General features: G+C 45.8%; 2 protein-coding genes and 1 long non-coding RNA gene across 4 annotated transcripts; 2 read left to right on the forward strand and 1 right to left on the reverse strand.

The window, feature by feature from the left end:
• Nucleotides 1-83,956: 83,956 nt before the first annotated feature.
• On the reverse strand, nt 83,957-93,798 carry LOC149998697 (uncharacterized). Its single transcript, XR_016514131.1, has 3 exons — nt 93,709-93,798; nt 86,274-86,348; nt 83,957-85,287 (listed from the first exon to the last, which is right to left on the reverse strand). It is a non-coding gene; the product is annotated as an uncharacterized LOC149998697 (long non-coding RNA).
• A 1,370-nt stretch (nt 93,799-95,168) lies between these two features.
• LHX1 (LIM homeobox 1) lies at nt 95,169-101,265 on the forward strand. Its single transcript, XM_090291240.1, has 5 exons — nt 95,169-95,493; nt 97,268-97,494; nt 97,574-97,851; nt 99,212-99,377; nt 99,715-101,265. Exons 1-5 carry the CDS (start codon nt 95,324-95,326, stop codon nt 100,092-100,094), a joined length of 1,221 nt encoding a protein of 406 aa, XP_090147366.1. The 5' UTR covers nt 95,169-95,323; the 3' UTR covers nt 100,095-101,265.
• A 4,551-nt stretch (nt 101,266-105,816) lies between these two features.
• Nucleotides 105,817-201,085, forward strand: AATF (apoptosis antagonizing transcription factor). Of its 2 annotated transcripts, XM_090292270.1 has the most exons (12): nt 105,818-106,100; nt 107,067-107,258; nt 109,725-110,150; nt 110,615-110,752; nt 139,435-139,549; nt 140,829-141,030; nt 141,538-141,702; nt 143,094-143,177; nt 168,119-168,186; nt 170,091-170,171; nt 179,603-179,674; nt 200,738-201,085. In XM_090292270.1, exons 1-12 carry the CDS (start codon nt 106,010-106,012, stop codon nt 200,799-200,801), a joined length of 1,698 nt encoding a protein of 565 aa, XP_090148396.1. In that variant the 5' UTR covers nt 105,818-106,009; the 3' UTR covers nt 200,802-201,085. The 2 variants fall into 2 exon arrangements, with proteins under 2 accessions (XP_090148397.1, XP_090148396.1); XM_090292271.1 differs by lacking the exon at nt 110,615-110,752 and having other exon boundaries at nt 105,817-106,100.
• Nucleotides 201,086-202,914: the final 1,829 nt, after the last annotated feature.

Here is a 202,914-nt window from a genome sequence, read left to right on the forward strand (position 1 = left end):
CCAAGTGCACGTGCCACCAGCACCACCACCCCAGCCACCCAGCCGCCCCAGCCCACACCTGGCGCTCTGCGGCCCTGAGCCCTGCCTGCTGCCACTTACACTGCTGTGATCACTGGATCATTTTCCTTTGTCTCTAGAACCCCAAGATCCTTTCCTTTCTCCCCATGGCTCTCTCAGCAAGGGAGCCCAGGAGCAGTAAATAATTGTCGCCCACCCCCCTGCCCCCCGCCCAGCCCTGACCAGCCTGGCGGAACAAGGAGGTGTCATCAAGCTGTGGATGCCAATCACTTAATCCACCCTCTCCAAACCATAACCACCACTGACCCCCCTCCCCTCGCAGCTGGAGCCCCCCACCCCCTAGTAGGGGAGTAAACAAGCCCAGGAAAGGTGTTGGCTGGTGTCTGGGTTTTAGAAACAGCTTGTCAGGACTTGCCTGGGTGTGGGGACAACCCGCCCCCTGCCACCATCTCTCCAGAGACAGTAATGCAGCTCTATGTTGAGGCTTTAGCTCTGTGTGTGTGTGTGTGTGTGTGTGTGTGTGCGTGTGCGCGGGCGCACAGCCAAGACTCCAAGGAGGTTGGGCCTCTTCCCCAGTGAGCAGTGGCCGAGCCAGAAGGGAGCAGAGAAGTCCTCTCCTTGGAAGCCTCAACTTGGGACCCAAAGATGTGAGGTGACCCGCCCAGGTGACAAAGCCAGCAGGACAGAGTCCCAGGTCTGGGTAAAGTACAGTTTCCACAAGTGACCCCTGTTGCTAGAGTTCTGTCCAGGGCTGCACTAAACATCAGACCCCAAACTCATGCTTGGTGCATGGTCTTGTCCCACTGGCCCTGTGCCGAGGGTGAGAACAGGACCACTACATCATCTGGGGTGCCCAGTGCAAAAAGAAAATGCAGGGCCCTTTGTTCAATGCGATCGAGGCTTCCCCGCCAGGGGCAGGAGAGCACTACATCATTACGGCGTCTGAGCGCGGGGTCCTGTGTACGCGTCACCAGCCCTTAAACCTGGCCCTGGACTAAGACCGTGGCAATCTACTCTCCTGGCAACAGTGAGGGCCTTGGGTAGAATTGCCGCACACTTTCTAGAAGCCTCCCTGCCTGGACTTAGGGTTCTACAGCCACAGTGGCCCCGCCACAGCCCCTGCCAGGTGCAGTCCTCCCCGCTGACTCCCAGAATCAGGGAGCCGGCCTGAGGACTAGACTGGCTCTGGCAGGGGAGCGGCGCTGGCTGAGGCCTTGTGGGTTTCAGAAGTGTACAGGGGCCAGGGTTTGCGGGGGGGTCGTGCTTCTTCAGCGTGGCTGTGTGTCTTATAGAGGTCACAGGCCACACAGGTGTCATCCGCTCTCATGGGTACAGCACGTGTATACAGGGCACAGGCTGCACATATACCGGTGTGTGCACGCAGAGTCGGGCACTGGGTGGGCAGGCTTCCCCCTCCCCGTCTGTGCTGCCCCCACAGGTGCCCTGGCCTCGGTGACGGAGGGCACGTTCCTGTCCTTGGGCATTCTGCATTGGAATTCAGGCCCTTGCCAGCCTGTTCCCTGCTTGCTAACTATAAACTATCTGATTTATATTCATTAACCAGTACTAGACAGCGGCGGGCGCAGCAAACTTCAGTGGGGGACATGCCTCCATCGACAGGCTACTGCATTTCAGTTAATTAAGGGGCTGTAATTGTTGTCCAGGACAAGGGTCCCCAGGGCACAGGCTTTGTAAATAACTCCCCTCCGCTGCCCCCTCCGCTCACCCCACTCCTCCCTCCCTCCCACCCTCCCTCCTTCCCAGGCCTCGGAAGCCAGGTAAAGGGAGCTGGGGCAAGAAAGAAGAGGTTGGGGAGTGGCTGAGGACCTGGGCATGGGGGATGCCTCTGCTACATCCCTGGCCCAGAAAGGCCTCATTCTAGGGCCTGTGCGTGGCTGGGGGTAGTCCTGGGCAGAGCACGGTGGGGCTGGGTCACAGAAAACTGGATTTTACTGCTCACACTGGCTCAGTCCAAGAAGGCAAGACCCGCCTGCACACGTCCACTGGCATGCGGACACACACATGTACCCCCCTCCAGGCCCAGTTGTTTATGCTGTTTCCCCGTCATCCGCTATGTGCCCACCCTGTGAGCTCAGCCATGGCACCTAGGCACTGGGCAGGCTTTCTGACATCTGTTGGGCATTGGGGGACTTGAGCGAGTCTGGCAGAAAGCCCATCAAAAAGGAGGTGTCATCTCACCAGCTCAGACAAGTAGAGGAGGGAACTCTTGTACGGATCTAGTGGGGAAGGCTTGGCCCTTTGGAGCCCTCAGACTAACGGGAGCACCTCCACTCTGATGCGGGAGTGGGAGCTCCTGCTTGGACAGGAGGAAGGCTTCTCCTCTCAAGAAATTCTTGCTCTGACGCAGAGCCAGGTGTAGCGGGTGGTCTGGGAGGACAAAAGTCTGACGACGGAGGTACCTGCTAAAGACAACCAGAGCAACCAGGGTATACAGAGGTCATGCAGGTGAGCGGGCAGTCCCTGAGAATGTGACAGAGCAGGAGAGGCCTCCTGGGAGAGGGGAGCCTTGAGCCAATGTCAGAATGAAAGGATGGCCCAACCGGGTGAGCAGATGAGCTTTGCTGGAGGCGTGTCTCGTCCAGCCCTTCTTTGCACAGGTGTCTCCAAGTGCCCACTCTGTGCCAGGGACAGAATGCCAAATAAGGCCTCCAGGTTCCCTTCCCTCCCAGAGAACCAAGGGCGGGAGACGGTGTGCACTCATGTGTACCCATGCCTGTGTGTGCAGCTCACGTGCGTGCATATGCATGTGCTATTTGTACATAGTTTCTGAATCTCTCGTGTGCCTGCTACACTTCAAACGCCCTGTGGGGTGCAGGAGAAAGCAGCAAGCTAGACACACAGTGTTTCTGTCCCCACAGAGCTTAGGTTGGCCCATGTACGCGTGTGCACGTGGGCCCGAAGTACCTGGGCCAGCTCGGTGTGTACAGACCCCTAAACCGGAGCTCCCTTCTGTGACTGGCCATCCCGTGGAATTATTCTCTGTGGACGTTTGAACCTGTGACCACTTCTGCTCCCATCTCAGCCCCTACCCCTTGCGGTGGGCCCTGGGGAGCCACACAAGTTCTCTTTTCAGCTGCCCTTGAATCACTGAATAATCACCACGAGCCAAATCAGACTTGAGTTTTGTGACCCTCACTTGCAGTTCAGGACTACCCTTGCCCATCCTCCACCCCCACCCCCCACCGCCCCACCACAGCCTTTAAAGTGACTTGGGGTAAGATACTCCTGAGAGTTGCTATTTAACTTGAATCTAGATAGAGTCCAGCAAAGAAAATAAGTTTCCGTGTCCCTTCCCCCAGCTACGCTCTCCCCATTTCCACCTATCAGCCCTTATCTGAAAGAAAAATTAGAGAGTTATTAGGAGTTTTATTAGGGGTGAGTAGGTTGGTAATGAAATTACATTTCAGCTCCTTCTCAGCCCCTGTCAGTATTAAGTGTTTGATCAATGGTGTTCACACAATTAATTCTGCCTGATTGCGGAGAGTGACTGTATCGACAGCCGAGTTTCACACCTCGAACTTTGTCTCTTAGCCAAAACGTGCCTTCAGGAAGCCGGGAGGGTGAGGGCGGGCGTTCCTGGCGCCTTTGCTGAATGCTGCACTCAGCTCATGTGGTTATTATTATTTTTTTCTTTAAGCTTAAAAGAAATATAGGTGTCACACCCAAATTAAGTTATTAAACTTTAGTCCAGAAGAGACGAGATAACCCACCATCCTGCCTCCAGTTTATTCACTGGACCAGTGTTCCTTGAGCACTCAGGCCAGGTCTCAGACCTAATCCGCAGCAGGCCTCCCTTCCCGGGACAGGACGGCCTTCCTCCCTCAGCCTCTCCTGCGTGTTATCCCAGGCTATCCTGAGAGCCTGCCTTGTATCCCACTCAAATCTCTGCCGCTTTAATTTCATCCGCCGGCTCTTGTTGGGTCTCCTGGGGACGCGCAAGGCTGCCTGCTCCGGCCCTTTGTGGAACAACACTACTCAAGGCGAAGGTGGTGTTCTTGAAGCTGGGAACCCAGTTGTGGGGACCCTGCCCTCCAGGGTAAACGTCCTTACTAGCACTCCCACCCCACTTCCCCATGGCCTCTGCACACACTGCCCTAGCAGAACCAGGTGGGTTCTAACACCAGCCCTTTGGTAATGCCTCCCACGGGAGAGGCCAAGTTTACTGGAGAGAAAGGCCAGGAAAGTGTTGATGAGAACGAGTTGCTGGGGAAGGGGTGGAGGGGCAGAGGGAGGGGATGGATGAACTAAAACTGAGAGACTGAGGTGACAATAGAGGCAGATACGTTCTTCGGACCCTCCCCGAGGGGCGTGTGCTGTTTTACAGGCACATGCTTTCATGGAATCCTCCCAACTGCCCCAGGAGATAGATGTCCCTTTCTCCCCATTTAGTAGATGAGAGAACTGAGGCTCAGGGGAGTCAAGGTCTTTCCCAAGTTCTACCCTCTAATGATTCCATATTGTTGGCCAATCTTTTTCACCTTACAAAGTGCTTTAATGTTTACAATCTTATATAAAAATGGTCACTGGCGAGCACACAATCAAATATACAGATATCGATACCTGAAATGTACATAATGTTATTAACCAGTGTTACCTCAATAAATTTAACCCCCCCCAAAAAATACAACCACTCTATGAAGCATGTATTAATGAGCCCACTTTATAGATGAAATGGAAGCTCAGAGACGTTAAGAGACTTGTCTAAAGTCATAGCGCTCATCCACTGTGGCAAAGGAAGGACTCAAACTGAGGTCTGCCCCGGTGAAAGTCCAGCACTATTTCAAGGAAAGAACAGGAACAACAGGAAAAGCCAACACAGACAGACATCAAAACAGACACAGCAGAGAAAGGGCAAAGCAGAGATCTGAGAAAGGGGAAGAAAGGCATTCACCTCCCTTTGCCTGGCTCTACCCAAATGTAGAGCGGAAAAATCATTTTAAGCAGGTGCCTTGCAGCCTTGCATTTAAGAAAAATGCATGGAATTAGGTTCCTAAAAAGCTAGGAAAGCTGAACCAACCATCATTGGGGCTTGAAATGAGATTTTATGTTTTCCCTGTTCTGGGCACTGAGCCATCAATGGTGCCACGTGCCAGGCTGGTGAGCACCACTTGTTCCTTAGGGACACCAGGGCTGGTGGCCGTCCGCCCAGCCTGGACCGGCCTGGCTCTACCCTGGTGAGTGCCAGCTGCTTGCGGGCCCCTCAGAGGTCTGGGCTCATAGAACAGCCACGGGGGAAGTTCTAGCTCCTTGGCACTCGGCGTGGCCCACAGACCACCAGCATCACCTGAGGGTTGTCAGCAAGGCGGGGTGTCGGGCCCTACCTACCAAGTCAGAATGTATATTTTACCAAAATCTGAGGGTGATGTGTCTGCCCATCCTGGCTTGAGAAGCCCTGCTCTAGCTGAGATATGAATAGATAAAGCATAAGCCCAGGTCTCAAAGGCCCCTCTTCCCCCTATCCTGGGCCCCTGGGTTCTGAGCAGCGCACATGCACACACACACACACACACACACACACACACACACACACACACTCTCTGTCTCTCTCTGTCTCTCTCTGTCTCTCTGTCTCTCTCTCTCTCAGGATTGCTGAGGCCTGACAATGTGTGGCTGGGCACAGGGGAAGGAGGGAGGGAGGGGCCCCCCCTGCCCTGCCCCCCGCCAGACCTGAACAACTTGAGGTACCTGCCAGCCCCAGCCAGAGAGGGTGGGGGTGGGTGAGTTTGTCTCTGTCAGCAGATCTTCCTGGAAAGAGAGTCAAGGTGCCCCTCGTTCCCTCCCCTCTCACATGGGGACTGAGTGTAAGAACGCCGTGTGCAGGGATGGCAGGGCAGGTGGCCAAGGCCACTGGGTTCACCTTCCCCAAAGGCATCACGGTGGTTGTGGCCTGTCCCTGCGTGCCGCCCCTCACCCCAGGCCGTGCACTCCCCAAGCTGGCCCCAGAGTACTGAAAACGGGGGTGTTCACGCCTCTGCCCCCGCCCCAGGCCTGAAGGAGTTTGCCGTCCTCCCTGTCCCCTTTGGAAGTTTGCCTCCCCAGCTCCTGCTGAGGCACCTGCTCCTCCCCAGCCTTCTCCAGCCACCTGGCCCACAAGGCTGGTCCTCTGCTAGCTCCCAGCGTGCCATCTCCTTAAAGAGACAGCTGCTCCATGTTTCTGCCAGGATAACTACCCTGAGGATAGGCTGAGAGGCCACTGTCTCCAAACCTGGGGAAAGGGCTGGGCTCCACCCTTCACCCCGAGAACTAGCCATCACCCAGTCCAGGGGGTTCTCAGCCCAAACCACACACTTAAAGCACCTAAGGAGCTTTCAGAGATGCTGATACCTGCAGCTCAGCCCAGGCGAATGAAATCAGAATTTCTTGGCCTAGGTGGGAGGTGGGGGAGGAGGCATCAATACCTCACTTAACATGGATAGGTTCTTGGAATTGTGGCAAAACAGTGGATAACAAAACCAATGTCGCCACAGGTTAATTGATATAAACAAGAGGTACGTTCCTAGGCATCTCATCAAAATTATGACAAAATGGTGTTAGTCCAGGACCTGATGTATTTTTAAAATGTGCAGCCAGGGTCAAAAGAACCACTTTGCCAGTCCATCACCCTCACTTTACTGATGAGGAAGTGTGGCCCAGGTAATAACAACAGTAGTGTAGCTGAGTCCCAAGAAAAGGGCTTGCTCAGGGTCCCACAGCAGAGCCAAGCCTAAAACATACCAGGCAACGCAGGGGCTCTGAGCACCAACGGGTCTACCAGCCTTGCATCCCTGTGATCTTGGGCAAGTTTCCTCATCCCCGACTCTCAATCTCCTCTCTTATAAAATGGGGATAATCATGTGTCAACTATAGACTTGTGGTGAGAATGCCCGACACATGTAGAGGTTCACTGAAAAGTTGCTGAATGAATGAATGAATGAGTAAGTGAATGAATTTACACTTGGACCATTTTGTGGGAGAGGCACAGAGTTACTTAGAAACCTAAGATCTGCAAACCAATCCCAAGAGAATCCTGGTTGTCCAAGGCTTCAGACTTTTGAAGCTTCTACGGAGGGGTGAGGGCAGGGGACCAGGCAGTGGGAGGCTTTTCTTGAAGGCGCAGAGTTTACCCACATGGGTGAGGCCCTGGAACTTCAGGCCAAGGTGTGGGTAACTTGACAGAAGAATGAGCACTTCATTCATCTTGCAACCACCTCCTGCCCCAGCCCTGTTCCACTGGAGTGGCTCTGGCCGCACTGCTGCAGGGGGAGTAAGATGCTCACCTTCCCTTCACCCCTCTCCCCTGCTGGCACCCAGCCAGGGCACCTGTGGGGTCACCAAGATGCTGGCACAGCCAGCCCCAGGGGCGGGGGAGCAAGACAAGCTGCCCCCCCCACCCCCGCTGGTCAAGGGGAGGTCTAGTCAGCCAGGGAAGAGGAGGGGAGGGACATCTCAGGTCTGGTGACAGGTGAGCAGCCTCCTCTGAGAGCTGGAGGAGGGCAGCGAGTGAAGGGAAGTCCCTCTCAACCTCCCCCCACCCGCAGGTCCCAGCAGCCACCACTCCCAGACAGTTTCCTGGTTCTCAAACCTCTCTGCTTCACTGCCTGTGCTCCCGCACCCATTAAACTGCAGTTCCTGTCTTCCTTCCCTCTCATTCCCCCTGCCCCCCACCATGTCACCATAACCGCCAGGGAGGCTGGAGTTGAGCAGGGCCCACCCTAATCAGCTCCTCCATCGCGGCTTTGATGAGAGGAAAATCCTGCAGCTGGGGAGACCATAGTAGTTGTGTTGGGGGATGAAGGGGGCAGGGAGTATCTCCTGGGATCTGAGTTGCCATCCTGGGGCAGGAGGGGCCACACGCTCGTTTTCCTTCCTTGAGCAGGTACAAAGGAAGCCACATGAACATAGCCCTGCCTTTGAAGCTCACCTTTGAAACCTGGACTCCTGGGTCTGAGCCAAGGGGACCCAGACGCCAGCGCCTTCTCTCCAAACAGCTGCCCAGCCCTCCAGACATGCTGTTGTGGTTTCGGGTCTGTGAGATCAAAGGGTCCTGGCCCTCTCCCCACCAAGCAGTTAGAGGGTGACTGTCAGGGCAAGGTACACAGGGTCCCCTGCAGGGGCACAAGCTCAGATTTCAGAGGACTCCAAAACGCATGCACCCCCATGTGTGTTTGGGGCATCTCAACACAGAGTTGACCTCATTTCTTCCTCACCTCTTGCTGTGTCCCAGGTTCCATTTTGCAGATGAGGAAGCTGAGGCTTTGAGAGGCTAAATAATGTATCTAAGGAATTAGGACCAGAAACCTGATCCTAACTCCAGGCCTGTCTTCCCACTGGATACTCCTCTCATCAGTCCAAAGATAGAAGATGATTTCCTGTTCCTGGTCACCAACCCAGTTATATGCTTCAGTCCCCAAAGCCACAGCTCAGAAAGGGCTGCCCCTTTCTTACTTCAAAGTGCACTCATTTTAGGAGGCCCCTCCCACACAGGCAGGATGGGGGGCACCCAGGCCTCCACCTCGAAGCCCAGTTTTTCCTGCCCCTCCAGGCACATCAGTCCTCACTTCCCCTTTGTATGTGTTGTCTAGCAGCCCGGACCAGAGAGCTGGGTGGGGCGTGGTGAGTGGGGATATCCAGTCTGTCTCCTGAGCTCCCCCTTGGAATACAGGAGAGGTGGGAGGGGAGGGCCCCTGCACAGGGGCTCAGCTCTTTCCCAGGTGAAAAGAAGCAGGGTGGAAGACACCCCCCCATTCCAGCTCAGACAACTGCCTCTCACCTGACCCCTCACCTGGCCCTCTGCTTCCTCTCTTCCTCCTCCCACCCCACCTCCTGGTCCCTCACCTCACTCCAGACTACCTGATCAAAGGCAAGAATCTAGGAGCCATTAATGATCTCCTCCTCCTCCTCTCTCCTTCTTCCCCCTCCCCAACCCTCCCTGTGCTCTTCCTGCCAGGATGCAAATAACTGTTTCCCCAGGTGGAACCTGACTGGGTCAGAGATGGAAGGGCCAGCTATATCAGCTCCCTCATTTTACAGATGAGCAAGCTAAGGTCCAGAGAGGGTGACCTTTCTCAAGGCCACACAGCAAATTAGTGGCTGACCTTTGGAAGCCTAAATAATGAATAGATTTTGTTTCTCCTCTGGCACAGGTGTTTTAAAATAGAAACAACATTAATCTATAAAACATGGAACTAATACAAATCAGCACTGTCCTGTATGGTAGCCAGTGGCCACATGTCAGTATTAAGCACTTGAACATTGGCTAGTGTGACTAAGAGATGAACTTTTAATTTAATTTAATCTAAATCTACATTGAAATATCTCAGCGCTGTATGCTAACTTAGCATCGCTTCTTTCTAGATTTTCTATTTGCAAAATCCTGGTTGCAGTCATCAAAGCTGACTTTGGGGTTTGGGTTTTGTTTTAGGGGCACCCTAAACCACTGAGTCTGTCTGTTGAGTAATCTTGTCTGGTCTGGAACTCAAATTTGGGTCTGTAAAAGGTGACAAAATGTACAAAGAAAATGCTATGCAGTCAGAAGAGGAATAGAGTGTGTCCAGCATGGGGTAGGGGAACCTCCTATGGGACAGTTTCACGGAGGGGGCATTGAGACAGAGGGTGGAGGCAGTGGGAACAGCAGAAGCAAAGGCCCAGAGGCAGGCGATGCAGGGTATACTCCAGATCAATGTCCAGGGCAGAGGATGTATACAGGCTCAGCAGTGCACAAAGATTTCCCAGTCCTCTGAGCAACAGTCCCTCTCACCTGGCCATGCTCTGACCGTTGTCAAGTTTTCCCATGGGGGCTGTGCTGTGGTGGCCCTGTGTGCTGGACATGGAGGGTGCCTTCTGAAGTGATGGAAGGGAAGGGAGAAGCAAGGAGGGAAGGCCGTCGGCTATGGGCCATGTGAGAAGTGAATGGTGACGGGGAGCCCCAGGTCCCCCCCATCAGCACTCTAACTCTGGCAGAGACACCTGGAGGGCAGGACAGCTCTGAAGCCATTTAGAGTCACAGCCCAAGGAATCTTAGTGTCCCAAATGCCTCACCTAAGTTTCTGCCCCAGCGTCCCTAGTAACAGCCTTCTTTTGATAATGAGAAGACATTCCCTCCACGGTCAGGTTAAACATTTAGGAATTGGGAATCCAGAAGATACAAACCTCTACAAAATAATATGACAAAAAGAAAAAAGAGAACTTGGCAGGTGAGTGGGCAAAGGGTAGGAGCCAGGAAAAACAGGAAAGAATAATCAACCCTCAACACATTGTATACCTTTATCTTATACAATGTTATATGCCAATTATATCTCAGTGAAGCTGGGGGCATAGAATCAACCCCACAAGTAATCGGGACAATGTACCCAAGGAGTCTGTCACTGTTTCATTTTAGTTAGACTGGCAACAATGAAAAGTTTGGCAACACCCACGTGTTGGTGTGTATGTAGAACAACCCAGACACCTTTGGGAGGGGAGGGACTGAACCAGGGCTGAGAGATTATAACTTGATACTGTCCTTGGAGAGCCATGTGACAATACCTCATGAAATGAATGGTGCCGTACCCTGTTGTGGTAGACTGCTATGTCAGCTTTCCCTGGTGAACCATGCCTCCCAGTATCCACAGGTTCCCGCACTGAATGCTAGGCTTGGCCATGTGACTTGTTTTAGCCAATGGGTTATCAGCATGAGTGAGGCAAACAGAGACTTCCTTGGCACTGGGTGGTTTGTCATTTGGAATCCTGAGACCACCATGTTGTGCAGAAGCCGCAGGCAGCCACAGGGAAGAGCCACCGAGAGGAAATTGAGGAACATGTCTGACGGCTAGAACCAAGGCTCCACACATATGGGGCCCAGTTGAACCATCCCAGAGTTCAAGCTGTCCAAGCTGAGACCCCAGACATTGTGGAAAACAAACTAGCAGTAGCCACTGTACCTGGCTTAAATTCCTAATCCACAGAATTGTGAGCAAAAAAAACAGGTCTTTTTTTAAGCCACTAAATCTTGGGGTGATTTATAATGCAGCAACAGGGAAGTGAGAGACCTGTCATCCAGCAATTCCATTCCTAGCTCTATGTCCCAGAGAAACCCTTGCACATGTGCACAAGGAGATAAGTGTAGGCTGCTTATCACAGCCTATCAATAAATGAGGGATAAGTTGAGGTACATATGACACAGAGCTACATGTAACAGTGAGGCTAGCACCCACACCATGCTGAACAAAACACTCAAGGTGCTGAAGCTTACATACAGGATACCATTTATACAGTGTTAGAAGCGTGCACATCCATGACTAAAGTACTCCTGTGTGTATCATCTATAGTGAAAACTTGCATGGGAAGAGTAGACTCTAAGTTCAGGAAGGTGGTTACCCCATGTGGAGGGAGGAGAATGAGACTTGGGAGGAACAGATGGGGAGTTTCCATTGCATCTAGAATGTTCTGTTCTTTTAAAAATATATAAGTCTGAAGCAAATATGGCAAAACATTAGGATTTAACAAAGCTGGGTGGAAGACACATGGCTGTTCATTATATTATTGTTTATAGTTTTCTCTGCATGAGAAATATTTTATAATAAGAAAGGATAATTAAAGAAATAGGAATGGAGGTGGGAGGTTCTGAATGGTGAAGGACAATTTAAGAGGACATAGAAATGAAGAGAAGGTTCTGATACCTCCTGGGCCTGGTCCCAGCCTCCCCTCCTCTGCATTTCTGCCCATGGGTTCTTCAAGTCTTCCGTATATCCTTATCATAGGGGGCAACCTTTTGATTAAATGAAAAAAAGAAGGCTCCAAATAGTTGAGTTGTTTCAGCCAGCAGTGAGGAGGGTGCAGGGAAGCAGACTGTCTAGATGGCCCTGACCAGTACTTAGGAGACCTGAGCTTGGGTCTCGACTCTTTCACTACTCCTGTGTGACCTTGCACAAGTGCTGTCTCTCTCTGAGACTCAGTTTCCTTATCTGCAGTGTGGGATTAGTGGATTAGATCAGAGACACTCGCCCCTTCCACACCCAGCCAAGGTGATCAGAGTCTGTCTCCATAAGGGAAGGAAGACTAGGCATTTGAAAAATCCCTGGGGTTGCAGTACCCACTCCTGGCTGAGATGACCTCTCAGAACCCTCTGTCCCACGTGGTAGGATTCTATGATGTGTCAGGCTCTGTCTAAATTCTGTTAGGATTGTCAAGAAAATTTATAGGGCACGTCTGAGTTGTCTACTGTACATAGTTTCCCTCTGGCTAATCTATCCATCCATCCATCCATCCATCTATGTATCCATCCATCTATCCATCCGTCCATCCATCCATCCGTGTATCCATCCAACCATCTATCCGTCCATCCATCCATCCGTGTATCCATCCATCCATGCATCCATCCATCCATCCATCCATTTCTTGAGTACTTACTATGTGCCAGGCACCACGCAAGGTGCTGGAAACTCAACAATGAATAAAATAAGACACAAAAAAATCAACACATAAATCTTGGACCCACTTCTAAGCACTTTACATTCATTAACTTATCCTCACAACAGCTCTATGAAGTAGCCACTCTTATTATCCCATATTGCAACTGGGGAAACTGAGCAGTTAAACATCTTGCCCAAGATGGTTAGGGTAAGTGGCGGAGTCAGGATGAAGTGACGCACTTGGCATTACCACCCTCTGCAGCCTCCCCAACCTCCCAGTCAGCTCCCTCTTCCCAGGCTTTCTTCCCACACCTCTCTGCACAGAGGAGCACATTCCTCCCACCTCCCACCTCCCACTAGGCCTAAGGCCTTTCCTTGAGGCAGAGAGGAGGGACTGTGAGTGACACAGGGGCCCAGTGGGCCTGCCATGTGTTGGAGGCCAGGGGCTTCACCCTTCATGTTTGTGAGTTCAGGGAGGGCCACTCAGCTCTTGGACAGAGATGGGAAGGACAGAGCCCTGATTTCCAGTTGGCAGAGCCCAGGGGGATGGCGGGAACAGCTGGGGCTTCACAGGAGATTCTGGGACAGGGCAAGATTGGATGGGCCCAGAGGGTCATCAGTCCTCGTAACTACCATCTACTGAGTGTCCAACGGTGATTCAAGTGAGTCCTTAACAAATTCTCTGATTTCATCTTTACAAACTCCTCTAAGGTAGAAGTTACTACTACTCCCACTGTATAAACAAGGAAACTGAGTCCACAGGGGCTGGTTAACTCTTCCGGGTTGCCAAGCAGGGATCTGAACCCAGGCTCTCTAACAGCAAATACTTCTTATGGGAGCCAGGAACTGTTCCAGGTGCTGAGGGCAGCCGTGAGCAGGGCAGGCAAGTTCCTGCCCCAGTGGAGCTTATATGCCCGTGGGAGCAGGAAGACAGGAAACCAGGGGACAAGTGATTCTTGTCATTTATGACTGAGAGTGCCTGAGAGACTTCCATTTCTTACAATAGGATGAACTGGGCACCTGCAACCTTCCAATACAAACCACCTACAAATGCTGGGTAGAATATAGCAGACACCCCATAATAGACAGGTACAGCGGCAGTGGTAAAAAATGGAGGGACATCATCAGGCATGAGGCGGGGCTTGGCTCCGCACCGTGGGGAGCAGGAAAACCCAAGGCAAAGAGTGAACTACAATGAACCTAAGTTCCTGTCAGCCTGAGGGTTGAGGCGAAGACACCTCCTCTCAGGAGGAACCGACCTCCAACCCAGACATCTCAGCAATCCCATAAATAAAGCTGTTCAGACAGGAGCCCACACTCCAAGCTATACACCGAGCAAGGAAATAAGCAACTGTGAGTGAGAGTCTGCCAAAACATGAGCAGCAGATTTTGGTCCCTGTGAATTTCATCTCATGGAGTTACCAGAGAACCAAAAAGTGTGTATACTTAACATGTTTAAAGTGATATAAGAGGGAGTTAAATATGTCTAAAGAAGTAGATATTGGATTGGTGGTCAAGGAACATCCTATGAGGAAAAGACTTTTTTTTTTTTAAGTATATTTTATTGATTATGTTGTTACTGTAGTTTCAATTTTTCCCCCTTTGTTTCCCTCTGCCCAGTACCCCCCTTTCCCTCCAGCAATCCCACCCCCCTTAGTGCATGTCCATGGGTTAGTGCATGTCCATGGGTCATGCATATAAGTTCTTTGGCTTCACTCTTTCCTATATTATTCTTAACATCCCCCTGTCTATTTTGTACCAACTGATTATGCTTCTTAATCCCTGCACCATTTCCCCATTTCTCCCCCTCCCCACTCCCAGCTGATAACCCTCCAAATGATCCCCGTACCTATGATTCTGTTCCTATTCTGATTTGCTTAGTTGGATTTTGTGTTTATTTTTTAGATTCAGTTGTTGATAGTTGTGAGTTTGTTGTCATTTTAGTGTTCATAGTTTTGATCTTCTTTTTCTTAAGTAAGTCCCTTTGACATTTCATATAATAATGGCTTGATGATGATGAACTCCTTTAGCTTCACCTTGTCTGGGAAGCACTTCATCTGCCCTTCCATCCCAAATGATAGCCTTGCTGGATAGAGTAATCCTGGTTGCAGGTTGCCCTTCATCACATTGAATACTGCTTGCCAGTCCCTTCCTGCCTGCAAAGTGTCCTCTGAGAAATCAGCTGATAGTCCTACAGGCACCCCCCTGTAGGCAACTCTCCACCTGTCTCTTGCTGCCCCAGGACTCTGTCTTTATCTTTCACCTTTGGCATCTCAATCATGATGCATCCTGGTGTGGTCCCCTATGGGTCCAGCTCACCCGGGACCCTCTGTGCTTCCCGGACCTGTATGTCCATCACCTTTGCAAAATTTGGGAAGTTTTCCTCATATTTTTCAATTCTTGCTTCCTCTTTCTGCACTAGTTGACTGTTTTTTTCTTCCTTATGTTCCAAATCATTGATTTAAACCCCAGTTTCCTTCCCTTCACCATTGGTTTTGTGTGGATTTTCCTTTGTTTCACTTAGCATAGCCTTCGCTTCTTCTCTTATGTGTTTGCCATACTCAAGCATATCTGTCAAGCCTGTGAGCATCTTTATCACCAGTGTTTTGAATTCTACATCTGTTAGGTTGGCTATCTCCTCATCTGTTAGGTTGGCTATCTCCTCGTCGCTTAGTTATCCCACTGGAACCTTGATCCGTTCCCCCTTTTGGGCCATACTTCTCTGTCTCCTCATTCTGATAGGCTCCTGTGTTTGTTTGCCTCCACGTCCCAGGTAGAGCTGTCGCTCCTGTTATGTTGTAAGGGCTGGAGCCTTAGGGATTCATCAGTACAGGGCAATCAGTTTCACCACTTGTGGCGCTGTATGTGGGGGAGGGGTCTGAGAGGGAACAATGCCACCCGCCCAGCACTTGCCTCTTTTCCAGGCACCTCTCCCACTTCCGCCCTGGACTGATGCCCCTCTAGCTGCTGCCCTGGCTGTCATTCCCAGAGTGGGTGGGCCTGCGGACATTCTAGGACTATGGGGGCCCTTTAAACAAGAGAACTCTGCTGAGAGACCGGCAGTTTCTGCCTCCACCCCAACCCCCACTGGTCTGCACAGTCAGAAGCAATGAGGCTTTATTTTCTCCGGTGCTGGGACCATGAGCTGCGAAGTCTGGTGAGGAGCTGGGAACACATGCCAGGTGTTCCTCCTGACTTTTTAAAATGTGTGACTGTGCTTTCCGCCAGCCCGCTGCTGCCACCGCTGCTGCCACCAACACACCGCATCCTCTCTGCCCCGGCTCCGTCCCTCCTACCTGTCTGGATGAGTATTTCTTCTTTATCTTTGTTTGCTGGACTTCCATGCAGTTTGATTTTCTGGACCTTCTGGCTGTTTCTAGTTTTGAGTTAGTTGTACTCCTTAGTTGTGGAGGGAGACGCAGTGTGTCTGTCTACACCTCCATCTTGGCCAGAAGTTCAAGGAAAAGACTTTTGAGATAAGACTTGAGTGAGGAGGAGGAGCCGGCCATGCAGATGGCAGAGAAGAGCATCCCAGGCAGAGGAAACAGCAAGTGCAAAGGCCCTGAGGCAGGACTAAACTTGGCCCACTGAGGAGTGGAAACAGGCCAGTATGTTGGCTGGGATGACCTTGAAGGAGTGTGGTGAGGGAGAGAGAGGAAGGGGCCCAGGATCTTGGTGATGGGCCCTGTAGGCCCTGGGGAGAAGTCTGACTTGTATTTTAAATGTAATGCAAAGTCCTCGGGGCTTAAACAGGAGCTTGACATGGTCTAATCTGCATTTTTAGAAGATCACTTTGGTCACCTTGTGGAGAAAGAATGGTGACAGGTCCCTGTTAGGACCCAAGATTTCTACTCTAATCATCTCTAGAAGAAGCTCCTCACCCAGCATGGGGCCCCAGGGGAGTAAATGAGGCAGTTAGTGTGTGAGATGGCTATGGGGGTGGAAGCTGGTTGGGGAGGTGATATTGATCAGTGAACTCAGCCAGAGAGGCAGAAATAAGGAGCTAAGCCTGAATAGCCCACTCTGACCAAGCCCCATTGCCCAAATTAGTGACTTAATTTATTGATTCACTTATTCAGTAAGATAGCAATCCTACCTAACCACTGGGGACAAAGAGGTGAGAGGCCCAGTCTCTGCCCCCAAAGAGTTTGCAATAAACAAACAATGACAACTCCTGGGAAAGGTTCTGAGCCTGGGAAAGCCCTGAGAGTATAGAGGAAGGGTGAGTGCCTATTTGCAGGGAGGGAAGTGTCAGGAATAATTAATTTCTTAGAGAAGGGGACATGAACTGCTCCTCCCCTCTACCTCCCAGGACCCGACACATCTCCCAGTGAACCTTTTTGTTCCCCTTCCTATAAAAGGCAGAATGTGAGGTGGTTGTACCTCTCCCAGAGAGAGCGCCCCCCCCCCCACTTCCCTGCAGTCCCCTAAGGTAAATGACAATAACCACAAGCCTTGGATCTGGGTCTCTTTCACTTCCACTCCGTTGTTTAATGATGTCAGTGGGGCAGGAATCATTACCCCATTTCACAGGTGAAGAAATTGAGGCTCACAAAGGGGCTGAATAGACACTTCTCCAAAGAGGACATACAGATGGCCAATAGACATATGAAAAGATGCTCAACATCACTAGCCATCAGAGAGATGCAAATTATAATCACAATGAGATACCATCTCACACCTGTCAAAAGGGTTATCATCAATAAATCAACAAACAACAAGTGCTGGTGAGGATGTGGAGAAAAGGGGACCCTCATGCATTGTTGGTGGGAATGCAGACTGGTGCAGCCACTGTGGAAAGCAGTGTGGAGATACCTCAAAAAATTTGAAATGGAACTGCCTATGATCCAATGATTCCACTTCTGGGAATTTATCCAAAGAAACCCGAAACACTAATTCAAAAGAACATAAGCACCCCTATGTTCATTGCAGTGTTATTTACAATTGGCAAGATTTGGGAGCTGCCCAAGTGTCCATCAGTGAATGAGCAGATAAAAAAGCTGTCGTGCATTTACACAATGGAATACTACTCGGCTGGGAAAACCAAGGAAATCTTACCCTTTGCGACAGCATGGATGGACCTGGAAAACATTATGCTAAGTGAAATAAGCCCATCAGAGACAGACAATACCATGCGATTTCACTCATATGTGGAATCTAATAAACAAACTTAACAAGCGAAATAGTGACAGACTCATAGAAAGCAAGCAGGCTGACAGCCGTGGGGTGCAGGGGGGCTGGATGTTGGGGGTGGTGGAGGGATTGAACAAAAGAGAAAAACAGAAAAAACTCATGGACATGAACAGCAATGTGGTGACGGCCAGGGAGAGGGTGGCTGGAGGGAGGTGGAGGAGAGCAAGGGAGGAATAAATGGCGGCAGACGGAGATGTGACCTGGGGCTGTGCACACACAATGCAGTGTACAGTGATGTGTTGTGGAGTTGTGCACCTGAACCCTATATAATTTGTTAACCAGTGTCACCCCAATCAATTCAATAAAAAAAGAAGAAGAAAAAAGAAACTGAGGCCTAGAGAAGTTAAGTGCCTGATCCCAGGCCTCCCAGGGAAGAGAAGGCTGGGCCCATGGAACTGAGTCTTCTGTTTCAGTGCTCTTGAGAGGATGGGCTGCGTGTGGCCTTCCTCTGTGCCTGCTGCCCACACTCCCAGCCCCACTCGGACCCAACTGCCCTCTGCTCGCCACCAGAGCCCCCAAGTGCAAGAGGCAGTGACAGCGGAGCCTTGGCCAGGAGCAGGGAAACTCGGGGCCAGCACACCAACTTCCCTGGCCTGTTGGGCAACCCAACTTCTTCTCCACCAGTTCCCAGGGAAGAGTCCCCTGGAATGGGGTGCACGAAGCCAACTTTATAAAATTCTCCACAACCAGCCAAGTGGAACCTATTTTCCCTCACAATGCAATTAACGGCACCAACATTTACAAAATATGATTACAAGCGCTTTGGTTAAGTAGAGGAAAGTATATTAGATAGCAGCGAGGGGTTGATCTTAATGTGCATTTTTTCGAGAGACTTGCATTTTCTTTGTGCAAATAAAGAGGCCCTAAATTCTCCATAGGCACTAAAATCAATGCAGTGGAACCATGATAACAAACACAGGCTCCACTTTTTGCTACATCCCCCAATTAATTAAGCCTTTCACGGGCATGTAATTAGGAACATTAGCAAGTCATAAAATTGCCCTGAGTCTTTAAATTATGTGCTGGCCCTCAGCAATTTGTTTTTAATTCCTTCTGAAGACAATGGCACTGTGGGGCCCAATAGATCTTCATAGTGGCCCACTGTGCTCTCCTTTATTGCGGCAGGGCCAGCCTGCTGGGGCTCCCCTCCAGACACCTGGGGTGCCCCACTTGGGCTCCCGGGGCTCAGGACTGCGGTGGGACTCCAGCTCGCTCTTTCTTCCTCTTTCTTCCCACTTCCCTTTCTTTCTTCTTTGTTTCTACTTCTGCTTTATTTCTCCTTCCTTCCTCCCTCCTCTCTCTTCCTTCTCTGTTTCCTTCTTTTTTCTCTTCTCCTTTTGATTTCTTTAAGCTTCTCCTGTCTTTCTTTCTCTCCTTCCTTCTCCTTCACTGCTTTCCTCTCTCTCTCCCTCCCCTCCCTCCTCTTTCCTTGCTCCTCCACACACACCCCCCTTCCTGGGCCACAGCACCAGGCCGCTCCTTCCCCTTCCCATGATCCCTTGGGGACAGGCTGGGCGCACAGGGCTGCTTCCCTTCCCCCACCCTCTTGCAGGACCCAGCTCCTGGCGCCTCTATTTCCAACCATGTTGTAAAGGACCTCGGAGGCCATCTAGCCTGACCTGCCACTTCTATGATTTGTGGCATCAGTTGTCCTCCTTGGGAGCCAAACCCTGAAGCAATCTGGAGGTGTTGGAGGGAGTGCGGGGCCGGGGTTATGACCCCACTCCCACCCTCCTTCCTCCTCTGAGGGAAGGGGAAGTGGGAGGCAGTGCAAAGGGCTGTGGTGTTTGCCTGGCGGGCATAATGCCCCCTGAAAGGCACTGGCCTTCCACTCATCTGCCAGGGCTCCCTGGGACCTAAGGGAGTGGTGAACCCTGCTCCTCATTCATGCACCACCCAGACTCCCCTCTCCCTGCAAAACTGTTGCTCTTCCAAGCCTGCGGTCACCAGCTTCAGGACTTAGGGCAATTAGGTCTTTGAGTTTAGGTGTTCTAGAACCTGTCCTGCCCTTATATCTTCCACCCAGGCCTGCCTTTTCTGCCAGTCGGCGGTTTCTAACTTATGAATCGAGATCAACTAGATCTTGATGTGGTGCCAGGAGTGGCAGGCCCATTGGCACAATCCATCCCTTCTCTAGGGTTTGCTGAGATTCTGGATCTAGTACAAGTGGGGCCCCCTTCCCCTTCCCCTTCCTCTGTGTGCCAGCATCCCCTCCTCACTCCTGGAGATCACAAGGCTTCTGGGAAATCTTGGAATCCCCAAGGTTTTGAACTGGGAAGAGCGTTACAAAAGAACAAACTAAGGCCCCTACCAAGCCAAAATCCAGGACGAAAAGACCTGCTTGCTCAGCAGCCAACCACTGTAACCATCTCTTGTTCACTGCCACTGTGGGGTCTGGGGCTCTGCTCTGTTTCCGTCTTTTCTGAGCTCCTTCTCTCTCACCGAGAACTCAATCTTTCTCTCTGTTTTTCTCCAGTGCAATAGACATCACTAGTGCTCAGTGGCATTTGGGGTTCTACTTGCCTTCTGAGCACATGGCAAGATTGCACTTGCTGTTCCACCGAGATTAGGCATAGCAGTGTGACTTGGTTGGGCCCATGAAGTGTGAGCAGAAGTGGCATTTGTCACTTCCAGGTACAAATATTTAAGAGCGTTCTTCCCCTGACCTAAGCACTTGTTGGTAGGGAGGTGCCGTGAAGGAACAGGCCTGGAATACTCAGTCCCCATGTGGTGCCAGCTGCTCTGAAGAATTGCCCAGACCCAACTAAAAATTTGCATGAGCAAAAAGTAGATGTTTGTTGTATTGAAATGTGGTGATGTTTGTTACCACAGTGTAACCTAGCCTGTCCTGACTAATGCACCAAGAAAGAGCCTCTGACTGGTCCAGCTAATATTTCTGCCCAGGCCAGGCTATTCATTGCACCAGTGCGGGGATCAGTTGCCTTTGGGTCAAATACACAGCCTGCCTGCCCCAATTAGGGAAGACAGTTTTGCAATTTTTAAGTTTCCCATACTCAACAGACTAAATGCTTAACTTCTTTTGGCCAACAAGGCCCTCAATGAGTGAACCCCTGCCTGCACCTCCAACCCCATTTCCTGCTACTCCTAATCCTATTTCACCTCTCAGGCCCAGAGACACTGAACTTCTTCTTATTCCCTCATCATAGCAAGCTCTATCACAGCTATCTTTTTTTTCTTAATTTTATTTATTAATTTTTAGAGAGAGGGGAAGGGCAGGAAAAAGAGAAGGAGGGAAACATTAATGTGTGGTTGCTTCTCACACGCCCCCAATTGGGGACCTGGCCCGCAACCCAGGCCTGTGCCCTGACCGGGAATCGAACCAGCGACCCTTTGGTTCACAAGCTGGTGCTCAGTCCACTGAGCCACACCAGCCAGGGCACAGCTATCTTTTTATACATGCTATTCCCTTTGCCTAAAATACTTTTCCACTCACCATCTCCTGAGGAGAGTCCACTGATTTTTAAAGTCCTAGGTCAAGTATTTTCTGTTCTTGTAGGCCTTCCCTGGTCCATCCTTCCTGATATGTACCCCTCACAGAGGCAGATTTAACAGTGGGCGCACCAACTTCTGAAGGACCTTGCAAAACCATGTATTTTTATTTTCCCCGTCTCTCTTTTTTTAAGGGGCCCAATATTTTTTTCTGCGCCCGGGGCCTCAACCGACCTTAATCCGCCTGACCCCTCGTAGCCCTGTGCACATACAGCAGGTCCTTGAATGACATCTTTTTAGTTAATGTTGTTTCATGATAACGATGAGATGCCTTAGGAACTTGCTGTTGTTTATATCAATGAGCCTGTGGTAACATTGGTTTTATCATATGTTGTTTTGCTTGAAGTCGCAGCACCTAACGACAACATTGAAGACTAACTGTACTTTTACCGCAGACTTATCCTGTGAACTTGTTCTTATCTGCGTATCTGTCTGTATGCTCACTGCCCCCTAGACTGTAAGGTTCTCATGACATGACCAGCCCCTCAGTCATCATTTGGTCTCCCCTCTCTCTCCAACTCATTGTCAACAACACATTGCTGACGACAAGCACAGTGAGGCCAACGTTTATTGATTGCTCACCACTTCCCTGCACTGGGCTACGCACCCTACCTAGCTGATCTCTTTGAGCACGTACTGTTATTACCTTCATGTTATACCTCCTGGGGCCTCTGCATTGTACTGCCTCTCCTTATGGTCCTGCAGTTGCTCAGGAATACTCTGTTGAATGAATGAATGCTGTCTACATGAAACAAATGGATGAACAGGTGAATACTGACTTCCACACAAAGGAGAGGCTGGGACTTCATGTAACACACGTGGGAAAGCACAACTCCTGCCCCTGTCATATATGCCTGCTTTATCAACTGCCCAGGCAGCTGTGAGTTTGTCTATAGGGAGTCTATGAATATTCAGGGGTGTCCCCAGTGGGAAGGACACACATCCCCCTCAATCTCCCCTTCACCCCCAGGCTGGCACATGCAGGCATCCCCTGACCAGAGCCAGCAGCCCCCTTGGACGGTTCCAGACGCAAGCAGGGCCCGCCTGCAGACTCAGCACCCAGGCAGGCAGGGTGCCCCAGGAGCCCACCTGGGGCTCTGCCAGGCCCATTTGGAGGCAGCCACATGCCCTTAGGGACGGGATGCTGTGATTGGGAGCCTGGCGAGCAGAGGCTAAACTTGAGTAAGTGTTTGTTGTTGTCATCCGCAGATCTAACGCAGAGCCTGCTGAGAATACGCAGTGGGGACGTATATCACACCCAGAGCTTTTTATCTCGCACATGTGACCCTGCCCATCACGAGCTGTGCGTTTTATTCTCGCTGGTGGGACAAAAACCACCTCCCACTGCAGCATATATCAAGGGGAAGAATGTTGAACTTTCTTTGCATTAATATAAATAGCTGTTTAGGCCTCATTCCCCAGCCTGGGACCCTGTGTGCACCTGTCCTTCATCTACTCTATTTGGCATCTGGTTCAAGTTTGGTTTATTTAGAGCCCAGGTAGGCAGGCTTTTACATATTAAAGGTGCATTTTAAAAGAGCATTTTCTATTCTAATTTGAGGGAGCCAAGCTCTTTAGGGCTTTCGGGAGCGGTGTCCACCTGATTTACATTTCCCCCACTGGAGCTGAGCCACAGAAGCACATTAGGATGTAAATAATGGTGATGGATACCTGTATCTTCAAAGATCCATTTTCTCTCCATTTTTTCTCTCTTTTGGGGGAGGAGGCCAGCCAGGGAGGCGTAGAAGTACCTGGGCTGTGGGGGCAGAGGAAAGGAAGAGGAGGCTGAGAGATGATGCAATGAGTTTCTCAGAAAGGCTGGCTCTGAGGGAGGAAAGGTGTGCATGCCGTTCAGAGGGGTGGGATGCCAGACTTTCTGCAAGATGGCAGTCAGAAGGCTTGGCAAAGCCAATGCCTTCTTTCTCTGGGGAGAGGGTATTGTGTTGTAATTAAGCTAGTGTTTAAATATGGGCTCCAGGGTGACTTTGGAAAATTCACTTTACCTCTCTGAGCTCAGTACACTAATTGGGCTATGGAGCTCATCATAATGATCCCATACAGGGCTAGCATGAGGAAAAGGTGAGATGACACCTGTAAAACACATGGCACAGTACCTGGCACACAGTAGGTGAGCATCTGAACACATGTTGGCTGTTGTTTGTTATTATTATCCTTGTAAATCTTGTCTTTTATTCACAAGCCCCAGTGCCCTGCACACGGTAGACATTTGATTCATGTACATTAGCTGGCCTCCATTTGTTCGACGTCAGGAAATGTACCTGGTTCCTACTCTGGGCTATGGACACAGCACAAGGCCCTGGAGAAAGATGGTGTTTGGGGCATGGTTCCTGACCTCTACCCACCCGCCACTCCCACCAAAGGCTTCTGGTTTACCTACCTCTTTGGGTCCCCAACTGAGCCATGCTCTCTCAAGTTTTCAATGCCCTTGGTCCAGGACCTTCTCTCTCCTCTTCTTCAGCTCAGGAAATTTCACTCACCCTCTTCCAGGAAGCCTTCCCAACTCTCCCAGCTGGGTTGGCGCCCTCCTTGGGGTCCAGAGTGCCCGTCAGTTCCCTTCACCACACTGCTTACTGTCCTCTGTGATAACTCTTTTGTGGGTTCATGTTTCCTACTAGAGTGTAGGCCCCGGGGGGGGGGGTGCGGAATAGGGTCTGTTTTGGTGACCATTATGTTCCCAGTTTGGCATACAGTATGTGTTCAACAAATGTTTGCTCTAGAGTGATGAAGCTGATGTTTTCAAGATGTTCACAGTCTCAGCAGGGATGATGGACCCACATACAAGTTGTGACGGTGCAAAATGAGCTTAGAAGGGGATGCTGGGCATGTCAGGAGGGCTTCCCAGAGGAGATGGCAGTCAAGTAGGGCCTTGAAGAATAAGTAAGGGCTGTTCTAGAGGAATAGAGAGAGAATTCTGAGGAAGTGGAGAGTTTGACAAAAGAAAGACGCTGAATGGGAACAAAAAGAAATAGAATTCTTTTTTGAATCTTGGACCAAGGTGCTCTTAGAGGTTGGATGGGAACTAGGAAGATCTCATTACGGAGGGCAAGGGGAGGTTGAAGGCAGTGGGGAGGGGCAACACCTGGACTCGGCCATAGCTGGGAAGTGGGAGGCAGAGTTGGAGAGAATGGCCACCCCTAACCTTGAAAGGCACCCTGGCTTGGGTGCCCAGGACCAGGGACCACACCTGGTTCCCAGGCCCTCTTAGAGCCCGGAACAGCAAGGATTGAGGAGATGAAAAGAGGGGGCCCTTCTGGTTCCAATTTCCCCAGCCAAGATTGCTTCCAAAATCCAGGGGAGAAAGCCTGGAGCCCTTGCTGATGAGCCATCACGGTGGGGAGCACAGGGCAGGGGTGCTGTCAGAAGTGATGACAGTGAAGAGAGGGAGAAAATAGGAGAGGGGAACAGTAGAAAAGAGAATGGGGTACGGGATATGCTCTTGATCCAGAGAGACAGGAAAGGAGGGGGACAGTGTGGGAAATGTGGAGGTGGGACACCAAGGGAGAGGGGGTGTCAGGGAGCGCCTCCCAGCGGGGCTAGAAGGAGGTTTGATTGTGGCAGGTGCTGGGAGAGGAGAAAGAGCAGGGAGGGAGGACAGGAGGTGGAGAAGGAGATGAAGATGTTCTTTCATCTTCTTCCTGGAGAGAGGGGCCAGGCAGAGATAGGGAGAATGACGGAAGGTCTCATTGGAGCTGTTGCTATGAAAGAATTTGTCTTTGGAACGAGCTTTTTATCAGTCATCATAAAGATCAGGATTCCTCAGAGGCCGCTCCATCTTCCTCTCTCTCCATTTCTCTCCGTCTTGCCCTCCTTTCCCTGTTCCCTCTGTCTCCTTTCACAGCTCACGGACCCATTCTTGGCCCCATGTCTGCCTCTGTCTGTTTTTTCAGTTTCAGGGACTCCCCCGCCATCTTTCTCCACTGCCTCACTGCGCGCCAGCCACAGGCCAGGCCCTCCTCTGAATCTCAAGGGGGCCAGGGCAAAGCCACGTGTCCAGGCTATGTGTCTTCTTTGGCCCAGTCGGGGACCTCTCTGAACCTGTTTCCTCCTCCATAAATTTATGGGGTTGGATGCCATAACCCTTAAGACGGAGGTTGTAGGCAGGTGTGACAATCCTCAAGGTAGGGAGAGCCTTGAGGATGTCCTGGAGAGGAGGTACCTTAGAGCCGGTGGGCCTTTACCCTCCTTTATCAAATGAGGGCCCAGGAAGAGGGGTGGCCTTCCCCAAGTCCTGTAATCCTGTGCTGGCTGGCATCCAAACCTTGCCCATGGAGAGGGCATGGGAAAGGTCTGTGCCTCAACACCATCTGCAATGGGCATCAGGGCCACATAAAGACTATTAAATGGCACTCTGAAAGTGTAATTTAAAACCCCAACAACTCAGTGATAAATCAGTGTAAGGAAATTTCTGATCCTCCCATTTTACTTATATGCTTTTGTTGGAATATTACATTCATTCTAAAGCTGTAGTTAAGTGGCCCTGCTTTGCTGGTGCTCTTGGCATATGCTTGCTGCCCAGTGCATAGTATAATCCACTAGGACGTATCAAACCTAGACATCATCAGTTAGCCGGGGGACAGCCAGAAACCCCTTCCAAGCTGTACATGAGGCAGGGAGGTTGGGCCTGACAGGGGGAGACAGGCCCCTTTTGAGGAAGATACACTCTGGGCTAGGCTGAAAGGCCCTGAGTCCCAGGGAGGAAAAGGGGTGGGGACAGCTTGTGGGCCACAGGAGCCCTTGCTTCTGACACAGCCCTTGCCCCAAGCCAGCTACCTTTTGCACCATGGCCAGCTGTCCAGGTGTGGCTCTCACCTGTCCTGTGTACATAGCAAAGGCAGGTCCAAAGAGCAAAAGGAGAAGGGACCTGGTCCTGATACCCCACAACCCCCAGTGCCACCAGCAGGCCCTGGAGAGGGTAGAATGCAGGAAGGAGTTAAAGAAAAAATATTTGTGACACTTGGCAAAGATGGTAAGGCAGACCTGATTCAGGACTGCCTCAATGAGTACAGGGGCAGCTGCAATGGGACGTTGCAGGGGTTTGGGACCCAGCTCCAAAGGCCCCATGGGCAGGTGGGACTTGATAGCCAAGGAGAAGGATGGTGTGGGTGGGTGGAAAATTACTAGGAGGAGACACCAGGGCTAAACCAACCTAACAGGATTCTTAGTGAAGACAGATCGGCGGCATCAGATAACACTGGGGGTGGTGGAGGCTAAGGAATCAAGGATGGGGGACTCTTGCCACTGGCTAAACCGGGTTCTTTCTAAAACTGGATCTTAAAAGGATGCACACGGATGGGCCTAGGAGAAGGTTCAGGAGCCTGGCTGAATCTTGGCCAAGCAAAGGATCTTTGTCACCGAGAGGGGAGGAGTGGGCAAACAGCCGGGAGCACCAGCATGAATGGCATGTTTATAGTAGGCAGGGGCTTTCCCCAGATTAGTGAAGGAGTCTGGTCCCCATCTTCCCCAGGAGGAACTGCGGGGGCTGCCCAGGGTCATGGGCAGGAGAGTGGGCGCTGGCAGAATCCACGGCAGGAAGAGCTGCTGGCTGGGAGACCAGGAGGGAGCCGAGCCAGACAAGGTGGAGGAGCAGGCTGCCTGCCCTTCTCCACCCACCTCTCCTTGAGTGTGAACATTTCATATTCCCAGATAACCTAGCTCTTATCTGTACCCAGCTGGCCTGGAGAACTCTCACTTCCGGCCCCTGGATATTTATGTTAAAATATTAATGATTAGTTTTTCTTGGAAGGGATGGGGCAGGGGGTCAGAGGGTTTCTTGGAACCCTCAGGGGCTTCTTTCTTCCTTCTTCCAGTTCTGACTCCAGGCCTGGAGGTCCCCAACCCAGGAAAGGCTGTGACCTGGGGACAAGGTACAAGGAAGAAGGCGAGGGAGGGGGTGGTGAGCCAATGGTGGCCTGGCTGTCAGGCCGGAGCTGCAGCTCTAGAAGCCCCACTTCAGGCCAGTGACTCTAAAACATCTGGGGTGCCTGATGTGCACCCCACCCTCCAAGGTTTAGGGGTGACCCTCTGGGCATGCAGGTCTCCCCTCCTGGCCCAGCCCTGCTGTTCCCAGGCTCCTGGGCTGGGAGGGGCTGTGCTCGGGGAGGGGCAGGAGCAGGCCAGGCCCTGTGCTGGGAGGCCTCAATTTCACAGGGCTTGCTCCTGAGTGAGTTTCGCATAAAAGGATTAAGGCGAGAGGAAGTGCAGAGGAAATGGGATGTTGGACACCTTGTTAAACGGGCTGTCAGGGCTCCCAGAGCGTGGGTGCTAACTCTATTCCCTGCCTCCGCTGAGAGCTGGCCAGGCCATTACCTGAGTGATCAAAGATAGGGTCTGTGAGTCAGTGCCTGGACGACCTGGGGGCTGGGCGAGCCAGAAGAGGGAGCGCTGCACCGGTATCCGCCCCCCACCCCCACCCCGGAAACACACACACTCCCTCTTCTTCAGGCCCCATTCCCAGGGAATTCCAAGGGGTCAGGGAGGAGGGTAAATGGAGGCTGAAATTGTCTTCCCACCTGGGCCTGGAGAGCTCTCCACCCTGGGATTAAAAACAGCACGTTTTGGGTGTGAAAATGGGGGAGGGGGGGCATTTGACCTAATGATGTGTAGATGATCATTTCCTCCCTTATCTTCACACCCGGAACATTCTTTTTCCTGAGCCAGGGAATTGGCTCAGTTTGTGAATGAATCTGATCGGATCAGCTCTTTTTCTAAAGAGATAAGGGAGTTGTCAGGACGGAGGGCGGACTTCCTCCGGGGACAAGGGCTCCTGAGGACCTGAGGTAGGTGGGAGACTGTTGTGGGGGGTGGGGGTGGGGGTCCCAGTGGCCCGCAGTCTGGGGCAGCTCACACATCCATGCAGGGAATCTGTCCCTGTCTGTCCTCTGCCCTGCCTGGACCACTTTTGCTCATGTCACCCAGCCAGTTCCTACTCATCCTTTAGAGGGGCGACAGTCCTGGCTGAACATTCCAATCACCTGGGAGACCTGGGTAACTTACCCTTGTCCAAGGCCCACTTGAGACAGATGGAACCAGAATATCTGGGGGTGCAGGTACTGCATGGGGGCCGAGGCCCTCTTCCTGGTGATTCTCAAGTGCAGCCGGGGTTCAGCTCTATTGTCCAGGAAGCCTTCCCCCAGGCTCCCTGGGGCCTATCTCCAGGAGTCACACCTACCACTTGGTAGTTGTTTACCTGTCTGTCTAGACCTGCCACCCCAGACTGTGAACACCTGGGAGTGGGGGCAAGGGGCACTCACCATTGTCCCCTGGACCTTAATCCTTCCCGAGGTGGGCCACCAATACACAGCACTGAAGGAGGGAATGCTGGGAACAGGCCTTAGTCACATTCTTATCCCCACTCCCCATCCAGTTAGGGCTTCCAAAGTGGGATAGTGCACACTGAGTGCCTGATGATCACATGGCCCCTCCGAGATGCGGGGATATGGGAAGTTAGCCGAAGTCCCCCCTACTTTGCCTGTTGGGGGGTGGGGGGCTTCAGGACACCTCCTCCTCCTCTGTTCCCCACCATCACCACCACCCACTTTTACATCCTTTCAACTGCAGGAAATGAGAGTTTAGATTAGAAGTTAGCAACCTTTTTCTGTAAAGGGCCAGATAGTAAATATTTAAAGCTATGGGGGCCCTACTGTCTGTCTCATCATCTCTGCTGCGACAGCTCACACGCAGCCATGGACAATACATAAATGAGCCGGCGTGGCCGTGTTCCAGTAGCACTTTATTTATGGACACTGAGATTTGAATTTTATATAATTTTCACATGTCACAAAATTCCTTCCAGTTTTTCCTAAAGTAATTCCTAGCTTGTGGACATATGAAAACAGGGGTGTTGTAGCTGTCATTTGCAGATTCCTGATTTCAGTGAGATTGGGGGGGGGGGGGCGCGTTTCCTGATTCTGAGCTTAGAGCTGAACACAGATCTCCACCCACACACCCCCAAGTCTCTGGGCACCTGGGCCGCCCCTCCATGAGGCAGAGGCTGTGTGAAGGGACATCGGTAGAAACCTTGATCCCTTCAGGGACGGGGGCTGGGAGTGTGAATCCTGAGACACCGCTGATAAGTAATGTGGCTTCACTTCAGGTCATTTCCTGAAAGTCAGATCCACTTTGCACGTGCAGACGAGAGTGGGAGCTTCAGAATTCACTCTCGGGGCCTCCAAATTAAAAGCCAAATAGGATGTAGCTTTTTCCGGTGCTGCGTCTTCATCTGCCAAGAGCAGTTATCTTCCATGTCCGTGGCTGGGGCCCGCTACTGTCAGTCACCCCACCCAGCGCCCGCCTTGATACCTCCTCAGTATGGCACAGGGAATGTGTCCACTAATGGGCCTGAAATCCCCCTGATTATTCAAACAGGGAGGGAGGTTTGACTGGGGGTCCCAGTGGCACGGCTCACCCAGCTGGGTCTTTAGGGTAACCTGCCCCTTCTGGCCCACATTCCTACCCAGAGCCTTGCCACTCAGGGCCTGAGCCAGACTTTTAGAGGTTCTCTCTGGGTAGGACTGGGAATTCTCTGTAGAGGCCCAGCTGCCCTGGGAGCAGAGTGAGAGTCCGGTGCATAGAGATGGCCAGCTCCAGCCCCTGGAGGGGAGGCGGGAAGGGAGGCCGGAGATGGTTTTGACACAAAGGACCCAGGATAGCGAGGGCTTCGGAATTACACACTTAGTTCTGGTCCCGGCTGAGACATTTACTTGCTGTGTGGCCTTGGGCCAATGACTTCATCTCTCTGAGTTTCAGTTTCTTTAACTTCAACAGTCTTACCAGCATATGCCCCTCCCAGGACTATATATTTTAAGGCTCACAAGAAGCCCAGAAGAGCATCATGTAAGATCCAAAGTGCCATTCCGTTCAGGGCTGGGAGTCAGTGTGTCCTGGAAGCTGTCTTGGGATGTTTTTTTGTTTGTTGGTTTGTTTGTTTGTTCCCCACATGACCCAGAACTCTCAGGCCAACTGGCATCAGAAGAATTGGGTTAAAATTCATCCCATCACTAGTGTGACCTCTGGTAAATTAGTTTGCCTCTCTGAGCCGCAGGGTCCTCACCTGTAATATGGGGATAATGTCTCACGGGGCCGGCATGTCCAGAGGGATGTGAAAGTGCTTTGTAAACATATGGGCCACACACATAATCTTATAGATTTACATGTCCCTGCCTCCCTCTAGCCAGTCCTCCTGCTGTCCCCCAGTCTTGCTCCACAGACACCTCCACCCCGCCCCGCCCCCAGACCATTTGTCAATGCTGAGACCTGCTAGACTTGATTCACTGGGAAAGGGGCTCTTTTCCCACTGGGGTCCCCTCACCCCCTGTGGCTGAGCCTCTCTGTGCCTCTACATCCTAGCTGTGGTGCAGTAGTCATGAACGCTATTTGCCAAACACTTTAACTGTCTCCCCTTCCAGGCTCAGGTAGGAGTGCATTTTCTGGCCCCCTGTGGTAGGTGGGATCATGTGACTAGTCCAGACCAATGATATTTGAGCAGAAGTGTCATTTCCAGGCCTTCCAGTAGAAGGGCCTCCAGGGCTCTTTTTTTTTCTTTCTGGCACAGTGCAGAGTCTAACACCATTTGAACATTTGAGATTTGACTGTGTGATCAGTCCACATCCCTAAGCCTCTCTGATGAGCAGTGTCCCTGACAATGCACAAGGGACACATACTTGAGCAAGATGTAAAGCTGGCTTAATTCACTGAGACTCAGGAGCTGCTTGTTAGGGCAGCATAACTTAGCCCATGCTGACTGAGGGCTGTGATGGGGACGCCATGAGTTAACACAGGTAAAGCACCTTCCACGTGGCCCTGGCACTTTACATTCAGTAAGTGTGAGCTGCTATTATTAATAGCATTGTTAGAGGTGGAGAGGAGTGGCTGCAGAAGAGGCTGCAAAGGAGGTTGGAATTGATCCTGAAAGCACCAGGGAAGCAAGAAAGATTTTTAGACAGTTTACTCCAGAGCCCAGCAAATAGCAGGCATTTGATAAATACTTCTTGGATGGATGGATGGATCGATGGAATTTGCAGGAAGAGGGACCAATAAGGAGACCATTTCAGCAACCCAGGTATCCCATGGTGAGGGCTGGACCCAGGCAGGGCAGGTGCCATGCAGTTGGGTGCAACCCACAGCCCGGCACGCGGCTTCCATGCCCACCTCTACCCCAGCTGGGGCAGGCAGATCCTTTGGCACTGCTGCTGATGCACACGGCCACAACGCCACCTCGTAACTCACTGTGTTTGTGATGAAGCAGAGCGGTTGTTTGGAAGAGAGCCACTCTGATACCTCACAGCCCCCGGGCCATTCCTGGTAGTTCTCCTCCACCATCCCCTGCTTAACATGCCGGCTCTTTCTCCCACAGCCTGCTCCCTGCTCTCTCCCTCCATCAATGGCACCGATCTCTACCCTCCTATACTCACACCCTCCGCCTGTCTCTCCAGTGCTGCAGCCAGGAGGAAATTTATTACAGCCACAGACCGCGGTGGGCAAATACTAATAAAATGCTGTTTTGCTGCAATTTGTTTAATTGGCCACAGAAGAGACGTCATGAGCATGTGCAGCCTCTGCTTACGCCTGCCTGCCTGCCTGCCTGCCTGCCCACCTGCCCGCCTCACAGAAGCTCTCTCCTCCCTGCACCTTGCTTCCCTGGCTGTGACCGCTGAGAATGGTACAGTGGGAGGAAGGGGAGAGGGGGCTGCTGGAGTGGAGAGGGCAGGAATAAGCCCACCTCCATTTATTTTTGCAGCACTTTACTGAGCCCTTTCACCCACGAACCTCAAGGTCCTCGTGGTTAGCCAGAATGCCTGAGTTCAAATCTTACCAGTTAGCTGTGTGACCTTACGCAAGCTACAGAATCTCTCTGTGCCCCAGTTTTCTCATGTGTAAAATAAGAAAGCTAACAGCATTGTGAGGGTTAAATAAACTAATCGGTATTAACTCAGAGCAATGCCTGATGAGTAGGAAGCACAAGATCTATGTTAAAAATTCATCTTGCTTGGGTTATAATCCCAACTCTGCCATCTACCAGCAGAGTGACCTTGGGCAAGTTACTGAGCCACTTTTAACTTGGTTTCCCCACCTGTGAAATTGGGATAGTAACTGCAGCTGCCTTCTAGGGTTGTATAAAGATTAAATGAGTTACCTGGTGCAGAGGGATCAGGACAGAGCCTGGCACGTGGTAGGAGTGGCAGCAGTGTGAGCTCGGCAGACCATAGCAGGACGGTGCTCTGAGTCAGGGTGTTGGGGAAGCCTTTATACCCTGTGCTCCTTCACTGGACTGAATTGTGGGGTAGGGGTGAGTCCTTAAGGATGGGAGTTCCCCAGGGTAAAAAGTTCTAGCTGATTGGTTCCTAGTGTTTTGGAGGCAGCTGGTGTTGCTGGCAAGGCAGTGGAAGACCCTACTGTCTCTCAGGGGTTGGGAGGTGCAGCTCCTCAGACAGAGCCCTGGGGCTGGCCTGCTCCTGGGGTCAGCCCAGCCTCCCAGCTGCTCCCCTCTTGGCCCCTGGCACCCACACCCTGGGGGTGGGCACCTTGCCACCTGCCAGATGGCATCAGCAGAGGCTGGAGCATGGCGGTGGGTGGACAGGGTTAGGCCAGGCTACAGGAGCTGGGCACCTGCGTTTTGGGACAGATGGGCTTGCATCTATGCCCAGCACAGGATGCCTGGGGGCAGGGTGGGGACAGCCCCCTCCTGATGACAAAGCTGGGCTTCAAGACTTCCCTGTGGTGGCAGAAGAGTATGGGATGGGAGTTGGGAGTCTCCAAGCCAGTCCCTTCCCATCTCTGAGTGTGTTCATCATCTAGAAGAGAAGAGGTTGTGTTTATGCGAGAATCCAGGTGAAGTTGCTAGTCTGGTGCTGGAGCCCAGTAAGTCCTCAATGCCTGTGCCATTGTTATTTCACAACAGGGCAGAAGTTGAGACTGTGGACTCGGGTCAGGCAGCCTGGGTCCAAATTCTGACTCCACCACTTCTCAGCTGTGTGACCTTGAGCAAGTGACAACCTCTCAGTGCCTTGTTTCCCATCTGAAAATGGGCTAGTGATGGAAGGTATCTCAGAGGATTGTTGTGAGGATGAAATAAAATAATATCTGACCCTTATTTTGTGCCTTGTCAGGAAGATGCTATTTTCTTCATGTTTCAGATGACAAAACTGAGGGTCAGAGAGGTCAAGCCGCTTGGCCAACCTCTCGCAACCATGTCTGTGGCCGGCAGTCTGGGGTGTTTTCAGCCACTGTGGCCTGAGGCTCTATGTTGAATCTTCTTTCCCCCTTAAACAAGGGTCCTGATGTCTGGCTGTCTTGAGAGACAGTGCACATGCATGTCCATATATGTGTATACACCCACACACATGAATTTCTATGTATTTCTGGTAACCTTGACCCAACTGACTCAGGAACCTTTGTGTAAAGAAAACTCGCCCCTCCTGAAGACACTTTTCGCCCTGACCTCTAGGTCCTGAGTGCTAGCGTGTGCCCCGAGTTGCAGGAGACAGTACAGCGTTCTCATACGGCCTCAAGTCTGAGGTCAAATTGAACTCTGGTGGGCAACTTGCCCTGTAGGATGTAAAGAAGGTGTCTCAGGAGACGGCTGCCCCGAGGTGCCGTTTGCCAGACAGACTCCTGGCGAAGAGGCAGGATGGCACGGGGGAGGGAGAGTTCTCCAGAGCCACACGGCCAAGCCTGAAGGCAGGCCCTTCCCCTGGGAATTCAGCTGCGTGCTCGTGAGCAAGTAATGTGACTCTGTGCCTCCCTGTCCTCTCCTGTACAACGGGGATGATGGCAGTAGTGCCTGTCTCAGAGGGCTGTTGTGAGAATGAAGTAAGTCACTAGCTGCCAAGTGCAGGAAAGGACGTGGAGTATGAGCATTCCCTGTATCCGAGCCCCTCCGTTGGTCCTTCCCAGGGGCAGTTTCCGTTGTTATGATGCTGGACCCTGAAGGTCAAGGGCAAGGCATGCCTCTTCCCTGGCACAGGGCAGGCATGCAGTAAATGCTCATTGGCTTGAGGACCAGGAGGGTGGCCTGTGTAAGGGCCCAGGTACCAGTGTGGATGGGGTGCTGGACGGCAGCCCCAGCCCCCCCTCTGAGGCCCTCGGCCCTACCGGTTCATTGAGGATGGTTACATTTTCAGTGCCATAGGTGGCCCCATCCTAGTCCTGCCCTAGGCCAGCTGCTCAGTGCTTCTGTCCCCTCTAGTCCCGTCCTATAACCTCCTCCCGGCAGCCTCCCTGGCTGTGACCGCACCCGCAGGCGTAATCTCCTCCAACACCAGCTCCAGTCCTGCCCCCCACCAGGAGCCTTTCCCACGACTCCCTGGGGCTGCTCAGTGGAGTGCAGGCCCCCTCCCTGGCTCGTCCAGGCCCTTGCCCATGAGACGAGGGCCTTTCTGAAGCAGCCTATATCCCGTCGTACAGAAGAGAACACAGAGACCCTGGAAGGGGGACTGGTACCACCTCTCACAGTCCTGAGTGAAGGCAGCCAGGACAGCCAGGACTCGGGAATTCAGGAAGGAAGTGGGAAGGGGACACTATCTCTCTAGGCCTAGGACTGAACAAATGTGTCCTGTGCCCAGCCAGGAATATCCCCAGGTTCCACTCATCCTCATCCAATCTCAGACATTAGATGGAGTGGGAGGAGGTGAGGGAGGGCGGAGCCCACCCTCCCTGGCTCCACAGAGCCTGATGCAGCCAGCTGTGGCAAGCAACAGCTGGATACACATGCCGGGATGCACAGTCCCACGCCCTCTGCCAGGGTCGGACAGCTGGGGAGGGGAGGGAGGGTCTAGGCCCAGGCAAGTGCCAGGGAAGGCAGTGGGGCAGCTCCGGAGGCTGTGGGCACAGGCGGGGGCGGGGTGGGGGCGAAGGGAGGTCTGGTGAGCACTCAGCCAGCTCCAGAGCCCAGGGTCTTCTCCGGGAGGCCAGTGAGGCTCTCAGGCAATCACCCTGGTCATGAGTGACTTTAGGGGCCCTGTAGAGGCAGCCCCTATCCGGAGCCTCGTCCCTCCCTCCCTGTCCCTGGGGAGTGGGCTGCAAGGTGGCAGCAGGTGGGTGCACAGGAAAGGGCAGGTCCCAGGAATGGGTGGGGAGGATGATATTAAGAATAACTAGGTTATAATGCAAAAAAGCTGGAAATAACACAAGAACAAATTCATCAGTTGTGATGACGTGGCCACAGAGTAGAATACCAGACATACATTAAAAAGGACACGTGGACTAGATAATGTTTAGTTTTTTTTAAAAAAGGAAGTCACAGAATACGTCATAAGGTATAATTCGAGTTATATATACTTTTTAAATGTACAAAATTAAATAATATATTGTTGTAAGAATTGTTTATATGTGATGAAATTATAAATAAGAACAACATTAAGGAAATTGGTTATTTCTGGAGAAAAGGGGAAATGTATATGATAGGAGCTCAAACAAGGTTTACATTTTTTGGAAATAAACTATTCTCAAACTGGGATGAAAGTACAGGGTTTCTTTCTTATTATTACTAGTAGTCAAACAGTATATGTATATTTACACATTCCATTGTACAAATGATATATTTCATTTTTAAAATAAAAGTTAAAGGTTTAAACTCTGTATCAAAAAAATCACAAACATCAAAAGGCAAATAACAAAGTAAAAAAAAAAAAAAAAAAAGAACCACCTGGGTGGGCTGCATGACCTCTTGCCTATCCACTAGAGCTCTCTACCCCAAATCCACTTTTTAAAAAGACCCTCACCTCAGGATATATTTTTTGATCCCAGAGAGAGAAGAAGGAAGACAGAAACGTCAATGGGTTGCCTTCCATATGTGCCCCAAGCAGGGCCCAAAGCTATAATCCTTGCCCTGACCAGCAATTGAACCTGCAGCCTTTCAGTTTATAGGACTATGCTCCAACCAACTGAGCCAAACTGGCCGGGGCTCTGGCCAAGTCCGTTTGAGGAGTTAAAAGAATCCAGGAAGAGAAGGGGTGTCATCAAGTACTTGCTCCTTCGCAAGTATTCACTGAGAAATGGCCTCAGTAAACAGGAACACAGGCCTTGCCTTCATAGAGCTTAGAATCTAAAGGAAGAGACAGACAAAAGGCAAGTTCACAGGCAATCCCCAGTCCATGTTTTAAGGGCTATAATAGGTATGTGCAAAAGCATACATGGGCAAGTGGGCGCCTAACTTGGTAAGGGCCAGGGGAGGCTTCCTGGAGAAAGCAACACCAAACTGAGACCTGGAGAGTGAGGAGGAGCTCCCCATGAAAGAAACAGGGCAGGGAGGAGTGTTTCTAACAGAGACAGATGTGTGCAAAGGCCAAGGGCAGGGTGAGGGGCGCATCCTGAGGAACCCAGAGTTCAGTGTGGCCAGAAATGGCAGAAGGTAAGGCTGGAGTGGTGGGCCAGAGACAGAGCATAGTGGAGTTAAGATGTTTGAACTTCATCTTGAAGGTCTTGGAGGCAGAGACTCTGGAGGGTTTAAGCAGAGGAGGGACAAGTTCAAGTTCACGTTTGAGGAGTACTCTGATGGCAACTGGAAAGCACACTGGGGGCAGGGAGGACTTTAGGAGGCTGCTTCAGTAGTCCAGGATGGCAGCCCCAGGGGGCCGACATAAAAGAAATGTGTAAGATGCAGAACTGACAGGACGTGGCAATGACTGGCTGGGGGCGAGGGGGGGAGGGTAGGAGGTGCCAGGAGTGAGAGTCACGCGTCCGCTTAGTCGAGTCATGGCTATGGTGCCAGTCACCAAACATGGGACACCAGGGCAGGAGCAGGGTCACTGATGGGGATGTAGCAGACCCTGGGTTCACCGTTGGTCCTAGAGGTGTAAGGTGCCAACTCCTGCTGTCTCTGTCCCCTGTAGTTCCTCCCTGCCCAGTGTTCCAAGCATCCGGTCCAAGTTCGAGTGTTCACTCACCAAACATCCTCAGTGTGTCAGCAACGTAGGCAAGAAAGAAATATACAGCCACCTGGTTTTTGCCCTCCAGGCCCTTCCAGTCAGCAGGGGAGGTGGGCCACGTGCACAAATGGTAGGAACACAAGGTCTGATCTGTCCAAGTCAGAACTTTACTGCTTCTGACCAAGGCTGTTTGCAAAGGCAGTAAATGATTAAGGGCCACAGGAGTGGTACAGATGGTAATTGCCTCAGCGGGTCAGAGGAGAGGTCCTTGGGGACAGGAGGTGCAAGGCTGCTGGCAGACTCAGAGCCAGGGGACTGGGGTCAACGTCCCAACTATGCCCTAACATGAGTGACCTTGGCCCAAGGGCTGTATCTCTCTGAGCCTCTGTTTCCTCGCCTGTAAAATGGGAACCAGGATAAAGCTCAAGCTCTCTAACCCGCAGGCTGGTGTGGGCTCAACATAGCAAATGCATCATACCATCTCTGAAAATGTTGTCACTTATTTACAAAGTGTTAAATTAGTCCACTCTGCCCAGGTTATAGGGTTTATCTGGGCCGGTGTTATGGGACCAGAGTTCAGATGTTAAGTGTCACTCACTTGCAAGGTATTAAAGTCCACTCTGTCCCTGTTATAGGATTTGCCTGGAGGCCAGTAATTTTGGACCAGAATTCAAATCCTGGTTCCGCTATTTTCTGGACACCTTTAGGCAAGTGACATAACCTATCCAGGCCTCAGTGTCTGTAAAATGGGACAAATACTCCTGGCCATGGGGTGAATAAGAACATTGTCTGCCTGGCAAGGGCTCCAGCAGTGACACCCATTATGGGGGTCTGGGGGAGATGGCACCAAATCACTAGGACAAGTTCACTCCAATCTCAGGTACCCCAGGGCCCTGGGCATTCTTAACCCCAGACCTTCCCAGCCACACAAGAGACCCTCCATGCCCCCCTCCCTTGCCATCCTAAAGCTGCCCAGGGGGTGGGGGCCCCAGGTCCTCAGCTGCTCGGGCTCAGATAACACACATACCACTGGGGACCCTGCCCTGCAGAAACTTCCCAGATAAGCGCTGCCTGCCCCAGATAGCCCTGGCCTATCAGCCTGTCATCTTGTTCTCCAAACCACATTGCTGGTGATAAAGGGATTGTGCAGGGCTGCATCTGCCTGGACCCAGGTGGGAGCTTTTGCAGCCCCCTCCCCCCACCCCTACTCTTATTGACAACAAATGTTTGGCTCCTTCTGGGACCAGCCAGTCCTTTGGCAGCCAGACTCTCCCAGCTCGGCTTCCCCTCCCTCTCTTGCAGCTCCGTAAGCCGGCCATTTGTCCCCTCTGCTGGACTTCCACAGGAGGCGAGGAAGGTGGGGGAAGATGCGATTAGGCCGTGGCAGACGGGAAAGTTGTGTTAGGGTCTGTGTGCTTATAGAGGCTTGGGGCGGGGTGACCTTGCTAAAGGGACAATATTGAGTGCTGATTGTTTATTAGGTAGAGCTTATTGGACCCCGTGGGAGAGGCCTATTGTCTCCTTTGATTCCATTTCACGGGTAAGGCGACTGAGGCGCAGACGGTCACAGACAACAACTGGTACGTAAAGCTGGAGTTGAAGGCCAGGTCTAGAGGCTCCAAGCCCTGTGCCCTTGCCCTCTGTACCTCGTTCCCAAAGCCCACCTCTGCAGCTGGCCGTCTCTGGGGCATGGAGAGGACACCAGCGGCTGCTCCCCTAGGCATGACCGGAACAGTCCGAGCCACGACTGGAAGTGGGCATTGGGCCAAGGCCGGGGAACCTGGTCCAGAGGAGCACTGCCAGCCCCCAAATGTGGGTCTTCACATCCCAGGGCTGACACAGCCTTCAAGGTCCTCTAGAGCCAGGTCTCGCGGGGCAAATGGGAAAACAGAGGCACAGATCAGCACCGCTATGTGTGTGCGGGATCACCCAGCCAGTGAGGTCACCAATTTTACACATGAGGAAACTGAGGCCCAGAGAGGAGGAATGACTTACAAAAGCCTCCATAGCAGAGCTGGGAATCAAATTGATCTGTAGTGCAGGGCTGTATCCACTGTCCCATGTTAGACACACACCGCCAGGTGCAGACACTCACACAGAACCATACACACACCCTCATGGATGGAGACCCAGAGCCAAGTAAGAGGCCACTCAGATGGGCAAAAGGCCGGTGCACACTTCCAAGTATACGTTCTCACATGCCATGACCCTGAGTGGGACCCTCTATCTACCTCTTCTACCCCAGCACCTAGAGGTGACACTGCTTAACCTGTTATCTTTCCCTCCTCTGCTCCTCACCCTCCCAGCCCCCAACTCCAGAAGAGCACTAAGCCAGGGAGCTTCACGCTGTGCTTAAAAAGGGCACTTAATTTTTCATTCTTAAATGCTGGGATGCTCTTGTCTTCCAGCTTCGCCCAAACCCCTTGGTGGAGATGGATGGGGGCGCGGAACACAGTTATCAGAAAGATTAAGCTGGGACTTGTCATTTTTTTATATCACGAGCAGTCAGCCCTACGAATGATGTCCTCCACTCCGCCAGGATGAGTCCAGAACCTTTAGTGCCAGTAGTAAAAAAGACTATAAAAAACACCATCGGAGAAAGGGTAATGATGAAATTTAACTGCTCCCGATCACACACCTGGGGTCTGCTCACCGCGGAACCAGGGGGTTCGGCCACACCATCCTTTACTGCTGTGTCCTTGTCTTGGAGTTTAAGGTCCTTCCACTGAACCAGAACATTGTGTCCACTGCTGGGGCCCTGGGGCCCATCTTCCCTACCCCACCCTGCCTGGCCAGGATCTCAGAGAGAGGGAGGACGCAGGACAGACTTGGTCCTAGGAGGCCTTGGGGTCCTAGCAGAGGGGTCACAGGGCTGGACATCCTAGGAGTCCTGCTAAGCTTCAGGGTTATGGAGGAGCCAGCGTGGGGCTAGATGTGGTTGCCTCAAATTTTATTTCCTTCCTTTCCTCTCTCTCTCCCCCTCCATCTCACTTTTATGTGCCAGGTACTGTGTTACATACCTAATGGCTGCCAAGGGCCTTCTATTGCTCTTAGGACACAGTACTCCGCCGACCTGATTTCTAGCCACCCCACCCCCCACCCAGTCCGTCTTGGCCCACACTCTCATACCTCCCTGACCCTTCATCCCTCCTAATGCTCTGTTCTAGCCGTATTGAAATCCTTCAAAACAATTTGCTGTCTCCAGCCTCTGGGCTTTTGCACATGCTGTTCCCTCTGCCTGGAACACTCCTTGGCTCTCTCCTACTCATCAGCAGGTCTTAGACATAACCTCCTCCAGGAAGCCCTCCTTGCCATTCTCCTGGTCCATGTTAGGCTTCCTCACCAAGAGCTCCCTCGGCTCATGATATGTGTCATCACGTGTGTTGTCATTGTTTAATTGTATGGTCTATGACAGCCTTGTGAACCAAACAGAAAAGTCCCTGGCCTTCCTGACGCTTATATTCCAATGGAGATGGATAGAACAGGACTGTCTTTTTGTGGACATGTCTCTGGAAGCATAGTTGAGTCAAAGGCCCTGGGAAGTGGGTGGTATTATCCTGACTGTATATTATCCTCGAGTCACCCAGATAGGGAGCAGCAGGACTGAGGTTCAAACCGAGGTCTGTCAGGTGCCAGGCTGCAGAATCTGCCCTGCATGATACTGGTCCTCCTGGTTCACCCTGCTCCGGCCTCACTCTCTTCCTTGCTAGTCCTTAGCATCCCAGCCATGCCCTTACCTCAGAGCCTTTGCACATACGGTTTCTTCTGCCTGGAACGCTTTTCCTGCTGATGGCCTTAGGCTCACCCCCTCTCCTTCAAGTTTTTGTTTAAATGTCATTTTCTCAGTAAAGTCTTCCCCAACACGCAACTGTACACACACACTCCTGTGTTCCCTATATTCTATGTATCACCTACCGTGCCTACCTGACTAGAATGTGAGTTCCCCAAGGCAGGAACTTTTGCCTATTCTGTTTGTTGTCATGTCTCTAGTGCTTATGAAAGGTGCTCAGTAATGTTTCCTAGATGGATGGATGGATGGGTGGATAAATACCTGGATACCAGAGACACAGAGCTGAATAAGGCTGGGTCCCTGCCCTGAAAGCTCTCGAGGTCCAGCCAGGGAAGAGGGACTTTGTCATCTGAGAGGCATATTCTAACAGAGGTATGTACAGAGAAAGAGCAGCAACCCCAACACCTGTCCTCTCCCCGCCTCAGGACATGGCCCTGTCGGTCTGTGGGCAGGGGTGCTGCAGTTGGTCCAAGGGGTCCCCTCCCCGCCTCAGTACGTGGCCCTGTCAGTCTGTGGGCAAGGGTGCTGCAGTTGGTCCACGGCAGGGCAAGCTGGGAGGGGGTGTGTGAACCGATGCACATGGCTCACCCAGCCCAGACAGCAGTTTCTGACCCTGGCACATCTTCTCACCAGTTCTGGAGCGTCGCTGGGGGAGCTGGGGAGAGAAAGGGCCGCAAAAGTATAAGCTGTGGAGCCCCCAGGTCCTGGCCTCTGACGGCAACCCCTCCTGCACTGGCAGCGCCTGCAAGGGGCCATTCCCCAGGACCCAGGAGGCTCGAATGCCAGTCCAAGACCCCAACTCTGACCCACCAAAGGGCCCTCTAGCAAGTCACCTTTCCTCTATGAGTCCCAGTGTTTTCTCTCCTATAAAATGAAAAGATATGAACACATAAATTAATTCAAACTTTTTCAAATATGAGAATTCCTTTCAAACTTTTAAATTGAAGCACTACATACATACAGAAAAGTACACACATGATATTTAGTGATTTTTCACTAAGTAAATATATTCATATGACCAGCACCCTGATCGAGAAATAAAACACTACCAGTTCCCTCAGAAACCCCCTTTGGGCCCCTCCCAGTTCCTCTCTCCCCCAAAGGTAAAGATCCTTCTGAATTTTAACACTATAGGTTCAGTTTTGCCTGTTTTTAAAGCTCGGGGATCCCTTTCTAACCCCAGCATCTGTGGTAGCCAGCTTGCAAGATGACCCCCAGTGATGCTGGCCTGCTGGTACTCACACTCCGTGGAGTCCCCTCCAACGCTGAATCAGGGTGGTCTTTGGGCCCAGTGGAGTATGGCGCAGGAGGTGGTGTATCATGAAGGGCATCGCGGCTTGTGCCTTGCTCTGTTGGGTCACTAGCTCTGAGGAAGCCAGCTGCCGTGCTGTGGAGTCCTCCACAGGAACAGGGCGGAGGCCTCCCCGCAGCTGCCAGCGCCAACATGGCAGTCCCGTGAGCACGCCATCTTGGAAGCAGACCTTGCAGCCCCAGGTAAGCCGTCCGAAGGTGACAGCCTGGGCCAACGTACTGCTATCACTTTATGAGAGCCCAAGCCAGAACTGCTAGCCAAGCCTCTCCTGAAATCCTGACCCATGGAGACTGTGAAAGATAATAAATGTTTGTTATAATTTTAAGCCACTTACTTAGGAGGGTGGATATTTGCCCACAGCAATAGATAAGTAATACAGGATTCATTGATTGAGCAAATATCCAATGAGCCAAATCTCCTAGGCTTTCAGGAACCCTTTAAAGGAATTCCTTTTTTAAATTATCTTATTAGTATCCGCTCACACTTGGAAAAAAAGAAAAAAGGCCTTCCTTTTGGTGCAGGACAAAGACTTGGTTCAGGTTAAAGACTGCAATTGATTTTAAAGTCCCTCCAGGGCCTGAGGCCCCCAGGCCTGGGTCAGGGTGAGGAGCTGTTGATCTCCACAGCTCCCTTCCTACTAAAACTCGGGGATCAGAGATTTTCAGGAACCTACCTCCCAGCCCTTGCTCCCTCCAGATTATTGAGCAGTAGAACGTGATAGTGAGGGCCCCAAGCTTTGAGGTCAAGCAGGTCTGTGTTCAAGTCCTGGCTGCTCCTTTTCCACATCCGTGTGACCCGGAACGAGTAGCTGCACTTCTCTGAATCCGTTCTGTCATCAGAAAAATTGAAGAGCAGATGCTGCGCTCACACTCTGTTGCATAAGGCGGAGATGACACGTGCCTTGTCATTGTAACACTTTGGAAACATTCAAGGGTCTCGGCAGATGCAGCGATCATCAGGCCACAGACTGGCGGGTGCTCCCGGGGGTGTCAGAGACCTCTGCTCCCCTGTCACTGAGGCTGAGTTTGGTCCAATCTGGCTGCCCCGGGTGCTGCTGCCGCACACCTCCCGGCTCCTCTGTGCCCAGCAGTGAGTTTGAAGGGTCAGGTGACTATATGGCCTCATGCAGAACTTGGTCAGAGAAGGGTCGGCTTCCTCTCCCTCGTTAGAGTCGCCCGAGGGCCTGCGCCCTCCTTAGCAGAGGCCTGGGTAACGAAGGCCACAGCCTATTAATTGCGGTGACAGTGATAAAGCAAGGGGGGAGGCTGCTATTTGTCTTGCCCGTAACCTCTCGCATCATTCCAAGATGAATGAAAACTCATTTTCTGCTTTGATTCAGTCTAATTTCTCTGGGCCCCCTGGGCCTTGTGGGGGGGAGGGGGATAGAACTCATGGCCCCTGCTGAGAAGGAGTTGAGAGGAGGAGGGGTCAGAGGTCACAGAGGGAGGAGGACAGGCTCCATCAGGGAACCAGGAACTTGTGGGGGGCAGTGACTAGAGCATTCATTCATTAAGCGTGGGGCTTACACAGGTGCTAGCTGATTAGATTTCAAACTAATCCTGTGAGGGAGAGAATCTGCTACCCACTGACGGGTGGAGCGGTGGCAGTGGCGGAGAGAATGTCACACAGTTAGTGAGGGCCAAAGTCCAGCTTCGGCATGGAGGGCCTGTCCAGCATGCCACCGGCCCTTTCCTGTGACTTCCCAGATTGCCTCCCACGTGGATGAATGACTTCATCAGCATGGAGACCCCTTGGAGGGGAAATGACTGTCCAGATGGGGGAGCTGCCACCCCACCTGTCCCTTCCCCCGCCCCAGGGCTGAGTCAAGGGAAGGGAGAGAATGAGATGGAGGGTGGGCCTTGTTCCCCATCAAGGAGCAAAGACTGACTGAGGCCCTTGATGGAACTGCCATTTTCTCTTTTGTCCAATGGAGCCAGCAGTGCCTGCTCCCTGGGACCACAGGATGGCTGGAGAGGGGGTGATGAGAGTGTGGGAAGGTGCTGCCTCTCTGTGCAAGGGAGAGGGAGCCCTAGCCTCCAGTGATTTCAGCCGCACTATCCATATGTGCAGGGGTCTCCTGCCTGTGAATCCCTGTGACCACCCTGCCTGGTCATTTGTGGTATCAAGTCCCTGCTGAGGATCCAGAGGTCCAGTGAGGCCCAGAGAGTAGGAGGGGCCGGGGCCACATGACCTGTCTGCTCAAGTGGCCTGGCAGCCCCAGGGAGCTGCATGGGCTGTGAGGAGGCTGGGAGATGCCCCCAAGTCTGGTTCACAGTAGAAACTCAGTAAAGCGTGCTGAACGTGGTGCATACAACAGCCTCCCAGGTGGAGGGGTTGCTGTTGGGGTCGGCTTAGGTGGAGTGGTGCAGGAGGAAGGGTGTGGGCTCTGCAGTCAGGCAACCGAGTATGAATGACAGCTCTGTCACTACTGTTGGGTGACCTTGGGCTACTTGCTTTGCCTCTCTGGACCTCACTTCTCTTATCTGTGAGATGGGGTAGTAATAGTATCTCCTTCGTGTGACTGTCAGTTAACTTACAGGAAGCACTTAGAGCAGTGTTGGGTGCAGCTCAGAGTCGGGGTGGCACTGTGAGGGGCGGTGGCCAGAAAGCACTGGTCCGATGCCAGGACACCAGGACGTCTGTGAGAAGTGAGGCAGCTGACTGCACCCTGTCCCACCCCTCCGCCTCCCAGGAAGTCCTCCCATCTGCCCCAGATCTGAATTGCAAATAGCCTTCCCTTCCCCGCCACTCCAGCTCCAGCTGGAGCTGAGGACCAGGAGTCCAGAGAAGATGCGCTCCTGTCCCTGCAGGATGTCTGTAGCCTGGCTTTGTCTCAAAGGGTCTGCAGGCAGAGCCCTCAGACCAGGACCCCTTTCCAGCAGTCTAGGGAAGAGGACGCAGGGCCTGGTTAGAACCACCTAGCCTGGCGTTCAAGGCCCTCACAGTCTGACCCCACATTCTCTGCCCTGTAAGAAACATCTGCTTTCATCTCCCCCACCATCCCCCACTGCCCCCTCTACCACTGCGCCAGCCTCAGCTACATCTCCCACTACTGTGTACTGTTGACAGTCCCATTCCACAGATGGAGGGACTGAGACCCAGAGAGGGCCATAGCTAGCAGGTCGGGGAGCTGGGATGCACAACCATATTTTGCTCACTCCAGGGCCCGGCTTTCAACCATTATCCTGGCCTGCCACAAAGCAGACTCTGCCAAAATACATAGGGGAAATTAAGTCAGGGAGTCAGGAACTGTAGTGAAGGTATAAAAGGAGCTTCTACAAGAGGTCACTCATTCACTGATTTGATATTTTCCAAGGACCTACTAGGTGCTAGGCATTCAGATATAACAATAACGATGATGAAAATAGCAAGCACCAATAATAATAATGACATTGATAATAGCAGCATGACAGTGATAATGCGAAAGCCACTGCTAACATTTCCTGAGCTCCTACTATGGGCTTAGCACTGAGCTAGGTTTTTTGTATGCAGAGCTCTAGCCCTTACGGTAGCCCTGCCTGGCAGCTACTGTTATTATTCCCAAACTGTAAATGAGGTGAGACAACTGGAGCTCAAAGAGGCTAAGTGTCTAGGCCGCACAGGTTTTATGCACCTGAGCAAGAATTTGAACCCTGGCCCGTCTTTGAATATCAACAACAATGATGATGATAACCATCTAGCATGTAGCTGACTCATTCACCTGCTCGTGGGCTTCCTGGAAGCAGAAGGCCTGGCCTCAGCCTCTTCTTGGATGATCCTGGGCTGCCCGCAGGTTAGGCTGGCCTGGGTTCGAATTCTGATCCCACCACTCCCTGTGGGACTTTGACATGTTGCTCATGTTCTCATCTGTAAAATGAGAAAAATACTCCCCGACTCCCAGGATTGTAGTGAACACCCGGAACCTCCCTGATTGGGCAGGATTGACATTTTCTAACCTGAGAACAGACCTCCCAGCCAGGGCCTGGGAACCAGGGCAGCACAGGTCCGGGGCATCCTGTCCTCTCTCCTCATTCCTCACCTCCGCCCTCTGTCTCCCTGAGAATCTGCCATAGGTTCATGCTGGATGATTCTTTTTTTCTTCCATCATGTTGTAGTGGGGACACAGCAGAGATAAAGGGAGAACCTCAGGTTTAGAGAGAGAAGCAGGGAAGAGGAGAAGAGGAGAGGGGAGGGAAGGGAGGGAACGAAAGAAACCAAGAAGGAAATTGAGGTAAAATAGAAAAAAAAAAAACCACAACCCACAGAACCAAAAGACAAAGACACGAAGAAACAGCAGAGTTGGAAAGATAGAGAAAAAACAGAGGAAGAGCAAGAAAGAGAGAAGTATTTAAAGCTGGAGAGATGCCGCCACAGAGAAAGCGGGCCAAAGGGAAGGGTCCTTCAGCAGCTGGCAAGGACAGAGACAAAGCTGACCCCGCGGGCCCCCAGCTGAGCCAGGCTTTCAGACAGCGGGGCGCTGCAGAGAAAGAAAAGCCTCTTCTCCCACATTCAAATGAATTTGATATTCAATCAATGAAGATTAACTCGCCCAAGGTAAGGGGGTTTTTACATCCATAAGGAAGTCAAATACGATTATGCAGATGAGAAAATTATCCTGAGATGAAGAGCAGCTCACAGATGATAATTCTACGGAAGGGTGGACTCCCACACTGATTAGCATATCTTCAAGACCAGACTGGGTGGAGGAGGAGAGGACCCAGAGGTGGGCATGCGGGGATGCGCCCACCAGGGATCCCACTCGGAGAGGATGGTCAGTGATGTCTGCTCCCTGATGGCCTTTTCTGGAAAAGAGGTTTGCTCAGTGAAGACCTTAATCAGAGGTTGATCCTGCCATGTCCAGTGAAAGTCCCCGGCCCTCACCCTGCTCTTCTCTCAAAGGAAGGGGTGCTCCAGAGCAGGGCTTCTCAAAGTGTAAAATGAGGAGGAATCCCCTGGAGATCCTCCTAGGTGAAGGCTCTGATCCAGGGGGCCTGGAGGGGGGGGATCTGCCTCTCTAACCCGCTTGCAGGCGATGCTGAAGCCGCTGGGCCCCAGGCCACACTTTCAAGGGCCAGCTCAGTGATCCTAATGATGGTTCTCACGTGTCATTGAGAACCTCTGGCCTGCACAATGCCTGGGATCTTGAGAAGTCCATGGATCTATTTCAAGCCCCCAGGGACCTTCATGCCCCAAGGTCTTCTGAGGCTACAGGCCTGGGCAGGAGAGATAGAACATGGGGTGAGTAACCCAAAGTGGGAATGGGTCAAGGACACTTAGTGCCCTGGGCCTTCAGGGAGCCTTGCTGGCAACTGCTATAAACATCTCTTGTGTATTAAATACCTACTGTATATAAGTTCGACATATATTCTCTCCAGCCCTCAAGTGGAGATATTATCATTTCCATTTGGCAGATAGGAAATTAGGCTAAGAGAGGCAAAGTGGTTTCCTTGAGGTTGTAGAGTCAGGATTCAGGATTCAGACATAGCTCGGTCTGACCCCCAAAACCCAAGGCCTTTCCACTCCAGCCATTGCCTTCCACCACTGAATAACCTTACCCCAGGGAGTTAGTGGATGGGCTCTGGGCCCAAAGGCCTGATGGAGCCGGGGAGTCCCAACCTCACGTAGTAGAGGGGAGTGAGCAGGGGGATTGGAAGTCAAGAAACCTTGGGTTCAAATTCTGTCTCTTGTTAGCTCTGTGCCCTTGGGCAAGTCATTTACGTTTTAAGTGTCATGCTCCTCCTTGACCAAAGGGGGAGATAAGACCAACTTCTAGGGCTGCTGAGAGAAGGAGATGAGCTCAGGTATCCTGAGTTCACACAGGATAGATTTTCCCCTTGAGAGGGGATGGAGGCTGGCTAAGCCAAGGCTCAAGGATTCTAGAACTTGTGAGTCTTCACTCCCCTTCTCAGGGGCCCAGAGCCTTGGCCAAGTGATCACAGGCTCCTCCTCCAGCACCAACACTGTACCCAGTGCTTCCCCCGTGACTTGTCAGCATCAACCCAGGGCCGTCTGAACCGAGTATGGGCTTGTAACCAATGTTCCCACAATCTGGGTGGCTGGGACTGGACCCTGTGCCCCAGGAGCTCACCAGGGCCAGTCTCCTTTGCTCTTCCCAAGAAGATTTGGGGTGCAGCCTCCAGCACCTCTACCATAGCCAGCTCCCCACTACCTGTTGGGGGGAGCTCTGTCCCTTGAGTTGCCCTCTATAAAGAGAAACAGTGGACTTGGGCCATCTCCAAGGAACTTTCCAGCATCAGGCATCCAACCTTTCTTCTCCTAGGAATTTGCTTCAGAAAATTGTCCTGTGCTCACGGCTGTGATTAAGGTTGCACCCCACATGAGGGGCTGAGTGGGGCTGAAATCAGCCTCTGATCCACTCACCAACCTGTGCTTCTTTTGCTAATTGTCACGAAAGCTCCCTCTGTGTCATCGGGGAAGAACTTACCTTCTGCGGGCCTCAGTCTCCTCTGTGAAATGGAACAGTAACGGTGCTCAGTGAAGGTTAAATCCCTTCCCACCTCCCTCCCCCCTTGTGTCTGTACAACCTGTCCTCTCTGCCACACCCTCGCCCCCTGCAGCAGCCCCTTGGCCGGCAGTCACTCTTAACAAACAGAAACGCGGAGCTGGGACAGACTAGGCACCCGGAAGTCGGGGGCTGCCCCAGTCTTCACCCTGTCTAGCTCCATATCACTCCCCAAGATCCTTGTGCCCAGCCAGGGCAAGCAAGGAGGAGTGTGAGGGGAGAAAGGGAAAGAAAGGAAAGGAAAGGGGTCTGCTGCGAGGTGGGGTGGGGGTTGGGGGCTGCCTGCTGCGTTCAGGCTCAAGTGACACTGTGAATGTGTTTCTCTGTTTCATGTGTCTGTGACTCTGTATGGTCTCTCTGTCCATGTGGGGGTCAGGTCCTCGTCTGTGCACCTGTGCATATGTGTAAGTGTATCACTGTGACTTCATGCGTGTGCCTGTTTTCCCTGTGTCTCTTGCTCTGTGTGTGCCCACCCATCTCTATGCCTGATGTGTGTACAGGCCTGGGTAAGTGGGGGTGAATCATGTGTGTCTGAATGGAAGTGTACAGTGTGTGGAGTGTGTGTATAAATGGGTATGTGTCAACGTGGGTACATATCAATGTGGATGTGAAGATCTGAGTGTGTGTCCAGGTGAGTGTGTGTTAGTGTGGAAGCTATATCTGACTAAGGATGAATCAGCATGTGTGTATGTGTATCAGTGTGCATGGGCGTAAGTGTTGTGTTTAGGAAGCCATGTATCAGTGTGTGTGAATATCTGGGTGCGTGTCTGGGCAGGGTGTATCAGTGTGTGGGGGATGTATATTGTACATGAGACAGTGAGTATATAGCAGTATGTGGGGTATGTTTATTTGTGTGGGAGAGGGGTGTCAGTGTGTGGAGTGTGTGTGTACCCTTGAGTGTGTATGTATCTCTGTGCAGGTCTGAGTGGGTATGTTTCAGTGTGTGGGGACTGTGTATATCTGTGCACAAATCACTGCAAGGGTGTCTATCACTGTCTGGCATGTAAGTGGGGGGTGTATCTTTGTGTCTGAGGGGCGTGTGCCAGTGTGTGAGTATCTGTGCGTGTCTGTGAGTGTCTGTGCGCGCGTCTGTGTATCTGTGTATCTGTGTGGTTCTGCGCCTCTCCAGCTTGGCTGAGCCCAGGCACTGTAAATCCATCAACTCCACATGATTTTGTCAATTCTGACAGCTAACTTCAACATGACGACAAATCTGGCCCCAGAGGATATTAAGCAAAGACACATGAGCCTATAATTTTCTGCTTCCACGTGTGAGATGCTATAATAATCAAAAGAAAATGAGTTTCTAACTACCCCAGCTCTTTGTGCTGTTGCCTTCATGCCGGCTGCACTAATTGAATCACCCGGCACCACTGTATCAATGGTAACTTGGGTATTGGGGGGTAATCAGGCGTGTGGGGGGGACCAGCTTGGAGAGGTGCAGGGGCTTTTGTGATGGTCCCATCTGCCTCATGCACCAAAGCCGCCCGCCGCCCGCCTGCATTTGGCTGGACAAGCAAGTGACTGAAGGGCAGCCCCTCACCCAGGGGAGGGTCTGGGGGAGGCTGCCTGGGGTAGGGGGTACCTGTACCCAGATGCTGTGGCTCGGGCCCCTGGATCCCAGAAGGACAACCATGCAACATAATCAAGATCCAGACTTTGAAGACAGGCCTACCTGGGTTCAGTCCTGGCTGAAGGCCCTTATGTCACTGGACCTCTGGGGCTTGGTTTCCTTGTGTGGATCCTCGTCTGCCTCACTGGGGTGTTTCAGGATGAGTGAGCACACACCAATTGAGCTCTCCCAGTTGCCTCGCAGAGAGGAGGCACTTTGAAGTTGGCGTTAGTTTTATCATTACCAGAGGTTTACAGTGCTTTACCATGCCTGAGCTGCTTGTCTCTTCACAGCGCCAGGTAGGGCTCCTTTCCCATTATAGCTGAAGAAACTGAGACTCGGAGAGGTTAGGGTACTTGGCCCCCTAAGACAATCTCTCTATATATACAATTGTGGGAGTTTGAAGCAGGATGTGTGTGTGTGTGTGTGTGTTTTCCCAACAATAAAAATAATAGTTGCTCGCCCTTGTATAGCACTTAGCATGGGGCATTTACTGTGTATTAACTCGCGTAACCCTCGCAGAGTTTATAAGGTAGAAACGCAATTATCCCTGTTTTACAGATGAGAAGACTGCAGCCCAGGGAGGCTAAGCAACTTGCCCAAGGTCACAGGGCTGGTAGGTGGTGGAACTGGGCTGCAGGCTTAGGAAGTCTGTCTCCACAGTCTTCATTTTTACTTACCACCTGTTCTTCTACTTAAAAATCCAGCCGTACCCCCACACCTTCTTTTAGACTGAATCCCTCATTTGTCTATGGGAAACATCCTCTCTGCCCACCCCAAAGGACCATTCCTCCTAAAGTGAGCCTCCGGAGTGGAATAGAAATCCTGCCACTCCCAGACGCATTGTTCACCCCCACATCAAGGTGGGAGACTACCCCACGTTGCTCTTTGGCTTTTGCTTCACCACGTCCCATCAAACAAGTTTTCCACAAGCAGCTGCTATGGATCTGGGACTGAGCAGGGAAGTCGGGGCTGGGGGATGAGAGACAGAGAGGGAGGTATTGTAACTCCACATTTTTGTACAGCAAGTGACTGTTTGCAAAGCTTGAAGCAGTAGAAAGGGCACAGGCTTTGGAGACAGGGGGATCTGGGTTCTGATTTTGGCACTGTTACTGAGTAGCTAGGGGCCCTTGGGCTTGTTACGGAATATCTGTGACTCGGTTTTCTTAACTATAAGATGGGGACAATTTTGCCCCTAAAATCAGGAACAAGGCAAAGATGTCTGCTCTTACTACTCCTATTCTGCACTATACTGGAGATCCTGGCTGGTGCAACAAGACAAGAAACAATAAAAGAAGAAGAAAAACCATTTTTATTCACAGAGATAATCATCTTTACAGAAAATCATAAGGAAGCAAATCACCCCCCCCAAAACAGAAGAAAAGCTATTATAACTAGTAAGTTTAGTAAAGTTGAAGGATACAAAGTCAATGTGCAAAAACCAATTGTATTTTGACATACTAATAATAAACAATTGGAAATTGGCATTAAAATAGGGCAGTTAATCCCACTTCACAAGATGGCTGGAGGGAATAAAATGAGGTAATATTTATATAGAATTATCAAGCTCACCTACTCCGTGATAGCTTTCCTGAGAAGGGGAGAAAGAAAGAGGCTGGTAGGTCATCACACCCGTACACATCCCCTCCTGTCTGCACCACAACCACTGGGAGGAAGTGTACCTGACATGGCCTTAGTAGTCGTGCCAATTACAAATCTTAGGGCAAATTGGGGGGAGCAGGGGATGGGATGGTTGTTCTTCAGGCTCCCTGGGAAATATATTGTCCATGAATTTGTGACCACTGTCCATCATGGGGCTTCCCAGAGACGGAACTGAGAACCCCTCCTCTTCTGCCACCGGCCCGTCTCATCTTTCTATCATTTTGCCCTTCCGTTAGCCAGGTCCAGCGTGTACGGTGTAACCTGAATAAATCTTATGGCAGTTTTACCCTAGATCACATCCAAAAGAAAACTTAAGAGCCTCCAAAAGCACTGATTTGCAACAAAGCCTTTACCAAACTTCTTGAGCAGGTGGCGCAGGGGGGAAGGAAATGACATCATAGACCAGATAGCAGAATCCTCTTCAGTCCCGTCTTTCCCCACAGTCTCATAGGTCACCAGGCTCTCATCCCTCTTTCCCTTTGTCTCTCCTGAAACTCCAGCTCTACTCTCTCTTGCCTCCACCCCTCGCCAACTGGAGCGATTCTATTCTGATCCAATCTCTGCCATTGATAACTTCACGATCTTTCTTGGGTGGGAAGCTTCTTCAGCTCTACATCTATCCCTATCCCCTTGATCAGCTCAGGTGAGGGAAACAAAAAGCCTGTAAATATTTACACCTTAGTAATTGGTCCCTACTCATCAGAAGCCCTCCAGTCATAGCCTTGAGGGGGGACGATGAGTATAGAAGACTACCCCGTGCCACAGCGATAAACACTCTCCTTGAAGTAGGTCCAAAGCACCAAAGATGCAAAGAGCAGGCCTGATTCCTCAGAGGGGCTCACGAGGGGGTGGCATTTACCCAGGGCTTGAAGGACGAGCTGGCATTCATCTGATGGGGGGATGGAGAGAAAGGGAAAAGAAACGGGCAGTTATGCTTCACCTCCTGGCACTTGGCAGCCATTATCTCCTTTATTGCCCACCCACCCCTGATAGTCTTGTGAGGTGGGTATACGTTATTATTTCCATTTTACTGGTTCGGAGATTGAGGTCCAAGAAAAAAGTGAACTTGTCAAGGTCAGGCACAGGTGGGATTGAATACCCATCTGTATGGCTTCAAAACCTTTCTGGTGGGCCGAGGGAGGGAGAGGAGAGCTTCAAAGTGCCCCTGTGTGGAGGGGTAAGGGTGGAAAAGGAGACTGGTCATCGAGACATAGTACATGGGAACAGTGAGGTGCAGACTGGCATGAGCAGTGCAACACCGTTTGTGGAAAAGGCAGAAAGACGATATGTATTTTCTTATTTTTTGTGTAACAGATCTCTGGAAGGGTGCCCAAGAATCTGGGGGTGCTAGTTTTCTTGGGATGGGAACGGAAGGGCTGGGGAGACCTGAAAGACTGGTACAGGGAGGGGAGGGAACTATTCCACCCTCCCTTTTATATTTTTTGAAATTTGAATCATGTGAACGTGTCACCTACTCAGAAAATAAACTCCTGGCCGGTGTGGCTCAGTTGGTTAGAGCGTCGTCCCAATACACCAAGGTTGCAGGTTTGCTCTCCCCAGTCAGGGCACATACAAGAAGCAACCAATGAATACATACATAAGTGAAACAACAAATCAATGTTTCTCTCTCTGTCTCCCTTTCTCTCTCTAAAATCAATAAATAAAATTTAAGAAAATATACGAAATTATTTTTAGAAAATAAACAAGTAAAATGATAATTGTGCAGTAACCTTAAAATTCAAAGTAAAACAGTGCCCAGGCATTGACCATGCACTTGAGGGAACATGTGGTGGGTCACCTCTGGGTCCAGGCTGTGGCCCACACTGGGGGCTTGGCCCTGGTAGAGAAAGGATTGGTGGGGGGCGGGGCGGGGGAGCCTCACTGAGTGTGAGTCAGCTGTAAGGCCCTCTCAGCTCACTGGCCCCATGGACGCTCCCTCTCATCTGATGGGTGAGGGGCAGTCAGACAGAGGAGGGGGCTGCGGGAGAGAAATCCAAGAGATGGGACGGGACATTTGGGCAGTTGGGGCCGATTTGTTGCCATTTTCACGGGCAGACTTGGGAATTAAGTGGCATGAAATTGAGCACAGACCAGGTTCCCCCCAGAGACAGGGCAGCCCCCGCCCAGGAGGAGAGAGGCAGAGCGGATGGGAGTGGGAGGGGTAGCCCAGTGCCACGCTTGGCTGCTTCTGGGTGCAGATGGAGGGAGAATGGAAGGGGGCTGGGCCAGCTCCTCCTCCCCAGCCCCTCTCCAGCCCATCCCTGCCCTCCTCACTCCACATACAAGCAGAGGGTCTGCCAGACCCCAGTGTTGTCAGGCTGAGCCTGGGCTGTCTCCCTTGTACCCAAGACCCCTGGGAGTCAAGGTTGGGGGTGGTGGTCAGGCTGGAACCCCATTCAGGAGCCCTCCTGCTGATCTCAGCATCTCTCTGCTGCCATTTTGCCCGGTGCCCAGGAATGGGGACGAACGGGAGGCAGAGATCTGCCCCAGCCTCTGGGTGGGGAAGAGGAGATAAGACAAAGCGTCTATTGGGGAGCTAGCAGGGACCTGGGTTCCAGTGTGGGTTCCAACAGTGTGGCCTTGAGTGAGTTACTTATCCTCCTCTGAGCCTCCATCTCCTTATCTGTAAAAATAATAATAGCACCCAGCATATATATGACACTGACCAGGTGCCCAGCACTGTTCTAAGTGTCTTGTATACTTTGTGGCAATTCATTTGATCTCAAAAATACCTTATCAGGAGTCGTGTTATCAGGTCCACCCCCATCATACAGATGATAAAACACCATCCATCCAGTGACTGATGAAAATAGGACTTGCTGTTCAACATTCTGGTACCTCAGGGAGTCAAGGGGAAGATTAAGTGAGATAGTGAAAAAGTTTGTAGTGTGCTGCGTGGTCCTAGGTGACCCATGTTAGCTGCCGTCCCCCCTGCTCTGTGTGCCCTTCAGTGGGAACAGGAAGCTCCAATGCAGAACGTCAGACTGGAAGGAAGAGTCTGGATCACCTCATTTGCACCCTCATGGGCTTGACAGATGCCCAGGGAAGGGAAGTGACTTCCGCAAGGTCACACACCAAGATGGGGCTGGGCTAGGATTCAAGGGTCAGTGACCTGAGCCTTTGCTCTTCAGGGTCCTGAAGATAGCCCTGGGGCTTTGGGGAGAGCACCCAACTTTTCTTTCCCGTGAGGAAAGACCTCAACTTGGGAGCGAGGGGAGTAGACAGCCTCTGTCTGCCAACCTGGGTACCCCCTCCCAGGCAGAGCTTTGCCCTGTGATTAGGAAGGCTGCCTCCGCCTCAGAGTCAGGCCCGACACACCCATGAAAGCCCTCCCGCAGAGCCCCGCAGGGGGCCAGAGGGAGGACAGGCCCCATGGTGCTTAATAGGGCCTAATCTCTGCCAGTGTTGTTGGAAATGAAAATGAAAAACAGCTGCGATTTTGTGGTTTAAAATTAGCTTGGGTGCCTACATCCTAAGCCCCTGGTCTGCATTACCATACAGATTTATCCCAGGCCCAGCATGCGGCCAAAATATGTAATTACACACAGGTTTGAGGTGGGAAAGTTGCTTTCCTCTTTGCTATCTATACTGTATAATAAGGATTTTTAAAAAAATGCAAGCTAGATCTGGAATTTTGTGAGGGACCTGCTCCAGGAAGGACTCTGCTTGTGGTGGATTTGGGGAAAGGAAGGATCTCAGCCCCATCAGCAGTGTGTGAGGGGGGCACAGGGATGTGTCAGTTTCAGAGCCATCTTTCTGGGCTGGGAGCAGGTGGCAGGGGAGCGGGCGAAGAGAACATGGGAGAGAAAGCCTTGCTTTAAGTACTGTGGTCTCTATGCTGCGTGTCCCATTCATATACATTCTTCCCATTCATCTGCAGAGAAAGCCTAAAAAGTAGGTATCCTTGTCCCCACATGAAAGATGAGGAAACTGAGGCTGGGAATTGGTGAAGTCCAGGGTTTAAACTCATGACTTCAGAGTCATGCTCCATGTGGCCCCCCAACTTCATTAGGCTCTCTTCATCTGACTGATGACTGTGGCGCTTAGTTAAAGTCATTGGAGGGGGAAGAATGGGGTGGTGGGTGTAGAACGATGGGTCAGTGTGCAACTAGGAAGACTGAAGAGGAATCGGGGGTCTTCACATGGGGGCCAATGGTAGGAGGAGAAAGAAAAGCAGAGATCCCAACCATCAGCACAAAAAGTGACACACAGTAGATGTGACAAATAAGTGATGGATGGAATAAATGGACCAAAGCCCTAAAATAAAAATCAGTGTCTTTATACAGGCTGGGTGGTGGATAATGTCCGGATCCTGAGAGGAAAGAATAAATCAACTTCCCAATGTTGGATCAGTGTCTCAATCCAGAGTTGGATGGGAAAGGGAGACAACATTCCAATGTAGGGATCAATACCCCAGTGGAGATTGGTTGAGGTAATTAGTGTCCTGTGTGGAGATCAATGTCCCAGTACAGAGTTGGTTGAGAGGAGTCAATGTCCCACCATAGGAATGGGACCAGGAATCACCATCCCAATGCTGAGATCAATGCGCCAATTCAGAGCTGGTTAAAGGGAGTCAGTGCCCCAATATCAGAATCAATTGTCAGTTAATAATATACAATGACGGGTGTGACAGTCAGTGTCCCAATGTGAGATCAATGTTGGCCAAAGTCCCACTGTAGGAACGAATGGGGGCTCATGTCCCAACGTAGACCTCCTCTTGCCAACATGGAGAACAATAGGGTACATATCGATACCCTGCAGGCTTCCCTATGTGGCTTTTCATTGTCACATTTGCTCTAACAAGACCGTTCCCAGGCTCTCTGGCCCTTTTGACCCCCTGGCTAAGTCCTCCACTGCAGAAAAATTGAGGGTGGGGATCAGCGTTCTGCCTGCAGCATGGCCCAGCCTGGCTCATTTGGAGGACTCCCATTCCCCAGCCTGTCTCCAGAGCCAACTTTGCAAGTGCAGTCAGAGAATTCCACCAGCTGGGAAGAGGCCAATTACTTTCCAGGGATTATTTCCTGCAGGGAGACCAGGCCTGGGACTCCCCCAGGCTCAACCTAAACTATTAGCAGGTGGGATAGTCACAACCAGTTATTAGTTCTTGCCTCACCAGCCCGATACATGTCTAAAAAGCGGCTATCTGTGTTATTTAACATTATGTCTATCATTTGACTGATTGCGTCCCCCTGTTTTACAGATGAGAAGAGCGAGGCCAAAGAGTGAGCTAATTGGCCGCAGACATGTGGCCGAGATCGAACTAGAAGCCTCATTTCCTGCCTGCCAGCTTAGGCCTTTTTCAGCTGCATTAGGTTGACGTGACACAGTCCCCTCACCCCTGATCTAAGGGCTTCTAGGAGTTTATCATACAGCTTGGGCAAAGGGGGTGACGGATCTCTCTCCCAAACCTTCACTTTCCTGCCTCTTCCCCATCACCGCTCCAACTCCCAGACACAGGGCGGCAGGGTGCAGGCTTCTGTTGCTTCCCAGGGTCAGAGATGGAGCTGGAGGATGAGGCGGGTACAGCTCCCAGCCTTTGCCGCCACGGGGGCTTAAGAGGGGAGTGTGATTTTCCTCTCTCTCTCAGACAAAGGCTGGGCCGTCGCATCTGTCGGTTGACTCTTGTGTCTTGCAGCTGCTCAAGAGTCAGACCCAAGGCAGGTGCCAGTTTGGGGAGGGAGGGGACATCGGCACAGGCGCTCACCCTTCACTTCCTCCTCTCCCATACCGCCTGCACATGCAATGCCTCCTGTGACCCGTCCCACCCCAATAAACCCACCCTGTACCCCTAAGACCCAATGCTTTGGGAACAAGAGCCCCATCCCACGTGGCCCCATGGACATTCCCCTGTACTTGTCCTGCCCAGGCTGCTCCCAGTGCCTAGCCAAAGAGGATCCCGGAGGAGGGGGTGTCTGGTATGAGACGGGGACCCTTGTGTCTGATGGGATGTCTCTCACTGGGGACCTCCGAAGAGGCTGGAGGCTCCAGGTGTTCAGACTGGGGAGGAGGAGGTGAGATGCTCAAGCTCACAGGAATGAGCAGACACTGATGGCCAGGGACAGACGGACAGGGCAGTGTACCATCAGACTAAGTGAAAAGAGCAGAGTGTGTATGTGTCTGTGTGTATAAGAGGGACACATAGGAGAGCACACTCAGACATACACACGGGCATATCCATGCACATCGTTGCACATGTACAAGCATGCATGTGCATACACACGCGGAGCCATGTGACAAGTTGGAAAAGTGTTTCAGATGCCCACACAGTCAGGACTCTGTGCTCTCCATCTTTTCAGACAAATTTATTTATATATTTATTTATTGAAATCACATTACCCCCTCCCTCCCCCTCTGAAAAGGAAAATTTTAAGTCAGCCGAGATTCCTCTGTTGAGGCGACTAATTGTAAAGCCTATTTTATTGCCCACATATTTTATTTTTAATTCCATGGGCAGAAAAGAATATGGTAAGGTGACAGGAATGGAGGGGTGACAGTTGCCCTATTAAGATGATGCGGGAGGAAAATAGTATTTCTGTTAAAGCCACTTGGAAGGGGGGAAATGTACAAATTTCATACGGAGATGCTTGTGGGCCCCTCCCTGCACAGTCCTCTTGACCTCCTCCTCCCCACGCCCGGTCTCCCAGCCACCTCCCTCCTCTCCTCCCTGCCTGCCCAGGCCTCTCCCTCTCCTGTCCCTCCCCCACACCTCCCTCACAGCCCCCACGCCTCCCCAGGGCCCCCTCCTCAGATGCAATCCCCCTGCTGTAATTTCTGGGGGAATTGCTTCATCTCGGGTGCAGATATATTTGTGTCAAGGTGCAGCTGCACAGATAGCCTTCCTCTATGCATAGTAAGAGGGTTTCAGAGAGAGAGGTTGTGCCCAGAGCAAGGCCTTATCAGAGCAAGCTGCCTGCCATTTATCTGATTCCCCATCAAATAGGAAAACGGGCCTCAGGCTGCTGCTTCCACTTTCCTTGGGAAAGCCATGGGGGGAATAATAATTTACTCCAATCTTTTTGTCTCCAGCTCTCACCTTCAGCCTGACACAGCCCAGGGTCTCTTACCACCCCCTGCACCCGGCAACATCATCCCAGGAGTAGAAAGTAGGGCCCCAGCCCCCAGAGGGCCCACCCCAGGACACCCCCTGAGTGGACCTTCATAATGGATTGGCACGAGCTGGAGAAGATACCCTTTGGCATCAGGGAGTGTAGACGCGGGGGAAGGGAGGCAGGGACGCAGCAGGGACAGGGCCTGGCTGCAGGGGGCCTGGCTCCCTTCCCAGCCCCCACACATATGCAGATCCCCCACGAACACTGTATGTGCGCACATGCACATGCATTTGCCAGGCGTGACCCTATAAACATCCTTATATAAGGACCTACCGGCACCTTTATCTGCGTGTATCTGTCCATCTGTCTGTCTATCTGTGTCCAGGTGGAGATGAATGGAGGATTAGGGGCAGTTTCTGTTCTGTGTCACCAACTCTGACCTCTCATCTCAGTTCAGAATCCCAACAGCCAAGAACAAGCCCAAGACAGGATGACAGGGACTGTCTGGAAGGGAGAGAGTGGTGGGTGAGGGCGGAGCCCGCGCCGAGCCTGGAGGCGGTCATCTTGCCTGGCCCTCCCTGGAGGAGCTGCTCCCGGGAGCAGCAGGCAGCCCATCTGGTGTGGGAGCTGCGGAGAGTGGGCGGCAGGGAGGGGCCTGCTCCCCACAGGCCAGCCATAAATCACAGTTATGTGGCCAGGGGGCAGGGGGTGGGCAGGGGCCAGGGGGCAGCCACAGCAGCACACACGGGACAGGGCAGAGAGGCCAGGGTCAGGTGCGGCTGTAAATTGTCACCTAAATGCTTCCAAGTGAAAGCTAATCAGGGCGCAGTGACAGAACACACCCGACCCCACCTGGCCCCAGCGGGCACACTCATGTCTGTGCAAGCACATATACACTCACAGAGACAAAAACACGCCTGGACATGTTCTACATACAGAGCTGTGCATGCTAAGGTGTCACACTCATACCTGGATATACAAAGACACATGAGCACACCAAACTTACTACTGCCGTGTGCGGATCTGTTCACACACACCCACTCGGGTTCATTCAGACCCAGGGACACGGAGATCTATCTAATATACATCAGCATCTGAAAACACACACACACAGACACACACACATACACACAAAGTGGGCGTGTGAAGTGGCGGGCAGACCGTACAGTGCCCAGAGCAAGGGCAGCTTGGAGAGCAAACCCCCTTCAGGAAGGACATGGCAGTGAAAAGAGGTAAATGGGCTTAGGGGGACTGTGCCACCCCAGCCTGGAACTGCAGTCCCTGGGTTCTGCTCCCAAACTCTCTCCATCTGGACCTCTGTCCCATTCAGCAGCCCTTTTTCAGAAGTTCACCTCTCATCTGTCCAGAGCGCACACTGTTGTTTGATCTCTCCCTGTACCCACGCTGGAGTAAGACTCATTCATTCATTCGTTCATTCATTCACTCACCAGCATTTATTGAGCACCTACTTTGCATCAGGCAGAGCCTACTGTGCAAGGCTCTGGCAATAGGATCCCTGGCCTCAAACTTAAAACCTAGCAGAGGAGAGAGAGAAATGAGCAGACCACGACAGTCCTCAGGGATTCTTGCTACAAGACTGGCCATCCCAGGGCAGTGGTGGCAGAAAGGAGGAGCAGCCAATCCAGTGCACAGAGGAGAACAGGAAGGCTTTCCGGGGAAAGCTATGTCCCAGCTGATGACACGCAGGAGCCGGCCAGGTGGAGAAGTGGAGCAGAAGAGAGGACGTGCCCATCCTGGCCTGACAATGCGAGTGACAGCGGGTAAACGCTACAGGGGACCCATTGGGGCCTTGATGATGTGGTGGTGCATCCCAGGAGGCAGCCACCTTGGAGCCTTGATGCTGCAGGGAGACATACTGCACTTCCTCACCTGGGCCCCAGTGGGAACACCAGCTTCATTTCCCAGGGTTTCCCTGGTTACCCTCACATCAGTCCAGGGATGGACCTGAGAGCTGGGCCAGGCCTTGCCAGCATGTGCCACAATCAACATGTATGTGGGGTGAGGACAGGGTCTCACGAGGGATCTGAGAGCAGTGCCTCCTGACTCAACGTGCAAGAGCACGGAGCCCTCCCTCAGACCTCTGGGTCCTCCTCTGACTCATTCTTCTACTCAGAGGGACTCTGCCAGTTCCATAGAGTGGGGTGCATGGGGGCTGAAAAGCAGGACTCTGGAACCCCCAGCTGCAATCCAGCTGTTTATGTGCTTACCCTATTAGATTTCCAAACAGGACCTCATGTAAACAAAGGACTTCATGTGAGAAAACCATTAATCCACAGGATAGAGTCCAAAGTCAGCTTGGCACTCAGAACCCTCCCAGCCTCTCCCTCCCCAGCCTTACTTCTATGATGCAGCCTCGTGGCCTCTCCAAAGCCCCCAATGCCACTCCGCTCCTCTCATCCCCACCACCCCTTCAACGTGCACCAGCTCCGTTCTCTCTCCTGCCCTACCCCACCAGGGCCCTCCTGTCAAGCGAACTCTAACTCATCATTTTTATTTTTAAACATTCCTTGAGTGTCTGCAACATAGCAATAGACACCTTATCTTGTTTAATCTCCTTTCTAAAACTCTGGGAGATGTAGCCTCATTTTACAAAGTAAGGAAACTGAGGCTCAGAGAGCTTAAATGATCTGCTCAAGGTCACTGCCACCTTGGGGAAGCTGACGGAAAGGTCATTCTAGGTCCAACCCGAGCCTCTCGGCACAGGATCCATCCCCCCGCTTCCCTCCTACCCCAGAAAGACAGTGGAGCAGGGGCCTTCCTCCCCCATTCTTGCGCCAAGGCCAGAGCAGAAGGAGTGGGTTTTTGGTGGTCAGTGGCCAGAGAAGAGGAAGAGGAAGAAGCAGAAAGTAGGGGCAGGGAGTTCTGGCTAAAGACTGGAAAGCCCCAGGGCAGTTATCGTTCATAAATGGAGGCGGTGCCTGGCCACCGAGGCCATTTCCCTCTTCAGGTGTGTCTTGCCTCCCACCTTGATGGGGCAGCTCCCTGAGGTCAGGCATTGGGGCCTTAGGAAGGCAGGACAGGGGAAAAGAGAGCAGACATTCTGGGCTCTCGGTCATGCTTCTGAACTTCTTGGAGCCGCAGTTTTTCCATCTCTTAAATGGGGTTAATAGTAGTATCATCCCAGGATTGTTGAGAGAATTAAATGTGACTGAATTGGGAACCTGCACATAGCAGACCCTCCTCAAACCCAGCAGCTTCCTGCTGCCCTGAAAGCGTGGGGTTGGGCCACATGTTTCTCAATGGATGGAAATGGCTGGAGTGGGACTATCACATCTTGGGGTTGCTTGGACTGCACAGGGCCTCTGCCCTGAGCCTGGCTTGCTGGTAACATGGGGTGATGCACTGTGTGGAATATCCGCTCATCTTTCCTCTTCTCTTCCCCACTGGCTGTCCTATCTTGCTCCGAGAAAGGACCAGCCCCCTCAGAGTTTAAGTAGATAACGAAGATGAAGAACATCGAGGCAGCCTTTTCTAGCAACGCTCGGCTGGTTAAATGTTTGTCTCCCTACGTTGGGCTGTTCCTCTCCCCACCCCACCCCCCAGCCATACGAAGGGTTCTGATCCTCTTCACCGATCACCAGGAGTAGAATCGATTCAGACAATGGCAGGCAAAGGAGGGAGCAGTTGATAGGGTTAGAAGGAAGGGCCTCCCTGGCCTCGTGCTTGAGGCCCCCATTGATCAGTTTCTTCACCAAGGAAGCCAGCTTGGCCAGAGGCCAGTGGGCACCCAGGTGGGGGTCACAGCCTCAGTCCACCTCCTAACCCCACCACAGAGCCCTGAAGAGCTGAGGGCCGCCACATAGGCCATGTAGAGAAGAGCAAGAAAGCAAAGATGGGGAGAGAGCGGGGAGGCAGCAGCTCAGCCTCAGGCCCAGCTAGCTTCACACCCCCCAACTGAGCGAGTTTTCTTGGTGTTGAGAAAATGGTCAGCAGCTTGTCACAGTCCACTGACTCAGAACAGCCCTCTGGAAATGTTGAATTTAAACCCAAACACAGAGATACCCATATACATGCCTATCGCTCCTCCCGCCCCTTCCTTAAACACTAACATAGTTATCTCATGGTTACATACACACTTCGTGATCCAATTCAGATCAAAAGCATTTATAGAATACCTACATGTGCCAGGCGCTGCAACTATAAACAGCTTCATGCCCTAAAGGAACATACATTCTAAGAGGAGCGACAAATGTGGAAAGAGGTCATTATAGGGCAGGGGAACAAGGGCAATTACAGGAGCATAAGCCATGTACAGGAGAAAGAGAAATTAACGCTAGGATCACGGAGGGCACTTCCCAGAGGAGGTGATACCTCTGCAGGGTTTTTAAGGATGAATAGGAGTTTTCCAAGTGGACCTAGTAGCAAAAGCATCGTTATCATTGTCTGCTTCCTGCCAACACCTCTGGCCACACATTGCATACCTTCCGCTCTTTTTTGCTGACTTTTCATTGTGAATTCCTTTCATCCCTAACATTGCCTGAGATGTTCTTCCCTTCCTTTCCTTGACTGTTCCCTTCAACCTTCAAGGCTTGCCGTAAAGAACTATCCCTTCCTTGCAGAGAGCTACAGCCCCTTTTAGATGCTGCCATAGCATCCTGTGTCTCCCTGGAGAGAGAAGATCCAGGACTGAGTCCCGGCTCTGCCAGTCACCAGGCCCAGGGCCTGTCACTGAATCCTTCCCAGCCTGTTTCCCCGTCTCTAAAATGGGAAGAATGTAGCCCATCTTCCAGGAGCTGTTGGGTTCTCTGTAAACTGTGAACAATGTGTACGACATTAGGGGTAGGAGAGGTTCGCGGGAATGCTTGGGCACTGATTCCAGGTGGAGACAAGGAATAAGAAGATGCTTTTAGCGAATCAGAATGCGTTCAGGCCAAAGTCGCAGCAGGCTGGCTTCCGGTCTGACTCAGCAGGAGGCATAGGCTCGTCTGGGGCACAGGAAGCCCTGCCCTGGGACCCCGTGGGCCTGGCCGCTCTCTACCCGGGTGATGGGGGTATACAGAGGAGTTAATGCATTACAGGACCGGGCAGGAAGAAGAGAGGATTTTTCATTCTAAAATGTTCTGAAATAATTCATATTTGCTTTGCAGGGCAGCGTTGTGCGCTGTCAGCTCTGTAATAACTTCTAGGCCTTTATTTATTGTTTTGCCTTAATGATTTCATGTTGCTCTGGTGTGGAGAATTCACAGTGTCTTGTAACACATAATGGTGGAGAGGGCCCAGGCCACAGCAGTCCCCAGCAGGGAGAGGGTCATGCTCCCTTACTGACCCTGCCTGGACCCCTGGAGATGGCGCAGCCTAGAGCAGGAGGCAGCAGCAGGCAAGCTCTGTGTGAGGGGCTTTATCCATGAAGGCCAGTTCTCACGACACCCTACGAAGCTGGTACTAGTGTCCCATTCTACAGAAGCGAAAACTGATCCTTGGAGAGATTACAGGATTTGCCACCTGACTTTAGGTGACCAAGCTAGGATTTGAACACAGGTGCGCTGTACTCCAGCCTTCTGCATACTGGTGGGCCTTCAACTTTGGTATGTGTTGGAATCACTTAGGGGAGAGTCTTTAAAATATGAGTTCCTCGGGCGCACCCCTGCAGATTGGGCTTTAGTAGGTCTAGGATGGTGCCTGATGCTCTTGGTGTTCAACAAGCTGCCCCGATGAATCACAGCCACATCTGGGGACTCAACTGGTGTCTGAGATCATACTAGTCACACACTCGGATCCTTTTCTTCAAGTCGTGCTCCCATATTGACCATCTCCCCACAGCCCATCTCTCTCACAAATGTCCCATCAGCTACTCCTGTCCCCTTGTCATTCTCCATCCTGTATCCCTGAGAGCTTGGACTCCCCACCAGACCTCTAGCCCCTTCAGTGAAGCCAGGAGAGGAAGGGGAGGAGAGGCTTTCTTGGTTGCCATGGTGATTCTCTACCTCCCAGTCTGTGGGGGGAGGCAGTTTCATTGTGAGCTTCCAGCCAAGGCCTGGAGGGAAGCAAGCTGTCCTGAGCAGGGAGGAGGCAGGAGTGGGAAGAGGATTCTAGTCACTGGGGAGAGGGGAGGAGGTGAAGGAGGGGTAGGGGACAGGGTGGGAGACCATGTGCCCAGGGCAGCCAGAGCAGAGAGCCAGCCCCTCCAGATGCTGGGGCTGCCAGCCTTCAGCCAAAGGGTGGGGAGGAAGCGTGCGGGAGCTGAGGCTGACAGGGTCTGACGCTCCCTGAGCCCAGAGCTGGCAGGAGACCCCGGGCAGGTGGTGGCAGAGATGCAGGGATGGACGAGACAGCTAGAGGCTGGCACAGGATGGCGTCAGAGCCTCAGGGCTGGGAAAGACCAGGGCCCTGAAAGCAAAAAGGAGAGAAGGAAAAGTCAAACAAAGCAGCAGAACCCCAGACTGCAGCCCACTCCCACCCCTAGCCTGGCCGGGGCTGGCACGGCCTGGGATCCCAGCCTGCTGGGCTGGGCTGGGCTGGGCTGGCAAGCCGGATGGCACAGGCTGTGGCAAAGGCAGATGGAGCGAGGAGGGGGCCTGACCCCCGGCCCACCAGGGAATGATGGGGATTGTCTGTTCGTTGGAGCCTCCCACTGCTCCCACCCCCAACCTCCCGCCTCTGGGAGCATGGCTAGGGGAAAGGAGGGGGGTGGGGAAGAAGCAAGATTTCAGAGCCAGTGTCTCCACCTCCTCCTGCTTCCTTTGGCTTTCTTTCCCTGCCAATAGCACGCACGGCCTGATCCCAGCCTGGCTCTGGCAAAGGCCAAGATGCTGGGGCGGGGCGGAGGGAGCATGATGGGGGGGGTGGGGAGGACGAAGCTTGGGGGGTGACATCCCAGAGAGGAGTAAAGGAAGATGAGACAAGAGGCCTGATGAGAGCTACTCCCCCACCACCATTTTTAAGCAAGCACTTCCTTTGGACCAGGCCCCATTAAACAATTTACAGGGACTAATTCACGGAGTTCTCACAACCATCCTACTCATAAGTGCTGTTATTCTGATACCCACTTTACAGATGAGAAAGCTGAGGCAGAACGAGGTTGAGCGAACCCTAAGAATTGACAGAAGAAGGGTTCAGACCCAGGACAGGTTCCAAGTTCATGCTCTTAGCCCTCACCCTCTACTGCCTTTCACTTCCCCGCCCCCATGTGTTTAGTCTATAAATTTCTTCTTCCTTTTTTACCCCATCTCTTTTCAGCATTTCTCTAACCAGGTTTTATTCCTTCAGGTAACATGTTCCAGTCTACCCAGGTCACCGTGCCAGCACTATTGTCTGAATGACCAAAACCACACATGTGGATACACGAACACTGACATGCACGACCGTTGGGGAGCCCACATGGATGTGAATGTGTGTGCACACACCTACACAATAAGCACACACATCCACATGTCTATGTATACGTACATAGGTCCATTCACACATGTATCCACCATACATACCACACCCTGAGTAGATCTTGAGTATTCTCACCAATAGAGCGTTAACTGTGGCAAGATAATCCCAAACAATGGTGAAGCCAAAAATATCTGTTTGGCTTTGCAATAAAGTACTGCTTGGCATATGGGGGTTTTGGCAATATATTTACCTTTCTAGGTTTAGTGGGGCTGATGTCGTTTTCTGCATGTCTGCAGCTTGGCAGCCCCGGATTCCAGGGTAATCAGCCCCTGAGAACCTGCCAGATGCCAGCCCTTGGCAAGGCCCCTACCCAGCACTTGCTCCAGTCCTCACAGCCGCACAGGAGGCAGGCCTTGCTGGATCTATTTTATCGGTGAGGACCCTGCAACTTGGCAAGTTGTGCAGTTACACAGGGAGAGCGAGGATTCGAACCCCAGGTCAGCCTGAGGGTCTGTAAAGCTTGAGCGCCTGCAGGTGGGTCGGTGAGCCAGACATGTGACTTCCCAGGCGTGCCTCATCCGTCTGGAATGTGGCTGCCTCACCGTCTGGTCTCGTCTGGGCCCCTCTTCGGCAGCCAGGCTGGTGGGCGTGGATGGGCTGCGGCGGGCCATGCTGAGCCACTCTACAGAAGGCCCCACACAGGCCCTGTGTAAGTAGGTATGCAAAAGCCTTTTCCGCAATGACCATGAAGACGATAATGATGGCCCAGACGATACAAGGGCCAGACAGACTTATCACCCACCACTGAGACTTAGGCATATCCATTCCTTCGGCATTTCTGGAATACCTGCTGCGTACCTGGCATTTTATTGGACTCTGAGGACAATACAAACAGGAATCAAAGTTGAACTCTGCCTTCCTTCAGCTAGCTTATGAGAACAGTTTTAAGTGACAGAAAAAGCTTTGATATAAGGTTAAAAGAAATATAAGGTTAAAAGAAACCCAAATGCTGTGAGAGAGATGCAGATAAAAAGTGAGAGGTCACTCCCAGCTTGAGACATGAAAGAAACCTTCCTGGGAAAGAGGCGTGTCATGGGCTTTGAAGAGCGGGGATGACTTAATGTGGCCGTGGAGAAGGGATACTGGCGGGTGGGCACAGAGAGAGCAAGCGGCTCCATTTCTCTGTGGCAAAGGCTGTGTGAGGGGAATGGAGGGAGCTGGGTTGAGGTCAGATGACAGAAGATCCCGAGACCCAGGGCGGGGAATCTGGACCTGATAGACAATAGGGAGCTGCCAAAGTTTGCTGAGCAGGGGAAGGCCTCAGGGACTGTGTTTCATTCAGGAAGACTAATCCACAGTTGTGAGCGAAGTCCATTGGAAATGTACCTGCATGCACACATACATGCATGTACCTTCTCAGGAAGGTGTAATACATGTGTGCACAAATGCACAGACCCAAAACCATAAGGTTAAGTCCTGAGCCCAGCTCTTGTTAAATTTTGAAATGTATTTCTTTGTTGAAATAGGTCATACATTCACATGACCTAAAACTCAAGAGGAATCTAAGAGAATACACTGAAAAGTAAATCCACCCCAACCTCCACTCCTTCTTCCAGGCGCCCAGTTTCTCTACCTAGAGGTAAGCACAGTGGTCTTGTTGGGAGCTTCCTTCCAGAGATGTTCTATGCACAGACAAGCAAATATCCATCTGCATTTTTATTACACACATTTTGCTACACCTTGCTTTTCTCATTTAATAGTAACTCTCAGAGATCCTTACATATATGTGTTAATACATAGAGAGCTGCCTTGATTTTTTCTTATAGCAGTACACTATTTCATTATAGTTGGACACATGTTATTTTTGGTCTTCGGCTCTTACCAAAAATTTTGTAGAGAATGACCTTGAAGAGGTGTCATTTTACATTTTCATCCATCTACTCATTCAGTCATTCACTCAACAGACATTTATTGAGCACCTATTATGTGCTGGACAGCAATCCAGGTGCCAAGCTAGAGCAGTGAACTACCGGGCAAATGTCCTTGCCGTCATTGAGGGTAGCTTCTGTTGTGTCTGAGTAGATCTGGAGGATACATTGCTAGAGGTAGAATCATTGAATTAGAGTGTCAGTGCCTTTAAAAATTTTAGTGCATAAAGACATATTTCCCCCCATAGAGGTTGTACCTATTTACCCTTGCAATGTAGGAGAGTGTCTGTTTCCTTACCCTTTACCCACAAAACATTATCAAAGTTTTTGATCTTTGCCAATGTGACAAATGGAAAAAACTGTAGTTTTAATTTGCATTTCTCTTAAGATGAATGGGGTTAGACATGTTTTCATATATTTAAGAACAGTATTTGGGTCCTTTTCTGACAACTATCTGCTATCCTTTGCTCTTATTTCTAGTAAATTGTAGAGCTCTTTCATGTTGATTTGTGGATTCTCTTTATCTATTAAGGAAATTAGCCCTTTGCCCGTGATATAAGTTAACGAATAAGTTTTCCCTAGCTTGTCATTTGTATTTGCACTTTGTTTACGGCTTTGTAATACAGACTTTTAAAAATATAAAATAAAACTTAAAAAGGATTCTGCTCAGGCCCTGGCTGGGTAGTTCAGTTGGTTAAAGTGTCATCCCTACACGTCAAGGTTGCAGGTTCGATCTCCAGTCAGGGCACATACAAGAAACAACCAATGAATGCATCAATAAGTAGAACAACAAATCAATGTTTCTCCCCACCTACCACCACCACCTCTGCTTCCTCTCTCTCTTTAAAAATCAATAAATTAAAAAACCTTTAAAAAAAAAATCTGCTCGTTCCCAGCTTTGCTTCCCATAGTTAAATGCTTGTTGATGTAAGCCACAAGAACACAGTCTTGGGTTCCAAACTGGGTTCTTAATAGAAGCACATGTTCAAGGCAGAGGAAGGTAATATAATAGCCTTACCCTGTTCTGATGACTAATCTCAAGAGGTCTTTGGACAAAGGAGAACAAGCTCAAAGGAGGGTAACCAGGAAGGTGAACAGACTTGAAATCAAGTCATGTAAGGGATAGTGATGAAACTGTGTCTTTGAGCCTGGAGCAGATAGTTTCTGTGAATATCAGCTTGGGCAATAGGACTGGCCATGTGAGGCAGAGCCAGGGCCTGTGGGGGAAGCTCTGGGAAGCTGTCAGTCAACTGGGCTCTTTTTAAGGCAGAGCTGTCTGAAAATAGAATGGCCTACTTTGCGAAGAAGTGAGCTTATTGTCATTAGAGATGTACAAACCAGAACTGCATGACCACTTACTGGAGAAGCCAGGGGTTAAACCAGAAGCCTTTCAAGACGCCTTCGAATCCTGAGAGCCCATAATTCTAGAAGACCACAAAGAATCTTAAAATTCCTCATTTTGCAGATGAAGAAAGGGAGATGGAAAACTAACATGCATTTGAGCACCTATTTTGTCCCAGACTCTTTGACGCATGAAACTGGATTTAAAAGGATGGGACCAGAGAGGGTGAGTGATTAACTTAAAGGCTGCACAACAATCCAGTGGTAGAGCCAGAACTGGAACCCAGGTCTCCAGAATCCAAATCTAGATCTTGCTCCACTGAACCATCTGTTCCTGTTCAATAATTAAACCCATGTTTATTGCATGTCTGTTGCCTGCCTACTCTGAATGAACACTTATGTGGCCAACGAGAGCATATAATATGCAGGCTATTTGCAAAATCTCAGGGTCTTTGCTCTACAGAAGGCCACTGTCTAGGGGGCAAGTACAGGCACCATCTCTGCATTGCCTGGTTCAGTGTGAATGTTGCCCTCCGGAGTTCTGGTAGCCCTGGGTAGACCTATAATGAAATATGAGGCAATTTGGTAAGTGCTGTAATAAAAATGTGTACCAAGTGCTGCAGGAACCCAGAAGGCATGATTAATTCTACCAGAGAAGGGAATCCGGAAAAGCAGAGGTGACATCCGAGCAGGGCCTTGAAGGATACGTAAAAGAACAAAGAGCAGAAGAGAATAATTTCTGTATTCATTCCATATACATTTATTGAGCAGCTCCATGTTGCCAGGAAGAGATGAATAATTCACAGTCCAGCAGTGGGGGCAGGCGAGTCACCAATAAATTGCCATGGAGTGTAAGTGTAACAGTGGAAACCTGCTCATGGTGCAAAAGTGAAGCAGCCCCTGAAATAAAATCATGGGGGGATGCCTCTTGGAGAAGTGAAGACTGAGGTTTTGAGAAGGGAAATAAAACATTTCCAGGCTGATCGTAAGAGAGGTGGGAGAGAGGGAAAGGTAATCCAAGCAAAGGGAATGGCATGTGCAAAGTTTCTGAGTCTTGAAAGCTCATCCTTTCTTCAGATACCGCCCAGCAGATCTGAAAGGCTCTGGTGTAAAATGATGGGATGGTGGGCAGCCAGGCGGGAGGTGGAGTTGATGTGCAGGCTTTTAGGCAGGACCTCCCAGGCTTTCGGGTGGATGGGGAAAGAGCGTGGGTGAGCGCTGCACTAGGACGTAGCAGACTTAGCAAACTTCCTTCAAAGCTGTGCCCCAGATTGAGAGCTGGAAGGGAAAGGTGTGAGCCCTAAATCCACGGCTCCTCCTGCTGTGCCCAGCGCTGCAGAGCTGGGGAGTCTCCATGGCTCTCCTGTCCCGATGCTGTGACCCCGGCTAATCCAGCCTCCTGGCCCATCTGACACACACTTCCACTTAACATTTTGTTAGCGACTCTATAAACGAGCTCTTCCTGACCTTCAGTCCCTGGCTAATTGCTGGTTTCATGTTCAAGACTAGCTTAATTTTACGTGATAATTACCTGAGAGTAGCAATACATATGGCATCGCATGTTTGAAATGTCAGGCCTGGAAAACGACCAAGTGGCCGTAGTCGGGGGGCAAAAGGAGGAGGCAGCTGAGTGGCGGGGGCCGAGAGAGGCAGCCAGGGGACAAGGCCACGAGGGAGGAGAGAAAATGCCGTGTGCAGACAGAGGCCTGAGGACGGACACCCCGCCTGTGGGAGGGCCCCAAACCCTCCCCTGGGCCCAGACCACCCAGCAGCACACAGGCCAGAGGAGCAGCCCACCCATTTCACAGTCACACATGCACACGCATTGCGGAGAAACACAGACCAGGCAGAGGCACAGCTCATACACTCAGTCACTCCACAGATGCTCACGGAGCTCCTGCTACATACCAGGCAGTGTGTGGGCACTTCCACTGGTTTCAAATACCCACCCCACACAGGGAGGTTGGGAACCCGAGGAGCGCATGTGTGGGCTGGCACAATTATTGGGGGCGATACTGCTGGTACTGAATAAGCAAGGTCTCTGGGAATGCTAAAAGGCTTGCGATTCCAGCACAGTCCCATTCCATAAAGAATGCCCCACGCCCAGTTGAAAACCCTCAGAGCTAAGCCAGGGCCACACCATGAAGAAACCAAGTGGCCCCTGCCCCCTTGGAGTTGACAGGAAGGACGATAATGGCAAGCGGCGGTTTACAATGCGTGAGATGTCAGTAATGAGAGAGGACCCAGGACATGTAGCAGGTGAGCTAACAACGTCCATTTGTTCCCCCAGCATCTCCAGTGTGTGCCTAGAACAGTGCTTGGCACCAAGATGGACACATAGCAAATGGTGTCTCTGTCTACACCATGTGCTGCACACCTGCGTACGTACCTGCTCTATAGAGGGATGGCTTGGGTTCCCTTTTTCCTTAGCATTCCAGGGTACAGGGCGAGGCAGGTGGGGCCCTGGGGTGGCGAGGCAGGGAAGTATAGACCAGGAAGAAGAAAGGGCGCTCCTGGCCAAGGGTGAGAGTCCTTCCACAGAAGCACGTGTGTGCACCCACCACACAGGCCACAGCACAAAGGAGCACAATCCCCAGATTAAGGCGAGTCCCCTTTAGCCTCCTCACCCGTAGAATTATGGACTCCTGTGCTATGTTGGAGTAAATTACTTGCTTAACGAGATTTCAATTAACAAAAACAAATTAAAATCACTTTGGTAATTAAGCTGCTGTGAACCTCACCAGCAGCTCTCTCTCAGACCTCAGATTTCCTTGGGGAGGGAGCTGGGAATCGGGGTCCATTCAGCCATGCTGTTGAGGCCTGGGCAGTGCCAGGAGCTCCCTGCCTTGGGGATTTCATCCCAAGAGGCACAGCTTCCTGGAGCCATTCTATAGGCACCAAAAGTGTGGGTGGGAGGGTGGGGACAGCACATACCAGCTAGCCCTGCCACTGGCTGTGTGAGCTAGGGCACATTAATTGACCTCTCTGAGCCTCAGTTTTCTTATCTGTGTAATGGGGATAAAAACAGTGCCTATATCATTGGGTTATGGGAGGATTAAGTGAATGACCACGGGTAAAACATTTAGAAGAGGGTTGGCCCCACAGCAAGGGTTTTTCATGTACTTTCCCGCGTGGGGTCAAGCCCCTCTCAGGGTGGTCCTTCCAACCTTGCAGTGCATTAACCTCATCCCCAGTCCGCTCCAGTGCAGCCCTGTTGCTCCAAGTTGAGTAAGTAGGAATCTACCACAGAGGCCCCCTTGGAGGTGAGGTTTCTGCCAGGTTCTGTCCCACCCAGGCCCCCACCTCTTTCTATCAGAGCCAGTAGTTCAGCTCTGGGAATGAGAAAGCTTTTCCTTCTCAGGTGACCAGGAAAATACTCCTCTCTTTGGGTTAGAGGCTCACCCACATCCTCCCACCTGAGAAGCCTGAAGAGAAGTCATGCAGGTACACCTGGCCCAGTGGTTGAAAAAGAACAGTTGTCAGTGCTGGCAGACATATACGCTTGGTCTTGTGAATTTGTAATAATAAAATTTTAGTTTTAGTTTTTGAGTCACTGTTTGCTACCTTCATTCAGAGGGACTGAAACAGAAACTTAAAATGAAAATGTACTGCCCTGGCTGGTAGCTCCGTTGCTTAGAGCATCATCTGGATATGCCAAGGTTGTGGGTTCAGTCCCCAGTCAGGGCACATACAAGAGCCAACCAACGAATGCATAAATGAGTGGAACAAACCAATGTCTCTCTCTCTCTCTCTTTCTCGCTCTGTCTGTCTGTCTCTCTCATAAATAAGTAAAAAAAATTTTTAATAAAATTTATTATTCAAAATTCACAAAACTAAACAAGTGGATAATAAATCTAAATAAAGTTTTACATAATTTATTTGGTTTTTAAGTTTGTAGCATTTACATGTTTGAAGTTATTGAAAGCAAAAACTACACTAAGCCTTTTGGGATATTTATGTTATATGTAACATATATTTTATTCATATATAAATATAAATACATACACAAACCAAGGGCTGTTTTTTTCTGTCATAGTTAAAATTACAGATGGTTTTGTCTTGTGGGTTCACTCATTTATTCAACAATTTTCTTTCGCCCTACATACTATTTAACTCAGTGGCAGCTTTCTCGGTGCCCATAAAGTGCAACGATGAGCAAGCCAGACTTGAACTCTACTTTGAAGGAACTTAGAGCTTGTTGAAGATGGACACTGGACGATGAAGCCACTATTGCAGAAAAGGGAAGGCAGCGTCTCAGAAGCCTGTTACAGGAAGGGCAATCCTGGGGGTGGGGGGTGGCATCTGTAATAAATATTTCTTTCTTTCATAAAAGTACTAAAATAAAACAATTTATATATTTTTAAATGAATCCCAAGAGCCCTATAGCTAGTTAGTGACAGAACAGAATGTAGACCTAAAAGCCTTCTGGCTCTCCGGCAAATGATTTTTTAAAAAAATCTGACACCGATACCCTGGGGAGTGTGAACAACATCCCAATTTGGAGTAAAAGAACATCCTGAGATGGGCAACAGAGATGCCTGACAGAGTTGGTCCTGCCATCTCTGCCCCTGTCAGACGCAGGAGCTATCCCCATTCACACCTCCAGGTAGATGGAGGAGGTGGGCACCCACACACTTCTGTCAGATGGAAAAGGAGTGTGTGTGCGCATGTGTGCATGTGTGCGTGTGCATGTGCTAATCAGGTCTCCAGTGGATCAGTGTCGTACCCTGCGTGGTCTGCAGAGGTGGAGCTCAAACATCGCTTGAAGGTCCAGCAGCCACACCCTCCCTGCCAAGCTGATTTCTAGTGCTCTTTCAACCCAACCTGGGAGCCAGGCCAAGGGGAGCACACCCTGACATCCAGAACCTCACACTGTTCCCTCCCATTCCCTGACAGGTACTAACCTCACAGTCCCTCCCCTGCAGACCTCTCTGTCCTGGGGAGGGAGACGCAGGGTGCCATCCTCCAAGCACCCAGCTCAGTGAGGGCTGCCAGCAGTGATGCCCCCTCATCAGGAGATGTAGCCAGAAGGGTGGTCCTCTCCCTGCCCAGACTTCTAATATCGTATTTTGTGCTGACTTCAGGCAACCAAGGGAGGACGACACAGTTGTACTTCCCAAGTAGCTGGAACCCCTTAATCAATGTTAATTGGCTCTAATTAGCATATGTTAATTAATGATATTTACTACAAATTAAAGGTATGAGTGCTCCCAGAGGGTTTCCTGTTCATCCAATTAGTGCCAATTAGTTGCAATTAACACGTGTAAATGAGATTCCATTGAACCCAAAACAAACAGCACAAAATCTCTCATATTCCCTCTTGCACCTTTTCAGACAGCCAGGGGGAGGGAGGGTGGGACCTGAAAGTGGGAGGGGGAGAGAGGGACCCTTGGGCTGACCTCCTGGAGCAAGAGACTAACTCCTCATGCGCCAGGGAGAAGAAAAGGAAGTGCCAAGGTGGGCCAAGCGAGCTGCTGGAGAGGTCTGGCCTCAGGAGGCCTTGACCAGGTTCCTGAGGGCCAAGGGCTAGCCCTTGGGCATCTCCGTACTTGCCAGGGCCTAATGCAGGCCATGGCAGAGAGCAGGTGCTCAGTACTAACCGGCTGAGTGAAAAGTTGGTTCCTTTACATCAAGGATCAATATTTTTAGATGTAAAATTACAGAATGCATTGATTAGGAAAACATGCAGCACTCTCCTCTCCACAGCTCTTCCCAAGGCCTCTCTACCAAGGAGCAAGATAGCATTTGCCTCTATGACATCGTTTTAATATAATCTTCATATGTCTGTGGAGATTTTACTTTACTACCAAGGTTGCCGTTTCTTAATTTTATTTCCTTTTCACTTAACTACTACCTGAGGCCCAAACTTCTGTCATGGTGGCAACTGGGTAAAAAAACAGCCAGAAGGGGTTACCATAAACAATGAGATGCTACCCTAAATTCTCCACCCACGCAGAACCTTCTGTGAAACTGTGATGTAAGATATAGCTCCCCGTAAGTTGTTTATTCCTAACTCACTTTTGCTGCACTAACCCTTCCATTAAAGTTGCTATTGATTATTTTTAAAATACTGGTTGGTCACTGCGTGCCAGGCTGGGGATACAGCCGCAAACAAATCCTCTGCAAACCCCTGCGCCACGGAGCTCACATTCCACTGTCGTCTCGCCTCCCAGGTGAGATTGTGATGTATCTAGAGCAGCGGTTCTCAACCTGTGGGTCGTGACCCCTTTGGGGGTCAAACGACCTTTTCACAGGAGTCACCTAAGACCACTGGAAAACACATATATAATTACATATTGTTTTTGTGATTAATCACTATGCTTTAGTTATGGTTGTGGGTCACCACAATATGAGGAACTGTATTAAAGGGTCGCGGCATTAGGAAGGTTGAGAACCACTGATCTAGATTAGAATCAGACTTGGGTTCATATCCCAGTTCTGCCTCTCAGCAGCTTGCACGGGTATTTTATCTACCTGGGCCTCAGTTTGTTTATCTGTAACACGAATGTAGTAATACCTGTCTGCCTATCCTATAGTCATGTTATTGGGAGGATTAAGCTTCCTTCCTTGTCCCATTTCTTGGCAGGGCAGAATTTAGAATTAATCCACAGGAAAGGTAGGAGAGAAGGAGACAACACTCAATGTGAGCCCACAAGTGAAAGGCTGCTGAAGTCATCCCTACATCTGGATCTCTACACCCCAGCTGGCCATAGCAGCCGCCCCCCCCCCGCCCCCCCCGCAATGCACTTCACAGTTTACAAAGCTAGTGCATGATCAGCTTCCCACAAGCCAAGAACCCCCACGCTGTGTTAAGTGAAGCAGGTAGAGAAGATTCAGAAATGGAAAGTGTTTTCTGGGTCATGTTGCTAAGATTGGAGCCCAGAACTCCGGCTCCTCTGGGCTCATCCTCCTTCATCCATGGCCTTTCTGAGAGATGGGAGACATGAGTGGGATCCAGAAAGGTCACTCCTGCTGGCCAGGGGCAGGGGGTGGCCCACCAGTGATGGGATGAGCCTGGCCTGAGGTGCCCCTTTGTACATCCGGGTGCCAGGACTCTTTCAGCTGGGCCAGGCCTCACCCAGGCCAGGGACCCTAACACCTGCAGCTTTTGTATCCCCTCCCTTACCCTCTCAACTCTGTCCCCATGGGTCCTCAGGCAGAGTGTCTGATCATTTCTAATTGCCTGAGTGGCCCCTTTATAAAGCAAAGAACCTGTCTAGGTGGTCTCTAAAGCCTTTTCAAACCTGGTGTTCTAGGATTTTGGATATCCTTTGCAGAATATAGGTACCCCCTCTACAGTATATGCACCAACATCCAGGGCAACTACATGATTGATGGGCAATCAAAAATTGCCTTGATTTCCCCTTTCTTTGGGGATCCCTGCCACCTGCGATGGCCACCCCTCCCCACTTGTTTCCCATGGCTCCTGCATCATCCTCCACTCTCATCGTGACCTTCTCCAGGATAGTGGTGAACCACCAGTCCTGGTCTCCAAGACAGCAGGCCTCAGAAAAACCTCTCCCTTGCTCTGATCAAATTCAAAGTCGACTTGGAAGACCAGTGGGAGAAATGGAGCTGGTCATGTTGAATAAAAATTGCTCAGCTGGGTTACCTTCCTGGAGGGCTTCTGCACTGGGCCTTCTTGCACACACACACAAGCACACTCCCCCTCCTCTCCCTTGGCCAGGTGGATGCTGGGTCCTCCAGGCCACAAAGGATAGATCCAGAGAGAGGAGGCTGCCGCTTGGAAGGCTGAGAATAAGAAGCCAGGGACACAGTGGGGTGAATTCTCGGCTTTCAAGGACAAGAATGTTCCCTCCAAACCAGAAGTTTTGGGAGCTCCAGAAACTCTGGGATGGAGAAAAAGAACTCAGGCGAAATGTCAGCTTTCTATCCCACTAATGCCTCTTGAGAAGTGCTATCTCTCTAGAGCCAAAGTTCCTGCGATGAGGTTTAACATGGCCACTTTGGGGGGGGAAAAAAACCCCTCAGCTCCAGGAATGTAACAACAGAAAATAATTAAGGTCTAATAAGGTCAGTGTTCCACCTTAACACCTTTTCAGTTCCAGTTAAAACCTCTACTAATTTGCCAAGAAAAACCAGCCTCACTTGGGTCTTATTATTTGAATCACGTCCTGTCTCTTAATTTAAATGAGAGACTCACATAAGGATTTTTTTTATTTTAAATTACAATGCCGACTTTCTTCCAGTTGATTACGGTATATGACTCTCTGTTGGAAGGCCATTATTTTTTGCTATGATTTACAAAGCATTTAAAGTGAAATCAATGTAATAAATATTGAAGTATTGTAATAGATAATTCCATATATTTAACCAGAGACACAGTGCAGACCTGGTTTGGGCAGCCAGGGGAGGAGCAGGGAGAAGATGGGGTGGGAGACCGACCGGCCTGATATTCGCTCAAAGGGGGACGGCTCCTCTTTTCTCCTGGATTCATTCAGCCAGGAGTCACTGAGTTCCCCCCCAGGTCCTGCACACTGGATTTGGGGCTGAAGGGAGTGCAGTGTGCCCAAGATATGTCCTCCAGGTGCCAGAGACTCTGGAGAAATTCCCCTGCAATGGAGGAACCAGTCATGGAGGCCTCCAGAACCCACCTAAGGGACCCTGTGATGGGGAATGGGTTCAGCAGAGGGAAAGGCCCACCAGTAAGGGAGGTACACGTGGGGTACCAGCCTATGGGTTGGCCCCCATAACACACCTCTAGGACAGGTCATGTGCTTTGTCTGCAGAGCCATTTGAGTGCTGCGGAGATCGCCATAATGATTTTGTCCACTATACACTCCTGGCTTGTGATGGAGCCTGGAGAGTGCATGAACACACACACACACACACACACACACACACACACACACATTTAGCAGCTCTCAGAGGAGGAAGATATATCATCCCTTGCCTTCCCACCTCAAGCCTGAACCCAAGCCCCAAGTCCCTAGCTCTGAACATCTTCCACCATAAATCCCAGGAGGGGACACAGAGAGGGAAAGGGAGCAGAGAGAGGAGATTTACTGCAAACTTGCTTCCTGAAACCTCTTGGGCCCATCCCATAAAATAACAATATCACCAGATAAATCACACAGTTACTCAGGGGACCTTACCCTTGTCCTTGTGGGGTGTTTGGTGGAAGTCAGTAGGACATGGTCAGAGGATTCCACCTAGCTAGATTCTCCATGATAACATCAGTCTCATACAGCATGGGGCAGGTAGATGTCTCAGATCTAAATCCTGGCATACGGGGTAGGGGGGTAGAGAGTAGGGTGATGGTAAAGAGCATTAAGCTATCATTACCCAAGAGAGAACATGACATAAGGAATTCAGCGTGGGTTTTGAGCAAATCCCAGCTCAAATTCCTAGCTGTGTGTCTTTGGGCAAGTTACTTAACCTCTCTGGGCCTTGGTTTACGTTTGTAAATGCAGGACGTAGAATATCCACCAAACAGGGTATGTATGAAGATATATTGAGAATAATGTATTCCAAAGTGCCTAGCATATAGTAGGTACTCAGAAATTGGTCTAAGTCAGGAGAACCAAGGTGGCACAACCTTGAGGGAGTGAGTACGTGTGTGGGACTGGGGCCTGGAAGGGAGCATGCTGTGGCCTGAGCACCCCCAGCATCTCCAGCCACTGGAGGATCAGGAGTTCACCTGCAGGGCAGCTGTCAGCAGCTCAGTGGATGGATGAGTGAAAGTGTAAGAGGTGGGAGGCAAAGGTGCTAGGGAGGGAGCCATCTTCAAATAAAAACGAGAGGAGCATGGCAGATAAAATAACGGAGCTATTTCATATAAGCCCTGCCCAAGGCATCTCTGCCCCGGGACCCAGCCTTCCTGCCCACCTCCCTCCAGTCCTATGCCCCTGTCCCTTTTCCTGAAGTTTCCCTCAGCACAGAGGCCCATTAGTGTGCCTGATCCTTTGGGAAGGCCTGAGAGCAGGAGGCTCCCTCCACCTCAACAAGTCCCTGGACCCCTGCCCCCTCCCAGCCTTCCCCATCTCCCACTGAAGACCGGGATCCCAGGCAACCTGCTCCCAATGTGCTGTCTGGGCAGATTAGTGTCCCAAAGCTGGCAGGCCTCTTAGGAGGCCTTTGTGAGGGAGGGGGCTGGGGAGGAGAAGGGGATTTTCCATTCTCTGAGCAACTGGATTACCCAGTCAGGGGAGCAGGGAAGAACTTGCGGCTTAAACTGCCTCTTCACGGCCCAGCCTGTGCCCTGGCTCTCAGCCTCCCATGTTCTCAGCAGGGATCTTTGGGATCTTTGTGAGCCTTGTCTTGCCTGCTTCTGAGGTGTTTTTATTTTGTGTGTGTGTGTGTGGGTTTGGAGTCAGCCTTGAGGGCAAAACTAAGTTTCCTTTCCCCCACCCTCAAAGCTATGACACCAAAGAGGGACCCAAAAGGGATCAACTTGCCACCACTTCCACTAATCCTCGCCTCTGCAAAGACCTCAGGTCTGAAGTTGGATCCAGAAGGTGGAGTTCAGAGAGGTGAAGTGACTTACTCTGAGTCACACAGCAAGTAATGGGCAACCATGTTGTTTTCCTGACTGTGGCTGGAAGTACAGGAGCATGTTATCTGCAGAGTGAGCCAGGTCTATGCCAGGGACTGGGAGGAGCCCAAGATTCTACTTACAATTCTCCCTCAGTAGAAGGGGACTTGCTGTTTAGCTTTCCTCGGCCCCACTATGAGCTGTAGAGGGAAGGAAGCCCTTTCCCATCCAGTCTCTCAGGCTGCAGGGGACCAGACAACAGCAGATGGGGAGGTGGGAAGGAGATTAGGTTTAGAGACTTTAAAGTCTTAATGTCTGGTCCCAGCCTTACCACTTCACTTGCTGGGTGACCTTGGGCAAACCACCTCCCTTCTCTGAGCTCAATTTGTCTTATCAGCAAAATGAAGATAACATCTCTTTCAGAATTGTTTTGAAAATACTGGAAGAGCATCAAGCAGAGCACCTTATATACTAGCTGCTCAAAATGTCATGGTGGAGGCAGAACTGGAGGGATATTATTTCCTTTACCCAGAGCTGTGCCCATTCCCCAGAACAAGAGCCTCCACTGCACATTCAAACAACTGGCTTTTCCCACCGGGAGGGCAAATCCATCATGTTCAGAGACTGTTGGCCTCCCCCACCTGGTGTAAGGTTATTGGGGGGTCATGCCCCCACACCTTGTGTCCACTTTCTAGAAAGAGGCCCAAAGTCCCCCACCCTGGCCCTGTGTGGCCCCTAGAAGCCTTTAGCTGACAAAGTGGTCATCTGTGACCTTCCTAATGGCCTGTGTTCCTTTCAGCCAGAAAATTCTATGATCCTGTGACCCCTTAAAGCCCTGGCCTGCTAATGGTTTTATGATCTTCCAGAGGAATCCTCTCTTTGCCCTTCTTAACCCCCAGTCCCCTTTCAGTAGGTCCTAGTCAAAATAAACAACGTTTATGACCAGAGAAGGATTCAAGGTCCACATTGCAAACAAATGCAGAGCCCTTTGAAGGTGCCTGGGGAATCCATCACATCCTGGGGTGTGATGCTCCCCAGGCCCAAGGGGAGGTGGGCCCTGGGAAGGGGTGCAGGCCTGGGAAGCTGGGCTCTGGATCAAGATTTAGAATCTGAGGATCCTGTGCTGTGCCTGGGGCTCCCTCCCCAGCACTGAGCCTGCCCTCCCTGCAAGGCAAGTGAAGGGAGAGAAGGGAAGGGACTGGGCACAGCCCAGTGATCAGCAAACTTTTGTCATGCGTGCAGACTGCCTTGGGGCCAGGACCTGACCTGGCATGTCATCAGGGGAGAAAGGGACAAAATAAAAGAGTGGGGAAAAAAATAAAGGGGCAGTTCTGGCTGGTGTGGCTCAGTGGCTTGAGCGCCGGCCTGTGAACTGAAAGGTTGCTGGTTCGATTCCCAGTCAAGGCACATGCCTGGGTTGTGCGCCAGATCCCCAGTTAGGGGTGTGCAAGAGGTAACCGATTGTACATCATTGTTTCTCTTTCTCTCCTTCTCCCTCCCTTCCCCTCTCTCTAAGAGTAAATAAATAAAGTCTTTTAAAAAAAGAAGAGGCAAGTGGAGAAATAGTAAGCCTGAGTGGGTGAAAGGACTAGAGCTGAAAACCACAGAGGTCTCAGGCCTCATCACTACCTCCAGTGCCCACCTGGATGGGGAGTATGGGTAGCCACCTTGGGACAGCTTTCCTAAAGAAAACTAGTCCAGCCCAACCGAGATGAAAGGCAGAACCCCTCCCCCACACTCTCTTCAGCATCCTCCATGGGAGAAAGGGGCCCACGGGCAGCAGCCCACATTGTCTCAGCTGTGCCTTCCACGTGCCAAGTGGATGAGATGCTCACCTGGGCTCAGCCTCCTCTCGCAGGTGCAGCTACGAGGTTTGTTTTCAAGGACTGGCTCTGCCTAGGGAACGGTTGTTGGAGACTATTAAGACAGAATTCCCAGAGGCCCAAGTCTGAGAGTGGCTTTCTAGGACATGCAGCACAAGGCTTTTGTCAACCATGGGACCAGCCTCCAGAACTGGGGCACTGGCTTAGGGGCTGGTGTTCTCTGACTCAGGGCTGGGGGAGAAAGGAAACTCCCCGCCAACCCCCCACCCCCACCCTGGGGCCTGTGCCTCATCACTTACCCTACTAAAAATACTGTGCTATCCAGCAGGTTGGGTGAGGACCTAGACAGGAGATATGTGCAGGTAGCAAGGTATCTATTACATCAATCAGGTACCAGCTATCGTATTTGCGTATATGGCATTATAATTAATGTTCGATGAGTGAGAGTCAGGGAGCTGGAAGGTTAGAACAAAGATGGAAGGGAATAGAGATAGCTGGAAATGCAGGCCTGAGTTTTTCCAGCATGACTTGTTCAAAAATTATCCTTTTCCTAAACCAAAAGAATAATGATAATGACTTTTTATGATCTTTTTGAGTGAATTTAGAACTTTCAGCAGAGGGCTCTGGTGCCCAGCACAGTGCTTTATATACAAAAGGTCTTCCATGACAGAGTTTTAAGGCTAGAAGGGCCTTGGAGAGCATCTAGGCCAGTAGGTCTCAATGTTGGTTGAACAGGTATAGAATTACCTGGGGTGCTTTTAAAAAAATAATAAAATTTTGAGCACCCACTTCCAGAGATTCTGATCTAATCAGACTGGGGTAGAGCTCAAGTATCTGTGTTTTTTTTAAAAACTCCCCCACCCCCCAGCTGGTGTGGCTCAGTGGATAGAGTGCCAGCTTGTGAACCACAGGGTCGCCAGTTGATTCCTGGTGCACATTCCTGGGTTATGGGCCAGGTCCCCCGCTGGGGGTGCGCAAGAGACAACCATACGTTGATATTTCTCTACCTCTCTTTCTCCCTCCCTTCCACTCTCTCTAAAAATAAATGAATTAAAATATTTAAAAACAAAAACTCCTCCAATGATTCTACTATGCAGCCAGGTTGAGCACTAGTCTGGGCCAGTACTTCACTTTCCAGAGACAGAAACTGAAGGCGACAGAGTAGCTTACTTACATGGCAGAGTGAGGGCCAGAGAAGGTAACCTGACGCGTTTGTTAAATGAAGAAATAAAAGATTGATCCTCTTTGGAGGTATCTTTATCTCCAGAGACCCAACTCCCTCCTCCCACCCCCACATTTTCATATTATTTTCATCAGAGGCCTGGCAGGCTGGTGTCTTGACCCTGCTCCTCCTGGCCTCCTGTGCTAAATGCCTCAGGGCACATAGAGGGCAGGCACCCAATTCAGATATGGTTCACCAGGTCTGGATCCTCCAAGAGTAACAGGGCAGCTGTTGCAACTTGGCCTATGGGTGTCCAGTGTACGCCCCAGAGCAGGGGTGCAGTTGTGTGTGCAAATGTGCACATAAATGTACATTTATATAGGAGCCTGTGCAGAGAGTCCTCCTGCATATGAGCACTTGTCCTTTCAGGCATGTCTGCACTTGCAGTGAGAATACTTACATGTGTACATATAAAGAGCCACATGTGGGATGGTATGCATGTTCATGTCAGTATTGACTATGAGGCAGTGTGCGTGTGAGAAAACATGTACAAATGTCCCAAAGATTCTAAAATGCTGATCTGTGTGTCTTAATTATGTACAGAGGCGTAACGCAGGATCTCTCTTTACAGAATCCACACTTACATTTACCAGTGGAGACATATGTGTAACAATACATACAGGGCTGGCTGGCCATGTGAATGTGTGTGACTGCCAGTCTGTGTGTGCAGGGTGCAGGTTTATGTAGAGAGAGAAAAAGGTTTCTGTTCTTTCCATCACATTTCTCCTAAGTAATCATTGGGAAATACACGTGTTGGAAAACTGGATCATTCCCGGTTAAATATATCTCAGCATAAACAAATGACACATGATTATGGTGCCAACTGAGATGCTACACATTAACATTGTTTATCATTGATAGAATTAAATAACCCATGCAAGGCCCTGGTAGCATTTTTTACAATTTTATTTAACACTGTTTTGGCCAAGCAGCATTTGGCAAAGGCCACATACACACTGTAGATTACTGTGACAAATGCCTACTTTGTAAGATGTGATATACAACACATGAGAAGTATTAACAGAGGGGTGTTAAAAATTCCAACTGTCCCCATCTTTCTTTAGGCTCAACTCATTCTCCTTCCTTCTCCAAATCTGATTAAAACCTGTCCCTTCACACTTCCCTAGGAGGTCTTTGCATTTGTATTTGAGAGATAAAATGGAGGGTGAGGATTTGGGGTGGGGAAGAGATAACACTCTCAGACCCGGTCTCTGGAATGTTTTACTCCTCCCCAGTCTGTCAGAGGCAGGCCTGAGACCCAGCATGTGTTAAAGCGAGAAGACGAGAGGAAGCATTTTTATAGATTCTGCAGGTCCTCGGGTTAACTGGTGAAGTTATTCATTCAGAATGAGTAAAAAGAGCAATGAACTTATCAAATTAGTAGTAAATCCTTCATTAAAAGATTCATAGAAGTGGTTCTCTGCTTCTCTTTTTTAAGGGGAAACTCTATTCTTCTCTTGAGCCCAAATGAGAAATAACCTCGTATGTAGGTACAGATTTGCCAGCTCCCCTTTTAAAATGTGTGCTGGCCAGTGCCTAGAATGTGGGCTAAGTTATGAGTGGCCTGAGAGACACAAGAATCTCAGAAGCTGGGCAGGCGGGATCTTCATCTCTAGAAGTCCAGACTGGAACCTGAATGAGAAAATGGTAGAACCACAACTGAGGGCCAGGCAAGCTCAAAATGCTCTCTAACCAGCCACCAGACAGAGGCTGCATTTACTTCCCAAAGGTTATGAATGAATGGCACTCATAGGTCTTTTCAAAACTTGGAAGAGCCTTCTTAATCTCCTGGGAATGAGGGCCAAAACCCCACACGGAACCTCAGAGCCCTGCTCTCCAGGATCTGTTTTTACCCCCACTGGGCTTCATTTGGGCATGGAAGTACTATGATTGAGACAAGGAACTCCCTACACCCGCCTTCCTACATTCTAAGTTTCAGCAACTTCTCTCCTACTGAGATGCAAAGACTAAAGATGGCCAAGTACAATTTGAACATTGACTGGATCCACCCCCACTCCCCAAATCCTCTGCCACCGGCAATGAAGCAGTCATCAGAACTATCTTCCCAGACAGCCCCAGGCCCCTTTCCGCCAGCAGGGATATCAGCCAACCCGCTTGGGGGATGGCTGAATGCCAGCACTAGAAATTGTATCGTATCATCTTCACACAGCTCAAGTCAGGAAGTTGGCTCTCCAGAGCATGGTGCCATGCGCTGTCTCCTGAGTGAATACAGAAAAAACAATGTCCCGATGTTTGGATTAGAAGTAAGAATGGTGACAAGCACCCATCAACGTGTGTGCCTGCCTCCAACATACACACACACACACACACACACACACACTCCCACACACCCTGTCCTTGCAGACAAATCATGAATCATCTCCGTGGCTGAACGTGTTAGCGTTCATAATATTCTCAGAGGCCCAAGGTTTTCAGGCAAATCCCAGGTCTGTGCACAAGGACACCACATAAATCCCTACTCTTATGAAAGGCCAGTCTGAGCAGATGGGACCACTCTTAAGTAAACTGCTGAGCCCTCCCTTGTCCATCTCAGGGGGGCAGCAGGGGGTCAGTCCTAGCAGCCAGGAAAGCAGAGAGCAGCAAAAGCTGCTAATTCTGAGCCTATGTTCACATCCCCAACTTATCTCTGAGGGAGGTGGTGGTTTGACCACACAATCCTCCCTCCCCTCCCCCAAGGGGAAATCAGATCTTGAAGTTAGATTGGAGGAGGCCACAGCAGACCAAGTGGTGGCCAGAGTTGGGAAAGCAAATATGAGCACTGGAGAGCTGGCCGGTGCTGGGAGGAGGTTAGGGGGCAGAGGGCCCCTCAAACCCAGTTTCTGTCCGTGCTAAGTCTGGGGAAATAATGTCCCAACAGCTCCACTTTCTGAACACCTGCCTCATTAATATGGATTTTAAAACATTGTATTTTAAAATATTTTTTAAACAGACAGAGGAAGGGCCAGATAATTAAACACTTGGTGGAGGCAGAGGTTTCCTCTGTTCTCTTCCGTGTCTGGCCCCCCGCCTGCAGCCCAGGCCAAGTGTATACACTGCACTATCTGCCACCCCAGCCCCTAGTCATCTCCCCGGGTGTGTCAGGAAGACATAAGGCAAGTAGGTGGAGAGAGACAGACCCAGGCACCCCAGGTGCTCACAAGGAAATGCAGAGACTGTGAAATTACACCAGGGCTGGACAACTTACCACCACACTGGAACCCTTGGGGTACTGAAATAATTAACTTGCTAATCAGCTACACCTTGCTTTTTTCCTTTCTTTCTGGAAAAAGAAAAAAAAAGAAACAAATTGCCTTTACATCAGGTTCCTATGTCAGTCACTTGGAGACAAGTGATGCTTCGGAAGAAATACACTTTGTGCCTCCATGCAGACGGAGATGGATCAGACCAAGTTAGGCCTCCTCCTCTTCCCCACCCCTTCCCACCAGGCCTGTGGGCCACACAGAGACAAAATGTTTCTGGAGATGAAGGGTTTTTTTATGTCCACGCCACAGAGCTTTTCCATCTCCACTAAGCCTTCCCGCTTTTGGTCCTCTTTAGCCTCCTTGCTGGCGCTAAACAGCCAAGATCCATGTGGAGAAAAGAGGATTGATTAGAATCGTAATAATAATCCCCCTAGCATTCGTCCGGCTTTTAACGGTCCCAAAGTGTTTTCACACATTATCTCATTCGGTCAGAGGAGGATGGAGCTGAAAGTGATGTTAGCAACCATGTAGCCCCATCGCCCTGTGTTACAGATGGGGAAACTGAGGCCCAGAAAGGTTAAATGTCTTTTCGAAAGGCCAGGTCCCAACATTCATTGTCTAGAGATCTTGTGTCACCTCTGATCCTCTGAAAAAAGGGAAAGAGCGTGGTCAGCTTTTTGCTCCACAGTGGATATATAAACCAAGAAATCAAACAAATTAAAAATAGGACATTAGAGCGCATAAAGGCAAGTCTCATAAAGCATGATTTGAGGGGGTGGTTGGGAGTAGGGGAGACTAGTCTAAGTCCTGAACGGAACATATTAATGAGCACACTTCCCTCTCTGTCTCTTTGTCCCGTCATCTCCCTCTTCTCTCCAAGTTTAAAAATATGACCATTATGCAGTTTGATCTAAGGCTTAATTCGGCCACAGGCCCTGGAGGAGAGGGTACACTTTTCCTGGATTCGAACCTGGCACCTACCTCCGCCCCCAGGATTCACGGCCTGATGGGCTTGTGTGTCCATGTGTGTGTCTACTTGAGACATTGCTCTTAACGGTGAAAAGCAGGCATCTGATCCGTTCACAGATCAGATCATTTGCAAATTAATAGCTCTCCCCACAACACACAAGGCTCTGAGGAGGTATTAAAAAAAAAAAAAGATTTCTGATGGAGATGGGGAAGGTGGAAAAATATAAAATGGGGAAAGGAAGTGAAATGACATTGTATCCTGCAGAAAAGTACTTCCCTGTGAATGGTGCCCGCGCGTTCGGTCAGGAGTCTGCATTTCCACAGGGCCCCGTTGCCCTGGTTGCCCGAGCCTGTTGGAAGGTAAGCGGTTCCTTTGTGTGTTTGTTCATTGCTAAGCTCAACTCTTTTCCCTCTAAAACTCCTTCTTCTCCCTGTTGAGCTGACCATGCTTCTGGATTTATGAAGAGAGATGTTTTAGCAGAAATCCCCCAGAGTGTCCCATCAGCTCTAAATCCCAGGCCCACTCACCCCCCCCAAGACCCCATGACACACAGCATGCCAACACGGCTTCCTCTTGCCTATGCATTAGCCATCCATTGTGGCAACCTGACATCTCTCACACATAAAACCGTAAGAGAGAAATAAAATATCTGTCTCTTGGCGAAAATAAAGCTTTGCCTCCCTCCTGATGTATAGGATATAAAATAAAGCCGTGGCTCCAATAGTGGCTTTTCCTTATGCCGGAGTTGCCTTTGCACACACAGAGACAATGAAGACGGATGGATTGGGACGAGGCCTAGCCTCCTGGGGCCGCCTTCACCCTTTTTTATTATCGTCTCTCCCACCCTCCTGGCCCTTTTCTTTCTTCTTCACTTTCTTTCCTTTCTGGTTTGGATTTGCCTTTTATATGCCCTTCTCTTTCTTTCCTCTGGAACTTGATTTCTCTTGCTCACTTTCCTTCTAAAGCATGACAGAGACAAGGAGAGAAGAGCCAAGTTTCGCACCTTATCCAAGACACCTGCCATCTCTCCCTGCCTCTCCCTTCTCTACACCCCCAAGTCTCTCTGGACTGCCAGCCCTTATGACGAATTTTGCTGTTACTGCTTGAGGGTTTGCTTTGGTCAAATGTACAAATGTTCCCAAGGGACAATTAAGAATGTATTTCGTGGGGTGGGGGTGGATGTGTTTTTTCTGGAGAGCTGCCTTTTCTCCTTCCTTCCTCTCTCTAGACTGGGTGGTTTGTGGATCTCAACAATTATTTATTTAGCCTCTGGGGAGGCAAACAGAGCCAACCTGCCACCACGGAGGGGTAAAAGTTAACATTTGCCTCCCAAAGCCAAGCCTCAAAGCTGCCTCACAGACAAGCCTGTGGCCTTGGGCCCCTTCCAGCCAACTCCAACAGTCTCCTGCCTCTTTCCCCAGTCCTGGAAACTGAGGGTGCTGTGACAGAGAGAACTGTCTCCCTGAGTTACACAGTCACAGAAACATGGTCATTCTGCTGTCCTCCCCGGCAGTGCATGTGCCTGCCTTCTTCCTTCTCTGTCCCCAAAGGCCTCAGTTTCCAGGTGTACATTGCTCTCCACCATGCTTCTGTGTCTCCCGGTTCCTGTCTGGGGGTGGAGGGTTGTCCCTAGAAGCCTCTCCCCATCCTTGCCCTGACCTTATCCCTCGCGCTGCTCTCTCTCCACCTACCCAAGGCTGCTTCCCAACCCATTCAAAACCTCACCTGCTCTGCTCAGGGCTGCAGGACACACACCAGGTCCTGGAAAAACTTAAGTAGTGACCTAAAGAAGGGGGGCAGGGTCTGGGCTCTTGGGGGAACAAGAGTGGAGGGGGAGATTTCGTCTTGCCTAGAGGTAGGAAATGTCCAGCAGAGGGGCAATGGGAAGCTTTCAGCCACTGAGATTGATGAAGGGCCTGTGTGTGTGTGTGGAGAGCTCCCTAGCACCCCTAATCTGAGATCTTTATTAATGCAAACGTGGAGGGGCTGGTGAGGCAGCAAAATCTATTGAACTCCGTCCCCCAAAAGAAGGGAGGGAGGCTCAAAGTGGCCAAGTCCAGAAAGAACTCAATCCCAGTCCCAAAGGTAGTTAGCTTTGGGGGTCTCTTCCCCTCTTTCTTTCCCCGTGATAGCTCTCAAGATATCGGCAATGACCACCGCCATTAGGTAAGGGGAGAGAGTCAATTAGTGGGAGGATTAATTACTCGGAGGCACGAGACCCGTTTGTCTTCCTTACCGGGTGTGAGTGTGTGTTCATACGGAGGAACACGGGCACGCACCCAAATACACATTGTTGTCACGCCGTCTTAGACGTTTTATTTATTTGTTGGATTCCTGCCCAGAGCCGCTCACACGCTTTTCCACGGGTGCTGAGTCTCCCACCAAACACGCCGCCTCCTTTTCCCCCCCGCCTAAGAACGCGCCTGTCACACACCTGCTTGCAGGGTCCTCGGCTCCCCCCAGTACGTCTTTGCTCCTTTTATGGCGGCTTACTTTTCCACATTCCTCTCTTATCTCCCGTTTTCTGTCTTTATTCTTTTCCCCTGGTCCCTCTCCCCTCACTTCTCTCTCTCCCGTCTTCTCCAGCTCCTCCTCGCCCTTCCCCTTCCCAGTCTGCGTCCTGTCTTTGCTCCGCAGCACTAACTTGCATCTGAGATCACCACGCTCGACCTCGCTCCCCTCTCCACGCCCAGGATCCCTCCAGCCCTCGTGGGAAGCCAGGGTTGTTTATCCAGCCAGAGTGCACACCGTGAAGCCCTGGCGGGTCGGATACTGCCCTTTCCCGGCCTCCGGGTACCCCCTCCCAACCCCCAGCCATCGCCTCGGAAAACGTAGCTGAAGCCAAGTCCGAGGTGGGGCAAGGTGATAAGCCCCCAAACTTCTGTCCTTCAATGATGTCCTGACCAACAGATCTCGAGAAAACCCTCTAAACTGGGTTTCTTTCCCAAGGAAAAAAGATAATACCGATCTCTTACTATGTGGTCCAGGGGACATGGTGCTATAAACTGTAAAGTGCTACACACAAGTAGGTCATTTTCAAGAGAGTGATGGAATGCGATTAAGGCAACCTGACGCAGGAGAGAATGAGCGAAGGGAAGGAGAGAGCAGGGGAGGTCGGATCAGATCCGAGGGACTCTGGCCAGTTGCCTGCGTCGCATCTTCAGCGGACTTTGCGTGGCCTCTGGGACCCGCAGGGTCCAGGGCTCCTTCGGCTTTCTTCCTTCTCCTTCTTCCTGACCGCGAGTGGCCAACTGCGCCCCATTCCCGCGGCTAGAGTGCACTCCACCCCAGGCGCCTCCCTTCTCGGACTCACCGCCTGCTTCTGGGGCTCATAGGCTGAATAGGAGTGCAGGGAGCGAGGTGGGCGATGAGGCCAAGGGCCGTCGCCGCTCCTGGGAGATTAACAGCATTAACTGCCGGGCGGGCCCAGGAGCCACTGGGAACGTGGGAGAGGGAAGCGAAGTGGAGCTCGGAACCAAGGAGGCAGAGATAAGAAAGGGGGTGCTGGAGAGGGCTCCTTCAGCCCCTCAAGCTGCAGGGTGGCTGGGGAGGGCTGGCAGAGCCCCCTCCATCCCCAGTTCCCCAGCAAGTTTCTTCCTCTGGGGCTGATCCTTCAGGTGCTCCTCAGAACAGAAACCTATAATGTGAAAGCCGTTTTCTAGGCCTTCTGGGGCCTTCTCCAAGTGTCTAGAGGTGAGTGAGTCGGGGAGCATTCCGCAGTTACCAAGGTCGCTTACGGGAGCCCCTCCAGAATTTACAGGACCGGGGGCGGCACGCCTAGAGGACATTGGGTAGGAAAGCGCTATGCGCTTCAGTCAGTAGGCAGTAGTTGGCCGTGAGCGTGAGGGAAGGTGGGCGCTCTTCGCCCAGCAGACACATTCTCTTAAATGCAGAGCTGAGCAGTCAGGCTCTGAGACGGCAAACTTGTAAAGCTCGGTCTAGTATTCTCCTGTGATCAATCACATTGTAAGATAAAAACTCAGTGGAAACGAAGAAAACATTAATCTAGGGTGCTGTCCCCATGGAGGCGTTAAATCTGGACTTTAAACCTAGAATCGGGAGCCAGGAGGTGCGCCTGGAGTTAAGCTCACTGACGCCCTGGTAGGCACTGGGGTTGGTTCCCGCGGACCTGTTTACTGAGTCATCTGGACACCGTGACAAGCAGAGCCCGATGTCCTAGAGCCCGAATCCTGCCCTCGCCCTCAATTCCTCTATCGCGGTTGGGTCCCCCGCAGGGAGGGAGGGGTTCTGTTTCCCCCACGTCAAGGTCCCAAGATCTCTGCACCCCTAAACGGATGCAACAACGTCCTGCCCACTCGAAAGGAGGCGGTAAGCCTTGGGTTCAGTAGGGACTGGCAGCCGAGTCCAGCTGTCACCCCTTGGGTTTCCCCGCCTACGACCCTCCACCCCCTTTGGTCCCTCTGCTTTGCATATGAAGAAGCCCAGCCGGAGCGGGGGCGGGGGGAATCCGCTCGGGACCGGGTCGGCTATAGATGCCAGAAAAGGGCGGTTGGGTCAAGGGCGCTGGCGGCAAGAACCGAGACAGCTGCGGGAGGGAGGAGCGTGGGGACCACTGGACCAGCCCCTCCTCGAGACATAACCCAGCACAGCGGGATGAGGAGGCGCCTCGAGTTCCCCTGGAGGAGGCGAGGACCCCGCGCCGCGCAGCTCTAGTGTCTCCCCGAGTCCTGGGTACGGGTCGGCTTGTTGCTGCAAGTGTCAGGTCCGAAAAAGGAGCACAAAGCCAAGTTTAAGCTTGCGAGCTGGCTTGCTGAGTTGGAGAGCGGCCGCCCCCCCCCCCCCCCACCGCCCTGCCCTGCCCTGAGCCCTAGACTGGGAGAGACGCCGGAGGGGGTGATGGGAGAGATTACCAGCACCAACACCGCCCTCCCCGCAGCGGGGAACCCGAGCCCAGGTAGGGGTGTGTGTGTGGGGGGGGTGATTCAACGAAGGCTTTAGGGTCTCAGCACCCCGACGTCAAGATGGGCGGAGCACCAAAGAAGCGCGCGGCGGAACTGGACTTCGACTTTAAATGAAAAGGCGAGGACCGCAGGGCAGGGGCTGTCGGCAGACCCTAGGGCTGCAGGGCTGTGCGAGCGTAGACTGGGAGACAGAAAAGGGGCGTTGGCAGAACCCTAAAACCCCACTCCTACTGAGGCTCAAACCAAATTCGGTAACAGTTTGCCGGTTCGCCCGAAGAGGGTATTTCATTTGCAGAGGGCTGGATTCCCTGCCCAACCAGGCTCAGTGCTGTTCGGTTCCAGCGCGCATTTTCTCCAAGTTAGCCCGGGACCCTGTGTGGCATGTCGCAGCCTTGCACCGCGAGTGAGGTCAAAAGGCCAATTCCAAAATACGGGTTAGACCTGGCTAGCTGCCTATCCTTATTTCTTGCCTCGCTAGGGCTAAATGCTCTTTCCTAGTACCCTCCCTCCAAAAAAACAAAAACAAAAAACAAAAAATAGGGAGCAAAATAGCAGTTCTCCCTACCTGCTGCCTTCAAACTTTACTTCGAGGAAAAATCCCAGTGAAGCATAGAAATGTTGCTGTCGAAACGGAATTTGGTATTGACTGTCCTAGGCCAGGGAACGAGACTGACTCTTCGAAGCTAAGCCTTCCAGTACTCCGAAGCGACCCCCACGTCCGCGACAATCCGCCCCTGTGGGCAGTGTTCTCAAGTTTATAGTCTGAGCGCAACTAGGGAGGTATGAGCGTGAACTACGGAGGGTGTGCGCTGTCGGCGGTTGTGTGGGGAAGTTGGTGCCAGCCCGAAGCCTGGAAAAGCTAGGTTCGCTCTGCCGGTGCGCTCACATCCCAATTATTGAAGCTCTATGTGGTGCCCCAAGGGCGTCCCCCTTCCAACCTACACCTCCCCCCGACCGCCACTACACCGCTGTAGCCCCGCTGCTTCTCTCACAGTCGGTTGTTTTTGAATGTAAAAGGTTTCTTCGGATCAGTTTTCTCACTTCCAGCTCGGGTTATTGTAACTCCTCACCGGAGGTGTTTCCCCACCTACGCCTTTCCCCTCCCCGGCGCGGAGCCTCCGGTCTTCCCCGCCCCCACCAGGAAAACGCCGGAATCAACTTTACAAGACTGCGCGGCGGGAAACAGACAACCAGATCCCAGGGACCAGGACCCTGTGGACTTTGGATGGATTGGGGGAGGGGGAACAGAAGGGAGGACCTGCGGAGGGAGATTCTGTTGCCAAGGGCCCTCCTTCCACCACTCCCCCAAAGACGCGAGATGTGCCCGGGCCAAACTTCCAGGCCAAGGTGAAAGAAGGGGTGGGGTGGGGAGCCAACACCCAATGAGTTGCAAAGCCAAACAGTGCACTAGGGCCGCTGGGGCTCTCTGACCCCCCTGCACCCCAACCTTCAACAAGGTTTTGCCTTGGATTACTCCCACCCTCCAGCAGAACTCTGCCCTCCATTTGGCCTACTCCCGCGTTCCCATCGAAACCGAGACCTTACCGGAGCAGGAGGGGCCCTGGGTTCCTCGCAGCCCACCGTCCGCACCGCGCAGAGCCGGGAGGCAGCCGCCACTGATCTTCTAAACGCGGTCTCCCCGCACTCTCCTCGGCCTGGGGATGCAGAATGGTTTACAGAGGGACCGCCGGCCGCTGATTGGTCGCAGGCCGCCGTGACGTCGGCGGGCGCTGCATTAAGGCGAGGGGGCTTCTTGAGCTCAGCCAACAGCCAGAAGCAGTGACCGAGCCGCCGGAGCTGGGGAGAGACGCGCGGAGGCGGCGGACTGGGCCAGAAAACCAGGGATAGAGGGACGCTTGTCCAGGGAGAGCCAGCAACAAACCGCGGTCCGGGCGGCGACAGCGGCCGCCGGTGCCGATCTGTTCCCGTCGCGCAGAACTGTAGCTGCTGCACCAGGATGTTTTAAAAAGCTCTCCAAAGCGACGCCCCCCCCCCTCGACTCTTCCCGCTGCAAAAGGAAAAAAAAAAAGGAAGGAAGGAAAGAGGCTAGAAAGGAAACCCAGATTTGCCACCACAACGAAAAAAGGGGAAAGAAAAAGAAAAAAAAAAAGTCGAACGACTGTGGGGTTGGACAGAGGCAGCCGGAGCGTGGGCCAGCGATGCGGGGCTGCGCGCCCAGGCGGCCGCGAAGTATGACTGGAGCCACGATGCACGGCCAGGCGCGGTGAGGAGCCAGCCCGTATCGCCTCCCCGAAGGAGTCCAGGCTCAGGGAGGGCGGTTCCGAGAACACGGAGGCCGCCGGGCAGGCCCGGGCCGAGGTGACGGGGCTGGGGCGGTGGGAAGCGATTGAGCGCGCCTGGCTGCGTCCTCCCGGAGTTGTCCCTTTCCGTCTCGATTGACACAAACACTTCTCCAAAAGGGGAGAAACTTAAGCAACAACAAGAGTCAACAACGAGATCTTCCTCCTGCCCTCCCCTCCCTTCCTCCCCCCCTCGGTCAGCCCCCGCCCCCTCTCCCGGCCCACCTAGGGCGCCCAGCGCGTCGAGACCCGCTGTGCGATGCCGGCAGTTTAGGATCCAAAGCTTCTCTACTCATTTTGTTCTTTTCTTTTATAAAAAGAGGAGAGGAAACCCGGGTGGCAGGCAGCCGGGCACACATACATCCACCCTCATATCCCGACAAAAACAGATGCACTTTGACTTCTGACAGCTCTACCTCAAGCCCAAGAGAACTCAGCGGCGCTTTCCCTGCAAACAGAGCTCGCCGCGTCGTCCTCTTCGTTCACCGCTTCCGTTTTATTTATTTATTTCCGTTACCGTCACCGTTCTCGGTGACCTTCACTCCTCCGCGGGTTCTGGGCAGAAGAGTCGCTTTCGCGTCCTCCTGAGACTCTTTCCCTCGCCCCAGGAGCTGCGGCGGCGCTGCTGTGCCCCGGGACCTTGGGACTCCCGGGCTGCACACCACCGAGGCGCCCCCCACCCCCATTTGCCTCGCGTTTCCGCCTGTTTTGATTTTCTGGTGCGGGTTTTGGCTTGCACCGCTGAGTGTGTATTCTCTTTTTGGAGGGGCTGGGAGCTTGTTTCGGTCGTCTTCGGGAGCCATCCCCTCGGCTCTACCTGCTATTCTCTCTCCGGGCCTCACCCGACCAAACCAAAGACCATGGTGCACTGTGCCGGCTGCAAAAGGCCCATCCTGGACCGCTTCCTCTTAAACGTGCTGGACAGGGCCTGGCACGTCAAGTGCGTCCAGTGCTGTGAATGTAAATGCAACCTGACCGAGAAGTGCTTCTCCCGGGAAGGCAAGCTCTACTGCAAGAACGACTTCTTCCGGTGAGTACGTCCCTTGTGAGCCTCTGCTGCTCCCTCCCCGCGGGCCTGTCCCTGGCCAGCCGCAGATCAGAGGTCAGCGTGGCCGCGTTAGGAGCTGCCTTGGAGAGAGCAGCTAAGTCCCGCAGGCGCCCGCCTCTTCGTCAGCTGGCCGCCCGGGACGCGGCCCTGCTTGCGTCCTAGAAATTATGGGTCGTGGCTTAGCTGCACGTGCCTGGGAAGAAAGGGTCTGAGCCCGCCTCGGCCCAGAAGCCCCTCCATGCTTGGAGGAAAGCAGCAAGACCTCGAGCTTTGGAGCCTGGCTCTTCTTTCCCAGTGCGCGGAGCTCTCCAGCAACCGCATTCTCCCTGCCTCCTGGAGCCCAGTCTAGCTCCATGCCACTGATTTTTGCGTTTCCGAGAGGTCTTGGCGGAAACCGCGAAGTTTTTGCATGGGGTGTCTGAGTCGCTTGCCTTGGCAGCGACAGGCAAGAGCCCCTACCCTGCACGTCCCGAAACCCCAAGCGCCGGCCTAGGCAAACTGCCTCACCGTGACTGTGCAGTGCCCCGAGGCTGCAGCCTCCATGAAGATCTTTTCTTCCCCGGGCTGGGGGTTGGCGGGAGGTTTGGTCCCTACCGTAGGCGAACTTAGGCTCTGAGGCGCCAGCTCCACTCGGAGCTCTCCCAGGCACTGCTGGCCACCCTCAGCTACCTCCTTCCAGAAACCCCGGAGAAAAGCCGAAATTTCCCCCAACGTCCCTCCTTGATTTAGCATTTTAATTGTATTCTCTTAAACTCACTGTTTTGTCACCAAATCTACAGAAACACACAAGTCAACAGAGAACCGGAGCAAATGCGAATTGTAATTCCCTGCGGTGCTTGAAATCTCCCAGTTTACTCGGTTGACTTGGTTTCTCTTTTTTTCGGAGTCTGTAGTGACAGATCAAACTGGGAGAGGGGGTGGGAGTTCAAAGCCACCTGTCCCTAATGCCGTCCCAGAACGCATGGCTCAGGTAGAGGCAGACCTGGAGAAAAGTGCTCTGCAAACTGGTGTCGCCAGGAGGAAGCGCAGGCTGAGCCGCTGAGCTTGTGAGCCTCGGCTGGCCGTGCCCAGTTTCCTTGGTACTGGCTGGAACCCAGCCGGGAAGCTGCGAACCGTGCCGGTTGCCAGTGGGCCCCTGAGGCCTGGCCCCGCAAAGCGCCTCCCAGCACCTAAAGCCAAGCCATGGCTCTAGCTTGAGCCAACCGGCCCACTTTTTGGGCTTGAACGTGGCGGCGATCCAGCTGTGGCCGTCTGGGCTCTCCGCTGCTGTTTGTTCACCCACCGCGGGACTGGATCTTGCCAATCCCCCGCCTGTGCGCGGGTCCTTTGACGGTAAAAGAGAAACAACTCTAAGAGAGAAAAGCGGCGCTCGGGAGGCGTTTATCTGGAGCTCTGATTAGAGTTCGGCTGTGTTCTGCATCTAATCGGAAAATACGTGTCTCCTTTCCTCTTCCCTTCGCCACCTTGCCGCCTTCTTCGGCAGCGCTTTTTTCCTCTGGGGCAACACTGGGCTCGAGGCTAGGGGTGGGAGCAGTTTGGGCCCCTCTCACGCTATAACCGTGTGTACCTGCTCCCCGAGTTTTCACGGTGCCCCGAGCTCACTCTTTCTGTCTTCTTGTCTGCTTAATCGGCATTCTGCCATTCTTACTTTTTAGCTCTCTCTCTTCTTTTCCCCCTTCCTCTTCACCTTCTTCCACGCCTTTCTCTCTGCCTCTGGGCCCCCTGCCCCTAACCAACCTTCCCCAACACCCCCCAGGTGTTTCGGTACCAAATGCGCAGGCTGCGCTCAGGGCATCTCCCCTAGCGACCTGGTGCGGAGAGCGCGGAGCAAAGTGTTTCACCTGAACTGCTTCACCTGCATGATGTGTAACAAGCAGCTCTCCACCGGCGAGGAGCTGTACATCATCGACGAGAACAAGTTCGTCTGCAAAGAGGATTACCTAAGTAACAGCAGTGTCGCCAAAGAGAACAGCCTCCACTCGGGTGAGGCCCCAGTTGGGCAGGTCCTGGGGGAGGAAGGCCCACCGAGGCCGCTGCTCACTTGTCCCTTTCTTCTCCCCAGCCACCACGGGCAGTGACCCCAGTTTGTCTCCGGACTCTCAAGATCCGTCGCAGGACGACGCCAAGGACTCGGAGAGCGCCAACGTATCGGATAAGGAAGGGGGCAGCAACGAGAATGACGACCAGAACCTGGGCGCCAAGCGGCGGGGACCACGCACCACCATTAAAGCCAAGCAGCTGGAGACGCTGAAGGCTGCCTTCGCCGCGACGCCCAAGCCCACACGCCACATCCGCGAGCAGCTGGCTCAGGAGACTGGCCTCAACATGCGCGTCATTCAGGTCAGGGCCCCAGCGTGCCACTCAGTTCCCCGGAAAACCACGTGGCTCCACCAGGCCACCTCCCAGGAGCTGAACAAGTTCTTGGAGGCTGGCTGAGGGTCAGAGAAGCAGCCCAGACACACCCTTACCCCCTGCGACTTTTGAAGCGCCGCCTGATACTTTAGAACCACTGGCAACCCCTAGGTCTCCTCCTGTTCCTGGTCCAACTCCGGTGATAGTGGTGGTGGAGGGGGAGGGAAGGGAGCTCAGCAGGAGGCTGGAGGAAGGGACATTGTTGGCACCACGGTGAGATTTGAGACCCTTTTCTCTGTACCACGTACCGGTGTTCCAAAGGAGCCCAGAGGCCGCTGTGCATGTCGGACTTAATAGGTTCCTCTGGCTTCTGCACAACAAGATCTTTCTCTTCGTCTCCAAACCCAATTTTGTGGGTCTCTTGCCCCAGTTAGAGAAGTCCCAAAGAAGAGACTTGCCCTCCAAAGAGAGGTGGGGCTCCTGGTTTGAAGGTGAGGTGGTCAGACCTGCGGGAGTCAGCCCTACCTCAGGCGGTCCCAAGGGGGATGGGGATGGGGAGGGGAGGTGGCCATCTAGGCAAATGGGCCAGTGTTGCAAGGATCTGAGACTGGGTGTGATTCTGGTGATTCTTGGGCCCAAGTTTAGGTGTCCAGTTCACTGTGCCTGGATGCTCTGCGAAGGTGTGGTGGTTGTGCCCGGGGAGCTGAGTGTGCATGGGCACACGTGTGCAAGCTGTCCTCTGAGGGAGGCCCTGCGGCCTCTGGGAGATTGTGCCGGCGTGTGCGCACGTGAATTGGAGGCTGCATGTCTGTGTCACTATGAGTGAGAGGCTGCGGATAAGTATCTTTGGCACTGGGAGATGGTGTGTGGGTGTGAAAAGGAGATTGTGCGTTTTGGTGTCGCTATCGCTGGGAGACTGAGTGTCAACGGGAAGCTGTTTAGTTCTCTGTCACTATCGTGTTGGAAAGGGAGCTGCCAGGGACCGTGAAAGAAAAACTGTGTGTCAGACACTATTGGGGTGGTTGAGTGTCTGTGTGTGCACAGCCCCTGAGAAGCTGTAACTGTGACAGTATGACTGTTAGAAACAACTCCAACTGCCTCACGTTGGGCAGGGCGGCTTGCCCAGTTCCTCCAGGCAGGAATCAGATTCACCGTTGGCTCAGAGGCTGCCTTTGCGGTCCTACTCAGAGGACCCCCCCCCCCCACCATCATACACAACACACACGCACTCCCGCACACACGGAGCCCTGAGAGCTAGGCGGTGGACGGGTGAGGGATCGGCCGGGCGGAGCACCCGAAGTGGGGAGTGAGGTCTTCGTGGCTTCACCCCGAGGCGTGTGTGCTTCAGGTCTGGTTCCAGAACCGACGCTCCAAGGAACGGAGGATGAAGCAGCTGAGCGCGCTGGGCGCCCGGCGCCACGCCTTCTTCCGCAGTCCGCGCCGAATGCGGCCGCTCGTGGACCGCCTGGAGCCGGGCGAGCTCATTCCTAACGGGCCCTTCTCCTTCTACGGAGGTGGGTGCGCTGCCCCGGGCAGGACTCGGCCAAGCCTGGGTTGGCTTCGTTGGAAGCGGGTGGCAGCGTAGAGAGGGGCGGAGGCTGGGAAGTAAATTAAGGGAGAGGTATTGAGACCGAGGGCCGAATTCCAGATCCTGAACGAGGCGGGTGGGCTGGTAGGGAGCAGCTCCTGTGTGTGCACCCAGCCTCCCTGCCCCCTCCCGGCGGAGAGCCCAGGAACCGCGAGTGGTCCGCGGTGCCCTCCCCAGCCGGCTGGCCAGCCCGCCTCCCCTCCGTTTCTAACCCACCCTACCCGGGTCTTGCCTTGACATCCTCCTCCCCCGCCGCTCCGCAGATTACCAGAGCGAGTACTACGGGCCCGGGGGCAACTACGACTTCTTCCCGCAAGGCCCCCCGTCCTCGCAGGCTCAGACGCCAGTGGACCTCCCCTTCGTGTCGTCGTCCGGGCCCTCTGGGACACCCCTGGGCGGCCTGGAGCACCCTCTGCCTGGCCACCACCCGTCCAGCGAGGCGCAGCGGTTCACCGACATCCTGGCGCATCCCCCTGGGGACTCGCCCAGCCCCGAGCCCAGCCTGCCCGGGCCTCTACACTCTATGTCCGCTGAGGTCTTCGGGCCCAGCCCGCCCTTCTCGACGCTGTCGGTCAACGGCGGGGCGAGCTATGGGAACCACCTGTCCCACCCTCCTGAAATGAATGAGGCGGCCGTGTGGTAGCGGGGCCTCGCACGGTCCGCGGAGTTCGTGGTTGTACAGAAACGAACTTTTATTTAAGAAAAATAGAAAAAAGGAGAAAAAAAAAACCATAAAAAGCAAGTTACAACCCCCACCTTCCTCCAGCCTCGGGGACCATTTTCCATCTGGGGAGACCGGATGGTAAAGGGGGACACGAAATAGGATCCAAATCTGCCTGGAGGTAGGACTGGGATACGACAGTTGGCTGGCAAGGTGCAGGACTGGGGCGCCCGAAGGGAAATGCAGACCTCTTCCCACCTCCCACCTGGACCCGGCTCCGTGGACAGACAACGCGGGCGCGGGCGTCTAACTTGGGGACGGCACAGAAACAACCATGACGGCTGCCGGGGCAGACAGCACAGTGGCTATGTCAGGAGCCGCGGGGGAGGGAGGCTGTGCCTGCAGCAGGTTTGGGAGGTGAAGTCCCTGGGCGCTCCCAGTCCAGCCAGGAGGGTTCTGGCTCTGGGAAATATAGTGTTGGTCTCAGAGTTCAGCAACAGCAACAACAAAACTCTATAGCTTCAGAAACACCGACCTGCTGTGTATCAGGTGGGACTATATATATATTTTTTGTCTCTCTGGGTTTTTTGTTTCTTTTTGTTTTGCCAAAATTGCAAAATTCTAAATGTAAAGCCCTCAGTATCAACTCTTCTACCTTCACAAAGCTCTACACACAGAGATACACACAGACACACTGAATAGGATGGTCTCCAGCCAGACCTCTCAGTAAAATAACTTGAACATCAGCTGTACTAAGAAAAGTATTCTACTTTCACACACACACAAAGTTAAAAAAAAAAAAAGACTATTGAACTAAAAACAGTCAACTGTTTACGTATAATGTTAAATTCAGGAGTTCAGTGTTTTACTAATATATCCTGTTTTGAAACCTCTTGTTCAAAAACAAAATGTTTTGAGCAATCAACCAAAATTGTTCATTTACTTTTCCTGTAGATGTTCTGACAGATTTGCAGGGCTCACAGCTCACTGTGCTAGTATGTAAAAAGGTGTTGTTTACACAAGGCAAAGAGAAAACAAGATATTGGGACACTTGCCAAATAGAATAATTATAGCACAAATACTGTAAAGGTGCCTGGCACCACAACCTGAGAAAGTGTTAAAAAAAAAGTGTTAACAAGGTTTAAGAAAAAAACATCTTTGCTAATTTTTAGTCCTGTTGAACATTCATGGGATTGTTAATATGACTTATATAGACCCACACAGGTTTTATTTTTTTGTCTTTAAAATAAAAGTCCAAAATATTTAAATTTTATGGTCAAATATGCAGTCAATAGCTGCTACTTTTTTCTTTATATATTAAATTTCTCATATGTCTTTTATTGTTCTGATAAACCTAAGCTTGTGTGACCTCCAGTGCATATTAGACCATTCACTGTATGAAAGAAAACATGTTGAATAAATTTGTGAGTTTTTAATAAAAATAGAAAATCTGATGTTTAGATAATTGGTGTGTTATTTGATGTTTTAAGAACCAGAAGGGAGACAGGATGGAGAGTTGAAATACCCCTCAGGAGCGAGGCAGCACTGAGAAATCTGTGGTTAAACCCCCATTGCTAATGCCCGCCAATCTTTTCTCCATGGCTTCCTGCTGTTATTAACTACAGATTTGCATTCTGTGGATTTAACTGATACAGTATAAGAGATGTTTGCAGGTAAGTTAATATAGAATTTGAAATAGAAATCAAATCCATGGCTCAAAACAAGTGAGTCTAGTCTGTGATTAGGCATGAGGTCCCATGCACTCCCTCCCCCTCTCTGCACACACAAAACTGGACTTGTGAATGTCAGTTACCTGCAAATATGTAGTTAGAGGTGGTCTTTTTCAGTTTCAATTCATTTCCCATAGATAATCCTGCTTTCTAATTTGGTGGTTTGAAAGATAATGTAAAATGAATGTACAGTACAGCTAGAAATGAAATACTTTAATCCCTTTCACAGAAATCAAATCAAATAGTTGTTTTATGGTATTTGTTACATTTGGAGTTCCCCAAAAGGAAATCTATTTTGCCTGGCACAGATACATAGTACATTCCTCTGAGAGAGGACTAAAAATAACCAATATAGAAATCAAATGTCAACTGGCAGTTGCCAATCGGTTCTGCAAAGTAGTTCCTTCCAAGCCTTCATTAAATGTGGAAGTTTAAATACTTTATCTACTACAAAATGTGTTTTAATATCAGATGATATTAGAGTTTCAGAATTTCTTTTTAATATCACCTAGATTTCAGTCTGGATTATTTACTTCCTTATTTAAAAAAAAAAGGTTTTACATTAAATGGTATGTAATTTCCAGTGTTGTTTTTTATTTTTGTTAAGACACAACTAAGTATCTTTTCTGACAAGAAGGCTTTAAAATAGGCAATATTTCACAGCACCCAAATGACAGCTTATCCAATGGGGAGGACTATCAGGAAGGAATTTGACAGTGTTCTTACAGAAATCCGAATTTATGAAATACAGGGAAGACTTTTGAAACACCTAGTTTCTGCACACAGTTGTTCTGGAACACCTAGTTTCTTTATCTGCTTTGTAGGCAATCACTGGATTGGCTTGTTTTTGCCCTTTTAGCGTTTGTGTTAAGTCATAGCCAACTTATTTAATATAGCCACCCCCTTAAAGACATTCATTTAACTGAACCTGTGCTCATTGGGAAGCTACATTTTCCTATCAAGCCTGCTGAATTATTTAGCAGCTTTATTGTGGAATCGCGTTGATAAGAACCGTTTTAGAGTTGCGCGCTCAGCGTGGACTCCGCTTTTCTCTCTGACTCCGTAGTAGCAGCTCAGCCTTTCCCCGTAGGGCTGTATCTTGAATGCTAACGAATACCTGGACAGGTGGCAATGCTTAGCAGTCAATTTTGGAACTGTCCGAGAGGAAGAGATCTCGAAATGTCAGGGGCTGTTCTCGATCCCACCTGAGCCGCGCTGCCCGCCTCTGGCCCGAGGTGTAGAAAAGCACCACACCATCTCCATCAGATGGGGCTGGGAGCTCCTGGGAAAGACGCAGGGTCAGGCAGTCCCCTCTAGCCCAAGAGGGCAGCCTCCTCTCTGGCTGGGGTTGGCAGCCTGGTTTCTTCCCTGCAGCCATCTTAAAGCGGCCACCTCTCGTGGTGCCTATCGCCACCTGCCCTCAGGATGCCAGCAGCAGGAGCTCCCATCTGCCCTAGGCGAGGGAGGCAAAACTCACCCACTCGACTTCTCCACACTGGGGGAAGCTGTGGCAGTCTGCGGGGCTACTTTAGGATGAGACAAGGTTGGGGACAACTATGCATGGAGAGCCAGGACAGGCATTGACAGGGGCTTGGGACCTGGAGTGTGACAGTATATGAGAAAAGAGAAAGGAGGCAGGTAAGAACCTGGTTTCCCTAAACTCTTGAAACTCCTGGTTATATGACAGGCAGTTGATTGGGACAAGGGAGGTATCTAATGTCACCCCTACCCATCCCCTGCTAGTCCTACATCTGCCTGCCACTTTGCAGCTCTTAAGCAGCAGGCAGAGGGACTGTGAACGGGGAGACTTTCTGACCTTCCCTGGAAAGGACCGTTCTTTTGGGAGTGTGCTCTTGTTTATGACCATCCCCTTGCTTATCTCGTCTGCTCTCATCTCTAGAGCAGTCAGAGGTTTATATTCTTCTAAGAAATGAAGTATTTAAAATATGCCCTCCCATAGTCCTCCCTCTGTCTCCACCCTATCCCTATTAGAAACCCCTTTCCTTCTCAAGAAACTAGTGGGGGAGGGCAGGGAGAAATTTAGGAGGTCGCTCTCCTGCCCTATGCCTCAATTTCTTTCACATACATCTTAAAATTAAGTTTTAGAATTCTTCCCTCCATTCCTGGAGTCCCCTCCCTACCCTCAGTATGAGGCAAGAAAGCAGGGGAAGCATTTTTGGGGTCATGGGGTGTGTGCAACAGTAGAGTGGTCTTGACTTCCTCCTCAGAAGGCTTCCCAAGTCAGTGGGGACCAGGACAGAGAAGGGAGAGGAGGTAAGCAGGTCTACAGCACTTTCTGCCCAGAATCATCCAGCAGTATCCAGCTTAGAGGCGGTCTCTGACCTGCTTTGCCTTCCTCCCCCCTTCTCCCTTTTCTTTACCCCTAGGCCAGGTTTCTAAGCATTACTAGTGTCCAAAATAGGAAGAGAAGAGGATTGTGGGAGGTCATTACCTAAATGTGGGCTGAGAGAAACATTTTTGTCCTTTGAAGCCCGGGGCAACGGCCCCTTGTCACAGCTTGAGGAGCGGAGTGTGCTTCTGCTCTGAGAGGCCCCAGACACAAGCAACAGACTGCAATTACAGGCTGTTTCCTAGTCTGAATTTTCTTGCAGATAGTTAGAAGCAGTTTTCTTTGCCTGAGTCTTGCCTAAGGTGCTCCCTCCTAGCCTGGCATTCTTTCCCTTCCATGTTTGGGGGTGGGGAGGTGGGGGGCTATCCTAAGACAGGTTCTCCTTATCCTGTGCAACCACCTAGAAAAGGGACCTGGGACAAGGAACACTCAAGTGGTAGTCCCTTATTTCTCCATGAAGGCTGTGAAAGTCAGGGACTCTCACTTTCCTTGGGTTCCACAGTAAACACTGGGAGCTGAGGGTTCCCTGGGCAGTTCAGCTGTGGGACCCAATTATCCTGGGCTGTACCCAAAAAAGGCACAGGACACCCCCAACATCTTGTTTTCTGCATCCTTTTAAGTTGGTTTCTGTTTAGTTCTCTACAGGTAACCTCAGACACTGGAAGGATAGACTACTTTGTAAGCACACTTACCATACCTTATTGCTGTTTCTATTTACATGTTCGTCTGCCCCTCTAGGCTGATCACCATCAGGAGAGAATTGAACTTAGTCATCTTTGCATCTCTTCTAGCAGTGCCTGCCACATAGCGGGCAGACAGGGAATGCTTGATGAAGGAAAGAGAATATAAAAGGATTGTATCTTTCCATGTGCCTAAGTGTAATTAAATTGATTCTATTAAGTCTTTATATTTTGAGTCTGCCTGTGCCCCTTTAATGTCAGACCTGAGTTTTTTTTGTATTTGTGTATCGGTTCCAAGTGTCTGAGCATGCCCTGCATCTTTGAACAGCAAAGGTATCACCACTGATGGGTGTGCAGTAGAGTAGTAATCCCCTCCCCACCCCCTTTTCCCTGCTCAGACAAGACTACTTGGAGAAACTACATAATCGATCTTTATTTATGCACAGCCATAGGGATTTCTAATGATTTCTATTAATAAAGACGCCAGCATTCCCCCGCACACTCACGCCTACACATCTCTGACGTAGAACTCACAAATCCTGGCTGCTGCGGGGCCAGAGGCTTAAGCTCTGCCCCAGACCCCTCCAAATAGTGAAATGCCAGACCTGCTTTTGGTCCCGAAAGCGCACCTGAGGCTCGAGAGGCTTACGCTTTACGCCCTCCTCCTTCCCAAATCAGCCACCATGGGTCACAGCTACTCTGCACTTTATTTGTAAGCATATGTTGGACAAATCTTGACGTATATTGCTGGTAAAGGGACTACGGCTACTTTCCTCGCAATTTCTGCTCGGCGCGGGCGTCAGGCACGTATCCTTGCGCGTTCCCGCACCGCCCAACACGGCCCCTAGACGCACGCGCACGCGCACGCGCACGCGCACACGGGGCCGTCCGCGACAGTCCTTTCAGCTTCCAGGGCTCTTCCGCCTTCATTCTAGCTGTGATGGGAAGGCCCCGCCCCATGCCGAGCGCCTCCCGGAAGTTGCCTGCCTGGAGCTGGGCGCACAGTAGCTCCGCGAGGCTCCTGGCTGTGCTGAAGTGTAATCTCCGGGTGAGAGGCGCTGGCGGGGAGAGAGAGCGTCCGGGACTGGGCCCGCGCATTCACGTTCCCGGCGCGGAGGGGAGTGAGACCTGGTGACGATGGCTGGGCCGCAGCCCCTAGCGTGGCAGCTGGAACAGCTGCTGAACCCGCGACCACGCGAGGCGGATCCAGAGGCTGACCCGGAGGAGGGTGAGGCTGGCTGGGGCAGCAAGGCCACGTGCAGAGCGGTGGGTCCGACCATGTGCGGACCCGGGCCGCGTGTGAGGGCCGGCATCCTTACTCTCGGGTGGAGGAAAACTGACTCCTGGAGGGTTGCCCCGGGCTCCGGAGGAGGGCTTCGGCTCCTGAGACGCTGTCTAGACCTGGCGCTCGGGTGGGCGGAGCATCCCTCGGACTGTTGGCCGAGGGCTGTTGCAGGGAGCCGGCCTTAGTAGCAGATTGGAAGTTACCTTTCAGGATGCTTTTACAGGAATTGTATTAGAAATGAGAAGAAGAAAGGTTCATCCGTTTTTCAAAACAATACCCGTCCCTAAGAACTTACTTGGAGAGTGAAGTAAGTTGTGGATTTCCATGGTGCTGTTTAAAGCCTCTTTAGGCCTCAGGACACTTGCCCAGGGGCTGATGAATGAGACTGGGTTTTGTAAGCTCAGGTTCAAGGTCTAGCTGGGAGTAATCCTGCTTTAGACTTGAATCAGAGAAGTGTGAGGAAGGGAGAATAATGAAGGATGAAGGGAGGTTAATGAAGGATAAATGGGAGAATAATGAAGGATAAATGTCAGTTCTAGACTGTCGTAGGAACCGGGGCTGTTTAGCCAGGATCAGCCAGCAAAACTCCTTAAGGGATAGGATCGAGTGAGGATGGAACATGGTGATGGCTGACTTACAACAGTTGAGTGACTGTTGTAAATGGAAGAGAAATTACACTAGTTTTATGTGATCCAAGGTGTTGAACACTATCCTACTAGTAGAGACAGAGTCAGCTTTCTGTTCAGAAACTGCAATAAGATAGAGGCCTGTCTACCTTGGGAGCCACTGAGTTCCCTCTTCCTGGAAGTTGGTGGGGATTTTGTAGAGGGCATTCAAGTAGAAGTTGAGAGTGTGGGACCGGGTTACCACTGACAGGCAGATTCTGATTACTTTCCCCCTCCCCCACAGCCACTGCTGCCAGAGTGATTGACAGGTTTGATGAAGGGCAAGATGGGGAAGGTGGCTTCCTGGCTGTGGGTAGCATTAGAAAGCTGGCATCAGCCTCCCTCTTGGAAACAGACAAGAGGTATTCTGGCAAGACCACCTCTAGAAAAGCTTGGAACGAAGACCATTGGGAGCATCCTCTGTCAGGTTCATCTGGTGAGTAGATACTTGTGCATGGTTTATTCATTTACTTATTTGTTTTTGCATGGTACTCTTTCTTTCCTCATTTTTTCAGGGTTAAAGACCACCCCTCCTTCCATGACCTTTGCAAGACTAGGCTATGTACCCCCACCTATTATGTTAAGAGAGGCCATCAATTTGACATTAGATATGGCCTTAGAGGTACTTAATTTCATTTTTAGTAAGGAATCTAAAGCCTGGAGCTATTAAGTTGCTACACTCCTTATATTTAGCCTAATAGTTCACCCTAAAATGCAGTGAGAGAAAAGGCAGTATTAGGTACTGCAGAGGACTGTGTTGAAAAAGCATGCTGATCCTTTTCCTTAAGGTTTTCAGTCTGGCATTGGGTCACTGTATGATATTAATTTGTGAAACTGGTTTTTTGCCATTGTAAAAAAATAATAATCCTTCCCTATTCCCTGCAAGAGTGTTAGAAGATGTGAGCTTATAGTTTTAAGCAGAGTGGAAGAAGGGGCTGGGTATGGTAATTATTGAGTGGATGTCATTTATTTTTCTTCAGAGAGGTAGAGATGCTATGTTGAGAATCCACAGATGATATGAAGTAAACTTCCATTTAGGTTATGATATATATGATTTAGTCCTTGATATAGTTCTGAGGATTCCTGATAAGCACATTCCACATTCTTTGCCTAGTGACTGATAAAGAGACTAACTAGTATGAGATAAATATTATAATATTTATTGAACTCTCACCATGTGTCAGGTCCCGTGGTGAGCCCTTTAAATTAAGTTCTAAGAGCCTGGGACACAATAAGTCCTCATCACATATCTCATTTAATCCTTCCAATAGCCTTGTGAGGTGGATATTATTAATTTCTATTTTATCCATAAAGAAATTGAGGGACAGATTAGTTAACTTGCTCAAAGTCGTGCAGGTAGTAAGTGGGAGATCCTAGACTCAAATGAGGCCGTCTGACTCCAAGATTTGTGTTCTTAATTAGTACTCTGTAGGAATGTTTCCTGATCTGAGAAATGGCATACCTTTAAATAACTTAGCATTTAGTTTTTGTATTTTTATTTTTGACAGCCTTCCCTGTGTCTTGAGTTTATTTATATATAGTTTTTAAAGAAGTACTAAAGGCCTCTCAAAATCTTTATTTTTTGGAGGAAGTTGTTGGTAACTGGTAACTGGTCCCTGTGTCTAATAATTATGTTTGCTGTACACGGGACCTTTATGTTCTCCCATGGAGGAGAGAGAAAAATCAGTAAAAACCTTAATCAGGTGATACCCTAAGGAAAAGTAAAACCAGGATCCTTAACTAACATTCCATTTACTGTAGGATCAAGTTCAAATTCCTTCCCATTAAAGGTAAGACCTTCCTGATTTGGTCACTGGGCAACTGTAGGCTTATCTCCTGTTTTTTCTTTTCTTTCCCCTTTCTCTGTCTGATGAGCTGTTCCTTATGCTTAATAAGTAAAATGATAATATCTCCTACACAGGAAGCCATCTCTCACCTTTCCAAGAGAGTTAGGTGGTTCCTTCTCTATATGCTATACTAATAACATTGTAACATAATTATTGGTATACATATCTACCCCTCCCAGCAGACCATGAGCCCCTCCTCATAGGTATCACATTCTATTTGTCATTCCTCTGTATTTTTCTATGCCTGGCTCATAAGAGGTGCTTAATAAGTATATAATAAGTAGTGTACACTTGTGTGATAGAGATTGTGCATTTGGGATAGTTAATGATAACCTATACATTTAAAAAATATTTTTATTTTTATTTATTCTTTTAATCCTTACCTGAGGACATTTTTTTCATTGCTTTTGAGAGAGAGAGGAAAGGAGTGAGAAAGAGAGGGTGAGAAACATCGATGTGAGAGTGGAACATCAATCAGTTGCCTCTTGTACACTCCCCGAGTGGGGACTGAACCCACAACCCAGGCATGTGCTCTGACCGGGAATTGAACTAGCGACCTTTTGCCTTGTGGAATGATGCCCAACCGACTGAGCCCCACCAGTCAGGCATGATCAATTTTTTTAGATGCAGATTTGTGAAAACTGGTGTTTCTCTCATACCTGTTGAAATCTGCTCATTCTTTAAGGTCTAGAACAAAAGCTATCTCTTCCTTAATGCTTTGCTTAAATTCACTTGTCCCCACAGTTAACATTTCTCCTTTCTCTGGGTTATGAAAACTTTGTCAAAGCACTTTCAAGTCTTTTCTATATTATAGCTTTATGGGTCTTTCTCACGAGAACGTTTCATTAGGATAGGATTAATGTTTTATTCATCTTTGCTTTTCTCTTAGCATTTTAGAGATGGAAGATGTGTAATAAATATTTATAGAGTACAATGTACACTATATATATATTTTTTATTGATAACTGCCATTGTCCTTTAGGTGAAATGAAAAACAAGGCCTGGTATTTGCCTCAAGGTGACATTCATTTCTCCTTCTTCTCTCCCTTGTTTAGACAAGGAAGTATCTGAGGAGGAAGAGTCTGGAGAGGGTGATTCAGAGGGGCTGGATCTGGAGGAATCTGATGAGGATGCCATGAGTGCTGCTGAGGACCAGGAGTGTGGTGATGATGGGGACAAGAGTCAGGCCTGGAGGAAGGGGAACAGAAGCTGCTCCAGGAAAGCGCCAGGCTTCAGTATCCAGAACATCAGTGACTTTGAAAAATTTACCGAGGGAATGGATGACCTTGGTAGCAGTGAGGAGGAGGAAGATGAAGAGGAGAGTGGCGTGGAAGAAGGAGACGGAGAAGACTTGGAGGGTGCCAGCGAGGAAGACAGGGCTGAGGACAAGAACAGTGAGGATGATGGCGTGGTGATGACCTTCTCCAGTGTCAAAGTTTCCGAGGAAGTGGAGAAAGGCAGAGCTGTGAAGAACCAGATAGGTTTGTACATGGTTTGCTGTTTACTTACTTTCCGAAGTGTCTACAGTTGATGTCCTTTTTATTTGTTTGTTTGTTTTCGGCTGTTTGCTCTCTCCTGCGTCCTCCCAATTAGTTTGTGACATGCCCCACTTCCCCAGAAGCCTGCAGCCCGTTCCTCTATGCTTAGCCAGCCATTTCTACGCTGAGCCGCTTAGCTGGTTCTGCTCTACTACTTCTGGCAGCGGTGGAAGATTGAAGAGAAGAGTGTTTCCTCTTTTCTTTGGGCTTTAGCATTCTCTCTCATACAGCAAATACTTGCTTCCAAGATACTGAATTTATTTCCTGTGATAGAGAGTGTTCCCATGGCATGAAACCGTGGTAAAGCTGTGCTGCTTAGAGACTGGTGCGATTTCATGTCCCTCCCACCCCTCCCCTGCCCAGAAAGATTGTATCATTGAGGAATGGAATTCTTTTCTCTTTCTCAGCACTGTGGGACCGGCTCTTGGAAGGAAGGATCAAACTACAGAAAGCTCTGTTGACTACCAATCAGCTTCCTCAACCAGATGTTTTCCCTGTTTTCAAGGACAAAGGTGGCCCAGAATTTGCCAGCGCCCTAAAAAATAGTAAGAATACTTATGCTGTATTGGGATACTTTGCAGCACCACAGAGCTGAAAAAGAGAAGATGTGGTTTTAGTGATAATATGGTATAAAATAGTAGTTTTAACTTTAAAAATAGAAATTAATAGAAATATAACTTTTTTAATCGAATGAAGACAGCTGATTGAAATAGATTGGGGGCTTGAGTCATGTCTATTTGGCTTTTTTCTTACCTGTCTCCTCCCCCTCTCCTTGGCTTTCTGAGTTACCTTTTTAATGCTCAGAGAGCTCTTTTTGAAAATCAGCTGTTATAGAAAGGGAGAGAAGGAATGACTAAACTCAGTTCATTTAAGTTGGTTGCATCACATATTTAGAAGGTGCATTTTTGTTGTTGGGAGGTTCTAGAACATGCTAAGATGATCTTATTCATATCTTTGGGTTGTGTGGAGTGAGGAAAGATGATGACTATAGGAGAAAAGGTTTTAGGAGACAGTTGCTGTGCTGTGAAGACCAGAAATTTGAGAAGAGAAAAGACTTTAGAAATTTTTTGGTTCCCAGTCCCCTCATTTTATAGGTGAGAGAGCTGTGGTCCAGAGAGAATGAATTGCCCAAAGTTAAAGAGCTTGTTCATGCACAGCAGAGAGAAAACTCCAGCATTTATGCTTTTCTGTTTTTAATTTGAAAAAAATTTATTCATTGATTTTAGAAAGAGAGAAAAAACAACCTTGGTGTGTGGGGACGACACTAACCAACGGAGCTCTCTAGCCAGGGCCAGTTTTTCTACCTTTTGATCTCTGAGTCTTCCTTTCGCACCACTCTGCCTCCTCTGTGCTATGCGCCAGTGTGCCCAATGGCACCAAAGGACTGGGGTAGAGGGAGATTTGGGGCTAGTGTGATCGGAATTGCTGTTCCTCATTTACATGCGGAGACATAGTGTTTACATTGGCTCTTTAAAATTTATTTTGATCTTATCATGGAGTTAGAGTTGGAAGGGACCCGAGGAGGATGTCTGATTTGGTATTAAGGGAAAATCACCTTGAACCATTCAAAATAAATACAAATGTAGGATTTCTAGGGAAGGGGATTCTGTGAACCTTTCACGGAGAATACCTGGTTTAATTAGGAATTACAGTACTTCCTAGAGTCTAGTCTTTAGACAGTATCCTGCCATACCTGAAGTCTGTTTCCAATGTGAAAGGCCTGGTTAATCCTTCAGGAGCCCTGCAGATACTGTGAGGGTGGGTCTTTTATATCTTCTCCCTCAGTTTTCCCCCTCTTTCTTTTTATTCATTTTAAATAAGTAGATAAGCAGTTTTCAAAATTTTTGAGATTTTTGAAGCACTTTTCTGCTTTTTGATGCCCTATTACCCTAATTCCTGGTTTGCTTTGGAATGACACTCAGACTGCTCGAGGTTAAATGCCCGAAAGGTTTTGTTAATCGCCTTTTCATTTTGTTACTTATTACTCTTCTTGCATGAGGCTTTCCTTTTTTTTTGAGTCATCTTAAAATATTGATATTTTAAGGGTTAGTCAGTGTCAGGTATAAGGACACATTTTTATTTTTGGATACAATTTAGTGTTTTTCTTTTTAATTTTATTTTTAAAAAATATTTTATTTATTTACTTTTAGAGAGAGAGGAATGGAGGGATAAAGAGAGGGAGAGAAACATCGATGTGAGATGTGTGAGACAAACATCAACCGGTTGCCTCTCTCACGCCCCCAGCCGGGGACCTGGCGTGCAACCCAGGCATGTGCCCTGACTGGGAATTGAACCAGTGACCCTTTGGTTCGCAGGCTGGTGCTCAATCCACTGAGGCCAATTTCTTTAGCTATTTCAGTGTCATTTAACTTTTATAACAGTTCTGATCTTTTTAATCTGTCTTTTTGTTTTTGTTTTTTGCAGCTAACCAGTTGCCACTTTGCCTCATTGGTGACAGATGATGTCACCTGACATGGTGGGTTATGGTGGAAATGGGAGAAGAAAGGAATGTTTGTTCAGTGTCACATATTCTAAGATGGGAGAGTGGGGGGTTTCTTAATAACCAGAATTTCTACACAGTTGACAGGTAGTTAATTTTTGTTTGTTTCCAGCCTTCTTATGACAGTATGACATCATATGTTATATACCTCCCTGTCTTGGTAAACAGAGCTTAAGAAAAGCTTCTTGACTACATTACTCTGGGTGAAGGATTTATACTGTGTGATATAACTGGTGCGGAACATAAGCCGAATCTGTACTGACCTCAGAATAAACACTGAACTTACCCTCCTTAACTAAATCTCTTTTCAGTTTGCTTGGTCTTACAGTAATTCAAGTCAGACTGCCTGGGTTTAGATTTCATTGCTGTGACTGTGGGCAAGTTACTTAACATCACACTGAAAGGGTGATAATAAGGTTGTGAGGATCAGAGGACATGACATAAGGCATTAGCACAGTGTCTGGCACACAGCACCCCATAAATGTTAGGTATGGGGATTACCTTTTTCTGCGGAGAGGAGCATTTGGCAGTGTTCAGCTTTGCACATGATGGTCATCGTTGAACTGTCATCCACACTTTCTTCAGAGTTTTTTTGATGTTTTATTAGTATTCATATTTCTTATATAATTTAAATCAACCATTTATTCTGGAAAGTGGCTAGTGTTACCTTCTACTATAATACTTATAATCCAGCTTCTGCCTCTTAGGCCTCTGAAAAGGTGAGCAGAGATTTCCTTATTGCTAAACCCAGCCTATTGCCTTCCTGAAACAGTCAGCCTTTCCTTGAAATATTTCCCTTTGGCTTTGGTGACAAACGCGGTTTGGGTTCTCCTGCTTTTCTGATTTCTTCTTGTCTCATACTCTGCTTTTTACTTCTCAATGTGAGTTTCTTTACATTTAGGATCCTGTTCTCAGGTAGTGTTTTCTTGACATATTTTCTCCTGGGCACTGTCCTAACAATAGCCCCCAAAACAGCAGACTTCCCGCTATATTTTAGCCACAGTAAACTTCTGAGCATGTCTTTGTATGTTGAGTACCCTGAACTCTACTTTCCAGAAACTAAACAAATATCTCCTTCCTTCTGCAACACACACATGCACTTAGTTCCCAGTCACCCTGATGTTACATGTTGGTAATTAACTCTTGAACTGTGGAGTAATTTCAAAGACACATTTTGATATTTTAGTAGCTGCCTAAGTGGTAAGTCATGAAGTAACCTTAGCAAAATTAAGGGATTTTTAATGCACAAAACCATTTCTCTAATTAGCTTTTTCTGTGATTTAATTTAATTTATTTATTTATCTATTTATTTTTAGAGAGATGGAAAGGCAGGGAGAAAGGGAGAGAAACCGAGTGAATTGTACAATGAACATATATATGTTAACAGCTAAGTAATCATCAACTCACAGCCAATGTTCCATCTACACCTATATTAACTCTCCCTTTACTCTGGATTATTTTGAAGCAAATACCAGGCATCCTATCATTTTATCTATAAATCAACATGTATCTCTAAAAGAGAATGATTTAAAAAAATAATTGCAATACCATTATTTCACATTAAAACATTAATAGTGATTTTTTAAAAAGATTTTATTTATTTTTAGAGAGAGGAGAAGGGAGGGAGAAAGAGAGGGAGAGTAACATCCATGTGTGAGAGAGAGACATAGATTGGCAGCCTCTTGCACGCCCCCAACAGGGACCTGGCCTACAACCCAGGCTTGTGTCCTGATGGGGAATCTTAACTAGAGACCTTTTGGTCTGCAGGCTGGCGCTCTGTCCGCTGAGCCACACCAGTCAGGGCAGTGATGATTTCTTAACAAGCATGACTGATTTGAATGGATGGGGCAGTTGAGAGAGCATTTCTGTAACAGGCAGTCTCTACTGTCTTTTTTAGAGTTTGCTCTGTAGCTTTAAATGAAGTGATTAAAGGAAAGCCAACTTCAGCCATAATAAGTTGACCTTTTAGTGAAATGCATGTTATTAATGTACTTAATGAGATGCATTACAAACTGCAGTGAGCACCATGTTTCATTACAGGTCCAAAATGCAATATTATTAAAGACCTTTAATAGAACAGTGGTTGACATTTTGATATTTCCCATAAGCAAAAAAAAAAATCCAAGAACACAATATAATGTAATATAAATATAGGGGCAATGTTGGAATTTTTTACTTGCCTAAGAGTGTAAAAACAAATTCCATTATTAATAAGTAACATTTTGTTTGCTCCCCATTGTCTTTCCAGGTATAGTTCATAGTCATCCTCTCATCCCTCGGTGACCCTTCCCCTAGTCCTTCAACTCTTTTGACTTGAATAGCCTAAAAAATTTAATGTTTATTTGACTCCAGCACTAATAGGTACCTTAAAGAACAACTTTTAAAATTTTGAGTAAATCATGGGCAACTATAGAACATTGGTAATGTTTCTGTTTTGTTTTTTAATTTTATTTATTTTTAAGTAGGCAGTACATTCACATGGCTCAAAATTCCAAAGAGGCTAACAACTGTATAGAATTCTCTTTCCTACTCTTTTACCCCCACCACTCAGTTCTGTATCCCATAGGCAACCAATATTATCAGCGAACTCCTCCCCTTTTTAATTACTGAGTTGCCTTAGGTGACAAATTCATGAACATCTATTTTAGTGTTCTGTCAATTAACACTTTATGGGTTCACGGCAGAGTTCTCACAAATGATCTGTAGAACCCTGAAATATCCTTAATTACTTGGAACAGGTTTAAGAATTACTTGGGATGAAGGTACTTACAAGCTTCTCCAAGAGTAGCATTGTGTAGGATTAAGGACCTTTATTACTGTGGACTTCATCTAGCCAAGATAATGTGAGATTGATCTTTTTGTTTCAGCCTGTGGCTATCATTTTTTAAAAGAGCTTTACTGTTCTAATTATAAAATTATGTCATGCTTACTTCAGAGATTCAGGAAATATATAAAAGCATAAAGAAGAAAATCAGGATTACCTGTAATCCTACAGCCCAGAGGTAACCACAGTTGTCATTTTGATGAATATCCTTTCAGACCTTTTCTGTGCTTACATACACACACCCCCTTTTTTTAATCAAATATGGAATCTTATAAGTATGTACTATTTTGTAAGTTTATTTTTTCTACTTAATATATCATTTCATGTCAGTATATTTAGATGTACATCAGCATTTTCAGTGGCTACAGAATACTCCATTCTATAGATTTACTGTAATTTGTTTAACCAGTCTGTATTGATGGATGCTTAGGTTTATTCTAGTTTTTTTCTTTTTTTCTTTTTTTAACTATACTTTATTGATTATGCTATTACAGTTGCCCTGATTTTCCCCCCTTTGTCTCCATCCACCTGGTACCCTCATTCCCTCAGGCAGTTTCCCCCCTTAGTTCATGTCCATGGGTTTTGCATATAAGTTCTTTGGCTTCTCCATTTTCTCATCCCCCTGTCTGTTCTGTACCTACCGATTTGTACTTCTTAATCCCTGCACCTTTTCCCCCGTTCTCTCCTTTCCCCCTCCCAACTGATAACCCACCAAATGATCTCCATACCTATGATTCTTCTTGTTCTGCTTGTTTACTTAGTTTGTTTTTTAGATTTAGTTGTTGATAGTGGTGAATTTGTTCCTGAATACCTCTCATCAGACAGACCATGAACCTAATGTTTAGAGTTACAGCATGCAGTCTTTGTGCAGCATGGTCCCTAAAGACACTCATCTGCTTAATCCATGAAGTAACTGCATGCTCTAGTGTTTGAGGGGAGAAACTATGTTGAACATGTGGAGAGACAGCAAGTTGCTGAACTTCATGACCATTTTTAGGGATTTTTAAAGTAGTTTTGTCAGAACTTGATTTTTGTTTTATGCTCAGACTTTAGACCCTAACCACTGTGTACAATACTACTCTATTATTATTTATTCTTAAATCATTTCATTAAAATTATATATGAATATGATAAATAGTATGGAAGCATTCAGGAAGACAAGAGTCCTTTGCCTTATATTCAGTCTCTTTCTATTTCTGCATTACTTCTGTAATTTTAGATACTGTGTTTATATCGCTATTTATTTATTCTCTAGTATGAAAGATGAAATGTGCCTGACAGGTTAGGTGAACGAGGATTGAGAACTGAACATTTAATTTTGCAACATGGTGGGAAAAGGGATTTGAGACAATTGTTCCAGGGATGTTGCTTCGAAGGGGAGCAGAGAAATGGGACACTAGATGGAGAAGGATGTAGGGTCAAGAGAGAAGTGCTGTGCTTGTTTTTGAGGTGAGATAAATAACAGCATGATAGAAAGGGTCCACGGAGGGGAGGATGGAGGATGCTGGAGAGGAGGGATATCTCTGTAGCACCGTCCAAGTGTGGGTAAGTGGAGATGGACTAGTGCACAAGCCGGGTGGCTTTTGATAGCAGCGTGGACTGTTCAGCTGTAGTGACAGGTGAGAACGTGGTATAGAAATAGACACAGATGGGTGGGAGTCTGAAAATTTCTTTTGATCATTCTGTCTTCTTTGAAACAGAAATCAAGTTTGTAAAGTGCTAATGAGGAACAGGGAAGGAGGTAGTAGAAATTTTGAGGATAAGATAGGAAATAGTCATTTCATCTTCCCGCTACTATACCAAGGATGTCAGTGCTTTATCCATATGTTGACCCTAAGAGTTGAAATTCAGTAAACTGTCTGCAGTGTTATTGGCATGTAAGTAAGGATAATACCAGGGCAGGGAAGAACTGGAAAATTCCTTCTTTCCTTTGTGTTCCCAGTCATGGGTCCTAGGCCACTCAAAGGAGAATATTCCTAGTTTAGTTTGAATTACTTCATACCGCAAGTAGATCTTTTATTACCCTCCATCAGGTGCTTAACGTCATGCTGTATTTTAGTGTGCTTCACATTTGCACTATTAATTTATTAAATCATTTTTCCTTAGGCCTCTAATTTCTTTTTCTCCCTCTTGTAGCTAGCTCAGTTTTATTTATCATCTCAGTTATTTTTCCCCAAACTTTAAATCACGCCTTCTCTTCTGTTACGTTGTTCCAGCCTGAACTGGCTGCTCTCTGGGACTAACGCCTAGCTGTGCCTCCGGGACTGCCTTTCATTGTCCTTCTAGGGTGGAGCTGCTGTTTCCTGGCGCTCTTGTCTTCCTTCATCTGAGTTCGCTTTGTCAATCTGTTGCCAGACGTGCAAGGAGAGTAAATTGAGTTCTTGTAGATTTAAAAATACTCTGTCCTCATTCTTCATTGATGGATTTTAATTGATTGGGTATACATTTCTAGACTGAAAATCACTTTCCCTCAAAACTTGAAAAATACTGGCCTTAGTTTCCTATTGTTACTACAACATAGTACCCACAAGCTTAGTAGGCAAATGGCACCGATTTACCACCAAGGTGTCAGCGGGGTTGTGCTCCTTCTGGAAGCCCTAGGGGAACATCTGTGTCCTTGTCTTTTCCAGCTGCCTGCATTCCCTGGCTCACAGCTGTCTTGCATCTTCAAAACCAGCACTCCCATCACTCCAGGCTCTTCTTTGCTGACTGACCCTGCTGCCTCCCTCTTATAAATGGGCCGCGCGATTACATTGGGCTCACCTGGCTAATTCAGTATAATCCTCGCATCTCAGATGCTTAACACAACCACATCGGCAAAGTTTCTTTTGCCAAGAAAGGCGACATGTTCACAGGTTCTGGGGATTAGGACGTGGGCATCTTTGGGATACCATTCTTCAGCTTTCCTTCCACGTGTCCTGTTGTCGTCTGTCACCTGAGTGTAGTCAATGAGAAGGTACGGGCGTTTGAGTCACATTCCTTTGTGGGTGACTTATTTATGCTCTGTGGAAGTGTATGGAATCTTCCTTTATTCCTTTTTTTTTTTTTTTGAGATTTTATTTATTTATTTTTAGAGAGAGGGGAAAGGAGGGAGGAAGAGAGGGAGAGAAACATTGATCAGTTGCCTCTCACATGTCCTCAACTGGGGACCTGGCCTGCAACTGCACCCGAGGCATGCACCCTGTCCGGAACTGAACTGGTCACCTTTGGTTCAAGGGACCTCGTCCAACCCACTAAGCCACACCTGTCAGGGCTTCCCTTTGTTCTTAATTTTCTGAAATTGCTTGAAGAGATGTCTAGGTATTGGTCCTTTTTCATTCATTGTGCTGAGTACTTACTGGGTCCTTTTAGTTTGAAGAGGGGTCATTCAATTTTGGGTAAATTCATATTGCTTTAATAATTTCCTTGCTTCCTTTTTCCTTTCTGCTCAATCCTTCCACCCCCTAACCTTCCCCCAACTCTCAGCTTTATTTTCAAAACCTTTGAGTATTTTTATTTCTTCTATTATATTTTAATTTTATTTCTGAGGATATGCCTGATATATATGTTCTTAGGATTCTTCCTGCATAGTCTGTTTCCGCCAAGCTTTTTTCTTTTTCTTTTTCTTTTGTTTTGTTTTAACCCCTGTATGACTTCTTAGATGTTTTCCTCAGGTATTTGTTGATCCTGTGCTCTCTGTTGACTTTTACAAGTAGGATGCCCAAAAGTTGATTGGAAGCTTTGTATGTTTATATTGGGCTCTTTGTCTGTGGTTTCCATTGTAAAGTGATCTGTCTGGCTCATATGGGAAGCCCCAATGTCAGTATTTTTAGATTTTGCTCTTCAAGGGATCATGGTTGCTAGTAGGGGACTTTCAGTCTCAGTCTGATTGCCAACATTCGAGGAAGTAGCTAGTCTAGCTTGGGGATTTCAGCATTCAGTCTGTGAGCTTCAACTTATTCCCCTGTTTTTAACGTTATGCCCTTGTCCCCAACTGTGTCTAGTACCCTGTCCCTGCAGCCCCCCGCCCCCCGCCCTTTCAGTCCAGACACCTTCTGTTAACTGTTCAAAGAATACGCCTCTGAACTTCTGCCTGAGTAAGTAAGGGGGAGGATCTGGTGTGTTGACCTTCCTGTCCCCTTCTGGAGATGCCTAATACTGCCAGTTCCAGAGTCTTCTGGGGTTCTGTACATGGACTGTTAAGTGGGTTGCTTCTCGTTCTTCACTACTAACACCAGAGACAGCTTGCTCAGGTTTTCTAGGTCAGGTATTTGTTCACCTGGTTTTTAAAAACACTTGGTTTATGGAGGTATAATTGGCATACCATACCTGGCATATAGGTTCCATTTCTCCAGGCTATTACAAATAAAGCTGGCTTGAACATTTGTGTACAGTAGTCCCTGCTTATTTGCAGGAGGTATGTTCTAAGACCCACAGTGGATGCCTGAGACTGTGGATGGTAGTACCCTAATCAACTCCTGCAACTGCTGGGGATGTGGCAGCAGTTTCTTCATTGGCAGAGTCAGCCTCTACAGTAATTTTTATATTTTTCAAACCCATTTCTGAATGTGTGTAACACCCCTTACTTGCAGTAAATGGCTTGGTGTCACTGTTTTCAGGGGATCCCTTGCTGAAGTCTTTGGCCTCAGTGCTTTTTGGAGTAACACATTGCTGTCAGTCAGAACACATTTTCTGTTCATCTTCTACCCACAAATTTAATGCCTTTTCCATCTTCACTAAGCACTATCACGCACTGTGGCCAGGACTTTTGAAATTTGAGGTAAGATGGCTAAAGTAGCATGGATTTCTTTTCCTTCTTCACAATTTCATGGACAAAAGATTCGTTCTTACCTCAGATCTTATCACTCTTACCATATGATTTTTTTTTCCCTTTCCTTATTAAGTTGAGACTTTTCACATTTTCAATTAAAGGAAGCACTTTACGGCTTCTCTTTGGCACGTCTGAATCACCAGCATCACTACTATTGCACTTTGGAGCCATTAAGTGAAATAAGGGCGATTTGATCACAAGCACTGTGACTGTGACGGTCGATCTGATAACCTAGATGGCTACTAAGTGCCTAACAGGTTGGTAGCCTGTACAGTGTGGATATACTGGACAAAGTGGTGTTTCACGTCCTAGGCAGGATGGAAGTGGGATGGCGAGAGATTTCATTGCTATTCAGAATGGCACGCAATTTAAAACTTAGGAATTGTTTATTTCTGGGATTTTCCATTTAATATTTTGGGACCCTGGTTAACCACTGGTAACTGAAACCGTGGAAGGCAAAACTTTAGATAAAAGGGGACTACTGTGCATGCTTTTGTGTGCATATGTTCTTTCACTTTTCCTGGGTAACTAAGAATGGAAGAATGGCTGGGTCACATGGTAAGTATATGTTTAATTTTTAAAGAAACTGCCAAGCTGTTTTCTGAAGTGGTTATACCCTTTTACAATTCCACCAGCAGTGTATAAGAATTCCAGTTGCTTCATATTGTCATAAACACTTGCTATGATCAGTCTTTTCAATTTTAAACATTCTCACAATTGTTTAGTCTATTGGCTTTTTGGCTTACCAAACTGAGTTGCGGTCATCTTGTAATTTGTCCTTCCCTTGTGGGTTTATTCATTTGAAAAGTTACTTTAATCAGTGGAATAGAATAGAGAATTCAGAAATAGAGTCTTACAAATATGGGTAATTGACTTTTTACAAAGGTGCAAAGTCAGCTCAGTGGAGACAGGATAGTCTTTTCAACAAATGGTGCTAGAACAATAATAGTATATTCATTTGCAAAAAAATGACCTTCAGTCTGCAGTTTACACTTGATACAAAAATTGACACAAAATAGATCACTGATTTAAATGTAAAACATAAACTATAAAGTGAAGAACACATGGGAAAAAATCTTACATTAGGTAAAGACTTAATAGATATGACATCAAAAGTATAATCCATGAAAGAATAAATTGATGATTGGGCTAAATCAGAATTAAAATCTTTTGCTTTGTAAAAGATATATTAACAGAATGAAAAAACAAGCTATAGACCTAGAAAAAACATTTGCAAATCACATAGTTAACATAACACTTGTGTTCAGAATATATAAAGAACTCCCAAAACCCAACAATAAAAAATATCCATAAAAAGTAAATGCAAAAGATTTGAACAGAAGCTTCACTGAGCAAGATATATGATGGCAAATAAGCACATGGAAAGATATTTAACATAATTATTAGTGTTGAGGTAAATGCAAATTAAAACCCCAATGAGATGCTGTAACAGAACCTCTGGGCTGCCCCAATTGAAACAGAACCCATGAGCTGTTTAGTTAGGGGCCCGATTGCCCGCCGCCAGAATTATAACTCTCAATACCAGAGTTTGGTGAAAAGAAAAAGAATTATTACACATAGTTCTGCCTCCCCCTCCCAGACCTGGCCAGTCTTAGGAAAGTCAGAAGCACCGTTTCCCTACTTCCTAGGCACAGTTCAGCTTTACCAGTAGCTGCCAATCACTCAGTTCTGATTGGGGAGGTCCTTTCTGTGCTGCGGTGCCCTCCAGCTCTCAATGCAGAACCGCCTGGATTCTCAGCCTCCTTGTAACCTGCCTTCTTCCTGCAAACCACATCGATCTCCTCTCCTTCTGAAAACCGCATGGCGAGAGCCTCTTAAAGTGGCCTGGAGAGACCCGCTCCTGCAAGCCACCTGGAGGGAGCATGCGAGGTAAAAATGTCCGCAGCTGCTTATATATCCCTGACTGCGCCCTCTGATGCAGTGGGTGTTACAAACAGTTCTGACCATTCAAAGAACCCTAGGCAGGCTCTTAGGCTTCTTCGGTACCATCCCACAGTCCAAGACTCCTCCCATCTTCCTGAGCCTTGGAAGTTTCAAAGTGGATCTTTGTGTAACAAAGTTTCCAGCCACTAGCCCCAGGCATGTAAGGCATCCTGAAAGCTGCTTCCTTTTCCCTATCTTCCAGCCACAAACTCTGGAGTTTGTTTTTGGACTCCCCTGTTTCTGTAACAATGCTACTACATACCTATTAGAATAGCTAAAAGAAAACAGACACCTGACAACACCAAGTGCTTACAGGATGCAGTGCCATTGCTGGTGGAAATGCAAAATAGGACAGTCACCTTGAAAAACAGTTGAGCAGGGTTTTTAAAAAATGTCATATTTATTTTTAAGATTTTATTTATTTAAGAGAGAGGGGAAGAGAGAGAGAAAGAGAGGGAGAGAAACATCAATTGGTTGCCTCTCGTACATGCCCCCACCAGAGACCATCCCACAACCCAGACTTGTGCCCTGACCAGGTTGCCCAACCAAGTCACACCAGTCAGGGCTGAGCAGTTTGTTTTTTGTTCGTTCATTTGTTTGTTTAAATAAAGTTAAATGTATTTGCCAAATGATCCAGCAGTCCTAGTCTTAGGTATTTACCATAGAGAAATGAAAATATATGTCCACACAAGACTTGTACGTGCTTGTTTATAGCAGCTTCTATCATTATCACCCAGACCTGGAAACAGCCCATATGTCCTTCAGTAGGCAAATGGATCAACAAATTCTGGTATATTACTCACCAATAAAAAGGAACAAATATTGATAAACGCAGAAAACCTGGCTGAATGTCAAAGGTATTATGTCAGTGAAAGATTCCAGTTTTAGTAGATGATGTACTTTAAAATTCCATTTGGATGATATTCTGTAAAGGGTAGGGGAGCAGATCAGTGGCTGGCAGAGGTTAGGGGTGGGGAAGGGGTTGGACTATAAAGGGGCAGCCCTGCTTTCTTCTTTGTTTCATGTAAGTTTCTATTTTCCTCTTCAGTAGCCTCATTTCCTTGGAGTGGTTCCCACCTGTTTTTCCACAGTGGCTCACCGATGAACCCTGCAGTTTGGCTTGATTGTGAGCATTTTGCTTGGATTGAGGGAGGGGCTGTAAATAGTTGTGTGCTGATTCCCAGATAACTCTGGGAATATTTCTTATGGTAATGGATACATGATACAGTACTTCTAGGGATGGAAGAATGGGCACATCAACCTATAGTGTCATTTTTACTTGAAATATATATCTTTGGTACTAAAACCTTACCCAGAAGAGAATAATAGATTACACAGTGCTTCTCGATTTTGATGTGGGTTAGAACTGAAAAATGAGATGTCTTTAAACTCTTTTTCCCTCTCTCTTTGATAAGTGATATAATGTGGTTTGGACACTCAGAGATTCCTGAGATTCCAGGTTCTGGTTGATGATTTACTGCAAAATTGCTTATAAATTGAAGTAGAAAATGTTTTGCAGACCTGGCAGCTTTCTGGCTTCACACCCATTTGTCACCCAGCATTTCCCTTTGTGTATAGAACAAGAATTAATTAGGCTGCACTGCAGGAAAAGTTTATGGCTATAATTTATATAGGATGAATTTCTTTTTAAAGAGACAGCATTGTTTTGTTACACCTATATACATATAAGTGTGTATATAGAGAGAGTGGTTTTTTCCCCCCCTTAAAGCAATGTCTGTGAGCTTCTGGAATGAACACTCATTTTTCTGTTTAATGCAAGATTATGGTGGAATAGATGCTTTTATAGTGATTGCTTTCTGATTTAACTGTTGGTTGTTTGTTTCTGGTTTTCAAATTCATTGTACACTAGTGAGCAGCACTGTTTCAGGTTTGCATTTTAGACATTGGTCAGACTTGTCTGCTTTCAAGAAAGCTTTGTATTCTTTTGGTCTCTTCCAAGACTTAGCATTCTGGGTTGTTTTTTTTTAAGCTCTTGCTCATTCAATTAATGTTTTCATAATCAATGCAAGTCAGAACTTGCAATTTGTTCCTGATTTGCACATTAAAGAGCTCCATTAATTAAGAATCCTGGTGTTTGGCATGTTCCCGCAGGATCTGTGCATTATTTACATGGTAAAAGTGCAAGATGCAAGTTTCTCTGTTGTATGGCAGTTGCAGTTAATCCTGCTTTTTTTCTTTCTTTCTTCTTTTTTTCTTTTGCTTGTGAATAACAATTAATTCACAACTCATTGAAACTCCTTAGGGATATATTGTACCAAAATAGGAACAAATGATCCAAATGAGGGGCCACAGTGGAAGAGCATAAAGTAAATCCTTTGTTTAAAGGGAAAAATTCCCCTGGAAGACAAAATTTGTGTTGTTTCACTTGGCTAAATGTAGGAGGTTTAATAGTGTTGAGTTGTAATTCTTTTTACTTGGAATTTGCAGATTCTTTTTCTCGATAATAGTAGTTGCACCGATAGATGTAGTTGCCTTTCATAACTCAATTAGCCTGAGAAATTTTGACAAATGTACTCCTGTGTTTATGTCAAGTAAGCTGTTTCGTAATATTCCTGTTTTTAGTTGCTTTTTTATGAAATTACTTTCCCTAGTGTTTGGGTTTTGTTACCATTCCTTTTGGAAGCCTTGGTCTAAGCCAGAGGTGATCTCCTTCTTGGTGTGTGAGAGCGTGTAAAAGTCACATGAAAACATGAAATCAGATCACTGGTTCCTCAGATTCCTTCTTTCCAATTTTAACCATGGCTAATGCTTACCTGCTCATAATGTAATTCCCTAATAGGAGTCTATCTTTAAAAATACTATGTGAAGCTACAAAGCATTTTTCAAAAGTGTAGAGACTTTTCCCCCCTGAAATTATGAACTTGCTGGGGATTTTGTGGGACTTAATTTAATTTGTATGCTTTTCCATTATGCTATATAGAGAGAAAACCTTTATATATATATAAAATCTTCACTTTAAATATATATATTTACATATCCACACACAGTATGGATGTATGTAAAGGAGAAAGTAAAAGTTCTTCCACTTTCTCAAATCCCTGTACCTCCTCCTCAGGGAAAACAATGTGGGGTATATTATTGCAGAAATTTTAATGTATATATATTTTCTCCCACTATATTTATTTTTCCATGAAGTTTTAATGGAAGTTTGACTGGGAGAGGAGATGGGGTGGGGGGGTGGGGTGGCAGGTAGTGAGAGGGGAAAAAAACAACATAGGTTATAATGTTACTTATGAGTTATCTTAAGATAGTCTGTATGTCATGATACCTTTAAGACATAATTCCCTCGATTATTATAATTGTTATTTATAACCTATCCACAAATAAGTTTGCCCATATGACTTGCTTTGAAAATTTGTTGTACTTGGATGACAATTGACTTTAGCTTGAGTTCTTTGATAATTTTTAATTACCTTTCATATAATATTGATTGTGTAGTCTCAAATCTACCAGATTCTTTTCCTTGGAGTGGTTGGGTAAATTTGCCTCTGGATAAATCCAAAATGCTACTATTTTGAGAAAAGTTCTTACTAGCTATTCATAAGATATAAGATAAGATATCATGATATGATAAGACTTATAAGATATAAGAATATGAATGGAAAGCCATCAATGTGACATTTTGAGAATTGGGATAATCAAGTCATGTCTATCTTGGTATTTTTATTGTGCAACTATAATGCTAGATGCCCGTATACACTAAAAACGGTAAAAATGGCTCCCATTTGCTAATTGGGCTCTACTCCCCGTGTGTTGTGTTAAGTTTTTACAAATGTCTCATTCTGTGCCCACCGCAGCCTGTGAGCTGGGGGCCAATCACTGTGTTACACATAGAGGAAATCAAGTCTTGGAGAGGCTGGTAACTCGCTTAAGGCCACACAATTAGAGGCAAAGCTAGAACAGAAATTGAGGTTCGCTCTGCTTCACAACCCCTGCTGTTGGCCAATCACGATGCATATAGTTTAACTCTTTTATTATTGTTTTCAAGAAAGTGTGAGGGACCAAAGCTTAAAGGGGTGAAGTCAGGAGAGCTGTGGAGATGAATTTGTTGTAAAACAGAAGGCTTACTGTGCAAGTAGTAAATGTATCCTTAAAAATTTCTAAACTTTTTTTCTACATACTGTTTTTTCAGTAAGAGAGCTCGAGGGCCCTTGGGAGATCAGCTGATCTAGTTCCTATATATAGGCAGGTAAGACACTCACTGAGTGATAAAGAAATAGATGAATAGGTTTTTTTTCCATATAAATGTAGTACAGATTCTTTATATGAAATTCAGAAAATGGCCAACAAAAATAAGGAGATAATCTTCCCTAATCCCAGCAGCTAGAGTTAAGTACTTCTAATGATTTGGCGTATGGTATGTATATCTTTTCTAGTTTTTTCTTGTGAGGGTGTGGGTAGAACAAAAATGGAACTATACTATATTCTGTTTTGCAGTCTGTTTTTTTCCTACTTACCACAGATCATGAATATTTTTCCATGTCATTAAATATTGTTCTACAGCATTATTTTTAATGGCAGCATAGACTTTCCATCATATAGATAGTTTAACCCATTTTTTATTGTTGGACATTTGGATTGTTTTCAGTTTTTCATTTTTATAAATAATGCAGTAAACATCATTGTTGCTAAATCTTTACTCGCATCCACAATTATGTTAGTGCATAAATAAAATTTCTGTGTGTGGAATTAGTATGTGTTCTATGGATATACAAAATTTTTAGGCTTTTGATCTGTATTGCCAAGTTGCCCTCCAGGGAAGTGTATTAGTCTACACTCTTTACATTCTTTATATGAAATCAGTTTTCCTATCCTTGTCAACATTAGATTTCATAATTTTTTTTCATCTTTGTCACTTCAATAGATGGAAAATGGTGTCTGCTTATTTTAATTTACATTTCAAAAATTTTTACACTTCCCAGTGTTCAGTGAGGGCAGATATTTTTCCCTTATGTTTATTGGTCCTTGGTACTTCTTTTGTGGAATTGTACAGGGAAAATTTTAAACTAGTTCTACGGATGGATGATCTCGTCAGTCAAACTTCTGGCCACCTCTAGTCTCTCCTGCTTTTATTTTAATGTTTCTTCTTGTTTGATTTTCTTTTGACAGGACAAATTACATCTACCTTAGAAGATTGCTTTGTATTCTGGAATATATTTTTTAAAAGATTGTATTTATTTATTTTTAGAGAGAGGGAAAGGAAGGGAGAAAGGGAGAGAAATATCCATGTGCGAGAGAAATGTAGATTGGTTGCCTCTCACACACCGCCAGCTGGGGACCAGGCCCACAACCCCGATGTGCCCTGGCTGGGAATTGAACCAGTGACCCTTCAGTTCACAGACTGGTGCTCAGCCCAGTGAGCTCCACCAGCCTGGGCTATTTAATCTTAATTGCCTTTAAAAAATCATAAAAATAAAATTTGTAGTAAACATTTTTTTCAAATAGTACTGCCCCTTGCCCCCAAACAGTACTGAAATATTCATCGTGGATTGTAGGAGGTTTTTCCTACACTTAATTGTGCTCTTCAGAAATAACCATATTTAGCTCTTTGATGTATATACTTCCAGATATTTTATGTCTGCTTGAAGTATTTTTAAGCCATAAATGAGATTATGCTTTAAATATTTCCATGTTAATGAATATAAACCTACCTTTTCATATTTTAAAAACAATACTTTGCTATCTTTTTCTTTTTTCCTGAAGTATTGTAAATTACAGTCATCATGCCAGCTTGCCTTCAAGTACTTCTGTAAATGAGACTATTTCTTACATAACACTATCATCTTACCTAACCAAATTAATACTTCCTAATAATCCTAATAATCTGTGTACTCCATATTCAGATTACTTCAATTATCCAAAAACATATTTGATGGTTTAGTTTATTCAAACCATGTTTCATTTATACTTACACTTTTCAGAAGCTACACAGAAAGTTACCTGGTTAAACTAAATTGATTTAACCAATCCCTTGTAAATGGGCACTTGTTTGCAAATTTTGCTTATTATAAACAGTGTTATAATGTTATTAACCAGTGTCACCCCAGTAAATTTAATTTATTAAAAACAATTAAAAGTCCTATTTTTATACCTACCTGTTTGCTTTCTTATCTATTTTGTTAGGATTAATTTTCAAAAGTGAACTAGTAGGGTCAGGAAATATGCATGTGTAAAACTTTGATGTATTTTGCCAGATTGCTTTCTGGGTCTGTTGTGCTGATTAAACACCTATCAGTTGTATATGGAGGGTGCTCATTTACTCACATTCGTGCTGGCATCAGCGTTAGCAGAAAAATACTTCTTTGTTGTTTTTGTTTTTTGTGAGGCTAAGCATCGTTTCTGATGTGTTTGGCCATTTGAATTTTGGATATTATCAATCTATTTCTTAACATTCAGTACTTCAGGTTATCTTGTTTTACTGGACCTGCCTTTTATTCATATGATTTGGGCTCCCTTTAATTTTTTCTACTTTGTTTTTTTAAGTGTGGGAACCAAATTTGGATATAACATTTTAACAGAGCCTCACTAGTGTTTTTTGTTTGTTTGTTTTTTATAATTGTGTAAAGGTATTAGGGAGGACAGTTTTGTCATTTTTTAGTAATTGAAATTTTATTACACTTTGTTTTCAAGGTAGCTTTGTATTCATAAGGATGCGTTGATGTAGAAAATGAAAAGTGTGTAGTTTTTTTAAAAAGCTTGTAGGAGTGTTTCATTTTCTTAATCTGTATAATGGTGGTATAACAATAGTACCTAATCAAAGGATTGTTGTATTTAAGTGAGTTAATACATGTGAAGTCCTTAGGGGCTAATGCCTGACACTTAGTAGGTTCTTAGTAGTATTAACTATTAATCTTAATAGTGATAATACAGCCTTTCCTAACTCTAGCTATGGGACCACAGTCTTTGTTTCCCTCTTCTTAAGTTATGTAAATAAATTCTAGTGCTGCACTTTGTAGAAAAAATATATACCAAGAAAAATATTACGGTGTCATTTTTATTCAGTTACTCATTTACCAGCACAGTCTACCATTTGCCAAGGTTCACAGTCCTTGCCTCAAGGAGCTCAAAGTAAGGTGTGGAGATAGGGAAACTGATTTTACAGCATAAATCATTTTAAGGTTTGTTTGTTTGTTTTTTACTTAAAAGTAGCTTCTCAAAGTGTTTCATTTTGGATTGGTGAATAAACAATGCTTAGCCTTACTAATATTAAGAGAAAACCTTTTATTGTCTGAGTCTCAGTTTATCCATCTAAGTGGTGATAACTACCAGATCTTCATATGAATACATTCTGACATTTGTAAGTTCCTAATTCTGGTAAGATGGTTTTGAGACGCCAAGGGTAACGTGTCCCTCTTAGAGTCAGTGTGTTACAATAAGGAAAAAGTTCAGTTTGATTACTTTGCTTCTGTTAAGAAAGGTCAGCTTGTAGAGGATACGTAATTCTTAATTAGCAGGTATGGAGGCCAGTTTGCTTGCTTGTCATCCTACAGATTTGGACATGATAGTGTAATTAGATGTTCTGTCCTGTGACTTAGGTGTCATTTTTCTGCAAGTACGAGGGGGGACACCCAAAATCCAGAATTTATTTATTAAAAAATTGTGTATTTATTCTTATGTGTTTGAGTTTGTCACCCTCAAAGTACTCTCCAAAGTACTATTGAGACATTTTTTTTCCACTGCTCAACACAGTTTTTGAACTTGTCGATTTTGATACCTTTTAGTGCTTCTGCCATTTTTTGTTTTACCTCTTCCACATTGGCAAAACATTTCCCTTTGATGAGTTGTTTCATCTGGGGAAACAAAAAATAAGTTGCCTGGGGTGAGATCAGGTGAAGGGAGGGTGGGGCACGGGGTCATACCATTTTTGGTTAAAAACTGCCCAACACTCAGTGCAGCGTGGGCAGGTGTACTTGTATGTCACCCATCATTAAAGGGACAAACAAGTTGAAAGAATCTTCAGAAAAATTCACTGAAGCCAAACGCAGCCTCTCACAACACTGGCAGCTGGTACATTGATACAGATGGGTTCCTTAAACACTCACCTAGCTGGGGAAGCCTGTACTGCAAGGGGCCCATCCTCCAGAAGATAATTCCGGGTTCTTTTTGGGTCCCCTGTCATATTGTAGGATACTTTTTATGGCCCAGGTGATAGGTTGAATGCTAGAGTGATACGGTGAGGTCTGTGCTCTCAAGCAGCTAACAGTGTAGTAAAATCAGACTCACTGTATAATATGATGTGTGGTAACAACGATACGAATGATACTAAGAAAGGAGTGATTAATTCTGCATGGGAATCCTCATTTTCAGAAAGGTATTCTCTGAATCCCCACTTCCAAAGGAGTTATTTCCAGATCTGTATTCTATGGAGAATTTGGGCATTTTAGTCAGGGATAGTTTCACACCCTAAGAGGCTGTTTGTTTGAAGGCTTTTTAATATGAAGGAGTCAGACTATTTTATATGAAACAGAAGGTTACTTGGATTGTGGTTCTAATTTTATTTTTAATAAGTTTCTTTACTTTAAAGTTAACTTTAAATTTTAATAGTATTTTAAATTATAAGAGTAATATATATGTATAAAATATTTAAACATGGGCTATAAAATGGGAACTCTTAGACACAGACAACAGTATGGTGGTTACCAGAGGAAAAGGGGTCGGAGGGTGATAGCAAAGGGTAAAGGGGCCGAATACACGGTGATGATTTCAGTTTGGGTGGTGGGCACACATGCAATATACAGATCATATATCATAGAAATGTACACTTGAAACCTATATGCTATTAACCAATGTCACCCCAATACATTTAATTAAAATAAATATAAATAAATAAAATACTCAAACAGTTCAAAAGTCTATCAAATAAAAATGAGAGTATCCCCACTCTCCCTGGGCAACTCCTGTTAGACAATACCTCGTATTCTGAGCATTCGTTCTTTCTATTTAAAGGGAAAAATCAACTCTCCTTTTTAGGGAAGTACTCTGAAGCAATGGAGGTTGTCTGGGAACTGTGAAGCGGAAGGTAACTATAGTGGATTTTGGGAAGTACATTGATCAGTTATATTGCTGTGTCCTACAGGGCTTTTTAAGGATTTATTGACACACTTCATCAAGGTATTTGAGGGAGTATTCAGGGAAACCTAAGAAAGTCTGCAGTTCTTTTCCCTTCCTTATAAATTCATGCTGGTCAGAAATTACAGCTTGAGTGGGATGTCCCTCCACAGAACTCAAATGCACACTATCTATCATGTTACTTAGTGTGGCAGTAACGTAAAACGCTCCGGACTTTTTCCTTTTGTTTCTTTCTGTGAGGGGCTCACCCAGCATATTTTATCGAACGTCTCTTCATCTTTCCCTTATTTCAGCTTCCAGTTACTCCCCCAATTCCCCACATCATTCTCTTAGGAGGAAAAAACAAGTTTTGCCCACTGAGTCCTCTTTCTTATTTGATTTAATGTGTCTTGGGCTGAGTGTTTCTCACAAAAACTCTGCATTCAGAATTAGCCCTTCAGACTTTTTCTCCATAGACCCCTCCATAAATTGTGTGCCTTCTACTGTGGAGCCCTCGGGGGTGTGAAAGCCCAAGTCTGCTTTTGGCTTAGCTTTCATGATTTTAGGATATAAGTCCCCACGCTCTGCTTTGAAAACTTATCCTGGTGGTTATTTTGTACCATTAAAAAAAAATTCTGCTGTTTGTCCACAGAACCAGCCAACACACTGGGACAGTACTCCTTATACTATTCCCGTTAAAACCACAGTCCTCACAGTAGCACATCCATGTGTCTACATGTGGGAATCTGAATGTGCACACACACCTGTATATGTGTATACATACATGGATATATAAAAACTCTAGTTGGACACACATTGGAAATGATAACAACTCATCCATATGGTTGGTGTTAAGGAATTTGCAACCTGCAGTGCTTTCGTACTGGTGACACCATTCTGCTTGGGGAATATAGAACAAGCCCGAACAGCAATACTGACAGAATTTGGAATTATGATACAGTGGAGCCTTCACGTAATTCTTTGTTGAAGAAGTTAGGGCCTAAATGTTAAGGCTTATTGTTATTCTGAGTTGATAATCTCTGCCTTGCTTTAATAATTTTTCCTCATGCCTGGGTAGCCTGCGAGTTGCACAATAATCACTCACACAGCTTTGTAATCAATGCCTAAAGTAATAGGATTCCTCTGGCCACCGGCAATTAATAAATTTGTGTCTTTTTTAAAACACTAGCAAGTCGGGCCTGAAATACGACTGACTGGCTCTCCTCATTTGCATATTTATTGCAGTGGAAAAATTCTTACCAGATGATTGATGCTGAGCCTGCCTCTTGAATTCCAAGCAGCACATTATTATGAAATGAAAAATGCCGGCCATACAGTTGATTAAAGTTGAAGACAGTGGAATCGGTGTTTTTTAAGATTGTGGGAGAATTAAAGGCATATTTTAATAGATGTTGACAAGAAGTGAACTAACAAAAGCAAAGCAAAGGATTTGCTTGAAAAGATTTAATCAAACGTCTTTCTTGGGGGATTAATTGCTGGGGATGACTACTGCAAGTGGCAGGCTTGTGTGGATTTGAATGAAAAGTATTGTTCTCAGGCCAATGTGTTGTGTGTCATTTTGACCTATAGTTTGGCTCTAGTTCTAGAGTTACTTTTGAAGGAGAAAAAAATGCTCTTTTAGTCTGTACATTCTAGTTCAATATATTTATCTGGGGGTAATAGGAATGTGGGAGTTTATATATATTTGTACATAAATAATTGTATGTTTGCATATTTATTTTTAAAATAATTGTATAGATATTTAAAAATTGATAAGGTAAGCTTTGCTTTACTTCATACATTCACTCTTCCCATTCCACCTCCATCTCCCTGCCAGAAGTTTTACGTATTGGTTTATAATCTAATTAATGAACTATGCTCCCATGTCTAAACTTACTCTCTGCCTACAGTTTTGTTTTTGTCGGACAGCCGAGATGAATCAGGGAAAAAAATAAAGCTGTTAGGTGAAAATGGTTTTTAGATTGGTGACATTTTCTATATAGAATGCTTGCATATGGGTAGCATGTAAATAAATACTTAATATAGAACTCTCTGAGTACTGGTTCAGCCCTAGTGTTGTAGATCAGTACAAGCAGAGCTTAAGATTTTCACCATGCATAAACAATGATTTTCTGATGGTAACAATTTTTCTATTTCTATAGCATTTTTAAATTTGTAAAATATCTTAATATATAAAAAACATTATTTATCACCTTCATTCTGTGAGATAAACAGGCAAAGGATTGTCTTCATATTATAGATGAGAAAATTGAGCCTCAAAGAGATTGCATTGGTCTACTCGGTATAAAATGACTAGTTAGTGATACTTAGAATACAGGGTTCCTGACCCTTAGTAAAGCACTCTTTCCATTTATTCTCTACTTGGAAGATTATTCCTAAAACAGGTGCCTAGATGCTTAGGTTGAATCTTGGTAACATGGCGAGGCATATGTTCTTAATCTCCTCTTAAAAGAAAGTCCTCTGGAAATAGACCGTGTACGACAAAATAAACACATATCCTTGACAGTCTTTGGTGGTGGTGGTTGTTTTTTTGTGACCACACGCCAAGAGGGAGAGAGAAGAAAGTACGTGCATTTCAGCTGCTTTTTTTTTTTTTAAACTTTTTAACCCTAATAGTAATTGGGTGAAAAATAAGAGGTGAATTAGAAGCAATTGATTTCTTTTCCTTTTTTATTCATAGGATTGAACAAATAGAAGTCAGCCCTATATATTCATGAAGAGAGTTTGTGTTGGTTTGGTTTGGTTTTTGGCTGGGAAGAATTCACTGTTGGATTTGATCCTCCAGGAGAGTCTTCTCTTATTCTAGTCATCCGTGATGTGGAGGAGGCCTGCCACATCCAGCCAAAGATTGTTCATTGTCTCCTCAGGTTTTACATACAATTTTACGAGAAGGAAATGTGTCCCTGATATTGCAAAGAAATGAGAATTGAGTTCTTTCTTCTAAATCTCTTTACAGGAAGTTGTCCAGTGTCCATGTGTTGGCCACTAGTGACTTTACTTTGATAAACTTTTTTTTTTTGTGTGTGTGGTTAGAAGAACAGAACTGCAGATTTCATCTCTGGTAGGTCTCTTGACACTTTGATGCATGGTGGTGCTATCCCTGAATGGAGCTTAAATACTTCAGGGCTACTTTCTGACTGGGTGAAGGGGTGTATAAAATGAGAACATATGAGAGAGTATTAACAGAAAGCCACACTTTGATTTACTGATATTGGCTCTCTGCTTTCTTGTTGGATTGATAGGCTGTCTAATATATCTGCAATGGATTTTTTAAAGCTGACTTGAACAAAATAAAATGGCTTGTATAGCTATTTGAGAGTGGCCCTTAAAAGTAGTAGTCTTTCATTGGATGTTTTCACAATTCTTGGTTATGCTACATGTTAAGAGTCAAATTACGACTTGCTTCTTGGGGACAAGCAGCTATAAACATTATAGACTGCTTTGCAGCTTCTTCCCTGCATGGTTCTTGATTCATATTTTAGGTCATGGACACATGGTACTTAAGAGGAAGTAAGGGATAGGCACTTGTATTTCCTGTTCTTTTTAACTCCTATTGTGGTAAAAAAGAAAAAGTGTAATAAAATTTGCCTACTAACCATTTCTAAGTGTACAGTTCAATAGTGTTAAGTACATTCACATTGCTGTGCAGCCAGTCCCTAGAACCTTTCCATCTTGCAAAGCTAAGTTCTATACTTCATTAAACAATGACTCTCCACTTCCCTCTGCCCCAATCCCTGGCAACCACAGTTCAACTTTCTGTTTCAATGAACTTGACTGCTCCAATACCTCATATAAGTGGAATGATATAGGATTTGTCTTTTTGTGACTGTTATTTCATTCAGCATAATGTCCCCAAGGTTCATCCATATTTCAGCAAGTGTCAGAATTTCCCTCTTTTTAAATGCTGAATAATATTCCTTTAGATCATAGATTACTTTATTTGTATGGCATTTTGTCTAGGGTGGTAGAATTATGTATTATACTGAGGTCTTGAGATTCTTTTAAGTGTTTTTTAAATTGTGGTAAAGTATACATGACATAAAATTTACCATTTTAACCATTTTGAAGCATACAGTTCAGTATCATTAAGTACATTCATATTGTTACACAACCATCACCATTATCCATCTTCAGAACTTTTCATCATCCCCAACTGAAATTGTACCCATTAAACAATAAGTCCCCATTCTCCTCTCCCTTCAGCCCCTGGCAACCACCATTCTACTTTCTATTTCAATGTTGTGACTATTTTAGGTACCTCATGTAAGTGGCATCATACAGTATATGCCCTTTTGCAACTGGTTTATTTTACTTAGCATAAAATTTTCAAGGTTTGGTCTTTGAAATTTTGAAAAATATTTTGCAAATACATAATTTATTTGTGGTTTCACTTTGGAAAACATAGGCCCTGTCTCTTAAAATGTAGCCATTTCTAGAAAAGAAGTTAAAATTATTGGTTAATACCTAGAATCTAGATGAGATGAGATTTCTGTGTTTTTATGCGCTTCCTTCTAAATGTTAGTATCCTTTCTATTTTCTTAAGGTTCTTGCTACAGCGTACACTTTTAGAACCGTAGCTACTTGGGCTATGTCTTATCAATTCTCAGGTCTTTTCACAGATGACCATTTGTGGTAACCTACTATTTGTAGTTACCATTTGTATTCTTTCCTTTACTTAGTCCTTTAAAGATTTCCCATATCTTTACATAATTTTGCATTGTTCTATTTATACACTTAGCACATTTAGAATGACTAATTTTAGGCTTTAAAATTGTATCTTTATTCTGTTTTTCCTTGGTGCCTGTGTTATCATCTTGTTTATATTTAATCCTTTTCCCCAAAGCTGACACAATGGAGGAGAGTGTTGTATTACTTTTTTCTTCATGAGTATAAGTTATCTCTATCTTTGGTGGAAATTTTGTTTTGTTTTGTTTTTTGTTTTTTAAGATTCAGAACAACAGGTTGAGAATCTTGGTTTGGGACACAAGGCATTTTGGATTTTCCAGGTATTACGTATTGCAGATCCTCCCAAGTGGTATGGATATGCAGTATTATAACAGGATTAGAATAGATTTTAGAAATGATGGGATCAAGGGTCTGATTTTAAACAAGGAAGTTGTGTTTACATAGTCTTATATGCAGACTATTTGAAGAAATGCAAAGTAGTTATTGCATTTCTGACCAATCTGAGAAGGCTTTCTCGGCTGGTTTAGCCCTTAGCCTTCCTTATGTTGAAGTAGAAGGCTCCGGTACGGTGTATATGAAGAGCTCACTGAACCCACGTGGTGGTGAAACAAGTTGGGATATAAAATAGCGTGGAAGCTATTCATGCTGGGCAGTGTAGAAGCAGAAAAGATAGAATAAGACTCATAAAAATAATTTAAACTGAAATTTGTGTGGGCTGAAAGTGTGGTTTGTACAACTAAAGTAAATTTAGGGATCGTTAAAGGAAAGTAGGGATGCTTGTGAGAAGATTGCACTTATTTAAGGGAAAGAGGGAAGGAGTGATAGAAGCATGGCCAGAGATAAATGGATAACTATTAGTGATAATAAGAATGAAAAATACACAATTTAGCAATTGATTAAACATATAGAATAAGAGCACCAAAATGTCAGCGATCGCCTATGAAAACGCATTACACAGAGACAAAAAAAGTCAGACAAGGGAGAAATATTACGTAGGAAGAATAAAGTTCTATTTCTGGTGCGGTATATTTGATGAGTGATGCAGTATCCATGGGAGATTTTCTTAGAGTTGCTGGAGATGTGAAAGTTTGATCACAGGAGAGATGTCTGAGTGTGCCAACACGTAAAGAGTGAGGATCAGTGTCCTTAGCCCCCTTGGTAGGATTAGGCTAATAAAGAAGGTAAGAGTTCAGTTCTCAGAGGGCCAGTTTTTTTGTGTTTTGTTTTTGTTTTTTGTATATTTTATTGATTGTGTTGTTACAATTGTCCCCATTTCTCTTCCCTTTTCTCCCCTCTGCCCAGTACACCCCTCCCCTCCAGCAATCCTACCCACCTTAGTTCATGTCCATGGGTCATGCATATAAGTTCTTTGGCGTCACCCTTTCCTATATTATTCTTAACTTCCCCTTGTCTATTTTGTACCAACCAATTATGCTTCCTAGTCCCTGCACCATTTCCCCATTTCTCCCCCTTCCCCCTCCCAGCTGATAACCCTCCAAATGATTCTGTTCCTATTCTGGTTTGCTTAGTTGGATTTTGTTTTTATTTTTTGGATTCAGTTGTTGATAGTTGCAAGTTTGTTGTCATTTTAATGTTCATAGTTTTGATATTCTTTTTCTTAAATAAAACCCTTTAACATTTCATATAATAATGGCTTGGTGATGGTGAATTCCTTTAACTTTACCTTGTCTGGGAAGCACTTTATCTGCCTTTCCATTCTAAATGCTAGCTTTGCTTGATAGAGTGATCTCGGTTGTAGGTCCTTGCTTTTCATCATATGGAATACTTATTGCCAGTCCCTTCTTGCCTGCAAAATTTCTTTTGAGAAATCAGCTGATAGTCTTATAGGCACCCCTTTGTAGGTAACTCTCTACTTGTAGGTAACTCTCTTAGGTAACTCTCTACTTTTCTCTTGCTGCTTTTAGGATTCTCTCTTTATCTACAACCTTTGGCATTTTAACGATGATGTGTCTTGGTGTGGTCCTCTGTGGATCTAGCTTGTTTGGGACTCTCAGTGCTTCCTGGACTTGTATGTCTATTTCCTTCCCCAAATATGGGGAGTTTTCCTTCATTATTTTCTCACATAAGCTTTCAATTTCTTCCTCTTCCTCTTCTTTTTCTGGCTCCCCGATGATTTCGATGTTGGCACATTTAAAGTTGTCCCAGAGGTTCCTAAGTCTCTCCTCATTTTTTTCAATTCTTGTTTCCTCATTCTGTACTGGTTGACTTTTTTTCTTCCTTATGTTCTAAATCATTGATCTGAACCACGGTTTTCTTCTCTTCACCATTGGTTTTGTGTGGATTTTCCTTTATTTCATTTAGCATAGCCTTCACTTCTTCCTTTCTGTGTCTGCCATACTTAAGTATATCTGTCAAGTCTGTGGCATCATTATCACCAGTGGTTTGAACTCTACATCTGTTAGGTTGGCTGTCTCCTCGTCACTTAGTTCTATCACTGGAACCTTGATCTGTTCCCTCTTTTGGGCCATACTTCTCTGTCTCGTCATCTTGACAGGTTCCCATGTTTGTTTGCCTCTCTGTCTTAGGTAGAGCTGTCACACCTATTACATTGTAAGGGGCAGAGCCTAAGGTATTCGTCAGAACAGGGCAACCCCGTTTCACCACGTTGTGGTGCTGTATGTGGGGGAGGGGTCTGAGAGGGAACAATGCTGCTTGCTCAGACTCGCCCCTTTTCCAGGCATTTCTCAGAGGGCCAGTTTTTATTCTGAAAGTTAGCCATAGACTATGTACTTAATCCTGACCAGCTATATTACAAATGCATCCTGTTGGATATGAGGAGAGCCAAGTGAGAGTACATTTTCAATGTGCAAATTTTTAATACACAATTCAATACTGCAAATAGAAAGTTATTAACCTGGGTTTTTTTTTTAGTTGAACAAGAACTTTCTATAAGGATATGTGTGGAGAGATTGAATGATGTGACTGCTCAAATCAGAGGCAGATGAGACCTCCTGAAGGAGGGTGGTGGAGGTGGTGAGGGATCCTGGAACTAAACTGTGTTCTTTAGGAAAAGAGGAGGAATTGCTTAAGGGATTGATTGATAGAGGGATAATCCAGGAGGTCAGTGGGTAATGTGTAGAAACTAACAGCAAAGGAAAAAAAAGATTGGTTATGATGACAGGCAGGGAAAGAATTTGTCAGTCTTAGTAAATTTAAGAACTCACAATTTATTGTAGACACTTTTCTAAGCACCTTACACATTACCTTGCTTGTTCCTCACACCAACCCAGTGTTGTTATTTCCTTTCGCGAATTCTCAGCCTCTCTGTACCCTGTGCCTGCCGCCCCCACTCCCCAGCCAGGATTGCTCAGGAGCCATGGTAATTGTTCCTTCCCTGTGCTTTATTTCCCAGGTCACAAGGCACTGAAAGCACTGTTGAGGTCATTGGTAGACCTTCAGGAAGAACTGCTTTTCCAGTACCCGGACACTAGATATCTTGTAGATGGAACAAAGCCCAAAGAAGAAAGGTAAAGAGCAAATGCAACTATGGATTTACTCATTTTCTTTTCATCTGAATAGTTCCCCATCATTTATGAAAAAGAAAGCTAAATCCTTTCCAGGCAGATATCAGACAATGTTAGTAAAACAGAAAGAGCCACTTATATGTAACTGGCTTTTTGGTAGGGTGTCACAAAGATTGGGAATTAGGTTTTGGATTTTTATACTTAGTTGTGCCTAATTCTCTTTGTGACTTCAGCAAAAGACTTACCTTCTCTTTAGCGCTATTGAAATTAGTACATGAAAGCACATTTTGATATGAGTGCTTAGTTAATGTGTATGAAGCACTTTGTGCCCATATCATGGAATCACTGGTCACAGCCATCTTCTTTTCAGTAGGGAAGAGGCAATTATTATTATTTTAATCATATTTTATTGATTATGCTATTACAGTTGTCCCAATTTTTCCCCCTTTGCTCCCCTCCACCCAGCAATTATTTTGAAGGGTGGAAATTTTCAGAAAACAGCAGAAAAAACCTTTCTCTACTGAAATTATCACATTTGGTGAAGCATCTCCCTGTCCTTTTCAGCCTGCTGTGTATGGCACCTGCTTACCTTTTCCCCTTGGTCTTATATTTTGCTCCATTCTCTTCTACAGAATTAGTTGGAGGGATAAAAAGTAAACTCCCATTTATTAAGCACCTACTGTGCATTGGGATCTGTAACACAGTGACTGCAGTTGGCTATATAATTGGAGGCTATAGTACTTTCTTATGGCAGTTGCTTATAATATTGCAGTTCAGTGCTAATTCTGGTGCCTACCCTGTAGAGTTTTCTTCACATTCAGCTTCTCTTCATTTGCTTAAGCTAATATTTTTCAGCTTTCCTGAACAATTGGTTATAGGGAGACATTTTTTCTTACTGATTTGGGGATTAAGGTAATACAAGTATGATTATATGTTTAATTTTTGAAGGCTCTCTTGTAGCCAGTATATGCCTGGTTCATATGCATTTCTAATGATGTTTTTACAATATAATTTAATTGTACAATTTGTTTACCTTTTAAGAAGTATTTTGAAATCAATTATTTTTATATTTATTTGAAAAGTTACATGAGTTTTTCACTGACCTCATGAACATTCTTGTCAAACAAACAAACAAACAAAAAAGCCATCCTCACATCTGTGGTACTATTTAAAATGTAGACAGAATAGGGAAGGCCTAAATACTCTCCACTTCGTGTGGTCCAGCTTTTTATGTGGGTAATGCTTATTTACACTGGACTTACTATTCTTACTGCTTTTCTAGTGAGGAGGAGGTTTCCAGTGAAGAAGAAGAGCCAGTAGAAGAGAAGCAGAAGCAGAGAAGGGCCCCACCGAAGAGGAAGCTGGCGATGGATGACTACCCTAACTTCATGGCAAAGCGCTTTGCTGACTTTACAGCCTATAGGAACCGCACACTTCAGAAGTGGCATGACAAAACCAAGCTGGCTTCTGGAAAACTGGCGAAGGCAAGTGTGTGTGTGCCCATGTGTGCGTAGCACAGGCCGTGGCAACCTGGAGCACTGCTAAGAAATTGGAACTACAGCTCACTGCTATGGATGATGTCTCTATGGTAATCAGTCATTACCGTAGACAACATTTACTGAACTCTTATCATTGGGGTTTATACCATTCAGGCTTGTAATTTTAACTTTATTAGAATATTTTATTTTAGAAATTGTGGCCTTGTAACTGTTCAAGTGTTGGAAATACAAAATAAAGAAGTTGATGTTAAACAATTATTATTAAAGGAGCAGAAGTTAAGCTCTGGATATAGGAAAGTAATACAGCCTACTTAAGACTTTTTTTTTTCTGAGAACAATTACAGCCATTTACAAACTCAGTCTTTAACAGAAAGTCCCTCCTGAAAGAAGGGTTGGTTATTTCTCAGCTGGCACAGAAGCATAGAGCAACCAATGGAGCTGCCTTCAGCACAGAGTTCCTGCGTTATTTGACACTGGTTTATGTTGTTGCAGGGTTTTGGTGCCTTTGAACGCTCAATCTTGACTCAGATCGATCATATTCTGATGGACAAAGAAAGATTACTTCGAAGGACACAGACCAAACGCTCTGTCTACCGAGTTCTTGGCAAACCCGAGCCAGCAGCACAGCCTGTCCCAGAGAATTTGCCAGGACAGCCGGTAAGAACTCTGTGATGCAGAGTGATTATGGGGAGCAGTTCCTGTGAGGCTAATTAACTGAAAAATCTGATCACCTCCTTGTAGGTATTACTCTTGGTATGAGAGGAAAGAAAGGGAAAAAAAAGAACACTTGGATTTTTGAGAAACCAAGAGCATGTTTTTAAAAAATGGTTTTTAAAAGTTTTAAAAATATGGATCTATTATTAACTTGTATGTAGTCTTCTTTTAATTTTGAGGCTGATACGAGTCCAGTAATGGAAGCATTTGTAATCCAATTTTTAAAAATCAGTTTTAAAGCAGCTGCTTTAGAAATGTCAGTATTGAAGTAAGTGTGTTCTTTAGGCTTTATGTTGTATGTTTAGATACTCCAGAAAAGGATCCAAAATTGGGATAGATTCTTTTGTTTCAAGGAAACTCTTTTAAATATAGTAGAATATATACATACTTAATACTTTCTTTCAGTTCAGAAGAATTTTAAATGAAAAGTAAAATTCTTTCTAGTCTGAAAATTTAACTCCACAGATTTAACCAATGTTCATAGTTGTAACAGACTTTCATGTATTTTCCTTTTATGTGTGTGTGCATATAGTCACACACATTCACACATATATACACATATACATATGTATATATGCATACATACATACCTATATACATATATAAAATATGGTTACCTTTTCTTTTAAACTAAATGGTATGGATATATATGTGTATATAAATATATAAAATGTTAGGAAGTATATATAAACTCTTACAACTCTTTAAATTTAATATATTCCAGTCACTTTTCCATATCATTACATAGAGATCTGCCTCATTTTTCCTAATGGCTAGAGTATTCTATTGTATGGATGTGTACTATAATTTATTCAAACAATGGATAATTTTGTTGTCTGTAGTTGTAGAAGCAGTGCTACAGGAAACATCCCTGAACTTTTATATTTTTGTATTTGTGTGAACATATAGATAGATTTCTTGAAGTGGAAAAGTTAAATCAAAGAGTGTATGCATTTTAAATCCTGATGGATGTTGCCAAATTGCCTCCAAAAAGGCTGCGTTAATTTCCAGTCCCACCAGCTGTGTTTTCCAATACTGAGTGTTGCCAGTTTTAGAGGTGAAAAATGGTGTCTTCTCATTTTAATTTGCATGTATTTAATTAGAATAAGGGTAAACGTATTGTCAAATGATTTTTTACTATTTGTGGTTCTTATTTTGTCAAGTGCCTATAAATGTTTTTGCCCATTTTTCAATTGGATTGTTTTTGTTCTTTTATCTTAAGAGCTCTTTATATCTTAAGGGAAACAGTGCTTTGACTGTTCTATGCATTGTTTAATAGTAGCTACATTATTTGGATAACCTCAGTGGTATTCTTTCCTTTCTTCTTGGTATAGGAAATCCTTCCTGAAGCCCCTGCCAATGCCCACCTAAAGGACTTGGATGAAGAAATCTTTGATGATGATGACTTTTACCACCAGGTATGATTTCACACCCTACTTTTCTTACAAATCAGGTTTTCGCATTTTAAAACAGCTAATAGAATCCTCTGACCAAAAGGTATCTTACTTTGGTGAGAGTCACTCAGGGAGTTAAAACTCCTGTGTTCAGAATTGAATTACTATGTAGTTCTGGATCTGTTGCCTTTCTTCTGTCTTTTATTTTTCCGTTTGAAATGAAAATAGCTACAGTTACTTTGTTAGTTGTTGCAGAGTGTAAATTGTCTGTAAAATAGTTTCAACTTCTTTGAGTCGGGTTGATTATTCTTTCTTATCCGATTTTGATAATAGAGCTAAAAGGCTGGGTTCCCAGAATTCTTAAAATGCTCTTCTGATTCTATTATCTATTAAGTCCCTTGTCTTTAATGTATTTTTGTGCCTGTTCAGATCAGTTAAGTATGTATTGAGACTCTCTGCTACATTTGATTATAATAATATTGTAGTGCTTTGCAGACAGAAAGAACTGGTAGTTGAAATATGGTTCTGTTCTCAACACTGTCTCTTCACAAACACCGCCCCAGTTCTTTCCCTGCCAGTATAATCTCTTGGCAGGCTGCTCCTTTTAATGAAGCTAGTGAATGTTAAGGTAGACTAAACATTTGAGCTATTCTAAGGAACTAAAATAATTTCCTATAATCATGGGTCTCTCTTTTTAAAAATTTTAAATTATTATTCTATTACAGTTTTCCCAATTTTTCCCCCTTTGCCCTCCTCTACCCAGGAAACGCAGTGCTCCCACAGTCAATCCCCACACCGTTGTCCATGTCTGTGGGTCATTCACTACATGCTCTTTGCCCAGTCCCTTCCCCTTCTTTCCACCATTACCCACCTCCCCCATCCCCTCTCATCACTGTCAGTCTGTTCCATGTTTCCATGCCTCTGGTTCTATTTTGTTCATTAGTTTATTTTGTTCATTAGGTTTCTCTTATAGGTGAAGACATACGGTATTTGTCTTTCACCAACTTGTTTATTTCACTTAGCATAATACTCTCTATTTCCATCCATGCTGTCACAAAAGGTAGGAGTTCCTTTTTTCTTTCTGCTGCATAGTACTCCATTGTGTAAATATACCACAGTTTTTTGATCCACTCATTTACTGATGGGCACTTAGGCTGTTTCCAGCACTTTGCTATTGTAAATAGCACTACCATGAACATAGGGGTGCATAAGATCTTTTGAATTGGTAATTTGGGATTCTTAGGGTATATTCCCAACAGTGGAATCGCTGGTTCAAAAGGCAGTTCTATTTTTAGTTTTCTGAGGAAATTCCATACCGTTTTCCAGAGTGGCTACACCAGTCTGATTCCCACCAACAGTGCATTAGGGTTCCCTTTTCTCCAGCACTTGTTTGTTGATTTATTAATGATAATCATTCTAACAGGTGTGAGGTGAAATCTCATTGTGGTTTTAATTTGCATCTCTCCAATGGCTAGTGATGTTGAGCATCTTTTCATATGTCTATGTGCCATCTGTATGTCCTTGGAGAAGTGTCTATTCAGTTCCTTTGCCCATTTTTTAACTGGATTGTTTGTTTTCCTGGTGTTGAGTCCAGTGAGTTCTTTTTATATTTTGGAGATCAAACCCTTGTCTGATATAGCATTGGAAATACGTTCTCCTGTACAGTTGGTTCCCTTTTCATTTTGATGATGGTTTCTTTAGCCATGCAGAAGCTTTTTAATTTGATGTAGTCCCATTTGTTTATTCTTTCCTTTATTTCCCTTGCCCTAAGAGATATATTGGCAAAAATATTGCTGCGTGGGATATCTGAAATTTTACTGCCTATGTTTTCCTCTAGGACTTCTATGCTGTCTTGACTTAAGTCTTTAATCTAATTCTGGATCTCTTGTTAAGTCATACTTAATAAAATGTGCTTTAGGATGTACCCTTTCCAGCTCTGGAGAACTGAGGATGTTGTTCAGTGGTGATACACCAGTTTTTGTTGAACCACCATTTATCATGATAATTTTTTTCTCTGTTAAATTTTTAGTATGTTAATTTTTTAAAAAGGTTTTACTTATTTATTTTTAGAGAGCGGGGAAGGGAGGAAGGGAGAAAGAGAGGGAGAGAAACATTGATGTGAGAGAGAAATGTTGATCAGCTGCCTCTCATACACACCCCAACCAAGGACCAACCCCCCACCCCAGGCATGTGCCCTGACAGGGAATCGAACCTATGACCTTTTGCTTTGTGGGACAATGCTCAGCCAACCAAGCCGTACCGGTCAGGGCTAGTATAAGAGGGAACTCCCACCAATATGGATTTTATTTATTAAAAATTGTGTATTTTTTCCTACATGTTTTAAACTTGAGTCACCTTCAAGGTACTCGACAATTGATGCAATATTTTGATGCCTTTTAGTACTTCTGCCATTTTTTGTTTCACCTCTTCACATTGGCAAAAGGTTTTGCTTTGATGACTTTTTTCACTGGGGAAACAAAAAATGTTGCTTGGGGCGAGATCAGGTGAATAGGGAGGGTGGGGCGTGGAAGTTATGCTGTTTTTGGTCAAAAATTGCTGAATGCTCAGTGCGGTGTGGGCAGGTGCACTAGTAAATCACCCATCTTGAAATGGGCAAATGTGTTGAAAGAGTCTTCAAAAAAAAAAATTACTGAAGCCAAACACAGCCTCTCACAACAATGCCAGCTGGTGCACTGATACAGATGGACTCCTAGAACACTCACCTAGCCCTCTAGAAAATAATCCGTTTTTTTGTTTTTGGGTCCCTTCTCATATGTTAACTTTTTCCAAAGATTTTGCAGCTGCTTGTTGAAGGTTTAGTCATGACAGCTATATTATTTATATGGCATATGAAGGAAGGAACTCAGGAAAAATTCACTGTGAACCCAGTAGAACAAGTGGTTCTATATTGCAGATACCTCTGGTTTTGCCTTAAAAAGGGAAAAGAACTTTCTCTTCACTCTGTGATGTTCAATAAAATTATTACCATAGCGAGGCTTAAAAGTAATGAGAAGAAAGAGGATTAGTGGGGCCTCAAGTGTTCCTAGTCAGAGGCCCTGATTCTTTTTTCCTTTTCTTCTCTTATTATATCCATTTGTCAGAAGAGTGGGGAACTCTATTTTGTTCCAGAATGTCTAAGGAAGTACCTGATACAGGATATTAATGGTGTATAATTGTGTGAGATCATGGGAGACAATCAAAAATGTTCCAGTCTTCATTAACTGAAGTGTGTATTATTCAATGGAAAGTGTATCATAAATTAAATAGGCGTAATAAAATAAACTGAAATTACTGGGGAGAAGTTGCTTCTACTGGCAATCCTTACTCTGAAAGATTTTTTTGGCCTGGAGGTCTGTTTAAAAAGAAATAGAATTACCTGATTGGCCCTTCATCCCAATTAATAACTTTAACTTCGGTAAATTCTGATTTCAGAGTTATGACTAGTCACATCTTAGCTTTTCCCCTTGCTGGTTAATTGGGGTGCTGGGGTTAATCTAAATTAAAACTTAAACTAATAGAGGTCACCAAGGCAGCTGAAACACCTGAGGGAAACAAATGGGGCTGCCAGACGCAACTTTATCTTGGCTGTTTCCCAAGAGGGAAGTGGCAGCAAATTGGAGTTGTTTCAGCCTTCTGTAAAGGTGAATGATGGGTGACACTTGTTAATGTACAGCATCGCCGGAAGCATTCCAGATTGCTTTGCTGCTGTACCAACTGCTGCCATCCACGCACAGTCAGTAGGAGCTGGACCAGTTGCCAACATCTGGCAGCACAGCACGGAATGGGTGCAAGTGTTGAAACCCCGCAGATTCTAAATATGGTGGTTAGAACTGTGCAGGCTTTAATCACTTACCCCTCTTTGGCAGCAGGCTACGACAGCTTATCCTCGCCTCGTACATCACATCCCGACATCTGCTGAGCCGCAAGGCAGCTGCACATTCATTTTCTTTTCTTGCCTTTTCTCTTTGCCTCCTGTTCCCGTTCTTCCCACTTTCCCCCCTCCTCCCTTCAGTTTTCCCCCCCCTCCCCAATATGCTTCTTGGGAGAGATGATCTGTAAAGATTACTGCTTCATTGTGTGCAAGTAATTGTGGTGATGCCAGGCCCTTGACAGACACAACGTAGCACCTGTTCTGCTGACCTGGTTAATTTCTTCTGTTGAGTGGGATTTGCCAGAGATTGGAGCTGAAGCCAATTCGATGATAAGGCTCAAGAAAATGGCTGTATGTTTTCTGTCACCTCCCAATTAAACTGACTTCATAAAGTGCTTTCCTGTATTTGTCAGGGTGGTAAGCCTGAGCTAAGTGTTGCATTCAGAGCTGGTACACTGCATTACAATGGGCTTGCGAATTTTCATTTGTGTGTTTTTTGTTTTTTTTTAATTGTGGTTATATGGAAGGAGCTGGGTGGTGAATATAAAAGAGTTCACTTTTTTTTTTTTAAACCATACTTGAAGCCAGACCCTTTGGTTCCATGTTTTGTAAAGATGAGATTATAGTCACATTGAATTTTAATGTTTCGTCGGAGGGGTTTAAAGGCTTACTTGGTTAATTCAGGTGTCGCGAGGCTGTGTAAATGCCCTAACGACTAAGAACAGTGTTTGGGGTCAGAACACCCAACACACACATACTCACTCATTCTCGTTTCATAATAAGCCTTAAGTCACTACAACTTTTAAAATACGTATTATTTAATAAAGGTACATGTATATATGTATGTATGATCTGAAAAGGATCAGATACCAGAGTAATTTTATCATTTTTGAGCTGAAAACAGCCTTACAAGAAGCTGATTCCCTGAAATGTTAAGTAACTTCCTGAAAGTTACATAGTAAATGGCAACTCTAGTACTTGATCTCAAGATGTCTTAGACCAAGTCCTGTTCTTTCCATACCTTTATTTATTAAATAGTTCGTCCTTGAGCCATAAAAAGACTTCACCGTAGTAATACAGTTTTCAGTTTGTGAATAAATAAGCTTCATATTCTTAGAACTGAAAGAAATATTATGTGTGTTAGGAAGTAATGTCTTTTCCTTAAAAGGTAAATGATTTATTGAACTCCTGTTTCTTAACAATTCTAATGAAAAAAATTAGCTTTATACTTGCGTTACTGGTTTGTTTGGGAACCAGAATTGCTGAAAGCTTGAAGTATACCCAGTGGTGAAGATTTTATGAGGGGAACCGTTCACCCGCCGCAAGCAGTGCAGAGCTGCTCCCAAATGGGTTTAGTTTGCGTTTGGCCTATTTCTTGTCAAAGCTCATCCTGAAGACGATTTTACAAAAGGTTGTAAAGGGCCGTGAAGGATGAGCCATTCAGAAATGTTTTCAGTATCTATTTTTCATTTTCATGATCCTATTTGCTACTTTTTAACATTAATTTCTTTTAAGATGTGTTGTCTAGGTCACCATTTAAGATCTTTCTTTCTTTTTTCTTTTTTTGATTTGCTTTTTTAAACCATCAGTTGATCTTTGACCTGATAATCCTGAGTTCTTAAAGAATTGAGGAAGGACTAACATCTACTGAACGCTAGTTATGTGCCAGCTCCTGGACTAATTGATAGGTACCTGACATACATCTTTATTTAATTCTCACAAGATTTCCATATTGAGATATGACTGTACTTAGCAGTAACCTATAGGAAGTGACTGGTTTTATTCTTCTTATTGCCAAGACTTCAAACTGGCTTCTTGTCACCTCATGAGGCATTTTACTCTGAAAGGACTAATTGAGCTTAGATACTGACAGATCGATACCTGGATTTCTAAGGGTTCATTAGGATTTTGTATGTTGCTTCTAGCTGTGTTCAGTTTTGATCTGGTTCGTCCTGTCACTTTGAATTTAACCAGGAGTGTCTAGAGAAAGGCATAATAGATTTTGCTCTTTTGATGACCACTTTGATGGGTTAAATTTCTCCCTTCATTTGCCATCAGGACCTGTCTATAACTGACCTTGCCACATGCTGGATTTTTGTATCCAAGACCTTTGATAATGCCCTAAACAAGTAATTACTCATTCGGTGAACTATTAAAAGTTGATAATGTTAAGAAATAGAGAAGAGGTAAGCTTTCTGATAAGATAGTTTACCTTAATTAAATTGGTGAGTGATTAATATGGACAGTTGATGTAGTTGGTGGTTTTAATGGTATGCATTTAGATCTTAGTGTGAATAAGAGATGTTCTGTGGTTAATGCTAATACAATGGGACATACCTACCTTTGGCATGTATCTTTCCAGTGCTTCGATTGATGGTTAATAAAATGTTCTAAGTTTGATTTGAATCTCTCCTTTTAATTAGTTGTTGGAAAACAGATACCTCTATTTAGAGTAGTATTTCATTTATAGTTTTACTTTAGAATGTGCTACTATTTGAAATGTGGATAGTGTTTCTTAAATGTTTGATAAAACATATTACACATATACCTTTATGGTGATTTTAGAGAGGAATACAAATGAAGTACATACATTTGAAAATTGAAATCATGGTTAAAGGAATAGCAGAGAATTAATCAGGTTTTTTGAGGTATAGTAAAAGTGTTAAAAAATAATACCAAACCTAAATCAAATATCAGTGTCCAATTAAGCCCCAGTTTTAATAATTACAAGATTATTCTGCCTTCAATGTGTAAGAGTTTTGAGATACGTTCTGGTTTCTGTGCTACCGTTGACATCAATATTGGCATTTGCTTGCCAGCGTGAGCTTACTGTTGAGGCTGCACAGAACAGGAAGTAAAAAGCCACATTTTAAATGCAAGGCCCAGAAATTTCATAGAACAGCAGCATCAAGGGAAGGTACACACGACTGGCCCTCATTTCTTTCAGTTTCCTTGCTTTAAAAAATAACAGAGCATGACTTCAGTGCTAGTACTTCATTTAAACAGAGGTGAAACCTCAGAACAAAGCCGACAACCGTGCATTTTAGGAGCCAGCTACGAAGGAGATAGAATTGGCAGAGAGCTAGTGAAGAAACGTTTCAAACACAAGTGGTCATGGGAGTTTAGTAGGCAAATAAATATGTGGCCAAAATTGTCTTTTCTGTACTAATAAGCACAATGTCAGTTGGCTGAGTGTAAGTTAAACACAGGATCCCAGCAGTATTTTAGAATTTAGCAGTCCTCAAGAAATGGGAACACTGCCTGTTCACTAAAGTGGGCATGATGTCTTCTTATCAAATCATATTCAATATGTAGCTCCTTTAAAGTAAATTACAGGGATGATGTTTAGCATAGAAAGGGGACGTTAATAAGCATCTTTAAAAAGGTATGTGTATTGTGAATCTAGAATAGAACATACTGCTCTAAGGTTAGATAGTATCTCTGAAGATCGTCAAATTCAAACTGTCTTTACAAACTGGACCCTAGAGGAGGTAAATGACTAGTGTAGGGTCACTCCAGTTAGTGAGTTAGGACATTGCAGCCCAAGTGTCCTTGCTCCCAGTTTGATTTTCTTCCCAGCACGTTATGCTGCCTTGTGATCTGACAGTTTAAAAATCCATGTGAGAATTTCCTTTTCAGATTAATACCTATTTAGGAAATTGGAGATCCCGTGTATCCATTTGCACTCTGACAAGTCACATGTATCACTTTTCTGCAATTATGAACTTCATTCAATTAACATTTATTATACCAGAAGCTAGGCTTATAAAGACTAATAAGACAAAATCAATGCCCAAGGAACTTGTGTCATGTACAAGAGGAAGGTGCTCTGCAATTTTGTATAGTCATATAGCTCCTCTTTAACAGGAGGACTTTGTTAAAATTTAAGTGAAGAAAATAAGTGGTGAAAGAGAGCACTCAGGTCCTTGATATAAAAACATACATGCAGTTCTCTAGTGTTGTATTGTCACAAATACACCTTAAGCATTTGTTAGCCTACTGGTATTTCCCTCAACATACACCTGATCTGATTCCTAGAGTCATTTCTTCACAACCCGTAAAAGGCCCTGAGAGTCGCTGTTGGATATAAACTCAGGTCAGTGTAAGTTCCCTGTTTTCCTCAAATACAGTAGAAGCCAGACTGAGATGCCAGTATCCACTGAAACTTACTCCAGGTTAGAAAAGCTGTCAGGTATTTGAGGGTTCATTTGCTGTGGCTTACTTTTGTATATTTCTGAAATTTTCTGTAATAAGTTAAGGAGAAGAAAAAGCCTTCAGGTTTCTTTCTTCCTGCCATTCATTCATTCAACAAATATCTGAGGGCCTACTGTGTATTTCTTGAGAAACGAGTGTTCTAGGCTGTGCTGTTTAATGCAGTAGCCACCAGCCACACGTGTATCTATTTAAATTTAAATTAACTAAAATAGTACGAAGTTAAATTTCAGATTCTCAATCACATCAGCCACATTTCTAAATGCTAAGTAGCCGCATGTGTTGGTCGTGGCTACTGTGTTGGATGGCAAATACAGAACATTCCATCATCACAGACAGTTCTGTTGGAGCTGAGTTAGAGGCTGCAGCAAAGCGAAGTTTTCCCCTCATGCGCTGTATTCTAGCTTAGAGATAGGAAGGATGAAGTTGGGGACTACCTTGTGGCAGTGCAGGAGAAAAGGATCAAACTGAGTCTAGGGTAAGGATGGAATGGTTAGTTTTCCTCTAGGATGTTCAGAGGATAAGGTGATGTTTGAGCAGAGACCTAAAGGAAGTGACCAGCAGAGCCATGTGGGTGTCTGGGGGAGTAGTGTGGGGACAAAGGGAATGGCAGGCACGAAGGCTCTGAGGCACAGCCGCAGCTAGCATGTTCTGGGGAAATCGAGGCCGGTGTCACTGAGGTGGAGTCGGAAAGAAAGAGTGATGAGGGAGATCAGGGAGGGAATGGGAGGTCCGGTCCTGAAGAACCTTGCAGGCCACTGTAAGGCTTTTTGGCTTTTACTGTGACTGAGATGCGAGACCGTTGGAGGGTTTTAAAGAGGGGAGTAACGTGATTGGTAATATTTTAAAAGAGTCACTCTGATGGCTGTGCTGAAAACAAATGACAGGAGGCGAGGTGGCAAGCAGAAAACAGGAGGCTCTAGTGATAATTCAGGCAAGAGATGGTGGTCGCTGGGACTCGACTGGTTGCAGAGTGAGTGCTGAGAGATGGCCGGATTCTGAATTTATGTTGAGGGTTGAACTGATGGGATTTGCTAGTGGATTGCATGTGGGGTGTGGAAAGAGAGGAGTCCAGGATGACTCGAAAGTTTTTGGCTTGAGCAATTGAAAGGATGAAGTTGAGATTTATTGAGATGGGGGAAATCAGTGAGAGAAGCTGCTTGGAAGGAGAAATCCGGAACTCAATTTTGGGTATATTAAGGGTTTTTTACCTCCATAGACCTGTGTTGGCTTTAATTATTTTGATTCTAAAAATTGGTTAAATTAAGTTTAAAATATCTCTGAAACATTCATATGGAGCTGTTGAAGATAATTATATAATTTTGGAGTTCATGGGAAGATCTGGGCTGAAGGTATGAATCTGAGAGCCATCAGCATAAAGATTGTATTTAATACCATGAGACTGAGTGAGATCACCTAGGGAGTGAAGGTAGAGAGAAAAAGAGAAGTGATTCAAAGCCTGAATCCAGGGACATTCAAATATCTAGCAGTTGGGGAGATGAAGAGGAACCAGCAAAGGAGATTGAGAAGGAGCTATCAGTGAGGTGGGAGAGACAAAAGGAAGAGTAATGATTTCCTAAGTTCCATGTAGAAGTGTTTCAAGAAGGAGGTAATCTAGTATTATTCTCATACCAAAGCCAGGCAAAAATATCACAAGGAAAGAAAATGACAGACCCATCTCTTATGAATATAGATACAAATGTCAAGAAACTACTAACAAACCCAGTGCAGCAGTGCATAAAAACAAGTATATGCCGTAGTCACGTGGGATTCAGCACAGGAATGCGAGGTTGGTTTAACAAATACCAATGAATGTAACATACCATATTAACAGAATAAAGACAGAAACCACATGATCATCTCAGTAGATGCAGAAAAAACATTTTGCATCCTTTCATGATAAAAACACACCAGGAATAGAAGGGAACTTCCTAACATGATAAAAACATCTATGAAAACCTATAAGTAACATCCTACTCAGTAGTGAATGACTGAATGCTTTTCCTTAAGATTAGGAGCAAGGCAAGAATATCCGCTCCTGCCACTAGTATTCACTATTGTACTGGAGATTCTAACTAGGGTAGTTAAATAAGATAAAGAAATAAAAGGCATACACATTGGAATAGAAGAAGTAAAGATACACACACACACACACACACACACACATACATATATATATATATGATTCCTATATATAGAAAATCCCAAAGAAGCCACCAAAAACTACTAGATTTAAAAAACAAGTTCTGCAGAGTTGAGAATATAAGATGAACACACAAAAATTAGTTGTGTTTCTATACATAAGCAGTGAGTGATCTGAAAAGGAAATTAAGAAAATCATTTTGTTTATAATAGCATCCAAAAGAATACAATACTGGAGCATAAATTTAACGAAGGAGATTTTGAAAGACTTGTACGCCGAAAACTGTAAACATTGCTGAAAGAAACTTTGAAAGACATAAATAAATGGAAAGCCACCCCATGTTCATGGATTAGAAGATGACAGTACTCTCTCAGCTGGTTTTTAAATTCAGCACATCTCTATCAAAATCCCAGCTGCCTTTTTGCAGAAATTGACGAACGTATTGATCCTAAAATTCATATGGAAATGCAAAGGACCCAGAATAGCCAAACCAATTTTGAAAAGAACAGAATTGGAACACTCATACTTCCTAATTTCAAGACTTACTACAAATCTCTTAATAATCAAGCCTAAATACTGGTATAAGGTTAGGCATATTGATCAATGGAATACAACTGAGAGTCCAGAAATAAACCCTTACTTTTATGGCCAGTTGATTTTCAACAGGACCGCCAAGACAATTCAGTGGCGGAGAGAACAGTCTTCTCAACAGATAGCGCTAGGCCAACCGGATGTCCACATGCAGAAGAATGAAGGTAGAGCCCTCCCTCATAGCTACACAAAAATTAACCTGCAATGGGTCATATACCTAAACTTAAACTTTTAGAAGAAAAATAGGAGTAAATCCTCATGACCTTGGGGAAAGCAATGGCTTATTAGATGTGACAATGGAAGCATGAATGACCAAAAAATAACCCTTTTGCTCTATTAAGGTACCATTAGGGAAGTGAAAAAGCCCACAAAATGGGAGGAAATATTTGCAAATCATGTATCAATAAGGGACTGGTATTTAGACTATATACAGAACTTTTATAACTCAATAATAAAAGACAAATAACCCAATAAAAAATGACAAAGTAATAAACATTTCTCCAAAAAATATATTTAAATGGCCAGTAAGCACTGGAAAAGACAGCATCATGAGTCTTTAGGGAGATGTGAATCAGAATCACAGTGAATGCCACTTTACGCCGCTAGGATGGCTATGATCAAAAAGATCATAGCACTTGCTGGGGAGGACATGGAGAATTTGAAACCTTCATACTCGATGGTGGGAATGCAAATCAGTGCAGCGTCTGTGGAAAACAGTTTGGCACTTCCTCACATTAAACATACCACGGATTACTATCTGACCCAGCAATTCCACTCTTAGGTGTATGCCCAAGAAAAAGGAAAGCGTATGTTCACCCAGAAACTTGCCCGCGAGTATTTGCAACATTATTCTTATGAGCCACAAAGGAAACAACCAAATGTCCCTCAACTGATAAATGGATAAGCAAAATGTGACGTATCCGTACAATAGAATATTATTTAGCCATGAAGAGAAGTAAAGTACTCATACTTGCTACAACATGGATAAACCTGGAAAACGCTGTTAAGTAAAGAAACTAGTCACAAAAGAGCATGTATTATATGATTCCATTTATATGGAATGTCCAAAATGAGCACATTTATAGAGATAGGAAGTAGATTAGTGGTTGCCTAAGGCCGGGGATGTTGCGGGTGAAATGGGGCATAACTGCTAATGAGTAATGGGTTTCTTTTGTGGGGGATGAGAATATTCTAAAATTGATTGCAGTGATGGTTACACAGCTCTGTGAATATACAAAACCTTGAATTGTACAATTTAAATTGGTAAATTATATGGTATGTGAATGGTATCTGAGTAAAGATTTTTAAAAATCATCACCTGAGGATATCTTTTAATATTTATTTGAGACAGACAGACACCTACGTGAGAAGGAAACATCAGTTGGTTTTGCCTCCCATACTCACAAACTTATGGTACCTCTTTTCTAGTGCTCACTGGTCACTTTTATGAGAAATGTTTGTTCCTTTGTCACTTTTTATTGGGTTATTTGTGTTTTATTATTGAGTTGTAAGAGTTCTAGATATGAGAGAGAGAGTGAGAGAGAGAGAGAGAAAAACATTTGTTGGTTGCCTCCCGCACCCGCAACTTTTTGATGCTCCAACCAGCTGAGCCGCCTGCCATGGCTGTTTCTGTTTTTTAAAGAAGAGAGTGACCTACTATGTTAAATGTTGAGGGCAGATCGTGTAAGATAAGGACTGATAATTGCATATTCATTTTAGCAATGTGGAAGTCATTGGTGACTTTAACACAAACTATTTTGGTAGAGTGATGGAATGGGTTCAAAAAAGAATGGAAGAAGCCCTGACTGGCGTGGCTCAGTTGGTTGAGCATCGTCCTGCAAAGTGAAAGGTTGCTGGTTCGATTCCTGGTCAGGGCACATGCCTGGGTTGCGGGTTTGGTCGCTGTTGGGCGTGTGCAAGAGGCAACTCTGATCAGTGTTTCTCTCGTACATTGATGTTTCTCTCCATCTCTTCTAAAAATAAATAAATAAATAAAAATTTTTAAAAATTAAGAAAAGAAGAACGGAAAGAGAAAAATTGGATCTAGGGTTTAGAGAAATGGGGCAGCAGGCGGAAGGGGAAGTGGAGGATTGGGAGAGGTTTTGTTTTGTGTTGAGATGGGAGACACATTTTGTATGCTGTTTATGTGCTGATAGAAGTGATGGAGTAGAGAGAGGAAAACGGGTGTTTAGGGAAGAGGTGAGAATTGCCGGCAGACACAGAAGTAGAGGGGTGTTGGGCTAATGGACAGCAGATACTGGAGGGAAGGCAGAGCATATGGGTAAAGTGGCAAGTAGGTGAGGGATGAGAGCATGTGAAGTTCTCATCTGAGTGCTTTTATTTTACCTTCTATGACTTGATTTGATCTTATGAATTAAGAAGCCAGGAGTGAGAAGTGGGAGAGATTGGAGGTTTGAGAAAAGAGAGGATATGACAAAGGCATCTAAGAGATGGGAGAACCAGTGGATGAGGACATTGTAGTAGAATTGTCAGGTAGCACCAAAGACCCACCAAAGGTAAAGGTAATGAATTTAAAGCGAGTGAGGCCAGTTCACATGATCTCGGCTCTTTAGCCAGTTCAGCTGTGCTGATGCAGATACTAAGAGTTAACGTGGTTTGGGGTTTTGCCACAGTATTCCTTATCCCACAATTCTGAAAACTCAGTTTTTGTTTGTTTGGTTTGGTTTGGCAGACCGTTGTGGCAACATCTGATCTGAATGGCCATGAAGCTATGTAAGCCTATAAGGCTTTATTTCTCCCACTTGGTGGGAACAGTCAGGTATTTTGCTATAGAAATATTAATGTATTTGACTTTGGGGTGCTGCCCCAGGCTCTGCTAGGGCATTTATAGTAGTATATCGTGACCATTCTGAATTCCAAAACACATCAATCCCGAAGGCATTGTGGATCTGTCTGACTTCAGGGACAGCATGCAGGGGAGTTAGGTTTATACCAGGAGTGATTATCCTGATGAACTGTGAGATTGCATCCACCTGAGTAAGGAGGCAGTGCGCGCGTGAGAGAGGAGCAGGGTTGCTGTAAAGGTAGCAGGATCAATGGGTTATTGATCCCGGTGGGGCTGAAGAATTACTGTAGTATGAATGCTGGAGGGAGAATGCTGGAAAGACCGGGTGAGGTGTGTTTCAGCCAGGCTTTCAGTCCTCAAAGGACAGAATTACAGAATGGAAGTTAGTAAGGCCCTTTTGTTTTCTTTCGTGTGAATCCCTTTTAGTAAAATTGTCTCTGGTTCTGAATGACATCCTCTTGATTCTTTCAATACAAATCATTAAAGGAAACATTGCCAAAGAATGCCTGAAATTGTCTTGTTTGAACTGGTGTCCCAAAGAATATATAACCCCTCTCTCCACCTTTGTTACAGACAGAAGAGAAAAAAAGGTACATGCCAGGTGATTAGGGGACAAGTACTGGAAATGGGGACGGTTGGATATTCTAAAAAATAGCACTTTCTGTACATTGTTACTTTTGGTATGGATTGAGAAGAATGGCTTAAATGGTCACTTAGTCCTTGTAAATTTCATTTCATTTGTAAGAATAAGAAAGGAAAAGCAAATTGACAAAAAGAAGTTCCTTAGCATTTGCTTTTGCCCAATTCTTACTCTGTCTTTACACATCAAATCCTAATACTGATAGTGACTTACTTACACTTCTAGTTGATATTTAGACATTGGGAGACATTATATGTCATGCCTAATGGAATATATGGGGTCTGATGAGAAAGTTTTCTGTTTTGACTAATAAATTTTAATCCAAATGGCCAAGCCTAGTGAAATATTATGGCCTTTGAAATATTTTAGAACTTGTACAGAGAAAAGAGTGTTACTTTATTCAGTGAATGAATTTATTATTCCGTCCAAACCTGTGCAGGCCTTAGCTCTAGCTTCGGAGGGGAGGCTGAATCACACAGTGGAAAAACTAATCAAATCCTCAAAGACTAAGGGCAGTGAGGCAGTGAGGCTGACTTTTTCAGTGGTAGCCTCTAGCTCTACATTTTCTTACTTTAGTAACCAAAGGTGGGTTATTTGTAACTTCACTATCAAGATATACTTGCATTTGATTTACACATCCTGATTTTTCTTTCTTCTTCCCTATATTATTTTTCTTGTAATTATTTTGCTTGCCATTGCATTAATTGGATGCTTTTTATCCTTGATCACAAGATCTAGAAGACTGCTTGCTGCTTAACAATTTGATTTTAGAAATATTATTGAATAATCACACTGTCAGGACAGTATGCAGAGTTCTGTAGGAGGTAAGAATTTGAGTCAGACTATACCCTGCCCTCAAGACACTTACAACCTAGCAAAAAACATGACATAAACATAAACAACCAGAAGGCTTGGTGAGGGCATATTAAAGAATTTAGAAGAGGGAGAAATGAGTAACACTTTGGGAGAATTGGAGAACACTGCAAGGAGGAGGACGTGGCATTTGATCTACATCTTCAAAGGATAGATAGGGTTCGAAAGAGGAGGAGGTTGGGGTGAGGGGCCTTAGGTCAAGGGAACTGTGATCAGAGGATGGTGGAGGTAGTAGCAGGTCATTGAAAAAGAATAGCAGCTAGTTGTTCCAATAGAATAAGTGATAATGAAGACCATGGTCTAGTTTGGAAAATTCCTGCAAATAATAGCATGCTTTTCAAGTTTTGACTTAATATTTTTGTGAGTTTTCTATGCTTTTAATATTCTCTTCCATTCTGCTTTTTCTTCATTTCATATCTTATTTGTTATCTACTATTGAAAATCAGTAGAAAGGAAAATTGAATTATTGTACTTGTTCATTGTTAGCAGCTGTGGTGATCTATGGAAGGTGTTGAAAATTTTTTGTCCTAAATGGTGTTGTGGGATTATGGGTATTATTATCTGATGTTAACAATATTTCTGTTTATCCAATACTTACATTTTGCTAAATGCTTTATCATCTCTTAAAATCCCAAATAAACTTTATGAGATACAGTTATTACCACTTTATGGAGGAGGAAACTGAGTCTCAGAGAGGTGAAATAACTTGTCCCAAATTATTAGCTTGGGAAGAGCATAGCTGGAATTCAAAACCCAGCTGTGTCACACTCCAAAGCCACGCATTATTCCAACTCATTGGCAGATGTTCATAGGTATATTGAACTGTGCGGCACACGTATGCATGTAATTGAAAACTTGTATCTCAGAGCATTAGATCTTAGGAAATGGGAGACGGAAACCTGCGGCTGGGATTTGATAAACCTTTTTCATAGATAAAATATATCTAAACAGAAAACGCTATATTGAAATTAATGCAGATCATTATTACAAAAATGTCGAGATGCCTTTCTCACAGGAGAAGGACCAACTCAAAGATACTACACAAAGGACCAGGGCGTTGGGGGGTGGTTAGAGGAAGCATGGACGATCTGTTCTTTCTCCTCTTTCCCTGAGAAGAATCAGCTTTTTCCTTTGGGAAATGAGACCCAAGGGGGAGGATAGACCTACATTCTGTTAACAGTAAAAGAACAAGAACTGTGTTAATATATTTTGATTCATTTCAGTTACATAGTTTTTGTTTTTGTTTTTTAAATTCAGGTACACTTAGGATGGCTAAAAAAAGAAAAAGGTAATCTCACCCACTTAAAGCAAACCACTCAGTTCTCTAGGTCCTATATAAGATGTGTTAGAAGGAGAATATTGTTTGGGGAGGAGGAATTACTGATAATGATAATGACAAAAATAAGTAGATTCCTCAGTTATGTGGATAGTTGATCTCTGGCTTAGAGTCAGGGCATCATATAATACAACTTTTGTTTAAAAACAGTGACAAGGAGTGTGTCTATGTGTATGTGTGTGTATGATAAAGTAAGCAGAAATTATCTTTTTTCCCAGAAATAATTTTTCTCCTCTGTGTATGTATTTATTGAACTCCTTCAGTGGGCCAGCGCAGGGAATAGAATGATGAGCTCAGTCAAATACACGCTCTGCTCTCTGTGAAGCATACAGTCAGCTAGTGAAGGAAGCAGAGATTAATCAGGTAATTCACTAATAGGATGTAAATTATGCACAACAACAACAGTGTGTGTGTGTGTGTGTGTGTGTGTGTGTAGAGGAGTGCACGTAAGTAAGGTTTCCTGGGGAAGAGACGATTAAGCTGAAATTTAACAAGTGGGTAGAGAAGGAGTGGGATGTAAACGGGTAAGCGGTGAGGGATGCCTGTTCCAGGCTGCGCATGTGCACAAAAGGGCTCCGGGGTGGGGGTGAGCCTAGGAGCGTTTCAGGTGCAGAGGAAACGCTGGGGGACTGGGGGCGGAGGTGGGGGGCTAGGTTGGAGAGGTAGATAAGGGACCAGACTGTGTTGGGCCTTCAGGCTGTAATAAGAATTTTATCTTCTGACATATTTGCATTTTGAAAATATCACTCTTGACTATAATGAAGAGAGCAAGACGGAGGAAGGGCAAGAGCACATTTTACTAAGGAAATTATACTAATGCAGGTGAGACCATGTCTGTTTTATTCTTCATTGTTTTCCTAGTGTATTCAATTAATATTTATGGAATCAATGGAGAAAATAATAGCCTTTACTAGGTATAGGTGATGGAGATAGAGAAAAATGGACAGATTCATGAATTAATGGATCGCATATGTAAGACTTGGAGATAGATTAGGTATCGCGCATAAGGGAAAAGGAATTCCAGGGATAACACTTAAGTCATTGAAGCTTTGAGAATAGAATGAAATTCTTGGGGAAATCATATAGAATGAGAAGAAAAGAAAGCTTGGAACTGACTGACTCTTGAGGAATGTTAGCATTTAATGTTTGGGGAGAAGAGCTGGCTGCATATGGAGTAAAACAGAAGAGGTGCCTCAGAGATTCCAGGAACAGTGTTTTAGGATGATGAGACTGACCAGTGTCACTTGCTGCTTCAGGAAGCCTAGTAAGATGAGTCATGACGGATGTCATTAGGTGTGGAGATCTTCAGTTCTTGGCATGAGTTGTTTTCAGTGGAATAATGGAGGCAGAAATAGCAAGGCGGTATAGCGTTGGTTGAGGAATGAGTAGACAGTGTGGAAACAGAAGAAAAGTTACCCATGGGGAGTGGATCATTTTGTGGCAATTTTATGCTATAGACATGTATAGTAATTCCATCCTGGCTATTTGAAATTATAGTATATGCGGATTTATTTTTTGTGTACTTCAAATAAAGTATATAGAAATTGCATGTGACTACTTTTGGGGATAATTTGAAAGACTGGAGAGCTGAGAACACAGAAGAAAAATGGTGATAAAGCAAGCGGGAGAACAGAAATAGATGTATTTTCACTGAGAATTCCTGTGGGTACTAGAGAAGTAGCTGAGGGAAGAGTGAACCCAAGCCTTGTGAGTCTGCTTTTTGTTATCTCTCAATGACAGGGACAGAAACACATGTAAGGGGATTTTACTTCACTTCTTAGACGTGCTCTCTATGTATTGGGGAGGGAGTTTGAAAAATCTTGACTCAGCAAGGTTACATTAAGTTAAATAGAGGGTTTGCCGTAAGCTTTTCTCCATCTCAGGTATCTGTGGCTATGAGCTATGGAAGCTTGAGAGGTAGGAATCAATTACTGTGGGTCACAAATTCAGAAAGCCAGGGAATAGGTGTCCATAAAACCAAATGCTTTAAAAATTACTTGGCTTTTAGACAACAGTGTCAAAACAATTTAAAGAATAGTCTTGCAGCAAATGGTGCATTTGGATATCCACATGCAAAAGAATGAGGTTGGACCCCTACCTCACACCATACACAGAAGTTAACTCAAAATGAATTATGGAACTAAATATAAAAGCTAAAACTATGAAACTCTTAGAAGAAAACAGGAGTAAGTCTTTATGACCTTGGGTTAGGCAATGGTTTCTTAGATAGAACACCAGAAGCACAAAGGATCAATGAAAAAAATTGGACTATATCAAAATTAAAAGCTTTTCTTTTGCAAATGATGCCATCAAGAAAGTGAAAAAACAACCCATAGAATGGGAGTTGATAATGGGCTGGTATCTAGAAGATATAAAGTACCCTTACAACTCAATAATAAAAAGACAACCTAATTAAAGAATGGGCAAAACATCTGAATAACCATTTCTTCAAAGAAGATGCACAAACGGCTCGTAAGCACAGGAAGGTGTTCAATCTCATTAGCCATCAGGGAAATGCAAATCAAAACCGTAATAAGATGAGATCATACCTTACACTCACTAGGATAACTTGCATCAGAAAGTCAGATGATAAGAAAAATCAGACCTCTCAAATACTGCTGGGAATGTAAATTCGAGTAGTTACTTTGGAAAACAGGCAGTTTCTCAAAATTTTAAACATAGATTAACTACATGATGTAGCAATTCCACTCCTTGGATATATATCCATGAGAAACGAAAGTATATGTTTACACAAAAAATTATAATGAATGTCCATAGCAGCATTGTTCATAATAGCCATGAAGTGGAAACAACTAAAATGTTCCTCAACTGATGAATGATTAAACAAAATATGGTGTGTCCATACAATAGAATATTACTCACCCATAAAAAGGAATGAAGTACTGACACGTGCTGCAACACGGATGAACCTTGAAAACATGTTAAGTGAAAGAAGTCAGTTGTAAAAGGCCATACATGGTATAATCGCATCTATATGAAATGTCCAGAATGGGCATATCATAAAGACAGAAAGATTAGTGGTTTCTTAGGGCCGTGGGGATATGTGCTGGGGTATACTGGGGTGACAGCTAGTAAGTATGGGGTGGGGAAGAAAATGTACGAAGATTAAATGTGATGATTGCTTAACTCTGAATTTAATAAAATACACTAAATTATATACATTTTCAGTGGACATAATTCAGTGAATTGTATCTCAGAGCTGTTAACATTCATTTGGCATTATCTGCAGCAAATCAAAATAAATGTCATCAGTATTTATTTCTAGTGTATTGCCATGTTTAGAAAACAAACATATTCCTAAGGGTTTTGCTCAGTTATTTCCTCAGTCCCTTTGCCTTTTCCCCTGTAGAAAGTGTTAAATTCCTCAGTGTGAATTTGCAGACCAGGGAGATTTTCAGAAACATCTACATTTCTTTTCTCTGGGCGTTGTTAAATTAATACTGACAAATTCTTCTTCTTGGGTTCTCCATTATCTAAGAAGTATTACTGTACAATACTATGGTGCTGAGAAGTCCCAGAAGGTAAAAACTTCTCATGCTTTTAGGCTTTTTCCTAATTACTTGCATATTTTAAAATAAGATATACTACTGCTGATCTATCAATTTTAGTCATTTATCAAATCATCTCTTGACTTTTGGTAATGAGGCCCTAGCTCTCCTAGCCCCCTCCCTCCACAGTCACAGTTTTGTGAAAACAAGCCAGTGTTCGCACTGTTAGGACTGTATCTATGTTGTTCACAAGTAATATACTGGGATTGCATTTCCTTACAAATTCGTTTTTTTTCCTAAAGCTAATACCACCCGTTTTTAAATGATTTGCTTAGTTTTCTATCTCCCGGTATTTTTTCCCCACTTACTCAAAATGCCTATCCCTTTCCCCCTCCTTCTGCCTGTTCCCCTGGAGACCTTCCTCCTCAAGTGCCCTGTTCTCCGTTCCTCTCTGGGGCAGCTGCTCCCTGAGCCACTGCCGTCTGCAGTCTCGGGCCCTGCCTTAGCTCCTTTCCTGAGTCAGACCTGCTGCCTAACCTCGCGCTCTTTCTCTTTCTGGCTGTATGCTCTCATTTTACTGAATTCAGCACATCTTCCTGTGAGAGAGGGTGTGGAAAGCAGATTGTCGAGTCCTTGCGTGTGTGAAGTGTCTCTATGTATCTCTCATAGTCGGTTAACACTCGGGCCATGTATGGAATTTGAGGATGAAAGTCACTTCCCTCAAAATTTTGAAGGCAATGCTCATCTGTCCTCTGCCATCTCCTGTTGCTATTGAGATAGATCTAATCTCATTTAGATTTTTATTCCTTAACAGGTAGGGTGACTATAAAATTTATTGTTAAAACTGGGACACTTGAGGTGCTTGCCTGAAAGAATTCTAGGACGACGGGCATAAGCCGGGACTCTAGGGTAAACCAGGACGTGTGGTCACCCTCTTTATATGTGACCTATTTTTTTCCTCTAATCATTTAGGACCTTCCCTTTGCTTCCAGTGTTCCACATTTCATGATGATGTGTCTTGGGAAAAATCTCTTTTCATTCATTGTTCTAGATCTTTGTAGGCTCATTTCTGTCCTTCGATTTTGGGAAATTTTCATTATTTTTCCAACAGTGTTCTCCCGGGCTTTGTTAGTCAGATGTTAACATTCTGGGTTGTCCTCCAGGTGTTTTCTTGGCTCACAAATAAGCAAGGGGATATTATCTTTTTGGGTTTTGGTTTTGTATCCAGAATGTTTTTGTACATTTATCTTCCAGTCCTTCTATTGAAATTTAAATTTTCTGTGTTTAGTTTCTTGTTTCATTTTTTTCTCAGTACTCTGTTCTTATGGAAGTATATATCTTCATTCACTTCTTTGAGGGTGTTTATCAGTTTCCCTCCTTCCCTCCCTCCCTGCCTCCCTCCTTCCTTCTTTCCTTCTGTCTGTCCATCTAAGGTTTCTTTTGCACCCCCCTCCCCCCCAGACACTTTGCCTTCTTGAGTCCCTTTTTTTCCTGTTTGGTTTGGCCTGTTTCTGAGGCTTTCCTCAGATGCTGGTGACCCTTAACTGTCTCTTCATATTTAAGAGGAAGGCATTCAAAAGTGTCTCTGAAAAGGGACAGTAGCGTTTTGGCTTCTTTATCCTTGTGCTGTGACCTCTCCTCTTTTGGTTGGAATATTCTCAAAGGCCAGACCTTGGAAATTTCATTTCCTGGGGAGATCGAGGATTAGGCCTGCAGTTTCTCCAGGAGAGACTCCCCCCTGCTCTCCTGGCCAGGAGTTTTCTCTCCAGGCCCAGCGGTCTGTGTGTAGGGTGTGGGAAGGAGGCGGAAGCTCCCAGAGGCTAGCCCAGTGTCTTCCCCTTGTACCTCAGGCCCGCCTTCTGTGCTTTGTATTCCTTAGTCTGGGGCTCTTCTCCAGAGAATAAAACGCCCCTTTTCCCCTGGTGAGAGGAGGTGGTGAGAGGGTTCGTGAGTTGGCTGCGTGGGATAATGGAGCGGCCGTGGTTCACCCCTCTCCGGCCCCCCACCTTTCAGGGTAACTGCCACTCGGAGAGCTCACCCTCACTGGGCTTCTGTGGGTCTGATTAGCTCCACCTTCACCTTTATTCCCTCTGGCACTTGAGCGATAACATCCTTTTACTCCTCCATCTGACTGTCTTTGAAAAATTTATGAAAATCTGCTCTCATTAGTTCTCCCTTTCTCTTCTTTCTTGTGGGCTAATACGTTTATTTTCTTCCTCTGCTGTCTTTTAGAGAACTTGAGAAGAGAGAAGAGATAAACTAATGTGTTCCAGCTGCCATTTTTAACTGATTCTGGCATGCACTTTTTTCTAGGCGAAGTATTACAAATACTGATCAGATGCTGAGCGGTACTAGCAGTGCTGTTCCTCATGTATGTTGTTACGCGTTAAGTAGGCTTCTGTGGGCTGACCTGGGAACCTAACTATACCTGTGATTTTCCCCTGGAACTAGAGAAACAATCAAGCTTTTCTGAGTTGTCTCTCTTGAGGAGTTAAAACAGGCTAGAACAAAAATATTTCATACATCTCTCCATTTTCCAGCTTACAAAGGACGTTGCAGATATTATGTCATCATTGTCAAAAGCTCCAATAACTGTAACCAAAATACGAATTTTAATGGAAAAGTTTGTTCCTAAAATTCAGCGGTAAAAATAGAACCCTAAAGCTTCATTTCTTTCCTGCAACTTTTTTGAAAGCAATTTTCCTAATTAAATTTAAACGCAGTGATAGGGATAGCTGTGGGAAATGGGATAGCCATGGGAATAGTTTACTCGTATTTTCTTGCTGCTTTCTTATTCCCACCTTGCACACAACGTGATTTTCTGAACATTGGACTGAATAAACTAGACTTAGCCAGGTAGACCAAGAAAACCATCTTCCTCATCACAAATGACTAAGAATAGCTGTGCAGGGCACTCGGGCACTGGAAATTCAACCCAGGAATATGTAAAGTACACAAAGGAAGCGCTGCACCGGCCCCGTGTCTGAAGTACAGAGGCCACTGCAAGTGTGATGGGTCCTCCGCAGTCGTGCGGCTCCAATTCTCAGCCTCCGGGAAGGGCATATGGGGCTTTCTTCCAGAGGATTGCCCCTTTTGTGCCGGGGCAGCCTTCCATGAGCACTTGCTCCCAGTGGCCATGACAGCCCCAGTCTCAAGGAACCAGAGACAATTAAGAAAACCAGGAACAGTTGTTGTAATCTCTTATGTGGCTGGAACAAGGTAAGGGCAGTGGGACGTAGTCATTCCATTCTTTTCCTTCCTTTTTACTTTTCCTCTTCTCTTTCTTTTTCAATTAAAAAAAAATTTTTTTTTATTACTAACCTTGCCCCCTTTTCCCTCCCGACCTTGCTTTTGACAGCATATTGACAGGGGACCAGAAGCCCGTTTTTGCTTAGCCTTCAGGGCAGCCGTGCACAGAGCAGCAGTGTTACACAGGTTTACTGCGTCGTACGTCTGTGTAACACTGGATTTGGATCTTGTATTTAGCTGCCAGAAGTGACTGTGATGAAGTAGGAGAGATAAACTGATAGATTGGCTGCCAGAAAGATGTGGGGAATCAATCAGATAAACAAGGTAGAGAAATAGCTTGCTGTTTTCTAGTGATAATAAACCAGTGGCCTCTGGTCCCTGCATTTTAAAACGTAATTGCTGTAGCAATAATGTCCAAAAAAAGCAAATGAAAAAACATCACAGGCGGTTTTTTAATTGCAATTGAGCTATCCTTTTCCCTTTTGCAATAAGGATTCATTTTATATGGAAATTAATATTTTTATAAATTTGTTTTACTTCTTCCAGTGCCTGCTTACATAAACAAATGAAAATGAGAGCATGAACTACTTTCATAGGAATTTATTCCTCCTTCTCTATCCTCCCACAGACTTCAGCTATTGAACTTGGTGAAATATCTGTATTGCTACCATGCCTTACCTACAAAACAATTACTTATTTTTATGAAGAAACAAGTTTTAAAGTCACACCTGTATTATTGACAGATGATTAGCAGGAACCAGTTTATTTTGGTGTCTCCCCTTAGATTTTTCACAGAAGAATTTTGGAATTTTAATCTCTGTTGCTGTTTTCCTGCCATATACATAGCATTTGTATAGGAGAGGTGATGTGTAGTTTTCCTACTGTAATTTCAAGTTCTTCACCTTTAATGTTTGATTTTTAAATCTGTTGCTTCTCTTCACATAGGACTTTAAGATCCAATGCAAATGCTTAAGTCTGGGTGAAAGATACAGATTTAGGTTGAGATTGCATGCAGTGGACTACCCAGGATTGAGAGGAGAGTGAGTTAGAGTCCCATGGAGTTCACTGCGTAGAATGAGACCGGTTGGTTCCCTGTGCTGTATTTGCAGCACACACATACGTTTTTCTTTAGGTTCCCTCTTAAAATTATTGTGGCTGTGAATGTGTTGGTGTCCTGTGAGGCTAAGTCACTTACTAGTCAGCAGGGTAGAGTATCGGCTGTGGAAAGCAAGAAAATGAAGTCCACACTTTTAATTATATATAATAAAGGCTTTTGCCTGAGGAAGACCTTCCTGACTCCTGGAGGTTATAGGTCAGAAGTTAACCACGTACCATTATCCTATTGGTGAGAAGCTGATGCATCTTCCCTCTTGCCACACAGCCCTTCCCAACTGACCTTTTAAAGATTCTCCATTGATATCGATGAGGTGGACAAAACTAATCATAAAAACAGTGAAGGGAATGTTGTAGATTCATTGATCCATTTGAAATGAACTGCAGTACAATAAGTCTTCCAAATGGACTTCTGTTCTCAGCTATTGCTCTAGCCACCTTTTTAAAGATATATAAATATGAAAGGGTTAATGGGAATTCAGTCATGTTCTTGCCACTGGGTTGTTCCTTATTGATTGTAGTTTTAGAGATGTCACTATGCCATTCGGAATTCCTACTGTGCTCTTTTAAAGTTGGTGCTGGGAGAGGATAAATAAGTCTGCTGCTTTCCTTTTCCCCCTAGCTCCTTCGAGAACTCATAGAACGGAAGACCAGCTCCTTGGATCCCAATGATCAGGTGGCCATGGGAAGGTAATTTAGATAAGGCTTTGTATTTATGCAAGCAGCCTACATAATAGTTTCTCCCTTTGATTCCCCTTGGTTCTGCCTCCAAAGCAGATTGGCCCTATAATTAGAAAAGTTGAGTAAGGTTATAAGAGCTAGAAGGACAAAGTGATGGAAACACTGATTGTTCACCCTCCATTGCCTTAAGTGCAGTTTGAATAAGAGATTATGAAACACCTATATGTGCTTTATGCTAGGGTTTGTTTTTCAGAGTCCTTCGTATGCTCTGTGGTCTGGTTTGGGTTGTAATTGTATCTGTATCAATCTCTGACCAGAGGATAAAAAGCAACCCCAAATGTGTGCTCTCAGCTGTCACATGTGGCACTGTGCACAACAGGTTCCTTGCTCACAGTCGAATCTGCTTTGTTGGAGTCTGCCCTAATTTAGACCTCCACCCCCTTCAGTAAAAGCTTCAGCACAATTAGAAATGGAACGTGGAAGCATCACCCAGATGTCAGGGTAGAATGTAAAGTAGTGAAGGTAGGCTCTTGTGTGTATGCTTCAGCCTGTGCTTGGAAAATAAAAAGGGCATTTGGAGTGCTACGTAATGAATAGTGTACATTTAAATAGCCATGAGCCATAATTTGCAAAAGCATGAAAGGAAACAAAAGCTGCAAGTGCCAGAATGGAATTCTGTGCAGAGAAGCATTTGGAGAATGCAGTGAAAAATTTGAGTTGACGAAATAATTTTATTTGAGTAAAACATTATTTGAATTTTAGGGTAGGATGTTGTTGGTATTTTGTGTCTCTCTGGAATGTTATAGAGAGCTGTTCACTATAAATTTAATGTGATAGAGCAAATTGTATTTAAGTGGTGATTATATTGTACATTTATCTCACTTTACAATAAAATAGATTATGGTAATTAAGATTATATTAAGATTACGGTAATTGGATTTCCCTAGATATATTTTTTTGATGTTGAGTTTTCCTTGTATAAATCAGGTAAGATGACTAGCTGCTACTGTTTCTCCCCCTTCCTTGTTTTTGCACATTTGTTCATATGAGTAATTTACGAAGATTTTCTTAGCCTAGTATCTTTTATTTGAAAAATTAATTTCTTTTCATCTAAAATGACTGCAGAATATGTGATTCTTGTTTGGATCTTGGCTCAAACAAACCAGCTGTAAAATTGAGATGATCAGGAAATTTGAAGACTGACCGAACATGTGATAGTTAAGAATTATTGTTACCTTTTTCTAGGTGGGACAGTGGTATTGAGAGGAGGGGAGAGGAACCCTTACCTTTTAGCAACAGATTCTGAAATATTACAGATTAGATAAAAATATAATTAAAATGACTGTAAAACTGGTCTCGGTAGTGGATAATTATTTTAAAAGTATCAAAAATTGGAAAGCACAAGAAAATTTTAAAATTATCAAAAATTGGAAAGCACAAGAAAATTTTAAAATTATCAAAAATTGGAAAGCACAAGAAAAAGCAGTTGGGTATTACCAGAGGCTAAATTAGATTTAAAGAAGTCATGTGTTTACGCCGCACAGCGCTTGCAACATTAGTGCTAGAACTTGCTGCCCAGCTAAAACCCTGAACGCAAACCCAAGCAGCTGTACTCAGTGTGATGGGTTTTTCTACCGACTGGTAGATTTAGTGCTTGTCACAGCAACTCCAAATACGAAGGAGCATTGTTAACCAAATTTGCTGTAGGAGTTCCCAGCTGCCATTTGTTTTTTTACCATTACACAAATCCTCGTTGATTGATTAGTCACTTTGGCCCCAGACTATCTTGAGGAACTTAATGTAGGTTGATGATTTCTTTCTGCAGGGTTGTTAGTGGGAAAAATTCTGATTTGTCAATATGTATAACTACTTCTGTTAGTGATGATGCATAACATTGCTTGTGAATTTCCCAGGCAGTGGCTTGCCATCCAGAAGTTACGAAGCAAAATCCACAAGAAGGTAGATAGGAAAGCCAGCAAAGGAAGGAAACTGCGGTGAGTTACTTTTTAGAAAAAATTTTAACATGTTCTGTTAATATCCCTCTTCCCTTGCATTTTGTCTATTTTATCATTTTCTCTCTCTTCTGATGATTCTGTTTTTAAAGATCAGAAAAATAACTGAAGCAATATTTGAGACTTTTTTGACTCAGTTTTCCTTACTCTGAGATGGAAATATGGTTTTAGGGTGTTTTTTTACTGTTGTAAATGGGTAGGTTGTGTAATATCTGCATTTCTCTGAAAGAGAAATATAAACAAGACAAGATAGTTGAAAGTGTCTTAGCTTTAAAAAGTGATTTTTATATATCAGTATAAAAACTATTTTGGAACCTTATTTGGAAGAGGATTATATTAGTTCATTTTCATAATGCTTTACAGGTACACAGTATGCTAAAGAGATATAAAGATTTCGGAGAATGTTAACAATGTGCTTAAATGAGACGAGAAATAGAATTTCTATGAGAAAACCGAGAAATTTTTGACTCTAGGGAAACCCTCAACCCTGTGATCTCTTTAAGAAATCTTATAAATATGCAGATAAGAAAGGAGTGAGAATAGGAAGTGACATTTCTATGCTTTTAGACTTCCTGTAGTTGCCTTGCAACTGTATATATTACATAATATTATTCACACAAAGCTTCCTTATCAAAGAAACTAGTAATTCAGGTGCACATTGGGAAAAAAAAACAACTTAAACTCATTGTGTGAGGCAGGTAGCTAATCCCACATCCTTATTAGAGCCTGCCAGGCATCAAATTCCCTTTGGACAAATGCGGATCTATCTCATTTTTAAATATCTTCAGCGATGCAGATTTCACAACTACGTTAATGAACCTGGTTGAGTATTTAACAAAACTCAATAGGAAATGCTTCTTTTTCTTAAACTTTGTTGAAATTAACTTTTTTCCAGTGTTGAAATTTTCAAATCTTCATACTTCTCCAGGTTCATTTTTAGTGCAGTGGTTAAGAGCATGTACTCAAGAGCCAGAATACCAGAGTTTGAATCCCAGCATTGACATTAACTGGCAGTTACTTTGGGCAAGACCCTTAAACTCTCTGAGCTGGTGTTTTCTTCTGTAAAATGGGGATGATAATAGTACAGGCCTGTAGGGTTGCTGTGAAGATTAAGAGAGTTAAGTATATGTGCAGCTCTTAGAACAGTGCTAGGTAGATAGTAAACACTGTGTAAGTATTTGTTGTCATTATTACCATCGTTGTTATTTTATTATTATTCCAAAGCTGGATCTGTCTCCTGCTCTGGTGTTCATGTACTTGCTTGCTCATGTACATGCCTCTTTGTACCTGTCTCTTCTACACCCTCCACCCCTGTATGGACTCCTGTATAACTGGCCACCTTATTTTTTAATTTTGAGATCGGGTTTTTTTCCCTCCAATACAGTGCTTTAAAATTATAACTTACGAAGCAATACATGTTCTCTAGAAGGAGGAGCCCAGGATTTCACGTTGAAGACTTGGGTTCAAATCTTGGCTCTGTCTGGCTATATAATTTTGGTTGTTTTTTTATTCTCTGGGCCTCACTTTTCTCATTTATTAAGTGAAGATAATAATCCCTACTTTATAGATTTGGTTTGGGGGTTAAAATAATGTGTGATTGTCTGGTACACAGTAAGAATTTGGAAGTGTTTGTTTCTTTGGTTTCTCTTGTGTTTATCTGCTGACATCACTGTTGCAAATATGTGCTCTTCAGAAGAACAGAGAGGAGAATGTGCCTTTTCTGCATATTGCACTGTTAGAAATTTTAAAACTGTTGGGGGCAAGAAGCTATAGTTGTGTATCCCTTGAGAGCAAGAATTGTGCTCCCTTATCCTTTAAGACAGCCCCAACCTTACTATCTTCTACAGTGCTTTATAGACATTAGTCAGCCAGAAAATGTTTTGGGGTGATTATGACGGTAAAATGCACGTGCTCATCAGGTAATGAAATGGCTGCAATTTAAACATAACACAGATTACAAAATCTGGATCAGTGTTGGAGGTGTGAGCGTGGCAAATAACTCAGGAGAACTGCCGGTCTCTTGTTTCCCAGGTCAAAATAAATTTATCAAAGTTGTTATTTATCATATTAAAATTAAAAAAAAAACAAGATTTCCTTTTAATAATGCCTGCTTTTGTTATATTTATTTACTAACCCTCATTAAACTGGTAGAGGGACGTGTCACTGTTTTTGTTTTAAGAGTTTATGTATTTATTTTTAGAGATAGGGGAAGGGAAGGAGAAATAGGAGAAAAACATTGATGTGAGAGAGAAACATCGATTGGTGCCGGAATTGAACCCTCAGCCTTTTGGTGTATGGGACCGACGATGCTCCAGCCAACTGAGTTACACGAACCAGGGCCACACTTCTGTTTTTGTAGCATTTTGATAGTAATTGAGATTTTTAAATCCCCATAAATCCAGAGGCATCTGAAATATTATTCTGGCAACAGGCAAGTAGGAGATAGACATTCTACTTAAACAGGGCTAACCATTAAAATATAAGAAGTGATTTATTAAAATATAAGAAGGGTTCCTTCTGAGGTTCTAGGAGCCATATTAGGAGCTGGGTGAGACCCGTTCTGCCCTGGAGGAGCATGTAGTCTGAAGGGGAGGGCAGACAATAATAAGTCAATAAGTAACACTGCGTGGGAAGTGCTGTGGTAGAGATCATCCTGGTATAGGGGTTCCCTGACTCACTCGGGGGGCACGCAGACTGCTCAGAAAGACTTTCTATAAGGTACCACACCCACACTTCACCCGGAGCCGACTAGGAACAGTCAGCCCAGTGAGGAGCCAAAAAGAATAACGTTTGCAAAAATACATCTTCAGGGTATACATGGTCATCTTGGGATCTGCAAATTAATCTGTTTTTGGCCGAGACTTGAGGTGAATGTGGAGCAGGAGGTGCGGCTGTCTGAGCAGCGAGTGCTAGACCACAGCCAGGCTAAGAATCTTGGACTTGCTTCTGCAGACTGTACGGAGTCATTTGAGATCTTCGGCAGAGGAATGTTGTTACCACATTCAGTCGCATTTTAGGGAGATGTAAGGAGGCAAAGGAAAGTGAGGGTCAGAATTGACTCTCAAGAGTTTCAGAGGGAACTAGGTAGATTGTGTGTGGTATTATTCATTGGTATGTATAAAAAAAAAGAGCCTGCAAGAAGGAAATCCATTTTTTGTTTATGAGGGAGAGAGTAGATTCAATCTTTTAATATGCTGAATTTGACACAACTTTGAGAAATAGAATTTTTGAGTCAAGAGAAGGATGTGGGTATTAATAGTAGTCCTTCCTTATCCATGGGTTCGCTTTCCTCTGGAAATATTAAATGAACAATTTTAGAAATAAATAATTCATAATTTTAAGATTGTGTGCTGTTTGTATCGCATGGTGAAATCTACCCCCCACTCCACCCCACCCCCGCCTGAGGGTGTGACTCATCCCTTTGTCCAGCTGTATATGCTGCCCCCTGTAACTTACTGAGCTGTCTTGCTTACAGATCAGTTATGAGATTGAGAGAGAGCACATTCACATAACTTTTATCACAATATATTACTATAATTGTCTTATTTTAAGTTATTGTTGCTAATCTCTTAACTGTGCCTAGTTTATAAATTAAACTTTATCATAGTTATGTATGTATAGGGAAAAGCATAGTATATGTAAGGGGCAGTATTATCTGTGGTTTCAGGCATCTGCAGGTGTCTTGGAAGATATGCCTTATGGCCAAGGGGGGACTACTGTGTAGTTGATAGTTTGGAAGCAGTTTAATTGCGATTTTCAAGGAGTATCTAGGGGACAAGAGTACAATGCCGAGGAATGTGATAGAGGAAGAGGAGCCCATGAAGAATGCTGGGGAAGAGTGGTCATTAGGGGGCAGGGCGCAAGGCAGAGTGATGTGAAGGCAGAGACTGCTTAGTAAGGGTTAAGAGTGTCCCATGGCTCAGAGAAATCAAGTCAGGCAGAGACGTTTCATTTGTCATCACACTTCTCCACGGGAGGTGCTGCTGGCTCACCATGGAAGTCTAGAGACCGAAAACTGAAGTCCCTCCATACTGTGAAAGCCCTTCAGAATTTCTGTTCAAATTTCTACCATCTTGATTGGTTTGTCTCATAAAAGCCTTTTGGAACACAGTTGTTGTGCTATCAAAAGGGCGTGTGTAATTCCATTTACTAAATGTAGAGGGGATGAGAGAAATACACAAATCACCAGTAGACAAGCACTGCAGTAATAATTTTTGCAGGCACGGTTCACCAATGGATGCTAAAAATCAGTGGGGAAAAGTTGGAGAAAAAAGTTTATTTGCATGCTCTCAAAGTATGTCTTCAAGCATATTTATGAATCACAAAGGGAGAACAGTAAGTCTATAGTAGAGAAGCCCAGCAGGTGCCACATTACGAGATTAACACCACCAATAAGAAGGCACATCCGCTGGGATCCCGCCCCACCCGCCTTCTGTAGAACAGCACGTCCTCGCTGATACTGCTGCGTAACCTCAGTCTCATCAGCGTCGTACAAATCCACGCTGTGAGGTTCTACAAAGGACCTCATCGCTACTTATCAAAAGTGTTAAGGTAATTAAAAAACAAAACAAAGTAAGGAAGGCTGAGGAACTGTCACAGACTGGAGGAGACTAAGGAGAGACAGCACAACTAGGTGCCATGTGGGGTCCTCGCTTGGATCCTTGAAAAGAGGACGTCGGGGTAAAAATGGGTGACATTTTTAGTTAATAATATTATAGTTTAGTTAATAGTATTACAGTTTATAGCTTAGTTAATAGTATTATACCAATAATTTAGTTAACAGTTTAGTTAATAGTATTATATTTATAATTTATGGTTTAGTTGATAGCATTTTACCAATATTAATTTCCTGATTTTGACAGTTAACTAAGCTTAGGTAAATTATCAACCTTAGAGGAAGCTGGGTGAGGTTAAATATGAATCTCTGTACTATGTTTGTACCTTTTCTGAATGTATAAAATTATTGCAAAGTAAAAAGAAAAGTAATGAATAAGGTCGTATTTTGTTTTTCAGTTTTGTCGTCCGTATCCACCTGGCTCTCTTTGACCATAAGAGTGAGGGATGTGGTCAGAATCAGAGAATGATCTTTATTAATAGCAACAGTGATAACTAACATTTATCAAGCTCTCACTGGTGGACCCTGCAGAGGTAGGAAAAGCACAGGCTGCAATGCTAAACTGCAGGTTTGAAATCTGACTCTTCCACCTCCACTTGCACTTACTGGCCTTGAGACCTTGGGCCTGTTACTTTCTACCCCTGTGCTGCAGTTTCCTCATCTATAGGGCATGGAGTAAAAGTTACGTTTTATAGGTGGTTATGCAGATTAAATTAGCTAATTCGTGTAAAGTGGTTAAAGAAAGGACCTTGCCCAGCATTACAGAGCTAGTTAGTAGGTAGCAAACAGGAATTTGAACTAATTGGTCTGATTCCAGAGCCTACACATCTAACCTCGGCTGTTGAGTTGTTTCTCTCAGCAGGACCAGTTGGCCTCTGCAGGCACCAAATGACATCTGTGCTGCATTAGCATTCTGCCCAGAAGGATTCAGCCCAGTGGCCCAGGCTACATGAGAACATTATGGATACTTCCTTAAATCAGACCTCAAGAAGAGCTGGTAGAGTATCCTAGCCATCATCACTGATACTAGGTTCTACCATAGAGCAAGTTTTACTCTTTGTTTGTGATAGGGTTGGAAAGATTAGCTTTCCAGAAACGTTACAGCAAAAGTGAACATTACGTTGTGGAAATATTGCTTGAAATGATAGCAGATCGGTAACATCAGGCTGGTCAGATTGGGTATGGCAACTTGCTAGTTGGATACTAGAAAATAATGTATTTAAAAAAGAATATTTTGATTTTTAAAAAATAATTATAATTATTGACTTTTTATACAGTATTTTGCACAGCAGAATATATAAGTAGATTTCACTGTGATATAATCAGAACTCATAATGTAAATTAATTAAACTTCCAGGTCTTTAATAATGAGATGTCTTACTGTGTTTGTCTATTCTTCTGCAACAAAATTACATCCATCTTTTCTTAATATGATTGGTAAAAGGTGGTGTTTTAATACTGAAACATGCATTCATCCTCAGCAGAGCTGAGATTAGATGAAATGCATTGCAGTAAGTACACATTACTAAACTGTCTTTAATCTGATTACTTCTTAAAACTTGTCTTTCTTTCATCATGCAGTTAATAGTTATTGAATATATTGTATCACAGTGTCAAGGAATTCCACAGGGCAGTGCCGTCCAATAAAAATATGTATTACATATGTAATTTTTAATGTTCTAGTAGCCGCATTGAAAAACTAAAAAGCAACAGGTGAACAAAATTTTAATGTTTAATTTAACCCAATATATAAAAATATTATTTCAATAACTTATTATTTTAAAAATTATTAATTACATTATTTACATTCTTTACTGTCCCAAGTCATCAAAATCTGGTGTGTATCTTAGAATTATAGGACATCTCAGTTCAGATAAGCCACATTTCAAGTGCTCAACAGCCACAGGGGCCAGTGGCTGACACAGCTGTAGCGTATAGTTCATAGTCTTTGTCCAGAAGTGAATTGAACCCATCTTTGGACACAGCCAAGAGTAATATTCATTTTTTAGATGGACACCAAAGTTTGGTGAAACCTAAGGACACAGTGGAACTTTGGTTCTGCAACTTAATTCATTCCAGAAAACTGTTCAAGAAGCAATTTGTTCAAAAACCGAGTCTCCTTTGTCTGTCCCCTGAGAGACACGTGACTGATAATACAGGCTTCAGCATGAAAGGGCTGTCGGGTAGAGAATTGAGACCCGGAGTTTTGTTCGACAACTGAGACATTTTTCCCATGAACAACTTGGTCAAGAACCGGATTGTTTGAGAACCAAGATGTTCAAGAACCAGTGTTTGACTGTATTAACATATATCTATTAACAGTATTTATGCTTTTATACTTATATAAAAAGGTTAGGAAAGTATTTATATTCTCATATGTTGACATAACCTTTGGGAGGGCATTTTGACTCTGTTTTTTAATATTAACTATGTATGCTTTTCAATTCAGTAGTTTCACACCTCACAATTTATCCCATAGAAATATGTAAACAAACATACAGTACAGTAGTCCCTCTCTATTGCGGTTCACTTATTGTGGCCTCACTGTATTGCGGGATTTTAAAAAATATTATATTTAATTATTTATCGCGGATTTTTCGCTATATCACGGGATTTTGCGGTTCTGTATACATATGTTGTTAAAGTTACGTAGGTTTAAGAGTGTAGAATATGTTTAAGAACATAAGTAGTGCTTATAAAAGTGTGGAAAAGGTTAATAAGGGACTGGGAATGGTTTATAAGTGTGTGGGAAGGGTTTATGAAGCCTTAAAATATATACAAATACTAAAATAAAGGTAAGGTTCCTACTTTGCGGATTTTCGCCTGTCGTGGGGGGGTGGTTAGAACGTAATACCCGCGATAAGTGAGGGAATACTGTAATTCATATATAACTATCTTTATTCACTGTTTAACATGGTTTTTAAAGGCGGGCCAGTCTATATAAATGCAGTAAATGATAACATATGGACACAAAGGGATATTCTGCAACTATGAAAAAGAATAGACAAGATATGGTGCAGTGGGAAAAGTTTAATGCAGAATATGAACTGTATTGCAATCTCATTTTTATGTGAAAAATTTATTAAGTTTATACTTGTCTTATATATGGAAAATATTTCAGCCAAACTGAACAGTTTTAATCAACAGTGATAATTTCCATGGGATAGGACTACAGGGGACTTGTCAGTTCTTTGAACATTCCTGTATTCTTTTTATAAGAATTATTATTTTTAGCCCTGACATCTGTGACTCAATGGATTGAGCGTCAACCTGTAAACCGAGTGTCGCTGGTTCGATTCCCAGTCAGGGCACATGCCTGGGTTGGATGCCAGGTCTCCAGTTGGGGGCACATGAGAGGCAACCACACATTGATGTTTCTCTCCCTCTCTTTCTCCTTTCCCCTCTCTCTAAAAATAAATAAATAAATAAATAATTATTATTTTTTACAATTAGGAGATAACAGACATTTTTAAAAAGTGTGAGATTTTGTTTTTGCATCTTATAAAAAGTGAAGAATCGGAAGCAATGTGAATGTTCAAAAATAAGAAAATATATTATGCTACTTTCACTCCTGGAAGTATATACAGCTCTTCAGATATTATGGGATAGTGCTTACAATGCTAAGTGAAAAAAAAGAGGATACAAAATTTTATGTATGTAAAAGGATCGCTATGTTAAACAAACATAACTAACCAAAATGTTAATTGATTTTGGGTGGAGGAGTAATGCATTTATTGTGTGTGCTTTGTTGGTTTGTTTTCCAAATTGTTTGTAATGTTACTTTATAATGAAGAAAATCTCATTACTATTGTTCTTGTAAAATTTATTTATTAAGAAAAAAATTTGGGATGCTTAGCTGTGGGTGATACAGTAGAGGATCAAATATTTGATATGTGTAAAAATGTTTTTAAAACCAAACATAATGCACATGAAATATTTATCATATTTTTATTTGTGTATAGTGTTTTGCCCAAAATTTTTTTGTTGTTGTTAAAATTTTATAATATGCATACTGTCATACAGCCTCTTCTATTACAATGAACAGAAACAGATACAACTTTTGAATTCTCTTTAGTATAATTTGGTCTGAATAAGGTCATACATTTCTTCAGCCCCTTTCACTAGAGAATCTCAAAACATTTTATTTACAAACTATTGTTTTTCTATTGGCAAGAAATGGAGGTGATGTAACTTAAAATTCTATAACACGTTGATGCAAGTTCCGGGGATCAGACTTAGGTACTGTGCAGTTGTGCTCCTTCATTTAACAATGGGGGGAGTGAAGGGCCCAGTGGGACTAGTGAGGAGAAATGGCGTGGAATTCTAGCAGGCTTTTCTGACTCAGGGAACCAGTGCTTGTGAGCGAGGGTGGTGGGGTCGCACTGCTGCCTGTTCTACTGCCAGTAGGTAGCTTTAATGGCACTGAGAATTGATTAAGATTATATACAGAGGAAGCAATTGGGGTAGCTAAGTCCCCATTGTCTTTTGTCTGGAGTAGCCTTATTGCTCAGGGGCACAGTGTATCTGCTTTGGGGGGTGTGGTGTGTGTGATATAAATGGATCTATGCTGAACTACTGTCACTTATTGTACAATGTGCCGTTACCAGATTTTTCTCCTGTAGCATTAAGGGAAAAAGGTTCTCTAGGGGTAAGTGTTACGTGCCTGTGATTGTTCCCTATTCAACTCTGGAGCCAGATGTTCCTGTGATATGTTCTCGACTTGGTTAGCTCATGGAATGTGTTTCCTTTTCTAGTTTAATAGATACTAATGTGGCTGCCTCTTTCCTGCTTTATTTAGGTTTCATGTCCTTAGCAAGCTGCTGAGCTTCATGGCACCTATTGACCACACTACAATGAATGATGACGCCAGGTGAGTAATAGATTAATTATGTGTCTCAAATAGCTTCATGACAGCCTGATATTGACCTGTTCTACAGCCTGTCGCCCTCTCCATTTCTTCTTATCAGTTAACCATTTGTCATTGGCATCATAGCAAGGGTCCTTGTCACGTCTCTTCGCTCCCATAATTACTATAAAACTAAAACAAAATTTCCATACATCTCAATGCTGCCCCTGATGGTTTTTTGTTTTGCTGTTTTGTTTTGTTTTTAACTTAAGCCATCTGCCTAGAGTGTCTGAGCTCTTGTCTAAGACAGACAGGTCAGGACAGCACATGCACTTGATTTATGTTTCAGGGGTTTCTGCATATGCTCTCCTTTTAAAAAAGGCTGTAGAGAAAAAAAATTAAAAATTAAAAATGGCTGTAGAGATTGCTGTGGAGATGTGCATTAGGTTGTGTTTGTTCAGACTGCCATTGAGGATTGTTTTTTTCTTAACTATTTTTATAAAAGAAGTACATGCTCACTTCACAAAACTGAAACAAAATAAAAATGTATACTCATTATAATTCAGAGATAACCATTTTAAAAATAATTCCTTTTATATTTATTAGTTGGCAAGCTACAATGTAATATTTTTGTACAATTAAGTAATTTATTTACCATTCGTTTATATCAGTGTGGACATATGCTTTCCTATTTTATTCAGTGAATTGTAATCTGTCACTGTCACTATTTATTTTAATTTTAAATTGTCCCATATTAATGGAAGTCCCTTCAAGCTGGCATGTGTCCTTTTGAGATGTTCCAGGTTATTCTTTGAGTACTTCCTTACTTTCTGGCACAACAAAGGTGTTTTAGGCTCAGCTTGTACTTTTCGTATTCCAGCTCTGGAATCAGTCTTTGTCCAGGGAGTCCTGATTCTTTTTAGTTGATTATGGTGTTTAGAAAACAAAATCTGGGTGCTAAGGGTGCTCATTGTTTCTAGGGTCTTTCAACATAGAGAACTAGGAAGTGTGTGTACAGATACACAGGAAATAATCATTTTTAACAACTCAGAATATTTTCTTTTAGTTGTTGAATTCCCTTGTAATATGTTCTTTTTAAAAATATATACGATTAAATTATATTCCACTACTATGAATTTTCTTAAGTACATATTTTATTTGCTTTGAACATTATGCCATTAAAATTATTCAAAAATTTGTAATGACTGAAAAAGTTTAATATTATCTATTTAGCCTTTCACTAATTATTGGACATTTAAATTGTTTTTAATTATCATTTTTGTAAATAATGCTGTGGTAGACATCTTTAAACATAAATCTTTACTAGGTGAACTGATGGGTTATAATGTGGCACCTGTGGGTTTTGCCAGCTTTATACCTCAAATTACATTTAAGCTTTTTATGTACATATATTTAGTTTGCTACTAAATTCTATTACATTCCCCCTCTCCCCTTGCCTGCAAGTTCAGATGAACATGGTGATTACTAATTTTGTTTGTTCAATGCTTTGAGTATGAAACAGCTTATGGATAGTTCTGAATATGCTTATACTCAGAACTTTGTGACCTCCTATTTTCTCTTGTGCTTTGCAAGTGAATGCCTGTGTGGCTGTTTTCCCTCCATTCATTTCTAGATTAGTCTGTTTTTTAGAAGAGTAAAATAAGTACATCCTTAGATGAGGTGAAAAAATCATATCCAAAAGAAAGGAAAACTAGATGCTTAAACCGAAACCCACTCAGTTAATATTATTGCCCCAGGCGCAGAGTGAAACCTGGTTTAAATGCTGGTAGCATCTTTTGAATACAATACTCCTGGACCATTTAGAAATCAATTCTTTGTCATTCTTAATTGAGATTTTTTAAAATCACCTAATAATACCCAAGGGGCACTTAGTCTTCCAGAATCTTATTTACCACTCATAAAGTTTGAAGCTCTGCTATTTGTTAGACGTAAAGATTATTTGAAAATGACTGTGTTATTTAGGACTGTGTTGGGCTTGGTGTGCAAGAGACATAAGTCTGACTGCAGAGGCATAAGCAGGCGGGAGTTGATCTTTCTGACAGAATAATTCTAGGGATGACACGTGACTACTGGCAACGGTTTTGCCTTCTCAGTGATGTCAGGGCCAGCATCTCTTGGTGTCTCTGCTCTGGTCCCTGCAGCGGCCGCCATCAAGCACGCTTTTGGGGCAAGAAGAAGGGGACAGGAGTGGCTGGTGTCAGCCATATCTGCTTTCTTTTATCGGAAAAGTAAAAATTTCTCAGAATCCTCTCCAACAAACTTCTTATATCTCATCAGCCAGAACTATGTTCCGTTGCGACTTCAGGTAGAGTGGGCAAGGGAGGAAGAATTGGGAATGTGTTTGTTGAGTAACAGTCCTTGTGGCATTCAGTGGGGAAAAGGCCTTTCCCTTGTGGCCTGATGGCTAATTATAAGCATTGTTCTCTCGCTGGGTTAGCCATTTTACAAGGAAGTTAATAGAAGTCTTGTAGTTGGAGAACCGAACGTTCGTTTTACCGTTGTGCACTCAGTTCCCTTTTTGTTTCCCTAGACACAGAGGTGTACACGCATGTTACTGCTCACGCTGCTTAGTCTGCATAGGCCAGCTTACCTGGGCAGAGAAACTGGGTATTAGCTCTTTCTGCTTCAGGGATAAACTTCCTGGGCCAATAGGTATTGCTACTTAATCTTAAGTAAGAAGGAGGCAGTTGTAGGTTGGCCTGTTTTGTTTTTCTGTAGGTAATTCCATAACTGGAAATAATCTAGTACTGTACTATTTTCTGTCCTACTTTATAAAACACAAAATATCATTGAGGAATGGGAAACTTTCATAATTGTTAGAATATCAACATCAGTGCAAACTACTTTTCTTCCAGTGAATAGCTCTGGTTTGGTTAACTTACAGATATGCCATTCTTGGTGTGCATGTATGAATGGAGAATTCTTTATGATTTTGAGGTAGAGAAGGGCTTTATAAGTGTGATACCAAGGCCAGAAACCATAAGGGAAAATATTAATAGACCCAAAAAGTCACATTGGAAAAGGCATCAAGAAAGTTATAAGTAAATGACAAACTGAAGAGAGAAAGTTGAAAATATGACATATATTTCTTTACTATGTAATAACACTGTTGTAAAGAGTTTTTACAAATCTTTAAGAACATCCCAATAAAAATAATGGGCAAAGCATGTCAACAAGGAATTATAGAAACTAGGAAAGAAAAATCTCAAATTGCCAAAAACAAAAGACTGTCAACCTCATTAATCACAGAAATGCAAATTAAAATAATGAAATTTTATTTTTTTCTTATTGGAAAACATTAAAAGACAGTAATCCTCAGTCTGGATAGTGTGGGAAAGCAGATACTTTCATATACTGTTATTGGAAATATAATTGGCAAAACCATTTTGGAGGGTTATTTGGCACTGTTTCAAATATTTAAAAGTATGTATCTGTTGACCCAGAAAAATCTACTTTTAGTGATTGACCTTTGGAAATAGCAGGTTGGCAAATAACACTTGTATCTAGGATCTTTATCACAACATTGTTTTTAATGGCTAAAGAAGAAACAATCATGACCATCAATAGGGAACTAGTTAATTAATCATAGAAAATCATTCAGTGAAATAATAAGCAGCTGTTAAAGGATGAAGTGGATCATATGTATTAACATAATGTTAAGTGAAAAAGGTTGGCTACCAAATACTATTTCTGTTACAATCCCAATTATTTGAATAAATAAATATGGGATAGAAAAAAAAAAAGGTAGTGCCTTAAAAAAAATACACTGTCTTGAAATGATCTCCAGGTTATTTTGTTAACTGGAAAAAGAAGCTGTGCTTGTAATGTGATCTGCTTTGCTGTTAAAATAAAATTTAAATGGGTGTATAGGCACACATATCTGTGTGCTGTAGGAAATGTCTGGAAAGGCCATGGTCATGATATTTAAAACATTTCCCTATGGAGAGGAGAAGGGGATGAGGGAGAGGGTGAATGAAGGGAGGCTGTCAGCATTTTGTTCTCTTTACGTCCGTTTTGCTCTGACCTTCTGCCATGAGAATACATTTGTGTTGGTTGTTACTAAAAATGAGAAGCCCTGAAACGGTGTGCACCGGACTCTCCCCATATTGTTGCTGAGTGGGGTGGAGTCCAAGGCACGTATTGCTTTTTATTCTACGTATTTCTGTCGTGTTTGAATTTTTTTTTTTTTTTTTTTTTTATGCTACAATAACTAAAAAGAAATGGATTGTTTTTCTTCAGCAGGAAAAGCGGGGCATTTTCAATTTGAAAAGTATATATGAATATGGAGAGGAGGTAGGAAGGTCCTTGATATTTCTCTATCGAAGTATATAAATGAAAAGGCCTTCTCTCCCTTACGGTCTCTGCTCTGTGGACCACAAGAATAAAACTGGCTTTTTAATATCTGACTAGCTTCTCCTCCCACCTACCCTCCACTTTTTAAACGGTAGTAAAATATACGTAACAGATTTTCCAGCTCTCTTGATTTCTTATTCCTAGAGGCAGCTGTATCTACGGTTCCTCCCTTACCCAGGTCTAGGGAGTGAGGCCCTTCTCTTTCCTTTCCTTGTTCCTTAGTTCCAGTTCATCGTTTCACACACATGTGTAAATTGGATTAATATCAAGTGTTTGTTTTTTTCTGGGGTGGGAGGGAGCCCAAGTGCTGTTACTTGTCCTTGAATTGTCCTTGAATCCCCCATATCCCTTGTCCAGTTTGAATTCAAAAAAATTTACACTTGGTCAGTTTGAATTGAAACTGAAACATAGCTCTTGTTAAGAGAGAAGAGATCTCACTCCTTAACACAGAGTGTGACAGTATCCTTAGTGGAGAAAGAAGTACTATCTTTAAAAAGTTCTCGAGAAAGGTAGCGGCATGTCATTGTTTCTCCTGTGGTGCGGTTATACAGTCTGTTTAGTCAGTTTCTGCTGATACATACTCTTTACTCACGCTAGGGGTTTTTCTCTTCAAAACTTTATTTCAAAACTTTTAAAATGCAGAGTAGCTCAGTTTGCACCCTTGTGTTACCAGATTCCTCTTTGGGGGCTTTTCAGTCTAGGGGAATGTTGGGTGCCGCTCTAAATGCCTTTCTCTGCCTTCAGGTCTCTGTCCAAGCCTCTCTAATCCCTGGCACTTTACATGGGCCGGGCCAGCAGTTCTCGACTCCGTTACAAGGTAGGCAGTTGGTTTCTGTTGCAGGCCTGATGCACATTCCCATTATTGAGACAGAAAAAGAAATCCCACTCTGCCCATGTACTACATGTTTGCCTGCGAGGGAGGCTGTCACCATGAGCCTAAGTATGATCACTGGCTCTGCCAAACCCTCGGACCCTCGGCATGGGACAGCTCAGACCCCAGAGCAGCTACTGTTTGTCTCTCAGAGTCCTCTTTGCTGAGAGGCCAGAATATCACATGGTATTGCAGAGACAGTTACCAGAGTGGTGAGGAGGAGAAAGGCTGGCTGTCTCCTTGGTAGAGGATCCCGCTAAGCACATTGTTACCGCCAAGAACAGTCAGGGTGTTGCCTGCAGGACGTGCAGGACTGCAGCTCACTTCTCTGACCACCGAAGGGCCCGAAGCTCACCACGGACATTTCAGAAGCAGCTTGCTTTCCATCGTGTGAAACCCCTGGAGCGCTGCTGTTGGACCAGAGGGAGTATGAAGTACGATTCAGATGATCTCTTATTATGTTGAAAGCCCCTCTGAGGCAGACTTGTTAAGAAGCTAGCTCTTTCTCGTTTGTTGTGTTGCGGCGGTCAGGTGGTAAAATGCCAGCGTGACAAGCAGGGGAAGCGGATTCTGAGGAAGACCTGAGGCAGGTCCTGGGGAGTTCCTCACGATGGGCCACTGCCCCGGATTTGGGAAAGGGAGCCATGTGTTGGCACAGTGGGTTTGCTGTCAGCTGGAACAGGCCTGAGCAGCAACAAGCACTTTGATACACGCCAAGGAAAAGAAGTGTTTGTCTTGCATAACTGCTCCTGTGAGGGTCCTGATTCTGGTACTGTCCCATAAAAGTGTAGGTATTATATTTTCCTAAGGAGCTTTTCTTTCCTCATTACAGAGATGATAGCAGTGTTAACATTTTATAGGTACTCCATTCTTTAAAGAAATTCTCAGAAGGAACAGTGAGAATTTCCATTTTGAATCCCCCAAATTATAAAACAAACAAAAAACAAAACCCTTCTCCCACTCCTTTTTATAAAGCTACTGGCATTTTTTAAAAAAATCAAACAAACAAACAAAAAACCCTGGAGAGGATCTTTTCATGGTAGCTACTAAGCACCAAATACATTGTTGTTTTACATCTGGAGTTTTGGAAAAGAAATGTACAAATGCAGTCCAGCCTGGTGAAGGGCTTTGTCGACATCACCGCCACTGTTCTTGAGTGGCCTTGGTATCATAGAATGTTTACAGGCGATTCATTTTTGGCTTGCCATTTTTGTGTGGGTGTCTGTGCCCTAAATGTGGGGACAGCCTACCACTCTGCAGATGTCCTTTTCCCCCTGCTTGGTAATCCAGAGGTTTCTTAGACCGTTTTTGATTCCCCTTGCTGACTGCACCCCTTTATGTAATAGAAACAGGCACTGAATCATGCTGAAATATTCTGGGGTAGTTTGCTCAGCATTTGAGAACACGTCAGCTAATAGCCCCAGAAATACCTTCCACAGAGTACTTTTCGGTGGTTAAAAACTTGCAAACAAGAATGGTTAAGATACAGATGTTTTTTCTGAAGCTTCTTATCTCCTAAAAAGACACAGGTTATTCTGACAGGTGAAACAAGTCCGGGCAAATATGCAACATTGATCTAATCGGTAGGAACAAGAGCAATATTTTCCCTGGTGCTGCCTTTTACCAGCGTCATTAAAGGTTCCCGTTACTCTTTTATTAGCAGTTCCCTCTCTTATCAGATTACAGAATGAACATAACTCATGGCAGTGATTTGATCTCTCGTTAAAGAGGATTACAGCTCTGCATTAACTCTGGATTGACACAGTTTATAATTCGCTTGTTGATGTTCAGGGGGCGGTGTCACATGTTTGACACCCCCGCCCACAGCAGCGTTAAAGGGAAGGGCCCCCCATATATCATCATTAAAGATGGCGTTCAGCACAGAGATAGGAAGCATGGGCCCCTCCTCCTCAGTAACGTCAGAAAGGACAAAGAAAACATTCTCAAGTTCAGACCTGAGGCTTGGGCCAGTTCTAAAACTGGTTTGAAAAGAAAACACACTCATTTCCTCTAGTTTTCCTGATTCTCTGTTCAGTCTTATACAGTTCTTGAGAATTTGCATTCTCAGATTGGAGCCTTGGTTCCAAGCAGGCTGTAGCATAATAAAGGCCCATCTTCTTGAAAGAGATTGTAAGTGCTGAACAGATAATCTTTGCTCAAAATGGGGCTTCTTGACTGTAGTTCTCACTTACGCAAATGCCCATCATTTCTTCAGCCGATTATGAATCCTTTTTAGTCCCCAATAGGAATAGTTCACATTCTTTAATGTGAGTGTAAATGTACTGTTTTTAAGTTTTTGTATTTTATTATTGTTGACTTTTAAAATATAATAAGATAAAAATAACTATCTTACAGATATTTTATTAATGACAACTAAGTAACTTGCCTGTTAATTTAGATTAGACATTCATAGATCTTAATATATTTCCCGCTGTGATCACTGAGCCAACATTAGAGTGCTAAGATATGTAGACCACTTCTGTTCTTAAGTGCGTTCATCCTTTGCTCTGATTTATCCACCCTAAGTCTGTCACCCTATTTCTGATTGGCAATGAAATGACATAGAATAATATCTTATTCCACTTATTGAGCTTTTATGCCAGACACTACACTAAGCCCTTCATGTACAATTTCATTCAATCCTTATAAGAAACCACTAAAGTGTTTTATATTATCTGCATTTTATAAGAATACTGAGGCACAGAGGGAATAAGTAGCTTACCCAAGTTAAACAGCGAGTATGTAGTGGAGCTGGTATAGTATGTGCACCTAGGAGTGTGGCCCATAACCCCTACCACTGTTTCCAGAAAATCAACAAGCTTTCAGAAATGTGTAGGGGTGATGTGCCAAGGGGGTGCTGCTTCTTCCCACCCCCAGCACATACATACATACACAGAGCCTGTCTCTCAACTCAAAACTTGTTTGGGAAAAAGAAACAAAACAAAGAACTTGTTTGGATTAAAATGATTTTTTCTTTTCTAATTGAGATGCTTGCTATATTGGAAGGTTTTGCCTTTGAAGTCATTCACATGTTAGTCTGAGTCACTAAATTCCCAGACCTGCTCTTACGGTCATACCATTCTTTTGGTTACAAAGACCTTAAACCTTGTAAGTAACTTTGACACCTGATCCGGTATATTCCGTTGGCTTGCTTTTATAGTTCTGCCTCTGCCATACTTAGGAACCTGTTACCTACTTTCCTTAGAAACAATATATTTTTCTCCTACGATACAGACAGTCTGTGCTTATGGAAGAAAATTTGGAAAATACAGAAAAGACAAAGAAAAACTCATCTGTTATCTGCTATTGAGAGTTGAGCATCATTAATATTTTTGTTTTCTTGCAAAATGTTTTTGAGTATATATTTTATAAAGATATATACATATATGTTAGAATCCCGTTTTTTCAGTTAACTTTATATTATGAGCATTTAAATGTCATTTAATATTTTTAAAGACATTTTAATAACTAATATTCAGTTATGGAATATTTATTTTTGGACATTTAGGTTGTTTCTGGTTGTTTTTATTTCTCTTTAAGTAATGCTGCAGTGAACATATTTGTATAGAAATCCATGTTCAAAGTTTTGCTTGTGTCTTTAGAATAGGTTCTTAGAAGGGTAAATCCTGGGTCAAAGACATACCTTTCTAATGATTCTTGGTAGCTTATACTAATTACTATGCCCCCTCCGCCTCCCCGAGTTGACGCTTGCTTATGCCGTTGCGCCTTTGCTAATACAGAGTGTTGTGTTTGAAGTTTATAACCAATGACACCTCATTGAGTACCTAGAATGTGCTAGGCACTGGATTAGATATCTAATGTTTATTTTCTTATTTAATAGTAAACTTGAAGAGTGTATATTAATCATTTGTATTTCTATTTTTATCCTTTATCAATTTTTCTCTTTGAGTCTTAGTTTTCCTTTGCAATTTGTATGAATTCTGTGTATTATGGTTATATACCATATTTCATTTTTTTGTAGATTTTCCCTATTCTGCTTGCCGGTCGTTGTTAGTGATTTTTATTGGTCAAACATAACTTTTACTTTTTAATGTAATCAAATATATAAAACCTTTTCCTTTTGGATGTTTTTCATTTCTTTTATGCTTAGACAGTCTTTCCTGTGTCCCAGGATCAGTTATTCACCTATATTTTCTCTTAAGTTTTGTCTGATTTCTTTTTTTACTTTTAACCAGCTTGGAACTTCCTTTTAATACAGGTATTGTTCAGTGTTCTCTACTGTCCATTCCCACGCCTTTTTCTGAGTCCAGGTTATTTTTACTTCCCACACAGACTGTTGTACTAACAGCTTGTTCACCAACAGCCTGATCTAATCAGCTCTGTGTGTCATGGCCACATTAAACCTTCCTAAAATATCGCTTAAGGCAAGTTACTCTTGGTTCTCTGTAGAATAAAAGCCGTCCTCTTGAACCTGCCACTCAAGGCCCGCAGTGAAAGGTCTCCTTCCTGCCCCTCTCTCCTCACTGCCTCCTTCAGTGCGCATCCCCTTTGTGCGGTCTGTCCGCAGGACACTCTGTCCCCCGCCTGCTGTGTCTCTTCCTTCTACTGGCTTAACCGGGAGCATCCTCTGACCCGGCCCCACCTCAGGCTCTCCTGTTGCCCCGTTCAGAGTCCTTGGCCAACACCAGGGAGGCTTTTAGGATTCCCCACCTCCCACTGAATGAGGGGCTTTTTCTTCCTTGAACCCCTATTTTATTTGTTCCTCTCTGACAGCATTTTCTCCAGTTCACAAAAGCACCTGTTAGGTTTTTTTCTTGTTAAGAATGCTTAACTTATAAGTCAAAGTAATATGCATGTTTACTGCAATCTTGTACTTGGTATCGTCATGGTTTTATGCTCATATATTCGGATTAATACACAGGCATACCTTGAAGGTACTGCAGGGTTGGTTCCAGACCACCACAGTAGGGTAAGAGTCGTCATCATTTTGCTGGTGATGGTCTGGCCTTCAATCTATAAAGAGCGCTCTGTCTGTGAAGTGCAGTAAAATGAGATATGCCTGTACTATGATTGAGTTGTCTCTTGCCTTACTCTGCAGCAGTTTTGTAGCCCAGGTGGTACTTGCAAAACAAGTACTGTTGTATTTAGTGTAGGTATTAAGGTCTTTTCACAGTTGCTGTCAGCCTTCCCTGAGCTAGAGAACTAATTCAGGATTGAGCACATGGCATACCCGGGCCCTCACGTGCTGCATGACCCTGAAGAAGTCTTCTCCATGGGCCTTGGTTCTCCTCTCTGTCAAGTAAAAACAGTCCTTCTTGCTCATTACATTCTTAAGAATGAAATGTTCCTTTTATTTTATTTAATTTTTTTTCTGAGGACTTTTAAATTAATCTGTACAGATAATTTAAATAAATAAAATACATGTTATCACATGTATATGTATGTATTACATCATGTCCCTTCGCATGCAACACAGACATATCCGTTTTTGTACAAACCTAAAAAAAGTTGGCTGTAGGTCTTCTGTCTGAAATGTCTTTAAAGGTCTTCAGCTTATAAGTCTATTTAGAATTCGCTGGTAGGATTATTTTTGCAAACAGTCCTATAAGATGGATGCACAGTGGTTTCTTGCCTCTTTTACTCAATCTCTCCAAATCGTCTAGCTCCCCTAACGTACTCTCCTCTGCTCCCACAGCACTCTGTACACGGCCACATTATGTACAGCATGCACCACCGGGTTGTGTCCGGATTATCTGTGGGTCATGTCCTCACGCTAGACTGTCGCGCTGCTTGAGGGCCAGCTCCACATTTTTTTCACTCATGGCCATCCTGGAAAAGCCCCAGAAACAAAGAGTCCAGATTTGAGACTTCACATTCCCAGCCCTTTACCTGGAGAGCTTTCGAGGTCATTTTTACTAGTAAGAACCCTGGGAAAAGATCTTCCATGAACACTCTTGTATTTCTACCGCTTCTGAGAGTGTACGCCATAAACTTTTATTATTATACCATAGGTTTTCTCCTGCCTATCTTGGCTATGATATCTATACCCAGTTTGGTTTCTTGTGGTCCTCCTACAAATTTTTGGTTACTATGGAAACAGGGAGACTATAGCCAGGCCTCTGTGTTTTGTGTTGCCTTCAGGATTTGTTTGGTTTAAAAAGAAAACAGTTCTGGAATGGGTTCTCTATGTGCATTAACAAGGCATAATAGTCCCTGGTTACCTTTTGTTATTTTTAGTGTTGGTATTAAGTGTCAAATCAAAAAAGGATATTTAGATAAAGGGCATTGCCTCATTGTACTTCGAGTTCAAGGTGCGGGGAAGCCAGCATTTGTAAAGGGAAGATATTATAACTACCCTGGAAATGAGGTCTTGAATGAGCCATAACCACACCTTGTGTTTCATCCATTGTCTCCCTCTGGGGAGCAGAACACTTTATAAACATTAACTCTTTTACCCTCTGGGCACCTCCACTTAAAGGTAAATAGGACTGAAAGCTCTTTCTTCTCCAATATAGATGAGGAAACATCAGCCCAGTGAGGGAAATTACTTGATCAGAGGCAGAGGAAGCATTTGTGGCCCAGGGTGTCTGGAGTCCCATCAGTGGAGCTGGACAGTGTGGTGGCCACTGACACCCAGGAGACCCCACTCTGCGCGGGTCCCCTTTCAGCTTCTCAGAGGCTACTGGGGGGTTGGGCCTTTTGTCTCGTGTGGAATGTGAAATGCTGCAAAGCCGCGCGATTGTTCTTCAGTGCTTTGTGCTCCTTTATAAGAAAGAAGAAATCAATACACATTTTCTTCTGCACGCACTTGGCAGCGTTCCGCCTCCTCACCCACCTCTCAGTCCTGCGGGGGGGCAGGGGGGGGCACAGCTATGCCGCACAACAGATGCACCAGCTTCAGGGGCAGAAATGCAAACTACTCATTTTGCACTGAGCAGTCAGGCTTTTTAAAGCCAGTCACGTAACTGGCTGAGGTCGTCCACTTGCTGACTTCAGTGACTAGTTGGTGAACTGGGTCGGGGAGAGATGGCCACGTAGCTGAATCCTGGACAGTGCTCCCCGGAAAGTTTACCTAGCAGGTGTCTGGGACAAGCCTTCCCTTTTTCCAAATTACTCTCTGGTTTACAGAGGAGAGGAGGAAGTTCTTTGACGAGTACTGTTAAAAACCACCAAGATCGACAGATGAAGGGCATCCGCTTGCATTTTATCAGTTAATACAAGTAAACTGTAAACAAGAGCTCTATCTCTGGGTGGATTTTATTTTTTAATCAGAAAATGTGGTATTGATTCCTGTAACTCTTTATAGCTTCCTGCCATTGCACAGTTGAGTGTGAGGCATGAAGAACAAAGAATTTGTTGCCATTATTAACGAAAATGCTAGTTTACGTGACAGATGAGCCTTGCAGGGCCAGAGTATAGGATGCGCGTCTAGGTGAGGAGGAGGGAGCTCTGTCCATGGTACAGAGATGTTAGAGCTGAGAGCACACGTGAAATTCCAGGGGAGGGTGTCGGGAGAGGAGGGGGAGATGAGAACAGAGCCTGGAGAAGGTTTATGCGCTGGCCACGAAGATGATAAAAAAGAGGAACAGTGGGGAGTGGGGGGACAGTTGGTCAGCAGCTAGAAGTGCCTGCCACCGGGCCTGGGACGTGGGATTGCAGAGGTGCGGCCTTGTGTGTGTTTGCCGGGTACTTGCTGCTTTTACATTTGGATCAATGCTCGGTTTTTAAGTAAAATAAATCCCACTTATTACGAGAAGTACTACAGTGCCTGGCTGGAACTCGGGGTTGACAATAAATACCTGCACTAATTTCAGTGTGTTTGGACCCCCTTAAACTGGAGCTGAGAGCTGTGTTATCTTCTGCATGCACCCTCCCCCTCCCCCAGGCCGGAGGTCTTTGGGCAGCAGCCTTGATAGGGATACAAATGTAACCTGAGTGTCAGTCTCACCTCCCTGCGGTTGGAGGAAGTGATTCACGTCCAAGCAGCGAAGCATCCCCTGGCTTTTAACAGGAGCTGTTAGAGGGGCTGCTGTTTGAACAAGGAGCTTCATCTTCCTGAAGCCAGCAGTCACAAAACCGTAAACACAACACCGGCCAACTCTATTGCCAGGATCGTGGTGGCTTGACGTTAATATTAAACATCTCCAGCAAGGCAGAGAGCTCGGCAGCTCAGCTACAGAATAAAAATAAATAAAAATAAAGAGAAAACCCTGCTAAAAGCGGTGAGATGATTTGTCGTCTTTCCTTTGTGAGGCCATTTGTCTTCTCTCGCATCAAATCTGTTATAAAACAGTCAAACTGTGAAAGTGGAAATCATCCCAGGAATGTGGAATATTCATGTGCGGGAGAGGAGGTGCCGTCCCTGTGTCTAAGGAGTGCTTCTGCCCACCCCGCCCCTGTTTTTTGGCAAGTCCACCTAGGTGCATTAGTTTTCTTTAAAAGAATTTGAACGTTTTTGCTATTGGCGGGATGATGGAAGTTTGAAGTATTTTTCTTCCTTTGTTCAAGTGGAGTGAATTTGTAACTGACTTGGGAATCAGGAGGGAGCGTAAGTGAGGAGAAAACCTTAGCGATCTACCTCTGCTTCCCGCCTTCCCTCCTCACCTCTCTCCCTCTTCCCTCTCCGTCCTCTCCCCAGCCTTCCCCTTCCTTTGTTTGGGGCCTGAATCTGCTTCTTTGAACATTTATAAATCTTCAGTCTGTCTGATCTTTAGGAGACAGGCCAGAGGCCACATGTCACCATCTGTAATTTAAAGCTGTAGGGCTAAAAGCATTTGCAGAGGTTTGAAGGCCCTAGTTCTGACCCGACCAAAAGAGCGAATTGGAACAGACCTTCCAGAGTCTCCTTCACGCAGAGGGGAGGACGGTGATGAGCGCAGACACGCTGGGCAATTTATGGGCGCAGTTCACCGGGAGCGCGCGGTGCCGCTGCCCGAGGTGCGTCGTGTGCTGACTGCCACCTTGTGGCAGACGCAGAAGCTGCGGCCTGGCCTCTGTGCAGCCCAAGAGTAGCCAGTGTTTGATTGGAGATTTGCCTTGTATCCGGATTTAGGTAATTAGTGATAAAGGGCGACCTCTGAGTCACTTTGCTAACTTGATCCTGTCCAGAAATAAGCCCGTAAGAGGTGGTTGCTTCCTTTTCTTTCCATGCAATTTCTTTGTGTGTGTGTGTGTGTTGTTTTTTGTTATGACATTGAGATTAGATTTCAAAGAAAGAAGCCCGTGATCCACTTTTCGTTGCTGGGGGAGGTTGGGAGGACAGTGAGGGAGAGTTAAGGGCTGACCTCTCAGCTGCATTCAGGAATTCGGAGTTTCCTACTCTGGTAATTTGGGTATGTCATTCCGACTAAATGACAGCACCTCCCTCCAAGCGCTCTACCTGTCCCTTCCCTTGGACCAGTCTTCCTGAGAGGCGACGCTCTGCCCATTGCTGCGACCTGCACAGGCTTCCTGCCTGCTGCTCGGCCCCCAGGGAGCCCAGGGCGCTTGCTCGCCATTTGGATCAATATGTTCCCCCTTTTAGGTCATAGAAGCATTCCTCAAACACCTACCTCTCCTGTAGTCACTGATACGAGGAGAATGGACTGGGTCGGAGGGAGCGGAAGGAATGAAAGATTGTGTCTCTGGCTTTTTGGGGAGCAGACCACAGAGCATTCAGGTAGTTGGGGTTAGGGTTGTCATTAGCAAGCACCCAGTGACAACTGACAAGGTATCTTTTTCAGCTGATGTTTGGAACGCTGGGCATGTTGGCGGACAGGCCCGAAGAGCGTGGAAGCTCTGTGGCGGCAGAAGTCGGCGCCGAGACCACGGGAGCCAGCTGGGCCGTCCCAGGCAGGCGTGCTGGGACCGCTCAGAGGGCCAGGGGAGGGGCTCACGGCCGCCCTCGCGCACACTGGAGGGCTCAGAGGAGGTCAGTCAAGATGGCAGGAGAACTCCAAGTTTGTCACAGCAGGAATGGAGCAAACTTACTTTTTACGTAGAAAAGAACAGATTCAGGTAGGAGAAGACGTCAGATAGTTGAAATGCTGCCACGAGGAAGAGCAGTCGGCCGTGTTCCTCTCCTGGCTGTGGAGGGATGAGGCCCGTGTCTAAGGATGGCAGAGCTGGGACCGGTGTGAACGTTCATGTCTTTCCGAGGGGGTGTGGGTTGTCCTAGACAACTGCTGGGTACAGTCACCTTCCCAACTCAGCAGCTGTTCTGTCATTCACAAGCAGGACAAGGCAGGACAAAGGCTCACACATCGTATCTTTGTGATCCTCCCCAAACCCTAACAGAGTGTAATAGGCATTCAAATGTATTTTAGGAATTTATGATGCCTTTGTGTTAGTTTTTGAGGCCAAAGGCCATACACACCTGAGGCATGTTGATAAGCTTCCACAGCACTAATAAGTAAACTGTTTTCAAAACAAACACAGAAAAGAGGCACACAAAAGCCACATCGCCGGCAATTTTTAAAAGCGTATCTGCCATCAGCGACCACACTGGTCAGTGAGCTTCTGCTCTGGCTGCGTCCCTACTGTCTCGTGAGGATTCAGATTCGATCAGGAGTCTTATAGCCATGAGCAGTGTTGGAAGTGGGGTCCTTTGTCTCACCTTCCCTTTGTGTGCTGCCCAGTCCTGATTCTTAGCCGCACGTCTAAGGGATTAAGTTAAGCAGGAACGATGCTCTACCACTTCCGTGTGCAGCGTGAGGGCCCCCGGCGTACAGAGAGACAGGAGGATTAGAACGGAAGGAGAGCTGTGATGCACGCTGGGAGGGGTCTTGTACATTTAGGGAGACACCCCCCCCCCCCCCAATTGGAGTAACAAATGAACGATTTCAAATTAATCAGGGGCATGTTATGTGTATAAGTTTAAATAGGAAAGCAGTGATATTGTCTCCTCTGGCACAGCCAGAGGAGGCGTGTTCAGAACTCCTACACATACTACTTGCTTGGGGAATATGATGCACTTTTGGAGGCTGCACAGGTTTCTTTAGGGAGTAGTGGCCTTGCTGCTGTCGCCTGCCTTTGGCCGCAGGGACAGGTAGGTGCGGCTCAGTGATATCTGGGAAGGTTGGGGGTTTCTGGCCGAGGTGGCAGTGTGCCCTGTCTTGGAGTGCAGCTGGTCTAGTTCTTCAGGGTTCTGGATGCAAGCTGCTGGCCTGGTCTGCTGCAGGCTAGTATGCTCCATGCTGTTTGCGCAGAAACCAGTGTGAACAACGCTGGCCTGTGCTGCGGTTGGTGAGGAGCGCTCCTGCGGAGCTGAAGGAAACACATTTGGGTGCACACATCTGGGGCTGCGTTATTCCACACGTCCACCCCATTTCATTCAGGACCGTTTACAGCCTGGCACAGCAGCGACTGCGTTTCACAGCTGGCTAGACTGCGCGCACCTCAGTCTCTTCAGGAGAACCACATATAAACAAGCCGAATCCACACACACACTCTGTCTTTATAGAAAATGGCTGCTAATCCATGATCATTTTTTTTTCCAGAAACAGGTTTTATGATAATATAGTAAAAATATTAAATTAGAAAATGCCTCACTAAGGGTTATAAAATCTTACTACACCAGAGATAGGTAATTATCCCCTCTCCAGCCTAAATGACAGTTTAAAAGAAATAAAAATGTTAGTGCTCATTACTTGCTTTTGTAGGTTGCAATAAAGGGTAAGTTAAATTTTAATTCAAGAAAGAGCCCCTGCTATCGACCTTCTACCTTAGGTCCAAGTCCTGCTAATGACTCTGTAGGTTGTCTCCTGCCTGATACCGACATGAATACATTTTCTGCAAGGGACATACCCACTGGCCATTGAAGGCCAAGAGTGTGTGGGAAGGGCTGTCAAAGGGGGAAAGGCACTTCAGCTCAGAATCAAATCTTGATTCTTAATCTGGTAGAGAGAGGGAATTATGTATTAAAAAAGAAATAAAGTAAGAAACCAAGTTCATTATGCATAGCCTTAAGGGGACCCCAAGTATTAACTGCACACTTACCGAGGAGACTCGGATGGAGGCAAGGTTAACCTGAAGCATCGATAGCTGAGCCTCTGCACGGCTGAATCCTGGCGGGTGAAGACGCTGCTGGGGAAAGGGGTCCTTGCAGCAGACTGTCCCATGGTGGCTTTTTGGTACCTACTTTTTTTAGTTTTGTTTCCCTTGGGATGAGGCAAGGGATGTGGACACATCCTGTTTCTTTCCAGATGCTTCTACCTTTCCCTGTGCAGTGGCACCACATCAAGCACCTGTCTGGGTTTGGGGCACAGCTCAGCACACCCCTGGGGAAAGTCCACACGCTGGCTCCTGAAGTGGCTGTGTCTGCGAGTGCGCCTGTGACCTTGCCTGTCACAGCTGTTCTCTGCCCACCTGACACAAAGCCCACCTCAGGCCCCTCCCCACTCTGACCTTGGGCATCACCCTGCAGGGGGAGAGCCTCCAGGCACCAAGCAGAAGGCCAACTCACAGTATTGGTGCCAGGATTGAGAGCGACTGTGACTAGGGCTGGGCAACGAGTCCCTGCCGGGCCGATGGTTCCCAGGCCTTCATTTTTAATATGTGTAGAAGTTGATTGAGTTGTTAGCTGGTAGACCATTAAAACTAGTTTTTGGTGGCAGATCACTATGTGATTTTATTTTTTTGGCATATAAGTCAGAAAGAATGAAAATAATTGAATGACGTTGCTCTACAAAATGCTCCCATTCCTGTCTCCTTGTTTATGTGACATGGTTTCTCGCACTTATGTCTGCAAAACCACAAAGGGGTAGAGTCGAAGCTGATCCCTCTTTCAGTCCAGCGGTACACAGTGCTCACCTTGGGGCACGGATGGATGGGGGGAGCGCTCCTCTGTCTCACTGAGAGACACATGTCCAGTACTGTGTTACTTATTTATGTACAGTACATTTTGACCAGAACTATAACACATTCTGTACTCTTATTGTATATGATTATATCCTAATAATAATTGTAATGATAATACAATCCAAAAGTGATTTCTTAATTACTTAGAGCCTCACGATCTGAGGAAATTAAAATATTTTTATTTCAACTTTTTAAATTTCAAAGTGTTTTAATTTATGTAGTTATTTCTAAGGCCAAGAAGTATGATAGGGTGATCAATAAAATACTTTCAAGCATAAAACAATCATATTGGGACCAAAATCTTTAGGGGAAAGTCAAATGGAAATATACATTTAAAAAGAAAAAGATGCTGTAAAAATTTCAAGTTGAAGAGTTTATGTGTTATTTAAATGAGCAGTGATGGACATCAAATCAATATGATATATAGATTTCATTGAGTGTTTTACAAAAGGGATGTAAGAGTTTTATTTTAAAAGTTACTGTTCACAATATTCTGGTAATTGTATCATTTGTGGTTATTAAGTTAATTGAAAAAATGTCTATGTAAACTTAAAAATATGTGAGGGGGCTGCATGGTTTTGAAAATTCTGTTGGGATGTGCAGAGACAAGGAGGACCAGGACGCCAGACCCCACCCTTCATGGGCCTGGATTCCCAGCTCTGCCCGGGCCCCTGGTCAGCAGGCGGCACCCGGGGGCTTCATCCTGGCGATGCCCTGGGACCTGGGGAGGGTCTGCTTTGTCTGTCTTTACAGCCCAGCTGGGTGGGGAAGTAGGGAGGGGACGAGGAGGGGAAGGAGCAGAAAAGTCGCCGCATTCCTGGTCAGAGGAGGTAAGATCGGAAAGAGGGGAGGCCTGGAGGCGGGGAGTCTTGAGATGCTCTGAAGGCACCAGCGCTTGATCGGTGGTAGTGGGTGAGCAAGACACAGAGTTGAAACTACCTGGGGACTTCTAGGTTGGAATGATCCCTCGCTCATATTCTCCCTCTCTCTGTAAAAGTATTTTAAGAACCCTGACCACTTAGCTTTCTAGGTCGCTTTGCCCTGAACAGCCGCCTACGACGTTTGTCAGCTTTGCCCACCCAAGTGTGAAACGATGCTCTACCAAAACGTGGGGTCAGCATCTCACTTTGCTCCTGACCCGCGAGCCCTGCTGCAGACGGTGACCGCCGCCCGGGGCCCAGGCGGCGCTCCGCAGGGTGACGGTGTCAGGTGTGGTCAGGCGGGGCGAGGTGGGGACAGCCTGATGGCCTGATGTCAGAGGCCAAGGAGCAAGAACCTCAGTGCTGCCCTCTCGTCAGGCAATGCGGCCTTAAAGTCATACTGTCCTTTATGTCGTGGTGACTCCATTCAGTTTTTTTTGTGAAATGGCGAGAGAGACCTGGACTCACTGGCAGGCGGATAGGCGGCTGTAGCGTGAAGGGAAGCCTGGGCAGGGTCTTGCTGTTGCTCATGCGACAGGGCTGGTGATTTGGGAGCAACTAGAAGTGAGGCTGCCTGCCTCTCATTTGCCGGTGTATGAAGCTGCCTCCTGCCGTCCTAGTCCTCCTAGGCTGGTTGTCTGGGGGCAGCAGAGGAACAACAGGGAGGATGGAGCAGGGGGAGCCTGCCGCCTGGGGCCGGAGCCTGGGCCAGTCCTGGGGTGACTGTGACGGTACTGCGGCCCCAGGGCTTTCCGGGCCGCACCTTCCCCTGTCGCCCTGAGGGCCTAGAATGATAAGGTTAGTTTGCATTCTCGGCTTATGTGGTTTCTTTTTAAAGATTTTTTCTTCTAAAAAAGTTTTAATATGCTATTCCTAGTGCTGGATTTTCTAATTATAGTACCTCTATTCTTACCACAACTATAGTGAGGAGACTTCAAAATGGACTAATACGTTTTTATGGTAAAGTCTTGCTGAACCAAAGTAGCTGCTTGACGGGGTATGTTTTTTGTTGTAGTTTTAGTTTTATTTTGAAAGTCAGATTTGCTGATGATGACTCTGAGACAATGAGAGCACTTTTAAAAGCTTATCTTAATAGAGTGGCAGGCTGTGTTTTATGGTTTGATCTTGAAAATATAAAACAGCAGGTATAGCCAGGGCATTGGCCCGTGCGTACCTGCCCTCTTCCCCGAGGGTCGGTGGCCAGCCTCACAGAGGTGGCAGCTGTGGATCGCCTGCCTCAGGTGGCCCTGCCCTCCGCAGCCCACTTCTCAGGTGGGTTTGACCTGCTGGGGCCCTTGTGGTTCCTCATCTCCCCCTGCTGGGCGAATCTGTTTTCTAGCCACAGGGTAAAGTGTTCTAGAGCTTCTGTTGCAAAAGGAGAGAGATCCTTCCCCTACCCCATCTTTTATAGACTTTCCAGGCCTTGACACATGACTTTGGCCAGGTAGTTGTGTGTATGTTGCATTCAATAGCAGAAACAGAGATCAGAAGTGATCATTTACTTTACTTCCAACAACCTAAGACTCTGGCATGCTGCGGTTTTCATAACATCAGACCCCAGTTTTGGAAATAATAAGCCAATCGAATTCTTTATTAGACTGAGAACAGAGAAAAGGCCACTGGAGTGGGGAAGGCCTCGGTTCTTCTACTGAATGGCTGCACGTGTGATGGTAATTGGAATTTTGTTGCTGGGTCATTTTCATTGTTTTTCAAGTACTGCCAAGTCCAAGAAAATGTATGAAAACTAAATTATATCCCCCTACATCCCATGTCTGATTGAATCCTCATTGCGTGGCGGTCTCATACATCCTATTAAAATATTCAATCTTGTTTTCTTACTTGAAGAGCCTGTCTGTAAAGGGCAAACTTACAGAAAACTCATTCCCTAGAGACAGGGTATCCAGCCACACTGGACTGCTTACATATTTTACTATTTGATTGGCTTCTTCTAGGTTTCTCCCTTTCTTTCTTTTGTGAATAAGAGCTGTGGGATGCATTTTTAATTACATGGTTGTGTTTTCAATTGAACAAACAGATTGGGTTATTTCCCAGCTTCTTAGTTCTTTTTTTTAACCTTGAAAAGTTAACCAGTGTGTTAACCAATTTGTTTTATTTGTCTTCTAGGACAGAGTTATATCGATCTCTTTTTGGCCAACTCAACCCTCCTGGAGAAGGCCCCCAGCACTGACAGCACCGGTCTCTCTGGCTGCAAGGCCTGGAGGCAGCCCTCCCAGTGCCTGGGGGCCTTGGCCAGGTCAGCCGTACATCCAGCCCAAGATGGAGGAAGCCACTGGCCGGTGGGGGTGAGCGAGTCAGCAAACCCCTGGGAAGGTGTGCTGTTCAGAACATGTGCCTAACATGTCCCAGGATGCCTGGAATCAGTGTCAGTGTCTCCGGGGCTCAGTGTGCAAAGGACCCCTCCCCCTTGTCTTTTAACCACCACAAATAAAGAGTCCCGTTCCTGCCTTGTCATTTCTTACGCAGCAAGGAGTCTGATTTAGCTCTGTAGCAGGGCGACAGGTTTGTTGGGAGGGTTTTCACTCTTCCCCCAGCCTATGGCCTTGCCTCCTCTTACAAATAAAACTTCACGGAAGGCACCATTCTGGGGCCGATGCTGCTTTCTGGGTGGTTAATATTTCCCAATTGATCGTGGCTCTGAGAAGCAGGGAATGCCAAAAAACCTCTAAGTTTTGTCCTGGAGGCTGTCACCTGGAAGTATTTGCCAATTTGTTGCTAAATACAGATCTCTGACTTCTTTTTTGTTTTTTCTTTTCACCCATAAAGATTCTTTGGAGCCCTTTTCCATTCTCACCATTCCTGAATCACTTTATTGAGATTAGCTCTGGTGTAAATCTAGCAGGAGGAAATGATTCACTTGTTTTTCATCCAGAGGTCACAAGCTGGAAATTAAATCCCCATAAGGGGGATTTATTGGCCTGCTGTGGTCAATATGCAACGAAGATTACCTTGCATAAGTAATGTGTGCAGACCAGCGTATGAGACCGACCATCTCCTAGGGGCCTTGCCCAAATCTTTATTTAAAGCTGTGTAATGAGAGAAGAAATGTTGCATCCAGGCAACTGAGTGCAGTTGCATTTAATAACTAGTCATTGTTTTTAAAGTCAGGTTTTGATATTGTTTTAAGATGTCCGAACCAAGTGACAAGAGTTTTGTGCCCAGGAGTCCCACGTATCCTGAGGACCACTGCACCACGCCTGAAGGCTGGGCTCCACGTGCAGCCAGTCCTGAGTGGAATCCGCTTCACTGTCTAGTAGAGCATCAGTGTCTGCAGAGCTCGGGATGAGGCAGGTGGGGGTGGGGGCCGGTCTTCCCTCCTCACATTAATTGGACCTGGGAACAGTGTGATTTGTTTTTCGTGTCTCTGTAGTTACCTCTTGGGCCTGACTGTCAGGGAAATGTTTAATTTTCAGTATGTCTCCAGTTACTGAAAAGATCAATCAACAGAAATAGAAAAGTTCCCCCACACTCACTCTCTTCAACATGATCACTTTTTAAAATATAGGACATGCAAGCCTGTCCATCTAGCCTGAGGATTCCGGATAATTCACATCGGAACAGCAAGTAAGTAACCAGTGCATATTGGACTTCAGTGAGCTTCATGCTAACCCATGTTGCCTTAAAAGAGAGAACCTTTGTTATAGTCACTCTTTATTTGATGAAAAAGATTTAAACAGGTACTTTAAAATATTTGGAGTCCAACTTGTTTAATTAAAATGAATTAAAATCAGGAGAGATGAGAAAGAACGGACAGAATGTTCAGTTAAAGGAGGCTTGCATTTTAAAATTCAGAAGACCACCTTCCTTCCAGCCAAGAATAAATTGGAAACTATTTTAATTGACACGGATACTGCAATTCAACTGTTACTAGAAAGACAGATTAGTTGATTGATTTGCATTTTAATAAAACTAATACTTTACATTTTGGTAGCTAATGCTTATTTTTAAATGACTGAGAACCATTATCAAGAGTTTCAATCCAGAGTCCCTTTCAGTGTTGACTGAAGCATCCCTCCCTTTTGTATGGAGTTTGCTTATTTTCTTTGTGCCCAGCTGACGACTTCACACACGACACTCAGAAGCCACAGACCCTGACGTCCTCCCCAGCATAGGGAGGTGGCAGCTGGTGCCACAGTGGGCACAGGCGAGGGATGGCAGCCAGGAGCAGGCACTGGGCCTCTCCCTTCGGTACAGAAGATAAGGCTGGTTTCTTGTCTTCGTTCATTTGACGTAAAAAAAATAATTGCAGAAAAGTAGAGGGAACAACTAACAGTAAGACTCGG

This window comes from Furipterus horrens, unplaced genomic scaffold (genome assembly GCF_987537825.1).
Source record: "Furipterus horrens unplaced genomic scaffold, mFurHor1.1.pri manual_scaffold_11, whole genome shotgun sequence".
Lineage (NCBI taxonomy): Eukaryota > Metazoa > Chordata > Mammalia > Chiroptera > Furipteridae > Furipterus > Furipterus horrens.

What these genes read in the sequence shown, in the direction of transcription:
- LHX1 (XM_090291240.1), top strand. Translation starts at nt 95,324, where the DNA reads ATGGTGCACTGTGCCGGCTGCAAAAGGCCCATCCTGGACCGCTTCCTC. An exon ending in TGCAAGAACGACTTCTTCCG is followed by an intron (nt 95,494 to 97,267) that starts GTGAGTACGTCC and finishes AACACCCCCCAG; the next exon opens with GTGTTTCGGTACCAAATGCG. An exon ending in AGAGAACAGCCTCCACTCGG is followed by an intron (nt 97,495 to 97,573) that starts GTGAGGCCCCAG and finishes TCTTCTCCCCAG; the next exon opens with CCACCACGGGCAGTGACCCC.
- AATF (XM_090292270.1), top strand. Translation starts at nt 106,010, where the DNA reads ATGGCTGGGCCGCAGCCCCTAGCGTGGCAGCTGGAACAGCTGCTGAAC. An exon ending in TGCCAGCGCCCTAAAAAATA is followed by an intron (nt 110,753 to 139,434) that starts GTAAGAATACTT and finishes TTTATTTCCCAG; the next exon opens with GTCACAAGGCACTGAAAGCA. An exon ending in ATGATGACTTTTACCACCAG is followed by an intron (nt 143,178 to 168,118) that starts GTATGATTTCAC and finishes TTTTCCCCCTAG; the next exon opens with CTCCTTCGAGAACTCATAGA.